Source organism: Dromaius novaehollandiae, chromosome 10 (genome assembly GCF_036370855.1).
Source record: "Dromaius novaehollandiae isolate bDroNov1 chromosome 10, bDroNov1.hap1, whole genome shotgun sequence".
In the NCBI taxonomy this organism is placed as follows: Eukaryota; Metazoa; Chordata; class Aves; order Casuariiformes; family Dromaiidae; genus Dromaius; species Dromaius novaehollandiae.
Window position 1 is genome coordinate 1,906,950 of NC_088107.1, and position 243,482 is coordinate 2,150,431.

The following is a 243,482-nucleotide window of genomic DNA, read 5'->3' on the forward strand; positions in this document are numbered from 1 at the left end:
CCCATCCATCCAGACCTCTCCCTCCTTTTATTAATTCTGAATCTTTACCCCCGAAGCAACTAATTCACCCCCCTGCTCTATTTGTGAAATAACCTGCAATTCCCCATCGCAGACGTGGCAGATGGAGCGCATTTCCCCGCACCGAGGTACGCAGCAACAGCATGAACGCTGCAGACCCAGGTTACCACTAACACCATCGTACACGGCTGCAACGCTTGCAAACAACCATGCCTAGCACGTAAACTTGGTTAGAAACTGAAAAATGAAGTATGGGAAATCTTTTTAACCCTTCCAAATTGGTAGCAATATCGCTATGAAGTTGAGAGGGGTATTATCCTCAGGGAAAATTATTACGCGAGGAGAAAAGCAGCACAGGAGATGACATGACTTGCTGAATGCTATGCAAGAACGGAAGGGGAGCCACAACGTACCTTATAGTCCCACACTTGAGACGAACAGCAGTTTTGTGCCTAACTTCCCTTGGTTTGGAGCCAAGCTGAAGTTTCTGCAGTTTTCAGAAGACATCAGTTTTCAGCTAACCAAATAAGCTCAAGCTCAAATCCTCATACACCAAGGGACTAAAGCAAAGGTTGCAATTCAAGGCATACCTTGTCATGCCCATCTCCAGAGTCCCTCAGCTTCTCACATGAGCTCTTCCTACCCTGGGGGGTGGAGGGCAGGGGAAATCCCTCGTTTCTCTGAAAGTCAGAGTTAGGCTCAGCTCGACACTCAGCTGACACTCCAGGAAAAACAAGAGACAGCAAAAGAGAGAGAGGGTTCACTAGAAGAGACAAGAACTGGTTCCAACTAACAGCAAAACATACCATTTCCTGCGCCACTCTGTTGCCACTATTCACAGTTAATCTCAACCTTACGGCCAAAAAAACCCCAAAACCAAACCAAACAAACAAAAAAAACCCCACACCACCGCACACAGACCACCCTACCTTTACGGAGGATCTCTGTGCATGAGCATCTCGCGGAGGTACGGCCACAGCTTGAAGGTGGAAAGGTTTCTGCCTGCCTGCAAGAGCTGAAAGGCTGTTGCAGACCTTTGCTGCACAAGTCCTGGGGAGGAAGGGGAGCAGAAACCTCTGCTGCTCTGAGAGCGAGCATAATTAGTTTATGAAACAAGGAGTTCATTTAGAAGCATTTGTTTCCAATATGCATCAATAGCCAAATTACAAATGATCCAACACACAGTTTAATTCTTCCCCATTGACCAGAACAGTTGATTAACAAATCCTTGCAGCTGTAGACAATATAAAAGCTTGTATGTCAAGGGGACTGATCGGCTCAGAATCACTTCGGATTACTCCAGGAGGCATCTGTTTCATGTCGGGCTGTTACTACCCTCTCTGGGTGGGTAAAAAATACCCAAATAAGAGCTAGCAAAAGGGACGGTACACTTCACGCATACTCCCAAAACAAAGCATCACCGTTAGAGCTTAGGGAGGCAAGTCTGAAACTCTCCATGCTACGAAACATTCAGAGGCAAAGCACTCCTGTCCCAAAGGGTCCTCTGCAACTCTCACAGGTCGCAGAAAGCAAGCCCTCCCCCCAGTTGGTTTGTTTGTTTTTAGAAAACACAACATAACTGAATGCTTTTTATTACATCTAAAGATTTCTACATAAACAGGTAACATTCAATAGGTAAACCATTTTTTCCAATGCATATAATAAATATTTTCACTTGGTACTTTTATACAAACTGACATTGGTCTACTATACATTTTTAAAAGCCATTTATGGGTTTGGCATGCCATATGCAAACTAAGAGAAAGTTTTAAGGCAATGAATGACAGATTTAAATTCATGGAATTAATGGTAATTTTAATATTCTGCTTATATACATTTTCCCTTTGTTAATTAAAACAATTAACAGCAGCACTTTCGGGGACCACCAGCAATTTTCCCTTGTTAGAAATCTAAGCTCTGTTAAAAAAAAAAAAAAAAAAAAAAGAGAGAAAGAAACAGTTACACTGATAAAGCAAAATCCTTTCTGAAGATATTTAAAATGTGCTTAAAACCCTGAAATGTTAAACTGCAACGAAGACTCAGTTTTCGAGATGTTCTCCTCGCAGTCTCTAGCTCTGCATTAGGAGGCAGTTCCAAGACAGTTCAACGAAACGCTATCAGTCCTCCCATCCTTGACAGGCTTATTGAACCCTTGCCACGGAGAGGGATGGGCACGCCTGGAATTGCTATCACGTCTATAATTATGGAAGTACTACAAAGTTCGTAATGCACAGTATAGGTTATAGTTTAGCATGGTTTTTCTTCTTTTAAAAGATGCACCAATAATGCCCACAAGAGTGATTCGAAGCCACTTCCACCCTGCTATTCAAACGACAGCTATTTACTCATATCTGTGTGTATATATACATACACACATACAGTACTATACATAATACAGAGACACACGTGCACACACCCACCCACCCCTCCAGTGGAAGAAGTCGAGGACGAGAAGGGTTAACCACTACTCTAAGGATTACATAAACTTTGTAATCTACAGAGAATTTAGCAGGACCGCAAGCCGGCCAAACACCGGATTACTGCGCCGCGTCGTGAATAATATGCAAACAAAGAGAGATTTAGTTGTGGATTTACATTTGCAGGGGACTTCCAGAGAACTCGGACTGAGACTTCTACCAAGTAACGTTAACTGTGGTCAGAGGCACAGAGAGTTATCAGCTATAAAGAACATCTTAGTATGAAATACGAATACTCACAAAGCATATGGAATTAATACCACAAAGGAGGACCTAAGAGCATTTCTGTCCCTTCTCTGTAGGGCAACGAGGTTAAAAATACGACAAAGGTGAACTGAAAAGCCTTCCTTCCCTTCGGGGTCACTTGTGAGGAAGTGGGAGGCATCGGCAGGCGACCTCACTTTCCAAAAGCCAGACACATGCGTAAAGGATGCGAAATTTTGCTTCCGTTCACTTGCCGCATTTAATTGCATACGGGAATTAACACGATTTTAATACCACTGTCAGAACTGACATAAGCAGCTTTTCAGCTCATCTTGAACAATACAGTCGATGGAAAGGTTGCCACGGCCGTCAGTAAAACAGCCCCAAGCTCTCCAGACTCTCCCTGCGGAGTTTCCGAAGCGGGGACACGCGCTCCCGGGTACACCGCTGCAGTCCGGGAGAGGCGAAGCTACCCCGGATTTACACACTGTCGTAGCACAGCACATGCTCTGAAGTTACCCAGCTAGTATTCATGACTAAAATGTATGCGATATATTCCTAATGTAGGTTTAATCACTTCAAAATCAGACTGAGTTTAAAAAATAAGTATTTCCCATTTTCTATCCTTTTATTTATTTTTTAACTGACATTTAATAAATTATAAAATTGGTGTATGGTGAAATATATATATCAGCCAGATATGTATGAAATACACATGCATGGGAAAAACTATTTAACTCACTTTTAACTCACACACACAGATCTATAAATACATATATACACACACATATACATATAAACACAAACATTTGTTTTCAAAATTCAAGTCAACTATTTAGTGGCAGAATGATGCTGTAAAAACACTAAAAACAATTTTGATGCCACATATTCATGTGAACCTTTCAAATAACCATACAACTGATCATACAGCAATACCTAATGCTACTTGGATAAAGTTTTTTTTCTTTTTTTCTTTCTTTTTTTTTTTAATCAATGCAAGATTTTGAGACAACTTCATAGGCAAAAGGTGGCCCTTGTCAATGCTCAAAGCAACTAGCTGCAATCAATAGTCTGGACATTAAAAATTCAGACAAGAATCTGCTAATTTTTTGTATTTCTTTCTATCTTTCCTGATAAACTTGTTACCTGCACTTTCAACCAGTTAAAAAAATATTTTTCACACCAGAGGAAATATTTACTCTCTCTGACATGGACTTTGGGACACAAGAGAATCACCTCCTTCCCTCCCCCTACTCTTACTTTAAAGAATCTCCTGAAAAAATGCATTCCAGCTATTTACACATTTCACTCTTTAACAAGAATGGATCAGCCCAAATGACCCACCAGTTCTAAAAAAAAAAAGATTTTCCTATGTCATGCACAACTTCAAAAAAATGAGAAAAGAAACCAGGGAGTAAGTATGGCTCGAAGTTCAACATAGCATACCGAAAAACAGGGAAATCGATCAAAATATTTAGAAGGCCAAAAAGAGGAAACTGAATTTGAAACCCATTACCCTAAGAGACTTCAATAGGTAGAGATTCATCTCAGTGCATGGGCTCTGGACAGGGCTTTTTTATTGGGTTGGTTTTTGGTTTAAGAGACTCACATTGAACACTCAGTATTAACTTAACTTTGATGAACGTGAAGTCAGAAGACTGTGTACCAAGACCAGTATCAGCTGCACAAACCATGCAATAGTGTGTTGGTGTTCATATTTTCTTCCTTTTGATGACGAGTTCATTTTTAAGCAGAAATTTGATCTACTGCAACTAAAAGTAGGTTTCCCCAGACAGAATAAGGTAGGCCTCAATTCAATAGGCCACTTACACACGCATGGCTAACTTTAAAGCACAAGCAGTTCCACAAATTTAAAACTGACACATGCTTAATATTTTGCTGATTAGGACCTTAAGTTATTTTAATAGGATTTCATAGTAAGTTATTAGAAACAAAAACCTACAGTCAAACGTGTCAATGCTTTTATTTGGGGCTAGAGTCTATAAAAATTCTCTGTCTTGTCCTGCACAAGTGCAGCCAAACAATTGCTCAGCCTGAGATTTTATTGAGTCTGGCCCACAAGGATAATTGGTGCACTAATGAGCTTACAACATGCTTGATTAAAGCATGGAATTCAGAAAAAAAAAAAGTCACTCCTGAAAGGCTATATGTCCTGCAAACAGAGGGAATGCTGTGGAACAGTGGGTAGGGTTTATTCCACTTAAGCGTAATAAAATCTGCACTAAAAATGGGATGGGGGAATTAGATTCCACCACCAAAGGTAAATGTCTCCAAGAGGAGAAAAAAAACTCCTACAAGTTAGAACTTTAAAAGTTCAGTTCCTTTCCCATTTATGTTACACTGTGAAGAAAATAATGCCATTTGTGTCCACACTAAGGAAGGAAAAGAAAAAAAAAAGAAAAGTAACTCACATGACAAATGCACAGGTGTAAAGTCTTCAGCGTCCATAAAAATGAACTGAAGTTTCTTTTTTGTTATTTTTTGTTTTGTGATTTTTTTTTGTTATTTTTTACCAGTGAGGCCATCTTAGGTTTATATACAAAAGTAAAACTGAAAATATAGTTTTGTTCTCTGTACATGTAAATTTTTTTCCCTAAAAAAGGAAAAAAACTTGTCTATGTTTCTAAACATAATAAGGTAAAACCAAGCACAAATATCTCCTCTGACAAGTTCATTTACTCCAAAACTCAGTCCAATGAAATAATGTCTGGTATGATACCAAAGATAGACGCCGTGTCCGTGCTGCTTCTACTTGCAACTGGATGACCATGATTCTCTCGCAGGCTGTTGGAGGAAACAAGACTGCTGTTACTGCCACTATTGCTACCATTTGTGGCCGGCAGAGTACTGCTTCCTCCTGCATTTAGCTGATCGAGAAACATCTGAGATGAAGTGTATGGGAAAAAACGAGAGTGTAAGAGTTCTTGATCATCTGATGCAGAAACTGCCGCAGCTGCAGCAGCAAGAAGGGAGGTGTTGTAATGCTGGGGGGGGAAAAACAACATTTTCAAGTTACATTTCAGACACCATAGTTTTTCTTCAGACCAGCACAAAAATATATTTGTAAGCTAAAGCTCTGTCAGCTTCTGGAGTTCACACCAGCTTGTCTACTCAACCTTTCTGCAAGGTAAGCGGACCGATGCAGTGAACTTTTATCTCTGCAGCCCCTGATTTCTGAAGCCAAAAGAAATTGGAAATATTGGTATTAGTAAGGGCAAACACTAGAAAAGCAACAATATTGCAAGACACCCAAATGGCAAGAAACAGTAAGAAGCAGCACTCTTTTACCTCTTCAAAAAATTCCTTTGTGGAAAAATTCCCCAAAAATTCAAAGGAACTTTTTGCCATCTCTCTCCTCCGCTCAAAAGTCACAGACCAACCACAGCTGGTGAAACTATGTGCTAATCACTGTTGGTGAAGGAAAGCATACTTCTGTGAAAAATGCATCTAGAAATGGTATGCTTAGTCCCATCAGGGGGAAGCAAGGGCTGTCCCAAATTATACTCTTTGAAGGGCAGCCCCAAAAGGCAAGCTGCCAAGAACCAGATTTCTCTCCGTGATTTCGCTTTGATATCATTTCTGTCTGCTATCATAAAACATCCATGCAGGCTACTCAGCCTGGTTCTCTGACACGTATGCACTGGTATAATTACGCCATATCAGTGCGGCACCAAACTTTTGCAAAACTTATTTCAGAATAATTTTCATACTTACGTTTTACTGAATATCAAGATAGCTTTTCTGAACCCAAATTCTACAATATAGACTCTGGTCTTAATTGTCACCTGAGAGTGTCCCTCTGCATTCAGTGCCAGTCTCCTACTTTAGACTGAGGAACAGACATGAGTGGACAAAGGGCAGGTGAGCTACCCCAGTCCCCCTCTCTTCTTGGGGGCACAGGAGGAAAAGTGATCAAGTGGGAGGGCTTACCAACCTAGATGCTCTTTAAGAATGACCCGTTTAGTTCCCAAAACTGGAGAAGCCAGTACCAAACTGGCCTACTTCAGTAATTACTTACAAAAAGGTGGGAAGCATGGTATGAACAGGCACTTACTGATGCCAAGAAGAAATTTTGCTAGGAAACCCGGTTGGCCAGGACCAAACTTTCCTCGTCTTTGCAGTCTCAGAAAAAAGAGAATTGCCCCTGACTCTCAGAATTGTCAAGCGGACTAGCAAGAGTCCCAGTGGTAGGGCCCAGCATTGCCAGATGACCAAAGGTCAGAGCTCAGGTCTGAAAAACTAAGGAGCTGGCTGGTGGACCTTCCGCCATGGTGAAGGGTTGCTCCACAAGACAACAGTTGACTGACCTTGGGAAATAAAGTGTTTATCCTACACCCCTATTTAGGTGATGCTCATGTTGGGTTACAGTTTTTGTATGAAATAAGGCTGCAGCCTGCATTTACACCTACATCATATGTCCATTCCTTCCTCACCTATATATCCAAGCCATTAAGTCTTTCTCAAAAAAGAATTTCTGCCCTATGACTTGATTTTCCTTGACTTACCTGATTGTCTCCTGACAGGAAAGGGAAGAAGTCTAAACCTGTAAAGAGCCAAAGGAAAAAGTTAAGCTTTCAAAGTAAACAAGCACCTCCCCATTTTCCACCATTTTTTTTTGAAATAAAAATCAATTTAAGCACCATAATTCTGATGACATTTCAGATTCTCTTTACTGCTGTATTCTCTCACTTGCAAGAGAGATCAAGCTTTTAAAACATTAAGACACTAAGCTAAACATTTTTTTTTAAAAAAACCCACCATCTTAGCTTCTGTTTATATCAAATAATACTTTGCATCGCTGTACTGTCAAACAGCCACACATTTAAATTCTTTTGTAGCAGTCATTATTGCTCAGGGAGTTGTACTTACAAAAAGAAAAATCAGAAGTTTACCTTGCAAGTCATAAGGCATAGGTGTCATATGGAACGGATGCCTGTAGTCTTGGATAAGTGATGTATTGATGTAGCTTGTGTCGACAGCAGGAAGACTTGGTGTTCTTGACACAGGAGATGCTTGATGGGGTAAATTTAAAATGCTGGAAGAAACAAAGACTTGTTATAAGCATTGAAAAATAGTCTTGGCTTTAACGCTGAAAAACAGCATTTGAATATTCCTGTTGCTGGATCGTGGAGGGTATGCCTATTTGTCAAATTTAACGCAGCCAACCTCCCAGTACGCCTTATGCACTACATAACAGGCGCAAAACCACTCCCCTACTAAATTTCAAAGCTTCACTAGAAAGCATCAAGATGCTACAGCACCTCAATGAGTGTTGTAGGGACTAAAGACAGCAATGAGCATCACGTTTCCCAAGCTTTGTTCTTGCAATGACATTTTACCAGAAAAGTTAAGTAATTCAGTCTGAGACAGAGCTGCACAGAAGATTTCAGCCCAAACAGTTAAAGGTTAGCAAAATTATAAGCAAAGAAAATAACCCAAATCTTAAACAATAGAAACTGATGGCTCTCAGTATAAATGGTATTGGGATCTCTGCTACAAATATACTGCAAATACTCTTAAGCAAGGACAAAATAATCCTAAAGGTATTTTATACAAAAAATAATTAGAAATCCACAGAACAATACAACAGTTGTTTCCATATGCTCTACAAGGTAATTAGCAATGGAAGACAGCCAAAAAGGTCTTGAAGAGTTTTAAGTGATCACTGAGTAGTTTACATCACTGGAGTAGTAATCAGTTCAACAACAGGATCCCTTCGGTTTAGCCTCAGTTTTCATCCCTGCGTGTTTATGTAAACAGCGTGCTATTAACAGCTTGGCTACTTATGTGTAATCAGGTTATTCTGGCATTCTTATTACCATGCTGCTGGCAGTAATCACTGGCAAAACCCACCCGCTCCCACACCACACCCAAGTACGTTTCTCATTGCTCTCCCTTCCTACACGCTGCTTCTCCATTTTTCGGTCAAAGAAAAAGCATTTCCAAATCCACAAAAACATACTTTTAAGACACAACTTCTAGCACCACTTTGTACTTATTTTCACGAGATCCATTTACAAAACTGTTTATATAGTGTTACACATTTAACACCCTCAAAATTTACTTTTGAAAAGCTATAAAAGCATAGTCAGCTTTCTCTACCTGTTGTATACGTTTTATATATTATATAACATATTTTTGTATTCCATCTCTTTATGCCTTGCAAGCTGAGATCAAACTCATTTGCTACAACCCATACTATATCGGGACGTACTCTAAGCCCAGAACTTTCCAGATACAACCTCTTTTGAAATGTATCAGTACTCTCCCACGTGAATATATTCTCTCTGCATTGGACTTTGTTTTTTTCTCACCCCTTATTATTTAATGGTGACGCTGGAGATATGGAAGGACAGCTTCTCTTTGCAGATGGTTCCTCTTCCTCTTCATCTGACGAGCTGTCTATGGTTAAATCAATCACTTCTACTTTCTTATTTTTATTTGATTGCTGGTGAGAAGACACCTGATGTTCCAAGGAAGAGCTTATGCAACCTACAGAAAGTAAGGCAACATTACAAGCTGTAGTTTACAACGCTAGAAACATCACAACTTACTATATGCTTTCATAAACAAAGCTTATAATTCAGGGTGAAAGACAAAAAAAATTATATAACGTTGCTAATAATCTTAAAAGCACAATCAACCCCAAACAGGCATTGTTCAAACTATCTTTCTCATAACTGATCAAAAGCTACAAGCAGCATGCAAAAATGAACATCTTGCATCAGAGTTAAAGGAACCTCAATACTTGAAACAGTTCAGCAGCACAGCATTCAGCCCAAACACGGACTTACCATCAACTCCATTGTAAGACGCAGTTACTTCCTGCACTTCCTTTTTTGATCTCATAGGAGCCCACGATCCATCCTCCTTAAACTGAATTTCATCGCAATCTGTACAATACTTCAGGATTTCCATGAACAACCTGTCAAACAAAAACCTTTAGTATCAGTCCTCAGAAAGAGCTTAACTCAAATTTATTTTCCAATATCTTTATTATTAGTCAATGCAAGTTTAAATCACAGTGCTGAAAAAGACTTAAGTGAAAACTTTTGCTATACTGCCGCTCCTCATCTGTCCCCTTAATAACAAGGGGTCACTGAAAACTTTAAATTCATCTAAAATAAAAACCTGCATATTCACTTAAGAGGTACAGATGCAGAATCATCTGGATCTTATGACATAAAGTGCCCCATATACCAAAACGAAGGAACAACAAAAATGAAAAATCCCCTATTTATCCACATTTATCTTTGACAATATTTAACGGACGAAGGAAGCCCATATTCTAAAGGAGTTGACACATCTATCAAGTCAAGTAATTCCTAAAAGTCTCTTTTTCCCTTTTTTTGATGAAAACTTCCTAGCAAAAGCTGAGCATGGCAGTCTAAACTCACAGCCTCTCCGCTTAGCTGCATCTCCTAAGACTTCTAGGATCCTACCACCACATAATTCCCGGGGGAACTGCAGCTTTTGACCAACACTATTCATGTGGTTCTGTGTAGGAAAGTTTTGCTTTAAAATAGTGAGAAAGTTCACTCTTTCCCAGATTGAAAGACTTTCTAGAAATAACATTCTCTATGGAATGCTTTCATTTTTATCACCTAATCTCTGACATCCACACCTGGCAACACAAGAAGAAATAAGAACAATACGTTGTTTTAACTATTACCACTGTTAGTCTTTACTATTATTGACTGACACCTCAAACAGGCAACTCCAGTTCTTTGATCCAAAGCAGAGGACTTGTAAATCCAGGGGTCCATGAATCCAAAGCAGCCTGTGCAGCCCCCTGAGTACCTCCACAAGAACTCTTTTCATAGGAGATCAAAGAGATTTCCAACAAAATCTTATGCTTCACTGGCAGGTCACCAAAATGAAGCACATATTCACTAAAAAAGACTCGATGATTTATTGGGGGGGGGGGGCAGTCTGGCTTGTTTGAGTAGAACATTCTCTACTTGTTCTCCTCCTTGATCAAGCTTTGGAAAGAAGGTTCCTATCTAAGGAACTAAAATGCAAATCCAGAAATCCAGGAATTCATACTTGGCATTTCTTCATAGAGACCAAAACTAGCTTTTTAAATGTTCTGCAGGTAGGCAGCACCAGGGAATCAATCTCTCTGTCACTTCCTATATACAGCAACTCCCCAAGTGTGAAATTGTACATGAAATTCAAAATGCATCTGGGGGATGGCAATATTATTTGATCTAACATGAGCATCTGCTATAAACTATGTCAGATTTGTGCAGTAGTTCCAGGGGTTGGGGTGGGGGAGAAAAATGCTCCCACTCCCTCTCCCTCCCCCTAAAAAGAACTATTTTAGGGAGGACAGCACAAAAGCTTGCCTAGGATTAGAAGGAATACCTTTAATTATTATTAATTTTAACAGTTGGAGATCACAATTCTTCCAGAATACCAAATGAACGTGCACCTGGATTAGGAGATTTTCTACCAACAAAACATCTCATATCCAGATCATCAAGATTTTAGAGGTATGCTCTGTACTCTCTAGTGCACGAAAAAAAGAGTAAGCAGAAAGTGTAAGTTATGTCCATCATTTGATTCAAACATTACTTACCCATCAATAATAAGATGCTCATACGGAGCCTTCTTGTCACAAACAGGGCAAACCCAAGTTGGTTTCTTTTCATTCATTTGAATATACAAAGTGGCATCAAAACATTGCAGGTGTGAACAAGTCAGGGCCCTACACGGAATAGTTAGCCGCATTTTACCAAGCTTTAAAAGAGAAAAAAGAAAGAATTGCATCATCTTGGTATTAAACAGGGCTTTTGTGTCTGAAAAGAGACAGAGACAGGTTGAGTTCTACTCAAGAAAGAACAAACACAAAATCAAGTTTAGATCAAAAGACATACCGTATATACCATTCCACCCTTCCTCATTTGTACATTTGATCACAGTATCAACAAAAAAAACGTTAACAAAAGTCACACTTTGACTATGGCTGATAAAGGAAACAGCAGACAACATCTTTTCACACTCCCATACCCAAACCAGAGTCCACCAGCCTCCTATCACTTGCCATGTTCTGGGCTAACCACAAGAAAAAAATTCTCCTCCTTTGTTAGTATTTTAAAAGCTGATAAACACAGTTCAGTCCTTTCCTATCACTTCTACCTAATTTAAGTGTGTATTCAAGCTACTGTCCATATTTCAGGCATAAGAGCATTACTGTAACTGTTTACTTGCTCAGCTTTGCACTCACAGAAGTGAGCACACAGAACTGCACTTGCAAGATTACGGCTCATTTCCTGGTGTGCTTGTTTCTCTAACTCCATTATTTTCCCTGCTTTTCCAAGGGACTGTCAGGAAGTTACTACTCAAGAACAAGTCACACTTGTTAACTATTTAGAAATTATGCTATTCTCCTTGTAGCATACAGTTGCAAGGTACCCTGAAATTCTGCTGGTTTTTTCTTCGGTAAAATACAAATAGCTGGCTATCCCCTACCATGCATTATATCTTTTCGACCTTAAAAAGAGCCTGCAAACACTACTGGCAGATGACGCAGGAGGAGAATAGGTTCTGGGACACACTTTCAGACAGGACCATCCTCTGCTTCACGTCTGCAGAAGGTCCAGGACAGCAGGGTTTGGCAGGCCAGCACAAAGCGCCTTTAATACAAACTGTATACAGACCACAGACTTTAACACAAAAAGCACATAAGCACTCGAGCAGAGCAGACAACCATAGGACAGCTACACATAGCAGGTGTTTGGACTAAATTCTACCATGGGAATATCTTGATTTGGATTAGATAGCTCAACGCCATCCCAGACCATAAAGCGCTAACACATGATTATGCTGACTGCAAAATTGATTCTGACAGTCAAAAGAAATTTCATATTAATCTGCAATAAATGTGTTTCCTTTCCTCAAAAAACAAGCAGATTTTTTCCGGCCAAGAACTTATGTTGCAGTTTAGAAGCGGGGTTAATTGACAGCACTGAATGCAAAAAGTAAGAGATTTCTAAACAAGAGTTTTCCCCCATTAAAACAACACACACCAAAAAAACGCTTTATTAAGAACAATTTATACCAAGCATTTGAAGGGGTTTTTTTTAAATTAAATGTATTTGACCAAAACATCCATGGCGACTTCCGCCGGTCCAACAGGACCGCAGGAGGAACCGCTTCTGGCACGGCCTACGCCAGCAAGGCGGTCACGCATACTGATCGCCGGCAATACAAGACGGGTGCCACAGGATGGCACTCCATCTCGCAGGATCAGGAAGCTAAAAACAATATCAAGAACAAAGGCTCTGCTCGCAGTCCACTGCCTCCTCCATGATGCTTTCTGCATCCCCCGTAAGCAGAAACCGCTCCGCCCCGATCTCGGCGAATTCGGCCGTAGCGGAGCACCGCGCGTTTCCCTTCCCCGGCCGCCGTCGGATGGGAGGGGAGCGGGGACCTCCCCGGGGGCCGCGGGACCTGGTGGAGCTCAGATGGCAGGAGGTGCTCTCGGTGCCATGTGTTGGCGACCCCCCTTCCTCTCCCAAATCCATGACCAAGCATGTTATTTCTGCCACATACCCACCCCCCCGCAAAGCGAGGCCCCCTCGGCCACGGCTGTCAGGGATTCCTAGCTCCCAGATGGCAGGTCAATGGCTCATCTGTCTTTTGGGCACAGTAAGAGTCCCCCAGCTCAGCCAGGATCAAGAGTAAGGGTACCGGAGGCAAAACCTGGATGCTTGTGCAGGATGCAAAATAAAACCAGCAAGGGTCAGAGACATGCTGCAGGAAGAACACATGTACCCCATCTCCCAAGTGAAAAAGCACATTTAAACCTGAAACCATGCCTATAATTTCTATGTAGTAGTTGGACTTAACAGGACCCGTACACAGGCAGAGAGCAACAGCACACACAGCGTTAACAAGTTCGTGTCTCCTTTCCCATTTTTGGCACTGAACACCCTGGATCGGCTCTGCCACACTGGCCAAGCTGTGCCAAAGCGGACAAAAGAAAAGGGCATAAAAGGAGGGATGCACCCAACTTCTGGAGAACAGTCTTTCCCAAGACTGTCACTGTTCTGATTCCTGCCTTTTGTCAGCCAAAGAAACACTGCATTAATTTCTTTTACAAGCTTATAAAACATAGCTATCTTTTCAAGTTAAAAAAATGCACCCAAAACAAGAGTTAAGAATTTGTAAACAAAACCGCAAGCCTACAGTAAATGCTAGATTGGCAATTTTTGTTCAGCTAAGTATTTTGTCCAGCTGCAGAGCCTGAGGATTTATTTTTAATTGAAAGAAACATGAATTTAAGTGTCTTCCTGAAATACATGTTCACTACGGCCCCTTTGCATGCTGAATCTTAGACAGATTCAGCCAATAGTTGAACACAGCTTTTTCTCATACCTATTTGCTCTCTGAGGGAGGGCAGGCCTCTACGAGCTAAAAAAAGCTCAGGGGCAAACCAAAGCACATTCAGAGGAAGCTGTCTCACTGCACTTTTTTGGAGGTCAAAATAAAAGTTATAAAGTCTAAACCCACCACCTTAACCAGACTGCAATTCCATTTATTCTCCTGAAGAACATACGTGGGACAATCACACCCACCGGGCGTGAGACTGGAGGAACGGCACTCTCACATCAGTAGGGCTGAAGATGCATTACACTTTAATTTTTGGTTCTGCTGTTGGAGACCAAATAATCATCTGTACTTTCAAAGCATACACTGTCCAAACACTCAAGCATTTGAAATTAAGCACAAAATATTTATTAAGAAAAATTCTCCCTGAGCCAGATGCTTACAAATCAGCAAGTGAAAATATGGAGCTCATAATAAAATTACATTCAGAACTGAGGACCGCATCATGCTAGTAAATTCCCATCATTATCTTCCTACTTAGAGGACAGTTTGGAAGGTGCAGTCCCTGTCCCAAAAAGCTTTTGCAATGTTGGACTGTTCTATGAGCTACAGTGAAACCAGACAGCACCAAACGAGGAAAGTATGGGGGGCAGGGGGGGGGAATAAATCAGTTAAGTGTGTGTATTTTGTAGACATTATTAAAAGGACACAGAAATAAACATGCTCAAAATAATCTGCTGTAGACTTTGTTCTGTGTATTTATTAGGAAAGAATTAATTTAAGAGGAAAAACCAAAAAAAGGCAGGACTTCATAAGAGCTACATACCAATGTCAGATTGGTATTTCATTTTCTTCACTGACAAAGCTTTGAGAAAGCAAAATAATTTGACATCTTTAGGTGTCTGTAAACTTGCAGTCCTAAAAACAGTCTTCTAGAATATCTTCCTGCTCTAGTATTAACTCATCTGAACCAGTCAGCTAGAAAAAAGATGCATCTAAAAGCACAGCTGAACAACTTCTATTGATGAGGGACACGATTAGGACAAACAGAAGTATTTTGTCAGAAAACTCAAATGGAATGATCTATAAAGAAACATAACTGCCTTAACTGATAGTTTTGACAAATCAAGTATTGAATTAAACATCTATAACTCGAGAAGATATACGAGCATTAATTTAAGATAATGAATTAATATGTATGGACTTTTAAACTCTTACAGTCATTTCATTCCTCCTAATGGATTACTATTTTTTTCTGTATTGGAATCTAATTAATTTTAAGTGGTAGGAACATTGTGCCTAGAGACCAAAAAAAAAAAAACCCACAATAACAAGACTGTCATTGTACTTTCTAGAATAATGAAGTACTAACAGCACCACAAGAATTCAACTATAACAACTCAGCAAATTGAGCTGCCAAGCGTCAACCTGGTATACTTAAGTACTCCAAAGCTGCATAACTCTTGATGCAAGATACAGATTCATAAGGATCACTAAAAAAGATCACTAAGTTATAGTTTTAAAGATCAGTATTTCACTTTTTTTTTTTTTACTGCAGTCCCTGTATCTTCCTTATAAATAACTTCCTTACGAATGCATTATTATTTACAGTTAGTATCAATATTGTCGTGGAGAAAGTCAACACAGACTGAAGATCAGAAAAATACCACATTTAAAGATTTACAATGATCTGAGAAATATATGTACTTCTATAAAAAAAGAAACAGCAATGTCAACTGTACGTTTTGCAAAACAGAGCTTTCATACCCAGAAGTTTATCTCTACATTGCTGCAGTTTAAGCAGATACTTAATAACTTGAAAAATAAGCTTTGATTTTGCCAGAACAACGTCAGCTTTTTTTCTTTAAGTTTCGAAACTGAAAGTTTCTTGTCAAGCATGAGCAGATTGAGCCAAATCAGGAAACAGATGTATCCTTAATCTCAACAAGAGGTTTAAAAAGTTATGCTGCAATAAAGGCACTATGTCAATCAATGCAGAAAGCAAGTATTCTGAAGCAGTGTGAAATTTTAAAAAGAGCACAAAGAGATAAAGACTGCACATAATATTAACATTCTGCAGTTCAGCCAATGATAATACAAAACCCAGTATAAACTAGTGCTTATTCCTGTATCTACTTTGTTACCTGTTGGTACCAATTAACAGATCAAGATATAATCAGTCTTTGCAACTTCCACGTTCAATGGATCTGTATCTTGCACACTACTTGTCAGATAGAGGATTTGTGCCCAGTTGCACCAATTTGAGCAACTTTTCCCTGTTCAAATTTGGCAACAATTTTGTTTGAACATCCTCTAGAACACTGCTTCATTTTTAATCTAAGACTATAAAATGCTCAAAGTGTATACACTCATATAATTAACTTCAGTTACAAGATGTTCAATTCTTTGGCTCCAGACACCGACTTGAGAGGTATTTTTAGTAGACAGATTCACCTACCTTACTGCTGAGAGTGGTTTTATCACAACCAAGCACCAAGGACCCAAGCTGCACAGACACTCACATGATCTAGTGACAGATTTAAATGTACACTTACATATAGTTTTGAAGAGTGTTTTCAAGTTAACGGAATACTCATCTGCTCAGGCCTAAGTCACATGCTTAAGCACACTGCTAGGTAACTTCAGCACCAGATCCTATCCCCAAAGTTAACACACAAGTAAACACAAGCTAACATCTACTGAAAACTTGTCCCAGAACAGCCACATTTCTATCAGAATCAGTTTTGAGGGAATTAAAAAAACTTACTGGACAAAGAAGAGAAACTCTTAAGCTTGTTGTCGCTATTTCACTGTCTGGATCTGCAGTCAGTTTCTCTTTAACTGTCATTGGAAAGGAGAACACATTAATTTTATAGTTAATTTATGACACAAATTGAATGACAGAGAAGTAAAGCAAGCCTTAAACTATATGCACTAACTTTTGCCATGTCTACTGGAAGCAAGCAGCAGTGAACATTGTTTCACACTCCCACAGTAAAACACGTAATCTAAGCAGTCTTTACTCTCTAGGAAGATCATAAATTACAACATTTAAGTAAGCTAGAAGTAAGAAGAGCTCATCTTAACCCAAGATCCCTAGAAAAATTATCTGTACATAGACGGCTCTTTTCATATACGCAACTACATACTTGAAAATTATTTAAAATCTGCCAAAAAGATCAGCCACATTAAGCACCTGAAGTTAACAAGGGACAAGTTTAAAAAAAAAAAAACAAACAAAACTAATATTAACATGTTAGTAACTCTCACATGGACAAGCACTTCTGTAAATCTCTGAAATACTCGTCAAGGAACCCAGTCATTTAACATTTAAAAAACTAATTGGGAAACAAAAAAGTAAGAGAAGTACCCTGACAAAATGAGGGCTTTAAATAACTGCAGTGAAATACTACCATTACAGAAGACTTTCATTTCCACCTGTCCTTGATTTTTTATCTATAAAAGACTCCTCTACAAGCAGTCACAGTTTACATGAACAAGCCAATTCCACATTCTAGCTGCTCGAGGAACCCGAAATACACCCTTGTTGTTACCTCGTATACAAAGAGCAGGAGCCACCCAGAAACTGGTTGCTAGATTTTTGCATATTGAAATCATCACACTATGTTAATGCAATACAACTAATACACTGGCTTTGCAGCACTGCATTTACCGGGGAGCTGATTTCTTCCCTTCCGTAGAAGGTGCTGTACAGAGCACAACACACACCATCTGAGCATCTCCCAATTAGACATTAAAGAGGACAACCAACAGCTGTCAGGTGTGTGTTTTTTCACCATCTCTCTGGAAAAGCAATGCATGCAGCAGTGTTTGTTTGGATTTTTATTACATAAACTTATACCAATGTGTATGTGCCAGGGAAACAACAAAGAAGGAAACCTTGCACTTAGATTTGGGGGAAGGGAGGTATTACGCTAGACTCTCTCTCCAGGAGCTCACTCCACAACACTGTGCCACGGGAACAAAAAATAAGTGGCGATGAAGACATTCCTGTCAGCCTAAACTAAACTAAATCAGCCATTTAGTTTAGCTTGTTCAAAGGACTGAATTATCAGTTAACTATATAAATATCGTTGCTCTGTTTAAAGAAACACAACCAGAAGAACTGAACTGAAAGAGTGTCTCTCGCGTTTTTCCCTTCACAGTGTCAACAGGGTTCCTGGACCGGCTCCTAATACAAACAAAGGCCTCCGAGTCTCTGAATTTCAGCTGAATACAAAGAACAGCACTATCAGGTTCTCGAAACCCAGAGAACTGTAGGAAGTCCAAACCTTGGTTAGTACAGTGCCATTTCAAATCGCCTTTTACAAAAGCTCTTTTCTCCTTTCTCGCTAACAAGCACATCAGACGTACTTAGCGCTCGCGAGTGATCCGGATTCCGAATCCCTTTTGCTCGCAACCTCTGCAGTAAAACCGTGGAGGACAGCTGCTTTACGAGATAGACTGCCATGGAATAGTTCTAGGAAAGAACAAAAAGCAAGACAAAATCAAACTGTTTCAATCAAAATAGTGCTTATTTTATACAATGCTTATGCAATTTACGCGCTTGCAGGGCCTTGTGTTTCTACAGTAATTCCAAGATGTTAAATGGCAAGGTTTTCAGACTAGAGAAAACCCACCAGGTTTTAGCAAGTTCACGGGGCTGGAGTTTGAGAGATGTGACGGAAGTGACAGGCTTCACTGGGACTAGATCTAGCTGCAAGAGAAACTATTCTGCTATCACAACAGCAGTTAGGACACTTCCGAAAGTTTTGTATTTAACTTGGAGCATGTAGCCTACAGGCCATTTTAAAAGGATGATTTTACACAAATAGCATTAGGTCCTGCTATTGTGCTGATGCATTTAAGGGAAGCCATCAGGACAAATTTGATCAAAACTCACTTTTTATAAAGCTCTTTTTTTTCCCCCTTTCAAAATATGAAGATCAACAGTGGTGTCTTTTCAAAAGCAGTCATTAAAAACATGCATCATCTGCAATATTTCCCACTCAACCTGGAAGCACTGTCCAACCTTCCTTTTCTTTTCTTCCTGTAGTGGCTATGAAATGCTAAAGCTACTTGACTGATGAAGCTTAACAGAAATCAGAGTTAAAGAGTTCAGGAGTTTGGTGGGGTCACGATGTACTCTAGTGCATCTAGCAGGCAAGAAATTACCACTCCCAACCGCCTGTCCTTCCCGTTGCTTGAGCTTAGGTTCCTTCCCCCTCTTCAGAGTCAGCAGAACAGATCACGCAAATGCTCCTTATCTGTGTCAGCAGAAAGCCAGGGATCTGCCTCCGCCACGGCAGACGGGAACCCGGCGTGCAGGCGAGCCGGACGCACATGCACCGACCCTGCCCGCTCTCCAGCCAGCGCGGCGAGCTCGTGCTCGAGGGACTGAGCGGGGCTGGCAGAGTGCTCCTGCTGACATCGCTAAAGGTTTTCAGACCAGTCTCTTACATTTTGGAGCTTCTCATTTTTCTTCTAAGCTGCGAACAGCAGCAGGTAACACTGTCTTTCTAAAAATATGGTACTGTACCGTGCATTCACCAGCAACCCCCAGGAAACAAGCAGCAAGGACAAAATTCATGCTCTCACATCAGGGGATACCAATTACTTTTTGTGATAAAGCATATATATATTTAGCTACACTTAGATGGCTAAACTTGTAGCGATATTCATACATTTTAAATTGAAAAATTTAGGGCTCCTTCCCCCCCACTCCAGCAACTCTCAAGTATGTTCCCACAAAACAAAAGCACAACCAAAAAACCCCCACACAATTGTGACATTTACCATTCGTTATTTAGGATGCCACCAGAATATGAAGATGGGATTTCAGTAATTTATCTTACCATAAAAATCACACAAATTGAAATAGAATCAGAAACACCATATTTTATATATTTTATTCTTAAAATGAATGCTCTCACATCGTTAAAAAACGCTACTGCTTTAACTTGTTTGTTTAATGCCTCAATTAGTATAGAAGTTAGAAAAATGCTAATTAACATTGTGAAATTATTTACCGACAGCTTGAATCTACAAAGCTAGGAACTTGCCCAAGGCATCTTGTACAGAAGGCTTTTGAAACAGATTGTGTAAAAATCACAATTATGACTTCAGGAAAGGTAGAGCATACCAGTTGAGACAAGCAATTGACTCTTAAGGGAAGGGGAGACAGGGAATTCAAATTTTGTACTTTACAGGCACATCCAAAAATAAAACAACTCCTCACATTTAACTGTCAAGATCTTAAACAATCAGATTAGGAAGCATTACTTCTCACGAGTGGGGATGTTCTGACTGACGTATCATTCTCAGGAAATACACTAAGAACTTGCCACTGTCTTCAGTTTTGTATTACAAGTTAAAAGGTATCCAGTAAGTTTTATATAACTGAAATCTCTAAGAAGTCTGAGAAAACAGCTAGTTCACTACAGAGTAGCTTAGAGTCCATGCAGATTTGTGACATTTCTTTTCCCTAAATCCTCATCTGTATTCTAAAGCAGAAGTGCAGCACTGTGTTCACAGCAATAACCAGGATTCATCAACTTGTGTGCAGCCACTTCTGCAAGGTAAATCAAAATAGGTTTATTTTCAAATGCTTACTTCAGATGCCTGCAGTTCTTGTTAGATAAAAGATGACTTAAAAAAAAAAGTATTCAACAATCATTTATTCTATAACCTGAACGGAGACTCTTTTACACTTGACAAGAAATTCATCGTGACAGGGAAGGAGAGAAATACTAGCGAGATGTTTTATATCTGGCTATTGTGCACAGCTGGACTATAAGCGTTTTTCCCATTTTGGCTCAAGAACCCTGGGTTTTGTATACAGACAAGTTCTTGGAAAAAGCTTCATCTCAGGATAATTCTCAGGACTTCAAAAAAACCGATGTTTGCAATAACAAAGCCACAATTTTTCATGTATTGATTTTGTAATGTATATCTGGCAGTTTGTCATCAATGAGAGCTGATGCACTGATTCATGGAACAACTTAAAGTGACTTTTTGCAGATTGTTTCAGATTTCACTAGTCCAGTGGAACACCAGCAATTTTATAATCCCCTCAGACACAAAAAAAGATTATAAAAATATGATTTCTTTAATATCAAGTAGGTGGATGTTTGTAAGAACAGAAATATGAAATAGGAATGGTTTACTTCTGAGGACACTGTTGAGTCGCTATGCTTTGTTGTCTACTTTTTCAGGGTTAAGCAACACCAAGCTGTATAGAATGTCACACGTTAGTAGGTCAGTTAAAAGGTAAATCCAAGATAAGGTTTGTCAAGCCTCAAAATCAAGAAAAGCTTGAAGTCTAAAGTTAAACAAAAAACCCCGATGTAAAATTTCTTGAACTTACTATCTGGGCCCTCAATGAGTGAAAGATAGGTGGGTGCATGGATGGAGAGGAGAGGTCACACTACAAAAAACCTGCGGGCTACTGATCTAGGGAAGCATGCCACGTCTGCCTGGTGCAAAGCAACAGAGAAATGCAATCAAAAGAAGGAACAGCCTACTGCTAAACCATGAGGTATTTTCTGCACAATTAAACTTGCTTATCTTTCAAATCTTTCAAACATATGCCAAAACAGAAATTAATAAGCTTAGGCAGCATTATGTAGCACAAAGGTACTTACTCTTCCAATTTCTGCAGTCCACGAAACAACGATTGTGTTTGGTACCGTTGTGGATAATCTGACGAGTGAGGTAATGTTGATTGGTCGGCTAGGTCGCTTTGGTTCAACACCATTTTTGGTTGGTGGAAGGTAGCCCTAGAAATTAAAGAGTCTTTTAACTTACAGAAAAAAAAAAAAAAAAAAAAAAGTGTTCTTCCCTTCTCTCACCCCTCTCCCCAAAATCCTGCCCCGATGAAGGCTCTGTATTCCACCAGAACCAGGCTCCCTCTGCAATTTAAAAATATACAAGGCGGACAGCACAATACCAGGTATTTCATGAGTCCTTTTTCTTACACAACATCCTAAGCCTGCCCGCAGGAATACTAAGGAGAGCCTTTGCCATCCCGCTTTTCTCCTCTGGCAGTATTCCTATTCAACCTGCCTGGCCAACACCGCCCAGCCTAACCCTGTGCAGAGCTCCAGTACTGTAAGTCAGCATCTCCCTTTTGTCCTGTTGGCCAGGGACAGCCTTTTCCCTGCACACAAGACCTCCAAAACAGGGTCTAATTTCAGCCAGATTCATCAGATGTTTCTAGAACATAAAAGTTTACTGTCACTCTGTTAGAAAATTAATCTTCCAGATCTATTGGCTGGTCTCCTGAGAAACAATTTACTTAACTGTCTTTCTCATTCAGCTATCCACCTTCATTGAAACACTCCAAAATGTGAAAACAAAGGTTAGGATAAATGCTCAAGCACGTTTCTGACAGACAGCTCATAACAAGGCTACCCAATTATATAAACCCAAATAATATCTTACTTACTGGAAGGCTGCAGGGTTTCCCATTTACTTTCACACACAGATTGGGCGGGAAGTGATCTTCTTGTGGACAACTGGTCTCTGATAAACAAAACCTGAAAGCAGAGAGCTTCCATCACCTTTCAATTCCAAAATGACTTAAAGACCACCCGTTCCCAGAAGGATTTTTTTTCCACCAAGCTGTGAGAGCATGCCAAATCCTGCTGAACACAGTCCTCAAATTAGCTGTATGGCTCAATAAGCAGGAAAGCCCCTCAAAACTACAGGTGTGGGTTAGGGTGGCCACAGGTTCCCCCTCAGGTTTCTCAAATTCCTCAGACCAGGTCTGTCTAACAGCAGAACTGTTCAGACAGGCAGGTTCCTGCTACAACAGATAGACCATCCAGCTTCTTTCCCATCACTCCTCCTGCCTGACCTCTTCTTGACTGTTCACAACTGACAATATAAGCCATCTGTTCAACTGTCCCTCCTCCAAACCTCAATAAGCCAGCCAGCTATTTAGCTGCAGCATCAAATGCTATGTCAAGCCTTTTACTTCAGTTCAGCCAATTTTTGCTAATGCTATTTCAAAGGCTTATTTGCTACTGGAATCAAAATAAGACAGACCCTCCCTCACCCTACGAAGTGCCGACAGGCCCAAGGCTGCAGGGAATGTGCAAAGGACAGACCTAAAGGACCATCTCAAACCCAGGGGATTTCTTCCAGGGACACTCAAACATACCTTCCCATCAGGGTATAGCTATTCAACGCAGCTGAGCCTAGCAGGTTGCTGCTCTCAAAAAGGGGAGTTACCTTCTGTCCTTGTTTTCCCTCCTCCTTTCCCCTTCCCTTTTGTTCACCCAACCCCACACCAAGCCAATTTAACTTGCTGATCAGCAGAAGCTGACCAGATAAACAAGACCCAAAAGCACTTGCTTTTCTGTCTGCAGAGTTAACAGCTCGCCATGTAGTCATGCAAACACCAGATGCAGTGCAAGAGAGGAGGGAGACAGTGCAGCCAGGAGCAGAGGGATGGAAGGCAAGACAGCCTTCCGCGAAGTCAGCTCTGCTGTAAGGTCTGCTCAAACCCTTACAGAGAATTACAGGGATATATAGGATTTAATCAGCTTCTGATATATTTGTCAAAACCTCTAAACAACCAAGTTAAGATCAAATCCGGTGATTCCCAAAATCTTGCCTCCCATTCCCAGCAGAAAAGTAGACCTTGGGTTGCCGTGCCCAGCAATAGTGTTTGGCATCTCTGTTAGGAAAAACATGGGCTCTGAAGGCCAAGGCACTGGAACCTGACAGATTCGGAGTTAAGGAAAGGAGCATACGCACAATCTAAAACAATGAACTGAAGAAAATCAGTTGGTTATAGCATGCAGTACATGCAGTATTCTGCCACGCCAGATATCGGGCCACCCGGAGCTTCAGGAAAGCTGCACATGACAAAGACAAGTAGTTAAGTCTGCCCTTTCCAAAGCAGCCAGTAGCCGAAATCCCCAACAACAAACTTTTCTCAAGATAACAGACAGTAGGATGAGACACTCTTCCACAAAGGTAACACAGATTGCTGGGAGGGCATATATTTGATACATCACATTTCCAAAATAATTTTTTAAAACAGCAGCATTGAGAACGGGCCATATGAACACATACCTTAGCTGGACCTGTACTGTGAAGTCACATTTGGTCCCAGAAATATCCCTGGCAAAGACAAAACAGAGGTTACAACGTGTTACTTATATAGTAGGATCATTAATGCTTTTTCAGAGTCTGCTATAAGTTGACTCGTGTGTGTGGCAACCCTTTTGCATACCACACTTTCCTTCCTCTGGTCAGTTAAACCACCATCCTTAAGACACACTAAAAAAAATGTATTTTTTATTTTGCAGAGTAAATAATTCAATTACAGTCTCATCTCACCTCTACCATTCTCTTCTTTTGGTATACGGTAAAGAAAATCCTGATGGGTCACTATGTACATCTTTAAACTGAGTAAATACAGCACTCAGCACAGGAATTGGCTGTGAAAAAGGGCTACAAGCAGGAGAACTCCGTTATTTGTACGGCAGGCAGCACAAGAGAAACCTCTCCAGTCTTCACTGGACAGTGGTGGTATTAATTAAATACAAAAGAGAAAAGAATTGCCCAAAAGAGGATTCTCTGAGGCACTATGCACTCTTCTGTGTACTTTAAGATCACATTTTAAAGTAAAAGTTACAGTAAGCTTTTTTTTTTTTTTAGTTTAAATACCGTAGGATCAATAAAACTCACTTACATTGAACTGCTGATTTGCTGCACTTGTTGTGGTGTCAGTGCAAACGCAAAGCAGGTTTCTCGAAATCGCTGACTATTATCTGATGCTAGAAGAAAACAAGAGAGCATCATTTTTAAAAAACAGCAAATAGAGAATAATTGGAGCTATCACCTTTCATTAAAGTGTCTACATATATATATATATACGTGCACACACACATATATATATAATTTTATAAGCAGCACAACAGTATGACACATCTGTTTCTGTAAACAATTTCAAAACCAACAAGGAATTTGCCATTTAAAACCTTTTGTAAATAAAAATAAAACAAATGCTATATATTTACATATAAACTATATATTAAAAAAGTGATACAGACAACAGCGAAGCAGAGTCAAATCAGCTTAAGACCTTCTATCAGTCATGGGAGCTTAACGGTAAGTGTTCTTTGACATTAGATTAAAAAAAAGTTTAGGGATACTCATAACTCTTTTTTTTTTTAATTTCCTTTAACACACAAGATCATGGATTAGCCTGTAAAAGCAAACAGAGCGACAAGTACAACATACACAACTCCTCCAGGCGCTTCAAGAAGACAGTATTTTATAGAGTTAAATGCAACAAGTACATAGCACACAAGCACCTCGTGAGATACACACAACTTGGATATAAAATCTTCAACTTCGTGCTACAGAGCTCTGTAACAGAACAAATCGTGCTTAACAATTAACGCATCTGCAGGAAACCAAAGAACATTAAACACCTCCAGTGACTATGTTGTGTATTAAACAGTCAATTTTTTGTTTTACTGTAATACACTTCCCAACTCAATCCTGAGTGACAGGTGAGAGAATACTTTGGGGTGATACTTCAGATATTTTGTTAAAAACCACCATGGGGTAGGTCAGAAACAACCACAGAATGCACACTGACTTAGTATAAATATTTAACAGCCGCAAACTCACAAAATTACATTTATATTTTCTTGTATGTTAAAGCTACAAGACATGTAAATTTTATTATATGCAACCGCCATGTGTAGTTCTTTGTTAGTTACTGCGTGGAGCAATTACTGCACCCAAAATGCACCGAGAAGAGCCACTGCGTGATCTGCGATAGCCTCTTCCTTGTGCAGACTTGCGGGCACACCACCACTAAAACTGTGTGTGCAAGAATAAATAACCTGCGCTGAATAACAGCTTCTGCAAGAATACTGGCAGTAGTAAATATTTTTAAAAGAACTATATTTTCTTGAATATTGTTTATATTCATGTACTCACATTTTCTCTCCCATCATTTCCTACACAATTATCACATTGGGCATATCCTGAGTGTTTCCCAGAATAAACAAATGGGAACTCAAACACATTTATTAATAAATCGCTCTACTGTAACGTCCGAAAGCACTACGTGGACTGGGTGCAGCATGAAGCATCAAGCTACTGTTTAGTTCGACCCTCCGGCCTCCAATGCCTTTTCTCCAAGGGAAAACACGCACAGCTTAAGATGACAGCCAGTCACATTATGACAATGTAAGATCTGCAGGAAGTATAAACATATTTACAATAAGCAATGAAAGTCTTTTATAATACTTTGTGTATATATATTTTACACCTATTGTTGGCTATAAATGACAAGATCAGTATATTGTAATCGACAAAAGAAAAATTAGCTGACCAAGTTAAAATATCCTATGCACATCAGACCATTAAATTAACTCAAGTTGTTATTTCCTATTTTTACATGTTTGAAGGTGGCCTGAACCTTTGTTTTTACTTTCCTCCCATGAATTGTTTGCTTTACCTTAGAAATTTCAGTTCCGCTTTTACTAGAGAAGTTCTGGAAAGTCTTGGGAATGCTGCTTGTGAACTCCAACACCTTTAATTGTAGGACGAGGCTGTTGAATGTTTAACAAAAGCTACCTTCATTAAGGACTTACTCACTCAGAGAAGTTTAGCAGCAGTTAACAACAAGAACAATCTAAACCCAAGTCTCCCAAGTCGGCTTTTCACCCCTCAGCTGCTCAGCATTTTGCCTGCTTGGGTTTTGCTGCATTCCCAGTTTACAGGCAGACTCAAACAGCTAATACACATTTTGTACGGTGCTAGAAGAAGGGAAGAACAAAATAACTGACCAAAGCAGCAAAAGAGATCCCAAAGCTCAGTTCCCCCCTTCTTTACCGGCTGGTATTAATCCAAGACTTATTTTTGCTACATAACAATCTGTGATCTTGGAGAGCGAGTCTCACATTTCTACATTCGGTTTCATGGTGCTTTTGACGGCAGCCAAATTAAAGCGGTACATGTTAGAACGGCAGAAAACGCAGAAGTACGTTCTTCAGCGCTGACGTGGAGGCCTTCATAACTCGAGCTTTCTTCATGAGCTGTATGCCTAGCACATTAACAAGGCATTAAATATCCTCTGCTTGAATCAAACATTTCAGCAGCAGAAACAGCCACTTCAAACTGACAGCCTTGAAAAAAAATATAATATTTTATATAAGTTTTATATAAATATTTATATTATTAAAAATATATAATACTACAGAAAGCCAAGCATTAATAAGAACTGGGTTCTGTGCTCTACAGTGAATGAATTTGTCCTTACCTAGAATTCACCTAAACTGGAAAAGGTAAACGGGAAGGCTGTGGGGGAGTTTTTTGCTTGTTTGTTTTCAAATATTGTCAATTTAACTCAAAGAACAAAAACTGAAGGCCTCCATCATTTCTTCTTATGTTTGGCTACCAACTTCTTATGAGCTCATCTTAACAACTGTAAGCAAAAGTCTACGAGCTGATAGATCAATGGTCCCCAGCGATCAGAGCTGCACCTCATCACGTGCTGCTTGATCCCGTCTTAGCTGCAGAACAGCAGGAATGCACGCAGGCAGTTTTCAATACCCCGCTCTTGTGTACGAGCAATCGCTGTGATTACCCCGGCAGCACTGCCAGACTGCAAAGAAGGAACAACCTGTTAATTAGAGAAAGATGATCCAGAAGCCAATCTTAAAAAGATTTCAAAACTCTTGACATATTGAGCAGTAAAGAAAGAAGGGGGAAAAGATGTACCAGCACATTCAAGAAGCCCCATGACTCAGAACTGGGCCTAACTAAGAGACAGCTACAGCGAGAGAGACAAGCTAGCGATAGGATGCGATTCTGCCTCTTGGAAGCCTAACTGCCAACCTGAGAAAGAGCAAATTTTAAAACAAATTGCACAATTCAGTGCGTGCTACCATAAGCAGGTGTAACCTTTACAAACGGGCATATTCCAGCCGATTATAAAGACAGCACTTGAATCTTCACATTCAGCACGATACTAAGAAATGACAAGAACAAGCTGCACAAGCACCAGCTGCACACGCACACACTAAGCAAGTTGTAAAAGAGCCCGTGAACGGCAGGGAAAATACTGGGCTACCACATTTAAAAACACGCAGGTTTTACAAGGGCTGTCTGTAGCGGTTAACAGCATTGCTTCCGTTTCCCAGCTTTCAGCTGCGCTTCCCCAAGTGCTGCCGTGCCCCCAGCACCCCGGCGCTGCCCTCCCGGGCGGCCGCTCCGCCGGGAAGCGGCCCGCGACTGCCGCCCTCCACCGCTGCAAAGCCATGGGCAGCGGTCAGTAAAATACAGCAATGTTATTTCTAGATGTACTTACCCTACAAACAATGCTGAATATGTTAAACTGAGCTAATTTAGCAGCTTTCCATTGAAGACTAGGCTTCCCAGCTCATCCGTGACCATGCAAACTCCCCCAAACTCTCCCCTTTTGCAAGGAAGAGCTAGCGGAAGCCTGAAATTTAAGAGTATATAAAAGCAAACAGATTTTTTCTTAATCCATCTGGTATTTCTGGTGGGTTTAGAAGCACCAAATAGGTCCTGGTAAGTGAAACAGTCTACTTCTAAAGATCTGGAGTGTGCTTAAAACCAGAATTATGCATATATATAATTTTACACAAGAAAATCATTTTGATGGCTAGAGATGGCAGCCAGGCCCTGCAAACAACCATTATTTAACAAAGCAAAGGCAAAAATAGGTCTCCAGCTGAAAACTGAGCCAATTAAAATAGAACATATAATCTAATAAAGATGGGATCTAGCCAGGACAACAGAATTAATACGAACATTCGTACGAAAGTTGCCAAGCTCATTTTTTCACAGCTATGAGTTATTACGTTTTACAGCCTTTTCTTTAGCATTTTCTGAACGACACAGAGCTTGGAGGATTAGTCGGAAGTGGTCTATTAGCCACTTCCTTTGCAGTCTCAGAAAGAAATTCAAGAAACACACAGTGCACAGGTGTCTTTTTATTATTATTATTTACATATAAAGAACAAAGGCTCAGTAATTTTAAAATGTCACTAATTACAAGTATCACTTTACCTTGTTGCTAAAAAGTTTCCTGAATAATTCAAATATGTGACAGAGCAGATTTTTGAAAGCATATAATAAAAAGCTTTCCATGCAGGCTTGTTTAACTAAACAGGTGTCAACAGGAGCAGTTGCAGACAAGCCATATATATATATGCTCTCATCCTACGGGAGTGTTGCTGGGTTTTGGGGGGCCAGGAGGTGCTCGAGGGTGGGGAGCAAGTATTTACTTGTTCTTCATGCATCCAAGTTAGATCCAGGAAAAGAAAGGAACAAAATCTGCATTTTCTTGTAAATACATATGCACACTTACTAAAAACTGGCACAAGTTCACTTCAGTTTCCTCTGCAGGTTCCTAACGTTAGTGCAACGCACTAAAAAGCATAAAATGTTGCAGAAATACTAGAGTGGAGCCTCTTCTTCAAAGCTGTTCTTCTTACCAGCTCACCACCACCACAGTTTCCTGAATTATTTCATGTTTTACTCATTCAACTAATGATCCAAATAGCATACAGGATAGACATACATTAAATGAGAGAGACTCAGTTATGCTTTGCTGGTTGTAAATTTTAATAAGTGTTTTTCATGAGCAATAAGTTCGCAGAATTTGAGCAAAAACTGTCTTAACACACTAGATTATCATTCACAGGTGCAAAATACCTAATTCAAACTCTATGCACATGTGTGTGGATGTATATATTATATATATAGAAATACACACACACAAACATTTCCTACTGATTTTATTCCTTATTTTAAAAAATTCTGTAGCACTGGGGAGGGAGGGGGAACAGCTTGAGCAGCTGAATTTTCTACAGCTCTAAAAATATTCTGTTCCACCTCACCAGTACCCATGGCTAAAAATAGTCACACAATCCTTCTGCAGTAAAATACCTCTTGCTGACTTGAGAAACAGCTAGTCTTTAAATTTCCATTCAAGAACAGATACCTTAAAATCTTTAATGAATCTGATACTATCATATTGTTGAGGCTGTGGGATGCTTGCTAGGGCAGCAGCAGCTGAACGTCATACTGCCAACGTACTGAGGTTAATCTTTCCCACCTTTCATCGCAAAGGACAGCTTATTAAATAGTTGAGACAATATATTACCTTCTAATACAGAAATTTACTTTGACCAATATAACTTACTTTTTATACTGCAGTAACTACCAGGGCAAGAGAAAAACCCTAACTGAATTTGCCTGGTACCCATGAGTTCTAATAATAGCATGTTTATTTCTGTAGACAAAAATAGTTACATTAAGTAAGAGTATCAGGAACACAGCAAATTTCTGCTAAATGCTGCGAGATAAACATATGCCTAATTGCTTATTGACTAAGCTGATACAGTACATAATTTTGATCAGTTAAATTTGTCAAAACATTAACCAGAAAAACCTAAACATCATAGAAGTTGTCACCCAACACATAGGTAATTCTTGTATAAATACATCTTTCCCAAATATGTCAGATACCTCATTTTGTTACGACAGAGCCATTTTGCTTTTTTCTATTCTTTTAAACAGCAGAAGGCGTTGCATCAATTTATGTTTGGTCCTCTTTCAAATATCACTACTGGGAAGCTGATACACTGATCTCAAGACCAGAATTGTTGCACCCAGATTAAAGTACAGATGTTCACCTTTTAAGAAGTTATAATTTCAGACAAGCTTTGAGTTACGTTAAATCGCAAGAGAAGCCAGGAAATTCACAATACAGTACTACACACGCAGACCTCTTAATAATTTAGTTTTTCCAAGTCCTCCTGTGTCAATCCCAAAACATGTTCGTTTACGCGATCACTTTTGGAGGCGAGGGCAAAGCCTACGTACGGCACCGTGCGAGAGCCGCGCGGGGCAGAAACCAAGCTGCTCCCCGGGGGCGGACACGCCTTCCTGGGACCTGCATCGGGACGGCATCACCAGCCCTCTTAAAACCACCACAATTTATGAAGTTCCTGTGTAACACAAGCGTTTATACATCAACATTTCCTTTCTACTAACCACAACCTTTTAGCACCGCGCTCCCACCACCTCCCACAGTCGAGCAGCACCTTTCGAACGGCAACCCACGGCCCCCCTCCGTTTCCTGCGGCCCGTTAAAGGCACCCAGGCCGTGCGAGATGCAGCACATCACCCGAGCCCTCCCCACAGAGCCGCTCTCCCCCCACAGCACAAGGAAGGGCTGTTGCTGCTCCCCATAGCCATGTGAGACCCGGCCGAAGCAGCACACTCTGCCCGAGCAGAGCTGCGTGGCTGCGCAGAAAGGGAGCACGTCCTGCACGAACCAGCTGCCGGCGACAACTTGGCCACACCGAACCAGCGTTCAGAGCTAAGACAGCTCCTAGGTCCCCATTTCTCTTTTGTCACTCGCTGGCTGGGACATCTCGGCCATTTCACTTCTTCTCAATCACCTATCACTATGGATGTTGCCTAATCTTAAGATTTCAAGGCGCTTCAGTGCACATACAAATCATTCTTCCCTTGACGGCAGTGACCAGCTCCTAACCACTTCTGTGGGTTACAACTACACCAGACTCACAAACACGCTGGACTACTGTGAAAGGACAACGTGACATTCCTAAGACAGATGAAAGACTGAACTTAAGTTCTGATCAGTCTATTGCAGTTATAAATTAAGCTACATAAACAGCTTTTAACAGGTAATACTCAGAAGTAACATGCATAGCTATACTAAGGGTGGAAAAGGCAGGGAGTAAGGAGAAGGAAAGGAGCTTATCTGAAATAGTGCCTAAATATATATATAGCGCAAAATACCTTGGAAATACTCCAAGGGCTACAATTAATTCATAAATATTACGTATTTTATTACTCTTCATGATACATTGTATAAACAGATCAACTGGAAACTCTGTGCAACTGGACAGAAATTTATGTACTTGTTAAAAAAAAGTCATGTATTACAGCATTTTTGAGCAATGAACATTTCTGAAGACCTACAGCAAGCATTAAGTGCCAGTTTCAGCCTGACCATCCATGCCAGAGCTCTCTCCTGTCCCATCCTACCTCTATGCAGTAAATAGCTGGTCTACCCAGGTGCTCTTCTGGCCTGTCACCCTTCCTGGGCCCTCGGAGCCCTGCAGCGACTCCGCTCCTCCGCTCCGCTCGAGGGGAGCGGACGGGGCTGGGCTGGGCGAGAGGAGGAAGCACGGCCCACCTCGAGCCTTCGCACCCCTGCTGGGATTCGGGGCAGACGGGAAAAATGCACCCGCGGACACGCAACGCAGCTGAGCGGCACGGACAGGACCCACGGCTCGCAGCAAGGATGCTGTGACAGCACACCGCTTCATAGCTTTATCACAGGGAATAACAGTAGTACTCTGGTATTCGTATGCTAGTCACCAATGCACTACACATTTCCATCTACCATCTTTCCAAATTAAATCAGATCATGGATCATGACTTCTTTGTCTGCGTGGTACAGAAACGTGCGTCTTCCCCAGCCTGGGTTGCACCTCGGAGCACCAAGCAAAGCGACAGCTGAACAACCCGGCTGGACTTCCATTAATGTAAACGCCCCTTCCAAGATTGATACTTAGCACAGGGGGGAAAAAATTGCAAATATAGGTACTAAAGTTAGGATCCCCCAAATTTTTCATCAGCATCTAAATGTGAATAGCTCGGTTTTCCAGAAGCAGTAAGCCATGAGAAACCTCGCAGACATCAAGATGACCTGCAGCTATCCAGCATACTTGAGTAAGTTAAAATCATTTGATTTATTTAGACACCCAAATACATATCCCAGAACTCAAGTGTTGCCATCCAAGGCTTGAAAATTTTAGCTTCTATTCCTCAAAGCACAGACAGCAGTAAAGTACTTCACATGAGCAGTAGTGAAAAGCTACATCATCTCTGTAAGGGGTATTCTGATAATAAGGCCTACAGTATTTTGAGTCTACAAGTGACTAGTTTAATAAACCTAATAGCAACAGCATCTTAAAACTGAGGCAAAAAATTAAGTTTAAAATTTATGATTAGATAACAGAGTCCCTACGAAGCTCACTACTGTGATTAGCATAATCCACACCACCTTTTTCATAAAGCCGTCGTGAAGGGAGATGAAAGGCTCTGAAGTTATGGAAGACTTCCACATCCCAGCAGCCTTTCTAGCACCTACTACGTGATATCGACATCTCGGTTGCATTTAGAAATCTTAAAAACACATATTACAACAGCACGGCTTCCTCTCTGATGATAAGCAAACACTACCACTATCACCACTTTAAAGGGATACTACTCTTAAGCTGAGACTGGTTCGCTGATTATGAATGGAGGGCTCGCACGCTTTGAGTCAGCCACGTCACCTGCCATAACTCCTTCTGCTGAAGGCTTTAATTACCACGGAGGTATCCGAGCTGGAGCCTGCGAAGCCAGGCTGGTGCCTAGACCCATTCACAGCAGAGCAGCTGTGTCTGAAAACGTCCATATACCATAGTGTCCTGGAATCCGAGTGACCTCAGCTCTAAGCATGAGGAGCCCGAGCAGTCTGCTAAAGTGAACGGTAATAAATTATACTCCTTTTCTTGTAGCAAGAGAGCTACGCAGTTGGTTAAAACTACCTCATACTTGAAAGAAACAGGCTCGAGACTATGGAAAGATTCTTCTTTATATATGAATTTGAGGCATACCACATGCAAATAAAAGTTGAAGCCAACAAGAGAAACTAAGCGCACTGCAGTTCTCGTTGAGCTACAGCACACGAACAGAAGAGAGCCGATATTTCATCTCCGTCCTGCACAGTTACAGCTGTGCAACCGGAAGCCAGAAAGCTCAGGCCCGAGCTGAGAATGCGGCGTTTTGTTGAACTTCCTCTCACAAAGCACATTTAGAAAAACAACAAACACAGAGAGCAAGAGCACGACTTCCATGTAAACCATGGCGGTGATTACACAGAGCACTAGATCAGCTTGCTGATATATGAAAGGGAGAAATACTTGCCAAGCAAAACTTTCACAGCTTCCAAACTAGATTTCCAAGTGTGTTGAATTAATTGTTTAATAGTTGTAACTTGAACTACAGTCACCCTAAAGATTTGTCAGATTTGTTGCAAGATCTGTCTTCAAACATGCAGCATGTCCAAGTAACCCTGATCGGTCACGCTCAGAAAGGAAATTTCAAGGTCAGTGTAAATCAGAAGCCCAGATGCCGATTAGCAAGCGCATAATTCTCTCAACCACTTTCTTCAGGACGGGCCTCAGCGGTGAACTTCTGCATTACTGGAGAAAGGCCATTATCAGAGCCCACAGGTTAGGAAATCAAACTGAGACTTAAGCACATCAAGACAAGCCTCAGCAGAACCATCGTAACTTCCTTTCACCTGGCAGAGAAGGACCTAGAGCCTGGCAGGCAAGACGCAGTGCTTTTTTCTATAAGCGGTATTCAGACTTCTTAGAAAGCCCGACTTTTCTCTCCTCTTTCCAGAAGGCTGCAATACGTAGGTAAAAATCCTGATTTCCACAGCTCAGATCTAAGTTCCAATGATGCATTAAACGTCTCTTAACAACTGAAGCACAGCAAATTGCAGGATGAATATTCCTACTCCCTTCGAGCAATTTTAAGAGTAGCATAGCCCACAGCCTCTTTAACCTTTTAAATTGAAAAGGAAAGCTTAATTTCCAGTTACTAACAGGTAGGCAAAGACCCGTAACCTAGTTACAATGTTTTTTGAAACAACTACATAGCTAAAGCAATTACAAATGACATATGCTGCATAACAAGAAGTATTTTAAAGATGTTGTTTGAGTATCTAACGTCTCTTCCTTAATAAGCTGGCAGAATTTTGGAACTCAGTTAATCATCTCATAGTAAACACATCTCGCCACACAGAAGAGATCTCGTCTCTGTGTTAGAACTTACTTTTAGAAAATTGGCCCTAAGCTTAACAACCAGTTAGCAGTGTCCATATGCTGAAGACTGAAAATGGGAAAACATTAAGCGAAAGTTGCAGCTTTACTCAAGAAGCTAGCAAACAATAATTCTCCTATTTAAAGCAGTTTCTACTGAAAAACAACAAAGAACAAAGAAGTTGCATTAGTGAGGCAGCTTTCACACACTCTTGTTAAGTTTTGCCATTAAGGCCAAATTGAATATCTTTTCCTCCAAAGGAAAAAAAAAATTCTATATATATACACACACACTTGAAGTCATTGCATCCCATGGGACAGAGCACTCAGTTCTCCATCGCGCTGCCAGAGCTCAGTACACAGATTTATCCACCAACATACACGAGCACAAATACAGGGCAGTCCTGACTCGTACACAAGAACATCCAATATCGATGCTGTCTCAACTTTGCAATGCAGAAAGGCTAATAAAATACGGATCAAGTTTCACAGCTCCACTGCACACGGACAGATTTCTCTTCTCGGAAGCAGCAGCAGAGGCTGACCATCCCCTTTGGACCAAAGGGAACGCTGCCATCCCTCAACGGCAGAGCCACGCAGCCCAAAGGGCCCCTGCTAGCCTCGGGGCTCAGGGCGCTGGGCGGGGGCAGCAGGGGGGCAGCGCCGAGGGAGGAACCTGCTCTCCGAGCAGAGTAACAGCAGCGGGGCCCACGGTCAGCGGTGCCTAGCTGCTCTCTTCCCTTCTTCAAAGAAGGGCAGGTCTGAGTAGCCCAGGCTGAGTTTACGAGTTCAACTAGCTAGGCAACTCCGCTGCCCCGAAAGCATCCTACTCACTGCTGAGAGTTTTACAGGCTGCTATAAGCCAGGGAAAGTGCAAAAAATTTCGCCAATAGCTTCCTAACCTTAGCTCGTCGCACATTTTCCAGTGAGCCATATGAAAGAGCCTCACTAGCTGCTGGCAAGAAGGGTACGGATGGACAAGGCACCGCACTTCTCCTTTGCCATGAAGCCTGCCCAGCTGACAGCCAGCACCGGGATTTTATCACTGTTCAGAGCTACATTTTGAGGAAACAAGTGCAAGAAGGTAACATTCATTTCCTCCTTTTGTTCTTGACATTAAAAATAATGGTTAGCCAATTTGCTTTCCTTAGCTGTTATTCACATTAGCTTGTGTACTACCTACCTATGTAAAATATTAGGGTACAGAACGCATGATCCAGTGCCCTGCTGTGCCACTCCCGTCCCCAAGGCTTTTTCGAATTACTGCTTTTCAAACTAATAATCATCTCCTGAAGGTGCAGAAGGCCGCTTCAGGCCAGCCTCCAAACAACTTCACCTTGACTAGGGAAAGATCAGCAGAGATTCACATCCAGAGATGTGATTTTTCTAACCTCTGTGATGACCATCATATCAAAAGAATCCAACGATCCCAAAATCAACGGAGTTCGCTCTCGCACACGTGCGTTTTGCCAATTCCAGAGACTCTCAACAGGCAGCAGATAATCATTCACAATCCCAGATAAGGCCATCAGTTTGTTCTTGCGGTGGAGGGAAAGAGAGTGAAACCAAAGTTTTGTATACCCCTGTGAGGAATCTGGAGAAAAAAAGCAAGCAGGAGACCCCAAAGCACTGGCCAGGTGCCAAGGAGAAGCTTGGAGTGCTTGTACTATGCATCCACCATCTGAAAGCAGAGCCAGAGAACTCAGAAGTTCGACATTTAAATGCCAAACCCACATTGTTTGCAGCAGTGAGGAGGATGTCCAAACCATTTGAGGCAAATATTCAGCAAAACCTTCAACACTGTTTTTAGTTAGAGTATCAGTAACTGCATAAATGGAGAAATTTAAGCAAAGCTTTTTTTGTATTCTGTAATTAGAGAAACAAGTCCACATTATTTACATTTTAAACTGCTGACCTGCATGCAAAATTTCTTTAAGTTGCTTTGAAAGTGTATAAAGCTGCATATCGCTGGTTAATAATCCAATGGTTTTTTCTTCATTAACATATACATTAATTACTTTAAAATATCCTCATGACATTTGTAGTTAGCAATTTTATAATCTGCAGCAACATTACTTACCACTACAAAAAGAAACCAATACAATTGTTTCTCACATGCATGGACACTGAAGCTCTCTCTTCCCCAAGAAGTATAGGAAAAAGAGCTTTCTAATAGTACTGCTACAGATAAGCAAGGCAAAAAGACAGTACAGGATGCACATGCAAACCAAAAACCCAAAACATATCCCTAAGTTGTTAACTTAAAGGATAAACAGTGCTTAAAAGGTACCTGGCTAGAAGTTCAGCTGCTTCCATTTTCTTACCCTGGCATTCTGAGAGTCCACAAAGGGAAAAATATCCTACTGTATACAAACTCCTTAAGCAATAAGATATGCCAGAGCGTGAATTATGATCTCTTAATTTAGGACTGGTTTGTCAGGCATGAAGCTGACAGCAAAGTGTTCTTACCACATCTAGGAATAAATGCATACCATAACTCCTGCACTGGAATGTCTTATTGAAATCATAGCATTATTTTTTAAAGTATTTTAATATAAAAGTGATGAGGCACATTCTGAGTACCTAATTATCCGGCACCACCAGCACTGCCTGGAATGCTTATTAATCAATTAGATTTTAGACTAAAGCTAAATACACATGGTATACCTCTTAAAAGAATATCTGAGCCATAAGTGAGTTTAGTTTATTCCAGAGATTATCAACTGCTACTTCTTCTCTCAACATCTCAAATCTTAACATGTTAAAACAAAAAATATGCAAACAACTGTGCAGGGGATCGCACTTCAGAAGTCTGCAGAACACCCCTCACATATCAGGCCTCCTTCATCCCTGCAGCAGCTCAGTCTATTAATGGAAGTTACTTGCTCATTTCTGTTTACAAGGGCTCTCTTTCACAAAGCACAGTCACCTCATTCACCCACCATCCCCCCATATCTGCTCTTAAAAACACCTTCCTCCTCCTAGCTATTCTCAAAGAGATTCTTCTCCAGGGTTTCAAAACAGCAGAGCGTTCCAACACACAGGCAGTCCCTCCAGAAAGCAACAGCACTATCGTGTTTAAGCGGTATTTAAGAGTATTAAAAGTTAACCACGCTCTCAAGTGCTATGTGGAGTCAGAGCCAGAAAAATCACACATTATTATATAACGCTCAGTAAGCATCAGAATATTCTCAGCAGCTACACAAATGTTTTATATGTTAATACAAAAGACAGTTTAAAAGGAAAAAAATAGCCAAAACAGCAAAAGAACCACAAACGTTCCTAAACTCAGATGTTAGGGCCATAAGGGATCACAGCAAATATCTAGTCTGACATTCTTTCACAGCACAGACAACAAGATTTCCTGGGTTTGATGGATTCAGTTTTGTTTTGTTTTGTTTTTTTTTTTAATTATTAAATGTTGTGGTTTAACTGCCTGCTTTCAACAGCTCATATTTTCTTTAAAGTCTCTTTTTCTAAGGTTTAGTTTGTTTCTTGTCAAACTCGCCCCTCGAACACAACGGAACTTTGAACCATACTTAGTAGCTCAGCTAGAGCAACTAATGAGTGTTACGTAAGATGTCTCTCCATGTGTTGTAGAACAATCTGTTCCAAAAGTCACCAAAAATAGCAATTCTCTAAACACTGATGTGATGCAATATTTAACTAGATAATATACTAGCAGCTGAATTTATCCATTACTCCTAAAAAGTTTTCATACATTGTTATTACAACATTTGCAGCCTTACCTAGACTGGTAGGTTTTATCAGCTCATCCAACAAGTCATAAAAAGGTAATTTCTGAAGTTTTATGTCGGGATGGACAGGGTGGAGCGCAGATGTAAGATGGGGGAGTTCCAGTTCATGTTTAGGTCCCAGAAGCGAAACGGGAAGCAACGGCGATGTTGCGGGGTGGCCGTCGTAGCCGAGCTGTGGAATGGTAGACGGAGACAAGGTTGCTGGCATGGAACTTGAGTGTACGCTGGGGATGGATAAGTCTGCAGGTGTCATGATTTTCTGAGGGAACCTTCGCCTATAGAGTTCTTTGATTTTCATTTGTACAGCGGGACTGCAGCCAGCCTTTAACAAATGCAGTGCTTTTGTGAGAAGTTCGTGTTTTCGTCCGTGCTTGTTCCTCCCCGCGTAACCCAGAAGTACTTGCAGTTCAGAAACTCTAAGGCTCATAACCATTTGCTTAAAAGAAACAAAACAAAAAATTAGTATTCAAGTTACATCATCTTAAACACTAACATCAGAATGTAGCTTAATCCTCGTAAGCATACAATTTTTAAAGGCATACATTACTGCTCTTCTCCCACTAGTTATCTGAAATGCAACATAAAACAGGACTTGTTCACAGACAGATATATTGACTTAGAAAGTCTAATCAGCAATTTTTTAAAGGGATTTCTTTTGCAATAGGTAATTCAGGACAGCAATACTGGGGTAAAAATTTGAGAGGAGGGCAAGTTGCCAGTACAAGACATAATGCTTTTAATGCAACACTGTTCTAATCCTGCTCCCCTAACATCTACAATGTTAACAAGTTTTTTGACTTCCAGCTAGAGGAATAAAAAGTTACACATTGACAATACCAAGCCTCCAGCACTTGCACTTAAAAGCCGTGGCAGTCCTTCGCGCTGGCACCCTACCTCGCTTTCAAGTCTGTCTCTCACTCTTTGCCATGCAGTGTAACTAATCTGCACAGGTTCAAAGCAAGGCAGAGAAATGACTGATGTTAAAAACACTTAGAAAAATTATAATTTGATTTTTTTGCAACCCCATACGATCATTACTGGGTTAAAGGAAACTTCTTCAGATTCAATCTCCAACATAAATTAAGCAATTTCCTTACTTATCCTTCTTCTCCTCTCACTTCTCAGCTGCTTGCTCTGCTGTGGATGGGGGAGCTGGGCTTTGCCTTCCATTAATTACCACGTGTTTTACACAGCCTCTCACTGCCTCCCAGTACGGCCTAATGAATCAGGCTCCAAGACATCTTGACTGTTTCACTTCTTGAGGAACTGAGAATAAAAACTATGCAAAGCAGTGCAACCAGCAATCATCTGTGTGCACTAAGTACTTCCCCGCTGGTCAAACAGGAGCCAGAAAGTCAGCTTACGAGCCTGGAGTCTCTTTTAAAACTCCTCGCAGAGCCTGACAGTGACCTATTTGGCTTAACGAGGCCTGTGACATCAGCCGAAGTCACCCTTCTGTAGAATTCTGGATTCCCAAGAAGTCACAGAAAAATAAAATGCCTCCTACTCACCACAGCTGGCTACCCGGGACTTCTGTACGAAACCATTTAAAAATCCCCAATATTCTGTAGTCAATTCCAAAACAAATTCAACATATTTGCAGTATATATTTGGGACAAACATTACTAATTAAGCTTATCGAGGTTCTGCAACTTCCCAACCACTGAAAGCAGTCTGAAGATTACTGTTTTCTATTTGCTGAATAACCAAACCAGCACTTGCATTTGCAAAAATAATCTTAAGAGTACAGATGCTCTCCAGTTCTCCAAACTGTCTGAAATATTCATACACATATATTACCCAAGTTATTTCACCATTAATTCTAAAACCTACAGAGATAATACTGGAAAGTATACTACCCCTGCGGTAGCAAAACCGAGCATAAGCTCCTATCAATTCCTCGAACCTTCAGCACCTGCAGGAGATCTTTTCCATGGGGTATCCGCAACAGGCATTTCCCTACACCAAAATAGATCAAGTTATTAAAGAAACCCTCAAGCTATATGATTCAGGTATTTAATGAAGGATGTGCCCAGATAATTTTAACTAAATTTGCCGCAAAATTTCTGCTCTGTTGAATGAGCCACATGAACAGAACTGAATAACCTTGCAGCAAATTTCAGATACAGCTCGTTGTAGAATATCATGCACACTTTAGATATAACACAATTTTGCTGACATCTTTTCCCTGAGTACCCCAAGCGCCTGCTTCACACTTCCAGCTACAAGACTGTCACAGACCTACTAACTAGCACAGAGGAGATATTTCATACGGCAAGGCGATGTCTTAAAAGACTAAGGAAGGCATTTCAGCTATATTCTGAAGCGCTGATAGCTGAAAAGGAAAGTGAAACAAATAGATCTGAAACATGGAAAAGCACTGTCTAGAATGCTTTACAAACATTTCTTCAACACAACGCCTAGGTACAGCCGAAGGGCTTAACGCTTGCTGCCAGCCCCATTAGGAGCCACCTCCCCAGCAGCCAGCGCCTCTCCGCACCCTCGGCTTGCCACGACCCTACAGGCCCAGGCACCCGAAAACGCAGGTGAGCAGAAAGAAATGAGCTAACCAGGAAACTCCTGCTACAGGTTGGACGTCTTCCCTTTGGAAGTTATAGGCAAGCTAGAAATAAGTGTACAGAAAACTGGGCCCATTGTGCAGCCAGACTTGTGAACCAAAATAAAATTCCTCAGATTTTTCCCCCACTCTGAAAAATTCCTTAAAAGGAAGAACAAGAAAAATTTTATTTGCAACATTATGGGCACGGCTACATCAATTAAAAATGCAGTTCTGAAAAAAAACGCAATAAAGTTTTGCTGTTTTATTACAGTCTCACGTTTCACTGACAAACCTTTCTTACACGCGTGAAAACCGGCAGTGCCTCCACCCTCTCCCTGCCACACGCACACACGTGCACACACACACGCACACACGTGCACACACACACGCACACACACAACCGCTGACAGCATTTCGCCAGTACAGCACATCAGTCAGCGGCGCGGGGAAGCAAGATCCTGACAGACAGCCGTGCTGGCAAAAGTCTCTCACGTCGCTGCAATCTGAATGTGGAAATTCCTCTCCCCTCCTCCAACATATTTGTGTTTTATTTGAGGACACAACACAGCCACAGCCGCAGCAGCGCGGCTGCCGGCACGAGCCCCGTCCGTGCGAGAGCCCTTGGCCCCCGCCACACCACTATCCTAATCTTAGAACAGGCCGTGCAGCTAGAGCAGGGAAAGAGATCGAGTGCTGTCACGTACACACAGTAAAAGGGGGAAAAAATCCTAAATTCTTTTCTATCACACCTCACCACAGTGCAAATGCTCCCCGGCTTAGCTACGCCAGCAAAGCTGAAAGGCAAAGACACACAAAGCACTTTGCACGGGGAAAGCTTGCTGCTCTGCTTCCTGGTGGCTGGAGCAGTAAGATCACCACTGACATCCGTACGACTGCACCTACAGCCAGCTACAGAAGCCACCACCAAAAGCCAGTCCCCAAGCAGCAGCAAAATAGCTGTTTGCTCTTTTGTTAATGCAAAAGCAAATAAATTAAGCTTAGTTCAACTTATATACAGCTATCAAGGACAGACTGAAGGATAGTTTGCAAGCTGCACTTAGAGGTATCCAGGTGTTCTGTTATGCTTTCAAGTACCAAGAAATGAATGCCCCTCCAAACATCACTGCAGTGTTCAAGATACTGAAGTTATCTGGCTAAGAAAAGGTTAAACTACTTGTCAGTCAAATAATTCTGGCATGAGAAACAGGCTGCGACTGCAAGGCCCTTTCAGACGCAACAAGTGCCAGTGCAAACAAACTGGTTCGTTTGGAGGATGATGGGCATTTTGGTATGTCATGCCGTGTAGGTAACACCTTAAAAAAAAAAAAAAAAAAAAAAAAGAGAGAGAGAGAGAGAGAGAGAGAGAGAGAGAGAGAGGGCAAGGACAGCAGAAAAACTGCTAAAAGCGTAAAAGCAAGCTTTACAGAAACTTGACTTTTCATAGTTTACTAGAGGATTTCTTCTGACTCACTGTGAAGACCTTCACAGAGTTGAGAAAGTAACTTTAATCTAGAAACACACATCTGACCTTTCCTGCTCGACAACACGACACAAACAGGCTTCTCGACAAAGCTACGTTAGTCCCGAGGACTGCCCGTGCCGCTGCACGCCTCCCCGCCGACCCGCGCCCCTCACCCAGCGCCTGGGCCCAGGCTCCCCCGTCGCAAAGCCCACGATGCACTTCGCTGCCCGATGACAGGTCGCCTAATCGCGCCCGGGAGGCAGCAGGGCCACCGAGGCCTTTCAGGAGGCCACGCTAATCTTCCCACGTCCCAAACCTGTGTCACTTGCCGCCCTGCTGGGTTGCGTCAGCCCAGCCACGCGGTCCGGCTCGTGCCGCAGCCACGTGAGCAGGCGCGTCCCCTCGTTTTCTTCATTGAGGAAACAACCCCAAACCACCCAGCCGGGAACACGGATACTTCCTCTGTCCTCCTACTTCAGATAATCCATAAGAAGAAAAAAAGCTTAAAGCTGTAAAAGCATCCAGGAGCAGCACCCAAGAGGGCCCCTTTGGTTAAGACATCACCCGCCTACTCCTCTCCTGTGACTATCATTAGAAAAAGATGTTCTACCTACAGCTCTTTCAACAAAATTGCTTTCTCTTTAAGTAAAAATGATGTTTATCTAAATATCAGATACAAAAATTGTGTAAGACCCCGAAACAAAAAATAGTATCTAGCTACATGTGAGACAAGGAAGCACAAGAGGTTTGTCCAAGACTTCCGCAGCAGGACCACGAAAAAGAAAGCACCACGCAACGCCAGTGCCCATTTCTCCTGGCACACCAAGGTCGCTCAAACAAGCCTGGCAGGTTGCAGGAATGTGTCCATGCCACACAACAGAATTAATCTGCTCTGTAAATGCTGGTTAGGCATTCAGAATAACCACTTTACCAGGAACCTTACATGCTAGAGAAAAAAACGGCCAGAAGACAGTCACAGAGCAGTCAGTCATTTACTTTGATTCCCACTGCACAGAAAATAGCCCACGTTTATTTTTAAAGAATTGTTTTCCACAAAAGCCAAGTCATCCCGCTAACAGAGGCAAGACGCCCAGGCAGCTTCCCGGCTAAAGAAATCCAGCCATCAGCAAGGGTTAATAGGTGACACCAAAGAGGCCTGTACTCACGAACTAGGCCTTTTCCCACTGATCTATGAAGGCTGGTAGTTAAGTTTAAAAATAAATAAAACCTAAGTGTTAGTGCTTATGGATAAGAAACTCTATTGATAATCCTGTGTAGCTAGTCTAACTGGCATGATTCAGAGAAGCATAGCTTAAAAAATAGCTAGATTCAGGCAAAGAACACTATTTCTAGACTGGAAAACAGAGGAAGGCTAAAAAACTGGTTTGAAGTGTAGGAGGACACAGTGCAAGTGCCAATGCCCCAAAAAGGATCAAATACAGGTTATCTGCCGAGGTCCAGAACCAAAAACAGCGAGCCTTTGTTTCCTTCTTTTTTTGAAGGGAGGGACGGTACCTTCACCTGGGAGGTAAAAACCAGACAACAGTCAGTAACTTTGTTTGTTTGTTTTTTAAACAAATGGAGGCAGTGTCCATAGGGCAGCATGATGGATAACACTGCAAAACTGGTCACAACCACCAACAGCACAAGCTACTGTCTTCAAAGCATCAGCGGCAACACTAATAGTCCCAAAAAGTGGCTGAATGCTTTCTAGAAAGGGTATTTCTACATCGCCAGTAATCAGCCAAGGAATCTATCTACAGAATTTAACAAGTTATTTCCGGATGCTTATGATAATTAGAAGCTGTGAATAAGCTCCAAAATACATTCAAAACATTTGCCAGAACAACAAGCAGCATTTGGCTAGGTACCACGCCACACTGCACCTAAAGCTATACAACAGGTCCTCCATAGTTCTCTAATAAATTAACACGGAAGGGGGAAAAAAAAAAGGATGAAAAGAATCCACCTCAAGCACTAGTTAGAAAGTGGGAGAAGAGAGGAAAAAGGGAAAGAAGAAGGAAGAAGCTAAACAGGGCTATCAAACGAAGGGTCATCTGTTTAAAAGCAGGAATCTAAGGCAACCACAGTAAATTTCTTCTGTTATAGAAACCCAGTGATTAGCAACAGTTTATTAATAGTCTGAAACAAAGAGCCATTCCTAAGGAACTGCAACAAGTAATGCACAAAGGCAATGCGCAAGGAAAAGCTATAGCTTCCCACCACCACCGCTTTGCAAGGAGCCCCACACTGACGCTCTGCACAGCGCCTTCGGCCCCAGCACCCGGGGGAATCGGGCTCTATCTGCACCTTACATCAACCACTTTTACCATTACCACCCTGTTTTCAAGGAGAACGAAAACGGAAGTTGCCCTCTTATAAAACAAGCAACAAACTACTAATCCAGGAATCCCACAGTGCACTTCTATAATAGGGTTTTTTTAAAAAAAAAAATCTTCAAAATTGTTCTTTGTTTCTAATAAAAGCCACAAGGAAGCGTTAGATTAGTATGGAAATGGAGGTATGCTGAGATGAATTCAAGACCAACATCCAGCTGTAAAAATACAGGATTTTGCTGGAAGTTCTTGCATGCTATGAACAGCCTCTTTAAACCATGATATAAATCATCTTGAGAAGAAAGCTGTGCACAAGCTGCAGCCGAGATCTGCTCACCTCTCCAGAGCTACACAGACTAAACTGCTGGAAGCCTGGACACACTTAAGATTTGTGAAAACTGGAGATCGTGAAGGTAAAAATATTCCCCTTTCTTATGAAGCCACATTCCCAAGTCCTAAATTCTACCTGCAAGACTTATACAAGGAAGCTATCAAGGCTAAACTATAAAAATTGAAATCGGTCTACTGAAAATCTGCACGAGGGAGTAAAACAACCAATTCATGGAAGCTCAAGTCCCTCCGTGACAGGTTGTAACTTCCTGCATTTGTCTAATGCAGCCAGAACACTAAAAGGTTGAAGCCACAGTAATTCAACGTGGAAGGGAGGCAAAAGCACAGAAGAATAGTAATAAATATGCAACACACAATAACCTTTAAGGAGGCTATTGGTTTTCACAATAAAAAAAACCTCAGATCTCTTCTACTGTGGTATGTGCAATGTTTTGGCAGGCAGGGCAGCATTAAAAGAACAGGTACAAACCAGTATCAGGTACAAACATTATTTGCCTTTTATTACAAACATAAGGAGATAGAATATTTCTTAACCAGAGCAACTCTATATTTACACAGTATATTTGTGCTCATAAAGAACACTTCACAATCGTATCATTGCCAAAGCTACACATTCATCTAGCTGGCAATAAAAATATATATTAATCAATTAAAACATCATCAACTAAACGATTTCCATGTACTGTATACATCAGAAATAGCCTGCACTGACCTATTGCTAGGTCCTTCCGTACATACGGGCTTCTTAAGGTCAAACACTATGTTCATGATTCCCGCTGGCTAGCATACTTCTTCCCATGCTAGCAGAGAAAGCTCACTTCAAAGCTTAAGAAGTCAGGTGTTACTTACTTTCTCATGTTCACAAACCATATGTTTCCTTGCTAATGACACAGTTGCATATCTTTTCATATAAACATTATGATCCTTGAACCAACCTACCCAAATTATGAAGCTCAGTTTCAAGCAGCTTCTAACGCTACTTAATAGGAACCTCTGACAGTGAAAAGACCACCTAAAATTGCAGTATTTCATTCTAAAAGGATTGTGGTCAAGAGGTCCTGCAAGTTGCTACTGTCATCCTTCTGCATACAGCTCATGTAATAACTCCGTGCATATCATAACCAGTTAACTCTTCACTGAATTTCACTGATCAACTAGTACGAACAAGGACATTTTTCTTATGTGCTATTGGCAAACACTGCTTGCTTCATCTCTGTTGTGCTGCCTGCAGAGTAAAACTTGATTACTCAAATTTGGTAAGTTTGGTCAGAGCAATACTGCTTCATACGTGAACGCTAACAAATCTCGGCTTCTCCCTCCAGCCCGCAGTCCAGAGGCCTGCATCAAGGATGTTATTAAATTCTTTAGAGATGCCTGTTGCTTACTGGAGACAAAAAAACCCACAATGTTGAAAGTCAAAACTCAATATTCACTGGAGGAGGAAAAAAAAAAGACACCGAAGAGTGAAACAATATTGCAAAAGAAAACAATACGGCAGATCTTCCCCCACTGCGCTGCCTGAACAGCAGGCACTAGAAGTCCAGAATTTTTAATATCGTCTCCATGTGTTAAAAGTTGTTTTATGGTTTTTACAGATGCCTGTGGTATGTGCTATGGCATCATAAATGTAGACACTGATAGCTTTGACACATATACCCTGGCAAATTAGCACAGGTGATTAAGGCTTTTAGTCACCACCCCCAGACCTCCATCCCACCTCTCTCCCTAGAGGTTATTGCCTCTGTAACAGAGTCAGCACCCCGGGACTGCCCGTATCCCAGAACGCCAGATCTGCACTTGAACACTTGCATCACTGATTTCCTCCTTTTCTTTTCCTTTTTTTTTTTTTTTTTTTTTGGGGGGGGGGGGGTATTTTGTTTTGTTTTTTCCAAATACCACGGATTGCAAACCAGAGCAGCTGAGGTACCAAACCACAACCTGCCCTGCCGGGGGCACGTGCCCCACAGGAGCACAGGCGTGGGACGGGGAGCCGGGACAGGAGCAAAACTGCCGCAGCCCGGCTTGCAGGAGGAAGCCTGCCAGAGACTGCAGGCATTTCCAACTTGCGCTTGATTTAAATCAAGTCACATTTTATCTTAATCCGTAACAAAAGTTTCATCGTTCTCGAGAGATTTTATTCACTAGGCGAACTATATTATTACTTTTGGTATTAAATAAGGTTGCTGACACAGTAGTAATCTTTATTTCAGTTCTTGGAGACTCAAATTTTTTTAGCCGCACTCAAACTTAATTGCCCCTTGTGCATTTAGCTATGCAGATGGGAATTATTTTTACACAGCTATCCACTAGCATAATTTTCATGACAAGTAATTGCAAAAATACTAATTTAGACAATCTCTGGACACAAAACAATGTGCCTCTGTAAAGACAAACAGCTTATACCAGTAAGGCTAATAACGAAGACAATTATTTTCAGCTATTTTGGAGCAGGTCATTGCCACACAAGTTTACTTTTTATTAAGAATGGTCTTATCCTTAACTAAGTCTTTCAACTAGCTGACAGAAGAGCTTAATTCCTATGCAAGAGGCTTCAGCAGAGCCCAAGCTAGCCACAAGCAGCTGTGCAAAGAACTCATTAAATACAGCATGTCTTATTATGATCTCTCTAATGTAGAATATAAAAAGACTACATCAATATAATCAAAATACTGAATGCTGTATAAGTTACTACATTAGTCTGAAAGATTGTCCCTTACTATAAAAAAGAAAAAAAATTAAACCCAAGATAGCTCTACTTCGGGAGCCCATACAGGAGGGCATAAACATGCATTTTTTTCTCCCCACGTGATTTTAAGTTTTACAAAAAGAAAAAATGGATATGCAATTAATGTGCAACTAAAACACAAAAACAATGGTTACATAAACATTTTGACTGATCTGGGACTTACAAATAGTCCTTTTAGCCATAATTTTTCAGTAGAATACTGGAGAATTAAGCTCTGGTTACTCTCTAAATAAAGTATGTCTGAAGCAAAGTAGCTTTTAGAAGTTAAACTTAAAGAAAAGCTGGACTAAAACTTCTGCTGGACGAGAATGCACCTGGAATTCAATGAATGCACTGCAACAAGGGTAAAGAGGAGGCTTCCAGGAGAAGCTTAAAGAACCTCTTAACAGCAAGCCGTAGAGCAATTTAAAGATTATTCCTACATTCAGTTTCGATGGTCGCCTGTAACAGCAAGTTAAATCTCCACTATATCAACAGACTTTATTTCTTCATATTTGTTAGCCAACTTAAGCATCATTTGATTAAAGAAAAAAATTATTGCCATAATACTGATACCAGTTTTCCTCAAAGGTTTAAAAAGCAAACACAACCACCCCATCCCCTCCCCACCGCTCTACTTCGGTGCGGTGGAGACCTGCAGAGTGATTTACCCTCCGCATTCCACAGGTTCTTGTCAAATGCTGGAGAGTTTACACATCTGCCCTTCGCAAATAAACAAAGTTTTGCTATTTACTTAGCTTCAAATGAGATAACTCTTCAGGGTACAAAATTATACAAAAAGATCAAAGCACTTTTAGATAACATGAAGACTTCTTTTTCCTTGTTTGTCCTATTTTCCTAGGAAGCAACACAGGAGGCAGACTATGGCATCGCTGACTACTGCTACTATCTGAAAAAGTTTTAATTAACTATTAAATTCGCATTAAATTCAAATACTGATTTCTAAAGTACTGAACAGCACATTTAAGCCAGTGTATAATTAATTGTCCTTTCTCTTAAAAGTAACCAATTGCTGTGTTAATGCCCCAAGAGCAGGAAAACCAGAAAACAAAAAGTGGAGTATCTGTTCACAACTCTCTTGCCAAAAAATAAAAAAAAAAAAGACAAACAACAACAAACTAACCCCAAACCACCAACAACAAAAACCTTAGCAAAGCAGAATGTGACAAAACTAGTCTCTTAAAAGCAGCCCTTCCCACCAACTCGCCTTCTGGAAGACGCGCTCCCGGGCTGCATTCGTTACCCCACGCGGGGTAAGAGCGCGACGGCGATGGCAAGCTCCACCGCACACCGAGCCCCCAGGCACGGAGCTAAGGGGAGCAAGAGTCACAACTCCCTGCACAGGCAAGGCCAGAGCTGCATAAGCCTTTGCATCGTGTACCACTTATCATATCACCTTGTTCCTACACCATCTCATAAGATCCAAGAAGACATCTGGTACTGCTTTTATCTGTAACCATGTGACTATAGAAAAAGCTGGAACAACGGATAAAAACTCCACCTAGAACAAGGACTGAGGAGGGAGGAAAGGGGGAAGAGAAAAGGAGGAAGGGAGGGAGATGAACGGCAAGATTAAGAGATTGGGCAAAACATCAAGTATGGGAAATACTCTGTAATTCACCATTAAAAGATCTCCCTTTCCCAAGCCAGAAATGAAACCCAAACGAAATAAATCTGCTGACAACAAATACCTATGAAATACACTGGCCAAATACCTTGTTCCCTTCTAACACTTGTCCATTGAGAATAATAATTTATTACTACTAACAATTAGCCTTAATTGTTACGGCAGAAATACGCAACGGAGCCAAAAGTTCCCACTGTGTCAATAAGCTGAAAACAAATATTCCATTGAGCAATCATACCGACATCCCTATAGCCTTCTTTAAAAAGCTAGTCACTTTGCATATAACTTATTTTAAAAAGTTTCCATTACGATCCTTAAATTTTCTTTTAAGAAGTGCATAAGGAAGCCAAAGTACATTTTTTTTAAAAAAGTCATAAAGCAGTAAGCCACCAAGATGAATTAGAAGCTTGAACAATACCAAGAGTTTTTCCTTTTATACTACTGTCCCTCAGAGTATCAGGTAAGATGCACCATACAAATGAAATATCATCTCACCAGTTTTGTGAAGCCTGAATAACACAGCATGAAATTGAGGGAAGCCTCAAGTTTCACACATCAACCTTCTCACAGCACAGATTAGCATCAAATTCCCCTCTGTTCCTGGAAGAAGTAACGATTTCAAGCATTTTCCAGTAAAGCTCAAAAAACATTCCTTTAATACAGTTTTCCATAAGTCTTCATATGGTATGGGGATCAGCAAGTGTTTTCTCTATTCAAGTCGTCTTCTTCTTTCAAGGCAAGACACCCATTCTCTTGCCTTTCCTCTGCCGATTTCTGAAACAAAGCCATTTTTAATGAAGCGGTGGAGATGGTCCAAGTTCTTTTCATCCTGCTTGGTTAGCCCTAGCCTTTCCTAGAAAAAAAACAGGCCTGGATGTTTGCTGGAGACCAAAACAGGCCTAACAGTCTTTCCTCTGTTCTTTAATGATTAAGTATTCTCCCGTTTGAGCATCACCAGTTATCTGGGAGCCACTCCTCTGCTTTCTGTGTTTTACCTATCAATAACATAGTGGCCATAACAACCTGAGGATGCAAGAGAGACAAGGTCTGAAGGACAGTAATACTTTTTATTACATTTAGAGAAAGAGCTTGCACATCTGAAACTTTTTTCAACCATGTGAGTTAGTCAAGGGAGAAATATTATCCTTTTGTATTTTACAGAAGCATCTGCACATGAACAAACTCCAGCACTAGCCTAAAAGCAAGGCCAAGAGACAGCACTCCCATGCTTGCACAGCTCAGGAGTGGGTTAGGAGATAACTGCATATGAAATTCAAAGTTACTAAACACAAAGTAGTAAGACCTGGAGGAAAGCCTGAATTTCTAATGTGTTTTACTACATCACTGATAGAACAGTTCAGGAGAAAAACCTCAGGCATCACCACGGGCAGCTCTTCATGCAGCTATAGTCAAGTAAACAGATTTGCAGATAACTAGTAGGCTGATAACAGCATTTTTTTTCCAGAACTGAAGGAGGAATCAAAGATGGGAATCAAGACCTGTGAGCAATAGGTACAATGTATCTCATCCTTTGGACATTCCAAAAAGTAAAAAATTTCAAAATACATACTGTAAACCTCAGAAATATGGGCAGAGGTGGAGGTGCAGGCATAAATCTGGGAATGGTTCATCAGTGGCATATGACTACCCATGCCTACATCATAGGAACACATGGGGTTACATACGCAACTAGATCTGAAAGCCGCCGAGTAAAATCACTCTCTCATCTATCCTAACTCATTTTATCTCTCAACAAGGTATCTGAAATACAGAGAAGCCACATAAATAGCAAAACACTAGCAAGAAAGCTACGCTTGAACCACATGTGGCCTTCTAATAATTCAAGAGAAGTTGATTTTTCAGACTCTGAAGAGCTTATTGTCTGTCAGAAAGCACAGTGGGGAATGCTAATTATAGGTATGACCTCTGTTTATACAGATTAACGTACACCAAAACCTAATTTATTCCTAACTGAACAGACACATTAAAAATGGAATTACTTATTTTATGCAACAATATGACACAGAATTCACATTTATATCAGATATTGAGCTAGACTGATTTTAAAGCACCAAAATACATTTATTAATACAGAAGAAGAATCAGCAGCTGGGTACAAAATCCTCACTCTCAGGTCCCTTGTCCAAAATCAGGTGAAAATGCTTGCAGTCAGAAGTCTGTCCTCTGTTTCAAAATCTTACTGTGTTGCTACTCAATCTAGTTCCCACTGAGAAGGAGTCAGGATCCTAGGTCAGTCAAGTTAATGAGACATTGATGACTTCTTTGGCTGCTATTCATGACACTAGAACCAAGATTGTTAAGAATCACACTGATTTCATTCCAAGTATCAGTGTAGCTTGGAAAGGAGAGCAGTGGGCAGCAGCAGTGCCAAACGCTGAATGCATATCCTGGGAAAGCCATCTAAAAAGAGGCATGGGGACAAAGAAAGAGAAAGCAGGAAGCTAAGTTTTTCATATCGCCCACAATGATTGGTTTCTGCTTCCCACTATGTAAAAACAAAAGAAGATGATGGAATAATAGGGGAGGAAGCTGACCTTCCTGCTTTTCTTCAGTATTCAAAGGAGGATAAAGACAACAGTCTCAAATGACACCAGCCAGCAGAGGCAGACAGAGAAGGTACCCATTATGCGAGGCTGAGAATCAGGACAAAACAGCTCCTGAACTCCCACTCCTACCTCTCCCCCTCGGCATCTAGGCCAGCCTGTCCTCCCACTTCCCAGTGCTGCCTACACCAGAAAAACTAACTGCCTTGTGCTACCTGCAGGCCCAAAAGACAAGCACGCATTGCTTAAGAACCCCTGAGTTAGCAGCGCTTAATCCCAGGACAAAACATTCGACCATGTGTTAGAAAGCTAATAATACATTCCCTGGGCAATATTTCCCTGGCCCACGTACAGCACAGACAGGGCCTATAGGAACGATTCTTCCAAAGTCACGCTGGCACACCGTAACGAGACGCACTAAGGAAGCTTGCTCAGTGCGAAGAGGCATATTTAATTTCCCAGCCCCACCAGCCTGGCACTCTGTCCCCCTCCCCTGCCACCCCATACTTCAAGCACTACATTTACCTTATAATCCAAATAAGGCTGAATTCAACTAACCCATTCACCCAAGAACCCCTGCCCTGCATGGAAGGAAACCGCTTGATGGAATCAAGATTTTATAGCCCAAGTTGCAGCCACACCTATGATTCAAAATATATTAAAACCATTGCCAGTAAACCGCAAAAAAGATACTGCATTTAACTTGGCTTTAGTCACAAGAACAACTAGAATTGAAAGAGCTGCCTAAGAAAACTTTGATAGAAAAAGTCATAACTTCCTATGAAAACGCTGACCAAGTGAAAAAACAGTAAGTGTGTAATGTCTCTGCAGTAAGCGTTGCACATGCAAACACTCCCTCAGCTTCCTTGCACCACGGTAAGCTGCCTCCCCTCCGGATTCCCACCCCACTCAGAGGGCAGGAGGGAGGATGCTGTTTCATTCACTGCTTCTTTTCATCTTTACTGACCAAACTATTGCCCCACCTCATTAACCGCACTCATCCAAATCCCACTCTGAATAGGAATTTGCATATATACAAGCCTTTTGTCGCTCATTAATGTCATCTGAATGACTCTCACATGTTCATGGATTTATCTTCTGCCTATCCCTCTTCACATATATGGGCCAACAGCATAAAAAAAAAAATTATTCAGGCTCTTGCAATAAGGGGATTCGTTTCCTAGGTTTCAGTCCAGCGTTTCAGAAGTCAAGTGTCCTCTCCCTTTTGTCTCTTGGTATGTTCACAAGAGAACACACAGCTTCTGCTTCCACTGGCTGAGGTAAGGATGCTGAAAGCATCAAACTACTTCCCAGCCTTGCCCAGCTTCTATACCAAAGCAAAGGACAGTCTACTATAGGGGAAAAAAACAGAGATACCCATACACCAATCATGCACAGGCCCAAGGAACAAAGTAGCCAATGCAGTTAATCACCTTTACTAAGCAAAGTGAATGTACTCTGAAACACAAAGGCACATTAAAAAAAAACAACATAAAAACCCTTTTCTAGTTAACTGAACATAGGAAACAAGTTTCAGTACATTGCTGCTTCCCCTTAGCGCAGCTTGGCACTACCTCCGAGTTCTAAATATGTTTAAAAACAACAGAATAGCATAGGTCTAGGGAAACTATGAAATCCAGTCTGCACACGCAGACTGGTTATTCTGAAAACATTAATAAACATCAAAAAAAAACAGGCCAAATATCCTTAACTTGCTGCTCAATTAAAGTTCTCCTGTTACCAATACATCTGAGCTGCTCAAAGATCAAGCAGTAGAGGAAGGTCACGGGCAGAGTTCTGCAGGGACCTGTGCCGGGACGTGTAGCTTTACCTGTTTGTTAATGACCTCAAAAAGGACTCAAGCAGCGGAGTGACAAAGTTTGCTGACGATATGACAAAGTTGTAAGGACCAGGGCAGGCTGAAGAATTGCAGAAGGACCTCATCACACTGAGTGACAGAGCAATTCGATATACATAAATGTAAAGTGATGCCTGTGGGCAAAGACAGACCTAGCTTCACATACAAAACGATGGGCTCTGGAACAACCTTTACCACTCCAGAGTAAGCTCTTGGCCGAAGATAAACAGACACATGAAAACAGCAGCTCAGGAGCAGTCAAACACACAAATCGGTGTTAGAAATTAAAGGTAAAGGAACAGAAAACAAATGAGAAATCATTGTATGCTGTATAAATCCTTGGCTCACACAGATCTGGAAGAATGGGTGATTTTGGTCATCTCATCTTACAAAGAGATGCATGAGAGAGAGAGGTTCGCAGAAGGATGACAGAAATGCAGCATGACTGCCCTATTAAACAACGGCAAAGGCTAGGACTCTTCAGCCTAGAAGATGGAGAATTTGGGGAGGGATAAAACAGCAATCTATAAAACCATGAATAGCATAAAGAGAGCAGATAGGGATCAACTGTTCATTGTTTCTTCTCGCAAAAATACAGCGATCATCATATGAAGCTGGTAGGAGTCAGCCAGGTTTAAAACAAAACAAGGAGGGTCCTCATGAAGCAAACAGCAGAACAACAGAAATCCCTAAGAAAATATTGTGAACAAAAGAAGTTTATATAGGCTCAAGTGGACTCTGGATAAGCGCTCGGAAAAGAGATTTATTATGGTTTATCTGGCTAGTAGCCCCTATCAGGTTCAGGGGACCTTTCAGGGGACCGAGCTGAAAATAGCTGGAAACTGGGAGAGTATTGCAAGGAGGTGGTAGTATTTCTCATGCTTGTCCTGTTTTTACTCCCCCCTGTGCACTTACTTCTGCGAGCTGTTGGAGACAATACTGGGCTAATGCACTCTTGGCCTGAACCAGTATAGCTACTCTTGTATTCTTAAGCTTCACTTCATAGTACCTATTGTTTATTTTTTTTGCCATTTCCTCAAAAACCCAAGTGATTTTGTCAAGAGCACTCATAAAAGCACTGCTTCTCAACGGAGAGTGTCAAATTTTAACAACAAAGAGGTAAAACTGAAAATTAAAACCCAAATGAAAAAAATGGGTGTGCACCCTTTGGAAAAATATTATCTAAAATACTTATAATTCAAACTGAAAACAGTTCTAATATTAGATTTAAAAAATTTGAAGTCCTGCCATCAAGTGGCCTCAACAGATTCATTGATGAGATACTGCTAAATCAACATGAGACCTGAAAAAAGAACAGTTTTGTTTCTGTATCACTGCTGAAGTTTCTACTATTCTGAATTTGGTGCAATATATTTACAGGTGCACGAGTAACTCCACAGACAGCTTGAGCAGAGCTGTCTCTTAACAGTTTTCAATACACTGAAAATCTACACAAATACTTGGACTGTTTTGAAGATTCTTATTTTGCACCAGGGAAATGAGATACAACATCTGCACAAAAGTGAGATCATTTTGTCAAGGGAGTCTCAAGAAACAGTATTAGGAATGAATCTATTTGAAAACATTCTCATCTGCACAGCTTTTTACAATGTGCTCTTGTGTCTCAGATTATGAGAGTATTGCCCCTACTGGATTTGGCCTCTGTATTAAAGAAAAAAAAAAAGGGAGAGAGAGCGTGCATAAGAGTGCGTGAGAGCTGCACCTACACTAAATTGCCAAGCAAAACCAGGTTCACTACTTCTGTTTCCATCCTACATTCTATTTTGCACGCTAATTAATTATGTTTTCTGTTGAAAAGCTGAACAGAGTGGCCTTGTCAAGTCCAGATCCCAGCAAAGAAGGCAGGAAGAACATCTTGCAGAAGATTATAAATGAGAGTAAGCAAGAAACTGCAGCTCTGAATGCTTCTTGACTGATTGTCCCACCTTAAGGAACAGTAAGTTTCTTCATGTGGCTGGACAGTGAAACTAAGCTATCTACTTACACAGCAAACGGGCTGGGATGCTATTCTTTCTCTGAGATACCTTCTCAGGAGGAAGCTATCCTGTGTCACGTGCCAGAGAACAAGGCTGGAGGAAGCCTGCTACACTCAGACCACAAATGCGTAGAAGGACCAAGACTGGACCGGAAAACTGGAGTGAATCTCAGACTATCACTTACTTTGCAAGGATACAAACAGCTGATTTTAAACCCAGAAGCAACTAGGGATAAATTCTTTTTTGCTATACTCTGTCTTTTTGCTCAGCTGCCAAACTGATCCCCTTTGTGAGCCTCTTTAAGATCAGAGCAACAACATCAAGCAACTGCACTTCGACGAGGGCCTTGGGTGAAGCTTGGTGGACCCAACACATCCTATTTCAACCACACCCCATGAAAGTGTTGCAGATGACAAATACAATCAGAATCGACCCTTTGAATCTCACAGCTGCTAAAAATGAGTTATACAGCACAGGAAGGTAAGGCCACAGTGCTGGCCAGAGCTTGAATATGTGCCTTGTGGCAGAACCATCCTGATACAACCCTTCATGTACAATTCTGGTCTAGCTAGAGCATTCTGGAATTTTGTTCTTAGCGATCTCTTTAGAAGAGAATTTATTTCTTCTCCTAGCATAAGCCTAGCCTAACAATTTAGAAAATGAGTCCTCTAATCTCAGCTCTGCCCAAAGATTATGACTCAATTTATGCCCAATGTGGATTTCTGGGAACATTCATCATGTACATTTGCACACTCAAAAAGGCTGTGGCCACCAAAGGAGCACTAGTGAGGCTGAGCTCAGTTTTCAGGCTGCTTTACAAGCATACATTTAACGGTGGGGAGAGGAAGAGGAGGGGAGCTTGGTATACTAATACTCAAAAGAGAGAAATACTAAGGAAGCCCCTAGTGAAGAGAAGCCTGGGTACTTCCTGTCATCCCATTCTCATCTCCCCTTAGAAGGCAAGCTGCTTTTGCAGCCTAACTCTTTGAAGCAAAGCTTACCTCTTTCAGTAGTATTAGTGGACAGTCTCAGGGTTTAGCTTTTCACTTTTCTGAGGTCGCTGAAGAATTCATAATACATCTCGACTAGGTTGTACAGTCTCCAACCCTGGAGGTTTTCAAGACCAGACTGAAAAAAAGCCCTGAATAACCAGGTCTGACCTCATAGCTGACTGTGCTTTGAGCAGGAGGTTGGACTAGAGACTTCCTGAGGTCCTGTCGAGCCAAAACTATTCTATGATCTATGATCAGGCTCCAGGGAGCAACTAGGTGTCAAACTGAACAAAGCACCAAGAAAAGCTAGAGGGAGAGGCCTATTAAACTCTTGGTAAGAAGAATTTGGCATGACAGATCAGATCTCTGCTGCAAACCAGAAAATAGCATTCCAAATATATACTATGAACATGCAAGACATGGGGAAGAAAGTAACAGAGGGAGAGGGATACTTCACAGCTTACTATTCTGCAAAATCTGTTGGCCATGTATCAGCCCCACGGCAAGGCAGAGAGAGAAAGTCTCCTTTTCCCTTACTCCCCCTTCCAGTCAGATAGACCAGTAAGATGGAAACTGGCAACAAAAACACTACCTACAGCCTGTGCAGCTCAGGCAGAAGCCAAGAGGAGGCAGAGCTACTCATACATAGTTATCAGCACATACCCAGGAAGCTCACTACCATTTCCCAAACAAAATAAGGGAAATTCACTACAGAGCAACCTCCAATGAGGCACATAAGGTGACAAACTCCATCTTTCAGGCTCCCATACTAAACAAACTTTAGCATATCCATAGAATCTTTGCTCTGCCACAGAGCCTAGGACCCTAGCCTTATCATGAAAAGGCTTTAAAATCTTTCTTTTCCTGCTCCATAAATTATCATGCCACTTCCTGTAAAAAACTCCTATACATCATCTCCTAGAGACATAACGGTCAAGCTTAGGTAGCCTTTGGGCTAGTTATATAATAGCTTTTCACTTCTTCCTTCCATGTATTCTAGACAAACCCCATAATACTCACCACCTGTTAATTCTCACTCTGCCCTGGTCTTGGAACTTCATGCTTGTTTACGGAGCACTCTGGTGTCCCTCCAGTATACGTCAAGAGACGGGATATGTCGGCAGAGACATGGCAGTACATCTATAGCCATCCCTAATCCCAGCAGCAGAACGAGACTAAGCAAATTGCTAAGAAACTCCTGGATCAATAAAACTGCATCTGATACAGGAATACCAGCAAAAGAATAAGAGAAATAACAATAGAAAGGTCTCTACCACAGCACACAGAGAACAATATAATGTCACCTACACTCTAGTTTGATTCTCATTCCTACTGACAATTTGGAAGATCAGAGCAAGGCTGCACAAGTTAACATGCCCCCTCCCATGCATCCTCAGCTCCCTATAGTTTCATTTTCAAAGGTTTAACCTCTTCCGCTTTTTGTCATAGCCCCAAAGCTACAGTGCTAATTTACTTTGAATTAGCCAAGTTCTGTAGCAATTAGTGTAGGTGTTAAAAGAGGGCTTTGATAGCATTGAGTAAAATTACAGAAGTAAACACCCCCTTGCAAGCTACCAAAGCATCCTTGGCTCTCCTCACCTCCCCATACTTTAACTAGCAAGAGACTCTACTTTTAAGAAAGGCATTTATTTTCACGAACAGATTCCATCTAAGGTACAACGTGCAATTTTTGCATCATAAAATTGAATCATCTTCATTTAAAACAAACAAACCAACATTCCTAGTATTTACTGGTCCATACAGAGCTGGAATGGTGACAAAGCAATAAGGTAGTCAGTTTGATGAAAAAGAGCTTGATCAAGAGGACTCCAAAATTCAGCTGCTCAAGCGTGTGTCACATCAGTCACCCAAACAACTCATTTTTCCACTTCTCCCCTCAAGCACAGGGCAAACATTTCTCTGTGATTCTTGAGGCACATTTGTGCATCAGCCAGAGGTGAAGTTCCGATTTACAGAGAACAGCATTAGCTGAGGCATCGGGACTGCGAAAGGCACACAAAGTATGTATTGACAACTTTTTGACATAAAACCATGTTTACATTCATCACTGAACTTGGGACTTTCCCAAGACTTTTATTCCTTTCTATTCAGGGCAATAAAGTGAAGTTTTCCATTAGGGGGGCACCTGTAACATCTTTAATTGAAGTAAAAGTTTCTAAAGTGGAAGCACAGCACCAAAAATAGAGAGACATTTCTGAGACAACTTATGTTTGTAGGCAAAATTCTTTCCTTATGGAGCCAAAAGGCCAAACAAATACCACAAAGTAAAAGGAAAGCGGCAAGAGATCCCACTCATCCTCTGGGCCTGAGTCACAAATCCACTGGGACACTGGGTGACATCAAGGCCCTATAAAATAACCCTTTTAAAAACCTGATTCATAGCAAGAAAGGTACAATTACCCCAAATCCAATATTTTCAGCAAAGACCAACGAGCAAAATGTCAATGGAGTTCTGCAGCTGATTAACCCTGGGGTTCAGCTACAAACTCACCCATAAGCATTGCTACAATCAGCAGGGATTACAAGAGATTCTTAAGAGAAACACAGAGAATAGCCACTCAGAGGCATGGAGAGGGCCGGGGGTATCTCAGAACAATTACAGGGAGCACTTAAGCCTCAAGTGTTTAGAAGTTCTGTCTTGTTTTTCACCATAATGGCACTACAGAGAAAAACGATCAGATGCTGAGTTCCACAAGAACAGATTACAGGAACTAAAACCCACCATGCCAAACATATTAATGACAAGTTTGCATTTATCTTTGTGCTGCTCTATATAAATGCAGGTCAGAGCATAAACCAAGCTGATCAACTACAACGCTATAAATAACCTCAGTATCTGAAGATATCTTAAATGTCTACCCCCTGCTTCAAGCAACACTTAACTGTTTCTCTTACACATCTGATCCATAACCATTTTTAATCAATGGCCAAGCAGTCCTGAATGTCTCCCCTCTCTAGGGTGATTTTTTTTTTTGGTCTTGTTCCTAAAGAATAAAGCTAAATAAGACACATCTCCTACCTATTCATTTCTTAGCATCTAAGCTTTTTAGCAGGCATTTATACATACCCTTGTAACAATAGAGAAATAGACTGGAAACCCATGAAAAATAACTGCTACAAAGAACTCGTTCTTACATCTTTCCTCCTTCTCACAAGTGGCCATGAACAAGAATGCCACTTGCACAGGCCTACAAATACTTCCAGGACAGTCCCTAATGTTCGTGAAGGGTATATACTCAAACTGCACTGACACTATATTTATGTGTACACAATACGCAATCTGTTCTTTATTGGCAATAAAGAAGTGTTATGGATTGGGACTTTGACAGTTAAACAGTGATGCACAGCTGCCAATTTTATTCATCTGATCTCTGCAATTCCAGTGTTGAAGACTAAAAGCTCAAAGAAAGATAGTCCAAAATACAGTTTAAAATACTATTATCTTGACACGCACCAAATTACAGACATGAAAATAATGGAATCCATAGACTTGGACGACAATGAAAAATGGATCATATTGACTTTAATCACAGAAAGCGCAGCAACTTATAAAAGGATTAAGTAAAAATAGCTCATAATACAGAAGAGTAAAAATTCTAATTGAACACTGAAATAGGTAGCTTATGCTCATTAGCATTGACGATGCAATTTAACACAACTGCATTTCCATACCAGAGATCCATTTGTCACTATTATCACCACCACCTGAAAGCTGTGCTACTAGAGTCTCCCCCCAAAAAAACAGCTTCCCTGCATTTAGGGAACGGGCATTTCCCAACTGAATTTTTTTATGGTTTGTTTTCATCATCATTGTGTGGAAATGCTATTATGCATTTTCATTCAAACTCTTGGTTCACTTTTTTTTTTCTTTTTTTTTAAGTATAAATTGTGTCTAACAAGGAACACACCAGGGATCTCCTCAATCCCCAAAGGCACTTTCTTAAAAGGAGAGAGAACAAAGGAGAAAACCTCCCAGCATGTGCTTTCCAAACCAGCTTCTTAGGACAGTATCAGGAATGACAATACTAGAACATAAGCTTTTCTTTCTTATTCTTTGATCCATGTATAATTGAATTGATTATTGCAAACTGTGTAATGATTTCCAAAAGACTTGAGTAGAAGGCAAAGATCACAACAATCTAATAACCAATTTAAAGAGATGTAAGAAATATTGAAGGAAAGATTTAATCACTCAAGTATACTACTTCCAATTAGAAAGAGCTTTAAATAGCTTACCTTGAGATAAATTAGAGTCTGCATGCAATTATACAGGAATAGTAATTAAGATAAGGAAAATTCACATATGCCTTAGCCTACAGAGTTAGGGAAGTAATCCACAGAATAAGATTTTTAAGTTACTTTGTTTTACCAATAGAAATAAAAACATCCTAGTTCAATTTATCCCAAATTTTGAGAGTACCAAAGAATCCAGTAACCCTACGAGTCTAGGATTGCCAAAGTATGTTTCAACTTATCTGAATTTTTTCCCCTCAATAGCACACAAATACTTAAATGAGGCAGAAGACCAAAATAACTCTTGATCGCAGTAAGAAACTACTTCATAAGAAACTCTGATTCATGATTTATAATTCTGTGAAAAATTATGGCAAAAAAGAATGACTACCAGTTTTCTTGGGGGAACAAGGTCTAATTTTACTCTGTGTGTTTGGCAATGCTATGTGTCAAATCACCTTCCCCATTTTCCCTGTTAATCCTGTGGGTCCTTCACACAGAAAGACAAGAAAGTTTTAGAGACAGAAAAACATGACCAAAATTCTCTGCCAAACTTTTTCTTGCAAAGGCAAGTGAATTACCTACCACACAACTATTTGATTTGATTTTAGTTTTTACAAGTCACTAGATCTGAAAGCAATGCCACTTGTTAATTAATCAGAGGAGAGATGTAAAAAGATTTTACCTAAAAATTAGAATAATGAAAGGAATTCACTGCTTATTTTTCAAATAACAGTATCTGAGTCACAAACTCTCCCTCAGTTAAGTCTCCTTTCAACTTTCAAAAAAAGTATGAATGTAAAAGTATGTTTTCTTGGGATGTATTCCTACTTAAAAATACCCACTGCACCCAACTACAATATAACACCTTTGCATTAGCCACATTTTTCCAAGAATTACTCACTTCACCCAATACTTAATAATTGAGTTGTACTACTCCTGGAAAACCCAAGGTGTGACACAGCTAAAACGCTAGGCAGAAATGTCACCCTTTCTCTTCTCTCCCCCTCCTTCCCAACAGAGACACACATACCCCTTTTTCTTTGCATGGTCTAGAAAGAAAAAAAAATGTATTCAAGCCTCCTATATTGAAGGCTTCAAAGTATCAATTTATGAAGTAACTATTTTTTTTTCCTTAAGTTACATTGCCGAGCCCTCCTAGCTGCCACAAAACCTCCTCTGCACAGAGGCAGAGAATGCAGCAGTACCATCCTATCATCCCAGCCCGCAGGTACTGCCAGCTTCCCCTAGCAGCAAAGTGAAATTGAAAATAGTCGGTTTGACATTTACCCTTCAGCTCCCCAAGGCAGCAACAGTACTTAAAAGAAGAAGGGGGAAAAAAAAAAAAGAAACATAATTTCTCTCTACTGGTTCTCCAGAAAGAAAAGCAAGCTTTAAGAGGAGATCAATAAAAAAAAAAGTCAGGGTGACAAGTGGACACAAATATACTTCTATACAAACTCTGACTGTAAAGCTGCAGAGAAAAGCCAGGAAAGGCCTCTACCCTGCGCGTGCACAGCAAAGCGGCACTCCAACACATGTGTACGTACACAGAGCCCGGAGGCTCTGCAGCGAAGAGGAGGAGAGGCTTCAGATTTCAAAGCTCCAAAGATCAATAAATTGTCAGTTTTAATAGTAAAGTCGCACCTTTTAGCACTGTCCTTTGACCACCATAGTGCCACCTTAACACACATTGGAAAAAGAAAACTTTATTCCCTAGCTCTTGCCTCTTTTCACTCCATATGAGTCAATTATGCTTATATATATACACATCACATATTTTCAAGCCAGCTACTGTGCACCCAAAATCCTAGAGTCAGTTACCAAAATACACTATTCCATTTACCATGCCGAGAAGAACAAGAGTTTAGCACTGGAACCAAATCTCAACCTTTTATCTTATTATGCAGGAAGCATAATACAAAAAAAGGCTTGGGGGCAACACCGCTCAGGCAATACCCCAAGCAAGATACCCTGAAAAACAAAGGGTGGGGGAGGATTTAAAAACCTATTTGTCCTGACCTGGCAGACACAGACCCCAAAGAGTCTGAACACGCACAAAACACCAGAACTTCTTTACATCCCGACAGCACCACGAGCATCTAAAGACAAATGCACACGAAACACTTGATATGCAGGAAAAAAAAACCAAAACCCACATAAATGCTAGGGAAAGACAAAGGATTTCCCTAGACATGCTTCACATGTTTTATATTCTATGTACTTCTGAGCTATATGTTTTCCACTGTATTAATTTTAATGCACGAAACAGCAGTCCTCCTGACGAACACCGACCCTATGACAATTAACTTCTCAAACTTTCAAATACGTGATAGCATGCAAGGAAGAGCTGGCACCTTCTCCCCCTCACCTTGCCAACATAAAGAGATGGAAAAGGGGATTTTTTTTCTGATTTTGGGGGTTTTTTTGCATTCGTGGGCTCCCTCCCACCTTCTCCCATCGCTGCTATCGCCCCAAACGCCTCCGCCCCGGGCCGGCTCCCAGCGAACCGCCGCCGCAGCCCCGCGGGAGAGCCCACCGCGAGCTTCACACGTCTGGGGAGAAAAAACTTCACTCCGGGGTGTCTCGGAGCACGGGGTTTGGGTCTGGGGTGGGTTTTTTGGACGGGCTCCGCAGGGTGACAGCGGAGCCCGCACGGAGGCCCCCGGCGGGGGCTGCCTCCCCCCGGCGGCCGCCTGTCAGCGCCGCGGCCGGGACCAGCCCGCTCCCGGCGGCTCCTCTCGGGGCCCCCCCGGGAACTTGGCGGGGACGGAGCGGCGGCCTCGCCCGCCCCGGGCGGGGGGAGCCGGTAACGGCCACCGCCGCCCTCACCCCCGCGCCGCGCCGGGCGCTGAGGGGAGCCCTCGCCGCCACCCCCCCCCTGCGGCCGGCCGGGGCAGCGCCGCCACCGCCGCGCCGGCGGCTCCGCGGAACCGGGGGAGGAGGCGGGGGGGCTCTGCCCGGCGGAGGGAAGGGGAGGACAGCTCCGCTCCGCTCCGCTCCGCTCCCCGCCCCGTCCCGCAGCCCCCGCTGCCGGCGGGGAGCCGCCGCGGCGAGGCAAGGTGGCGGAGCGCCGCGCCGCGCCTCCGCCGGCCGCGCAGCGGAGGGCGGGGGGAGAGGGGCGGGGGGCGCCGCGGGCCCCGCGGCCCCCAGCGCGGCGGCGAGGGGCGTCGCGGAGGGAATTGGAGCTGCGCTGTACCTTTAGTTCCGCACTGTCCGCCATCTTGCAACTCCGGGCGCAGGCGCAGTGAACCCCGCCGGGACGCCGCCTCCCCCCGCCGCCCCCCCCGCCGGCACGCCGCGCGCAGCGTTTGAATCGCGGCGCCATTTTGTCCCTCCCCTGAGCGCCGCCGGGCGGGGGGCGGCCGCCGGGGAGCCCCCGCGGACCCGCTGCTCCTGCCCGCCCGCCGCTGTACTCCCTCCTCAGCCCGGCTGGGTCCCGCCGCTCCCTCCCTGAGGGGAACGGGAAGGAGGCGGCGGCGGGGCCGGGCCGTTAGCGGCGTCCCGTTGCCGCCGGCTCTCTCCGGGGGTTGCCGGGCCCTCTGGAAGAGAAGGGAAGAGGTCGCTACGCATTCCTCTAGTCATAAGTTGATTAAAATAGGAATTTGCCACTCCGCTTCCTGCTGCTTAATGAGGTACCGCCGCAGGGCGCCCCGTCCCCCGCGCCGAGGGGCCCCAAAACGGCCGGGTCGGTGCCAGGCGCCTCCCTCCCACCCCCCTCCCTTCTGTGAGCGGCATCGCAAAAGGGGAAAATGATCTTTTTTATTTTTCCTGAACTCCTGCAAAGGCAATTCAATGCATCAATAAAATACCCTGCCTGTGTTTTTTGTTTTCTTTTTTCTCCCCTCTCTCGCAAAAGGCAAGAAATACGGCCTAGGTGCTGTGTTTTTATGAGGGCCTACAGAACCAGAGCAGAGCTGCTAGACCTAAAATTGCCCATAGCATTTTCTGAGTACAAGCTGGGTTCCTTTAACAGCAGGCGGGATCATGTGCAGGGAAAAATACATACCAAAAATGCTATGTGATAAGATTACTGTTTTGGTTGTGAAGTCAGCTTAAATACTACCATTTAAGTCATGCACCTTAGCTTGATTCGGCTTCCTTGTACCTGTGTATTATTCTATAATTACAGATTGCCATGACAGTTTTTCCAGTTGTCCTTTCCCTTAAGGAAGGTCAGCATTGTATGTCCTTTTAAGTGAGTGAGAGATAAAAAATTTGTCTTTTTTTCATGAGCCTTCCGTGGAATTCATCATCATACTCTCAGAAATGTTTGTAAAGCACTTAACATTATCTGTACTGCAAGATAAAATAGCATTAATATCTCCACTCTACAAATTAAAGAAAGCATGCTTGAGGCCGCACTGGGAATCAGTGGTAAAGAGATTACCACTCACGATTATTACTGAATTACAATTTATATCTGCCATCTGACCTGAATAGTTCGCCACAATTTAAAATTAGGTAGTTTCCATTGAGAAAAAAATGTGGCAGTGGTATCTAATGTATTTCTAGTAAGCAGCTTTTTGATACCAGCCCATTTATCGGTAAGAACATGTACGAGGTCCTGCTTCTCTGAACGAAACAGCCCACATCTCCTTCCGAACAGCGTTCCATTCAGCAGCATTCCTCCACTGTGTCTTTGGGCCAGATTGACAGAAAAACCCGGGTGTGCCTTTCGACTCCTCTCTGGTACCCCTCTTTCTTCTCCAGGTCATGGAAACATCCCATTTCTATTGCAGACGTACATGCCACGTATCCGCCGTTCCCTTTGATTTCTGTTACAGTTCTGAACGCTCAGCCTCCGCATATCAAATCAAGCACTCAGAAAATGAACAATTAGGAAAGACTGATAAGTAATATTAAGACACTCTGGCTTAATACTGCATGTAATGAAGAGTTATCACTGTGCCTGAAACACTGTTTGAGGAGGGGGACAGGGCTGTAGGCAAGATATCTAAAAAAACCAGTCAGATGACTACCCAGTCCACCCACATGTGCCATAATTAGCTGATCTATTTCAGTGGTCTGAACCAGCCCAGTTTAGAATACTTTATTTTGAATGATAAAATGTTTAATAACCATGATCTGATATGATCTGTTAGTTTGTTTCTAGTAATTTAAAGAACTTGGCAAAAAGATCTAAAATCAGATTAATGCATATCCTTTTATTTCAATGCCTTTTCTTTTTTTCCTGAAAGAGGCTTGCTGCACAGCAGGTTTTTTTGCTTCTTCACTTCCTACCAAATTCAGTGGGATCAGACATGTGCTTAAGTGCTTTGCTAAATCATGACATAACACTATCAAACCTGACACACAGCCATAAACCACAGCATCCCCTTTCAAAACTTGCTTTAAATAAAGCAGGCTGAGACTGTCTTCAGATACCTTAAAATAAGGAAGCAAACTAAATGAGAGGGTACAGAATATTGAGTTCAAAGTGGTTCTCCCTTAATACTGTAAATATATAAAAGGTTGAGTTGTTTATAAAATTAATCTCATGTTGCTATTTTACTAATATGAGTTAATAAACCAAGAACTTAACAAACCTGTAAGGACTATTGTAGCAATGACAAAAATAAATTGCAGCAAAGACTTTATCCTGCACAATGAAAATTTTTCAGTATACAATGTGAAATTAAAGCACAACCCTTTGCAAGAAGGCATGCAGCTGAAGCATTAACATAACAAATCACTACTTACAACAGTGTATTCAGATTTGACACATTTTTTGTCTATGTGTACTTTTGCAGACAAAGCTAATACAGGCCCTTTATTTTTCAGTTTGGACTTCTGATAGTCACTCCTTTTTTAATGCAATATATACTTAACTATGAAGCAGGACCTTAATGTGAAAAACAATCTGAGCTTCTATTTTTAGATAATTATTTACATGTAATTAAATTTTGCTCCTCTCTGCTCCTCAGACTTAGATGATGGTTTCTTTGGCAAGAAAAGACTGTCAACACACAGTAATTTTCAAAGCTGCTCTCAGTTGCTCCAGCTCTGCTACAATTCTGTCCATGATAGCAACACTCAGACCTCTTTGGCAGGATCCTCTCTTCATTTCAAAAAGACTCACCTCTCCAGTAGTGCCACGAGCCTGTAACTGGAGCAGGTAAGAGCACCTCCAAAATAGCCTTCCAGTTGTCAGTCTTCTCTATTTTTCTGAGCTAAAAATACAATACTTTTTTCCCTTTTAACCTTTTGCAGAGGGGCAGGGGGAAGGGAAAGAGAAATAAAAATAAAGATCAGGGATTTTCCTAAAGCATTCAAGTTTATGATATTTTTGATTCTCAGTTTTCAAAGGTTTATTTCCCCTTTTTGCCAGATTGCAATAAAATAAATGACTTCCAGAATCTACCTTCCACCCTGATTTCTTCTGTAACCATCCCAAAAATTTACCATGTCACATAACTCATTTTCTGAAAACTATGTTCAGACACAATAACATTTTTTAATACAGATATGCAGTTTTCATACTGACATGTTGTTTTCATTAGTTTGAGCTTCTAAGACTTTCTCCTCTTTTTTCTAGTAGTCCAAACTTACTCTCTGCTTAAAAGCAAGCAGGGGGCAGGGCATTTTTGGACCTGAAGATAAATAAAAGTTATTTTAAAAACTCATTCTCTCTCAGTGAATCTATTTCATGTTAGAAAAACATGACCAAACTGTTAAAAACATCTATATTCTTGAGATTGTTGGCGGCATACAAAACATTTAGATGTGTCACTGAAATAGCTTTTTCCGGAACATTTTAGTGAAAATTACTTGGATGCATAGGAAGAAAATGGAGCAGCTAATATGTCAGATAGACTAAGTCCATTCAATTCTTTATATGCAATATATGTGGAATTGCTCAATATGATATATAGTAAGCTTAACAATGTAGGATAACACTGAAACCAGGCTAGTATATATAGCTCCCCCTAAATTCACTTTCAAGTGCAACATTATATTATATTACCATCAGCTCTCAGATTGGGCCCAGAACAAAGCCTGCTACATATTTAGAAAAGCAATATTCATTGCATCTTTGCTGCCTGTGTTATTAAAATTTACAGCAAGTGAGTTTATCAAAAAAAAAATCCCAAATTAGGAAAAGATACTGGACCATATTGTTAATGCCACCTCTTTTATATCCTTAGATCTCTTGGTATAACAATGTTATTGCACTATGGAAAGTACATGCAAATGAGTTACTATAATCTTTAATTACATATGCAGTGTTACATTTGCATATTTCCTGGGTTTTGTGTTCCTAAACATCAACTTGTCTTATTCCTGAGTACATATGGGTTGCAGTTTATAACACCAAGCACTCAAAACCTGTCTGGGTCACGATACAAACCCGTTCCTTCCCTATTGCAATTCTGATAAATCTCTTAAAATGTTAATTGGACTCTCTGATATTTGAATGCCCTGTATATTGTATTTCCTGCCTGGAATTACGCGTTCCAAGTCAAGTTCAGCTCCCTGTGTACTTTACTGCTAGACAAAGAGTCGCAGCTGCAGGACAATAGTAATAGGAACAACAGTTAGCCCATTCTTCAGAACTATTTGCTTAGCCTTTTCCACCCTAATGTCAATGGATGATATGTGCTTGCTCATATTACTCTGTTAATGTTCTTAAGGCCTGTCCCTCATAATTGAGCTATTTTACATTTGGACTGTGTCAAATGAAGTGTCGGTTGTGTCAAGTTGAGACGAAGTTTTACAGCAAGGACAAACAGAACGAGGTCTCTCTGTCTGGTTCCCCAGGGACCAGCCTCCACGCTCGTCCAGCCGCTGACGGCTCCTAGCCATCGCTTTCTGCCCCGTTCCTTTCAGGTTTTGCACCTTTACGGAGCTCAGGTGCAAGAAAATAGAAGTGTTTGGTTTACCTCTGAACAAGCAAGAGGGGTGTTTTGTGCAAAACACATTCATATCGCCTTAATGTGATACCTGATGACAGCAGTCACGACAGCAGAACTGCTGTACACTTGATGAATTTGATGTCCTAGGAGGGCTGCTTTCATTACCAAAACGGGGCATACACGTTACTTAGAGATAGCACTAGCTGAGAAGGTAACAGATCGCGTCCTGCTGCTCTTACAGCTTCTAGTTAACTTTTACCCCAGGAAAACTGCCACTGTTGAATGGTTTTAGTTCTGTATATGCATTTGTTCACTTTTCTCTGAACTTCTATTTGAATTGTCATGTTTTTCTTTTGTTAATCAAGGCTAGAACAGTTTTTTCACTGAGAAGAAATAGTCATTCCTGAGATATTCATCTACACTTGTAAAAGCATTTCCTTTGGCTGAGCTGAATCCAGATTTTGTCAACAAAATTCCATTTCACTGAGTCACAATTGTGATTTTTTTTTTTTATCATTAGCACCCATTTTCATAAAACGTAGATGCAGCACAAGAAAAAAAAGTAAAGCAACTGCAATAGGCCATAACCAATTCATAGTGAGATCTGAAGTCTGCAGTGTTGTTTCAAAACCAAGTAATACCTCGAGCGCTGGATGGTTCAGAAGCTTGAAATGGGCCAAGGACAGAAAACAACAGAAAGTTACATCTGTCTTCAAAACATCTTCAGAGAAGCAAAGCAGGTTTTTAATTAAGCCATATAGACTTAAAACAGCAAGAGAAACAAATTTTGACTGCGACAAACTCTTTCATTCCCATTAACAAGTGATTTTACACAGGAAGGCAGGGTCCTAATGCTTCAGAAGTTACTTTCTGTAGATACTGAATAAATTCCTTCTATGGCAGAGCAAAAAAAATAAAATAAAAAAAAAAATCAAGGTGCTGAATTTTACAGAACTGTGCTTCAGCACAAGTCCCTGTCACAGTGTTAGGTTAAAGTCTTGTGTTCCCCATCTTTCTGCACTCACATGGTAGGCGTAAAATGCTGCCGTTTTCATACGGCCCTATTTTGTAAAAAGTTTGCTTGGGGTGTTAGAGTCGTATGCAGTGATCTAGAAGAAGATACAGAGGCCTGTTCCAGTGCGAATCTCTTTCCTCCTCCCCCTCCTTCAACAATTTTCCGGTGCTGTTACTCCCATTAAGGACCACACATGCAGGTACCGTAGGGTCTATAGGAGCAGAGAGGGCATTATGCCACTAATCGCCCGTTCTTCAACTCTCACGTTGCCCAAAGTGGTTCAGAGCAGAGGTGGGTGAAAGGCTGAATAAAATGCCAGCAGCTAGGCTCTGCCTGCTGGCACAGAGATGGCAGCTGGTACGAGGTACTCACTTCTTCGTTTTTTACATAATCTCTATTTTTAAAGAATCACTTTACTCGTGGGAACACTGTAAATAAAGCTGAGTTACAGTAGCAAGTAGAGTTGATTTCAGATGGCTCATATGAAAACAGCAGAGCTAATTATACTGTAGTAATTACCTGAAAATTATATGTATGCTGTTGTTTTTCCACCAGTCAATACTGCTATTTTGGAGCTCTGCATTGTTCTCAGGGCTGCTGGAGTCACGCTGTCTCCGAGCGGCCCCTGGTCGCGGCGTGACCCAGGCTTGGCTTGGGCGAGCGCTGCTGCAGGCCGGCTGCAGCGTGTGCTACTTAGCCCAAATCTTTCGTGCTCGGCTGCGCCCTGCACCAGTCCACGTCTGAGAGAATAAATCCGTTTTAGTGGTGTTTTGCGCATGGATTGTAAGATGCTGTCTGCACAGGAGGATTCAAAAGCAGCGTCCGATTGAGCGTTAGCCCTGCAAGCTGAAAGCTCCCCACATCCACGTCACTTTTGTTCCCCTGTTAACGGCCCCTTCCCACCGGTTGTCATTTCAGTGATCATGTTTTTAAACATGCTTTTGGCCAACACAGCGTCCGACCACACTGACCTTAAACAGAGGCGACGGATGAGACCCCAGGCGTGTCCTTCACGAGCCTGCTAGCAAAATCCACCCCAGCCCACTCGGGAACATCAGGAACCGGGATAACGCTGCCTGGGAAGAGCCTGGTTTCCGCTCCTGTTCGGGGTATGGCGGGCTGGTCGTTGTCTAGCTGTGTTTTGGGAGCGACCCATAAAAGCCCGTGGCAGTGAAACAAGCCCTGCACGGTGATCACACGCCCTGGACGGGAATGCTGCCTGGCAGCAAGAGCCCGAGGATGGGAGTCAGGGATTTTGGGATCATTCCCAAGTAGACTCCCACCTTGTTCCCGGATTTTGACCATGCACAGAGTAAGATGCACTTAAAATGCCTCCTTTCTGGAATGGGGATAATCACAGGTGTCTCCCTGGACTCTGGAGAGAAAATTAATCCGCATGTGGAAAGTACTTGGAGGTTCTTGGATGACAGGTGATGGAGCTGGAAAGCGAGCAACATTAAATACGTTGGGATATTTAATAATAATTTTTAATATTTATTGCGCACTGTGCTTTCATCTTCAAAGCTCTTTACTAACATTAATGAATTAACAAAAACAAATATTAATAAAGAGCATATTTACCCATAAAAACTATTCTCTGAAAGCAATACATGAATAGGTCTGCCTCCGGTTAAAAAAATATTATTCAGAGAAAACCCAAGCACCCGCTCTAGTATCACGCAGTAAATCCCTAGCGGTGCTGTCCACAGCAAACCTACCGTGAACTATGAATTATTAGTTTGTACTTTTAATGATAAGCAGACCCTGGGCCTAATCCAGCAGCACTATGTCACTGGGAGATTATCACCGACTTCCAGGGGCAAAGCAGCGAGACGGCCGAGGAGGAGGAGGAGCGCGCGGCGGCGGGGAAGGACTGCCGCTGGGCCCGGGAGCGCGCGAGGCTGCCGGCAGCGCGGGAACGGAGGATATCGCGTGTGAGCAGTTTGTTGTGTCTCTGCAAGCAGAAACACACTGTGCCACCCGGGGCGATACGCACGAGCCCGAAGCATTTCTGTGTCCATGCACAGAGTCAACAGGCTTCGGGTGAGCAATCAGGGCATCCCAGACTAAACACTCCAAACTTTGCTTGCAAGAAATTGCACACTTAAAAAGAAATGCATGCACTTATTGGCACAGACGTGACCATCACGTTATCGTTGGGAAGCACAGCCCAGCAATTTACTGAGAACCAGTAAATGAGACAGTCCTTCCAAGTGCATTATCTGCATCGATGTCAAACCTATACTTAAGGAACAGCAAGGGACCTCTCCTTTTGTGTTTTACTTTCCAGCCACCTTCCCCAGCTCAGTCGTTTCAGTTGTAAAGATAAATAAAACCAGAGAAAAAAAGCATTCTCTTGTTACTTTCCCCCCTCTTTATTCTGAAATAAGCACATTTCCATCGGTCTCCTTTACTACAGCAAACACAGGGAGCGACTGGCGTTCTCCACTGCGATTGCACCAGGACGTAATGGGCTATAATAGATTTTTTAAATCTATGTGTACGTCATAGACTGTGGAGGTCATTTTCGGCAGCCCATCAATGTCCAATATCGATGTTTCTGCTCGGAGCGCTCGGCGCACCGCTGTACACGCTCGCCAGATGTGCACGGCACAGACCAGCGCGGCTCTCCGGTCTCTGCAGACTCGCTGTGAAAACCCACATTACCTGGGAAGGGTTCTGTAGCCCAGTCCTGTCGGGTCTGCACTGCCGTTTCCTCAGAGGTGGCTGAAGGCTTTACAGATCCGTTATTCACAGATTAAAATGTCCCAGTTAATCTGCTATACAGTGATCTTCAGGCAAAGCTTCAAACATGCTTGGTTTTGATTAGAAATCAAACGTTACCTTTGGGAAATATGCTTATTATTAGCATTAGACGTAGCTTTTGGTTTACTTCCAATAACTTTGCTGAATTACAGGGGTTTGTTAATAGGTTGGGGTTTGGGGCATCCTGTATTCACGCATCGTTGTCGGGCACACAGTTTTAGCATTTATTGTTTATAGTGCTACGGATCATCAGAAGTCTTTACAAACATTAATTAGTCTCTACAACACCTAACACATGGCGAGGATCCAGCTAAGAGCACATCGCCCCTCCGGTACGGTCGCACGAGGCCGGCGCGTCTAGGCACAGGTAGCGCTTTGCAGCACAGAAGAGCCCAGGAGCAGGAGCCGGCAGCTCCGCGCACAAATCCGCCCCGGCTGCCGAAAGCGCTTTGACGACAAGCGAGACCGACAGCCGGACAGACGGCCGAGGCCTCCTTTGCACCATAATCCTCCGTTGCTTTCCCAGATCAACAGGTTCCTCTTTATTCGCCCTTGTCGGCCCCTCGCACAAAGAGCCCTTTGTCTGCAGCTTGGACCAAACACACCAGACTTGTTATTTCGGGCCGTTCTTGGCCATATGCTGCCAAAGGGGCTGACGGGCTCCCAAGCTCGACAGCAGGACCTCGACCCCCCTGTCCTCGTGCTCTGCTCTCCACAGTCCCGTTGGGGACACACGACAGCAAAACATCGCGTCCTGCATCTTCGCCCGCCGCTCCAGAAACACGTTGATGGGGAGAAGCTGAGAGACAATCACGAAAAAGTATTATTTGCCCCATTTTCTCGACTGGCCGGACTGTATCACCCCCCGGCACGCAGCCAACCTAGGTAAGGGTGTAAAAACGGGTGTCTGCATCATGTGTGAACATTGCTAGTTACGTGCTGCATTTGAAGACAGTATTAAAAAACTCACATCCTCCGACTGGTTCTCGTTCCTCCTTATCACGGAAACCCTTTTGTTTTCCCCTGGAAACAGCGCCAGTGCCAAATTTCTGCCCATCTCTTTTGGACCATATGTCTTTGCCCTTTCTGCCTCATCGCATAACGTGGTTTTGCTCGAGGTAAAACCGCCCCATCCTGGGCCCTCGAGGGTGTCTCCTAAAGGGACCTGGGGCTGGGAGGGGGGCCTACTTCCTTCTAGGGCTTTAAAAAGAAATGTAGGGATTTTTCAGTCCAAAAAAGTTTCATATCTTTCACCAAAAATTTGTATTTAGCGTATCCGTCTTGCAGAGAGCAGGGCTGCAAGTGACCCACGTCGTTTGGCAGCTGCTACTCCCCGCAGTGAACGGAGGCCGTGGGACTTCGTCAGCGGAGCCTCCTCCTCTGCTGGTGCCGCAGGCGAGGGAGGAGGAGGAGGAGGAGGAGGAGGAGGGAAGGGCTCCTTATCTCCCCCCAGCTCTTATCTGAGCCGGCCAGCCAGGCCGGGCCGGGCCGGGCGGCAGCGAGGGGCCGGACAGCACTGCCCAAGGGGAAGCACGGCGGGAAGAAACGCTTGGATGATTTGCAACAGGTACCAAGTTCCCAGGCAGAAACGCGATGACAGGATTTATATCAGCACCGCTGTTACGTTAAATTGAACACTGGAACTTCCAATTGGCCCAAGATTTCTCTCCAAAGGGGAAAACACACCAGTTGTTCAGGACTGGTTGACAGACGGGGAAATCGTGTCTCCCGTTGTTGTTCCCTTTGCTGAATACAATAAAACTTAGCGCTTAGGAAGGACTCGGAGGATGGGGAGAGCTACATAAATGTCAACTCTCCGGACGAGGATGCAGCAAAAAATGGGGACGGGAATGTCAGGGTCCGATCCTGGAAGATGCTCAGTACTCAGAGCTAGTCCAGAAATCCACCTTATCATTAGCATTGCCGAGCGCTTTTCCTGGGGTAAAGCAATCGAGTACATGGGTGGATTTAATGCTAGACCTAAAAGGCCGAGTCACACAAGGTCCTTTCGGTTTGCTGCCTGCGCCCAGCACACCCTCCCGAAACAGCAATTCTCTCCTTCAGGTGGAATGTCCTCGTTGCAAGTCTAACTGCAGGGTTTTTTTCTTTTGTACTAATAAAAATAGGCTATTAATACTATTTTCCCATTTTTTCATTGAGGATGTCCTGCAGCTTTCCTCCATCTAGGAACAAAAATTCTTCAAAACTATAGCACGAAATAACGAGCTCCTCTTGGCCACCTCCCTCGGAGACGACATTGGGGCTCTCGCGAGCAGCAAATTCTGCACTAGCGGGGCACGACGGAGGCCAAACCCTGCTCTCGGCGGCACGGTTAGCGCAGAGCCAGTCGCGTCGGTGATGGAGCTGCACGCCAGCCGGGGACACAACCTGGTTTTTCGCTCACCAGATCCCCCACCCGGCACAGGGCAGCTAGGGAAAATCCACCCTACGAAAGGCTAATGGCCAGCAAGCAGAAAGAGGATTGAAAAAAAGAAAAAAGGCAGAAAGCAGCAATAGCCAATTGCTCCTTGCGTGCACAGCAGTGATACGGCGCTGCCCCACAGCTTGGAGCCCTGCTCCAGCTCTGGGCACCCGAGCCGCTCCGGACGCCGGGTACCACGGCAAACAAGCAAACTGGCCCTCGCTGGGGGAAAAAAAACTGCCTGGACGGTGCCCGGGGTCTCCCGCAGAAGAGAGCCCTATCCCTCCCCGAGGGAGGACGGTCCCCGGCGCACCGGGCCGGGGCTGTGCAGCCCACCCGGCTGCACCCACAGCTTTGCTCACGGCGCAAGGCGGTAGATGGGCCCCAGCCCCATCCCTGCTGCCCCTGTGCTGCTTTGGTTATTCGTCTGCAAAATGCACCGAGCCCCAACCGCCGACACCGACCGCAAGGCCTGTCTGCTCCCTGCTCGCTCCAGGGGACACACGAGCAGGGCTCGACCCCTGCCCCTCTGCGCCCTTCGCTGCACTGCCCTGGCATTGCTCGCACTTTCAGCCTTTTCGCTCCTCTTTCAACTATTTCTTTGCCCATGGACATTAGAAGACAAAAACAGAAACCACAAAGCCCAGTTTAAACCAACTCCGTTGTTTTCACCGAGCTGAGCTGCGGGAAGGTTGCAGAACGTGGCTGTGATTTGCCACATCTGTTATTTTTATGCATTGTTTTATTGCCAGGAGTTTCATAAAAGGTGTTATATAACTTTGCGTTGTATCATGTAATTCAACATGCTTCCACAATTAGGAGCCTGCGTGAGCATTTAAGCAACGATCTCGCCCAGGGTTTTATGTTTCTGTGCATCTTTTAGCCCTGCCAGCCTGAGACAAGGCTGAACTGTGGCTGTGGTTTCCCCGCTGCTCCTGCGAACCAGCCTGTCATTTACTAATGGCCAAGTTCGGCTACGCTCCGTGCTGCGTGGAGCACTTCGGCATCTGCATTTAAAAAACAAACACGCGTTGCTTGAAGCCTGTGCACTGCTTAACGGAACAAGCAGACATTTATCCCACGGATAAGTTAAACTGGATCATCCCTCCTCCAGACACTAACAGAGTCATTGTTTTTGAAATATTGTGAGATAAGCGTTTATCACGTTAACAGAAAAAAAAGTTGCACTGAAAGCTAGGGATGGGCAGATGAATCTAAGACTGGAAAAACAATGGTAAAAAACATATAAAATGGCTTCTGCCAGTCACTCGATGAGCAGATAGATCTCTTATAACACTTAGTGCTTTACAACTCCGTAAAAACAGCGTTCAGTGCACACAACCCCCTGGGAAGGGGCACCGCGGCTCGGGGGCTCCCTCCCGCCGAGGCAGAGCACACGGCTGCGGCTCGGGCGCTTTCCCCAGCTCCAAAACCGCTAAAGGCCGCCCAAAAAACCACTCCAGAAGTACCTGCAGCCCTGCGAGGAGAGACTGCGCTTCTGGGAGCGACGCCCCGAGGAGATGCTCGCGCTCGAGCGGGCGGCCGGAGCCGGGCGCGGGGCAGCTTTGCAGCGGCAGGAACGCTTTGCTAAGACGCGGTCTCCGGTTTTGCTGTAGGTGAACCACAGAGAACTTTGGAAATTTCCAGCCTGGCACTTCTTTAAATGAAACGCTCCATCTCGCTCTCCTGGGCCAGATATTCTGCATGCAGTTTCTAATTTGGACCCCAGCTCTGGAAAACTTGATTAGAGCTGTGAAAATGGAATTTTTATTAGGGAGAACTGAGCTATTGCCAAGGTTTATTTTTCAAGGGAGTAAGACCTAATCCTCGAAGTAGTTCCAGGCCTGTGCTAGTCTGGATGCCCTTGCAGTGGTTTATGGCAATTATGCAGCCAGACCTGGACTGACGGGTAATGTTTGCTTTGGACAAGTCGCTACAGATGGCAAGCGACTGCAAACATACTTTTCAACTTCATGCATGCATCACTGAAAACGCATTTTCTGTAAGCTCCCCCCCTTCTTTTGTTCATGTTGCACATTATTAATATTCCCAAATCCATACTACCTAACAGCGAGGCATTTAAAGGCATGCAGAGGATACAAAACAACATCGTCTGGGTTCAGGCAGAAGCCTGCTACATGCAATCGCTGGATGGACAAATCTATTTGCCAGCTTTCAAAGCTCAGATTTCTGCAAAACCCAATACGAAATCCCTCCTCAGGTGGATGCTTTCCAGGGAACAGCACATCAGTTTTCCCCAGGGAACCCACAACGCTCACGGCGTGGCGCGACCCTCCGGAGGGGCTTTACGTCTACGTCGCAAGCAGGAACCAGACTAAACCGAGCCGTAAATCCAGGAATGCATGGGAAAAGACCAAATTAAAACGTGCTATACTTGGCAGCCTCCCTCGCCGGCACAGTGCTCGGGAACGGTGACATGAATGGGCCCAGCAGCCGAAGGCGGCTCTTCATTCCAGCGCCGGGGGAGCGGGGGGGGAGCAGCAAAGGCTCCCGGAGTTGCTCCCATCCTCGCTCGAGGGGACTCGCCACGGGGGCAGGAGCCTCTGCGGGACCCCCCCCCCCGCATCCTCCCTATGGTGGCAGTTTGGGACAGGTTCACGGGGACAAACCCACCGGCCACCCGTCACCCCCCCACGCTGTGCAGCACGGGCCTCCCTCCCCTCCCCGCTCATCCCCCCGCACGGCCGTAACAGCGGCTTAATTCCTGCACGGCCGAATAGCGAGAATTAATTTGTTAGTGTCACATCACGCCTTTGGATGTGCATCAGCTCTCACGGACTTCAAGGGAAGCCCGGCCTCGGCGCGGGGCCCCCGGTGCTTGCAGCGCGCTTGGAAGCGGGGACGGTGTCACGAGGTGCGAAGTGCTCTGCGGAGGCGGCTCACGCGATCCGCGGGCCCCCGAAACGGCCGGGCAGCGGGGCACGGCGAGGGCAGCGGGCGCAACGCGGGCGGCACGTCCGACGGCTTCATTAGGAGCCAGAAAGGAGATCAAAGGAAACCATTTTCTGCTTGAAAAAGGAAAACGTGTTTTAAGTTTCCAAGAAAACCACAGAGTTCACTTTGTAACAGGGACGTAAATAAGTGATTTTGTAAGCGCGGCAGAGCCACCCTTCCATACGCCGTTCTCTGATCCGGGCAATGCCGAAAGTCTCGTTTGCACCCAAATCTGCATCAGTTTAATTACACCCACACTCACTCGCATGCGGACATGCCGGTCAGGTCACTGCAGCTTACTGCAGTCGTGTTCAAACCTGTTCCCAACATATTCAAAGCCAAAGAAGATCGGCCGTGCAGGTCATTGCACAAATGAAACTAAATCGATCTACGCAAAGCAGTGAAGACGACGGCAGGACGAGCTTCCATCCGGACAAGCACGAGGCGCACATGTTCTCCTTGGCCCCTTGCAGCGAGCCAGAAGGCCATCCCACCAGCCAGACCCTGAAGCAGCCAGGATTTTGCCCTCAGAAAGGGCCTTGGAGCTCGTCAAAGAGAAGCTGAGGCAGCTCGCGTCAAAGATCCCGGTGCCTTTCTGTCAAAACTGCACTTCTCAGCCCCACCTAAGCCAAGTGGACGTGCAGATGCCCGTGGTGCCAGCTGGACTGCACCCAAGCCTGCTAAAGGACCCGGACAACGTCGTCGTGTTGTGCGGCCGCTCTCTATCATCTTCAAATGGTCACGGCCACCCTGGTGACCGGAAAAAAGCAAATATCACATCCATCTTCAGGCTGGGCGAGGAGGATCCAGGGGACCACCGCACGGCGAGCCTGCCCGGAGCCCCGGGAAGGTGACGGAGCAAAGCCCGCTGGAAGCTATCTCCAAGCAGACGAAGGTGGAGACTGGAAACAGCCCGCGCAGGGTTTCCAGGCGCAAATCACGCCCGACCAAGCTGATCACCCTGTCGGGAGGGGGCTGGCTCGGCAGAAAAGGGGAAAGCAATGGATTTTATTTACCTTGACTTTAGCAAGGCTTTTGGCATGGCCACCCCTGGCATCCTAATAGCCAAACTGGCAAGATACGGGCTGGATAGATGGAGTGCAACGTGGGCGGAAAATTGGCCAGACTGCCAGGCTCGAAGCGTTGCGTTCACTGGTACAAAGTCCAACTGGCAGCCGGTTACTAGCACCGTCTCTCGGGATCACACTGTCTTTATTAAGGACCTGGCGGATGGGACAGAGCACGCTCCTAGCAAGCTGGCAGATGACCCCAGATTGGGAGGAGCAGTCGTCCTGGAGGGCAGGACAGCCACGAAGAAAGACCTGGGCAGGCTGGAGATACGCGCTGAGGGGAACTTCGTGACGTGCAGCCAAGGCGGATGCCAAGCCCTGCCCCAGGGTGGGATAACCCCACGCACCAGTACGGGCTGGGGGTGGCTGGCTAGAGAGCAGCTTTGCAGAAAAGCACCCCCAGATCTTGCTGGGCCGAGATGTTTGGGGGCTGGAGCACGTGATGAACGAAGAGATGCTGAGGGACCTGGGTGTCTCCAGCCCGGAGAAGAGAAGGCAAAGGGGAGGTCTTACCACTGCCTGCATCTCCCAGATGGGAGGGTGTAGAGGGGACGGAGCCGGACTCTTCTCAAAGGAGCAGAGAGAGGCAATGGGGAACACATGAAATTCCAGCTAGATACTAGAAACACTTTTTAACCATGAGGGGGGGTCAAGCACAGAAACGGGAGAAAGATGGAGCTTCCAGAGATATTCAAGTCTTGATAGCACGAGGCCTTGACCCTCTGATGTAGCTGGCCTTACTTTGAGCAGCGATTGGACTAGAGCCCCCCAAAAGGTCCCTCCCAACAGGAATTTCTCGAGGATGCTATGTGGTTTCTAGACCCACCTTTGGCCTACAAATTCTTTGAAAAACATGTTTTCTCTCCCTCTCTGCACAGCACCCAGTGGGCCCATCGTCTCAGCTAATCCTGACTCCAGCAACAACGCAGCTTTGAAAGAGCACATTTGAAGTCGAATGAATCTGACAAACACACCTTCCACAAAGTACGAAACGCTCGCCCCAAACGAAGCCTGCCCGTTTGCAAGAAGATGGATTCGGCAATTATTTTTCCTCCCTGTCACCAACAGCAAATAGTATCTTGAAATCAGAGCGCCTTACAAAAGTTAACACTTTTTAGGTGCTTGCTGGCAAGTTCTTTGTACTTAATGGTTAGACTTTCCAAGCAAAGGTGTCTTTTGATGATACAGTTGGTAGAACCTAAATAATCCTCATCAAGGAGGCAAATTAAGGGCTGTTTTCTTCACTTTTCACTTGAGTGTTAGCCTTCCCAGGGTTCACCTGAGTGAGTACAGCACTATTTATTTGATACCGCTCTGTAAATCTGGTGAGAGCCTAATGGATTTACTAAAGAAGAGTCTGTTCTCACTTAGGGAAAGAGCATCTTAAATTATCTCTAATGTTCCTGCCGGCCGGCCCAACAGTCCCCAGCACGGCTCGGAGGAGGACTAGCACCCGTTCAGCCCTCGCTTCCTTCCCCCAAGACCCCAGGGAGACTATTGCCCAGGCACAGCTGTGGTCACCGATGGCTCAGCATCGCCCCAAGACCTGCCCGGAGCAGGGTCCCGCTGCCCTGCTTGCTCCCCTCTCCTCTCCCGCCACCGCAGCTGCTGCTCCGGGATGGACTGCACGGCTTTCCTGCCGCACCGTCCTCCTCCGCAGGAGCCATGGGCCACCGCGTCCGCCCGGCTTCCCCCCGCCGCGGCCGCCCAGCCCGTGCCCCCCACCTTGGCTTAAACCGCTTCCCCAAGGAGGAATTCTGAGAGTCTGCCTGGAATCTCGGTTCAAAACCAGACAAATCCTAGTTAGGACTAAAGCGGCCGCACGCGCCAAGAGCGGCTCCGGGCTGGAGGAAGCGGCTCAGGGAAGCGGTGGGAACGCCATCTCCTGGCGCCCGCCACAGCGGGGCTGGATGCTGGCCGGGGGCTGCTCCAGCCAGGCAGCCCGTCCCGCCGGCACTGGGTCAACGACAAAGTCGCGGGGTCTGCGGCACGCGGAGGGACCAGATGCCGTGTTGGTGCCTTCGGTGCCAAGCACCTAGCGCGTGCTGCGGGGCTCCTAACCCTGAGCGGTCCATGCTCGCGTTCATACCACCATGGAAAATCCTGGCTCGGTTTAAGCCTAGACCTGACAGCTCATGTTTCGGGGGCTTTGGGACCGCTGGTCTCCACCGGAGAGCATCCACCAGCCCACCTGCCTGCCCGCGCTCCAGGGCGATGCCCCACCTGCGAGAAAAGCTCCCGCGACTAAATCCCAACACGAGTATTTGTGATGGCTGCGAGCGCTTCCCAAAAGGAGAGGCCAGGCCCCGTCCAGCTGGTGCGATTTTAACCCTGGGGTCTCCGGAGCGCTTGCAGCCCTTCTGAGACGCGAGCTGCTCTGCGGAGGGGACTTTGGGCTGGGAGGTAACCCGGCAGCGAGACCCAGCACAGACACTGCTCCGTCCCTGGCAGCAACCACGTCTGCTCGCCTCCAAACAGCCTCGTGCGCCAGGGAAAATAGCATATGGGAAGGAGCCGCGGCAAGACGGGAGGGCTGGTGAGCAGCTCCGGAGCTGCTCTGCCACCGGCCTGAAAGAACGACTCCATCAGCTGCAGCAAGACCTTCTGCTTCCCGAACGCGGGATTCATCACAGCCTCAACTACAGGCACTCCAGGCTCTCTCCGGTTTTAATTATTTAGAAATCCTAACTCTGGCCGTTTATTTTCAGGGACTATTACCGCATCCAACTATTTTAGGCTGAAAAAAAAAAGTGAAGCCTTTCCCTCATTCTGCTGGTGAAGTTTAATTCACTCTAATTATTTCATATTACTTAGACTATAATAGTTTCATAATTTCTAGTATATTAAGCACTTAATACGTTGTGTCATTTGAAGTCGCATATTAAATTCAGCAAAGTACATTTTAATGAGAGCTAAGTAGTGTGAAAATATTAATACAACGTAATAGTTCATTTTTGCACCCACGCTGGCGAGCGCGGCTGCCCTGCACGGTCCACCCGAGCGGGTGAGCGCGGGGGCTGCCCGGCCGCTGGCCGCGGCGGGGTCACCCATGGGTGGCAGCCCCGGCAAACCCGGGTGACATCGGAGGTGGGAGCGCGGTGGTGCTTCTCCTCCCTCGGCAAAGCTGACTCTCCTCCGGCGACGGAGCGCGCGGTTCTGCCAGGTGAGCACCCTGCACAGCCGTCCAACGAGGCCAGGCCGAGCTCTACCGGGGCCATCACGTCACGTCCCCCCCGAGGAGCTGGTGACAACACCAGGGAGCCACCCGGGGAGAGACACGCGGCTGCTCCCTGCAAGCTGCCAAGGGGCACAGCGATTTCACCCCAATAAGCCTCTCCCAGGTCTCAGCCCCCCACCCCTGCCCCACTGGGACTCGGGCTGACCTGCACCCGTGGGAGATGCTCCAGGGACCCGGCTCCACCGCTGCTGCTCTGGGTGACGCAGCGTGAACATCCCTCGCAGGTCACACGCCGCGGAAGGAGGCCTCTCCCCCAGCAACCCCCACGAGAGCTCTACCGGAGGCTCCAGGAGAGGAGAAAAGCCCCGGAGAGCCGGTCCCGGTGTCACCTCCAGGGTTTTGTAACCTTCAGCCCATGAGTCGGTGCAACAAGCCACATCCACCCACCGCAGCTCCGGCTCAGCTGACCTGGGTGCCTCCTCGCTCAGGTGGTGGGAGATCCCTGCTCCCGGCATCCAGCACAGCTGCTGCCAATGCCGGGCCCCCCCGGCAGGAAAAACCACGCTGAGCGGCACGACGGCCCTGCCTGAAGGTCTGACAGAAATCACAGGTTTGGGTCATGGGCTGACAGAGCGATTCAGGCTGGCGGAGACCCCCGGAGACCCCGAGCCCAGGCCCTGTTCGGAGCTGGGTCGCTGGAGGAGCAGCTAGATCAGGTTCCTGGGCAAAACCAGGCCCAAGCAGGGCTCGCAGGAGGCGGCAGACAGGAGGCACCGGGGACGGCGCAGGGGTTCAGCGGCGGCTGCACGTTACCGTCGGGTGGATGAGGCTCCCGCACTGGGGGGACGGGATGGGGGGGACGGGATGGGGGGGACGGGACCCCCCTCCCCTGTCCTCCATCCCCCGGGAAGGCCTCAGCGCCAGGAGCTGTCGGCTCCTCCGGGGAGCGGGGAGAAGCCTCGGCTGCTGCCGGGCCGCCCGCGCCGCGCTGCGGACTGCGCTGCGCCTCCCGGAGCTGCTCGACGGCCGGGCGCGCTCCCGAGGGGCCGGGGCCGGGGCCGGGGCCGGGGCCGGACCGGGGCCGCAGCGCGGCCGCCTCCGCTCGCTGCTCCCGCGCGGCTGCAGCGCCGCCCGTGTCCGCGCGGTGGCGGCCGAGGCCGCGGAACCTGCGCCCGCCGCTGCGGCCCGAGGCGCCGGGGACGGCCGGGAGGCGCTGCCCGCCGCGCAGCTCCGGGGGGCTGCGCTCACCCGCGGCGCCGGGGCAGGGGAACCGCAGCCCCCCGGGCCCCCCCCGGGCCCGCTCCCGCTCCCGGCCCCCCCGCGCTGCAGCACCCGCGGGCAAGAGCAGCCCGGCCCCCCCGCGCTGCAGCACCGCCGGGATGCAGGAGCATCGCGGTCCCGGTACCGGGCTGCAGCCCGCAGCGCTGCAGGACCCGCGGTGCGAGGAGCATCCCGGCCCCGGTCGCGGTCCCCAGCGGCACCCGCAGGACCGGCGGGGCACGGAGCATCCCGGTCCCCAGCGGCACCCGCAGCCCCGCAGGACCGGCGGGGCACGGAGCATCCCGGCCCCGGTCCCGGCCCCAGCGGCACCCGCAGCACCGGCGGGGCACGGAGCATCCCGGTCCCCAGCGGCACCCGCAGCCCCGCAGGATCGGCGGGGCATGGAGCATCCCGGCCCCGGCCCCGTTCCCGGTCCCCAGCGGCACCCGCAGCCCCGCCGCGCTGCCGGACCGCGGTGCGCCCCCTCCCCCCCCCGCCCTCCCGCGGCCCCTCGGCTCGCTGCCGCCGGGGTGGCCCGCCGAGGTGTCGTGCTGGGTTAATCCCGGGATGAAAACAGGTATTTCGGGGTAATAGGTGTGCGAGCCACCTCCAAACCCGCTCTCGGAGCTCATTAATGTAATACTTTCATGTGTGAAACGAGCATATAAATGGGCATTAATGAGCTCCCGGCTGCGGCGCGGCGGAGGCGGAGGAGCGGGGAACTTCGCAGGGGAGCGGGCGGCTCCCGAGGCCCCGAGCCGGCTCCGCGCCCGCGCCGGGGCCCCGACGGCTGCGCGCCCCGACGGCGGCTCCGCCCGCGCCCAGCGCGCCAGGGGCCCCCGCGGGTGCGGGGCACGGCGAGACCCGGCCCTGCCGGGCGCGGAGGGGGCCCCCCCCGCCCCCCTCCCGCGACAGCCCCACGGAGCAGGCGGCTTCTTAAAGTCGGCTTTTATTAAAGAACAAAAATCACGTACAGAGGTTTCTCTCCCCAAAGCGGGCGAGCGTTTTGTTTTCTCTGTCTCCGGAGTCGCGAATCGCCCGTTAAAGTGCTGTTACATCCATAAATTTACAAGGGGGTGGTGAGGGAGGAGGGGGCCCGAGGGGGGAAAATAAATATACATCATAAATAAATAAAAATCCAACAAATACTGTACCAAGAGAATCACAGTACATTTATATCCATTGCACATAGCCACTTTTGTTTCCAGTCTGGACGAGGGTTGAAGAAGCGGACACACAGGGAGGGAGGGGAAGACGCGGAGCGGGGCGCCCCGGGCCGCGGGGGCCGCCGGCCCCCCCGCCGCCCCGGGGCCGCTCCCCGCCGTATTGCCAGTCCGAGGAAGGCCGAGCTCCGAGTCCTCTATGTACAACGTCTCCTCGTGGAAATGGCTTGTGTGGGCTCCGCCCGCGGCCGCGGGGCGCCTGGCTTGGGGGCCGGGGGGGTCACTGGGGCAGCAGCGGCGGCTTGAAGGAGCAGTTCCCCGTGCAGTGCCGCGGGGTCAGCATTTTGCAGGAGAAGTGGTGCAGCGCGTCGTGGGCCTCTGCAAAGCGACGGAGCCGTCACCCCCGGCCCCCCCAGGCCCCCCCGGCCGCGCTGCAGGGGTTGTCTCCCCCCCGGACGGCTGCCCCCCCCCCCCGGTACCTTTCAACTTCTGCTGGATGGCGTAGCGCGCCTTCCTCTCCTGGTCCAGCTCGTTGCACAGCGTATCTGCGATGGGGGAAAGGCATCACACCGCGCCGGGGGGGCCCCGACGGCGGGGGGGCCGGGGCGGTGCGCGGCGGGACGGCGGCGCGCTCGTTTGCAGCGCCGGGGAGCAGCGGGCTGCGGGCGGGATTGGCGCAAACCCGGGCATTACTTCCCAGGTAATTTTACGCCTCGATTTTTAATTTAGGCACCGTGGAAATTGCTGCGATAGGAAGGTTCATTCGCTGCCGCGTAATGATGCCTCGCAGCCGTTTGCGAGGCGGCTCGCAATTCCGAGGCTAATCAGAGTGCACAAAAGGATATTGAGTAAAATAAAAAGGAGGACAAAAAAAAAAGAAAAAAAAAACAAGAAAAAAGCGCAGCGGTAATTGGCGGGTCGCCGCGGCGGTGTCCTCACCTCGGACGATCTGCAGCTGCTGCACCATCTCCTCGCGGTACGCCAGCTCCCGCTTCATCTGGTCCTGGAAGTTATCTGCGGGGCAGAGGGGTGAGCGCGGCGCTGCGCGGGGCTAAGCGGGGCTGCGCGGGGCTAAGCGCTGCCGCCGGGCGCCGGTACCTTTCAGGCTCTGGAAGTCCCGCTCCAGCTTCTTCCGCAGCTCCATTTGCTCCAGGACCAGTTTTTGCAACTCGTCTGTTTAAAAATACATCGCGGGGTTGAGGGGAGCCCGCACTTTTCCATATGGAGGCGGCTCAGCGCGGCGCTAATCGCATTACACTACGTTAATCACAGGCGTTAATCACTCCTGCGGAAAACATAAATACCTCGAGCCGCGCGCAGAGGCCGCGGCCCCCCCCCGCCCGCCCCCCCCCCGTCGGGCCGGGCACCCCCCCCCCGCGCCGCCGCCTCACCTCGGGCGAGGTTTTCGATGTCCTTCTCCACCAGCTGCGTGCCCGCGCCGTCGAGGCCGAGGCCGAGGCCGAGGCCGTCCTCTCCTGCGGGCAGAGCGCGCTCAGCGCTCCGCGGGGCTCCGCGGGCCGCGCACGGCGCCGTCGGGGGAGCGGCCGGGCCCGGCGCAGAGCCCAGAGCGGCGCTTACCTCTGTCCGTATTTACAGGGCTCGGATGCGAGACATTCCTTTGGTCCTGATAGGATTTTCTGGTCTCTAAATCCTCTGCTGTCGAGTGATTGTCTTCTTTATCTTGCTCTTAAAGTTAATAAACCGATTTTCAACCATAAGCAATGAAAGTATGGTCCTGATATATCCTTAATTACATAATTAAGGACAAAGTCCTCGTTAAAACCTTCTTAGCGAACATCCTAATCGCTTTGCTATTGGAAAGTAGCTTGTCGGCAGGAGCTTTGCCCCGAGGTGCCGCGCGGTCCCCGCGCTCGCCGGGCCCGGCCCAGGCCGGGGGCACCTTCCCCGCCCGGGGCTCCCGGCCCGCTGCCCCGGCCCCCCCGACGGCCGCGGCGGGGGCCGCCCCGCGCCCTCCCCCCGCCAGAAACCGTTTGCATCGCTTTTCGCCCAAAATGCCCCCAAAACGAAAGCGGCGGCCTGGGCGCCCCCCCCGCGGCCGAGCGGCCTGCGGACGCGGCGCTCGCGGCCCGGCCCCCGATCCGCACCGGCTTCCCCCCGCCCCGATCGCCCCCCCCCTCCCAGCTGCGGCCCGGGACCCCCGGCCGCCGCGGGGGCCCCCGGCCGCGATTTACCCTTGGCGTCGGGGTGGCAGAGGAAGGCGGCCGAGGCTCCGAGGGAGGCGGCGGTCTTCAGCGGCGGCGGGTGCTCGGCCCTGTCCTGCGCGAACACCTGCAAAACAGCGAGTGAGCGGGCGGCGGCCCCCCCCCTCACCGGCCCCCCCCCCCGGCCCCCCCGCCCGGGCCCGCACCTCGTAGGCGCCGCGGCTGCCGCTCCGCTCGGGGCTGCCGTCGGGGGGCTGGCCGCCCTCCTCGCCCGCCGCCTCCCCCGCCGCCTCCTCGGGCCCTTCGGCGGCGGCGGGCAGCGGCGGCGGCTCGTCGGCCGCGGGCAGCAGCTGGGGCGGCGGCGGCGGCTCCGGCTCCTCCGAGGGGGCGGCGGCGGCGGCGGCGTCCTCGTCGTCGTCCTCGGGGAAGCGGTTGGACTCGACGTCCACCTCGGGCTCCTCGGCCGTGTCGCCGCCGGGGGAGAGCGAGCGGTAGCTGGAGCTGCCCTCGCTGAGGAAGTCCGGGGAGAGGTAGCCGGGCCCGCGGGCGCCGCCGCCGCCGCCGTAGGCCTCGCGGGTGCCGTACAGCTTGGCGATGCTCTCCGCGTCCTTCACCACGGGCCGGAAGGCCGAGAGGTAGCTGCCCTTCCTGGGCAGCGGCAGCGGCCCCAGCAGCGCCTCGTCGCCCGAGCGCTCCTCCTCGGCGGCCGCCCGCGACAGCGCGCTGGGGCAGCGCTCGCCGTCGGCGCCCGAGCCCTCCTGCGGCGTCGCGCTGCTCCGCCCGCTGCCCGACGGCTCCGAGCCCTCCAGCTCGCCGTGGCGCCCCGCCAGCCCCGGCGGCTCGGCCGCCGCCGCCGCCGCCGCCGCCGCCGCCGCCACCACCACGGCCGTGGCGGCCGCCTTGGCCTGGCTCTGCGCCGGGTAGGGCGGCACGGGCAGGCTGCCGGCGGCCGGCCAGAACATGGGGAAGGGCGGGTAGACGCCGCCGTCCTTGGCGGCGCCGGGCTGCGGCGGCGGCTGCGCCGGCTGGTGCGGGTGCGGCGGCGGCGGCCCCCAGAACATGCCCGACGGCAGCGCGCCGCCCTTGCCGGGCTCGCCGCCGCCCGCGCCGCCCAGCGCCTCCTCCTGCTTCTTGGGGCACAGTCCGAAGGCGGCGGCCGGGAAGCCGTAGGGGTGCGGGAAGAGCGGCGGCGGCAGCTTCTGCAGCACGCCGAAGCCCTTGCTGGGCACCGGGATCACCGGGTAGCTGCGCACCGCGCCCGCCCCGCCGTGCGCCGCCGCCGCCGCCCCGCCGTGCGCCGCGGGCAGGCCCAGCCCGCCGCGCTCGCCCGCGGGCTCCTGCGCGCTGCAGCGCAGGCTCTTGTGCGCCGGGGCCAGCTCGGCGGCGGCGGGCGGCGGCGGGTGCAGCGCGGCCTTGGCGGCGGGCGAGCTGCCGCCGGCGGCGGCGCCTTGCAGCGAGAAGGTCCGCTTGCGGGTGCCGCCGTTGAACATGGCCTTGACATCCTCCCAGGCGTGCGAGAGCTCCTCCGTGGCCGTCTTGTCGCTGAGCTTGAGGTGGCGGCGCCACGAGTTGAAGTTGGCGGCGTCGGGCTGCGTGTACTTGGAGTCCGGCGTGCGGTGCGAGTGGAAGATGAACTTGTTGGGCGAGAAGTACATGCTGCAGTAGCTGCACTTGATGCACTTGGCGCGGGAGCTGTTGTAGCGCGCCGGGATGAAGCTGCCCCGCGAGCCCCAGGCGCACTCGTGCACCACGTCGAAGGCGAAGTTCTCGGGCAGCTTGGGCGGCTTGTGCTCGCCCAGGAAGGACTTGCAGAGCCGCTCCGCCTCCCGCTTGGTGATCATGCCGCAGCGGCGGGAGGAGATGGGCATGGCCCCGGCGCGCCGCAGGATCTCCAGCTGCACCGGCGTGCACTGCACGCAGGTGATGCCCAGGGCCACGCGCCGGTTGTGGATCTCATTGTAGCTGTAGTTCTTGAGCAGCGTGTTGGAGATCTGCGCCAGGCACAGCCGCTCCTGCCCGTCGATGACTAGGGACACGATGGGCACTCCGTACAGGGAGGTCTCACCCACTTGGTTGGGCTTGAGGGTATTGGAGCCCTGGTACGGCTGCAGCTCTTGCTTTGAATTCGGGGAGGAGCTTGCATCTCTCCCATTTCCCATCTGACTGGCGATCGCCTCCATTCCCCCCCAAAACGCCCCTGCAAAACAAAATCGGGAGAAGGCGCGGGTTAGGAGCGCTCCGGGGCCCCGCCGAGGGCGCCCGGCCCGGCCCGCGCCCGTGCTCGGCGCTGCGCACCCGCGGCCCGAGCCGCAGCACCCGCTGCCGCGGCCCGGCGTTGCGGCCGGGGCCCAGCGCGCACCGCCCGCGGCCCCGCGGCTCCGGGCAGAGCTGGCGGCCGCGCCGGGGCGCGGAGGCTCCGCGGGGGCCGCGGCCCTTTTTCCGGTCCGGCCCAGCCCCAACGAAGGGCAGCGGTGGCGTCCCCGGGCGCGGGGAGCCGCGGGGAGCCGCGGGCCGGAGGCGGCGGGCGGCGGGGAGCCGGGCACGGCCGCCGGGCGCCCCTTTGTCGCGGCTCCGCAAGGCGATTAGGAGCGGGCGGATTAGGGGGCCGGGGCGGCTGGGACCTGCGGCACGTAGGGAGCAGAAGGGAAGCGAGCGAGGCAAATTGGCTTAGCGAGCCCGGCGCTAAGCCGCTTCCGCGCTCATCACGCGAAACACCGCGGAGCGGCTCCCCAAAACGCCCCCCCGCCCCCCACCCCCCCGCGGCCGCCCCGCACTTACCCGCGCCGCGGAGCCCGGCTGGACGTGCGGTCTAGGCGCCGCCGCGCAGCTCCGCCGCTCCGCAGCCCCGCGCCGCCATGAGCCGCGGGCCGCGCTGCGCGGAGCGGCGCGGAGCGCTCAGCGCGGGCGCGGGGCGGGGGCGCGGCGGGGCGGCGCGCAGGTGAGGCGGCTCATGGGCACCGGGGGCCGCCGCCCGCGTCCGCCCGCGCCGGGATGCGCCGAGAGCAGTGGCCGCCCGCGCCGCCGAGGGAGGATGCGGAGCCGCGCTCGGAGCCGCCGCGCATCGATGCGGTGACAGCTAAAATAACGGCAGGACACACCCACTTAGCACCGCGTATTTACATTAACTGCCGCCGGGACCCCGCGCCGTCAATCACCGCGCCGCCCCGCTCCATCACGGCGCAGCCCCGCGGCGCGGGGGGGGGGCGCGCGGGGGCCAGCGGGACCCGCCCGCGCCGGCCAAGGTAAGAGCGCGGCCCGCGCCGCCCCCGCGCTGCTTCCGCGCCCCCCGCGCCGCTCGTTGCAACTTGCCGGGGGTCGCGGGCGGCAACGAAAGGAGACGCCGCGCCGGGGGGGCGGACGGCGCCCATCGAAATCGCCGCCGCGCTGCCGCCGCGCTGCATCCCGCGCCGCCGCCGCCCCCGCGCCGGGGCCGCCAACGGGGCCGGGGCCGGGACCGGGGGGCGCCGCGGGCGCGCAACGAAATCGCCGGGCTGCGAGGGCGGCGGCGGCGGCGGCCGCGGTTTTCGTTGCCGCCGGGGGCCCCCCCGCCCCTCGCCGCAGGGCCGCGGCGGCCCGAGCGCGGCTGCGGGCGGCTCCGCGCACCGAGCGCGGCGGCCGCGGCCCCGGTTGCCGGCGCCCCCCCGGGGGGGGGGGGTCTCCAGCCCGCTCGGGCTCGTCGCGGACACGTTAATTAAACTGTAATTAATCATCGCGTCCGGCCGCGGTCGGAGCAATTACGCCGATCAAGCAGGAGTTAATAACGGCGCCTCGCCCCCAGCCATCACTTTTGTCCCCCCCCCCCCCCCCCCGCCAGCGCGGTCGGCAGGGCGCGGCGCGGCCCCAACGCGGGCGCGGAGACGCCGCTCTGCTCCGCGCTCCCGGGCCGCTGCAGCCGGCCGGGCCCCGAGCGCGGCCCCCCCGGCCCGGCCGCTCCTCCGCGGGCCCCGGGACGCCCCGTCGGGCCGGGCGGAGGCGGGTCGCGGTCCTGCCGGCCGGGCCTGGCGGCGCGGCCTTTCCGCACGGATCCCCGTCCGCGCCGGTAATTAGTCCTCGCCTTTTAATTATTTAAAGCCTCCCCCGGCCGCCGCGGGCGCAGAGCCGGGCGGACGCAGCAGCCGCCGAGGGCTCGGCCCGGGGTGACCCGCCGCCGTCGGGGCCGGGCGCCGCTGCCGCCTCCGGCCGCGGGATGTCGGGGGGGTCCCCGGGCCGGTGACTCCCGGAGGGGCTGCGGGGGCGCTGCCGGGGGGGGGGGGGGGGGGGGGGGGAGCTGCGGGGTCCGTCTGCGGGGGGGGGGATGCGGGACCGAGCGAGGGCCGGGACGGCTGCAGCCGCGCTGCCGCCCGCGGCGGCCCGTCGGGGGACCCGGGGGGAGCTGTGCCCGCCCCCCCCCGCCGTGCCGGCGGCCCCCGCTCCCCGCCCCGGCTGCCGGGGCCGGCGCGGCGGCTCGCCCCGACGGCGCTGCCGCAGCGGGGCCCGGGCCGGCGGCGGGGGCTGCGCGGCCGCTCCGGCCGCTCTCCCTGCCGGCGCCCCGCTCCTCGCCGCCGCCGTATCTTTTAACAGTTGAATTGACTGCAGTTTTTGTCAGTTAATTAGGTTTAATTTACATAATTAGTACAGTATAAAGAGTATTGGGGATAATCAGGAGGTACGTCTCGCTTACTGTGTAAACACGGATTCGGAATTAAAAATCAGATGTAATTAAGGCGTGTGCGCGCGGCTTTTAATTGTAATGAATTTCTAATTAACGCTCAACGATCGCCGCACGCGAGAGCCGCGACGTTTGCGGGCGCCGCCGCCGCCCCGGGCGCCCCCCCGGGGGCTGCGCGGCCGCGGAAGGGCCGCGGAGGGGGAGCGGGGCGGGCGCCGGCCGCGGGGATGCGGCGGGCAGGGCGCTGCGCCCCGACGGGCCCGACGGGGCCCCCGGCCGGCGCCGCTCGCAGGCGAGGCCGGCGGATAATTTAGGTTAAAACTTAGGGAGCCGTGTCACGGGTGTATAAATAAATAATCACCCGGGGACGGCGGCGAAAGGCCCCGCTCTCCTGGAGGGCTGTGCCGAGATTGCCACATAAATCACGGCGGTCTAATTCAGTGGAAGTTTAATAAACGGCTCCTATTGGAAACGAATGTTCCCCATTTAACAGTTGTATCAGCACCATATAAAACCATGACCCCAATAAATTTAATTTTAGAGGCCGATCAATCCGGGCTTCTCGCTATCGATCCGCAGCGGCTCTGCGCATTTACAGCCTCTTCCGCGGCCCTTCCCGCGGAGGCGGGGGGAAATAGCGTTTCGATTAGACTCTTTATTAGGAAAAGATTGCTCCGAGAGGCCTGAAAATTAAACGGTGACATTTTAATTACTGGACATTGACAAAGGAAGCGGGCGGCGGCTCTGCGCGGCCGGGCCCCCTCCCGCGCCCCGACGTGCTAAGCACCCCGCGGAGGCGGCGGGGCGGCCGCGGACCGGCCTCCCCCCCCCCCCCCCCCCCGCCCGGGGCTCCCGACGTGCCACCCCCCGCGGCGCCCCGGCCCCCTCCGTGCGCCCTGGCCCTGCTCCCGCGGGTCCTTCGGTGCAGCCGGTCTCCTGCCAAGTGACGACCCCCCCCCCCGGGCATCCCCTCTATGCACCCCGGGTTCCCCCCCCCGGACATCCCCTCCATGTACCCTGGGTCCCCCCCACCTTGCATCCCTCTATGTACCTCGGGTCCCCCTCTATGCACCCCAGGTCCCCCCCCCGCCGTGTATCCCCTCTATGCACGCTGGGTCCCCCTCTGTGCACCCCGGGTTTCCCCCCCCCCCTGCATCCCTCTATGCACCCCGGGTCCCCCACTGTGTACCCCAGATGCCCCCCCCCGGGTATCCCCTCTATGCACCCCGGGTTCCCCCCCCTTGCATCCCTCTATGCACCGCAGGTCCCCCTCTATGCACCCCGAGTCCCCCCCCCCGTGCACACTGGCTCCCCCCCCCCCGGGCATCCCCTCTATGCACCCTGGTCTCCTGCCGTGCACCCCCGGGTCCCCCCCGGGCATCCCCTCTCTGGAGCCCCGCCGCACCCACCCTGCTGCCACCCCTCACCCCGGGCACACGACCCCCCCCCAGGCCGCGCCGGCCCCCCCCCCCCGACGGCGCTGCCGCCCTCACCTCCGGCTGGGCCTCCCGCCCCGGCCTGCCCGCTCCGACGCTGCCTCCTTCCCGGTGCAGAGGGTCGCGGCGGAGCGCAACGCGCCCCATCGATGGGCACCACTTCATCGTGAGGTTAAACCAGCGCCTTGGCGGAGACGGTGCAGGACGAGCTGCAGGCAGCCATCTCCTCCGTCCCCCCCCTCCATGCACCGCAGGCCAGGCCTGGGCCGGGGGCACCGGCACCACCGGGACCCAACCGCGCTCCCCGGGGCACCGGGCCCGGCCGCCTGCCTCGGCCCCGAGTTCCGTCCTGGCCACGGAGAAGTTTCCTGCCTGCCGGAGCCATTTGCCATTAAACGGCTCCCGGGCTGCCCCGCTACTTATAAACCTTGAACTTTCGCTGCGGGACTCCGCGGCGAGAGCAGCCGCGGTGGGATGCGGCGGAGCAGAGGCTGCTCCGGGAGCCGGTAAGGCTCAATCTATAAATCCTGTCCTCGGTGCACGCTGGTGGTTTATGGCAATACCCTTTCCTGAAGGTAAAACAGCCCCAGGTCAGCGCAGCTCCTCGGCAGTCGCACGGCAAGACTCCAGCTGCAATTTTCTGGGAGGGAAGGCAGCAACCTTTGAGCTTTGCTTTTCTTAAAGCCAAAAATTCTTTTAAATTCGATGCACTCAATTTATTGGGACAATTTCTTTTTTTCTGCGCATTAGGCTTTTGCAGGCCGAGCGGTGCTGTGCAGCCCCGCGGTGACCCAGCATGAGCCGGCGGAGCAGGGTGCTGCATGGGGGGGCACCGCTGGGCTGTGCCCCCCCCCCAGGGCCAGCGGCCGGACCCGGAGGGGCCGGGGAGATGCAGGGACACGCGTGCGGCTGCCTCCCGTCTCGCAGCCGCGGCTCCTGCGCTGGCTCTGCGCTCGCACGGCCTTAGGCAACGCAAAGCCGCGCCCAAACAAGCTCGGCTCAGCGGCGGGGGTCTCCCGCGGACCCTCGGAGAGGCAGCGAGCCCCGCGCCTGCTGCTCTGCAGCTCTCAAAGACGTGGGGTCATTCCCAAAGGGATTAATCCAGCCCAGTGCCAGGCTCCTGCTGCGGGGAGCGGGGTGTCTCCGCGCATCCTTGGTCCCCGCTCGGCGGGGAGCCCAGGGCCGAGCACGCGTCTCCCCTCGCCGTCAGCTCCTGCCTCGGCCTCCCGCAGCCTGAGCTCCAAGCAGCCGGTTTCACATGCTCCCTGCAAGGGATGTTTTTCCTATAGCAGCAAAGACCCTGATTCCCAGACTTTGCTTCCAGCCTGCCCCACGTCCTCTTCGCCCCACGGCGAGGCGGAAGGGCCCCTGCAGGCAGGCCCTTTCCCCAAACTTTCCCCGTAGGGCCACAAAGCTCCATGAGTCAGGAAAACACAGCCGCTGCTCCCGGAGCCGCTGCTCCGGGTTGCTCATGCTCCCAGATGTCAGCGGGATCAGAGGAAGCTCCTAAGAGCCGCTGCTCGGGATTGCTCGGTTATTAAGGTGAGCAGCGCGTTGGCCGCTGTCGTCGGCCGGCAGCTGAGCCCGGGCAGAGGGCTGGGCCGCGGCAACGCCGGCTTCCCGGGGCCGCAGCCTGCTGCAGTTCCCCGTTCCCGGTTTCTTTGCCAGATGCACACACACACACACATGCACACACGCACACGCATGTACACGCATGCACGCACACACATGCACACGCATGCACACACACACACACACATGCACACACACACACAGCTTTTCAGGCTGTTAGTTGGAAAACAAAGCCTGACACTTTGCCTTTGGAAAGCCGACAGCAGGATGTACTTGGCTAAAGGACACAAGAAACAGAGTATTTTCCAAAAGTCGGTGCCACATTTAAGAGAAAGCCACCCCAGACTGGCCTCGCAGGACGAGCTCGGCCAGGCCGGGAGCGCGGGCCGCGGAAAGCTGCAAATGCCTGAAGTTTCGGCGCAGCTGGCACATAGCCACCCTCGCGCGGAGCCTGCAAATCCCTCCCGCCCCAGCACGCTCCAGTTTAGGACTGGTTTTAATGGTACTGCTCCAACTGCCGCTGCAGGGAGGAGGAGAGCGGCGGCGAAGCCCCGAGGTGCCGGCCCAGCTCCCGCGTCCGCACGGGGAGCGATGCCCGTGCACAGGGGGCCGGGCGGGGGGCTGGCGGGGGAGCGGGGCGCCGGGGACAGATGACAGAGGCCCCAAACTTCCACAACGATCCTCGGCTTGATTAAGTGCGCTGATGACGACGGCAAGGTTAATGCACCTGCCGGTGAATGACAACACTGTCAGCCCAGTCGCCGGGAGATTTTTCACAGCCGCATCCGCTGGCATCGCGGGCAGGTTTCAGGGCGACGTCCTCCCCTCCCGACCTCCCTGCCAGGGAAAGCGCGAGGAAAAGCCTTGGGTTTACCGACTTTTTAACTAAATCTGAGGGAGAGACTTTTTATCCGGAGAAAGCTAATGCAAACTGTTAGGGATAAATAAATGAAAGAGCTGCCTATAGTCTGGTTGGCTCAAAGGGAAGAAATTTGTCTCACTTTAGAAAAAGGACCTGAAGGTATTGGTCACGTTGGCTCATTCATTGCGCTGTTATCTGCCAGGGAGGTTGTGACATCAGAGCAATTAAGACAAACTTTAGTCTATAAGTTCATGCCTGCAACCTCTACACTTCACGAGAAGACAAATGATCCCTCCGAGGAAGGAAACAAAGTGTTTTCCAGACTACTTCCAAAGTAATATTTAGGATTTGCAGTGGTTCAGGAGAAATTTTTCACTGCAAGGGTTTCTTAACTTCCTGGTATATAATAAACTACCTCAACTTTTTTCAACAACATTTTGTTTTATTTCTAATGCAAAAACCAACCAACCAAAACCCCCACCCCATCCCCAACAAAATCACATAAATGCTTGATTTGCTAACCTAAAACTCAGTTTATATGTTGAGCCTGTTTTTTACGGTCCTCTTCTCTGTTTATGTTTCCGTAATAAGTGTCTTAACACAAGGGTTGATTAAATATGTGTCAATCTGTTGCGACAAAACACGCAGAAATTGTATGAATAAAAAGCACATAGCGGAGACACTGCGATTCTTTGTCTCGCTTTGTGGTGACAGTGATCCTGAGCCTTTGCTCGACCGGAGCAAAGCCGGAGCAGCACGCTGCACTCCCGGACGGCGAGGTGGAAGACGAAGGGTGACCACCACTTGCAGGTCCTCCCTGGCGATGGAGGACTTCAGTGCCTGAGGACCAGGGGAGCCCGGGGCAAGTGTCACCACCAACTTCCACTCGGTGCCCACTCACCTCTCCACTCGCCTCATCCTACGGCGACCGCGGGCTCCCGTTGATCGATGCAGGCTGCCAGAGGATGCCACGACCCATCACGCAACGGAGAACGAGGGATCAAGGCAGAGCGGAGATGAGACACTTCCAAGCAAGCTGCAAACTGCTCTGCTGGTAACCAAAACCCTGGAGCTGGGGCCAGTGGCCCAGCACGGCTTGTGCCGGGGCTGCTGCTCCCCCCACGGCCCCATCTCCCCGCTTCCCGAGCCGTTAGGAGGGCACCGTCCTCCTTCACCTCCCTCTGCCTCAGCAGAGCCACCACGTTGCGGGGTCAGGGCTGAGGTCCCCCCTCGACACCGACTGCCCCGCACATCGCGCCTGGGCCCCTGGTTGCCCCTTACGGAGAGCGGGGTCTCGGCGGCCCCGCTCAGCCCTCGGAGCCAACCTCATCCAGCTGCGCAGCGCAAGCGCCGGGGGCACAGAGACACCAGCAGCCATTCGGCAGCGCGACTGCTGAGAGAGCCGACATGCTTTTATTGGGGAAGGGCAATCCCTCGCCTCCTCCCATGAGGGACAAGTCCAGAAACCTATTATTATTATTATTTTTAAAACAAACAGACTTTTGAACAAGCCTTGTGTGGATGCCTGCTCTCCAAGACAGCCAGCAGCTCCTTAAGAAGCCCTCTGAACAGTCAGCACGTCCCTCTTACCATAGCAAAAGACCAGCAGTTAAAAAATACTCTGGAGCCATGAAATATACAATACATTCAATAACAAAAAATATAGATATAAAATACTTGCTTTAAGGCTGTGTACAGTTAAACTGAAGATTATCTGAGGACATTAAATTGCTCAGCAACAAAAGAAACGTGTGAAGAAAATTCCTTAATGTGAGGCAGGGGGTAAAGGGCAGCAACATATCCTGAAAGATTTTGTCGATGCTTCTATAAAATATTTTTTAGCAAAATACGATCCAGATGCACTGCCAGTCCGAGGTGTGGGGCTGGTTCTGCTCGTCCCACGACCTGCTGTCCTGCGCGCTGCGGTGGGCCCGCACGGCTCACTGGGGTCCCTGGCTCGCTCGCCGCTCCTCTAGCATCCGGCACACCCACATGGACACGACTTCTGCGTTGCCGTCGTTGTACTGCACGATGAAGGGGTGGCCCTGCAAAACGGCACAGGCAGAGTTAGCAGAGACAAATGCGACTCTTCCTGCAAAAAAAGCATATAATTTTTAATTTTCTGAAAAAGTGCATTGAATATCTTGTCACAATCATAAAAATGCAGGAAAAGACTGGTTCAATTCAGTGAACTTTCATTTGGATCCATATTATCCAGGTACACGGTTTATATCAACTCTTTACTGAGGCCGTAGTCTAGCACTCCTTGAAAACACTAAATTTTCTATGTTCTGTTAGTTCACCAAGTTTTGGTCCAGCTCCTTTCTAGGATGACCTGCCAGGCTGTTCAGCTTCTAAATAATATTTTGGTAAAAAGATATTCCAATAAAAACACTTACTCACTAATTTCTTTGTAAAGGTCTGTCATCTCTTAATTTTAAATCTTATCTCTATAACAGCCCCTTTTTATACCCCTGATTTATTAACATAGTACTCTCCTTTGTGTAAAAGGAATCAGAAGAGTAATTGTGTTCACAACCTGAACTGCTCCATCCATGGGGCAGAGACCAAATTGTGCCATTTGGCACGTGGAAACACACACCCGCGTGAACGCCACACATTTATATCCATGTCCTTGACTTATGTCGGTGGAAACCTCCTGCCTTACCTCTCCACACACCCTTCATTCCTTAAAAGGAATGGTTCTACAAATTACCTAAAACCACAATATCCCTCCAATGTTAAGTCCCTCCTATTACTTGGTCACTGATTTTTGGGCCCGTAGCTGCAGGAGCACCGGGTGCCAGTGCCCTGCAGCACTGACCTGCTGGTCCATACCAGGACCTGGTCCATATGTATGTACCTGTGTGCTATAGGTGTCATTTGGAGCGATCAGTTGACAAAGAAATGAAAATCTCACTTAACACAACTGAAACGGGTCTTCATGAGAAGCTACTGCAGGAAATTACAGTATGATGGAAAGAGGGATAAGCATAAAATATCCTCGCCCGTGAATTCACTGGCTACCGCAGACACTGGAAGGCTGCGTCTCAGACACCTCGCAAAATCAGAACAGCACCTCGGGAGGAAACAAAAATATGGCCTGCAATTTCGGCAGCCAGCTCATGTCTCAATCTGGCCACATTCCTAGAGATGGGAACATGCCATCTTCGGATGAATCTCAAATGAAGTATAAAAATCCACAGGAAACCCAGTACCGCAATTATATAAATGGCTGAAAGAAAGCGTTCGCCAGGAGAAACCATCACAGATGATGAAAACCTCTACTCCTAATCACTCAAAAGCAGCTCGGTTTTTGCAACACTAAACTTCATTGTTCTTGCAAACAACGCCTGAAAATAATCAGAGTAGATGTGTCGGGGAGCCTTTGGGGACGGTGACGTACATGTGGGAATTACCAGCGCGCCCAGCACGACGCCAGCCCCTGCAGCGAGCGGTGGCAATGGGCTCGCTGAGCCGGGCTGCGCGGGGCCCGCAAAGCCTGGCACTAGGCTGGGCGAAGATGGCACCGAGCGGAGCAATGAAGCAGCACTGGGCTAAATAGAGCACAATAAATCCTTGCAGCGCCTGCTCGAAGCCATAAAACACTCTGTGGGCCAGGGCCAGCAAATGCAGGAGCCACAGGAATAAAATATGCCATCAACGAAAAAAAATACGGAGGAAGCATAAGATGCTCTTGCTTCAGCCCTTTGGGATGACTGGAAACGCAGCTAAAACTTGTAACAAAGAAGTAGGAGATGTGGAGAGCCCTTCTTCAAAACTTATTGGGCCCAAATCACTTGCTTTCCCAGTTAACCCTGTAGAAGAAGGACGGCAGGAATATCCTGGTGGAGTGACTGAGCTGAGCAAGACGTTCACCAGCCGGGAGAACAGGACACACCAACTACGCCATGAAGAGCTGCAAGTGTCCCAAGTGTTTTATTTCCCCGCACTGCCTTCTGGTGCCCTGAAAGCTGTCCGTATAACAGCCCCGGGACTGAACTGCTTTGCAGCGTGGGCCCCGGCCAGCCCCGACCCAGGACTAGGCAGAAGGGCAGCTTCCCTCCCTGTGCGGGCATCTCCAGGCTGCTGCCCGCATCCTGGCACCTCCCCAGGCTTTGGGCAAGGGCAGAAGACGCAAGAGGCACATGCAGGGCAGAGCCCAGCCCTCTCCTTCACCCCAGCAACTCCTGGCATCTGACATCTCAGCTTGAAATGGGTCTGCGTCCAGAGGCAGGGAGGATGCTGCTGCTTTGCTGCCTGGATTACAGGAGGTGCTGGCTGAGCTCTGCCACCTTTTGTTTTAAGCTCGCAGAAGAAAACCCATGCAGAGCAGTCCCCACGCCCGGAGGATCCCCGAACGGGCAGCTACGGGCTCCGGCAGCCCACAAAGCCGGCACGACGAGGTCTTCATTTCTCCCCCCGGTGCAAATCCCTGCTGCACGCTCCTGGTGCGGAGAACCGCAGATCTGGTCCCTTCACAGTGCAGATGGAGGAACAACATAGCAAGAGGCAAGACAAAGCTAATAAATAAATGAAGGCGAACTCATCAATAGTCAGGGAGAGCCAGTTCTCATTTCCATTCATCTCAAAGGGCTAATTCCCATAATTAAACTGGTGAGAGTTGAAGTGATAAGGCCCACCGACTTCAGAGAAGACATGAGGTGTATTAAAAGGAAAGCATACGATTAACCGGGGCGGGGGGGGGTCCAAAAGGGGGACAAGCAGAGAAGCAAGCGTGCCTGGAAGCTAACAAAGAGTTGGGAGGTCACAGAAGAAGCAACTACATTGATCAGGGTGTTTAGTGGCATAACCTCCCTGCTGCAAAATGCATCTTATTTCAGAACTATTTAGAGGAAACTTCTCCCCACCCATCCATCCGAGAGTAAGAGACTCCATGGATTTATGCTGTGACCCACACTACAAGCACGGCCAGACTTATCCCCTTGGCAGAGCGGGAGTAATTTAATTTACACCACTATATCCCAGTTATCTCAATCTTTGTTCTGTGTTAAGTGCCCTTCGTGTGAAAGCGCACGTACATATGCATGTGCGCATCTCACGGAAAACACACCCAGCTTCCAAGATCTGCAGATACCGGATTCAGAGTCCTGGGTCTCCTCACAAGGTACCTCTCCTCTTTTTGCCCCCATGGTGTATAATGTGGCCAGTCATGAAATTAGGAATTTCAAAGACACTTCGTTCGCCTGCTTAAATTTCAGCCGCTCCCCTGTTGCGTTACCTACACAGCCAGGCACCCGTGCTTTGTACGTGGGGACCTGCAGACACGGCGACCTCCCCAGGGCCAAGCAGAGCGGATCCGACTCCGCAGAGGCCAAGCGCAAGCTCTGAGCATCACTCACCTCCCCTCTCCCCGGAGAAGCAGGAGGGCAAACGCACCCAGGCACCATTCGCGGTTCTCCCTCCCCGTATCGGCCACTGGTGTTGCCGAAACGGGGCCCCGGGCACCCGCCAGCCGGATTGCTGCAGGTGCCACAGCCATGGGGAGCTCCTCGCCGTCGGCACTAGCAGCCCCACCACGGCCTCGCGGATCCACGCGGTTTAAACCAGGTCATCACCCAGGCACAGCTAACTGCGGGCCTCGGCATGACTCTCGTGTGATCAGGGGTTTCAAAAGGAAAGTCAGTTCAAAGAACTCGCTTTCCCTGTCTCCGGTCTGCCAGCGCTTCCCGCAGGGCTCGAGCCGCAAGCCCTTAATTTTATCTTGAGGCCTTTGAAATTGTGGGCAGCTGCTACCTGCCATTTCAATCGACCTTTCTGAGTTTGCTCTTCGTAACTGCTACAGAAATGGATGCTTTCCCCCAATATTCAATTTTTTGAAGCAAATTGCTTCCTTTCAGCCATTCTTAGTTGTAGACAGCAACTTTAAACTTGACAGGGAGCTCTGAATATCCCATCCCGACAGATGTGTGTTCTCCCACACAGTCCCTGCTTGGGAAACAGGTCGCCAAGGAAGAGGAGCGTATCCAGAGGTACCAAGAGCCCATTCGAGAGCTTTGCGGATGGCAGCGTATAGCTCAACGCTACCAAGAGAAGACGAACGCTCTTAAAATGATGCATTTAAGCACACAGATGCTTACGGCACTGAGCATATGGACAATGTCTTTTTCCTTCCAACACCTGGCTATTAGGAGTCTTTTACTGTGGTCTTGAATGTCTACTATCAGGAATGACTCGGAAGGGAGACGGCACCCTCTTTTTTTACCACGTACTCCAGACATGCTGCGTAGATTAGAGTTTTACTGTGTTACTAAACAAGGTCAATCTGAAATATTCTTGTTTTCATTTGATTCCTACCTATGAAAACGATTCAGGAAAGGGCACAATTGGGAACCCAGGGGCAGGAGTCCCAGCGTTTATTCCCAAGCTGCCACATACTTTCCAGCATGACCTTCACGAAGCTGCTTAATCTCCCTCAGCCTCATGGTAAAAGAGGGAATAAATGATTTTGCCCTCTCGTGAGAGTGCCATGAGAGCCAGTGCACGTGTCTTTTGTACAGCACTTTGGTGTTTGGGGGTGCAAAAAAGTAAGCTAAAGGCTTATTATGAACAATATAGCCTAGAAATAGCTGTTTCACCTCTTAAACAAAACAACAGTCAAGGACACTAGTGAGAACTAGGAAAAAACAATCAAGAGCCCACAGACAAGGAAGAGCAGATGCATTGGGGCAATTAAAAAAAAAGCTATTAAAGACAGTCCGCTTCTCCCATGAATCTCCTTTACGATGGAGAGACTCCCTGCAGAGGAAGGCATCTCACACCCGTATACCCTGGCAGTTAAGCTACTCACAACAAGCAGGGGAAATCTGTAGGATGTGCAAGGTTTAAAGCACCAGCTAGCCATGCTGTTAGTCCTATTTGCTTTGTTTTGTGAGGTTATTTCACTGAAGCCTCGAGTTTTCCACACTCATTTTGCTCCCTAGGAATAACTTTAACTTGAAATTACTGAGTGTTTAGATTACTGTTTTGTTTTCAAACTATACTGCTCTAGTGAGGATTTTTTGCAGGCTGAAGAGATGTTTTTACTAGAGTTTGAATTTTTTTTTATGGGGGATGTGGGAACAGAGGTGTCCATCAAAGCTAAGTCTGCAGTGTCAGGTGGGACTGCTTTTGCAAAACTGGGCAGACAAGCTCAGGTGAGGCAGCAAGAACAAGGTCACAAGTGTCATGGGATATACAAGGTCTAGGGACAGCCCACGCTCAAGTCTAGGCCAAAACCACTTGTCTGCTTCTAATACCTGACCTCCCTAGCCCACAGCTGGCTCAGCAACAGCTTGCTGCTGCAGTCACGCCTGCAACTGCAAAATAAATGTACGCCAAAGAGTAATACATAACTGTGGACAAGGTGCTAGTCCATCAAGCTTGCCCTTGGTCTGCTTACAGCAACGCAGGAAGAGAAAATGCAATGAAAACTACATTAAAGGTACTTGCAGTTAGCACAGCATCCTGAAACATGTCAGGCAAAAGAGGCAAAACTTCCTCGAAAGTCCCAAATTACTGTGACTGCACCAGCAGCAGTCAGCTCTGCTCTTAGCAGCCTCTTCGCTAGGTCATCCTGACATGTTCTCAACATCTTGCTGTTACTTGGCATCTAGTCCCCTATTCCCCCTTTCTAGGCATCGTAGAGTACTGCAGCCATTAACTCTCACAGTCCAAAATATGCTCCTCAGAAACCAGTGCCTTTCGCTGGAGGTGGTTTTGGAGGGCAGAGTGGAGAGAAGTGGCAGGGAGATCAGATGGGGAGGAAAGGAAGGAATGAGGGAAAAAAATGGCTACGAATCAAAACTGCAAGCGGAGAAATGCAGCTGCCCGGCTCCAGGTCTAATGCATGCCCAGGCTGCAGGATGGGGCCACAACAAACCGTTACTTCAAGAAAGAAGAAAACAAACCAAGCCGCAACAGCTTGGGCACCAGCTATTCAAGAATTCTGGCCTCTGAGCATCTCAGCAACAAATAAAAATCACTGGCATCAACAGACCTCGCTTCAACAGTGAGCAATATGTTCTAAAACAAACACAAGCAACTCGTTGTACTTAAATATTCCGGTATTGATCTATTTTGTTTTGCAAGGTAATGCTGAAAAAACATTAAATGCATGGAAGCTTGAAATGTGTTTGCAGTTGCAGCGAACAGCTTCTCACTGCCCTGGTGAGACAAGGATCTCCATTTGGCGTGGTGTGCATGCCTTTTCACGGCAGCCATTCTTTTTTTTTGATGCTAATAAGTCAGCTCACTTTCAGGACAGACAGAGGCCCCCAATCCCGTCACTAAATCCCCCAGGCAGCTGCAGGGTCGGGGCTCTGAGCTGCACCGGGCTGTCCTGCTCCAAGAGCGGGCTATCACCAGCAGAGAGCAGAGCTCCTTTCGCTAACATCCATGTCCACTCATTGCAAACTGGCAAATCAGGGACTGATGTTAAACCTGCCTTAGTAAAATCACTGCAGTGGAGACTCTGCTCATGCCCTATTGGTGATGGTTCATCTAACAGTTGAGTGTCTTGCTGCAACCTTGATAGGCCTAATCACAGAGGGAGGCATTTCCCCGCGGAAAGGGATGCTCACAAGAGGAGCCCAAAGGTACCATGGTGCCAGAGCTGATCCTATCCCCACGGCATTTCACCTGTTTGCTTAGACCTCTACACATGTTCATGACAGAGTAGCAACCATCTCCTTGCCAATCCTTGCAGCAGGCAAGCGGGGGCGGCTGCCGGGGCGCGCGGAGCTGCTCGCGGCGGAAAAGGTCAGGCAGGACGGGGCCGGGGACCGCCCCCGGGTGAGTGTCAGCCAGCCTAATTTCGTGTGTCAACTCTGAAAATTAGATAAACAATGACAAACCAGGCTTTTTAAATGAACTTGTCTCATCTCGTTCTCTTGATAAAGGGTACATTTCTCAAGTTGCAGCGTCCCGCCAGACAGGTTAACTCTTTCGAAGGGGAGCACCTCGCAGAGGGGGATGCAAATGATTTAAATATCTGACACGAAATTAAGAGGGCACTGTCCCCCTGAGCACGCAGCCCTGGTAATTTGAACTCGCTGCCCACAAACCATCAATCATTTAGCCCAGTCAATTAAGTTGCCATTATTCAAGGGTAAAAGTTCCACAATTTTATCTACCCTTAAAATTCAGCAATTTGCTTCCATGGCATTCTCCCTGGGTCTGAGAAGGTATCATTTCTGGTATCAACCTGCCCACAGCTTATTGCAATGGGCTTTAAATCGCGTGCACGCGGGAGCGCAGACACGCAGGCCTTCTCCAGCCAGTGGGCACGGCGCAGCGCCGCTCCCGTCCTGCCCACGTGCGTCCTGGTCGGGAGCAAGTGCAATGCAGGAGAAACAAAAATTCTGCCCGGGGGGACCAAACTCCCTCCGAGATAGCCGTAATACGTGGCCTTGCACCCCTTGCAGCCCCAAACCTGGGCTTCAGAGCAAATACGGATTGGTCCCCCGGTCCCTTGCAGCTCTGCACAAGTGACAGGGGACAAGAGGGGCCTGGCAGCACCGTGGTGCTCCTGCCGTGCCCCGGGCAGACCGGGGGCTGCAGCCGTGGTGCCCACGGCTCCCAGCATGTCCGATGGCTGCAGAGCTTGGCACGGCCCCGGCTGCCACCTCCGATGCTCAGGACTGCCCGTCAGCGTCCCGCGAGCCGTCCCCTCTGCGGCGAGGAGGGAGCTGCTGCAACAGATGTGACCGTAACGCTGAGAAACGAGGAGGAGGAAGGAGGAATGGAGAAGGGGCTGCAGGGACTGAGGCCTCGTGCTCACGACTATCCAACACCCAAAGGTGACCAGCACCCCCAGCAAATTAAAAACGACAGTAAGAGAACCCCCCCCCCCGGTACGCAGGGTACGCTGCTAAATAAACAGCGCTGCTGGGGGTTGCAACAGTGCCATTCCTTAAGCACCCTCTGTCACAATAATCCTGCAGACTGCACAGTAAAAGGACTGTGCCCAATTTATTACAAAGAAGCAAAGACAAATTATGCATTTCTCTTAAAAATCTGAATTCAGCGTAACAAAAAACATAATAAAAAGATCCCAACTGTTGCAGGCGCAGACTATCAAGACGATGGCAGTGCCCTTAGACAGCATTTCAAATACAGTTTATTAGCGTGTGATATGAAAAGGGTATTTTTATTGCATGATATAATGCAATGGGACCTTGGGCGCTCTGCAGAAGGACCTTGCACTCAGAAGTGTAATGAACCCATAGTCCAAAAAACATTATACTGTACATTAACCTATCATTAATGGCACATTAGGGCTAGGGGCATTGCACGCTTGCTGGTCAGGGCTCCATCAGGACAGTATGGAGGAAACCACAGTCTTCACAGGCTTAAAACAAATAGAGAAAATAAATATTACTGATGGCTACAGGCTGCTTTAAGGGAAGCTCACTCTCCGCTTAACATGCAATTTTGATGCCATTTTTGAAAGGGAGAGGGAGAAGACTGTGCAGCAGTTTATTAGGCAGTGTTAGAAATGGCACGTCACTGCTTCCCGGCCCGATGCCGTGTCGGACGCGCCAACCAGAGCTTCTCCTCTGCAGGACATGGCAGCGCTGAGCACTGGGGCATCTTTTGAGAACAAAATGAAAACTGGAAACCTGCTCTCCTTCCCCACCATTCCCTAATCCCTGCCGATGCTGCCAACGCCTCCATGCCTGTAGGAGCCGAGATCCAGGAGGAAGCGGCAGGACACCGGGGCTCGTGCTGGGGACGCCCGCTCAGATGGCCACAGTGCAAACATTAAATCAGAAAAGCCTGGCTGGCAACTCAGCCCTGGCTGGCTAAAGGAGTGCAAGCCCTGCCATTTTGGGAAATGAGAGCTTGGCTGTACACCAGTGGACCACAGTTATCACCCCCCCCCCCCCAGTTCTCCGATTGCTGCTGATGTTTCTATGCTATTTACAGCTCTCGAAATTAACTGAGGGCGCGCGCTCAGGAGGAAATTCCTCCCCTCCCAGGCTGGATGGCAGCAGAAGCCAGGCCTCCAGAACGACAAACACAAACCCCGGCTCTGCAAACGCACTGTCTTCCCAGGACGCCCGCAGAGATGAGGAGCTCAAGCAGCCCAAGCTGCCTCGGACTGGCCCTGCGTCCCCTCTAGTGACCCCATCACACAGAAGATTTCATTACTACTGCCTCCAGTAGTGGAGGATTTTACATCTAGAGCTTCTGCCTCCAAGGACAAGCCAAACTAAATGCTGCTCTAATTATCTGTGCTAGCTATCCACAAGGCCAATTTCTGCTCCCACAGCCAGGAATAGCAGCTAGGAATCCTCAGGCCAATACTCTATCGCTGACTCCCAAATCGTTGCTAATTCATGGGCAGCGAAGGTGTTCGAGTCCTCCTGCGGACTTCCCTCCACTGCTCGCTTCTAAGGCTGGACTGGGGTAAAAAACTGGAAGCCTTCAAACACTCGCAATGATCCATGGAGACATGGAACAGGTACATGGGTGAAAAGACCCTGCAAGACACTGTATTTAAGCGCAATCCAGCTGTTGCATCCCTTGTTTTACTTTTGCAGTTTTAGGATGCATTTTGATCATGGCAGCTAACCCTCCACAGAGCAGGGTGGGTGTCTGAAGTGCTCAAAAAAGCAGCGACTGGGAGGCTTGGCATGTCTAGAAAGCATGTCTCCAGCATCCAAAACCTCCAGCAAGGTCGCCCCTCGCTCAACAGGCAATCCTTCTCCAGAAAAGAGGCCTCCTGGTCTCCACGTGGCACCTGCCGTGATGGGACTGGGTATGTCAACTCACAGCCAATCTGGCCGGAAAGCATCCTCTTTTCCTACTGCCTTGCATGTCTGGGTTTGAACGGGTAGCAAGTGTTTAGTGGCCCAGGTCTCTCTCCCACTTCCTACCTTCACGATATCGACTATTCAGGGCAAGGACGGCCTCTTCCTGGGCTTGGCACAAAATTCAGCCTAGCTGAGGGCCTCCTCTCCAGCGGGTGCTAGAGGGAAATCTCCCACAGCAGGGGCCCAACACACGGTGCCTCAACTACATCTGCAGGAGCCTGCAAAACACAGGCAGCCCGAGGGCCGGGCGGTCCAAGAGCCAGAAACAAAGCCATCCCCGCACTGGCAACTTTCTCAGCGTTTCCCATGCCCATGAGGACAACACCTGTAGCTTCTGTTGGCTTAGAGAGCAGAAAGGACCGACACCAGGGACCAGAGCACGGCGGGTACCAAAAAGGGTCAGGAAGCTGCAATGAGCAGTGGCGTCTACCGGGTGCACATGCAGCAGGGATAAACACACATCTATAAGCGAAATCAGGTATCACTAGTCTCCTTGAAGTTTCTGCTCTCCTTCCTCACTCCCTTTTTCCGAGCCGTTAATAGCACAGCCCCAGCCTGCTAAACACCTCCACGCCGAGTGTCGGAAAGTGGTGAGTTTTGTTTGTTGCATGGCCTCCCTAACATACATTGTAATTAAAACGTTGATTACTAAACAGTTTAAATATATGACAGACAATGCAGTTAAAGCCTACAGTTAGGTCAATATGTGATTTAGATTTGCCATTTAAAAACTCTCATTTAAATTTTGCATACATTAATCACTACCATACTTCAATGTTCTGATATCCACCTGACTACACTATTAAAATAAAACTTGCTGCCCCAGGGAAATCCTACTTATTCTTAATTGTTTCGAGGCTTTGATGGGCTTTTAATCTAAGATTAATTTATGCAATTTTAAATAACTCTTCTTATGATTAATAAGCTTGAAAATTAAAAGGAGTCTAAAGCAATTATAATGAGCATTTGGTCATAACCTCATTAGGAGAAGGAGTGAAGGATACAGCTCTGGAATTCTTACAAGACTACAATTTAAGGTTACTTTGAGAGGAGTCAAACATAGTTCTTGAAATTGCAAAGGCAGATTAGCCTAGGTCAGTGTTAGAGCTGTGGCTATCTAGATTAGCACACTAATGATTTATCCCTCTGACGATATTTAAGATGGTGAAAAGATGGTACAAAGTGTATCAGGCAAAATGATAAATGAATAATGCTAGTAAGCAGTTAAGTCTTGGAACCAGAATTTCTGTTCACTATTATTTTTTCCTTTGAGAAAGATTTTTTTGGGTATTTTTTTCTGTGTTTTGACTAACTTTTTCCAAAGCAGTTTTACTTTTTGTACGATGAAGTTAATGGGAAGTGATTTTCAGCTGCTCTAGTATTTTGGTTGAGGCATCAAAAAGACTGCTACAATTTACAGAATTTATCTTTAAATAATGACATTTCCCAAGCGCAGTGGATGGACTAAGAGGAAGAACAGCTTAACTTGCTATTCTGCTTCTGTGCAGATATCACCATTCCTGAATTTGCTGCCTCCATCACAAGTCACAGGGAAAGCCCTGGTGGCCCGTCCCTCTCCAGCACTCTAAGGCCTGCCACCTGAAGAGGAAAGGTCCACACACCACACCTGAATTTGCACTTTTAAACAGTCATACAGACCTCCCATTATGATTAAAAATCTCTTTTTTAAAAAAACCCCTTCCTCTGGAGCTTTGGGCATTGGCCATAGCTGAACGATGGTGGCCCTAAAAACAGTCCTCAGGAAGCTCTTGTGCTCCTGGCTGACGTGTCCAGCCTGGATGCTGAGGACTGCAAACTCACCCCCAGAGCCTGCATCAAGAGAGCATTTTACTCTTGGCCAGCTCAGCGGGAACCAGCACAGCTCCTCTGCCTCCTGCAAGGCCCTATGGTGTGGGGTATGCGTGTTCACGTGCGGGGCATTTCTGCTGTTCTCTTTCTGCGGCACATAGTAATCTCTGGGGCTCCTTCTGGGCTTCTGTCCTGAAGGTCTTCAATTTATTGCGGGGTTTTGGTTTTGGCTGTGGCACAGAGGAGTCTATTTGCCCATCTGCAGATCGTTCTTTCCATGGCAGTTTTGCTTTTGATATTTGCTGTTAAGCCAGCGACTGTGCTTGGCACGTCCCTTAGTGCTCAAGCTAACGAAACGAGTTAACTGCTAGCAAAGGTATGTCTTGTCATGACTCTCAAAAACAAAAGTTAAGGCAACGAAACATAATTGAAGTGCGCTTTTGCAAGTGTTGCCGAGGTTAGGAAGAGCAGTAGAAGAGGAAAAGAGAGAGTGGCCCAAGGCTGATCGAGTATGTCAACATTAGCAAGCTGTCGACAGCAGAAACAGATCCGTAGCGTGAAACGGCTGGTGCAGCGTCGCGGGGACGGAGGAGGTTTGCTCTGCACCAGCTCTCGCCTGGGTTGTGGCCGGAGCACATCCAGTGTGTGCCCGGAGCACTTTGCCCTTAGTTTCATTTGAAATCAGCTCAACCCCTGAGCTTCAAGACCTCCCTGGGATGAGGATCCAAGACCTCCCTGGGATGAGGATCCAAGACCTCCCTGGGATGAGGATCCAAGACCTCCCTGGGATGAGGATCCAAGACCTCCCTGGGATGAGGATCAAAGCATGGTATCTCTGAAGCATCGGGAGATTCACACCAAAACCCCACACATCACCCGAGCTCTAACGTCAGTGCAGACGTACCCTCAGAGGCGTACGTCAGCCCATGCCTCACTGCGAGCCCGACGGTCTCATCAACACCAAACAACTAGACAGACACTAAAAGCTGGGTTAGTATTTCCTTCAAATGGAGCCTGAGCGTTCCCTGGATTAGGAAAAAAAGGGAGGAAAAAAGAGTCTAAATTTTGAGAAACTGGTTTCTATCAACAGAAAAAAAAAAAAAAAAACAAGCAAATCACCGCAACGATTTACACAATCTCCTCAATATTTGCCACCCAGACCTTGAAGTCGAAATTGCTGCGCACACACACCAAACCCCCCCACCAGAAAAGGAAATGGGCTGGAAACGACAAGGAAGCACGAAGCAGCCTGCATTTCACTGGTATCTCAGTAATGAAGCTTGGGCAATTAAAACAAACAAGTCGTTTTTAAAAGTACTGGGAGGTTCTCAGCGAGATCGTACCGCGTTACATGCCTAAACACCTTCCGCATCTGTGGAAAATGACACACGCATGCGTTGTCAGAAAAACTAAATCAAGTATTAAATGATCAAGTATGAACACACTGTCAAATCATACTCTGGCCTAGGAGCAGAAAAGGTACTGATATCAAACTATATATGAATAAAGGTATGGAGCCCTTTTAAAAACACAGAAAAGAACAAAAAAAATCACCACTAGTTGGCTTGAAAAAAAAATTCCTTTGAATCTCACCCAAGGTCATTGCACAAGCGATCAAGGCCACGAAAACCATTTCCATTCTCCGACTTGTATTTTAATGCCACCGTTCCCTAACAGGAGCCTTTACCCAGTGAAAATCCCGGCTCTCCCGAGTCAGCCGGCCAGATTTTCCCATGGTGGGAGCAGACTTCGGCGGCGCCGCGCTGATTTACACCAGCCGCGCGTTTACCCCAGCATCTCCCATTAAATGCAGGCAGGCAGATGCACATTTATGGGACAATGAACTTTTCCACGGATGCCGCTCCGAGTGCTTTGCTGTTACTGCCTTAATAAACCGGCGCGTTCCGGGGCTGCGGCAGCTGCCTTCGCCGGGAGTCGGAGCAGCGAGCTCCAGCGGAAAGGCCGCGGCTTAAAAAATCATGTTTAATTTAAAAATTAGAAACTGGAGCAGGCTGTGAGCACAGAGGTTGATTGAAACAAAATTTAAATTCCTGTCAAGCCCATTTAAACACAGGGGCCCTTCATAGACAATTAGCTGCTCCCTGTGAATGCGGAATAAACTCAGGCCTGGTCACTGTTAGCAGAGAGCAGACCCACTGTGAGGAGCTGGAAAAAAATTAACTAAAATCAGGCTGTATGAAATATTTAGCCTCCCAGTTTATCACAGGGGTTTGAAAGTGTAAACAAGACAAAAATCGATTCCTCGGTGCCCTCCAATCAATCCCCCAAAATGGTTAGGGCATCTGTTTCTGCTAAATTTTGTTTACTCTGGCAGATTTGCCTTAATTGCAGTTGTTTATCTCCCATTGTCCCCGGGGCCCTAATCTCCCGATTACTAATACTTAACACTCATTTCACATCTAAAGCTACTTCTAATCCTCAACAGGTTTCCGGGGCTCTTAAAATTATTGAAACGGCGGAGACAGGCGATGCAACCTCTTTGTGAAGGGAACATTTTCCTATCTGCTACCAGCTGGGTCCAATCATCACCAGGGAGGGCCACAACAAAGGTGCTAAAAGGCTCTTTCACAGTCACGGCTGCTCCGCCGGGAATTCAGCGGATAAAAAAGAGCTTTGATGGAAAAAATCCGAACAAGAGGCCTATAACAGTCCAGCCAAATAAAGTTACTGTCATAATCAAATGCTGTCAATCACAATGAAAATCCAATTAAAAATCTTTCAGTGCAGCCCTCTTAAGTAGAAAAATGTCCCCTATTTATATGCGTTTTTTTGTCAACTGCACAAATTAGAAAGTAGTATTAATTGATTTTTTACTACTTTAGGCCCTGATCCTCCAGCTGAATTTCTGTGCATGCAAGAATCAACCAGCACAAATCTGATTAAAGGATTTGAGACATAATGCACACAGGTCACTAAGAAGCCATATCTGTATCTCCTGCTTTATACTCTGCTTATTCATGGGCAATTATTACTATTATTTAATACTGCAGGAGCGTCTTGAGGTGCTAATTAGAATACAGACCCACAATAGCCGGTACTATACAAATGCCAGCAATTTTAATCTGCAGTGCGTCTGAATCAATTTAAAATTCCAGTTTTATTGGAAGAATAAATACTGTACATAGATTTCCAAAGCTGCCTGTTACAGCAAATTCTACAATGCATTTGAAACAAATGGGAAGAATAATGTGCTGGGAATTAAAGATGAGACTCTTATTTTAGAACTATTAACAGATTTATATATATATATATATATATATATATATATATATATATATATATTTAAATACGGAGGGAAGGCAATCAACATAAAAATATCAATAACACAAATACACAAGTTCTCAATGTATCTTCACTGAAAGCTTTGCAATTCTGCTACCAAAACTGAGATGTAAATATTTGTCCAAGTGTCTGGAAAACTACAGAACAAGCAGAAGTGCCAAATGAGACATTTGCTCAAATTAAACTGCAAAGCCCGGGAGACTCGAGGAACCAAAAATATGAACTGTATCATTCTAAGCTGCTGCCAGTTCGTTTTTGTCCAATTTCCTTACATTTTTAACACTTCCTTCAGCCCACTCAAGTTCTTTCTTTTCCCATTTCACTGGGAAGCACCAGTCTGTCGTGCGGCTTTAGGGCACGCTGGGAAGAGCAAGTCAGAGTTTCACGTTTTCTGCGAAAAGGGGGTGGCCGCACAAGCAATGGCTCTGCGGAAGGCAGTGAATAAATATAACACCTTAAAGCGCGGGTGCTCTCACGTTAACCTTGTCACAATCTTCGTCGTCTGTAATTGCCGGATTTAGTGACACTGATGGAATGTATTTCTCCATTTCGATAGCTGATTTCTCAAGTGACAAAAAAGGAGCAAATCATACCCCTAAGGACAGAGACAGCGGTTTTTTGAGAGAAAGAGGGATGGAGGGAGAGAGAGGGAGGAAGGGGGATGGAGGGTGATGCAGAGGGAGAGAGGGAGGGAGAGAGAGATGGAGGGAGGGAGAGAGAGGGACCCCAACCACCTTTCCCTGTTGCAGTGGTGTGGGGAACTGGCTGAGCAAGAGCCGCCTGCAATAAGACCCATTTCTGCTCCAGCTCTGAGCGGTCCCTCCGGAGCAGGAGGACTCACACTGGGCACCGAGCACGTCCCGAGCACACGGCCCAGTCCCAGCCTCGGCAAAGCCAACACCAGTTGGGTCACCAGCTTCAACACGCTCAGGGTTTTACTCCTCGTCTGCTGAAGGACTGACCTGATAGCTTGAAGAGACACCTTAAAATTTATCATATTTGTAATGGCTAGAACACATTGGGTCGGTACTTTGTTCCTTAGAAGTCACAAGAGGGCCCTTGCCTCCCCAGCTGGCATGTGCCTTGGTGTCTATCCGAATTTCTCCCTGTCGTGGGGTGAATGAACTAGGACCCCTGGGACAGAGGAGCGTCTCACTGCTTGCAGACAGAGCTATCCATCACGGGTTCAAGCACTGACAATTTTATGCTGGACAAATCATCGCTGATAGGAGATCCTGCACTGGCTGAGAAAAAAAAAAAAAAAGTGTTTGCAAGTAGCCAAAGAGCGAAATTTCTTGGCTCGCTGCGATCCAGCAATGACACATAAACATCTAGATAGATACAGACAGAAAACATGCATCCATAAAGCTCTCCTCAAGAGATTTACTGCATGCACTTGAGAAAAATAAAGTGCAGACAGACCTCTATTCTTCCTCAAAAGCTAATATGTCATCAAAACCCCAGCCTGTACAGCAAGCCCAGGCATTCACTCAACTACGTTACAGTAGTGGAACTGAAAAGCCAAATTATCCATTGGGGAAATCCTATTTATTGGCAAACGTAAGTGGCGGTATTTTATGGGCTTTATTCTGAAGTTTGATATAAAAATCCAGGTAGGATTATGCTGATCCTCCATTTGTTTGTTTAAACTATAAAAGTCCTTCCAAAGAGCTACCAACAACAGCCTAAACGAACTGCAAACAGGTTCAGCTCTGCCTAGCAGACAGCGCTGCTGTCCAGGCTCTTCAGAATATAGCTACTTAAATGCTGCTCATCTTAGTTCACTATACTTGTTGGAGATGGGGGCACAGCCAGCCAGGATCCATTTTTGAGAGTCAGTAATATGCTGACCTTAAGGAGACACACTTTAAGGATAGAAACAAATGATCTGTCTGAAAAATGCCCACCGTAGCTAATGAAACCAGAGTGCTTGGTCTAAATGCCATTCCTGAAACCAAGATAGGGGGAGTGCTGAATGCACATGAACAGGGAGCTTCCGCGTGACACTTAAAAAAAAAAAAAATGAGGAAAACTATGTCTTTTGGCAAGTCACTGCTTCTGATATGGAGGATATCTATACAACTGTCTAAATTAATGAAATATCAACATAAAAAGCATCAGCAATTTAAAAAAGGAGAAAAGCTACAAGTTGCGATTCCAATTTGGAGACTTAAACAGAAATCAGATCTATGCAAAAGCCAGCCAGTGTAGAAGTTGACTGTAGCCTTGGCCAAAAAATATTGTGTCTTCCTACCCCATACTTTGCTTGCAAAATCCAAATCCAGCATCTTAAAGACTGTATTTTTATGCATCCATGGGAAAGCATAAAGGAACAACCTCTACCTACTTGACTTTTGGTATTTCAAATACAATTCCTTTAAGTAAATCACTTGCATTTAAGCAGTCATATGTAGCGTGATAGAGTTCAATGCTGTATTAACAAAAAAACTCAACGAGAGATGTCAACAATTCTGCTGGCTTTCTGAGAAGTGCATACAAGCTGCGAAATAAAAGGCCAACCTTCCAGCTGAAGAAGAGGGATTTTAAACAATTACCAAAGCAGGCTAGTGATATCATAAAGGCAATTTCTGCGCTAGCTTGTTTTCTGAAACTCTCTTTGCCACTGAACAGCTAGAACAGATAATAACTATTAGTAAATCAAACTCCTGCAATATCCAGCTGTGCCTCACACATTTACATACAGATAGAATGGGTATATGTTTTTAATATGTATGCGATACGTACTTTTACCACAGCTGAAGTGCATGCTACAAAGGAGGAGGAGAATGGGAATGGAATCAGCATGAGATAATAAAGTGGCCTAGATAAAGTATTAGCCAGCGATTGATCTCAAACAGGGGATGTTGCTTCTCTCTGACCTGATTACTTACTATGCATAGATTCCATTAAATAGAGCTTAGAATGGAAAGCTGCTGAAAAATACCGTAAATGCAGTCGGATCTGCAGCTTCCCGAGCCACACCAGCGTACGGACGCCCACCCACGCCCTCGGCACCAGCAGGAGTTTAGTCCTTCCCCGGGCTGCCCCAGCGCGCCTGCTAAACACACATGCCCCACTCGCGCACACCTGCATTTCATCGGGGCTCAGGCTTGCAATGCCAAACTGCTCTGTATTTTAAAAGAAAACAGGAGGTTAGGGAATTTCCCCCCCCCTTTACACAGAAGATTTGTTGAGGTTTTCCTTTTCTTGTTGGAAGGGGAGAGAAAAGAGGCAGAGGAATATTCTAAGATGTTGTGTGGACTTCCCTGGTGCTGAAACAGGAATACATTTGATTTAATTTGATTGTATGTCTTTTACCTCCTAAGCAGGAACAAAAGAGCAGACACAGTAAGAACAAGGTGTAGAGTATCCGCTGGTGAATTATAAAGATTATTCCTTTCCCAGAATGGACAATTTTCCCATTGCTCAATGAAATTTCTTTTTTCACTCCTGTGAAAATCTGTTAATTTGAAATACTTTGAAACAATTATATCACTGAATACATATACACTGAGAAACTGGTGTTATAAATGCATCTTTTTGGAGGGGGGGTAGACTGAACAAAAGGCATAGCGACTGAGTGTAAATATAAGGATTTAATTTATGCTAGCTGTGATGAAAATTTAGCATTCGCATGTACAAGAGTATCTGTGGTACTAGAAAGCCTGACTTTATGTAGGAATTTCATATAGCCTTGGCTTTGGCCCTATTTTCCAATAAAATGTGCACAGTGACTTTTATTAAAAAAAAAAAAAAAAAAAAAAAAAAAAAAAAAAGGAAAAAAAAAAGGGCTTCCTAGCATGATAGACAGGGTAAATCCATCCCTGCTGTAACCTGGTGGCTTCAATGGAGTTGCCAATCTGGCACTGCCGGTATTGTTAGCCAGCTCTTAAGATGCATTTAACAATTCACTGATCATCAGGAGAGCAGAAAAAGATTGATGTTCTGCTCCCTTCATTTTGCTTTCAGTCTTTAATTATACTAAATTGGTTACAAAATAGTGACTTCCAGTACGGTTAATGTCCAAGGGGAGAAAACCTGCACTCTGATGTTTTGTCTGAAGCTAACGACGGTTACACGTTACACCTTTCATCCTTGGTGGCACATTTCATCTAAAGCACAAAACAATGACCGAGGTGAAATCCTGGCCGCATTTAAATCGATGGTAAGCTGACTTTGACAGGTCCAGGATTTCACTGATAATATCTTCATCATGCTACCCATTACCGATAGTTAACACTGGTGCAGCTTTCAAGAAATTAAGATATCCATCAGAATTACAGGTTCCAGAAATGAAAGACAGCAAATTAGAAAGGATATTATGGTCAGCACCTCTCGAATATATTTAATCAGCCTTAGCTTTAGTCCCATTTTCCAACAAAGTATGGAAATGTATATTCACCTATGTATACACAGGTATGTTTACAGGCAAGCTTGTGTGTGTGTGTGTATATATATTTATGCATTTTGCATGTGCTAATGTATATATGCGTATGAGTTTTATAAATACAGTGCTCCTTGACAAGACAGGTAGTTCTATCCACAATGCAACCCTATGACAGACTGTCACATAGACTTTAGATTTCACTTAAATAATGAATTACCCAAAAAGCTTTCACCAAAACAAGTGACAACTTCTGAAACGAGCAAAGTAACTCTTCTGCTACTAAACTGGTCTTCAGAGTGAATCCACCAAGCCCATGCTTTGTGCTCTGCGCCAACAGGAACAAGCTATTCCTCAGCAGGATGCTATCTGCAGTGGGACCTTCCAGCGAATGCTCTTCCTACAGAGTCCATCTTCCCCCAAATCAAGAAATTTGAGCTAGCAAACAGCATTTGCTTACTTTCATGCCAATAAAAAGCACAACTATGCTCAAAGTATATACAAAAATAAGGCTCAAATCTTGCTCATCTTCGAAACCCTGCTAACTTTACTTCTTTGACTTCAGCAAAACGTACACTCTGTGGTAGGTGTGGAAGGACGTGACCCTCAAATTATTTTCTTGGATTTCCTCTATATCCCCTGCACTTTTGTGCCCTTTTTGTTCTTGTTTTTCCCCTCCACAAAGACCCTCAAACACGGCAGTGCAGGAGCATCCAGGAACATGTCGGACCTGAAGGCAGAGCAGCGGCTGGGCTGCCAGCGAGTCTGCTGGAGAAGAGCCTGGGGTGCTCCGAGCCCATCAGGCTGCGAGGGGGGTTCGGGCCAGCTCCCGAGGGCCAGCCGCGCTCTGGGCAAGTGGTGGGTCCGCTCCTGATTTCAGGGGCAGTCTCTCTCATGCTTAAGTACTTGTTTCTGCAAGTTTGTTTATAATTGAACAGAGCACAGTGAGGGGAAAAATGCGTTAAACAAAAGATTTTGTTTAAAAAGTAGGAAGTTTTTTTTTTTCCTGAACTGCTATAATTTTAAAATTATTTTACAAAATACCTCCTTAAAAGGGGACTAGCACACTCCAGGGCATGTAGTTGTAAAGATAAATCTGTGCACTTCCCTGGTACTGCAGGCACTCACCCTTTGGCCTCATTTTTATGACTCTACACCCTGGAGTGGTGTTATTGCTTACAAACATACATATATACTTATGGGGGTATGTGCGATCTGCAGATGTTTTATTTATAAGTGGCAAGCCTATTGCATCACTGAAACATGCATTTACAAACAGACATGGGTTTTATGAAACCCTATTCCGTTGTTTTAATAGCTAAGCTATCCAGCCATAGCATAATAGTGCACAAGGTAAATGTGTCTACATCTCTAGAACCTGTTCCAAGTTTTCTCAGATGTGACTAACTGCAAGAATTTTCCAACCATCAAAAGTTAATAAAAAAGACAAAATAAGGCAGCATAAGCCTTTCATTCTAGACACATAACAACACAAAGTAGAGGGGCTCTGATAAACTTTAAGGCCTCATTTTGCCAAGGTATTTAAGCAGGTGCCTAACTTCAAATGTAGCTCTATTGAAGTTAATACCCTTAAAATTAGATTCACAGTTAAATACCTTACTAACCAGGGCCTAAATTGAGACTAGTCTGAGTTGTGAGATATCTGCCCCAGGGCATCCTCAGAGATTAGCCTTTAACTAGAGAATAGCTGCAATAGAAACACTTGCTTATTTTGCTTGTAGTTCATAGCATGAAAGCGAGAAAGGAAAGGATGCAAACGTGTTCTTATCCTGTTAAAATCTCCTAAAATTATTTGTAGACATATAACCCACAAAAAATAAATTATGCTGATTTTTTATTAACCTCTACATGGCAAGAAACGTAGCATATGAAGAAAAATAATGAAACACTTGAAATGTAAGGTATTTGATACGAGTCAGAGCGGACTACAGCTCCTAGCTACAGCATAAGTTATTGTAAGTATTTACAATAATTGTTTGATACAATATTTTTCCAGCAGCTTAAAAACAGTCAAAACAGCACTCTACACTAAATACACAGCCACATGGGACCGGCTGGGGAGCAGGCACCCTATTACTGCTTGACTGAAAAAAATGACATTTGCAAGCAAAAGAAGTGATCTCTGAGCTCCGATTCCAACACGGAGAGCCGAAAGACCAAAAGCTACATATTAACTCAATCTTCTGTAGCCAATCTAATTTCATTCTACATGAATGTAAGTGAAAACACTAGCTCCTGCATTTCATTAAAAATACAATATTTTGACTGTATTCTCTGTTTCCAATCTTCAGATTTTGAAAGGTTAAGACTGGCACACGATGACAAAGCATGACCTACATTAAGCAGTAATCCCTGGACATAAAAACTGAAAAAAAACTGTGTATTAAGCATCAAAACGGTTTTGATTGAAATTCGCTGCTGGCTGTGGAAGTTCTGTGTTAACTTCCCAAATCGCAAGTGAAGCCCTGGCCACACTGCAGGTAACGGCAAAACATCCCTTAACTTCAAAGGGATCAGAATTTCACCTTCTGTTTCTGTGTGCGCTCTGCAAACATGTAATTGCTGCACAAGCCAGAATAAGTTCAGATGTGAACTTGCACATGCTGAAGAATGCAGAAAAAATGCATACACTTCTATACACATCAATAAAAAGTGTTCATAGACAAATACATACTGAGGGGCTCTGAAGTTTCACTTACCATTAAATCTTCAGGTGCTGGCCTTTCCTTTGGTTGCTTTTTCATGCTATGTATCATAAAAAAAAAAAGGTTCACATATAAACAACGTTTTTTTTATTCCACTTGCTTAAATATTGAAGACTTCTTCCTTTACCCCAGACAGATGGTGCCTGGAATCTCAATGCACCTGGTAACTTTAGCACGTACCAGTGGAAGACAGGGCTCCTAACAGTGGCCCAAACGTTAATTGATTTCTTCCCTCCCATCCCTGCCTTATGGTCAGTGTTGCTCCACTCTTAATACACTTCTTGTATTTTCATATATAGATGGTAAGATATAGATGAGATATAGATGAGAAAAATACCTTGTTGACTGTTGTCCACTTCTCACCTGTATGTGAGTCTTTAAAGTTTCCTACAAATTTATATGTTTCTTTTGCCATTTCCAAAGGTGATTACACATACTAATATCTCCCACAGAATGGCTGCTTTCCTCGTATAGCGACCCAGCGACAAATATCTGGCTTTTCTTCAGTGGTCTACTCCGTTTCTTACCATGAATGTGTTCAAATGTAATGATCATTGAAACCCAATCAAGTCAGACAGCATAGTAAGCTGATTCTCGTTTTGCCAGGGATTATTACATAGCTTGACACCAAGTATTGCACAAACAGGTGGGAAATATAACTCTAACACTGAACAGCTTCAGGAGAACATGCAATACCCTGGGGTTTCTACCTTAATTTTTCCACATTTGTTTCCATTACACTGCAGGGTGATAGTTCATTACACAGCATTACGCTGTTTATAAGATCATGTTTCTCATCCAAACAGTGCTAGTTTTCTGTGCAACAGGTGCAATTAGCTGCCGAAGACTGTGCTTAGCTGCATGAAGGCACACAATAACATGGCACAGAGGTGACCATCAGGAGCTGCCTACTGACTAATTGGATTACATCCAAACAGCCAGGGTTTACGGCGTAACTGGCATAAAGTCATAAAGTCTGATACGCTGCTCACTTGACATCTCTAATACTTATTAGAAATTGATTGCTTAAGCGGGGTATACAGTGTTCTTCCTGTTTGTTGGCTTTTTTAAACAGTAACGCCTCGCACTAAAAATAATTGCATACCGTATGGCCAATATAATATCAAAAATACTAAATAATTTGTGTTGCAAATAGGAGGTATTCATGATGCAATTTACCTTCCCTACAAGTAACTAGAAGCACCTCAAACAGCACCAGCACTAGCGAGGCCAGAGCTGTTGGGCGAGTGGGCGGGCGACTGCTCTAATCTGACAGTCCAAAGCAGCCGTGTCTCCGGGGAAAGCCAGGCTATTAGCCGCCATCAGTTATGCTTCAGCTTGACATCTGTGGAAATTTTAACACAGGTTATCCCTCCCTCTGCCTATGACTTTTTTTTTTTTTTTTTTTAAACAGCCTGTGATTAATTTTTTGAAAGGATTAAAAAAAGTGCAGCTCCATGCACGCCGGTTACGTACACCGCAAAATCCTCCAAAAGCTGCTCTCTGTAAACTGAGCCTATTGAAGAAGGAGCCTGCGCTACGCTAACTCTTATTTGAGTTAGCTGATAATCGGACTGCTTTCCATTTCTGTGTTATTTGTTATATACAATGTCAGTCTTGAGAGGTGCTTTCTCCTACGCTGTGCATTAAAAATACTGATTTTATTTACCCAGCGGCTGCGGCTGCGGCCCTGGCGCATGCTGGAGGACGCGATGGTGCTGTGAGGCCCAGTCTGCAGATACACATATATTTGGGGCCACGGGCTTCCAGCGCCCGTTTTCACCGAGGATGAGGAAGCGTGGCCGAAGGCTACACCTGCTCTACAGCGCCAAGCAGCCCGGCCGGGACGTGCGTCGTCTCCAAAGGGGAGCTTCTCCGTCAAACACAGCGTATTTATTTATATAAAATCCAATCTTGTGTTTTCTGCCGCATGTAAACGGCGGTCTATTATTCTTTTTTGTGAATGAGCCAGTTAACACCACCACTTTCTCCTCACTTTGTTCTTCCAAATAGCTTACCCTTCACATCCTTCTCGCCTAGTCTCTCAAGAAATGTATTTTTTTATTCCATAAACTCCTCCTCTCCCCACTCCTCTGTTAATTTAAAAGGCTTTCAATGAACTATTCAGTTTTAAGGGAAGAAAATATACCCAATGGTGTGTTTTAAAATACGACACTCAGTAAAAATTACTTACTGAAAAGCCAACGAATTAATCAAGGCTGTTTGCCCTTCTAAACATCGAGGCAATTTTGTAAGTAATATTTTAAAAAGCCCTAAATAATGATATTATACACAGGAGTCTTTGTGGCCTCCTTACCCCCGGATGAATTTGTGGGAGTCTCAGCACACGAGAACGCACCCGGATTCTGGGCAGGTTTATTAAAACAGGAAAAACCCTTGTAAGTACTTTTACGACCCTTTGTGTAAATAACGTTTACATAATTTAAACAGTTTGCTTAGCTTTGCTGCCCCATCTGCCCAAGGCCCCCAAGTCCCTCTCCTCTCGGAAAGGATGCAAGGAAAGCCATAAGGTCTCGCCGAGCTGCCGAGTTAATGGCATGTATCATTTACATTGAGGGCATGGCATGTTTGCAAACCGAGCTTACCATTGAGTGATGAAGTGTACAAATGGCTCGGAGAACTCCCCGGCTGGAAGGACGGGCGATTCCTGCCAGTGGATTGAAACGAGAGACAGAGTCAGGAGGAGAGAAGACGATTTTTTAGAAGGAGAGTAATATAACAAATAACACAAAAAAAAAAAAAAAGAAAAAGAAAAGGAAGCGACAAAGCCCCCTTTTCACACAGAGAATTTGAGGGGGAAAGGTACAAATTCTTCTGAGAATGTGTTATAAAACACTGCATTTCAACTAATGAGTATTACACAATGGGTAAAAACATGTGGAAAGACACTGAGGGGAGGTGAAAAAAGGACAATGATAGCCACAGGGTAAAAAGGAAGGTAGGGAAAGTGTAAATGAGAAATTAATGATTATTTAAGTAACACACAAATGGTCTTGTAATTAACAAAGAGCTGTGAAATTATTCTTGTGTTGACCTTTGTTTCTTTCACTGCATTTGCTATTTATTTATACTCATGTTTATTTACACTTATTCATTTTAGAGGCTGTCCTAATATGCAGTCTGTTCTAGATTTAAAAGGGGAAACAATTTTTAAAAGAATAAAGGTAAGATTTACCAGTGTAGGGAAAATAACCATCTAGTATATATGAAAGCAAAAACCCAAAAAATTAAGAGCACACGGAAAAAAATACAAACAGGGAACAAACAACATCACCATTTGCAAAGAAGGGCTTTACGAATTTAGGAGTTTTTCCAAGAATGACAGAGAGCTCCACTGTGTTTATAGTGTAACAGCTCAGGATGTAATGAAATTACACTGCAGAGTACTTTAACAGTGTCATCTCATTAGACCTACAGTTGGAACAAGAGAGCCACATAAAACAGGCAGCTGCAAATGACTCCATTCTCATCTATTCTCATTTGCTATTAAAAATACCTTTCGGCGGCTTTTTTCCTCCCTGACATCCCTACACAAAGTACCCTGCAAAGTATGATACATGCACCTATTTAAATTAACAAAGGAATGACTTATTTTAATCTCACTGTGCTTTGGAGTGCTTTGGCCATTTGGATGAGCAATATATCATTACATACAACCTTCCAGCGCTGCAGGCAAGAAACTCAGAGCGTGCAGCATTTGGTGGGAGCCAAACAATTTCTCTAGCACACAACTGTGTCAAATGCATGCATGTATTCATTATTGAGAATGCGAGGAAATAGCTTTGATGTAGTGGAAAAAAGAAGATGATAAAAGCACCTCTGCAATGTGTGTGCCATTATCAATGGTGGCAGATAGACACAACTGCAGAGCCTCCTATGTGATTAGTAAATATACATATAATTGCTGTGGCCAATTATCAGAAAAATGAGATCGGTAATTACAAGACAGAAAATTAACTAGAACTCTTATTAAGGCTTTGTTTCCAATTCAAACAATTGGAAACTGCTGGAAAATACAATTAAATCAAAAGTAACTGAAGAGTAAAAGGAGAAGCCAAAATTGCTTTACAATTTTCAAAGAGTTCTATTAAATACAAGAAGTGTTTGATATAACATGCCCAAATTCTCTTTGAACTTAGACTGGGATAAGGAGAGGTTATTGTTTCTAAACTTATAAATGACATCAATATAGGAAGGTTTTCACTGGAGAGGAGAAGGAACACAAGGAAATAAACGGTGCAATTAAACTTCCTCCAGTTCAAAGAACTGCACACGAAAATTATTCATATTAATATGGAAAATGCAGAGCAAAACGTCAGGCTTGCTTTATACCGAGGGGAGCCCAGCAGGTTTAGCCTCTCTCCATCATTTCCTCCCGTCCGAGAAGCCTTCCTGAGCTCGCCCGCAAAGTGGCCAACGCTGCCTTCCCCAGGTGGGACAACCTCGGAGCGAAGGCAGACTCCAAGAAAAGGTATGAAATTCTCTGGGTGCGTACTACGGACCAGCTTGAAAACGGTAAGCTATGAAATCACGCTTCCTGGGGAGCCGGTTCTGCCCGGCAATCTACCCCTGCCTTTTATTCTGAGCACACGGCAAGTGAGGAGCTTCTTACAAAGGTCCCTCTAACGAGGGCTGCCAGCTTGGATCCGTGCAGGCGGGGGGAACAGGACAGGCACACGGCACTTCACACTAATTTGGTAGGTGATAATTTCTGCAATCACAAAGAGCTGACGGACCCATAATGGAGTGAAACTTCATTATGAGAGCGGAGGAGAAGCCGACGAGCTGCGCTGAAGCCATCAGCATCTCACTTTGGCCATCCCAAGCTCAGCTGACGTGGTGGCTCGGGCAGGAAAGGGAAGAAGCGGCTCGGGCATGGCAGGATTAACACCAAGCCCACGCAGCTCCTGAAACACCTCCCGGCCAGAAGATGAGGTGCGCCTGCTTAAGCACACGGGAAAATTTCACCCGGGTGAAAAACGCTATTTTTCTAGCACAGCGTTCTGCACAGTGCGGCCATTTCAACCGCACCCAGGCTCCTGCACTGCTGCCTCCTACACTGCATTTTTAAAATGACCTTAGTCAGAAACAGAGAACATCCATTCAGTTATGGGATCTACCCAGGGAAACCGATGACAGAAGTATTTCGATTTCTGCCATTGTTCTATTCAGGAACATTTGAGTAGTAGAAAGGTGAGAGTATTTTGTACTTAGAGCTACTCCCAATGAGAAAAAGCGTTGCTATTGCTTCCTCTGTAACTTGAGCAATCACAATATCGTTATATAACGTATAAAGCAAGAATCTACAAAAGCAACACAAAATAAATGCAGCCTGTATCACATCCTAAAGTTTCCTAGATGACAACTCTGGCTGACTCTCAAAGAGATGGGAATACGATGAAAAAACACAGCTACACACATCTACCACGTCTCCACACTGAAGAACTGTTACGCACGTCCTGTGTGATAAGACACGGAGACCCATCTGACATAACCCCCAGGAACTGTCCATCTGCGCTCCGATGGCCTGCCTCGTTTTACCCACCTGCACGCTGAACTCTCACTGCCGAGGCAAAAAAAGCAGAAAACCACATACGATTTTAAAGCAGTGAGGAATAGGTATGCTCATTCTAAACTAAGAAATAGGTCTTTCATTTTCATTAAAGATTGTATCTTTTAACCAGTACCTTGGAGATCTATAGATTGGCGAGCCTGATAAAATGGTAGCAGAGTTGCAAACACAGTCTTAAGGGTCGAGGTACCAATCACCTTTTACATCCGCAGGCAGCTTATTCCCTAGACCAGCTATTGCCCTCAGTATCCAAGCAACATTTCTGTAACTGAGACCAGCTGCAGGAGAAGACAAGATCAGCCACTGATTTCTGAAGCAGTCAGCTTGATTCTCAGAAACAGCCGAAATGTGTATATACAGCGAGAATGGGGAAGGGCAATAGGAAAAAAGTTTGAGTGATGCCTTTGCCTTGTGAATAATGAACAGTTCAAGAAGGTCAACCCATTACAACTGAAACCGTTTAATTATTAATTATGCACAATCTACGAGCAAAAGGACAAGTTCAGAATGTTTAATGTGTGGTAACTCCGACTGGACCCTCTCTTGGCATTTTGTCATTAGCACTTGTCAGCAAGGTGCTCAGGCATAAAGAAAAAAGCACAGCAGCAGAAAATCTGAGCTAGCAGGAGGAGGCAGGGCTTTAAGCTTCAAACACTGCTCCTAATATTTAATTTATGGAGCGCCAATGCTCTGGCGTAGACCTTATTGACTTCCATGGAGTTAGGGGAAGTCACATTATCGAAATTAAGACACGGGAACAAGTACACTGAGACAATCCCTTCAAAGGCCCTCTCTTCCGAAGGGAGTGTTGACATTACTATCTGCATCCAGGTTTTTTCACAGATTTGAACAAAGGAATGAATGAACAACCTAACTGTGTGTCCAGAAGTCAACTGATCCCTTCCCATCTGTGCACTAAGGGTTTGAATTACAGGTCTGAGCACTAGCCTCAGCTACTCCTCAAATCTATTATCCAAAAACATCTCTCGGGCTGCTTGCTCCCATTAAGCAGAGCAGTAGCAGAAATGCTCTTGCCATGCAGGCAATGCATAATGTCCAGCCAACCCAAAAAGGAAGGAAACAATGAATGAGCCACCTTTCCCCTCCTTTCTGTCCCCCTTGGAAAGGGAAGGAAGGAGGTTTGTCTGGACAAACTCAAGAAGCAAATTCAACAGGTACAGCTTCTGATTTACTTATTTTTCTTAGAAACACTTCTGGTAATGAAACTCAGGAGCAGCTCAACCAGAAATACACACCCAAACAGCCCGTGCTTTACACACCTTCAGAGGTCTAACCCCAACAGAATATTTCTTGAGGGTGGCACAACTCTTCAAAACAACTAAAAGTTTGAGTTTTATTGCATCCTTTCTGAACAAAATGGAAGTCCACAATCCCCCTGTAACAGGAAAACAAGCAAATACAGGGTGTTCTACCTAAAACCTTCAAGAAGGTGATGACAAAGCCCCCGACTATGTGTTAAGATCAAGCCTATGCTCCTCCTACCTCCTCCTCTGCTCCTGGGGGCTGTTCTGATGGACAACCACGGAGCAGAGTGGCAGCCTGTCATCAACACGTCTCCAGCAGAAACGCTGGCTGTGCAGCCATGCACGCTGCAAGAAGGCTCAGCTACGCTTTGTGGGCAACCGAGCTGGTATTCGCAGCAGAGCCCCAGACTCGGTGCAAGGAGGTTTTACCCCCTCTTCTCATCTGCTAACTCCCTCTCTGTGAAGGGTTAAAATTTCCCATTCCCCACAGCTCCAGAGATGCTGCTATTTTGCAATACTCTTTCCTCAGTGTGAATGTTTGTGCAGAAGGAGATGCCATGGTCCTATGGCTCTATGGCCACAAGAGGGAAGTTAGCAGAACAGCGCAAACCAAACTTCAGTTACTCTCTCCTCTGGGTTTCCCCAGCACACCCTGCCTTTGAAATTATCATCTCCTCCGGGCAGACACTCCTATTCTGCAACTTCTCTATTAATGGTGAAATGGCAGTATTTAATAAATAGTGTGCTTTACAAAGCATTTCCGGCTTATCACTTCAGCCTAAAAAGTCTCTAGGGTTAAAGACTGTTCATGCACTCCGACATCTCTTTTACTAAAGCTTTTAAAGAACACACCTATTTTTGTACAGTAGTTGCACTTTACTTTGTGGCCAAATTCTTTGCCCCATCTGATTTTTCAGACACTGTATTTCAGATGCACCAGAAATTCAGCCAGATGCAATTACCAGTAGTAAATGCATTGGACTTAAAGAGCTGTTTCAGTGAGCCCGGCAAATTACAATATTGTGCATGTTTGGATTTACTCCTGCAAGGACAACTTTCTTTTACAGTACTCCTAAAATTTCATTATTGACTTTCCAGCTAACCTGCTTCAAAGCCTTGCACAAACCTTATGGCAGGTGAATTCTTCCAAGCAACCAGCTTTGCAGAACACAACAGTGTCTGGAGGTGGCTCAGAGGCCCAGACTTAAAAGAATTTCTGGATTGTCCCAATTATACTCCCACCCCTTAGCAGGAAGGTGAAAGATGATTACATTTCTGCGCTAGGTCGCTTCTTGCTCTTTTCTTAGTAGCAGATGCCAAATGTGACAAATTATATGTGAGGGCATTTTGGTGTGAAGTTTTGTCTGCTGGGATTGGAGTGTCAGCAGTAAACTCATTTATTTCCAGATCTCTAGCTGGACTGGAACCAAGGTCGAAAGGCCAGTGTTTTATCCACCAAAACACTGAGTCTACCTTTAACACCTCAAATCACGTGAGAGGCAGCTGTTCTCTCAGCCAGCGCTATACCTGCTCCCCAAGTTCTTGCGGATACCGCGTATGCACAACCTGTATTCATACAGACCGCATGCAAACATCCGTGGTGTAATAAGTCACTAGATACTTGGAGCTATTTGGTTGTCACTTTGGCAGCATTTGCTACTAGAAGCCGTCTTGCAGAGTGCGGAAGAGGCAAGGAAGGAAGCAGAAGAGTGTAATTAACATTAGGAATAATCCGCAGTGTACGACATGCCATTTGCTACCTTTCACCAAGCTTTGCACTTGTTAGTGTGGCTCTCTGAAGGGCCTTGCAGATAAGCACAGGTAGCTGGAAAACAGGTTAATCCTTTAACCGTAACTGTAATTGCTTTCTCTCTAAAACAAACATAAGAATTTTTTCTCCTCATTGCTGGTCTCTTGTCGATCATAAGCCAGCAGAGCACAGCAGTGTTTTGGGTAGATACACACACATACGCACATTTCAAATAGCTAAGGCACAGCAGCATGAAACGTAGCCTCTACCTGTTCGCACCAAAGGGACTCAATTGAAAAACTAAAACCATTTATTGTTCCCTTTTCCCTCTGTACACTCCCAATGCATTTTTATTGCTTTTTTCATAAAACACTGCTGCAAATAATCAAGCATGACCATTGACATCCACAAGATTGAGTTTTAGGAACCATTAAATGAGCTTGCCCTCTTGGGAAGGTTCTTGCTCAGGTTGGTCTAAAGGTAATTATTCAGCAATTCCTACCTGTGGTTTTACCTTGTTCCTATATAAGTCTCTGAATCTCATACACTAGTAAGGTCATAGTTTCTGTCTCAAAAAAAGTACACCCCAAAACAACTGATCCACAGGACCAGTTATGGTGGGTATGTGTACACACAGGCACACATGCATATTCTAACACCAACCTTTCTTGCATGTAAATCTTAAAAACTTCAAAAATCTTCAGGGTTAAATATAGTTGTCCATACACCTAAATCAATGCATGAAAATCTAAAAGGAAATTCACACACACACACACAAAATCCTGAGCCTTTGAAGTTTTCTACTTCATCTATATAATTAGCAAAACATGGCACCGACGCAACAATAAAATTAAGAAATTGAGCACTCAAAAGGCAAAGGTCTTCATTGTGTTGTTTGATCAAACTGAGCATCCTGTGAATTTTTAAGAGTATGCCATAGCAATAAATAGAGTGATATATTTTATCAGGAAAAGGGAATAGAAATAACTATATAGGACACATGCATTAAGGCCAAGTTATTTTTTCATGGCAAATTTTGAGAATTTATTGACATTGAAATGCTTTATAGCTCAACACTAACACTACTTTAGCATTTACTGATGCTGTTAAATGTTTCTAGATTACGAATTTAAAAACAAAAAGGAGCTCTTCAATTTGTGGAGTTTGTGAAGTCCTTGAGCTAGATTAAAGTACAGTCTTGCGAGACTGACTACCTCCGTGGAGGCACTTAACAGAAATGTCCAGGACACTCATGGAAAGCTTCTCCCTACTCACTCACGAAACTGCCAGAGTAAGGATTCATGAGTACAGCTCTTTTAAATTTTGTTTGGCTCTTCAAAATATGCATATTTTTGGATGTTGCTGTCTCCTATTGGTAAAAACAGGATCTGCTCTTGAAAGTCTTTACTTGTGAAGTTTCTAAGATTTGGACCTCCACAAATCCCCAATATTGTCCTTGAAACTGATGGACAAAACACAGGACCTTTTTTCTCTATAATTCAAAACAGTAAAAACAAACACACACAAAGTCACTATTATACTGAGACAAGCCATGGAAACTTTCAAACCAAAATTAATTTATTTCAGGTTACGAAAAAGAAGGGGTTAGAAACTAGAGCTGATGCTTAACTACAGCGCTTGTGACCACAACTGCTCCAGTACAGTGAAACCCAGTTTAAAGCAGCCACCCAAGGGGCTGGCAATAATTGGTTTCCTAGTAGGGATACTCTAACTAAATAAAGGTCAAACAAAACAGCCCTGGAGAGCTTAAGGAAAATTCAAAGTAGCTGCTTAAGCCGGGGGCATTGCCTATCGGATGCATCCCACCACGTAGGTTTGTCTAGCTAACTATCTCCTGCCATAGAGCGGACACCTGCAAAGCCAACAGACACCGCACGGAAAGGATGGAGAGTTGATGTGCTGAAAAACAGTGTGCTGTCGGGTTTGGCCTTTTGGGATCTTCATATACAAGCCTGCCATCACCTAAGTGTTTCACTGAATACTGAATGCAACTAAACAGCAACTTCCTATGTCATACATTTTGACATCAGCATAACTGAAACGTGAATGACTATGGGTTGGAAGAGTCTCAAAAATCAGTGCTACTTTTCAACTGACTGCAACAAACACAAAAATACCCTATGATCAGAGCTCTGGTTTTCCTGAAAACTTAAACCCAGATTTTGCTGCAGGGTCACAGAGCCCTGTAACCCACTGCTTACCACATTGGAAATTTAGAGCAGCCTCATTTACATTTTTAACTAGGAGATTTCCAATGCATTAAAAGGCAAATGCATAATGGTAATCAGTGCCATGGTTTGCACAGTCTCTGTTTGGAAGTGGAATTCGATTTACTGAGCGACTCCTGCAGACATCAGCAAAGACAACACATAACTGGGACAAAAACGTGGCCTGGGAGGTTGCTGGAGATTTGGAGGCTGGGTAGGGAACAGTTAAGCTTTTGGTCAACTAAAAAATTGCGGGAGGCATTCTGAGATTGCGAGCAGCAGGAGAGGTTGAACGGCACACTCATTTTCCTTGCAATCTTTAGGTTTCAGTGTCAACCCAAATTGGGTGGTCTGCATCTCTCTGGTATCACTTCTGGAGTCTGCAACATTAATAGCATTATTTTAGGGTACTATTATGTTTCTAAGTTATCATCTAAGGAGCAAAGGCCAGAAACAATTTTTTTTTTCTTTTCTTTCTAATTCACCCAGAGCTTTTGCAGCATGATCCTGTTGGTGAGTAGATTCTATTGCAAATTCTTTGGCTGCATGATCACGAAACACAGGGCCACGTCTAGGACATCTTCCAAGCCAGGAATGGCTCCTGCTTCCAGCAGGACTCCACTCTCCTTCGTGTTGGAGCATTTCTGGAAGGACTGCATACACAGCAAGAGATGCCTGTCCTTCCCAGTGGGGATTCATCTGCACTGCTCAGTGCTTTCCATATAACATTTTGGTGGGTTGGAGATGAACTAAAGTGAGTGCTAGAATATTAAATTACTCTCAGCTCTCAAATAACAGCAGACTGTCTTTATTGCTGGCTGTACTGCAGGATGAACTACATTAACAACCATTCTATGCTCAACTTTGGACCAGAAGCAGAAGTCTTCTCATGGTGGGAGAAGCCACTATGATTAGGACTGTTGCTTAAATGAGCGTGTCTTATTTGTAGCTGGATCAGATTTCACTGTAAGTTACCACATATTAAAAAATACAGGTCCTGGCAGGCATATATCCTACTCACACGATGCTTTGCACTAATTTTAATGTTTAAAAAAAAAACCCAGAACCAATGTCATAAAAAACCCAGTAACACAATTTACCAAAAATTTGTCAGACCCACTTTACAATGCTTCTCAAATCACTTATTCTGCAGAATTTCAGCAAGTAAATCTAAGTCCTAGGGAATGAAAAAACAGACTTTTGAAACTGCCAAAGTGACCTGCTATGATCATATATTTCATGGTGACTTGGAAAACATCTCCAAAAAATCTCACTGCTGCAGAACACCTAAAAATCTCCATGGACAGTTTTTACTCACAGCATACCACCTTACAGAGTCTGTGAAAAGTCCAGGATACCTATGCCATACAAAAGCAACCTCTTAAGTAGTTCAGTCATCAATAAATCTTAGGAATTAAAGATAATTATGAATGAACAGAACATTAGCTTCTGGATTACTGCTGAGTTTTGGTGGAATGTGTAATAGTTCTGAAAAAACAATGATTGCCAATATAATAAGAAACTATTAAAAAGAACCAAGGGCTTAATGTTACTTTAGTTTTATCATTTTTAAAACCAAGCTGTAATAATTTCAGTTTATTGCACTTCAAAGGGAAAAAAAAACCTACATTTTTTGGACTGTTTCTTACGTTAAAAACAGAGCAGGATCACTTTCCATCTCCCAAGAACACATTTCCTAAAATGATGATGCTGATCACACTAACCAAAGCATGAGATATTACCACTTCTTTTCCTAATCTATTTGTATATTTTTAATCAAATCCGTAAACATACAGTTTATCACAAAGATAATGCAACACTGAATTAATCGAAGTATATGCTTAAGTCTCATTGTTGACATACTTTTATAAATAAAGATAAGCACACCTGGATGCCCAAGTGATTTGCTGAATTTAGGCCTTATATAATGGAAAATATGAAATAACATTTCTACTGGGTACTCCAGGTCCATTTAAAGGTCATCTTGCCGCCTGAAAGGCTTCCGCATTAGTATCAGCTAGTCCTGCTCCCTCCCCAATCTTTCTGGATAAGCCTGGAGTCAGCTTGGGACACTGGGGATACAATTCCTTCTTGGATGCATATGCACAGCTCCAAGCTGTGCAAAGGTAGTGCTGCAAAGACAAATCAGGTACAGGAACACCAGACACAAAATTCTGGGTTCTCCTCGTATCAGGTTCTGGAGTTTTTAGCCAGACTCCAGATGGAAAGAGTGGGGCAAACATGCTGCCAGCAAAGACCCAATTTCAAGAAACATCCTCTTCTACGGAGTTGTTTTATCACAGTTTTAGGAGTCAAACCTCCAAACTATTCTCTGTCACATGGAAAGACACATTAAGAGACTTGAGAGAAAAAAAATCCAGAGCTTTCAACTGTAACAACTCCAGCAAATTATTACTATGGCATGGAGCTACCAGGGGACGGGAGATCCTTGAGAAAGCTTGATCCCACCCTCAGAGATCCCAAGTCAGAAGCTGGTTGTTCCTCCTATATCCAATGATACTATGGCTCAACCAGGTGCCCATGCCATTATGGGACGACTGCTGTGCTCTATCTGTTTGGAGGAAAGGGGAAGCTACAGATCATCACTCCTAGCAGTTACGACTGTCATTAAGCTAGGTGGGGAATTCTGCACCAGTGTCTGCCAGTTCCTCTGGGGACGGGCTGTACAGAGCAGCTGCAGGAGAGGGGCTCTGCTCCTGCCTCCTGCGAGTTTTAGGACCTGCCTACAGCTGAGGGGAAAATTCGTCCCAAAATAATCAGTCTTACAACACTAAACATCTCTAATCTTTAATACTCATGGCAGCAACAGCAGCTGTACAGTACTAGACAGTAAAGAGATTCTCCCTCTCAAAAGGTCCTTGCACAGAAGAAAGAGTGCAATTAGCTGAATAAGTGGATCCCTCTGTTATTCCTCAAGAGTCACATGTTACAAAATATAAAGTTGGGGAAAAAAAAAAAAAGAGTCTCAAGCTAAAGAGATGTGAGGTCTTTATATATGGGACAGGGCTGGGGGTGGGCAGAAGGATCTATTAAAGTCAATGCTACACATGCGCTAGAACACAATAACCCTTACTATAAATGTCCTCCAAGACACCCTCATGCCAAGAATTTGCACTTCCAGGTGTGACAGCCACTATCTAAACACTATATATCTTATTAAATGACGCCCTAACGATACACACGTACCAAGCAAATAACACTACAGAGCCAATCATTCCACTCTTCCCCCCAGGCTCTAAAGGTTATGGCATGCAACTTCCATTTAGACATTGAGTGTGTTGCAAAACAAAGTGAGTTGCACTTAAAGAAATTTCAACAGAGCTATGCTCTCTAACCTAAAAATCTCAGCATGCCTACAAGCACAGCGCACTCCGAACCACCAGCTCCAGAGAATGATGAGGCAGTGGCATAGCCTGGAACATAAAATAAGTTAAAACAAGTAAATACTAAGATGCTAACATTAAAACTAGCACAGCACTCACAGATGTCTGTGGACTACACTACACCAAGAGCCGTGGTCAAAGTATCAGCAAGACCACCGGAGCAATTCTAATCTTGAGGAAAAGCTGTGAAAGCTGCAAGAAGCTCCACTGTATCGTGCAGCCCTTTAGGGCTCCTTTCAATAATATAGAGCTTAGATTTAGACACTACTACTAGCCCATTTAAAAGTAATTTATCTAGCAATAGCAAAACAGACATAAAAATATGAGCATCATCAACTTAACCTTCTTAGGACAGGGATGGCCTTTTTGTTACTTGTATATATAGCACTGGCACTTTGGAATCTCCGTCCCTCATCCAAGGACCAACTTAATATAAATAACAACAGATGAAAAAGATGAAAAAAACAGAAAGATCTAAAAACCTCTCAAAGACCCAGACCATCATAAACAGCCAGGCAATAGAGCTGACTGCTGCGCTTCTACTGTAAGTGCTGGAGGCTTGCAAGGCAGGGGGAACTCCTTCCCTTTACACAAGGGATACATGTTCATTTTAATTTCACTGCATCCGTCAAGGCCCAAATGTCACTTTTTAAAGGATGTTCAGCTAAGTCAGTAAGTCATTCTCTAATAGAAGGACAAGAGCGTTCATTGCAGCTAAGAGCAGCAGGTTTAGCAGTCCATGCAAGTAGCAGTTACAGATCAAGATACAACTGAGTTAGGGTGCTTGGCATCACACTGGTTACAAGCTCCTATCAAGTTAAACAAACATGTTATAAAGCATAGGTTGAAACTAGCTGAATATTCTCATTAGACATGTCAACATCCAGCAGCTACAATCTGACAAGACAGCAATGAAGTTCTGCTAGAGATTGAGATAAGTCTTTAAAGTTGCAATTTTTTTCTTCATGAAACTTATTAATTATCAGCACCATCTTATTACAAGCTAAAAACAAAGCAAATTTCACAGCAGCCTGCCTTGAGAGAGGCATCTGAACCCCCCTGCCTTCCTGCCAAGAGTGGAAACCCTGCTTTACCTCTGTTTGAAGAGGGAGGTGGAGTTGCAGAAGTGTTTCAATGAAGAAATATCAAGTCGAAATGGCTGAAAAGCTATTGTTCACACCTGGATTTTCTAAATCTCAGCTTTTTACTTTGTCCTTGTGACTAAATAAAAAACACTAGACAACATTCAAATACATTCCTCCTCACATGGCAGTTTTATCTCCTCTTCAGAATACCCTTTTTGTCTCTCTAAACTGCATTAAGTATGCCTGATATAAAGTATGCTCCCACTTTAATTTCTCTGTTCCAACTCATCTGGCAAATGCAGAAGATCAACTAACATGACAAGGCCCAGGCTTTAGGGCCTAAATAGCTAAAAGGACTAGCCTCAGAGACAATTAGTTTTTCAAAGACTCAATACTGAGAATAGAAAAACTGCATAAAGTGGGACAAGGCCAGTTCATGTTCGACAGCTCCAAGCTGTACAAGGCAACTTGTGCTCTGAGGATGTTGGGCATTGTGCTTCATTAGGAAACAAAATATAAGCTTTCCACTCCATTAGGAATGACTTTAGGAGTGAAAGCACATAAGACGGCGACTCACCTCATCAACAATGCACTGCAATAACTGGAGAGGCTGCAATGGAAAGAAGAGAGGGAAAAAGTATTAGCCTATATGCAATATCTTTACAGTGGAGTGGAAAGAAAAAATCATTAATGCAATAAAATATAGCAAGATTAATCAACAGCAGCAAACTCTTATAAAAACATTGATGCTCAGGATGTTCTATTATTTCTAATGGTACCTAATCTAATACAGGCAGTTAAAGGTTTGCATTTTCTTCAAAATGCAATTTGCTAAGTTTAAAACAAGGCATTCAAGCATGCAGAGGAAGCAGCCATCAGGAAAAAGAAAAGTGAATTTTTTTCTGAACTCATAAAGCTTACCATTAAAGATCCCTGGTTTTTCTGAATCTGAAAAAAGGCAATATGTAATTAGCATGTCATAATCAAAATGACTCACTTGGACACATTATGATCACTGAGAGAAAATTATTGCATCGCTGGTGGCAATTTGTGGGCATGTGTTAACACAATTTACATAATGAAAATACACAAATGTTAATAGCTCGCTTCTCATTTATAGGCGAAAGTCAGCAGAATGTTAATTTCACACAACACTTTTTAGTACCCTCCAGGTTGTATTAGAATAGGAAGAAAAACCATAATCCATTTCAAAAGGCTGTTTACGATTCAGATATAAATAATGTTTTATATTGCTAGATTGTGAACACTGGGCTTAATGTTGCAATCATTGCTAATGTTATGAAGCTCACTCTTTTTAAATTAAAAACCGATTTATTTAAAATTGAAATTAAATCATAGTCAGAAATTAGAATTTTGGATCACTGCCAGAGTCAGCTCACAATCCCTTTTTTGTGAAGAAAACTTTAATTATGTGGTTGAAGTATCTGCCGCTACTCAGAAAAGCCTTTAATACTCCACTTTTATCCAAGTTTCTTACATATTCCAACCCAGTTTTACTTTGACTCTAAGTAGAGCATTGCCATCTGTGAGGCTGGAAAGTTTGATGAACTTCGTATCCTTTTAAATGGCAAAAGAAAGACTTGTTACCAGTTGTGCCTCAGCCTTTCTGAATTTCTTATCCTCAGTTTGGTTGGTAGATTGATTAATAGTTTGTAGCAATGAAACTCTCAGTTGCTTACAGAGAGCTACAAGATGTTCTGGCCCATATTAGCAAAGCACCTTGTGATCACCAAAAACACAAAGGCAGACTTACAATACAACAATTAAGTGCATCACACAGCGCAGGTACCGCATACACACCATTTGGCTGATAATTTATATATGCATATGATTTCTAATGGATGTGCAAAGTTAATTGTGTATTTCCCATAAGCAAAGCGCACGAATCCTCTGCTAACCACAACGCAAGCAGAACGCGGTCTTTAGCGAGAGCGTTGTCTCCTGTTCCAATGCCGGTTATTTTGCTTGCCCCTTCCATTTAACGCTCTCGCTTGCACCGTGCCACGATGATGAATGTTGCAGGGTTGCCACCAGCTTTGGAAGTGCTCTCCCCACCACCCAGCCAGAGGCACGATCCTCTGGTAATGCTTTACAAGTAGTAAAATGCAACATACAGTAAGCTGAAAACCAGCACCAAGAAAATAGCTGGCATCATGCATGTGTCTTTCCATATGGCGTAAGCAGCAAACATATACACACAAACTTTCTGCGTGTAGTTCTATTTTTTCAGTGGGGAAAAAAATGAAATAATAAATAGCTAGAAGTACCCCAATATATTTTTAATGGTCATTTTCAATCTACTACAGGTCAACAGAATAAATTTGCAGTTTTGCTAACAAGCAAAATATTTTGTGGATATAAAAAAGTCTTTTTTTATACCTCGCTTTTAGATGTTATATGACAAAATAAGACTCAGTGTATTCAATAGAGATGCTTCTGAGTTCCTTTGTATCAGTGCCTGTGAATAGATTTATTTTTTCATCAAAACATTTAACGTGTCAGTCACATTTCTGTACTGGAAAAATATGCCTTGTCATGAAAAGGAATAGAGGTGGGATCGTATATAGTAATTTTAAAATTCAACAGAGGTACAGTTATACCCAATTTGAGAAGAGGATTTTAAATATTATTTCTAATAAAAGCTGCCAATTCTTCTAATAAAAATAAGGCAGAACAAACAGAAGTATTACCAAATTCTTGCTGTGACATTACAACTCGCTACGAGAGCAGCAGGCCTCGCTTCGGAGAGGGAGATGTGCTCGCTCACACACACACATTGTTACCAGGCTTTATTACACAATTTTGATGGCAACATATTATTTTGAGATCATCTTCATAAATTTTGCATTAAGGTAGCTGTGCCAGTACCTGGAATTGATTCAAAATGCTTAAGACACTCAATTACTTTTTAACACTGTTACCCAATGTAATGACATATCTGCTATTTCCCTTGCATTTGATGATGCAACATCATTGTAATTGATTCATTTTCTCAATTAAATAAAGCTACTGTGCTTTCCTCTATGTGAATGCCACAGAGACTCCCGAGTTAGATGTATTACCTATTTTCTCTGTCTCAGATATATTGCTTGTAAGGCTGCACTGTGTTCCTCTGTTAACTCCACTAGAAAATGTAATGCTACAGTCATATTTTTCAAGTTCTGAGCAGCAATGAACTTAGCTGTATTTATATTAGGCATATTTTTCACTGTTAAAACTATGTTGTTTACCTTTTCAAAGACCACATTATTGGACAATCTCTGCAACTATAAAACAAACCTAACTGACGACAACTTTACAGTCAGTGCTTTGCTGCTTGCACACAGTTCATGAAAAAGTGAAATATCCAGCTTTATAGCACATTACGAACAGGTTTAAGAATATTTAACATAAACTGTTTTATCTTTCTGTCTGCCCCCTTTCCTTCCCCCCCCCCCCGCCTCCCCAACAGTCTGGTTTTCATGCAGTGCCAGGAGACAAAAAGTTGAGAAGGCAGGTTAAACTTCAGTGATGTAACTGCATCTGCTTAAAAGGAAGACGAGAAAGGTACAGTATGCATTTTAAAAGTATCAAGGAAGGCTTTGATGCACTCATTAAGATATCATTGTCATCTCAGAAAAGTCACTTAAAGCCTTTCACCATTAATTTGCTCCCTCAGCCACATATGAAGAAGAACGTGTGCGTGTGAACCCAGGACCTGCTCACACAACCATCACTAAAAGATGGTCCAGATGGTCAGAAGCTTTTATAAATGTTTCCTCTACATCTGGAAGTCTGTGAATTTGCAGAATTAGATCTTAGAATTTGATATTTTTGAACCTGTATTATATTTACTGTGTTTTCTCCTGTATTTACTGTGTATGATAGTTTAGAATTTAAAGGAGGACAGAAAATGATAAATAAATCTATCATGTTAACAGTCTATTTCTCAGGTCATGAAGAGTCACTGGCATTTGGAAAAACTACTCTATTCTCCAAATGTCATTTTTTAGGTTGCTTAAAAATGCAAAAGTTTGCCTCTTACTTCATCTACTATTTAATGAATGCCTCTGGTTATGAAAAGCAACTTTTGACAGACCATCAGGTTATATTTCTGTCTCCATGGAGACACTTTGGACGGGAAGTGGCTGAGAAGACCTCTACCATCCCCTTCACATTATATTCACAAGCACAATCAATGAAACTCAAATGAATCCACCCCAGGTAACTTAGAGAAGTCACTAGCTATAGCTTTAATTTTCGCTTTTACTCTCTGGAATTAGGACTTGCCCTGAAGCTCTTGTTTGAGAGATTTGCAGGTGACCCAGGGTTAGATCTTCCCGTATCAGTTAACAAATTTTCTCTTTACATATATACTGCTTTTCAAGCTAGTAGGTTTTTCATTTTTTATAGAAAAATATACAAATAATACAGCTATGATTTTTAAGGGAGGCTTCACAGTAGAACGTTTATTTTCCGAATCCAGGCAATTGTGGATTTCAAAAGAACATATAAGTTACTTTTAATCTCTAAGAATGAGGGTTAAATTTTACTGAACAGCAGAAACAGCAAAGATCATCTCCTCCTGACAAATGCCCAACATACACTTGCTTTGTTTCTGCCCTGATAGAAATAGAAAAGCAGTTTGTAAGTGTACTGCATCTCCATTTGGCCTTCTCCATCGTGACTTTCACTCCTCCTCTGGAATGAAAGCATGATAATTTTTCAGGTATATATTACAAATTTTAAATTTACAAATTTGAAGTTGGTTGAGCTTCTGAAGCACATCAAAGCACTGGAAACCAGTAAGACCTGACTCCCTAATTTGTTCCTGAACTTCTGAAAAGAACCCACCATCTGTGGATTTTGCAAACAGCAAACTTCATTCACCCAAAGAACAGAGAGCAAAAAGGAAAAAAAAGATACTTTCAAAAGAAAAAAGAAAGACAATTCACAAAAACCTTAATATTAAATATATTCTTACAATTATATTGTGCTGGTTTTCCCAGAGGTCTGCAAACAAATTTATAGAGAGAGATTATTTCATCCACCATTGAACTGCAGCCACTTCTCACAGAAATCTGTTTACTGGAGTTTAGTAACACAATTCAACAAACTGGGCATGAAAAACTACACACTGTTGAAATTACGGGGGGAGTACAATAAGCCAACAACAGCTACCATGCTGGAGGACGACCAGGATGCTGGTGCTAACACATCCCTCTTCTCAGAAGGAATGGGGGCCAAGCAAAGCCCATGAGCTTCACCTCTTTGGAAAGATAGTAAATTTAGGAAACCACCATCTCCGACATTGTTTCAAGTGTCGCAAAATGTGCTGTAAGTGGAACAAAGAGTGGCCAGTTCCTAACAAAGGAAGGAGTTTCAGTCCTAACCACTTTGTGCTTACTGTCATGTTTACCAACTCCAGTGAAACAACTGCCAAGGAGAGGAATACTGGATGAACCTAGATGACACTAATGAACAGGCTGATCACAACTGAGCAGGAATAATGTAAAAAAGGACAGATATCCTATTGGGATGTCTAGAGAGGAGTATGGTCTAAAGACGCATGGGGTTGTCCCTCTTCCACGTCGCACAGGAGGGTTGTGTCTGCACCCGCACACCAAACGCCCAGAGAGCAGTGGGTCAGCTGGTGAAAGCTCAAAGAAAAGCCACAGGAATGATTCAAAATCTATTACTAAAAATAAAATGTAACGTAATGTAATGTAATGTAAAAATGTCAATGATTAAAGCATTAAGCAGCACATCCACTTGTCACTGAAACCCATCCAGAAAAATCCAGAGCTTTCTCTGATGATCTGCAAAAACCATAGTGATCACTGTGAATGACATACCATACCTGAAGATTAAACATAATTCCAGGGACATCTTAAAGGATCTTAAATAACCCAAAGAAGCAACAATTTGGATATACAAGTGGAGTTTTCTAACCACACTGGAGTGTTGAGGGGGTTTGGACAATAAAAGACATCACACTGGGCAATGAACACCTTCTCTTAGGTCTTTACTTGCCTACACGGATAGCTGGACAGCGCTGCACTCCTTGGAGCTGGCCGCCAAAGAGGTGCTCTGGAAGGAAAACGCCTGCCTGGCCCTCAAAATCATTCCCTTGTATTCCAGCCCCGGATCCAGAGGACAGAGCTCTTCCCCACCTAAGCAACAGCCACCCAGCAGAGGAGGCCAGGATGGTCTCACGTGCCGCATATCCATCCCGGGCGGGCTGGAAACAGCGCCCTCGGACCCAGGCAGAGGCCCTGCATTACCAGTCTATGACTGTAGGGAAGAGCAAACTCCGGGGCAGCTACGTTTGTCTCCACAAGTGCCTCACAGCTTCACGGATGCGTGAGGAGCAGGTACTCCTACTTCTCTGACAGGCTCAGAGCTGCAATTCATTTCTGAGACATTACAGCTGCAGCCTTGGTAAGGAAACAGGCAAAATGGAGCAGAGCAGTGCTCCATGCTTGCTCCGCTTATTTCCATGCTGCGATTCCCTTCCCGGATTTCTTGGGGGGAACAATGCCTTATTCCCATCCCGGCCAGGACAGCCTGCGCAGAGTGCAGAAAAGAGATGTAAATGTTCAGTAAATCCAATATATGCTGACAGTTTGTAAATGGCCACCTAAAATATCCAACCAACCAAATCGATCCACCTACTACTAGCTTTCTTCCTAGGGAAAGTCTGATCTCCTAGGCTGTAAGTTTACATTCAGTTACGTTATTCAGCGACATCCACTGCAGGAGCGGTACCTGGGAGGGAAGTTTCCTTCCAAGCATCATCAGAACATCTCCCATTCGACAGAAGTACCAGCCCGTGCAGGGGATGCCTACACATCTGCAAAAATCTCTTAGAAGAGACTTCAATATTTCCTCCTGGATGTCTTTTGCCCTTCTGGTAGGTAGCTCCTATGGCAAACATCATTTCAGTTCAGGATCTTGCTCAACTTATGCAGTCAGAAAGGTCCCAGCACAGTCAGTCCTTCACAGGGCAGGAAAGATAACAACTGCATGTAAGAACAAAAGGTTTTGTTGTATTAAGCAATTTTCTTATTCAAATGATCAAAATTCTGAAGGACGATAGTGCCACAGCTCTTAACGGGAAAACACAAACTTGTATCCTGACCATAAAGATACACCTGTGGGTCATTATCTTTGGCAATTAATTTTCCCACTGCAGTAAAATGGACTGTTCACAGGTTTAAAGTTGATGTCAGTGCGCCTAGGCATGAGCTTTAAGACAACGCGTGGCAGCAGACACCAAGCCGCCCGGGCATCCCAGGCGCAGCTGCAGCACCGTCCCCAGGACTTCGGGCTGCCCAGACGTGTTAGAGGTAGAAAGCAATAACAACATACAACAGTCTTTCAAGATCGTCAGCTGAGAATCCACTTAGAAAAATATATTCTAAAAATCAAAATTGACTATTTTCCTACATTTCCAAGCTTGGGCATATTATTCGAGCAAAAATTTTACTTTTTCTTTTTTTCTTTTAATCACAGAGATTAAAATAAAAAAATGTATATATGCCTTGATACTTATTCAGCTAACAGCAAAATATGTGCTAATTAAATCTCTCCATTTCCAAAAAGAAAACATCTCTGGAAAACCTAAAACTCTGTTCAGATTGTACAACAAGTTTCTAATAGACAAATCAAATCTAAGTACAAATTTATTTCTGGTTAAGGAGAAAAGTAATAAAGCAAAATGTATCCGAAGTATTTTAGCTAATTAATGCTACATGCAGTGAAACCTATATTAAGAAATGGATACAGTTTAAAATAAGAGCAAATAGCTTAAAATCTTTATCAATAATTTCTGAAATATATTATAAAAGCAAAAATATTTTCTTAAAATTGTGATATTTAAAGTACTGTACAATAGTTAAATTGGGAAAAATCACTATCTTGGCATTAGTATTTGAACAGTATTTAATGCCTTTTAAATGGTTAGATATAATGATGTATGTGGAAGAGAGAGACATTTCTTTCTTACTAGGAAACACGCTGTAACCAAGCCTCGATTTATTCTCACAAAATAAATGAATGCTTAAATGACGTTTCTGCCAATTGAAAAAACAACAGTAAAATGGCTACTTTCCATGCCAAGTTAAACTAAATATTTTTTCTTGACAACCTGCTTACATTTAAATGAAACCAGGCCAAATTTGGTCAATAGTATAGATTACATATAACAAAAAGAACCTTAGTCTATGCTAATACAGGGATCAGAAAGCAGCAACTTCATTTAAAACCATGCAATTATGTAGCAAACTAAGATACAGCACACAAATTAATCTGTTTTTAAATGGAAGTGCTTGCATAGTAGCTTTTTGACCTATAATTAAATCTTACTTGCAGAAATTGCAGCGAGGGTAGAATTTGCTGATGAAAGAATAAAAACAAAATCTTGCAAAAAATAGCTTTGGTATCAGAAATCAGAAAGCATTTGCAAAAACTATTCCTGCTGAAAAAGAGCTATGTAACAAAGCTGATGCAAGTCTGCATCGTGCCCTGATCTCCGTGGAGCAGAACTGATCTGCTCTGGCTGAGGATCTGGCCCACGACACGCAGCATATTCTGCATCGTCTCTCCGATGCTTTTCGTATGCTGGGATTTGCTAAAAGTACAAACCGTCCACTAACAGGAGCAGCAAAACAATTTCTTTCACTGATGATTTTTGGCTGTATATTTTCTTATAAAGCAAATCAATGGCTAGTCTATAGCAAATGCTTTCTTGGGCTATAAAATTTCCTATTATCCACTTCTGTTTTCTTTGCACTGGGATTTAAGAATGCCTCTTCATTGAGACGAGCAATATGTCATCGTTTTGTTGAACTAACAGGCCTGACCGTCTTGTCTGTCTGAGAGGGGGACCCCAGTGCTCTGGTTCGCACACTGCTGGTAAAATGAAGGTGAAAAGGCTGTGAGAATAAAAAGAAGGGGGGGGGGGGGATCTAACTATAACTAAATTCTTTACTAATTCCTTCCCATTATTTATTATGCCACAAAAATAAACTCTTTCTATTGAAAAAACCTTAAAATAAGGTCTCTCTTAGTTTCACTACATTTTGAAATAACTTATTGGATACTTGGATTATGTATTTTAACAAATATCATCTTCTCTATTCATCATTTCTCTTGTCTTTTTGATCTTTTTTTCTACTTATCATGTTCTTTATTTGAAACAGATTTTTAACAGATAATCTTGATCGTTATAACAATATCTTGCTTGCATTTTATTCAAATAATTCTTAAAAACAGCTTAAAAAGCCGTTTGGAATAACATCAAGCTCTCCATCAATCAAATGAAAAAATTCCGCTGGCGGTTGTATAAACATCAGATCAACTCTGATGTCTTCAAGGATTTCAGAGTGAACCATAAAAAACTCCATTAACTTCTGACAAAGAATGCAAATTAATCACAACATGGGGTGAAATGAAATTAAAGGCTCTTTTCTAATCAATGACAAGGCAGGATGAAATATTTGTTACTCTCGCTCTCTCCGCGCTCGGGCTGCCTGGATGCTCGCGCTTCCCCGGCGAAGCCCAAATGCAAGGTGTGAGCACAGCTTCACCCGCAGTAGCTGCTTAGCCCTCCCCACCCCCAGAGCTATCTGCTTACAAGTCGCTGAGATTCACAAAACACACTAATCATCTGAATCTCAGGTGCATCCAATTTGTTATTCACACTCTCCGGTGCCAGTGAAAAGCCTGGCGTAGACAGATGCACCAGGAACCTTAAATGACAGTTTTGGCCTCCGGAAGTGCGATCACTACAGCAAAATCTAGTACAGCCTCCAGGTGAAATGTCTGGAGCTCCATATGGAGCAGGGAAAATTAACAACAAGATGAAAATCGCTGTAGCAGCGGGGAGTCTGAATTTTTTGAAAAAAAAAAAAATTTAAAGATGAGGAAAGAGAAGTAATAAATTAATGGGGTGTGAAAACATTCAAAGCTTTACAATACCAGGGGCACTATTTGCTCAGATTTGGGGGTGGGGGGAGAAGTGGGGTGGGAGGGGGCAGAAGGGGAGAATGGATTTTTTTTTTTTTTTAAACTTCAGGTCATTTTCATGAAATTTATTAACTGAGGCCTGGAACTATAGCCAAAGGAAGGAAAACATTTCTCTAAATGCAAAAGTGTCTTAAATACAGTCGTCATAATCTGCGCTTTCCTGCAGTTGATTAAATCCTCAGCAGCTTAGTATTGCCTCTTTCTTTGGAATATTTCCCTAATGGATGTATCATGCTTTTAAGATACTGCTTTGCTATAAAGTTCGAGTACAAGCCGGGAATATTCAGTGGGCAATTCTTTTCATTTTGCCTAAATTGCATTATCATTAAACAAGTCATTGCCCCCATCATTTTTTTTATATAATATACTGAATGTGGATCTACATGATTAACCGTACGTCTTTGAGTTTCTTCAGACACTGCACATCTTTGGGGTTCCAACTTAAAATTTAATTAAATAATAAAGGGAAAAGGAAAATGCTGTGAGGTTCTGTAGCCTTTTAGTTTTTTTACAGTTCTTTCTACAGAGACATATAAACTGCCATCAAAAATCATATAAATTAAGGTTAAACTTTTAAAAGACATATGAAACTAATTTCCCCTATGCTCCTCCTTCAACTATTTAAAAAGCCAGACTACATACTAGCGAGTGGCTTTGGTGAAAGGGTTTTCCTTTCATTTTTAAATGTTTACATAGGAAAGAATTTTATTCAAAAGAGTCTGCTTTTCCTCTGTGTGTCTGTGTGCACCATTCCCATTAGTGTTAATAGAGTTATGCAAACACATCAGGGGAAGAATATACCCTTAAGTGCTTATGTTTGTATCTACAGAAAATCCTATGAGCGTCATACTCTGCTTCTTCCAAAAGGAATTTTACATTACAGCAAACAAGTAACAGCACATTGCAATACCATGCCAGGGGGGAAAAAAAAAAAAAAAACCCTCCAAACTAAAAGCATTAACCAATTCAGAAGCATATGAGATTTTTTGAGAACGAGAGTTTCCTTTTGCAAAGTTTTTCTACTGGGAAAGTTTGTTCAAATCTTTACTGCGTCTTATTTTCTTGTTCGAATCACTACCTTCGGCATTTAGCTACAGACGATGAAATGAACTGCATATTACGATAAAAAATTTACACCAACTCTAAATGCTTACAGGCATGGTAGCAACTTTACTTACACAAGTAGTTGCTTGCATGCTCAAATGCTTCCAAGATAGGGCCCTATTGTGACCATCAGATTAAATAATGATAATATGACAAATAAGTGTTAACAAAATAAATGCTCATAGAACTTGGAAAATGAAAAGTAGTCAATTCCATCAGTAAAATATTCTACTAAGGGCCAGAAAACATCCATCCTTTAATCTTGGTGGCATATTGCAGAAGTCCTGAATTTCCACACCGCAATGATTCCCCCTATAAATCTTATTCATTTAAACTGAATTTATACGCACCATTTGTCTATGTCTTAAAAGTAGAGAAAAAAGAAAAGAAAGCCCCATTTTTTTCAGCTACAGCTGGAGACAAGCATTCATCTGCAGGAAATTTCAGGTGTTCTCAAACACATACTAATACTTTCCACTTTCAGAGAGAAGTAACTCTGAGTTACTTAGGGACAAATTCTGCGGACACGCAGCTGATTAGGTCCAGTCGTTTGAATAAGCCCAGCGAAGTGCGGAGGATTTACTCAAGTGAATGACTGCAGAATCAGGCCCTTACTCACGGACGTAACGTGTATTTAGACAGAAACAAACAAGCAAACAAACCACAAAAACTAATTACCGGTCTAATCAGAATGGGTTGCTAACGGTTCCTGTGACCAGCTATGAAAGTACACATCTAAAATACATATGCTTCACATTAAAAAGCCTTATGAAAAGCAGTTGCTTGCAAAGCTTAATAGCTACATTTTAAAGTTTCACCTCCTCAACTATTTTACATTAAAAATATATACAATTTCATGGACTACTGACTTGCCAAATATTCTTTTACAATCCAGAGCCGTTTTTTAATTAGGAGAGCAAAAAGGATCTTAAACTGGCAATCCTGTGTTTTGCTCCCAATTCAGAAAACATGTTTTTGTATAGACACATACATAATGTACACACCAACTTCCTTCCCAAAGCCCCAACGCTTCTGTGAACAGAGGAGCATCTTAAATCGCACCCGAGCCGTTTTCGTCAGGCGCTATAACCCACCGCCTGCAACGAACACCAAGACACCCAACTAGCACACGCGAGTGTGCCAATGCACGGAGGCCGCTTCAGCACAAGAGCTTCCTTATCAACCCTCTCTCAGTGGAGAGGGCTCATTTAAAAAGATGGATAAATATCTAAGGTAGGTTCTGCTAACCAGTTAGAGCTCTCTCTTTCAGTCAGTAAACATTTTCCATACAAGAAGGGAAAGTGAAAAATCAGTTTATTTCTACATACACAGAATCTTTACAAGTCCATAAAAGTGTCAGGAGAATTTGCTTAAAACAGCTTATAAAAATGGGAGAGAGAATGAGTCCCAGCCTATTATTCAATAACCATGTTTGTGAGGCATCTGCATAATCTAACCATGCATAAATTAGTATGTGTATTACAACAGTTATTTGCATAATAATAGCAAGTTAATAGATGCTTAAAGAGCACAGACCAACACCACCTTTAAATCAGACATGCCTCCAGGCACTCTGATCTATATAGACCAAGATGCAGAAAACAGTGTTCATAAAACATGAAAACATAAAAACCACATTCAAATAATTCATTTTAGTCCTTGGACACTTCATTTTTTCCCCTCTCCCAGAAAAGAATAATTTTAAGAACTAGAGTAGTTGTTACTATGAATTCTAACATCCATCTTGCAATAAGAATTTAAAGTAACCATCAAACCTATTTCTGGACTGGCTGTTATTTTTAAACCTTCATGATTTTCAGGAATAAGCATACAATAAATATTAGCAAAGTAAAATATCATGCATTAATACAGTGCTCAGCATTGGCCTACCCACTGCCACTGAAATTAGAAATAGTTTGACTGCTGGCTTCAATGAAACTGAGTTAAGTCAGTGGGAAGTTAGAAAATGCCACTGTTTAAATAAAACACTAGTATTTGATCCCCTTAAAATGGAGAATCTGGAAACCTCTTAAGTATTGCATTCACATTATACTTTTGATTTGTGGAGCATTTTAGAGCATTGTACTACTATTCAAAATTGAAATTAAAAATAAAAATATAAAAAAGGAGTAGATACACCTTCCTGGCTCTGAAAGCACTGTTGTACATACTAGAATATTTTGCAAATGCCTTAATCTCACAACAAAACAATCATTAACATTGTCATAATTTTTATTCTCTCGAGGGAAAGAAAATCTAGAGTTTGAAAATAATAATAATAATAAAAAATCAATAGAGACTTCTAAATGACTCCTTCAAGATACCACTTTTCAATTTAACAGGACAGATTTATTTGTATGTGGCTCAAATGTTCACAATTGCTCTCTGCACCTTCATACATAGGAATGAATGTCACAGTGGCAAACGGCAGTAATGAACAATCTTACCTGAGGATATGGAAACCTCCCAAGAGCAAGCTGGGAAAGGAAATAATATTTGTCTAGTTATATAGATTTGCATGGAGGGCACATTTTCTTAAAGAGAGAAAAGTACTCAACTCTTACTATTGTATAAACTGGAAAACGCCAGCAACAGTAATTCAGAGAACACAGGAAGAGCTGTATTTAGAATGGAGTCATTCACAACAGTTACCTCTTGTTTTACATTTCTGAACATTTCTGCATTTCTCATGCTCTTTTGTCTGTACCACTTAGTAACACTGCTTGATGCCCAAGTTCCTGAGGACTCTAAATTAAACCAGTTCAGTCTCAATGGTGAGGCCAGCAACACTAACCTTTACGGATAATTATCTGCAATGAAGAGGTATTGTAGAACATGCACTGAACTCCCAAAGTTCTTCCTTAACTGGCTCAGAGTAAAATCTGGGTTATATAGCTGAGGTTTGTTTCCTTATTGCTACCAAATCCAGCTAGGAACCTGAGAGTGGGATCTGGAGCAAGACTGTGGCATCTGCAAATCAATACGTATGTTCTTCAAACATATCTTCAATTACACAAGTTATGAATTTGATATCTCGCCCAGACTGTTTTATAAGTCAATTGAGGTGTTATTAGAGTATCTACTAGTATCAGTATTAGGCCTAACAATACTATTATTGTCATAATGTCATACCTAATAATTATTACATGATAAACCCTATGCTTGATACAAGACTAAGTTTTCCTGATTGGTATCTGAACCTTTGAAGCAATTTGTGTAAAACACAACTGGTTTAAGTAATTTTGTCTACTCTTCAGTGAAGGACAAGGGTTTTCAGAGTGGAAACAGCCTCCTCCAGAAGCGTAGCCAGAGCAGCTCTGTCACCTCCCTGTTCTGAACTGCTCTCTGGAGAAGCCCACCTCTCTCTGCAGTCTACGGAGCAGCCACAGGCCCACCAGCTCTGCTGCACTACAGTTGACATTCGTGAAACCTCCTCTTAATAAGCTTCAGAAGGAGGTGTATCAATAGGTTATGGATGTGCTAGTATCACTGATCTGTCTGCATGACAAACTAGGTATTTTCAGGCTGGATTCGGTAACGGCATCAGTGCCGAGGGTCTAAGCCACCATGTTATGGGCCATCGGTACGTGCTGTACCAGGCAACAGTGGAGACGGTGCCCTTTCTGCAACTCTGGCTGCAGTCCAAACCCGGCGCTACCCTAGACGTTCAGCTGTGAGCCTTAGCAAACCCAGTAAACTTCCTCCAGATCCTCAGGGGAAGAGACACTACAGAAGCAGAGGAGGTCTTGAAGTATTTGTGTGAGAGAGGCATGCAACAGAAACCCAAAGAAATGAAACAATCTTTTTCTTTTTCTTTCTTTCTTTCTTTTTTTTTTTTTTTTAAGATCAAGCTACCTTCAAAAAAAGCTTTCCCTATACTGAGATATTCTTTGTAAAGAGTCTATAAACATGGAAAGTTAGTGGGCTCGAAAAGACAGACTTAGTTTGTCCAATAATTCAGTTAATTACTGAAGAGACACATCACAGTTACAGGAACTGCACATCTTAATTCCATGCATCACTCTGAAAAATCACCCCAGTCTTTGCTAAATATCTCACCAGTGGGAGTTTGCATAATGACCGAGGAGGAGCCATTACGGCCGGCTGCTGGACTACGGTGCTGAATACCCATCCCTACCTGCCACGGCATGACAGGGCAGAGCACCCTTTTCCGGAGAAGCTTCTGTCGTGTCACTCATCTATCTACAAGTGATTTGCTTGTAGACTTCCATTTGGGGATCTTTGGGTTTGCTTGGTTTATAAGACCAACATTTACAGTATGTAAAAGGAATCGCACTTAAAAGAGACTTAAAAAGTCGCAAAAGCAAGGCCTCTGGGAGTGCTCAGTTCACCACTGGAAAAGGTAACAACATTAGGATGGCAAGACAAATCAGAACTCTTCACCTTCTTCAAAGTTAAATAATTTAAGCTAACTTTCCCCACTAGTTTCTTATGTGCACTGTCCTCCAGGTCTGCCTCTTAGACCGTAAACTTTGGGGGATGAATTCCGCCCTCCAGATTTGTTTCTGGTGCAGTGCTAAGCTCAGTGCTTCTCTTCACAACAAATTCATCCTCATAAAGAAGAAATCCAAGCTAAGCAGGCTTCACTGCTGCCCCTTCTGTCACCTCCACCTGGTTCACAGCTTCTCCCATCACAGTCCTCCAGCCACAGGGGATTCACTTGCTGGTGGCAGGCTTTGAAACACACTGCTAAATAGATAGGAAAAGCCCTACAGTTGCTGTCATGCTCAGTCTTAAGGACCAGAAGCTGTTAAAATACACTAACTGTGTCCTTTTACCTTTTGGGAGGACCACCCTTAATTTCCAAGGAGCTGCCTGAGATCCTAGGAAGCACTGCGGCTGTGACAGCCGGAAACCTGCAAATGCCAAACACTTTCCAGTGAACAGAAGTAGAAGAAATCCTGTTTTTTCCCATGGCTACTGATTTAAGAACAGTCATTACAATAGCTCCAGATCTATAGGAATGTAATATTTATCCCACTATATAACAAGATAATTATAGGTATCTGCACAGAGCATCATTCTGTAGACCTTATTTAAACAGAAAACATACTGCTGCCTCAGTGATGACTTCTACCTAAGCATCTACGTTCTCTCTGACAATTCCCTCCCCAACCACCACTGGCCACAGCAGGGATTTGCCTGTGTGACTCCAAAGGCAGCGGAGTAACTGGGGAAAGAGTTTTCCACCGGACACAATTATGTAGTGTATAAATGAGCTCTGAAGAATCAGAAACAAATTAGGGACTAGTTTTTCAGCGGTTGTTAAAAAAGAAATGCGTTTCTCAGCGAAGCTGCTTCTTGCCCGAGACCAGCAAAGCAACACAGTGACGAGCAGATCGGCTGGCAGCTCTGCAGCCCCCAGAACCATCGTGCGATTCATCTAGGCAGAGTTGTTTCCCCCCTGCAAGATTGTCAAGGTATTATAAATTAAGAAACTTACCAAAGAGTATGTAATCTTCCCTGAAATAGCCTGCAGATATGTCACTGTACTAAATGTGTTTCAGATTTAATGAAGCTTTAATGTCCTTTTTAATTTTGCCTGTTTCTATATCACCAGGGGTCGAGCAAGGCAATCAGCACTCAAGAGGGTGGTTTGGTTTAAAACTAGGAAAAACTCATTTGCTTATGAGTTGCACTGTATTTTCTTAATTAAATTTACTAAGTAAAATGGTTTAAGTTCAGCCAACCAATGACCTCTGTATGTAGATTTAGATTTATAAATAGCATCACAGTTAAAGTAAAGAAAAAAAAAACCAAAAAAACAAACAGATTAGAGCTTTACTAAAGGGTTTTTCATACTCTCTATCATCTGTATCAAAGAAGTCATTTAAACATATACCGCATAAGCCCAATACAGACTGCAAAAGATATGAACTACTAAGCTAAAGCACTATCAAAACCTTCTCCTCTGCATTTACATGGTGAAACCCAGGAACTTTTAATTTTGTTTTTAATGCATTTTAACTAAAATACAGTATTTCTATTCTGACTAGTTAGGTTCAGAAACGGATCAGTATTTTACATATGCTTGGAGGAGAGAAGGGAATGCTTAAACTTTAAGGAGTTTGTTCTCATTTCCCTCTGGGCAGCTTCACACTACACAAGAACTGCAAAAAACATCATTTAAAAAAGGTGCAGTGAATTGCACTGCCAGCATGCTACAGAAGTATAAATGAGAATCACACCATATCAACAGGAGATAAGTCAGAATAACACTTTCCTACATTATTTTACTTTAGAGCAACTATGTGCCCATGTATTTAAAATTTCTTTTTTGCTTTCTTAAACACAGAAGTAACACATCAGAGCACTTAAAATGGTCATCTTTGTGGTGCTCAGGGAGGTCGCATCATGAAAAATGATGTGAACTTCCAAGTGCACATATCTGCTAGGAGCATTCCCCCAGCCTCGGACAAGGGGGCATATGGAGGCACTGGGTGCACCATCAGGCTCTAGAACAAGAACTGATATGCTGGGGTACAGATAATTCCAAATAACTAAATAAAATATACTGATACAGTGCACGTGTATGCTGCTTTTTATCAAATTATACCCAAATACCCTAAAAACAACTAAAGGGAAAGCAAAAAGAATAAGATGGCCAGTTTTGGTAGCATCAAATGCCTAAACTCTATCTGCTGAGCAGCCTTAAGAAGGGCTGGAAAGCAACTCTAGCTAGGCTCAACCTGTTTGCACATAAAAACAGATATTTAATGTGCAGATAAATGAAGACAAAATTAAAATGACTTGTTGAAATAACATAATTAATCATTTTGGAACTGAAAATGGAAATCCGGAAGTCCTGCCTAACAAGCCTCTTTCTCTACACCAGTCTCTTAAAATGCTACTTGATTGCCTCTTGCCTGTCTATATTGCTAATCCGAATTGCAAGAGCAAGCGTGGGTGAGCAGTCCTCATCCTGCTCAGAAAGTGGCTGAGGGAAGGAAGTTCAAAACATATTTTGAGGACACTCAGGCAATAAAGTCTTCCACTTAGATTATTGGCTATGTTGTGCAAGTTGTTTTTTAATTTACAGTTATACTGAAAAGCATGGGATGTTTTTATTCTTAATCTAGACACATTCCATGTTTCTCAGCATAACTGCAAATTGAAAATAAGCACTTACAATATCGCTAGTGATCTAGCTGAAGGAGGACTTTATAGTCTGAAATGTTCTAAAATTTGTTCTTAATTACCTCGTGCACATTTTACACAATTAAATTTCCATCTAAGGATTTTGCATTTAGATTGTGCACTGCAGTTAAACCCCCATTTTATGGAAAAGCAGCCGCCACTTCGGAACATTCAGACACAGGAAACTTAAAAAAATCAGACTTAACTACTGGATAACATAAAATTCCCTAGGTGAAATTTCATTCCAAGACCAATTTATACATTCCTAGATAGATGGCTTAAAATCACCTGAAACTCTGCAGGGTATGGACCTTGATAAATATTAAATACCTCAAAAACTACCCTAAGATTTTTCTTTCCTTCTAATATCAATTTCACTGTCCTCCTATTGCACGGGAAAAAAAAAAAAAGAATCCAAAAGGATATAAGAGCAATTTACCAGCGTTAAAGTGCTTCTGAGGTTAAACTGACAACAAAGAAGAACAGAAACACAAAGCATCTTGAAGTAGGGTTTCAATTAAATGTGCAGGATTTAGTAATGCAGGACGAAAAAAGAGTTACAAATTAATTTAATCTTCTGCCTATAGTTTGCAGCTGCACTCCAAAGTGTCTGGGGCTTAAGAACAAAGCCTTGAAAGGCCTCAGAGTGAGGAAAGCTTCAATTTTTAATGTATAACGCCATTAGCTGATAACTTGTGGAATCTGCGACCCCTGCGGAGGGGCATAAGTGCGGGTAACAGAGACTGATGAAGTGACATATTTGTTCATGTCTAGAACTATGAGAAAGAAGGTTATTACTAATACCGCCAGGCCCAACAGAAATATGCCCTAATAACCTTTGGGACATTTCTTGGCTTGAGCAGATGAGTTCAAGATCTCTCTGCATAAAATATATTAAAAATCAAAGCCTAATTCACCTTAATTAAAGATAATTAGTTTCACTTTGACTTCTTTTAAATATGAACTATAGTAAATGCACTGCAAACTAAAGACTGCATACAATCATGATTAAATTGCGCATTTCTTCCTATCCACAAATCCACTATATTACCAGGCTTTTTCTGCTACTTCTTCAAAGGTGTTGTCCAGAGTAACAGCGTGCCATAGCCTTCTCTAGAGCGAGACATGTCTGTGGGGGACACCCAGGCTTTTTAAGCCCAATCCGTGTCGACTGTCACGTGCAGAAGTCACACAAACGACAAAGACTGAGGAGACTACTTGTTTGAGTAAAGATGCTTCATGCTTATTTGTTTGCTGGACTCAGATTTCAAGAAACAGCAGTCCTTAAGAGGAAATATTTTAAAATACCTGGGATACAGTGATTTTAAAAATCACAGATCTGATCCAACTGCTGGGACATGCAGCACAACTGAAATCACATCTTTAATTTCACAGATTACAGAACGCTAGAAATGAGTGACTACCCCGTCCATTCCTGTTCAGTACCCACAGGAAAAATGCTAAATTCACTTATGCTGATGGAAAACCAGCTCAGCTTCACGGAAGCAATAGTGCTCTTCTCCATTTGCCCTGGCATTAAAGCGCGCAGGCTCTGGCAGGAGCACCTTCCATTACAAACCAGTTACAATAACATAGACAAAGGCAGACTCAGCTGACAAATACTTCTAATGTTTTAACTTTTCAAAAGTAGAAACAGCTACACTACTCCGTGTAGGAGCAGGTAACCTTAATCTGTATTATATAAACCTACACGTTACGCATCCACCCAGCTGATATCCTTTAATTGTCCATTCATCTATCCACTCAGGTGGAGGACGATATTATTTATTTTGCTGCTACACAGACTGCCCACAGTGGCCTAACAGCAATTGCTGAGAAACATGATACATTGAGGTCTCAACCTGCGCAAACTGTACCTAAACTTACACTTTATTGCAGCTTAGTTCACAATCTTCACCTAATATAGGGTTACATCCCAGCGCAGCAAGCGGATAAATCATCCTGGAATATTACTCTGGCTAAGTTTAGCTGTGAGTGGAGCATATGTGCTTCCAAGTCACTGAAGCAAAGGCCCATAAAATACACTAATTACTGGAAGTTATGGTCACTGAGTGATTGATAGCGCTCTGCAAGGCAACTTCCCCATTTTCAGCTATTCTGACGGGCCTCCTCCACCACAGAGCAATTATTAATTCATGACCCAACCCTCAGGCACTGGTACCTTTACTTCTAATTCTGCTACCACAAAAATAGTGATGTAGCTGGACATTGCCTTTCCTCATCCTGATGGTCGGGTGAAGATGGCAGATGTGGAAACTGAGCTAACACCCACTGCTTGGATAAATCACCCAAAATAGCTCCGAAAAAAATGTTTAGGCCAGCATTTTCCTAGGAACAAGTTTCTAAAATATGTCATTCTGTACAGAACAATTAAAACTACACAAATATTCTACTGTAATTTTTCCTTCAAGTTATTCAGCGAAATTGTGTGTGTGTAACAGCCATTGCCCATGGCTGAATGAAGCGTGTAAGGGTCTGTCCATTAAAAACGTCTCCTACTAAACAGTCGCACCCATGCAACCATCCGTGGTCTAAGCTGAGAGATTCAAGGGCTCAAGCATGAGTCTGCTCTCAATCAGATTGCATGAAACCAGAAAAAGGCCAGAACCGAAACACCTTCTTCTCCCTAAAATTGATTTTTCCTCAGGAAGGTCGTGGCCAAGGAAACCATCACTGCCCAAGGCCCTGCTATATGACCGCTGCTGGCCAACAGAGGACGTCAGCCCACAGGGATGGTAATCCAGCACTTTCAGAAGCTCTGCTTTTAAATTTTCTCTAATAAACAACAGTATTTCAGAGATAAGTTATTTAGAGAGATTTGCAGCTACCAAGTAAACACCCATCGCATCCAAGCACTGCTGGTTACTTGGGTGGTTGGGTGCAGAAGTGAGGGTGGTTTTTTTTAGTTTAGAGAAGGTCAGGATTTAGTAAGAAAAAAAAAAAAGGTTGAGTTATTTAAAACACATCATACTGTATCTACTGAAATGTGATCTGATGTGTTCAACTAATTTTAACAACTTCTTGAATTCTCAGTGTAGGAATGGGGAAATAATACTCTTTTAATATGTTTGGTTAATGCTGTCCTCACACCTTCTAGCAGGAGCCACTCTTGACGGCTCGAATAGCACCAGGGGCACCCTATGAGACGGGCTTTCCCAGTTTCTCCAGTTTAAGCAAGTGGAATAAAATTTTGTTCACTGCAAGTATGTTACACTGCAGACTGGGAGAGCAGGCCTCAGCATCAAGACAATTATTTAAAATTTTGCTTTAAGTTGCTTCTGACAAGTCTTAGACCACCACAAATTCTAGTTGGCTCATTTCTGTACTTCTCTTTTAGACACTGTGAACCTGTAAGCCTGTCACAGAAAACAGCTCAGCCTTCAGAGGAGCCCAGACCCCTGACTCCCACAAAGGTTTCAGGAGAATTAACTCAGAAAGAATCTGGACCCGTGTCTTTAATACGAAAACTTGTGCAGCAGTTTTTGAAGAATACTTTTTTTTTCAAACTGAATTTACTGTTAATGGTGATATGCAATATATAACACGATTCCCAGAAGCTGCATAGTACCAGTACGCTGTTACGAGTGCATACACTGCACGCTCCTTTTTCACTGTCAATCGATGCTTTAGTGCAATTCAGAGCATTTGTTATCTACAAAACCATAATGAATAAGACTCTTGGTCTGCAAAGTCCACTTCTCCCCAGTGCACAGTCAGTTTGCCCACCAGGATGTTCTTGATGTTCATCCCCAGGGCTAAATTTATCGGAGTAGCGGCAAAGAGTTCAAGAATTTCCCATGCTGCTTTTCACATCTGCTTCTTGCCTCATGCATCCCTTTCAGCCTCCCCCGGAAAAACTGCTGCAGAGTTTCAATGTCAGGGCAATGACATGGAACATATGCACCAACTACACCTTAAGATCTCTTGAAAATTTCATGTGGATTCTGCACAGGATTAGCAAATGGATTTGATCGTCAGTGAACACATCTGTAAGATTACCATACAAATCCAAAGCTTCACATTGCAAAATGCTCATTGGACGTGGCTGAAAAGCTGAAATAACTGCTATAGGAATAAAATCTGAAACCAAACAGGATCCAAGACTGGAACTCAAGAGCACTACATAAGTTACAGAGAGGATTGTGTGTTATTTTCCGATTGTGACTTGAAGTATATATCCCATTAAAGATGAAGTGCAAACTACATAAAATTAAATTCTCTTACAAATCTCAAAAAGCGAGGAGAATTCCAGTAAGAACTGTCACTTGATTGGAAACACCTCGCTTCATCCAAGCATTTGGTTACAATATCAAGATTCCTGCTCTGCATGGAGATTAAATACAAATTCTCATTTTCCTTTTAAGCTTGACCGTTACCATCTTCTAATGGTCTATTTGAATTAATATTCCTCCTGCCTCTACTCAGCGTCGCTTTCAACACCGTAGGTCACTGCATGGTCAGCGTCTGCTTCCAGCAGTCACACAGCCATTCACAGTTGCCCAACCACAACTGTACCCCTTTCTACCAAATCTTCACTGTGTCAAGTGCCAACACAGAAGGCTATGCAGTCCCAGCAAGCTTCGGGTGTCAGACTTCCCCCCAAATCCATCTAACTACTATTGTTTAGGTATGGGTGTAAAGCTGACCACAGACCAACCACAGCATCCAAGCGTAAGTGAAATCCTGCGCTTCTGCAGGATTTCCTGCAGACCAGCTCACTATCTTCACTTCAGTGCTGATGATACCTGGCTGATCACTTACGTTAGACTCCTTAAAAAGAAATCTCCTGAAACCTCCTCTCCTTTACCCTTACATTTACACTACACTTTACATTACATACATTTTGAGTCTTTGTATCAGTTTTATGTAGTCAAACATCTTAAAGATCAAAGTATTTAAGTAAGAAAGGCATCTTAAAGCAGGGCTTTGTCTTTTCTAGCACCCTGTTCAAGCATGTTCCTCTTTGCCTTCGCTGTCCATGAGTGTGCTCTTACACTTCCATGCGTGCTCCTAGCCCCAGCGTGCTGAGGAGCTGAGGGCCCATAGTGCTGACATTACATGTCAACCCCTCTCACAAGATAGGTATATGTGCCTGAAATACATGACACAGGGCATGTTTTCTGGATATATATTGGTGTTGTTATATTTGGGAATGCAAAAAAATCCTGATAATCTGTAATATGATTTCTTGCAATATTGCTTAAAACAGCATCTTAACATGAACAGTGCAAACAATTATCTAGCAAATATGCAGGTAACTGAAAACTCAGGTGACTGCAGACATAACAGTTCTCATTTTGTGAGATTTAAGAACTTGTTTTTAACACTAATACTAAGAAACAAAAGCTTGTTTCCCTGGAGGAGAGAACACAATAATCTTGGTAAGAAAAATGAATTTTGAAAGAGGGCCTGAAACACAGGAAGGTACTTGCTTTTCTCAGCAGAGGACAGTGGAAAGTAGGGACTAGGAGATGACACAAAAGGAGGTGCAAAAAGATGCAAAAGGTATCATTAGAAGATGAAGCCAAACACATGGAGTTCATATTCTACTTCCAAAAGTTACTCAGTCTGTGGCATAAGCAAATCACTCATTTTCTGCATTTAAATACAATATACCACCAGTTGTATTTGTAGAAAAAATTAGCCCTGGATCTTTTGCCAAAGATAAGCAAACCTATGCTATACCTCAACAAACAGCTAGAAACACAATTATATTCCATTCCCTTTCCAAGACTTCCTTCTCCTCACCTCCCATCGCCTCAGGATATGTAGGAGACTGATCCTGTTTCAAAAGTAGAGAGCACGCCTCAGCAGGCAGTTTTAAGATGGTAAAGTCCAGAGGCAAAACAAGAGGCAATTCCCCAAGGGAGCAGGAATACCTAAAAACACATCAGCCCTACAGGGTCAGAGCAAACGTCCTTCTCACCCAGCTCCAACAGTGGCCACTTGCCCCAGGAGAAGTGGCTCAGCTGGAGGTAACGGTAGGCACGCCTACAGCTTAAACCATCGCTACAGAAAGGCAACACTGGACAGCCAAGAATACTGTCTATTAAAAACCAGGAAGATCTATTTTATCCACCTTTGGGTGTTTTAATGTTCATTTTCAGATAGCAACCATGTATGGCAGAATTAGGGTCATATTTATTAGAGAGTAAAAAGAAATATTAGGCAATCCAATTTATCCTCCTGTGCAGGGCACAGTTCTTGAGAGGGAGACTGCATCACTTACAGAATGCAAACAGCACTTAGACTCAGCCCAGGCAGCCTGGAGTATATTTTATGACTGAGTTATAAACCCCTGAAAAACAGCTCTTATAATGAAAATGCTGACACAGTCTTCAGTGTAGTGACAGCAATGTCATTGGTTTAAATTGAACTTGCTTTGTCAACCCAAGAGCGCTTAAATAAAACTACATCTGAAAACCTCATGAAAATACTACTACTACAGACTATTTGTAATGAAACACTTTTTATACAGGGTTACAGATTATGTATTAAATCTAATTCACCTCAAAGAAAGAAATTCACCTGAAGAAAAAATATGCAAACTCCAAAAAAAGGAAAATAATAAAAAATAAAAAAGCAAGCTAGGAGTATTTCCTCCATTTTTTGGAAAGAGCAAGACTGACGGGAAGCTAAATACCTTTAGTCATCTACTGCTTCAAAAGGAACGAGAGTGCTCATTGTCTCCCAGACTTATGTGGTACCTAGATCTAGTACTTCTCACTCTCAGCTAGCACACTTCTGGGGCAGTTTCCTTAACCTTCGAAAGCAACAGTTCGGTTTCTCATTACACATAGATTTGCAACAAAGAAATTCAAGGCATTTTAGAAGCTCAGAAGAATACTGCAGAAAATGAGAAGAGTTACTTAGCTGCTGTTTTGTATCATCATACATCAAAACAGCCCTTGTTAACTTAGTCCCACATGAAATTTCTTTTTAGCATGCTGTATCTGTGCTACCTTGAAGTTGTAGGGATTGGAGTATTGCAGTACTAAGTGGAGACGATTTTTAAATCTTACAATAAATGCTAACTTCACTTTTTAACAGCTCCATCAACAAGAGCCTGGGTGTCTGCACTACCAATCCCCACGTCAATAGACAGTGTTACTTTAATGACAGTGACCTTGTGTGGCTCTTTGAGCATCTTCTTCACCTTTTTTGAGACATTTTTCTAAGCCACTGTCCTTGCTTTCATCATTTAACACATCACTCAAACCACTTCAATAAAACAGCGATCTTGTTGAAGAGAGGTCTCGGAGGACCAGATGACATACCAATTAGCAAAGCACACAGAACCAAATTGTTTTGCACATCTGGTTCAGGAGACATTCACAGAAAGTGGGAGAGAGAAAAAGAAGTTGAGAAGGTTTGAAAGTGGAGAGTAAATGCAAATGAAAGGAGTTTTCCTAATATTGGCTGATATGATGTGAAATCCGTCCTTTAATTTATGACTAGCCAGGTTGCCTACTAATAAGCCTAAACTAAATTCCAAATATATTCGTCTGCATAGAAATTCTTCACAGCTTGGAGACTGGTGTTGCACACAGAAATACATCTTTTATATCTCTTATATTCAGCAAAGGAATCTGTAAATATTTGCTCTACACGACTTCTGCATATGTATCATTATGCCACTGTGAATCAAGAATACCATAGTCAAATATCAATGTAATGCAATCTCATTTTAGCCCTTTGTCAGTTAGATTCATTTACAGAGTGTGTGAATATGTCCTGTACCTCTTCCAAAATTCTGAGTGCTCTCCAACCATTGAAATTTGCAGTAAAACAAATTAACAGCATTGCATCCCCTGTGACACATTAGAATATGTCACTATTGTATATACAGAGTTAGCTTTAATCAGACTTGAAAAAAGATTTACAAGATCTGAATGCACTGATTCAGCATTAAATATTTTCATTTTGGTTAAAACTGATCATGCATTTGGCAAGGAATCTTTATTGTTTGAAAACACAAAAAAAGTCTCACTTAACTTTCAGTCGGCAAAAGGTGAAATTTGCCTAGAGGGCCAGCACCACAACTACTTAACTTCTGTCTAACCCTCTGCTAAGAATCTCAGTTGTACTTCACCAAAAGGTATACTGAACTTCAGTTTCATGACACTGTATTTATCAGAAGAGAAGGGAAGGGCACCTATATTTTTCAGTAATCATATCATGCTTTTGTCAGTCAGGCCGTACAGGAAAGATGATGCAAGTTTAAGTCAGAGGTTCTGACTAAGACCAAAATCTTTTGCAGAAATGCATGGAGGCCTTGCTGATTGACACGGGAATGCGTGGAGTTTTCAGGTGACAGGGAAAACAAGGAAGAGAAAAGCGAGAGCATTGTGCCAATCATACATGAGGGACAAAAAATATCAGTGGCCAAGTAAATGGCAACCACTCTGGAAAGCAGCTACTGTGTCTCCAAAATTTGCATGTTTTCCCCCTCCTAGTCAACTACTGGCATCTGTAGAAGAACAGGGACCTTTGTTTATACAAAATTTGCATTACTATTTGTCCCAAAGTCAGTGAGTGAAAGCTCTTTCGCTCGGTCATTATGTGAAATCTCAGTGGTTTTAATTATCTGAGCGGTTTGAACGAACTGCTCATGTAGGAAAAACAACCAAAAGGATCAGACCTCATCTCTGCCAGACTCTCAGCTAGTAACGGTGATCATCCCTAACACAGTGAATATGATACGCTTACACATCTGTTACAAATGGAATAGAGCTTGTGTAACACTCATACTGCCCATGGGCTAGGTACTATCCAGCTCTGATCCAAGAGGGGGAAAGTTCTTTTACGGCATTGCTCGTGGACTGAAAAAGTCTCTTGAGAGCCTACGCCTATGCTTACGAGGCTACAAGGTTTTCAGACTGTAGTTGGCTTGCTTGTGACCAGCTCGGGCCAGTCTGGAAAAGGCTCCATAAATATATCCTTCTAGCACCACCAGACCAGAGTTACCTATCCCTTCTCCAGGACCAAACTAAGCCAGATCTGATTTTACTTGTCAAGACTATAAAAAAGACAGGCATTTCTACTCATCTTATACACTCAAGGTTCTCTTTCGTATAAGCAGTCCTCCATTTTTATAAAGTCCTTGAAATTTATGTTTTTAAGACATCTGATGAGTACCGAGTAGAAACAACAAACCACCTTTTTCCTGAATAAGAACCGACCTTGTTCTGACTAAACTTGCAGAAAGTATGGATTCCCCTGCATTGCTGTTTTTATGATCACATTCTTTTTAAACTGCTTCATTTCGATACGACTTTCCCCAGTTTTAAACTATGTTTGTGAGAAATCTTTCTAAAAACCCTGGTGAGCACTTAAATCCAAACACCTTATTTAATCACACTGGGAAGGATTCCTATCATGTTGCAAGTATTTCTGCTAAGATTTTGCAAGGACATTAACCAACTCAAACCTTGGATTTGCATAACTATTTTAACTCTAATAATAGCCCTCTCTGTCCTGGCCTGTGAAGATGTGATAAAGGATCCTGCCATCATCAGCCCCAGAGGTGTTGAAGGGATGTAGAGGCATCCATGTACCAGGCCCTACCTTCTGCTTTCACAGAGACCTTTAAGAGAGCATTTAAGACTGTAACAGGCTTGCACAGAGGCTCTCTAGATCTAACTGAATTTAACTCCGTAAGAACAAATCCATTCTAGATACAGCCAGGAAATTTAGCAATAGTTAAAGGGTGTATTTATAAGAGAGTATAGAAAAGACTAAATTAAAATATTCTGAGGTTAGATGTCATTCGATTCTTTCAATATGCACAAGAAAATGATACATATGTACATACCTCCATGAAGGAAATCCCTAAACTCCAAACGTCAGAATGAATTCCATACTGTTCTCCCGAAATTCGTTCAGGCTGCAAAGAGACGGAAAAAAACATCTTCTTGAGCCTAGCAAACAAACATGCAGACTTCTCCCACAAAAGCTAGCCCAGGGCAAGTAAATCAACTGCGAAAACGCAAAGCACCTTAAATTAGCTCACCAGCTAATCTGACAGATAGCAACAATACTGTTCAAATGTGGTGGGGTTTTTTTTGTCTCAATTCTGCAAGAGCAAAGGGCTCAGTTATGCTCAGACTTGTGACCATGCGTTGCTATGCATCTTGTAAAGATGGCCTTGGCATTTGTGTTTGGGCTGTTTTATTCGACAAGAAAGCCAATGATTTGCACATGCGCAGCAAAGCACAAGGTCAAGTTGTAAGAGTCCATCAGTGGCATACATCTATTTCTAAGCCCAGACACAGCAGTAAGGTATGCCAGGAAAACAGACTCCTAATGTTGAGTCAAGAGGTTGGGGAGTAACTACGGTTTAATAAACAATCAAAGTCACTGAAACCAAAAAACCCAGTGAGGTCACATGCCCAGCAATTTTATATGTTTTAATTTCATTTTTGACCTATTAAAAAAAAAAAAAAAAGACTTCACTCAAAACTATTAATAGCAAGTTTAATGCCTCATGAAATAGAGCTGTAAAATATAACAGCTAGTTTTTACTTGAAAGCTACAATTTAAGCATTTCCAAGGTCAAGTACAGCATGAAATGCAACAATAAAAGGCTCCCTGAGACTTCTCTCCCTACTGTGCTGTTAATGCACCTGTCTAGCCCAATCACCTATGAAGCACTGGCTGTATTTTTAGTCTTTAATAATCCAGAGACCTTTTTAGAAAACAAACTCCCAAATTAGTGCCAGTCCAATGTGTTTTTGGATGTTTACTCTGCACTGCTAATCCCAGGTCAAGAGCTTTTATCGCAGCAAGAATGTTAAGTAAAAAAACACAGCGCTGCCCACGTTTTCTTTAAGCATAGCCTTCCAGAACTGCCATAACAAAACAAATCAAAACAAAAAAAACCCAACGGAATGGAAGAGGAACAAAATCTTTTTGACTGGGCCTCATTTATATTGAGCTGAACAATTAGCAAAAGAAAAAAAAGATTTTTTTTAATCAAGTTCATCACGGCAAGCCTTTGCAGTACAGCTAGGCTCGGCCAGGCACATCTTAGAAACGTTTGTAACAGCATTGTATGGAGATACGATTTTTAAGAGTCCTCTTAGACTGACAAAGATCCTCACACAGCTGCAGATATGCAAGCAAAAAAGTACACTGACTGATAGAGCTTCCTTTCTAACATACCATGGTATCAGCTATCCCGGCCAGGCACGTTCTGTCACCAGCAGACCCTGCACCTGTGGCAGGATGACAACGCTCCCAGACCTCCCTAGTGCAGACGAGACCCTGGCCTTTACTGAGCAGCCAAATCAGATGCATAATTCCAGCAGAGCAATATTAAATTGTTTACTCCTCTGCTATAACAACTCAAGTTTCAAACAGTAACTTATATTTAGAAATTATGTATTCACAGAAGATAAAGTGACAAGTAAATCATTAGCACATTTGAACAAAACGTCTAGGCAGATGAGTTCCTCTTTCAAAAGTATGGAAAAGAAGATGAAAATAAAAATCACACAGATATAAAATAAAGTGTGCAACACACAGATGATCCTAAGGATACAAAGGCTAAAATCCTAAGGCTCAAAATCTTTTATCTTAAGAATTTCTAAAACTGGTTACCTTTTTTATCATTCAGAAGTTTTTTCTATATAAAGTAGGTGATAAAATGATTTTACAGAATAATGATTTTTGTTGGAAATTTTAATTTCTCAACAAAAAAACCCCTTTTGTTTCTTTATTTTAACAGCAACCCACCATTTTTTTTTTGGATGGTTTCAAATTCACTGCTGGTATTAATGTTTGCCTAATTGGGGGACCAAAGTTTATGATCCTGATTTTTTTTTTTTGGATGACTACACTATAAATTTGAAGATGACAAATGATTTATTCAGGAAGCAAAGCAATTTTAACACAAGAAATCAGATCAAGTATATTTTAGCTTAAACTTCTCTTTTTCAATTAACAGATGGATGCATCATATTCGCCCATAAACAGTAAGAAAAAAAGTAATTTATTTAATGTACGCCTGGGAAGGAGAACCGTAAGCTTGATTTGTACACTAAAGGATAACACAATTTAATTATTAGACCTGCTAAAGACCACTCTTGGAGTAAGAACCAAGTTGGAGAAGCTGATTCATTTGAAGCTATTTGTTTGAATCACAATATATCAGTTCTTCTAGAGAATGAATGGAGGCATAGCAAACAGCCAGCTTCCTAGCAAAAGTAATAATACCTATGACTGGTTTGTTTTGTTTTCAACATTGTTCTGCACATAACATTCTGATCACACAGGACAGTTCGAGTCTTTCTAGGATGGTGACACAACTGTTTCAGAAGCCATATAACGAGCGCACCTTGACTAGAAAAACACTTAGCAAATAAACGGACATCCTGGTCTGTTATCTCCTTACAAGAAAGTAATAAATAAATAAATAAATAAAAGCAATTAAAGGTCATGGATTTCTCTCACCCCTTTTCTGAGTTTTGAAAATACAAGAATCAGCCATTCTGTATGGCTGTTTGCACTTTGTTTTTTAATAAGCTGAACACTTATTTTTGCCTCAATTTTACTACATAAGCAGTTTGCTAAAACCATTTTAAGGACCAAAAAAAGACACGTGGGCACCACTCACCACTTCGCAGGTCAGCAAAAATTGCTAAAACCAAACCTCTTATCCTAGCTAACAGCAATTTTCCCCAAATGATACATCTTTAGAAATGTGTTGCTTTCATCTAATAACGATGGAAATATATATTGTTAATGTACAGATAAAGCACAAAAGTAATCAGAACAAACATTCTGCTGGCTAAAATTTATATAGAAAAATGAAACGTACTGATGACTTGGTAAGTATGGTATGAATAATATACAACATGCAATTAATGGCTTAATATTATGAATCCAAATACTTCAAATTTACATGGCGACTTCACATGGAAAGCACCCAAGCACGTGCTTAGCTACCAAGGCAGTCCGTGAGACTTGAGCACATGCTTAAACACTTCGCTAAACTGCAGGCTTAGAGCAGCGGCTCCCAAACTGCGGGCAGTAATGGACCGTCAGCGGTCCACAGGCAGCTGCAGGTTATCAGTGGAAAGCTGCCTTTTTATGTTGAACCGGCTCTCTTCTTTGTTCCCAGTTGTTACAATGCATTAAAGACAACTAAAAATACATTAAAGAAACACTTTTCCAATATTACTCTTCCATATCAGCAATCACTGTAGTTGTCGCAGGGCTGTTATGTGATCGCAGATAGGAAGGGAGTGGGTCCGTGAGACAGTGAAAGGGAGTCGTTTCCGTGGGGGACACAATTAAGGCACAGCTTCTGCGACGAGGGGTAGGGAAAGAGGAAGTCTGAGAATTGATTTAGAATATATCCTACACTGCACAGAACAAGACTGTGAGCAAATACTTCTGTTTAAATGTTATTCCTGCATAAATTCACTTACCGCCATATAAGCATTTGTTCCAACATACGTCTTGGCTATAGAATTCACCAGCTATCAGACAAAACAGTCTGTTAGAACAATATAAAGATAATGTGGAAATAAAATGGGCAATTATTCCTCATTTAACCTACAATCATCATTCCTATAAATCAACTAAAAATTATGTAAAAGGGAACAAATTTATGTACAAAGGCATTAAAAATGATTAAATCTCGCTTTTGTTTTGAATGAGAGCTCCAATTTACACAAGCACTGCATTACAGTTTATGGCAGATAACCTTAAACAATTCTGTTAAACAGGATGCTTATCGCTTTAGTACCCCAAACTAGTCTGATATAAAAAGTCAATTTGAAGTAGGATTGAACGCACTCATTTTTCAGTCAGCTGGCTCAAGATGTGAATAAAGCCACACTCATTACTTGAATGCAATGAGCACTAAATACGCTGGAGGGACAACAGACTCTGACAAGTTATAATACAAGGCTGACCTTCTCTTTGGTCCTCATGTTTGGCGGAGAGTAAAGGTGCTGAAATTCAAATCAACATCACAGCAAGCTCACGGGTCACTATCAGAGAAGTTCTCAAGGGAGGCCCAAAATGGAAATTAATTAAAATTTGTGCTGCACATTGTAAAAGCCCACCACTATTGTTACTCCCAATATTAATTTTTATTGTGGGCCAGTTGGGCTCCCCAGACACATCTCTCGTTCTGCCCTCCCTTTTGTCTGGCCAAAACACTTTCATATCAAAGCTGCATATCAATGAAGTTTGCTATTCGTAAGTAGTAATTACAATATCAGCAGTTTTTACTGTCATTAAACAATGAACAATCATATTCAGATGAAGAAAAGTCGCCCAGAGATTAAAAATGAATAGTGCTCTCCCAGCAGAGGGGAGCTTGCCGGGGCCGGCTCGCGGCACAGCCCGGGGACTCGGTGTTAGGAAGCGAGCGGGCAGGGATCGGCAGGGGCAATTACCTGAGTGCTAACCCCAAAGTCACACAGCTTCACCTGTCCTCGTGTGTTCACCAACATATTGGACGGCTTCACATCTGTTGAGAGAAAAAACTGGGACTTAATCTATGTTACCCTCTATACACATCTTGTATGCAGAGATATTTATGCACATTGGCATGATACGCTGTAATGGAAAATATTTCACAGAGATACAAACCAGAGGCTGTCTTTGAAGTAACAGCCATTAGCACAGATAACATTATATCTGCACCCCTCAAATGCTAATAAACCATGTTATTAAATTTGCGGATGACACCAATCTGGGAGGCACAGCAAGCGCGCCGAAGCATGGGGTTCAGAACTCAAAACGATCCTGACAAACTGGCAAATCAGACTGAAAAAATATGATGAAATTCAACAGGGACAAGTGGAAGCACCACGTTTAGACAGGGACTAATCAACTGCATAAATACAGGATAAAACAACTGCCTAGACAGTAAGCTGGAGCAGGTCTGTAAAAAAAGGGATCTGCAGATTATGGCATGAAGTGGAGAAGACAGAGAGGAGAGAAGCTAGGAGTTTTCAAATACAGAAAAATCTGTTGCAAAAATTGGGAGGGCACAGCCTGTGCTGTAGATGATGAATAGGCCAAAACGTAATGGGCCAAAAGATAATTGTGAGAAAGAAAGGGTTTTTTTTTTAAAAAAAAAGGTTTTTATAATTTATTTAAGAAATAAACCAGTAGCATACTGTAAAATCCACATGTGAATAAACTGCTAAACATCTAGCCTAAGTCTAGGGTGAGAACCATTGAGCATCTTTCTCTTCCAGGGACGCCAGCTGGAAGGCAGGATGTGTGCGATACAGCCCGGCTTAGATGTGGGAAGATTAGAGCATAGTGGCTTTGCCTAATCACTGCTTTCTTCTGTCATTCTGGATTAAAAGTAATAGCTTGTATCTTTGCCTTCTTTAAAACTGAACACTAGTTGGGTGCAGATGGATGAAAAGCAACGAGAAAAGAACCTAATTTTGCTTATCATTAAGTTTGCCTTTGTTTAGCAGATGTTTTCTGGTACCACAGTAGCTTGCTTAATTTGTCTCTGTAATGTAAAAATGTATAACTTCAATTAACAAACTGATTAAATGCTCTCCTATATTTGAGGTAAAAATCCAGTTTTAAAAGGGGAAGCATTCAATATTGCTTTATGTAACTTAAGTGGGTTTGTACATTTTAACTTAGGTATTAATACTACTAGCGTATTTTGCAATTTCTCCCCGAAGCCAAAAGAAAAATCTTTCACAAGTATCTTCATCAACTCACAGCATCAACAAAGTTTGGGCATTGTGATCTTCATTTCAACTTTAGGAATTCAATCTGTATGCAGCACTTCTGATTTTTTTTTTTTTAACCTATCCCCTCTCAGGTGATAGAAAAATATTGCTACAGAGCAATCCATGCAAATGCAAAATCCCTCAAGCACTTCCCAGCAACATTTTAAGAATTTCTTCTACCTAAAACTTCAGGACTCGAATATCTGCTTCTGCCAGCCCACTAAACAGCACACTTCTCGCTGGTGTCAAGTGACCTTCTCAGGTTTCACCAGACGTGCACCCAACCTCGGCAGGCTCTCCAGCCCGAGTCCTGAGAACAGCGAGTTGTACAGTAATCCTGTTTAACTGCCTTTCTAAAAATATGGCAGCCCATAGATCTACCTAGGTACTATGTTTGCACTGAATTCTAATGAACTAAAGAGCAGGCACAGTTACCTATGCAGAAAATACTGACACTCTGCACTACAAATCCAGTTGTTTGCAGTACTAACACTTTTAGAAGAAAAATGCAGTACAGCAGTCCTTGCTTCTAGCTGTAAAGAATATAGGAAAATAATTAACCAAACAAACATGATAAGCATTTTGGTACATCAAGGCTGGAACTAGGTTCTTGGGAGTATGACTGGATCAACAGCACCAACTTTTGATAATGCAAAAACTGTTTCACTCTACTCCGAGTGTCAGGGGCCTGGGAAGAAGGAAGCCCTATGCGTGAACCTCATGGCCCTCAAAGGAAGAGATGATAAGGCAACATGCACACGGCCAGATTTCCTTCCAGAGAGAACAACCTGTGTGTGTGTCATGAGTTGAGAGGAAGAGGCAGGATGCTCTCCAGGTGCAGCCTGCAAGACCTCGGTCCCGTAACAGCCCCTCTCCAGGGAAAAGCCCCCTATCCATGATTGTCCTCTGCCTCATCAGTGCTGGACAGCTTGCAGGGCTGTATCCATCTACCAGCTTGTGATGCTGGGAATCCACAGACCGCATTTCCCCTTCCCTGCTACCACACAGGATGTGGTTATAAGATGACATAATTAAAAATATACATCATTCATTTAGTGTTGCTTAAGTCTGAAATCCTTCCACAACTAAAACTAAGAAAGAAAAAAAAAATAAATCAATCAGTAAAGGAACTGAAAGCTATGCAGCTTAGGAACGGTATTGAGTAAGCTGCAGTTAAACAAGCACCAATAGGAACAAACACTATTTGTCCTTGCAGCACCCATTTAAATGGCACCATAAGTGGAGGACTTAAACCAATATTCGCCATGCATCCCAGAGGTCACATTGGCTTCCTCAAGGAAAGAGGAAGTGACAATCCTAGACAAAAATGTCACTTCAAAAAACATCTCAAATTGAAAGTTGGGAGAAAAATCGCCCAATCAGTAAATTAGCCTTTTTGTTTTGTAAACCACTTCAGTTAATGGGTTAAACATTTTTTGGTTTTGGAAAACAAATGTGCATAAATAATGTTCTGCACCATCTGCTTGTGATTAATATTACTGTTTAGAAGTGAAAGAATTTAAACAAGAGCCAAAAGGGGTCATTATGCTCCCATTACCAGTGCTTGCTTAATACAAATGATTTGTATGAAGCATCATTATAGAGGATGAACAAGTTCTCTTTATGATATATCTGTCTAAGTCGTTTCACCTCTCTGCAGATAAATGGGACCTCCAAGCTCTTACTTACCAGTAAACAGAACTGTCAGAGGGTCGGCTTTTTGAACACCAAACATTTCAGTCATCTTGTTTTATTGAAAAGCAAACAGATTAATGATTGCGAATAAAAAAGATTTATAAAAGGTGTCTCTTGACTTCTTCCATCTTTTAAAAATATATGAATGCAATGCACCAAGTTCAAGGAAGACAACAGATACAAAAGCACAGTTTTAGCTGTGGACAGCTCATGGAACATTACTGTTAACAACAGCGAAGCAGCTGGAAGAATGAAAATATTTTCTTGCCATAATGACCTCATCAGCATGCTTTTTGCAGAGGCCATGATGATTTTTTTTTTTTTAAAGACTAAGTGGTCCATGAATGTGTATGTATACATTTTTTTTAATATATATATACACACCGTGCACACACACACCTCCCCTAGCATTTTTGTTTGTGCCTTGTTATATGTGGCACTAAAGCTGATTAACTGGTACAACGTTACAAAGGAAAAAAAAATCAAGTATGTTGCTCTGGACATCTTTGGTGAAATCCACAGCAAACTACAGTTCCCGCTGGGAGGACAGGAGCATTCATCATCCATATTTGCATTAGCGCCCGGCCCTACCAAACTGCATTTCTCTGCTTCAGTTAGCTCGCATCAAAACAAAAAAGGAACTGAACATGCTCCTGCCAGAGCACCCAGCGGGAGAGCCCCTCGAAGCGGTGCCCAAAGCTCCCCTCCATCGCAGGCAGCACGGAGCCAGCAGGCAGTCCTGGATCCTACCGATCATCAGCTCCACCCAACCTCGCACACCACAAACCAGGAAACCAGCCCTGAAACTCAAACAAACTTAAAACCTAGTCCAACACCAAGGTGCCCACAACAGTGCAAGAGACATGGAGGACACACGCTCATATAAACTCATGCCTACAAATACAGATCAGTACAATTAAAGACAAGTGGGTAACATTTATTTCATATATTTCTTTTAATAAGGACCTGTGAATAGAGAAAATAAACATACCAGATAAAATGTATATGGTCTATACTTATTCTTGAACTTCACAGATTTTAGTTTGTCTTTACACAAACTTTGACTTTGTACATGATTAGACTTGTTTAATTGCTAATTCTGTTTTAAATCTAAGTTAATTTCTCATTACCCTTCCATTTCTACTCCTTATCCTCTGGGGAAGAGAGCACACTTATCATTGGGACATTCTCACATCTTCCAAAGAAGTGGTGTAGGTGTTAATCTTTTGTTTATGTTTGATGTGGGTGTGATGACTATGACTACAGCTTTGGGTTTATTAATATGCACGGCTATCACCTCATTAGTTGCAAGGTATGTTTTGAAGTTAAGCTGTAATATTTGCTGAAATGTCTGATCTGGAATAAAAGACTTGTTCATTGTTTGTTTCCTTGCCTTTAATCCATGATCTAGTCAGAGACAGTCGCTTGCTGCACTGTATTACACAGCTTCTTCATGATGATTGCTTCTCCACCTTAGTTATCACCACTGCAGAAATTCTTGACTTCTTAGCCTATAAGAGCTTCCTACATGGTCTGTTTTACATGTGACAGCAAGGAAGTCAGGGTTGAATTTTCATTCATTTACCTCCTGATGCATTAAAACCAGCAGACAGCTGAAGGAGATTACTCTGAGAAATAGGCATCTTCCTTGCATTACATTACTCTGTACTGATCTCTAAGATATAAAAGTATATGCACAGAGTAGTACTGAAAACTGACCCCTCGGGGAAAAACAGCTGGACTCTGGAATGAAAATTCTCCCCCTACGTGTCATTTTGCAGCACAGTTCTCACCTTGGCCAACCCAGCAACAGACCAAGGAGAGACAAATCTAAATAGAAAAATCAGTTTCTGTGTTTTTCTTTAGACTATAGCAAGGATCACACATAATTCATCAAAACCTCACATCCACTCTTCAATCTAGGCAAAGAAACCCATACAGAAGGGGAGCCTCCATTTTACTGGGAAAGCAAAAATCAGACCCAGGTTCTAAGTTCACAGCAGAACAATAAAATGTTACACTAATAGCATTTACACTTGACCACAATGCTAGTCGCTCTCTTCAAATCACATTCAGTAGGTTGCCACAATCTTTAAATAAAAGATTCAGAACAAAAGGAATTTCAAATCTGCTGCTTCTTTTTGGATGTCATAAAAGCTTGGCAAGGACTGTGTAGACTACTCAGAGAAATACCCAGCCAGGGATGTCCCATCCACCTTTTCTATTTATAAATATTTATTCCAGCAACTGCTGAGGCAGCTCAAGCACCTAGATTTCCATCATTTCGCTGATAGTAGATGAGCTGCTAAACCTCTGCATCTGGGAACATGCAAGCTAATAGGTGAAATGTTTGAACTATCATCAGAAATGAAGCCTCCTTGGTAACCCGTGCTTGCGCTGAGTTGGTCTTGGTCTCCAGGCTATTTCTGTTCTTTTAATACAGTGACAGCCTTAGGTCAAATACATGAACAACCTTAGCATTTCACTCGCCCTCTAATCAGTAGCAACAAAGTCGGGTCCCTTCTTGATCTCTACTCCCTCCTCTGGCCACAGCCCTCTTCCTTCCCACCCAGGTTAGACTATACTCTCAGGTCCGAGTGCTCTCCCAGGGAGGGCACGTTGCAAGACTGATTCCCTCAGTTGAGGAGGAATTGGACGTAGGCGCCCTACGTCACAGCTCCTCGCTGGGCCACTGCACAAAGAACAGCAAGAATCTTCTGCTCCACAAACTCTCCACGAAGGCGTCGAGCGCATGGAGGTACCAACGTGCAGCCTGAGCCGGTGCCTAAGCTCCAAGCAGGGGCAGGACCTCAAACGCATTCTGGTAATTAGTGTTTCCTATTAGCTTGTTCTTCTCGCTCAGGGCATGGATTTCTGGATCATTCTCCAGAGGTGCCCAGCTCCCACCACTGACCCTACAAGGACACTGGGCACCTAAGCCACGTAATTCTGATCATCTTGCCAGAGCCTAGCACCTACCTCTCAGACACTCCAAAACTAGGCACGCCAGAGGAAATGGCCTTTGGTTTACAACTCACAATTTTCTACTTGTCTCTCTACTTTACACTTCTCTTTCAATCACAAATGATGTTGGTTACTGCACTCTCCAACTGTGCGCATGGACTGAGCAAGCAGATGGGTTAAATTAAACAGTATTGTTAGCAACATTAGGAACCAGAGTTACTTTCAGACACTTTAGAAACATTATAGATGTAATGAGTTCTCTTCTTTTTTCTTTTTTTTTGGGGGGGGGGAGGGGAGGTCCTTTGTTCTTTAAGCAGCATTTTCCGCTGTTTTCAAAATGATACTCTGTTTTGAAAGTTCTAGCATATACAAACTAACTTAGCATGATAGACAAATTATTAACAAAAATCTAACCCCACTAAAAACAAGAAATAAATGAAAAGATAAAAACCCCACAAATTACTTTCAGGAAGGAGAATAAACATCAAAAAACTAAAATTGGTTTGTCATGTTCAAGCAGGCTTAAAGTTGTATTTCTTTAATTATACATCACCATTTTAGAAGACATGACCCACAATTTTAGAGGTGAGACCTTTAGCAATGCCTGTGGTCGTCATGGGAGATTTCTGAAATATGTAAGCAAATTCACCTTCTCTTCTCTTTTCAATAGCAGTCAAGCATCTGATTTGCCTTGTTGATTTCAAAAGTTCTACTGGGCACCTGTTTGCAACCCTAAGCATCTAAATGTCTATAAAATTCATCTCTGTCGCGTTAATGTTCTGCCTGTACAGGAGAAGGACAGGGTAGTAAGAGAAGAATAGTAAAACTATTTTATCAGAGAATCTGCAAGGCTAATGAGTAAGGTTCATTCTGCATAGCTCCACTGGAATCAAAGCAGATCTTAGCACGGGCTGCTGTCCTTGTAAGCGTTGTTAAAATAAAGTAATATGGTATATTGTTGGAAAACAGAAAACATCCATTACTCACCTCTATGTAAAATCTTCAGGCTCCATAAGTAGGTAAGGCCTTTCACAACCTGAATGCAAGAAAAAGAGCAAAAACACAGGTTAGAGGTTCCTGGTAAGAAACATACCGCATCTCAGCTGGGAACTCGTTGAAGACCTGAGTCCCAGTGAAGAACGGAGCCAGCACCAAGGAGAGGGCAGACAGAGGAACGTCTGTCCTGGAGCATGGAGTTTAGCTGTACAGTGATGAAGGATGCTGGCCTTGGATGAGGAAGGTCTCTCTTTGGGTCTCTGATGTGCCTGATCAGTGCCTCAACTACCGGGCTGCTGTCTTTAAGATCATCTTCCCTTCCACTTCCTTCTAACACTTGCTAAGCCACTGACAGAAATGTGGCCAGAATATACATTTCTGCAGAGCATTTGGCTTGGCTGCCTCTCCCATGGGAAGTAAGGCTGCGTCAAAGGCACAGCTAGCTCTAGCTTAAATCACAAGGAGTGAGACTGCAGAAATAAAAATGACTTAAAAGATAACAAAACTAATAAAATCACGTTATATTAAGAGTCATGTTATACTTAGGAATATCATATATATCACCAAAAAATTATGGGCCACAGATATAAACTTGCTTTCTTTAGGGGCATATGACAAAACTTCTTGCCAGGCTCTGTCAGCTGGAAGTCAGTTCAGCTTATATTGAATCCTTTTAAACATTTCAGTGTATTTTTAATTCATCTGGTTTTGCTGAGGTGTTAAAAATCAAGGAAGACAAAGTGCATAATGATTTGTCTTCTTGCAAAAGCAACCCAGTGAAATTAAAGGCTGAAAAACTAGAAAGGTAAAAACAAAATCTCTGCAAAAATCTTTTTCCACCTCATCTTCCCTTTCTCTTTTTTCATATGGTGCATCTGTACTTTTCCCCTCATTTACTTCCCATGTTTTTTACTTATGGAATGGAAATGCTGAGCATCTCTTTTCTTCTTGAACTGCGTAAGTAGTCCTGTTCTTCATATTACTCATCTTGGAACAAATTCTAACCTTACTGCATCCTGTAGCCCCAGAAAATACAATTGGGCCCATAATAGACAAGAATCAGGGCAGACTTTGGCATACTATTACAGAGTTTACTCCTTTTGCTAGCTAAACTGTTAAAACCAAATTAAAAAAACTTAATTCAGAACTACATTGGAGTGCCTCACGTACAAGATGCATTTTAATCAAAGTTTGTAGGACACTGCTTACGGACTCAGGTATATTTCTCAAATCAAAAACCCACAGTAATTCCTTACACAGAATACTTATGTCTCCTTCAGACCCGGCAAGATCATCATTGGATCCAACTGCCACCCTGTTTATTTCCTAAATCCAATACGATTATATTTATAATATAAAGACTAAATAAGATGTTCAATCAACTGCCTAAGAGAGCAGCTGGGTATTACAAGTTATCTTCTCTGCAGGTTTTGCTTCTATAAAGTAATTAAACCCCAACACTTCTTGCATTTAACATTTTATTTTTTTTCCTAGATTTACCTTTTTTTTTTTAAGAAGCCCCAGAGAACAAGATTCAATAAACATATTTCTATTTCTGCTTACTTTTTACCCAAACCATCTCTGCTCTCAGTCAGCCTTTTCCAATAGAGCAAGTCTTTTTCACAAAGTTTCCATCAATGATATGACATTTCATTCATTTTCCTGAGACAGTTCTCTTTGTGCATCTCCAGAACAATAGAGCGTTTCCGACGTTTGTGAAGTTGAGAGTTTTTCAGACATAACAATTACATTCTTTTCATTGTATGAGTAGACTGAAATGAAATTACTTCTGTTACAGTGATCAAGTAGAAGTGCTAAAAATATTATACAGCATGAGAGCGGAGAGCACAGTAATTTTCAGCCTTCCTATTGGGTTAGGAATTCATTTTAAAATTTATTCTGTAACCAAGAACAACATTAAGTGGAATCTGAATCTCTTTTGTATACCAAAAAATGATTCTGGATCTCTACTAAATTGCTCTGGTTGGCAATTCCTCAGTGTTAAACTCACATTCCCTGTCCAACTATCTCATGGCCTCAGATGGTAATTACTTGTAACAAAAGGCCTTAGTCAAATTATGTATGCCCCATGGCGTGGCCTTGTTCACTTTGGCCTTTCGGAAAGCAAAACAGGGGAATTCTACTTACACAGCATTTTGACGTAAGAAGAAAAAAATATATATCAATGTAAGAATAAATAAAGGGCAAGCAACATTTCAGACTTCCTCCAACAATAAAAATGATTTTGAGTACAGTAAATTTCTTTCATTATTAAACATAACAATGCAAAGCTACTTAAAATCTTCAGAAACACTGTAGAATTAATTTATTTTAAAAGCATTTATACATAGAAATAAAATAAACATTTCCGGGGGGGGGGGGGGGGAAGGAAATCAACAGATGTGAGTTATTAAACATCTTTATTACAGAGCATGTACTGAATAAGCAGTTATAAAAGACAGTGTTAAACAAACTCTCACATTCAGAATTTCTCAGCAGCAATATACATAGAAATGCAAAGAGTTTTTCCCCTTAAACTGAGCTGCAGAATTAAAAATATGCACGCACAAGTCCCCCAAACAGACTAACCTGATGTAAAGTGTTGTAATTCACCTACCTCAAATTTGCCTATTAGGGAAGGACACTAAGTATTGAACATTATTCTAAAATGGTGCTGGAACAGAGTATCTTTTGATTGAACATCTAGCAGGAATTATTGGTATTCAGTAAAGTAGGTTTTACAACAATGACTTGACAAAGCCTTGACACAAAAAGTACTTCTACCTGCTGTCAATCACTCACTCTCTTGACAGTTCAAGTGCACATCCTTTCAGGGAGAACTTCAATCAACATTAGCACTCAAAATACAGTGCACAATGTCACTGCTTCAGAAATTGAAGTGAAAATAAATGTGTGAAGTGGCAAGCAATGGTAGAACAGATTTTATACTGACAGAACCAAACAAATGCACAGTAGTATGGAAACAGGAGCAAGTACAACATCACTTTGGGGTTCTCAAGATATACTTTTCCTTTGGGAAAAAACAGTAGCCCTTCACACGAATAGAAAACACAACAAAGAGAAATTTCCCCTTCTTGTTGACACTGTCTCAAACTGGCAATAAGGATGAATCTTGTGATGAAGTCAGAGATCTCTCCTGTTCCTTGGAAATCCCCATCCCTCTCACTGCTCCATCCTGCCCCCAGGACCAGTGCTTCTCCTCCCCAAGCCCTGGCCAATGCTTGCTTCCTCAGCAGATTTCCTTTCACTATCTTATTTCCAGCATTCTGTCTTTCAGCCTCAAAGTACATAAGCCTGAACCTCCTCTCCCCACTCCTATTCGGATTCACATCAGAAAAATACAGTTGCACTTGCTATTATCTGGTAACCTTTGACTGTCTCAGCGGACAAAACTCTACTCTGGTTCCTGCCAAATCATGAGAAAGTCGGACTGGAAGGGGACTGTACAGCAAAGCAGCACTGTTTATACCCGCTAAGCGGTGCACTGTGGGCATCTGTTCAGTATTTATAGCAGTATTGCAAGGCAACGAGTGAGCAACGAGTAGCCACAGAGCCCCGTCCTTTCGGCTATGGAAAGCCAGGGTTGTCGAGGAAGGGATGTCTCAGGCAGTTCAGTCCCAGCCTGTGGAGATCAAAGGAGGAACAAAATGACCATGCATATGACTCAGTATTTAATGGAGTCAGTGGAGCACAGGGGCAACATGCTCCCTTGGCTTTGCGCTGCAGAGCAGGCACAGATCTTGCTCTAGACCAGCTGGAATTGCCTGACTTCTGTTGCTGTGAGTAGGACAAGAGCTTGTAAGGGCTGGCAGACTAGTGCTTTTTATGGGCTTAAATTCATACAACAAGAAAGCAAGCAAGGAAATCACCGAATCAGAGAGAGGGAAATGCTCAGATGCTGATAACTCTCTAAATACGCCAGCATCATCTTCCTCTGGAAATAGTTTCACTTCAAAACTTCTGCGAGTATAACAAAAGGGTATTCTAATTAACAGATGTGCAGGTCACCCATATTGTTAAGCAGCTTCAATAGACTAATGCATTGTACACGTCTCAGGAGAATAAAAGACAAATGACTCCGTGTACATGGCGCAAGAAAGGTAGAAAGAAAATATACAGATAAAAAATAGAAAATCTAATGCTTCTTCCAGACTACCAAAGCTCCAGATTTTGCCCACAAAATCCAGGAAAATTCTAGCTTTTTTTTCACATTCTCCTCCTCATTAGTACGTGAAAAGAAATCCTTTAAGCTTTGGGTACAGTTCACAAGCTGTTCGGGGCTGGGACTGTGCTGTCCATGCACAGTGCTTGGCAGAAAGGTGTCCCAACTCACAAAATGTGCTGCTAGGCTCTATCAAAATGTCAGACATCAAGATGCAGGGCAGCCATTTGTGGAAACTTGCTGCTGCCACTGATAAATTATCGAGAAAACAAAGGCTTTCATTGCCTCCTTCCAACAAGCTTACTCTGCCAGTTGAGCAAAAAAATCAGCACCAGAGCACAGAAATCCGCCAGTGCTGGTTCAGCCTCAGCGAACACCTTCTGTTACCAAGAAGCAAGGGAAAGGGGCGAGCTCCTTCTCTGAAGGCACCTGCTCCTTCCTTCACCTCTCTCCTGACCCCCTTTACTGCACTGGGCATGGTACAGATTGCTAAAGAAGCAAATATAATAACTATAAAAAAACGAAGTATCAGCTCACCATCCATGTCAGGGAGTCATGTTCACTAACTAACAGATTTGTAAAGAGGTCAGCCTTTGGGTGAGCAAAAAAAAAAATATCAAGACATAAAAGATGGGGCTGAAGCACCACAGTTAGGGATAAGTGAGAAATGGGAGGATGACATCTGCACCGTACCAAGGCAGGTTGGCTGGGGAGGACAGGGGAAGAGGGGAGAAAAAAGCAAGTAGAAAGTACTAGAGAGATAAGAGTAGGTTAGCGTGGATGTATTAAGTATACAAAAAGAAGTGAGATGAGGAATAGGAGAGGGGAGAAGCATCTGAATAAATGCTTGGAGGCCCATCCTAGTATTACACAATACACATGCTATTTAACGTCAGGAATATGAGGACATCATAAGCGACTTATCATTCATTACTCCATAGGGAAGAAGAGATGAAACGTTTTTACTCTGAACTAGAGGTGAAAAGCATTCAAATTCCATAAGAAACTGCTAGGCTATATAATGAGCAGATTTGAAGCTACTTAGAGGAAACAGCATCAGAGAAGGATGTTCATCACCCTGGGCAGGCCACACAAATTAAGAGAAAGTAGAGCTGTGAATTACAATGAACAGAGACTAAATAGCTGCCTGTGTTGGATTAAAGGATTTAAATTGTCAGCTTGATGTATAATGAATGTGAAAACCCAGCACTTAATTAAATGGCACATGATAGAATAACTTTGTTATGCTTTAAACTGCTTAAGTTATCAAAGTATTCCTTATATTTAGCAATTGTTTAGCAATCTCTCTCTCCCTGGTGAGCTCCACTAAGACATTGGTCGATCACCCTGTGCTCAGCCTCGGCAAAATACGGAACAATTTTTTTTCTCTTTTTGTTCCCCCGTCTCCGTTTTCAATCTTGGAATTTCTAGCAACACAAAGTCATTGAACACGGCTGAGACACGACCACGGGTTACCAGGTGCTCGAAGGAGCCCATGGTCAACACTTTGCTACCAAACCAAAGAGACATTTGGGACTGATGGTTCTTGCTAGACGACAAACCAATTCTGTGCTCACCCCTAAAGTGACCATTAGGGCTTCTGACCAGGACTGGTCATGTGCGAAGCACTGCAGGAGAGGGGCGAGAAAGTGGCCAGTCCCCAGGCAGGCTTTGTCAGCCAATGTAAAAACTTCAGTCTTCTACTTACTTGCCTTAAGGAGTACATCTACCACAGGGGAAGACACAAAATGTGTTCTACCATTGCATTTTGATAACAGGGACTGACTTAGTTTTTCAGCCTGAGAAGCAGACCTAATTGAATTACTTGCTTTGTGCAGAATGAGGTCAGTTAGACTGGAAATAACACAGGAAAATCGGCAGAAGGGGCAGATGAGGGATCACCGTAAGGGCTGGGACAGGGCTTCTGAATGGCTTTTTAAAGAGATCAGACAGCGCAGAAGGACTTAAAGGGTACATAAAGGACATTAAGAAGACTGCTCCATCCTAGAAGGGTTACTATGAAGAAACATGGTCACCTAGTTCTCCAGCAAAATCATGTCTTCTTCTTATCCCATTAAATTCACCATGTCCTTTCACATTTCTCAAGCCTCTAGCAACTCACCTGTTGGTCACTCAAATGGATGAATTCCTTAAATTCCTATTTGGCCTGGCAACAGGAAACCTTTCCACCAGTAGAGCAAGCACAGATTATGAAGCCAGCTAGGACTCTGAACCCTGGCACGAGCAGACCCCCATGCCTTCCCAGACCGCTGTCCCCATGCATGCACAGAGTGCTCAGCAGAGCGCTAGATAGGAAGGACCCTCCCTTGCATGCAGACACAAAAACAAGGACTCTGGCGATGACTCGGTGTCCCAAGGGGCACCTGCACACTTAAATCAGAGATGTGTTATATGCACAATGAAATACTGAAAGGCAAAAACAAAAAAGTACTTACAGCTACTGCTATTCTTCCCAGGACGTGTTCTGGAATTTTTCTATAAACATCCAAAGAACCCCCTGCAGGGACAAACAAAACGTGCTTAGGTAATACAGAATGAAACAGTGCCCTAGATTTGAAGTCACAAGGGTTTTCTAGGCCTTGGTTATTAATAAAAACACCATCAATGATATAACAATAACTGTGTCAGAAATAACTGACCTTAAAAATCTACCAACCTCGCAATAAACACATGAAACAGTACTCAGCTCTCTTTTCACCCGTGTTACTTATTTTTGTTTGCAGCATTAATACTAGGATTCTCTTTAGAAAACTCCCCAGTCGCAGGATGAAATACTGAAACTGGAGAACTCAGAACCACTAGGCTTGGCCTCACTTTCCAGAAGCTAACAAAGTCATCAGAAAAACTACAGTGGATTTCAAAGTCAGAAGCGTCCGAACTCTGTCCCCAAAACCTTGTGCTAGCATTACATGATACATACTGGAACTTAAGTGTCTAAAGTCAGCTTTCTCCTGAAGCTCAAACCAGAGAAAGCTTACCTAAGCCTTGCAGGCTGTGTCCATCCTGATGTCTGGAAGTGAAGGAGGAGGAGCTCGTGGGCAAGCAGACAGTTTTTGTCAATAAGCTCCAGTATGGGACATAACTTACTATCTGGCATGACCCAGCCTGGCCAGCATCATACATGCACAGAGAAAGCAAGGAGCCTAAGTTCCCCCAACTGTCTTATACATTCCCAAAAGACTGGGCAGGACCGTTCCCCAATTCTTCCACACAGAAGATACAAAATCCAATTCAGTGTTAAAAATATCCCTGTGGTAAAATACAAAAGCTTGGGCAAGAAAAGAAATTTAAAATTGAAATAAAAAAACCTACATACAACAGCAAAAAAAAAAAAAAAAAAAAAAAATCAACCCACGGACAAGCACATTACAGGTAGAGACTATTACACTTAGCTCGTGAGAGTGAATAATCCACCTTAATCTTATTCACAGCTGGGGGTTCTCAGAAGTGCTTAGCACTGATCTAACTCTGCTCTCAGTGTAGTGTATGGGTTTTACTGATGACACCAGTGGGAAAAGAGTTAGGCCAATACTCAGCAATTCAGAAAACCACACCTTGTACTTTGCTTATGGCTCGGTTTTTAAAAGTAAACCCCATTCATTCTGAAATGCTGCAATTTAAAGAAGTCCAAGGTTCTTACTGCAGTCTGTGCCCTCAGTTATGCAGTACTTTCTATTCTGATTAATTTTTTTCCACTTTCTTCATTGTCTCCACTGTCAGAAATACAGTATGTATGTCTTCACTAATGTTGCTCTGATTACAGGTCATTATAATTACTGCTCATTCATGAAGTTTCATCTTTCAATACATATTGTCCACGTTGCCTGTGTATTACAATGAACCTGAGTTTTAAAAGTAAATGTAAGTACTACTTAATAGAAATCAGAGGAAGTAGCATCACAGATATCAACTGGTCATTCTAAAAGCCAAGCAGAAGGCCATCATACAGTCAAGGGGTTCCTGTTAATGCTTATAACTTAAATTTTGTGCAAAAAATAAGACCTACTTTCATACAGCAAGCTGCTAAGTCTCATTATTACAGATGTCACAGAATCACAGAGCAGTCGGGGCTGGAAGGGGCCTCTGGAAGTCGTCTGGTCCAAACCCCTGCTCAAGCAGGAGCCAACTGGAGCAGGTTGCCCAGGATCAGGGTTATCTCCAAGCCTGGAGCCTCCACAATCTCTCTGGGCAACCTGTTCCAAGGTTCAACCACCCACCATCACGGTGAAGAAGTGTTTATTACGTTCAAATGGAATTTCCCATGTTTCAGTTTGTGTCCATTGCCTCTTGTCCTGAATGTCCTTACATATAATCATACGATACCTCATTACAGATACTGCAGTTTGAAAAAAGTATCAGTTTGCAATTAATTGGGAAATGACCTGCCATTTTTCTAAGAAAAAAAATTTTTAGTGGCTAAACATTGTGGATAAAATCTCCAAACCCAAATATAAAAGGTTAGCTCCCAAATCTGTATGTAGGCACCTAGATACAGGCTGCTAACCTGCACCTCTCACTGCTTTTAAGGGGAGTTTAGTGGGTGCTCAGCACTTCTAAAGAAAAGAGGCAACAACATAAGTAAAAGTAAAAGGCAACAGTGCATTTCACCATCTTTACTTACAAGAACAACATCTTTAGTATAGATATAAAAGGGCAAAGATTAGAAAGCCTCATTTCACATCTCTATTGATCTTCCTTCAGCTCAACCTCTGTGCTTTGGTATCTGCAAACTTGGAGTTATTTGGCTTTTTCCCACTTGCAGGTGCCAGAGAAGAACCACTATGGTACTACACGTGCACACTTTTCCTCTGCGTACCCCTAAGTCACAAGTACCTCAAAAGAGGCAGACTGAAAGTGCTGAGTTTAAGCCACAGGTACCCATCTGTGCCTAGGTATTTTATAAAGGAAATACTGGGATTTTATAACGTCATCAGTAGAATTCACTGGTACAGGACACATCTGGACAAACAGGATCAAGGGGCATTTCTGAAAGACTGGATTCAGAAACTACTACAAACTGGTCCATAAAGTCAAAAGGCTAAAAATCTGTGAATGTTAACAGTGTTCATTTGCAGGATTAGAATTTTTTTTTTAATCTTCACCTGCCTCCTTGCCCATTAAAATTAAAGGTCTGGGGGGAAAAAAGATTGGCAAGGTCCCTTTATTTGCATTTTGTTCTTCCTTTAAATGATTGTTGTAGCTTTCTGCCAGAAGGAGTGCACAACATGAGGCAGACCAGAGGTCATCTCCAGTATAATTTCAAGTAATTTCTGCATGGTCAGTAAACACCACCATTGTGCAGCATCATGAGAGATGCATGCCTTAAAGGCTTAAATTTTTTTTCTAACAAGAACTCAGAACTGCAAGCATTTATGTCCATCATTTTTAAAAGTCTCTGAATCAGTAGGAGCATGCACACTTTAGGCAGATGCATGTTTTGGCATGAGCAGCTGCTTTCTTGTTACATGTGAGTACTGCTTAAAATACATTTGCAAGTCTGAGTGCATTGCAAGAAGAGAACACAGAAATGGTTAATATTCACACAGCATGAGAGCACCAAAGAATTTAACTTGTAGGCTTTGTTGAATAAATATAACACTTTTTCATCAAGCTTGGGAAATATGGGAAATCCGAGTGAATACTCATGCTTGAAAATTGGGCACAATGATCACTGGAACAGAGATAGTAAGTACAAAAAGAGAGAAACATAGTAACATTAATAATAATAGCCAATTTTAACAAAGAGAAAACAAAATGCACCCGAAAAACCTAACAGGTTTTATTTATGGCCCCAGTAGAAACAAAGAAGCTACTCAACAATGCTTAATGGCCCACATTTAGTTTAGATTTTTTTCCTGCCAGCATGCCTTTCCTGTACGGGAAATTACTTGCAAGATCCTTACATCTTTATTTCCAGCTTAACTGAACCTTTGTGAAAAGAAATGGATAAGCAAGAAATTGCTGGCTCGTAGGAAAATTCAGAAGAGAGCAATCGAGTATTGCTTGTTAACGATAACACAAAGTTAAAACCTGAATGCTGCAAAGTGTGTTCTTGTGCACTAGACACATGGGGACTGCATCTGTCACGAGAGTGACACTCTCAGAGTTGGTACACAGAGGGCAGCAACGATTATAAATCGCTTTAATAAGTATACTTTTCCTGTTTGAAGTGCCTTTTGTCCAAGAATCTCACACAGCACAAATTTTCAAAGCAAAGTACTAATAAATCTCCATAACGACAGTAGCATCAGATTGAGAGGAAGGGGACACTATTGGTCTGAAGGAGATTCACACTGGGAGAAACGAGAGTACACTCAAAAACAAACCGAGTGCAGCACAGCTAAACAGCTGTGTTGGAAAATAATTCCTTATCTTGCAATTAAGAACCGATTTCCACTGAAAACACACAGGACTTTGGGTTAATAGATTTCTTTAAAAGAAAATCTGTTTTGGCTATCGAAACATTAAAAGTGAGGAACAGCTGTTTTGTCAGTGAGGACAGATTGTATGGAAGACTCAAATATCAAACCACAAATTAAGCTAGCATTTATTTCTGTTCTATTTACATTTTCAATAAAAGTGAAATTACATTCAGGAAAATACAGCGTACCACAGAGAATATACACAACCCCAACACTAGCCTGTTTTTAAAAGACTACTTGCAAAATTATTAACATTTTACTTTGTACTTCAAAACCATACTATTGCATTCTGCTCCACACAGGAAATGCACATCTTTACATGATTTTCCCATTTACATTTGCAGCAATTAAAAGCACACTAGATACACAACTCACCATCCATGAACTCTGTACACAATGAAATTCTGTTTTCTACAAAAAAAGCACCATAAAATCCTATGATATATGATGAGTCACACTGAAAAAAGAAAGGAAAAAAAGAAACCCATTTTAAAATTTTCTGCATAAGCAGAAGGATTATAAGCAAGCATAACTAAAATAAGAAAAAACCCAAATACCTTATAAAGAATTTCTAACTCCGACATAATCTGTTTCTGGAGTTCCAGTGTTATATCTAAGGGTATGACCTAAAATATAAACATCGGACATATGGTCAGCTCTGACATAAAAGGTAAGTGAACAATTCAAAATAAGAACAGAAAACTCATATATTAATTATCCTTATGTGAGAGAAAGAATGGGAAGACTAGGCAGAAGGGATATTTTAACAGAGCCATGGGCAAAGGAGGAAACTGAAACAAAAGGAGATTAATAGTTGCTTTAAAAAGTCAGTAACAAACTAAGTTATACAACCAATTTTATCCATAAAATGTTATCTTACATAGTAGAGCTAGAAAACATGCGAAAAACACAGCATTAATTTGCACTGCCGAAAGCAACATTTTATACAACGCTTTCCTTTCCTTTCCCTCAAAATTCACCTCAGCTTTGTGTGGGATGGCATGGATCAGCCCTGCATCAGGGGAAGCTGTTGTATAAGGCTTGCGGTTTCATTATCTGACCAAGAGATAAGTTAGAACTTAAACACGAGCCTAACACAAGATGTAAAAAACAGGGGCATGGCAGGTTTGCAAGCCTGCGAACTCACAGCCATTGCCTATACATCCGAAGCACGGATCACCCCCACCACCTGCACGGGCCAGGCTCCTCCGCGCTGATCTGCCTTGCACCAAACCCTTTTGCAACAAGGAAGTCTGGCAAAAAAAAAGCTGGAACCCTGTGTCCTTGGCAGTCCTTGCCGAATGTGGTCATTCTAAGTGCTAAACAAGTACTGTAGTGCTGAAAGTATATCTGAATTTCTCGATGGTGTCCTAAAAAAGTGTCAGGAGTCACCTGCTTCCATCACTCTTCAGGTTTCAATTTCTTTAATATTTGCCCCCATTTTTACACAAATTCCTAACTTCTTGTATATTTATATGAAGCATAGAAAACTTTTAAATATACAGATGGTCACAAGTGCTACAGATGGTTAGGTAGGCATCATCTAAGCATTCCTCAAAATGACAAAAACAACCTGACTTGGAGCACTCTGCAGATCTAAGCGGCCATTCACTGTCATTCATCCATTCCTTCATCCACTCCTGTCATTCCTCCTCATTAATTTTTGAGCGAGCCTGCTAACCAGGACAGCAGTACCGAGCACGGCTGTGCAGGTGCAGTTCCAAGTGTGCAGTCCTCTCAGGACAGCCTCTCTCGGTAAGGACTCCAGTTCTGATAGAAATGAACTTCATAAAGATGCAAGCTTACTGCAGAGCACTAAAGGGGCAAAAATACAGATTTCCCCACACACCATGACTTGGTACGTCTAATGACTTTTTAAAAGCCCTTTCATTACTATTTTATTTTTTAAGGGAAAATTTATTATTTTTAAAGGACCACAAAACTTTTATCTTCTCTGCAGTGCCACTGCTGCACTCACAAGCAGCCAGAGAAGAACATTCTGTTCTGGAGAGCTATGAGTAGGCTCAAGGTTGAAAGTGGACTTTTAAAACCTTCTTTGCCATGATTATTTGAAGACTTCAACACTTCTCTTAAGCACTACTGTAGCATCTTAGTAATTGACTGTAAACAAAAATGACTCTCAGTGCATTTTGCCAGGCTAAGTCTTCTACCATTCAATACTTTACAGTTAAATACTTTAAGCTAAAGGAAAACAAAACACAGTAGATTTGCAGAATTAACAGAACACATACTACAGGCTGCATATATTGCTGATGAAACAAAATACAGAGACCATTTCCAAACATATGTTTTACAGTATCAAAATCCATCTAAAAGGAAAAACAATAACCCATTTCTATCAAGAGTTTGCTTTAGGGTTATTTATAAAAGCTGTCACTAAACTAAATTGTAACTGTAATACAGGGCTGCCAAGAAACATTTAACACACTTGTCTAGATCAATAACCATTTGCCGACAATATTCACTTACATTTTTCCAGCAAGAAAAACTTCAAAATAATTTGCTGGAATACTACCAGATTTACCTATTAAAATATTAACAGGACTTAATCTTGTCAACAGTATAAAATTAAATTTTATTTCACCAGGTTCTATTCACAGTGAGAAACTTCCCTGCCTCACTCACTGTCAAGGCTTCCCCAGCCCAAGCAATGACTAGTTAGCATGATCAGCGTCAAATCCATCACCGACACCCAATCAACCACGACCTGGCACGAAGAAAGGTCTCTAGCTATTTGCATTAACTATAATTACATGCAGACCCCGCATCCTAACAGTGAGGATAACCTGGAGAAGCAGGACCACCCTCCTCCTGCCTGTGCCCTACCTTACAGTACCCTGAACCTTCATAAATGTAACCTTTTTCTTAGGTTTCCGAAAGTCTAGTGCCAGTTTTGCTGTAACAGTATGGTAAGCACGCACCACCATAAATTAAATTAGGAGAAACCACTGGCTCGGTTTCTCTGCATAACTACTCTAGAGAACTGTTTTATTCCATCTGACCTGGTGTGGCTTGTGTGACTTGTCAAGTAAGTGAGACACCCTTTAATGTCAAGGTTAGAGAACCTTACGTTACTTACAGCACTGAAATGGGGGCAGAAAGGGAGTGTGTGGGGGGGAGAAACCTATACAGCTCTGCCTTAATCTACTTGTAATCTCCACGGTCAGTCCTCTTGCATAAAGTTTCCAAGAATATTAAGAAAACGAGGTTCGCAAGCAGGAAATACCTTCTAAACATATGTGAGTTAACACTGTAAACACCGGATGGAACAGTGTCGGCAAAGAAAGAAAGGAGAAAAAGAAAAAAAAAAAAAGACTCCTCAAACCCATTGCCACCAGGAAAGAAGCAATGAATAAAGATTTGGTTGCAACCTCCACAACGGTAACATTGATATTAAATCTGATTTGCTTACCTGACGATAAACTTTTTGAAAACGACATCTTTAGAAAGAACTGTGTAGCAAGGAAAGGAACAACTGAGATTTTCTCACAGAATTATGGAGAGCAGATAAGTGAAACTGAATTCATCGAGCATAAAATAACTTGCTGTGAATTCACACGGCACTGATTGACACATGCAGGAGAAAAACTTGTTAACAAGTTCGCATTGGACGCTAAGAATAAAAGTCTGATGAACAGAACAGCTCAGTGAGCTGCCAGCGTTAAGCAGTCCGCAGCTAGATACGCTTGCTAACGGCTTACCCACGCTTTAGCCTTGGACATGGTTGAACAGTGATGTGCCAGAGCCCAGGTAAACGGGAACCCAGGACTGGCAGGGCAGTGAGGACTGGCAGCCAAGCTCAGAGCCTCAAGTGCCTGAACTTATTTCAAAATTAGCTGAAATGGTGCCTTCCCCCCACCCTGCTAGAGCTAGAAATGAGTATTAGAAAAATGAGGTCACCATTATTTATTTTATTTAAAGGGCATGACAGTCCTCTGGGATTTAGCAAGGGACTCCAAGCACTCCCATATATTTTCCTCACTTCTGTGAAGTAAAGAAGTGGTACTAGTCCCATTTTACAGGTGGCAATGTGAGGCAGAGAGCTGACTCAACCAACATCAGTTTGTAGCCAGTGGTAGAGCCAGAACTAACCCATACCTTCTAATGGTCAGTCTTTGATCCCAAACTACAGCAAGTCTTTCCTTCGCAAGAGAACGATGAAGCATCACAGTAAAGTCAGCTGAGTCTAAATCTCAAGTTCCTGCCTAAAATAAAGCAATCTTGAAAACGCTTAGCATGTTTACAACATAAATGAACTCAAAATACCTAACATTTCAAGGGAAAAGGGTTAATTTTTAAAAGAGGAATACCTGAACATATTTCCTCTGCTCTCCACTACACCTCCAGGACAAATAAGGATGAGTTGTCAAGTTAAATACAAGCAGTCAAGTGACTGAATTATAATTTACTCTGTGCTCAATTTAAATTAGTGTGAGGCTATTAAAATATACAGTATAAATACGGCAATTCATCACAAGCTGTCATGGATGACTTCATCTATTTGCTGGAGTGGCATACGTTCCACTAAAGGGAACGAGAGCAAAATCACAGGTCAAATTAAGCTGCTATTCTGTTTTAATTCACTTATTTAATCTGTGGCGACATAATTGTCTTTTACAGTACGTACAACTCAAAGGAAATTTGGGAGTATTATAGTCAGTATACAAATGATTAATCAAATGGTCCATTTAAATGCTAGTTTAAGAGCAGGAGAAACTAAAAGCAGTTGAAGAATGGCAATCAGCCAGTGTACACTCAAAAAGCTACAATTCTTCATTTGGATTTTCCCCTCCAATTAGAAAAAAGTCACATTAGAAAATCAATTAAGTTCTCTACATGTTATCTAGCTGTAAAGTTTATGTAAAATATGTAATGACACAGCCAGCTTTGGTCTGTAACATAGGTACTAGCCTTGGTTTACTTTCCTGTACAATATATGCAAGATTAACTACCAGCTGTAAGCATTTTAATCAACAGGTTTTCAGAATGTTATCTTGTCCTATCCAATCAGTATGTTATTAAAAAAACAAAACCCCAAAAACCAGAACTCCACTCTTTCACAGATCCTTTATTCCAATGATGTCCCTGGTAGCGTGCTAATCCTCTGTCAAAATAACTGATCCTTGTGATGATCTTGTCAAGACGCAGGTCTTAGTACCCTCTTTTTATAGCTGGGTATGCTGAGTCATAGATGTGCGGAGTGATTTTCTTAATAGAGCAAGCCAGCACGATCACTCTCATAGCAGGTTTCCTGACCTCCAGCTTGTGAGCATCTTATTTTAAGCATATGATAATAACACACGTTGGCACAATACTACATCTGAAAGCACGCTGAAAACACATAATTGACAGTGACAGGACCACCACGAATAGTATCTACACAGAGACTCCAGTTCCCCAGATCTTCAGGATACTAATTACCCACGAGGACGAGCCAAACCCACACGCTCCAGGGGAGGCAAGGTGACACGGCTGGGGGAAAGGGCTTTTTGCCACAGGGAGGTGAGTTCAATTAACCTTGCAAGGGGTGAATTCATCTCCTCTCCTGCCTGCATGATTTTTTTCTTACTTGCTCCACCTCCTCTGCAGATAGCTTGTGAGGACACCCAGAACCGAACAGCAGCAACGCGTCGGAAAGGCGCAGGCTGAGGAGCAAGGAGGCAGCGGCAACTCCGAACTGACAGCTGGGACAGAGAGAGATGCTCCCTGCGAGCTTGGAAAAGTCCATTTGACGAAGCAACATAGCAGGTACCAGGAAAAGCAGCACCCCTGCTCAATTCAATGTCAAAAGTTATAATAAAAATATTTCTGCGTATCAGACTTTATGTACCTTGTTATGCTTACTGCAACTTGGAGAATTCCTGTCTAATTCTAAGTGCTCATCCCTGGTTTTAGGAATGATGAATACCACTTGAAAATACTTTTTCAAGTAATATTTATATTCCATATAACTAGAAGTTATTTGGAGGCATTTTAAGTTTCAATTTCTCTATTTTCCACATTTAGAGGATCAATCTTACTGTATAATCTTATGACTAGAAATTCCATTTTATACCATTGAATTCCACACTGACAATTTGTTGCAATTTGCTTGCAACAACTCAGCCCCCTATTTCTCCTTCTCTTGCTGTTCTCTCCCATCTACCAACTTTTCAGTGGAACTCCCTTAAGTCAGAATAAAATGGTTAGATAAAGATGGGGGGAAAAAAGAGAAATGTAATAAAAGCTTATTTTATAAATTTCTAAGGAATTATTTTATAAATTATATTTCAAAAGCACTTTAATATCCCAAACTATTAAGTGCTATGAGTATTACAATTCACTTGTTTTCCTAAAGTCTCTACTATTTTAAGTTTTAAAAAAGATTGTTCGACTTCCACAGAGAAGTAAAGGACACCTGTCAGTATTTTTTCCTATAGCTTAATTGCCTTCATAATTTAATTCTATATACAGGGGTTGGCATAGTCAGAGTTCTGTCATTAGTTTAGCACACAGATTTAACTGCACTTCAGAGAAGACTGTTACTTATCCGACCACACAGTTACACATCAGTATACACCTTCATCCAAAATTGCAAAGAACGCTAACAAGAAAAATAAAATCTCAGTCGGATAAAAACGATCAGGAAAGGAAATGACACTAAAGTAAATGAATAACCTGTTAAAACAGCAAAAGTCACCTAGGAAAACAGAATACCATCCCCAAGAAATTAGGGAAGTTCTCCTTATTTAAAAAGGAGGTCACTCAGGAACGTGCCCCCGGGGACACTGTGGCATTGGCGGAGGGCGACATCCCGCGACCTTCCCACCCGCCGGGGTGGCACCGGCTGCAGAGAGGCGAAGCGGCATCGCTGCCGCCCCGGGAGGGCCGGTCCAAGCCGCAGCCGCGTTCAGCCGTGCCCGCGTAACCCAAGGGGAAGGAGCCGTGCCGGGATCTACGCACGGAGCTAGAGCAACGCTGCAGCCCCCAGCGGGTGACGTCTGGGTTGGGGGAACTCGGTGGCCATTTGGACTTACTGGATTTACGCATTGTTGTTTTCCTGCATAAACAACGTGGACTGTAATGCAATAAAACAAACTGAGATCTAACAATCATAAAAAGAGGGGAAGAAAACCAAGGTCAACAAAGAATGGAGAGAAAGAAGGAGAGAGAGAGAAAATTACTGTAATATCTTACCTTTACTGCTAGAATTTTTCCACTAGGGACGTGATATGCTCTGCATGAGGGAAAAAATTAAATAACTTGAGATCACATAAAATTACCTCTATACATATGTGCAGCATGTATATACTAATTTCACAGAAAAATGACTTAGAGCTAATACATTTTACTGTAACCCAGTTTTTACCTAGCACTTCGAAAGAAATACGTTGTGACAGACTAAAACAATTGACCAAAAGAATATACTCACGATGGAGCTTTCCAGCAGATTTTTTACATCTGCGTGTTTTACAGAAAAATTCACTCATTAAAGAATTCTATACAGCATAGTAGCAATCTTACACACATGAAGTTACCCGCTTTCAAAATTTCTTTCAATGCAATGAAGTTATGATAGAAACCTTATTCATAGTCTTATAAAATAAGCTTTCTTGCACAAGCCTGCTGATCCTAAGGGTATTTTCAGTGGAAAGACAATGAGATGCACAACTGTACCAATTAAAGTGAAGTTAAGCAGGCGATGACTGATTCTCCATCATAACCTAAGGACCTGCAGACAGGAGGAGTGAAACGAGCAATCCACGTTTGTATTTAAGAGTAGCATGTGTGTATATCAGGTAAGAATGCATGACTGTTAATGCACGCACGTACTCAAAATGAACTTCCATAATAACTCAAGAGTAGTTTGTCTTAATTTCTGTTGAAGAATGTTCATAATTGGCTTTTTAAGAAATGAATTGTATATTCCTAGCCATAAGCTTCTAGGAAAATAAAAAGGTGTGAGAAAGAATCCCACTAAAAATTCAATGTAATTTTGCATAAAAACAAAACCATTAAAGGTTTTCCTCTTCACTAGTTTTATTGTCTTGTACTGATTTATGACACTACACACAGTAATGTCATATACGTGGCACTAACTTTAAAGATTTATAATACTTTAGCAGTATATACCTCTAGCAATTGTTACTGAAGAGGAAAAGCTTTAATAGCTTTGTTCTTATCCTAAATCGCATGTAGTACAGAGTAAGACTGTTGTTTACTCTTACATATAACCCTGAGTACTTATATAATTTCCATTAAGATCTTGGGATTTTCTAAATCTTTACCTTAATTTAATAATTTATGGACAAGCATTTATGAAAGTGAGTGACACTAGCTTTTGGAAACAAATACTGTTTAAGAAAAAAAAAGTATACCCTCCTCCCAAATCACTGTTATTTTAATGTCAATATAATGCGCAAAAAGCAGAATCATCAGATGAAGCTATAAGTGACAGACTGGTAGCTGAATGCATAATGAATGAATGAAAAGGAGCAAATGAACTCTGCTGTAACTATGGATGAATCAACAGTGGCAAAACATTATGGACTTAAGATCAGCAGAAATGATAAGAAAATGAACAGGTTGAGATAGCATGCTTAACGTCTGTTAGCTTAATATGTACTGTGCTGGACAGTTTGGCAACTTAATTAGCTTGTCAAGAAAGCTGATCTTTTTTCCATAAGAGAGATCTCCTGTTTCCAAGTGAATTAAAAGGGAAGACTTGATTATTTAATTATGATGCACGCTAATTCATCCGTGGAAGTTTGGGTTAAATTTCCAGCAGAGGGCAGATACCTGGTTTGGTTTACAGAGCATTGACAGTACCAATTTAACATTTAATTATCACTGAGAATTGGATCACAAAGGAGACGCCATGCCCATGGGTACAGTGTGTCCACCGGCTTTGCAAATAGCATGCTACCTGGGAGAAGAGGAATTTGTTTACTCCAGCCTGATAGGGCATCTCAATTGTCCTGACCTTCCTCAACACAATAACTGTAAAGTGATTAATGAAGTTTGAATAGGAGCTTTGGTTACACCAAAAGACAACCGTACACCTCTGTAGTGTTTTAATTAACAGCTAACACTTCAAATTAGTCTGTAGTTGCTACAGTAATTACCTGTTCCAATGAGTGTGTAGGGAAAACGTTTTTGTTAGATATTATGTAGAACTGTATGTTGGAATTGATCATTCTGGTTACAGTCAGCACAGCTAAAGCCTGAAGATTTAGTACCTTCATGTAGCTTCAGAAGGATAAACTAAAAAAATCCCACAAAATAACAAGCACAGTATGAAGAAATACGTATTTTTAGTGCATCCATCAGTTAGCCTATGGATGACTATGAGGAGATCAAACGAACAGCCAAACTCTATGAATAACACAGAGGCTCATCCCAAGGGTCAGCTCTTAAGAGATTTCAGTGTCACCCCCGAAAGTAAGTAAACAAACTCCTCAATCTAGAACCAGATCATGAGACCATGCAAGGCAGCAAATGCAACAGTTCCTCAGCACTGCTGTGCATTTCAGTAAGCACACACTTTAAAATCGTCCAGGATGGCAGGCAAATGATATTGCCTAATAAACACAGATCCAACAGCAACCTTCCTTGCTAGGAACACATTTGAGCAGTCAAGATAAGTGGATGTCAAAGACAAGTGAAAGTTGCTAAATAGCTGCTGAACAACTTAAAAGACAAAAATAAAAAGAACAGAAATTAAACGCATTGAATAATTTGCACTCTACACCTAAGATGTGCACATTCAGATCGGTTTTTCAGTTGGCTTCCCGATTTGGGATAAAATTCTGCCATGCACATCCCCCTGACTCCCGATGGATTCAAGTTCATACTCAAGTTCAGCAGGCTGTCCACCACGGCATCAAGCACAATGTGCTGCTAAAGATTAGCTGACTTGGGAATGAGGTTTTCCACATCACAAGACTCCTGAGAAGCTTCACAGGCTCCCTGGAAACCTCCACCAGGGCCCAGTCAAAATGCAGTGCCTCCAGCTTGACTCTGCTTTCACTCACCTCCAATTCCAGTCCACGTTTTTCTAGGTCAGTAACTCTGCACGGAGGCACTAACATCATAACAAAACGACCCCCATCTTCCTACTTCCACTACTTCCTACTTCCCTTTTCAGTAAAGGATAGCACAATGCAGAATATTCACCAAAAACTGTTTTGATTTTTGCAAGAACTCATATTGCAGTATGCATACTTGCAGAAACCAGCTCTGGAAGAACAAGTTCATTTTTCTGCTCCTTTCAGTTGTTTTTTGTTTGTTTGTTTGCTTTTGGTCTGGATGTTTTTTTTCCTCTCTGTAAGTGACCTGCTGCAAAAGCTGTAACTTGGATGATTAGGAATAAGCAGCTATGAATCACTTATTGTTAAGAAAAAATTGGACAGTATTTCATCACAGATAGCCAACTTCTGCAACAAGAATTTTGAAAAGACGTTTTGAACACTTGATGCCAGTGTCAACTATTTAAAAAAAGTTATTATCTAAATTTTGTTGCAATTTGCCACTTGCAGGAAGCCCACTGCAATGGGCATTTTCGCTTTCCCTCACTGTCTCTTAGTTAAATTTTGAATTTACATGACAAATGCCACGGCACAGAACGTACTTTTTAACTCTCTGGAGAGGAAGCTCCTAATAAGGATATATTCTTAATTTGTCTCAGTACCTAAAAAGGGCCTGAAGCAAATCCCACCCAGGTTAGCTGGAGAATTTGATCTACTACAAACTTGAGGATTTAATATTTTAAGCTAATGAAAATATTAACTAATGAAAAATTAGGAGAATAGCAACAACAACATAACAACAACAACATTCTCCAGTAATGAAAATACATGTAATATACATTTAAAAATAAGTAGCATAAAATTTTCTACTATTAAAATAGTAGAAAAATAAACACAGACAATTTATTCAGTGTCTAATAGCTACCTTAAAGAAATCATAATTCCAAGATCCTGCACCCAACTAATTACCACCAGATAAGCATATTTCACTTTCACAAACTTACTTTTTTTTTTTTTTTCCTGAAAAGGTGATGTTTGCTGTTGTAGCCCTAACATATTTTAGGTGGAGGATAATGATTAAGATTATGAGGAAAATACAAAGCTGAGGCACCCATTTTCGGGTACTGGTCTTACAAGATGATGCATTCTTTTCCAACTCAGTTCATGTCTGAATGAAAACAGCTGCTGCCTGTCCATAGGAAGACTAGGCAGTACAAAAAGGTGCAGATACCTTAAGTTCATCTGTGGTGACATCTTTAATATTTAATTTAATATCGCCAGATGAGAAGAAAGGTGAACAACATGGTGGGAAGGCGTAGATGCAGGTGCACACCTAACAAATATTAGCAGCACCTGGTGCAGGGACTGAGTTAAGAGATCGGTGTTCAATTAAACCAAATGAACAACCCAGACAAATAATTCAATTTTTCTTTCCCCACAAAAGAAGGAAAAAATCTTGGGGGGAGGGAGGGGAGCAAAGGAAAGAAAGTAGCAACCTCCAGACCACCCCAGAAAGGAAGTTTTCCAGCAAAAAAGGCATGGTAGGGAGCAGGGAAAAGGAGCAAGGAAAAGGTAAAGGAGCAGGGAAGCTGGAGGCCAGGGAGGGTGCAGAGGAGTTTTGGAGGGCTGTGCCCCTTGCCCCGGCTCACGGTACGGGAGGCCACCGAGGCTTCGAAGCGAGCCCTACACGGGACTGCCTGGCACCTAAGCGTCGGATGGCAGAAATGGCTGATGTTTCCTTTTCCGGACGTTTTTCTAGCAAAAAGGCAAGGTATGTGATTCAAAGAGGTTTGCTTAAAGCCGCAGCACGTTGTGTAAGTAAAGCAAAGGCCGACTTCAACAACCGTGTATCTTGGAACATCCCTGTTGGGAAAGAAATTTAAATCTCTTCACTCACATTCCCATTAGAGTTCTTTATTCTGAGCCTGCTACATCCATTACAATGAGCAGCTTCTAAGCAAGACTGGCACAGTTGTGTCAAATATTTTATTAACCTTGACTATTAACCATATCCCTAGACACATAAAGCCCGGAGGGACCCATGCAAGTCAAGTCCTTTAGTATAACTTTGTCTCCTCTACTCTGAAAATCAAGAGTTTCCCTCAGGGAACGCTGCAAAGGCAGCTTGCCCAGCTCGGTGGCAAAAGCTGGGTTATTTTGGGAACAGGAAAGGCGGCGTGAGCAAGTGTGCGTTGTACCTGAACGGAGCCCTCCAGCCAAGCCGGAGAAAGTTTCTGATGGACTGCGGAGTACAGCGCGTGCATCCCTCGTGCTCCAGAAAATACCCGGCGATGTAATGGGAAACTAGAACGGGGCTGGGGGGAACTGCCAACTCCTCAGCATCTCCCCTTCCCCCTTCCCCACTCCCCCAGTATGCACAAAGTGTTTTGTCAGGAAAGCAAATTAAAACAAAAAAAAAGAATGCGTCAAAAGCAGGTGGTACCTGTTTTGAAAAAAGGAAAAAGATAGCAGCTGAATTTCCTATTGCTTTGTTCTTCCTGAGGTCTACAGCGAAGAAAACTAGAGGAGAAATGTTAGATGTTTGGCTCTATCCTGTTTATAAAATAAACCATAGTTCATCCTAATTTTTATGCTAAGAATTTCATACATTGAATATAGACACTAAGTTCCTACAGCACTCATATACTATACTTCAAAAGTGAATAAGGAAAAAAAATAAGAAAAATGACCAAAGAGAGCATGCACAAGCTTCTTAATAATAACAATGTAGATGTCCAACAAATTTTCTCCCTCTTTTAACTTGCTAAGCCTAACTATTTTATATTCTTCCTGTGAGAAATTTTACCAAAAAGCACAGTGGGGAGCTGCGCTACTTGCTGCGATTGTAGTATGACTTCTTTCAGGACAAGCAAAGAACTACAAGTTCAGGTTTCAACATGCAGCCACTAGAGAGAAACTGCAACTTTCAGTTCATTCTCATTCATACTTCTAAAGCATTTGCTCACATATTAGTGGTTTAAGGACGATCACATCAGAAGCACAGACTGAGTACGCAAAGATCCTTGAGCTTTTTCAAACAGCTTTTCCTAAAAATACATAACACCTTCGACTACAAATAGACAGAGTTTAATACTCTCCGAAAAATCCAAAACAAACATTTTTTTCTTCCTAGAAGCAACGATTCATTAGGATTATTTTATCACGTTACAAATGCGTTTGCTAATGCTGGTACAAAAGAGCACTGAAGAAGCCTGCAGCAGCCTACCATGCAGAAGATCCTGCTTCCCATCTGTTCACTCTGGCCACCAGAATATATTTTTCTATTTTTCCCAATAGCCATGGAAACAATTTCTAATCAATAAGATATTCCTTGGCAAGACCAAATGATTCAAGGGAAAGCCATGACCTGTCTGCTATGCCAATGAGTCAGTCCCTTCCCTTCCTAGAAATATGACTAACATCAGCAAATATGACAAAATGATATACTGACAGGGCTGTTACATTAGCGATGTGACTGCTGAGGAGCAGGGAAGCAATGCTCCCCTCCAGTCAAGGTACCACACAAACATGCAGCCAACGCCACAAACGTGCTTCTACTGCAGCTCTCTCGGCTCACACAAAGCCTCGGTGCTTCCTCTGTCGTTCTGCTTTTAAGAGATGTGCTGCTTCCTGCAGAACCACTGGAAAGTTGGTTGCAAGGGCCCTCTGCCCGCTGTCTAACCCAGCTTCCCACGTGAAGTAGGACTGTAACACTGGGTGAGCCCAGCACGGCTCGGGCTAGGTGTGCTGAAGGATGGAGAAGCCCCTGCCTGTCTCGTGAGCTGTTTCAGTGCTGCACCATCTTCCTTGCAAAACAGTTTTTCTTAATCTCCAATCTGAACTTCCCAGGTCCTGAGGCCACTGCCCCTTGCATATCACCTGGCACTACTGAGAAGAGTTTGGCTTTGTCATGATTTTTCACAGATGATAGACAGCAGCCTCATAATCAAACCAGCTGGCCCTTCAGCACCTGCAGGTGAATACCATCCACGGACGTGAATACGCAGCTTCACTAAGTAGTCTCTAACCTGCTGTTTCTCCAGTACTGGCTGTTCTCTCCTTCCCAAAGCCAGGTGGTAATGCTGGGGTCTGGGAGCAGACTTTGCAAGTGAAGACCAAGTCAAAAAAGCTACTGAGGTCATTAGCCTTTTCTGTATAATCCCATCACCAGGCTATCTCGCCCGTTTATGAAGAAGCCCATATTTTCTCTGAACTTTTTTACTACTAGCATATTTGCACAACCACAACATACTTCTCAGGTGCCCCATTCTTTAAAAATACTTTTCAAATTCTATTAATTTCTAGATTTTACACATGAACATCCCCAAAATGAGGGGAACATATAAGTCAAGAGGTAATAAAAATCCAGTAAGTATTATGGTACCTCAATTAACCTACTTCCTTAATACAAGCTGATAGAAAATCATAACAATTCTACTAGTTTTGAGTAAAGTTTTCCTGAAATCTTCATACTGACTGATGCAAAACCTCAAGGCTCAGAAGAGTTCAAATGACAACACTTCTCCTTCTCAATAAAACTGGCACAGGCTTTCTAACTTTTGGTTAGACTGTGGTTCCACTGTGCCAAAAACGATTTCTCTGGAGGAAAAAGTGTTCCCTCAGGAATTTAAGTTGAACTTAAGCAAGTCTTGGAATTGCTAAATTTCCTCTTCCAAATTAATGAGATGAATTCTGCCCTTAGATACACGTGACTACCAATGTCACCACAATCATTCACTCCTGAGATTAGACCATAAACCCACTTTCTTTTCATTATCCTTCAGTTCATGTATCTGCAAAGTAAATACTGCAGCTCTTTGCTCCTAGATACCTCCTCTCTCCCTTCCTACTTTCACATCTTGGTATTTGTTCATCATATACATCTGTTAAAAATGCCAAAGTATAACTCCACTCAACAAGAACTGCAGATATTGTTCAGTTTACCCATATCTGTATCGGCTCACCCACAGTACTGCACTGATGAGCTGCAGAGGAAGTCCTCTGGACATTCCCTTGGGAGAGGGTCGCTCTGATGACACAGGCATGCAAAAGGTCTTTGGGACTGAGGCAAACTGTAACACAAATCAATATACATATAGAAGCCGTAGGTTTCTTGTTTGAGTTTAAAGATTAACACAAACAGTGACTGTGATAGCAAGCAGCACCTTCAGATACAAAGGCACTGAATAAAGTCAGACAAACTGAACATTTTCCTGCCCTATGAGAAATAACCTAGAGCAAAATGACTATGTCATCACGTTGCGCAAGAGGAATAAAATTCGCTAAGTGTTATGCATTGCAGAATGACATGCCAGTCACCAGCTGCAAACTATATGCAGCAAATCACCCACAGATTTGGTTTACTGTTATATTTTTTTCCTTTCTTTTTTTCATAGTACTACCAGTGTCTGTCGTGCTCCTGGTCAGACTCTGGCATTCTAATCATAGAGTTGTCATGCACTCAAATGGCCATCTAAAGAAACAGATTCAAATTGTTTCTAGGAAATAAACACTTTGAGAGCTGTTGCCTTCTGCAATAGACAAACACATTAGCCTGACTCTCTGGCTGTTAAACCAGGAAATCCAAAGTGCACAGCAGTTGTGAAAAGGAGCTTTTATGGGCACTGTGCTAGTTCAAACAGCAATCCACGCCAGCCTCCCTTCTATCTAAAATCCCATTACAGATGCTTGAATACTGATTGCAAAATGATTTGTTGTTAAGCTAGAAAACAAAAATACTTGTATCTAAATTTTAAACTTTTCAGAAGAGTAAAATTGGCACTAGAAGCCACATAAAGAAAATGTACAATAGTAAAGTGTCTCACTTAGCCCATCTCTGTTGGAAAGAGAAGGCCTTGGCATCCAAGCCTAAGCATAACAGAATAGATTCCTCATCTCTTTTATTCTGTAATCTCCTACTATTTCCATCTGTTACCACTTATATTAATCTTCCTTCTCCACTGCAGCCAAACATTCAGAGTCATCCTCTAAAACCAGATTACAAATCTTTCTCCTTGTATCCACTCCACTGCAATTCAGGGTGACCTGCACAGACAGGAAGGACTAACCACAGAGAGCACTTAGCCTTCAGGTGGACACGGTGCTCAAGGAGGCCGTGCTTCCACCATCGGCAATGCTCAGCCACCCACTACCACTGAGCCAAACCAGATCAGATGCAGACACAGTAACGTATTGCTGCTGCTGGCTTTAAACTAGCCGAAAGAGGACAGAAGAGCAGAGCTGTCATAAGCTTAGACTGACACAGACAGACATTATCTGATGCAGCAGAAAGCCTGCCAGTACAAAGTTAACCCATCAAAATTTTTGGAAGAAATCTGAATCAACAGAGTGAGCTGAAAAGCATGCGACAGCTATGGTTATGGCTATTTAGATCTTCAGATCTCTCTACAAGGAGACCTAAAGCTGCACTTTCTGCACTATCAAACCACTTGTTCAAGACAGATGTGTTCAAGACACTCTCACAGCATGACAACTATCAAAAGAAACACAGAGCTGTTCAGTAATTGCTAGACCAGTACCAGAAAAGAGAACTGTACCAAGAAGCTCTCTAGGTATTCGTTATATTTAAAACTGGTAGTTTTTTCTAATCATGGTTCAGTTTCAAGCAGAAAGCTTGCATTAAAGTTTTAGTTCAGATTAGACACAGCAAACACTTGCAAGAAATCACTATGCTCCTGTTCTGCCCATGAATAGGCCCTCCAGGGACCTGAGCAAGTGAACACGGAATGAAGGATCCAAAGAGCCACCACAATTCACAGCACTGCATAAACAAATGCTCAAAAGAAAAAACTCCCCCAAGCACTATACGAAGCCCTACCCAGCAAAGGCTCAGAGCTACGTGTGCCTCTCTCCCAGGAGCAGGTGAGAGCAGAAACATCCCGACAGTAGTTACTCTGCTCAATCACTACTGGATCGCACTTAGATACCATGGTGATGAGTAACACATTAGAAATGATACAGGCTAGAACTGGGTCTTCGCATTATTCCTTGTCATCATCATTAAAACAGTTGTAGTGATGTACATAGAAAATAGCTACACATTACAATGGGATATGGTTGGCTAACCATTATATTCCATGGTATCTAGCAAATATCTGAGCAGTTACTTTCTAGCATTTCGACTGAACGTTTCCAGAGAACCCAGGATGAACAGAAATAGAAAAAAAAAAAAAAAAAAAAAAAGGAAAAAAAATCAACATCAACCTTGCCTTCATTGTTGCATTCACTCTTCTTTACAGAGACATCAAACCGATACTAAGGAGAGAGTTTAAAACACAACATTGGTAAGTTCTCCCAGTATAATGGCAAAAGGGGATTTCTACATAAATACACGTTCTTCTGTCCCTTATCAACTCACATTCACTTCTATAAGCAAAACCATTATTTAAAGTAGCATTCTCTATTAGGAAACAATGTCTATAAGCTTGGCATAACTTGGCTGTTGCAAATCCCATCGATTCTCTGTTACACAGACTTATTTGTAATGAAAAAATTGGTATCTCCCAATTCAGGGCAAGCTGCAAAAAAAGCTGCAGTGTGCTTACACAACATATCACTCATTAGTAACAAAAGCAGCTTAAATTTTCAGGATTACTATTCACTTAAGCCTCTGGACCATGGGCATACAATGCAAACAAAACTACTTTAATTTAAGAATCATCCAGTTTCTAATTAAACAGCCACAGGCAGCTGGCTGGATACATTTTAATCAGTTTCAATAACCTATTGATTGGTATACTGAAGCCTAAAAAAATTAAAAGTAAAAAGATGATCGGGGAATTGTCCCATCTCAGAACAACAGTAGAACCCTCTGTAAATAACTCCTCTTTTAACCATCAGCTAAATGAACACTTCAATACTGCAGTACAAAGTCTTCTGCAAAATTACTTTAACTAACAAGCAGAAATTTATCAGCTTCAGCCAAAATCAATGCTGAAATCAATTTGAACACTGGTTGTGTCTAAAGGGGCTCATTGGCAATTTAGGGAAATTACACCATGTAAATGCCTGTGCTTTAATTGAACAGTTTCATCAACTAGGCTGTGATTGCTGTCCATTCATTTATTTACTTTCACTGCAGCTACCATTCTGCAAAGGAATGGTTTTTGTCAGACTTGAAGGAGGTACTTTATCTTCATTTTATGCACTTTTGTGCATAACAGATTTTATGAGGCAGGCAAGTGATGGCTGGGGTCAAAAGAAACAAGTGAGCAGCAATCACTGGTCAGTCTTGTTTAAACTGTAATGATAATATGCAGAAATTTTGTGGGGCATTTCCAACTTACTCTAGCTATTATTGTTACAGTGCTTTTCAGTGCAGCTAAAAATAAAACAAAGTAACCAAGAGAAACAGAAAATAAATGTAATCGGGAAAGGAAAGACAGGAAAGTAATCTGCAGTTGTAACACACGAATGAAAGGCGATGTGATTTTCAGACTTCATGTAGCCACAGATTTGTTGGAATGCTGCTCAAAATACTTAACCTTCCTTCACTTCATTTTTCAGACCTACATCACAGCACTATGCTGGGTTCATTAATGTTTATAAAGCACAATGAGAACCTCCTATGGAAAGTATAAGACATGGGAAGCAGTGTGATTAAGCTGATGGCACTCTGGACTGGGAACTAGTAGAAACAGGCTCAGTTCCTGGCTCTGTCATTACTTTGCTAGTTTTGGGGGGCAGGTGGGAAAATCACTTCCCTCTCTGCTTCTGTTTATATGCAGACAATGACATCAGTCTCCTTTGCAAAAAGTGCAGAAAAATCTAAGTGTTTTAAAGAGGGGCAAATTAGTCTTCCTGTATTGTTGATTCCTACAGAAAAATGGCAATGAATGGACAGGCAGAGGAGAACTCCATAAGAGGCTACAAGAAGATGAGAGCACTGCTTAGATTTAGAGACTGGCTTTCAGCAACATTTGAGAGAGGTACACAATATTTTTTTGAAGAATACACCTGCACTGCAGAAACACTTTTGAGGCAGCTCCTTCATGGCAGCAGATGTGCTGGAAAAGTGCCAGCATCTTGCATTAGAAGCAGAGAGACAAGCCAGAGATAGCAAACCTTGCAGAGCCAAAGTTACACGACACAATGATAAATTCTAGCTATTCTATCACCATCCCAGCAAACACAGCTAAATCACTTCCACCTTCCTTACTCTGAAACCAAGAGAAATCACCTCCAACTTCCTCACTCCAGAACTGATACCACTTTTCCCTGCTAATGGCACAGAGGATCTGCAATATACTTGGATAGCACAGTTTGCAGGCTGTCTTGCAAGAGATATCAACTCCCCAGCTGTCTTGCCATGCACTATGTGTAATGTGCTAATGGGGCACCCCAAGGTTGGTTCAGATAGAGAATAAAGAAATGGGCATATGCTGGAATGTACAACTCAAGTGAATGGCAAAATTGCTCAAGTAAATTGCTCAAACAAATTAAGCTTCGGCATTTATCCGTATTTTCCCTAGCTGTACGATTCTTCTGGCCGGTACATCATCAACAGCCACTTCTCTTCCAATTACTCAATTTATAGTGAAACCGTCTGCTTTAACAGCATTTTGTTAAGATGATAACCAACTCTGCCTTTCCCCCATCTCTCCTTTCTAAATATTAGGTAACTTTACAGATTAATTATGGCATCATTGGGACTTTATGTTTATTGTAGTATGCAGAGTGATATAGCTTGCTGCTACTGAAGACTCCTCTAAGAGAATCCAGAAGATTTACACACCATACACAACACACCTTAAAATAAAAAAAACAAATACCTAAAACACTATAGTGACCATTACCTAAAAAGAATTCTTTGAACATTTCACTTATTATTTACAATTATAAAGCAAAAACTAGAACATGTGATATGAGATAAAACTATTCCTTTTGCTCATGTGTAAAGAGAGGAAATCGTGACACTTTAGATATGCCACGAGTGACAGACTTCATAGGGTAATTATTTGCCAGAGATATATACTTCTACTGTGTTATATTTAGATGCAAAATATACATAGCTAAGTATTTTCCTTCTAAATAATTTAATATAACTACTCCTGAGACTGGCTGGTAGAGTGCATACATCACATTACAAATCAAAATGTTAACATTATTTCACTGAAGTAAAGCAGCAATCTTACCAAAACACGGTCTCTCAGAGTTCTGCAGCCAGTGATGGAACTAAAAGGTGGAGCAGAGAAGCACCTAATTTAAATGTCTTTTGGACCTACCAGTGAATTATTTTTCAAAAAAGCAATTTAAGCAAATACCCTAGATGCACTGGTATACAAATATTTTTTTCCTGCGGTGAAGCAGTCAACACTGTACATTCCCCATCCTATCAAATTCTATAAGATAGTTAATAAAAAAATTAGAAAGTCTGCTGCAAAGCTGGAAAGCTAAAACATCTACCAACATACAGTCTTGGGGTCAATCTTGTATGGTGCAAAACTCCATGAAATCAATAGTAGCTAAGAGTTTTCAAGAATTAATAGAATTGGGCCTATAATACTCAAGGTAAAGTGAAAATCCCAATTGATGATGTAAACCAACTAAAATAATTCTTCTGGTAAACAGAAGAGAAAGATGCTTTCAGTATTTGCTATTGCAGATCTCTGCTTTCCCTGACAATCTTTACTCAGGACAGGGTACATACTTCCATTCTATGTCAGATCTGTATATTCAAACAATCAAAAAGCATATATTTGCAGGATCTAACTCTATAATTTCTATCATTCCTTAATTAAGAAAATAGCGTATCAAAAAGCATGGGGAAAAATAGGACATCAAACAACCACAAAATCCCTTCCCTTTTTACAAAAGGAAAAACATTTAGATTCAGCAAGTTCTCACTAGAAGTATTGCAATAAAGTATTGATTTTTACCAGACTCAATTGACTGAAAAGTTGTTTGTATAGCAATATTGGCCAAGCCAATATACTGGAACAATTTTGCTACACACAGTAATCAAGTGTATTTCTAAAGTATAATTATACTGTCATAAAAATAAAGCTAAGATACTTCTTCTCCAAGCAATAAAACAGTTGCAGTTGTAAAGAACCCAAATAAATGAAATATATTTTCTAACTAAACATAGCGTCTTCCAAAGAGAACAGAAACACCTCCCCTTTCTCCCCCTTAAGCCAAGGTTAGCATGAAAAGTGATCAATACTTCAATCTCAATAAACTATTTCAATAGTAGTTAATTCACATGGAAAGAGAGGCTGAAAATTTTTGCTCAGCGACCTGCGACACGCTATCTTGTTTGCTGAATGCTGATAATATATCATTGCCATAATGGATATGACTTAGTATAAAGTGCTGAAAAGAAAGACGGGGAGAAAAAAAGACACCACATACATACACTCGTTCTTTAGATTCAAATCAATACTACACACAGCCTCTTCTGAGACAAACCCACAGCATGGAATGCTTGAAGAGGAAAACAGCCAAACGTTTGCAATTAATTTTATTTGACAAATGTTCATTGATTTACTGGAATAAAATATATGTGTGCTGCTATCTATGACTAGTGCAATCCAGCTACCTGTAAGTATTCCATTTTACAATTTCTTAGTGGATTGTGTTACACAGATGCTCCTTTAGCAAGGCTTCCCTTTAAAAAGGGGTAATTGTCCCAATATAGTGCCTGTTTTGTCTACAGCACCTCAGCACAGCATGGTAACTGCCAACTCCCTGCAACTGCAGCAAGTAGCAGCTCTCCAGGGATGAGAGAGTAACCTGGTACAACCCTTCAATCCTACAGAATAAGGAGCAAATATGGGAACATCTGACACAAGCCTACCTTAGCAGCAATCCAGTTTTGGGACAAAACTTATTTCAGATTGATAATCTGCTATTATTTGCATTGTCAAAAGTGTCAGACCTCAGGAAAGGGTAAACTAACCACACACGAGAATGGTGAGCTTTCTCTGGAACGATGCGGGATGATGCTCATGCTGGAGAAAATACTGTCAAGTCGCAGCAGCTGATACTTTAAAATGTGACATAAAGAGGAAAAAGAAAGGCAGGTAGAAATATTTTTCCTAATATAGAAGAGGAGTCATGTTTTTACAGTTAAAAATTTTTACTTTCCCAATTCCAAGGCAATTGTGATACTCAAAAAACACTAAACAAAGCAGATCACAGAATCAGCCCACACAAAGCAGCAAGTCAATGTAGAAGAGCTACCAGAAGTGTTAGGCATTCCCTCCTGTGCTATAATCTGCTGCTCCTTGAACATTCACACCTCTGTCCCTTTATCACTCTTGCAGACTCTTACTAAAGTTTCATTCCTTGGAAGAGAAAAACATTTTTGCAAAAAATGTTAAACAAAGAGCAGACACATAACTATACTGCCCTTCAGAAATGCAAGAAAGAGTCAAAAGGTGCAAATTTGGCTTTACATAGCATTTCATCCAAACTTCCTGTATGAATTCTGCAAAACATGGAGCACATACTACATATCTGACAATATTATTAAAGAATGAGACATTTTTATACCATCTTCTTTACCTAAAAGCCCTGTATCATTTTACAGACTACACGCACAGAGCAAACATGGAATGGAGCTGTTCCTTGTGAGCAGGGAGCTCACGGACAAGCTGACAACTGGACAGAAAGTTCAGCAGGTTCTTAATGCAAGAAGATTAGCAAAGCACACAGGAGTTTTCTCCTTCCCTCCCTGTCTCACTCTTGCAAACTCTTCTCTTCAGCTGTCTCATAATTATTCCTCCTCCACACTGTCTGCAGATTTCTCCTTCCTTTCACCTCTTTCCCTCCACCTTCATGTGTCATCCACCACTATCATCTTCTCCTCTTTCCTAACATAGGCTGTAGGGTAATTTCAGAACCTTTAGTGAGGTTCAAAATGACCAGCAGTATCCACACAAGGTCCACAGAGGGTGGAACTGAAGGCACTGAACTTCAGCATGCTGAAGATATCTGCTAAACTAGCTCAAAAACTATTTGTGGGCACAGAAAGTGAAGCCACTGTGCTACGGCTGCAAAAGCTAGAGCGAGACAGAAACACTGACAGCAGGACAGATATTAAATACAGTTATATTGGAAGGCAGAGGTAAGTGGCTGACAAGCCTATGTGGATTCCCCTATTCTGTGGGGCATTCCTTTCCCTAAATGGGCTTCAGTGCCTTCCACAGGCATCAGGGCACATGGCTCTCCTCTGCAATGCTTCTCCCACTTGCACCCGGATCAGTACAGGAGAAAGGAAGGAAACTTCTCTAAATCAGAAAACAGCAATAAGTCACCGACTGGGCTGTAAAGTGCAACACCCCTTTTCAAAGCTTTCTTCTTGTAAAGTAAGAGAAGAACATCATTTCTGCAAGTCGCTTGGTTTAGGAATACGTTTCTACAAGAGAACGTGAATGAGCTTTCTGGGCTACATGCCGCCTACGAGGCTAACCTACTTTCCGAAGAGTCCATTCAAAAACTAGGTTTTTCCCTTAAAGGTTTTGGAAGCCCATTTTCATTAAGCCTTCTGCAAGGAGACCAAAGCCAGCTGTTTCGCAACATTGGCAGCCAATTAGAAACTAAATGAAATGCACTGTAGCTTTTAAAACATTTTTTAAAAATGTTAATATCAAAGTTAAAATATCTAAGGTATAAACAAAATCATAATGGGATGCTGGGTTACTGTATATGGTAAATAGCTCTCTGGAGGAAACCTTTATTACTCCCTCAGGGCTTTCTTACAAAGTATGGATTTCTTAATTCCTAGTGGAATATTTTTCATACACCACTGCAGACTATTAAGTACCAGATATTACATTATGTAGTTTAAACTTTGCACTATGCATGAGAAAGACTTTCCTGTCAAGAAAACTATATCTCTGCTATTATAATCTTTACAATATTAAAATTAATACTGGCTGCAGGGTATAAGCTTCACTACCAAAATTTGGGGGAGTTGATAATTTAATATATTCATCAGCCTGTGTGTGAAGCTGCTCATAAGGGAGGGAAGTCACTGCATCAGAGAAAGGGTATTTACTAATTTTGAATTGCTAGAGAAAGGCAGAGCAACGGTGTCATCACATCCCGCTGGTGTCACTCGCAGTATCGGGCTAGCAAAGGGCGTGGTAAGCAGGCAAGAATAATGGTATTGCAAATACCGAAGGCAATTCATTATGCTTCAGGACATTTCAAGTTCCGCTTGTGAACCATTAACTTGTCACCCAGGAGGGATTCAAAGCTAAGTATTAAAAAGATAATAAAAATGCACCAGTCCTCATGGCACCCAGAAGCAGCTACCTTGCAAATATGCAAAGAGAATTCTTAAAAAGTTTATATTTAGAATTTTTTTTTTCCCTCTACATAGCCACAATGGCCCACCTACATCTTATTGTACATATAAAGGAGAAAAAATAATATCTGTTAAATTTTATTTTAGAAAATTTTAAGTGAAATTCAACACTCACTTGTAGACTGTGCCTCCATTGCCATGACCGAGGATGTCTCGATACCGTATGTCTTGTTCATTCATCTCCACAAGAAAGAAAGAAAAACAAAAGAGATGTCATGCTGTGGATGGAAATGTCAAGGAAAAGCAACTCTGGGCCATAAACAACAAGCAGTCTGGGTCATTTCAAGTTCAGCTGCAAGAACGAGAAGATCAATACAACATTTGCTGTCCAATTTATAAAAGACGATACCAAGGGACAAAGTGATGGAAAGTTTAATGACAATTTGTTTGCCTGGGTCATTTCATTAAAGTTTGATAAAAGGTGTCAAAATGGAATGATATAATATAGCTCAAGAGGGTCAGGTCACAGATACTGATAGGAAAAGGGTCTCCAGAACAGCACATAACCAAAGCCAAAGTTGGAGGTGAATGGAAACAATCCAACAAAAAACTGTCATCTTACGTACGGCTGGAAAAGTTTATGACTTATTCTAGAATCAGCATAATTGATACTAATCGAATGACAAGGTTCTATCGGCAGGATTGCTACGCAGAGCTTAATTTAACTACTTCTCAACTAAAGTGAATATTCTGCAGCAAAAGGAGTCTTCAATTGCTATCCAATGACAATAATTTTCCTTCAGTTACAGAACAAATTGCTTGTCTCAGAAGCCTCCCTCGCACTGGGACAGCTTTGCTGAGAGCACGACGATATCCTGAGACAGTCAAGCAGGAGCCCGATGCAAGCACTGCACGTGGCAAACGCTGGCACTCCGGGTCTTTCCGACAGGGATTTTAGAAGAGCTGATTATACACTGGCCCACTAGATGAATGATTCAAATGTAAAACTACAGTTCAACTTTCTCCTGTACAAATACGGTTATACTGATTTTCAAGCTAAGCCAGCTTTTTGAAAATCACCACAGAAATTTTCGGAAAGTGCATGGAGGCAGGTAGTGGGGGAACCTTTCTATCACAATGAATTCCAGGCTGCATAACTTTTCTATGAAAAAAAAAAAAAAAAAAAAAAAAAAAAGTCTCCTCCATTTCCTGATCATTATGAGCAGTAAACAACTGGATAATTTCAGTTTTTAAACAATATTTTCCTAGGAATCTGTTACCAAATCATTATCTTGTTTCTATAATCTATTTATATTTTATGGGATAGCAAGTTAAACATTTTACATGAGTTGGCTTTGCAGCGTAAAGACTTCCTGTCATTTTTACGTGCTATAAGGCATTTCAAAAAATATCTAATGATATGTCTGGTCTGTTATCACCGATGTCATTAGAGATCACGTAAACACATCTGAGATACTTGAAACAGCTAATTTAAAGCTATCAGTAGCACCATGGCGAGAACCACGCAGAGCTTGCCATAAGCTAACTATCTGTGTATTTATCCAACTTCTGAAAGGGCTTTTAAAATTCAGTGGGGACACTTGCCCTTCAGTTACTTGGCCACATTTAAGCATCCACTTTCATACGATGTCAGTGGAGATAACAGGAACTTTGCCCCTGGCTTCAGCTGGAACGAACAAGTGTCAGTAACAAGCTGAAATGCCTTAAATGGCCCTACTCAGCACGTTTTACCAACAGAAAGTGGAGTATTTAATTGATTTGAAATAGTACGTTTTAAGGACAGAAATGCTGAACTTTAAAATTTGCATTTTGTTCTTTCACTGTCCAAATAAAAAGCATGCGTGTTTCTCACAGGAAACACTTTTCCTCTATGCATTTCTCTCAGTTGAAAGGTTGAATTGTGGTTGAAATTTGTAAGTTCTAAGACAAGCAGAAATACCTCAAAGCAGAAGCTGACTCTACATTATAACGTATTTGTAGTTAAACCTGGGCCAGGTACCTTAAAGCAGTATGGAATGGGACATTTAAGGGTCAAAATAAGTTTTCAATATAAATGTTATCAGTAAAACTGTTATGCTTGTAGTATCAAATCAGAAAATGGAAATAAAGAGGGGACAAAATAGTATCAAATCAGAAAATGGAAATAAAGAGGGGACAAAAACACCTCATATAAGGCAAAAATAATGCATGAATGGGGTTTGAAAGATACAAAGACTCTCTACTGGATCCTTTGCAGTAAAAATTTCCCTCACTATCTAATTTAAAGCACATACAGTGTTTTAGGATTTCTGCTCTCCTAAGCCAGAGAACTTTTAATTCTCTGGTCTTTGAGGTAACAGCAAGCATCTCTTTTATACACTCCCAGGAATGCACTTATAGACAAAACTGTATGAGAAATCTAATGAATCCACACCGCTGCGAACATATTTATGTCTTTGCTTCTGGAGGTGGGGGACACACACGCATTTTTTGTGGTTATGCAACTTATAAGCAACAAATTGAGCAGAACCAGGGACATAAAGCACCCTCTCTTTTTCTCCTGCTTTTTACAAAGTGATAAAAAGTGTTTTCTTCACACCATTCCCTAAAAGCCAAAGGCAACAGCAGCTCTTTGCCCTGATGCTGCACTGCTCTCCCTTGCTGCCAGCCCGGTACCATTTCTTGTCAGCTATGCACAAAGGAGCAAGCGGGAACTGAGGCAGAAACACGAAGACTGGGGTGGAGCTAGTATCTGCCAGCAAACGACAGAGAGATAAAGTGTGATTTACTGGCTCAAATAAAGGTGCCAAAAAACATGTTGTGATTTATTTATTTTACTGTGAAAACTGGATTCTCAATCATAAAATGATAACATAATACAAAGGAACTCAACGGTATGGACTGGAATATTAAACCTGCAAAACCAAATTTGATTGGATGCCAATATTAACAGTATTAATGAAAAAGAGAAACAGACTTCAATTACGGATCAGCAAACAAAACATCCTTTGTTTATACCTGCTGTTTTTGAAAGAAATCAGTGTCTATCTCTTGTAAATCATTAAAAACAAAATGCTCAATTAATCCTTATTTTATATGTGGAGGCCTGACAGAGGCAAAGTCCTATAGCCATACCTTTGCTTTACGAATCGAAGCAATAATGGTTTCAGAAAGCAGTCACACTCTATGAGCAGACAATTGAAGAGATTTAGTAAATCCCACTTTATAGAGCAGAGACTAATCGGAAAACACAAGCCAGTCAAATGTTTCTTATGAACTGTTGACACTATATCAATGCTGAATCAATTGGTGGCATTTACTCTGAGTGACAGAAAAGAAATAAATATTTATATCACATCACCTATATCAATGAACCTAGGCAGAAAGCTATTTCTAACCTGTCAATATTTGATTATCTTGAAGAATCATGTCCCCTTCTTTTAATGATTAATATGAATTCCTTATTAAACCTAAATGGAAACTACCAGAGGAATATCATTATAAATGCCTGAAAGCACGAACTGCCAAAAATAATAAAAAATAGTAACCCAACCCATATTTAAGTAATGATAAGTGTGACTTAATCCCTCAAAAGGGAGAAAAGTTAAAGTTACAAGGAGAAACTCATTTTCAGTTACGAATCTGTGACCAAATTTTGCAGAATACAATGCAGCATTAAAAAAAACCATTTTCTCTTGAAAGAAAGTGTTACATAACTCCTATTAGACCAGGGAGGAAAGGTAATACTAAAACTTATTTTGAATTTTGTCTTTAATGGGTATAAGTAAAACTTTTAATAACACAAAAAGATTTTTGGTTCCTTTATACCTTTCTACAACTCTACTACCAAGGAAAAATGTGTAATGATCTATTGCAGGGTATACAAAATAATCATTTCTACTGCTTAGAACAAATAAAATGCCAAATTCAGCTTATGAACTCAATCATGAGAAAAAGGCTTTTATTCATGTTCAGTAAATCTTTTTTTTTTTTTTTTTTTTTTTTTTTTTTTTTTTTTTGAAAATTAATCCCGGAAGGAGCCAACAATAGTATGAATTACTAAGTTTCATTTTGAAAGTTCAAAAACATGCTGTTAGTACTTACATAATTTTAAGTTACCCAGAGAAATATGTTGGTTACACACAATTTTTAAAAAACGTTTAACAAATCTACTTAGTAAGACTCCGTGAATATTAAACTATGTCTGCACGTAAGGAATGCTGACAAGCTTAAAAATACCCTTCCAAGCTGTATTCACAGGATTCAGTGCCACATAAGCAAGGCTGCAATCCTGGGCTGTTAGACTCGCATTTTAAAGGGGCACTCTCATCTATTAGACCACAACGTTACAGGTGATACTGAAGGACAAGCATGAAGACCAGCCTTTATCTTCTTGACACGCTCAACTACAACTACTTGATTCATGAAATGCCAATGAGGCTTGGAGAGGTCATTGTGTGAAGGCACTGAATACGCATCTGAGATAATTAAGATTTCAGCCTTCGAAACATGGAGGGGAAGTGAACAGCAGTTAAGAAAATCAATAAGAGTCTTTTATTTGCAGTGACACAGATGTCTCAGTCAATAGAGCCTAATAGGCAAGCTTGAACGCAACGGACAGGTGCCTGCCTCCAAGGCTATCAAAGGGCTTTCACCATGACAAACATTAAAACATATTTATGTTGCTACTGAAGAATCTGGGATTCTTTTAGGGTAGTTTAATTTAACTGTGTATATTTAAGGTCATTATACAACTGTGGGTCTGCACATATGTTCAATTCAAAATGGGGAATGACTGCTCCATTGGTCCACTTGTCCTTCAATTGTTAGATTAAACCTTTCACTTCTGGGTGCCAGAATCTGAGTATCTGGAGCAGAAAGAAAAAGTAACAGGGCCGCTTTCTAGGACTTGTTTAAAAAAAGAAGAAAAAAAGAAAAAAAAGGAAGGAAAAAAAACATAAGGGGTTTCCAAATAATGCAGAGCAGTTCCTTGCAAGAACTGGCTAAATCAGTACTGCCCTAAAAATACGAAGGTCATTCCAACTCAGCAGTTGACTTAGTTATTCAAAATTGATTAACTTTCTTCCCTGAAATTGTGGCAGCAGTGCAACATGTGTGAGGTACTTCAATCTATTTGGAGCTAAATCTGATTAGCACATTTTGAGAAATGGGAAGCAAATTGCTATGCCAATCAAAGTAAATCAGGACACATAACTCATTCATATCATGAAGGTTTTCATGGTTCTGTATTAAAAGAACGCATTACAACTAAATGAGCAGTAAGCATCTCTCCACCTCTCCGTGGTATGCCAGTCACTGCAGTATTAGGCAGTAACAAGACATGTACCCAAGACTCAATTCAGTGCACCTACCTGGCCATTTGCTAGTATTTTCTTCAGCTCTGCAGAAGACTTTTTTAAGCTAAGGAGGGGGGGGAAAAAAAAAAGTTATTTTTAATGACTACACCACTTTGCTCTGTAAAATGAAGCGAAACCATACCAAAAGAACAAACCATCAGATTAAGTTCATGGTTACATATTCTGAATAGATTTAACTTTAGCAATACAGGCTCCTCAAACTGCACACAGCAGAAATTGAGGAGCAATGAAAATTTAAGAGTATCATGATTATTTTCACCTTCACAAACTAGTGTTTTAGATATCTGATTATACTTCTCTACAATCTACCATTTGACAGTAAAAAAAACAAAAACAAAAAACCACCACACACACAAAGAGAGGTTCTCACACACGACATGTTTCAAAAGCAACAGAAAAAATAAGGTTCTCATCTACTTTCAGGTACTTTATCTCGTTTGAAGACCCACTAAGGCATTACCCCTCACTAATTTTTATATAAATCTTCTGCAGAACACACTCTCTGATGATGCCTCACTACCTCAGCTGACCGTAGAAGTGGGCATGGGGAGTAGGTGAGTTCACTCCTGATTTGGGTGTCTCAGTGATACGCCTAAATTTAGGGAGATGAGTCCAGATCATCATGCGTATCCATTCCAGCTCAAATCGCTATTGTGGTCCCTGTTCTTTTTCAGCAAAAACTATTCTTGTGTCAGCCTTCTTATCTAAGACCCATATTTTTTCTAGTATGAAAACTTTAACAAAGTGCAACTATCAGCTTGGTACATCTGGTAGGTAAAATTATTAGTGGCTGCAAATTACTCCCCCCCCATCCCCAAAATACTGATAACCGCTCCACGCCCTCTCCTGACAAACTCCATTCTTCATACACTCAACACAGCAAACTGCCTAGACAGCAGTATCTCTGGAAAACTTATCCCAAAGAAACATTCTGCTCTTATTACTGAAGTTTAAAAAAAAAAAAAAAGTACAAAATAATATATTCTTGAAAGGCATGCGCACGTGTCTTGATCACAGATCATTATTAACAAGAACAGCAAAAACACAGATTTCATATTTGGTGGCTTTGTTCTTTAATAGGCCTCTTGTTCCCACGACTACTTTAAAGAAAAATTAAGTTTTCCAAGGAAACATAAGTTGATCTTGTCATCTTTCATGACTAACAATTTGTGAACATGAAACAAAGAGAGACTTTCAATTACTTCAAAAACAAAACTCATAGTGCAGAAGGTTTTGGAAAAGGAATGGCAATTAACCACCAAATAAGGTGACAAGAAGCTTCTAGAAGCTTCATTTTCAACGCACTTCAAGAACAAGCTCAAAGTACAGGAAGCACTGAAAGCCAAAGCACAACGGGGACAGACGGAAGCTTTATTTAGTTTAGCGGTATGATGGATGGGGAGGCGGTCAGCAGTGCAGAAACGTTCGTATTTGCTTGAAGTAGTCTTGGACAGGACCTTCGCTCTTGTAACACGCGGCAGCTCCTCCCCAAGGGATGGGGCGCAAACTTGGCCTCCGTGGATCTGCACAGGGCATCGGCTTCTTTTATCCCTACTGTTAGCAAAGCCACTAAGTGGATCGCCAAAACCGCTTTTAGCGATCCGTGAAGCCGGCTCCTCACTGCCGCAGGACTCAGGTCCGGCCGCATAATCATACATGATCAGTATGATTACGTCTTTCATCATGTTCATCCCCGTCCATTTTTTTCAAATGTTCTTGGAGAGAAAAGGGAGCAGCATACCAACACATGGTTAAGCAGAATATTACACTGCGTACACCTATTAGAATCAGAGTAATTTAGGTTGGAAGGGACCTCTGGAGGTTTCTATTCTCATGTTTCAGCTTTTGACTGTTGCCTTTTGTCCTTTCAACTATACACCCATAAGAAAAGTCTGGCTTCATCTTCTTGTTTATTTTTAAAAGGAAATATGAAGGCTTAAAACAAAAAAGTCATCATTCAGTATAGCACCTTCCTGTAACATAGTCTATATAATGCAAGCAGTTCATGTTCCAGTATTAAAAAACAGATCTCTGAAAAAAAAAAAAAAAAAAGACAGTTTTCTCCTATATTCCAAGATCTTAATATAGGTTTTGGAACCACAGCTGGGATTCAAAAAGAAAAATAAGGGAGACAGACTTCAAAACTTTGCTGAAACTATATAAAACAGGGCACTTAAGATGTTCGGATTTTTCAAAAATCTAATTCCATATTAATGAACTTCCTGAATTGGGCATCAAATTTTAAAATCAAAAAATCCTGGTATGAGATTAGCAATGAAGACCTGAACCTGCTAAGTAACTTAAAGACCTTGTGATAGAGAGTGATTATTAGATCAATTAAAATAAATGCAGTTCTGGCTCAGTATTGTATATATACAGTATATATACAGTATTTCAATGCTTTATTAAGGGTGAAGCCATCTGAAACATCCTGCAAAGACATTTCTTCTGGCAGAAAATATGTCTACTGAACAACCAGCAATATGAGTCTAACAAGATCCATGAATCAAGGTAATTTTGCCTTCCCCACTTCAGTGTGCCCAGTAGTCATATTGACAAAGTTATTCAACATCAAGCTTATCATTGATAACTACTGCACACAAGCTCCCATTCCGTTACAATACAACAAAACAAAACAAAAACATATGCTCCCGTTCTTGACTCTTACCTATTGCTTGGAAGGGAATCCGAGACTGCTGAACTGCTATTATTAGCAGACCCTGCTCGCGTATTTACCTGCAGGCAGGGAAAGAATCTTTATCAGTCGTTTGTGTTCAGAGGACACTATTCTAATTAACCTGTAATTTGCCATGAATTTCTCATTTCACTATGAAGGTTAATTAGCTTGTTGCTAGGCATGCCGATGGTTGAGGTCTTGCCTGTATGTAGGTTAGCAGGCTATATAATTCATGGACTGCAATACGCTATCCTTATATTTTAAATGTTTAGTTAAATAATACAGGAAAAAAAACAGAGATGGTATGTCTACCATTTATTCTCATTCTAAAAACTAAATGGTCATTTAATATATTAGTAGTCTTCTGCATTTCAAAATGGGTATGTTTACAGAAGCAATTCAGTAAGTATATGCGAATGAATCAAATAAAATTTCATTGCAGTGGGTTCCATACTTACACAGGTTACTTATAATCAAATGAATATAGGGTTTTTTTAAAAAAAACCCTTCTTGTGCTAGTAGCAGATATTAGTTGATCAACTGAATATTAAAATTTAGGAAGCTTATTAACAGAGGCTGGAGAAAAAAGGCAATACTGTTTTTAATATAACAGTATATACAGATATTGCAGCCAACACCCAGCAGATGAATATCTCTCCCACCCTCATAAAAAAAATCTGCTTGTCAGAGCTCAAGAAAGTGCAGTTTTATTTGACATTTCAATAAGTGGAACACAGCATTACAAATCCATCTAACTTTACTGAAACAATTATTGAAATTCGTACCTTCAGGCCATGTATGTTCCGTTTCCCAGGAGGCTTGCAGGCTGAAACAGTAATTGACTAAATTGTAGAACACATCAGGGCCATTTACAAATTTGCTCAAAATGAATCTTTTAAAAAGAAATGAGGGTGACACCAAAATTAGCAGAGAGAAATGATTGAAAAGTGCCTCACAAGACCCAGAGTGGGAATTATGAACCAGGATTTTTAACTTGCAGGAGTGAGCATTTATAAATGCTAAGAGCTTTCTGACACCATGTAATATAAATTCTAATTTCTGCTTAAAACACACCAAAATCAAGAGAACTGTTAGCTAAAATTATCAGATTCTTTTTGTAATTCAAATTAAAAAAAAATCAATATTTTATGTCATTATATTTTTACATGCTGTATTTTTCTGACATTAAGCAGAATTATTTGCAAGATGTATTTTAGAAGAATCAGCTGCCACACATTTTAAATTAGTCATGTTGCCAAACAGAGACAGTTTGTTTTAAATGTGGAAAAAATGTGTCAGGGAGCAATAGCAGTGAATCTCAAGAAAGCAAATATTGGATAAATGCAATACAAAATGCCACATTTTGGCCACAGATGTACAAATGTGGCACCTTATTACGGTGTCTAGGTTTACAGAGGGACATGCTGCTCGAGGAGAAAGTATTTTCTTAGAGTCTCTTGAACTATATATTGCCTTGTTTTTCCATTCGGTGGATGTGCTTTTGTCAAATGTTAAAGCCACAAAGGCTTCTAGCTACATGTTACAGACAGTTCCCATTTTAAAACTACAGTGCCCTACAAATTGTATGTTAAAGGGCCTGTCACTTTTGATTGATTGTCTGAGGAGGGATGAATTTGATTTTTCTCTTTCTCTGATGCACATGCATTTCACTTCAATTTTTGACAGCAGGAAACAGAACTATTTATTAGTCAGAAGGACACAGATGATAGTTATTAAACACATCAGTTAGGGCTGGGCTAGGCCATGTGACTTTAAATGACATTAGAAATTACCATGTGCATCTTAAAGAAGACAAATACTATGATACTGTGGACATGAAAAAAAAAGAAGGGGGGAAAGAGAGAGAGAGAGAGAAAGAACATTAAACTATTCTAAAATATATATAAGCATACTATAATTTTTCCTCAAGAGAATTTTGAACAAGACACAAAAACATATGTCAGGTATCATTTACCCTACTGCCTATAATGGCTTTGGTAACAAAATCATACGGGTTTTATTATGAATTGTACTGTTCTTACTTGCTCTATTTAATAAATGCTATATTTGCCTTGCATTCCACATGAAGGTATATATAATATAGATGGGATATATGTATATGTGGGTGCATTTATATACAGAGGTTTAATTTCAGTGTGAAAAAGAACTCCGACTATCTAGGTAACAAGAACACAATTTTTTTAAATATACAAAAGATACTAAATAACACTTTTGCCCCTCAAAGACCTTAAAATTATGAAATGAGTACAGCAAAGCCAAGGTACCAAAGAGTGGCACGTGGACATTTACTACTGGCAGGCTTGATGGAACACCTGAGGTTTCAGAAGCTGTTTGACTGGAGAGAGCAACTGGAAGGCTTCCTCTGAAGTTGAGAGAGGCAGAAAGGGAAAAGGAGTCAAAGGAAGAGCAGGATTGTGAAGACATTTCTTGAAAAGGGAGACCCTTAAATAACAGGCAAAAAACCCTGCATATTACTGATGAAGCTTTAAATTGCAGTGTGTAGAGAGGCACAGCCAAAGAGATATGAAAGAAAAGTGCTTGTGCTGACAAAATCTGGGTTGTTCAGTAGAGAGGCAAGATAGAACTTTTTTGCCAGAAGACAGAAAAATTGCAGGAAAGCACATTTTACTCAGTATTGCAGAAAAGCAGCAGCAGAACTTAGAGGCAGTCTGGGTATGAAAGGAGTGCAAGATTGCTTTAAAGCTGTAAACTAGAAACAGGAAGAATAGGTGTTTTAAGAAGGCGATTTGGAAAGATGAAGCAGCAACTCAGCTCTGAAGCAATTTAGAATAAGTAAGCGACAAGTCATCTACGAGGAAATACCCAGCAGACACGTGTGTAGTTGGGCTGACTGTGAAAAAGCCAAGATAATAAACAGGGATTGTATCCTCATCAGAATGGAGACAAATTCCAAATCTATACAGTCAAAGAAGATTATTCTTGGATATAAAGCAAACAGAAAAAGAGGCAGGAGCATTCTGTCTTAGAGTAGGAACAGGAATCCACACGGCTGGTTCTTCAGGAATAACCCAGTTACCCCAAAAGGAGAATCTAAGAACAGGTTAAGCCTGACCTGTAACCTAAAAATGTCCCTTTAAACACCTGGTCATGCCAGCTACTGAGCAATCTCCTGCCACAACTTCCTTGAACTGTTTGCTTAAGAGGAAAGAGATGCAGTTGCTTTGCATTTCCAAGAAGGGCTCCCCACCTACTAGGATCATCCACCAAATCATCATTTCTCCAAGCTGCGTGAAAGTCTACCGTTTTCTTTCTTGCAAGTGGTGGTCGGTGTTTTTAGATAGAGTGTATGTCAGTAATTAAAATGCCTTCTATGGGAAGAGACAGGTTCAGGAGAAAGTCTGAGACTCATCTCAGCTTAGGAAGGGGCAAGGGGGCAGAACACAGTCTTCCCCTTGTATAGCTGTCCTTGCACTCAGCACTTACCTGAACTGCAAGGAAACGAGTCTGCTGACTACCTGGCATCCTACAGCTAGGATGTCCATGAGACCCCTCTCGATCACATCCTGCTAGGCTGAGTTATAAAAAACCTTTGCACTCCCCTTGACTTCAAGTCTCTTTTCGAAGGAGCTTACTAAACTATCAGGAAACCCAGCTTCCTTCTGAGACCTTATTAGCATGTGTTTGAGAAGACTGTTGGTTAATTGCCCAATTCAAACTTCAGAGAGTTGTAAGTAATAGAAGTCTAGAATGTTTAATTGGGAAACTCATAGTATGATTATTTGTATAATATCAGTTAAGTGAGAAGAGTTTAATTTTTAATTATTTCAATTAATTTATTGCTGGGAGATTTACTTAGAGAATTTAAACCTTATCTATTTCATCAATTAAGAACCACAGATTCAAAGACCGGCTACTGAGAACACCTGAATGAATCAGAGGAATTATGTAATGTATTAGTCTTTTATTAACCATTATTCGAGTTCAGAGAGAGAGGTGCATTCCCAAAAATCTATGTAGCTGCCTATGGATTTTTGTTCAGGATGTAGATGACCTATTTTTTAATTGCTTCTCAACCCACATACTTGATTACATCTTTCCCTGTTCAGGCGAGCTATTAAAGTAACTTGTGATCATTTCAGTAACACTGCTAAGTCCCTAAATCTCAAATAAATTGTGTCATCCATAGAGCTTCTGTGACAGACATGTTCCCATTTTCAAAATGAACAATGACAGTCACAGTCCCCAAGTCTGTCAGACCAATTAACAATACTACAAGATCAAAGATCTTTACCAAAAACAATCTTTTAAAGTATCTAAAACTTAAGTTATCCATCTGCTTTGGTTTGAATACATGCAAAAACATCACCAATGAGTTTTTTTAATGTACAGAAATATGTACTATGCAAACTGAATCTTGTTAGTCTAATTTACTTCAGTAAATTAGCTATTTTATATGCAATAACTGTAGTTTTCACTACACTCCCCAGAATAATGAATTCTTCTATCCAAATTAAGAGGTAAACATCATGTTATGTGCATTTAAACCTTCTGAAAACATAACTGTTGATGAAACAGTTTACTGATATAATCATTGTTGATTAGAATTTGTTAAGCATTACCTCTTGGATATATCTGTAGAGGCTCTATTAACTGTCCATTTACTTGCTGTTCCATCACAGTGGTGTAATACTGCAAAGAGATTAAAGAAAGAGATTACTCAGTAACGTATGAATAGCAGTAAGAGCACTTGCAGAGTGTTAAATTTGCATTTTTTTTAATTGCCATTATACATATCAGAATTTTAGAGTGCTTTCCTACCATTTGCAATGCTCACGCAATATAGCGGCACGCGAGGAACATAACCAAAGGGCTATGATAACCACTACTGTACTGAATCAAGCACAGGGATCTTTGTTGACCCAACCATGCAGGTTTCAGGCTCACCTGAAACCTGGGAATGTTTCAGAAGACTGAGTAAATGGAACATTTACAGCAAACACAGCAGTTACCACACCTGGAGAAGTCAGGGAAGAAAAATCAGTCAAACATGGAAACAAAGGAACATTGTAAATATAGTTTAAAAAAAAAAAAAAAAAAAAAAAAAAAAAAAAAAAAAAAAAAGGCAATCAAGAAAACTCCAAGGGAGAAAATAAACTGGAAACTATCCAAGAATTTGCAATGCTGAAGCACAATCAGGGCAGTTAGGGCCACATAAGCAGAGAAGTTGTTCAGTCCTTTAGTGTATAAATTTAATGCATAGAAGGGTATGCAAAACTGTTACTAGAAAGCCACTGCAGACACACCTAGACCATGGACCACAGCGCATGGACTCTCCAGGGACTGCTAGCAGGGATCTACAGGGAAAGTTTATTGATAAAGAAAGGCTGAGAATGTACAAAAAGAGTCTGGGTTTTTTTTTTTTCTTTTTCTTTCTAAACAGAGAAACAGTCTGTGAGTATCTGAGAATGTCAACACCAAAGATGACAGAAAATACTGGATGTGGCATGAGGAAGACTGAGATGTGGCATGATGATAAAGACAAACAGTGGGATTAAATGGAGAATTAAATTTGGATTAAACAACTCAGAATCTTTCTTAGCCTCTCAGAACCGGCTCTCACTCTTTGAGAAGCAGTGAACAGTCACCAGATCGGACATTTAACAGCAAGACCAGTAGATGTACTAGATGTACTAGAACAATTCCAGAGTGGAAGACAGACCTTACTAAAAGTTCACGGTCTAACCCGTACACCTCTGATTATGATGTGTATTAAATATTGAAAGCACATCACAAAGCATGCAATCACCAAACATCTTTGAAGCAAAAATGCTGGCTGTGGGCCAGATCTTCACAGCATAAATCAGTGTAGCTCCACTGACTTTCATGCTAATTTTCACCAGCTGAGTGTGGTCTAAGACTTCAGAATGTCACTGTTATGAGTTTTTTGTGATGCTATTACTCAAATTGGCAAGATTAAATGTCAACAGAAAAAAAAAAATCTCTGTGGAATCAAACACGTGTATTTCACTCACACCAATGATTTCCCATAAAGCATGCATTTTTATTCATGTCAATAAAAAAAATTAAGAAAACAGTTCATTAACTTCTTAATGCTATAAAACACTTTCCTCTTACAATAGGATCGAACACACGAACTACAGTAAGCAGATATTAGCTGATGTTACTAAGATTGCACTAAATCAGATCGCACCTTCTCTTCATAAAACCACACGGGACTCGGGAGCTCCAGATCTTGCACTTGCACTCCAGGCCCAGGTACCTTTCCAACCGACTGAAACTTGACTACATTTGTAACGTGGCTCTGCACGGCGCCAATATCAATTTATGTGCAGAGCCTCATTCACAATTTCTTTCACAATACAAAGATCCTAACCTGCTCCAATAGTCCATCAGCTTGGCACAAACAGAAGCTTTTCAGTGTTCTTGTTTCTCTTATTCATATCAAGAAACAGGAAGAAGTTTCCTTTTGTGAAAAAATAGTTCAGAAGAAACCTGCTGAGGGCACGCAGATCTGTCTAGCTCAACCTCCTATGTGTACACTTAGTACCATGCCTGCTGCTAAAAGCATTTCCCTCATTAAAATCTCACCACAAGATTTTTGAGCAGAGTATCTGGTTCACATTAGCATGTAAACGTGTAAATACACAACTTGAACCCATGACGCATGCTTTCACTGTGCTTACACAAAGTTAATCATGGCAAAAGTCCACTGTTTCGAAACGACCAAGAGGTTTTTCAGGAACGGGATGGACTACCACATAGACTTATTTTGTAGTGTGGGGTCACGAATAACAAGCCAAATCCCCATGTCCCCCCACCCCTTCACAAAAACGTGTCGCTGGCACCTATTACCTATGGAGCTGTGAAAGAATCTCCTGCTCCACAGCAGGGCCAAAATTGTTTTAAAAATAAAAAATTATTTTTATAAAGGGGCATTCTGTGACCTCGAGACATATACATACAGTATAAACATATTACATACTCTTCAGAATACTAAACTAAAATTAACATACGAGAGACTGTTTCTTACAAAAAAAAAAAGAGAGAAAGAGAGAGAAAAAGAGAAAGAAATGTGGCCCTCTCCATTACTCAAACAGTGATGACAAGTAAATGAAATATCAATCATGTAAGCTGTCAACCTTTTGGGACAGCAATAACTGTTAACAAGTAGTCTGGAAAAATTGTCTGAAAATGACTTGTCCTCCACATATGAGCATTTGAGGTTTCCATGGAAAATTAAGATGCCAGTGGCTATTTGGAACATTGTTCAGGTATTCTTTTTAATGGAAAATTTGCCAGTTATTGATCCAGAGCATGTACCCCTTGCTTTCAGAAAGCTGCAAGCAACTTTCCAATCAGTGGCTGTCAAAAAAATTACTGCCTTTTTATTCTGATACAAGACAACAGCTGAAGTGCAGCTCTGCTGCAACTCAATGTCTCTCTTTAATTAACTGCAATGCACAATAGAAAAATAGTTTTATTTATCACCCCACAACATTTGCATAGGAATTACATGAAGTATTTCTGCAAATATAAATTCTCCAAAATAATTCCAGACCTGCCTGAATCACTCTTACTGTCAACTTTTGAAACGAAAGAACCTGAAATTAAAAGGTCACGTAAGATGCAAAGCATCTTGTCCTATCACAATACCTTACTTTCATGGAACAGACCTGTATTCTCAAGGAATTATTTTTCCATTTTTATACTGAAATCCTTCACTTCCATTTTGGAGCATACTAACAGAACTGCACCACATCAATATTCCCAGAAACATTCAGCCACTGTTTCATCCTCCAAACATTTATTGCAGGCCTACAGCGTAATCACCTTGAGCGGCAGAGTCCAGAGTCTCACCCAAAAACTCTGCTTTCAGAGCACAGGCTTTGCTTGAGTCAAATGCTACAGCCCATTTTCCCAGCACAGAACTTACAGGTTAGGCTACAAGTTTCCATTTACAGTCTCATATACAACCTCATGTAAAATGCCATACTGAAAAAAGTTAATTATGCCAAGCAGAACAAAGAGGTATCAAAAGCCCCAAGTAGCTCAGGTATTTGATGCTGAACCATCTGGCTATGTCCTCCCAGCGTATAAATACCTGCCAGAGCACAAGGCATATGAAGAAAATCGTTCAGGAGCTGGGACGGACAGCAATGTGAGTCTGACCAGATACATGCGCCCCTACATCAGGAACCATGCACAGCAATGAGGTATAATAACCTCGCACTCATGTCTAACGAGTTCTAACAAAGGACTTTGAGAAGAGAAAAAAAAAAAAAAAAAGTAATTTTTTCCCGTGGTATACTCTTCAAGATAACAATAGATTCATTCTTTTCCTTGTAGAAGATTCATTTTCTCATAAACATACCCTAAAATGACAGCTATAGGAAGTTAGAAAGTTAACACATCAATGCAATACTTAAGTAGCCACCTAGTTTAAACTTAAGGGAAGATGTTCAGAAAAGAAATACAGCTGAAGTGGAAAGAAGTCATTTACAGACTTGTAAATGTGGGGAATGTAGGGACAATGTAGGCAAAGTTGGTGGCTGCTCAGTCACAACTCTAATGTACTGAAACTTTAACAGTAAGCTTGGAAGCACAGCAAAAAGATGACCTTACAAAGGCATGATTAACTGTAAAACTTCACCAGGAAAATTCAAGTGTTCCAGCTTAATGGCAATAATGGCAGACACTGTTTAAGGAACAGCAAGGAATACATATGTCAGAGGCGTTCCAGTGGGGAAGCACCACTGGTGATCCATTGCATGAAACAAAACAAAACTCCCAAAATGCATACAGAACCCCCTTGACTGGAACAAGATTTTTTCCCCCTTCTTTTACACAACTGTCTTACGCTCTTTGATATCAAACTTGGTATACAATGGTTTCACCTCCTCTGGAAAAATAATTCCACATGATAGAGGCTTATTTAATAAATCCCTTGAAAGAGCTCTGTTGCACAGAGATCAATCACCAACATCTGGAATCTGCACTTCTTTCACCCTAGGATTAAGTCATTGACAATGACTAAAAACTCTCTGAACCAGTGTCTACTAACAGACTTCCATGTGACTCATGGTCTACCCGAGCCTTCGCAAGGCAAGTTCTGGAGTGTGGAAATATCTACGCAGAAAAGCCATAATATCTGCAGAAAAATCTCTGCAGATATCAAACGATCAGAATTTCAGAGGAAGCCTTCTCTGGGGCCAGCTGGAAAACATAAGCCCACTTTGTTAAAAACTTTGACTGTCTGATGTATTTACGTTTCAAGTTCACAACACAACAACTTTGTTTTGCCAAACCCTAGAGAACACGCGCCCAAGAACAAGCCATAACACAGGGACTCGGGCAAGATTTAGGTGATCCAAGCACATTCCTGCTCTGCAACAGGGAACTGAACCTCAATCCCTTACTTGGCAGCTAGTTGCTTTATAAACAAGTTTATAGACAGGGCTGCAGGAACAAAATAGCGAGTACAAAACATGGTTGCTTTTGATTGTCATTAAAATAAGCCTCAAGAGTGAAAGGGTAACTTTAACATCTTTATGATGATGAGGGCCAAACTAAACCAAGTTCTTTAGTCCTACCAAAAACATGTGACCAGCACTATACAGGAGTTGTTTCTGGTATGTTCAAAGTTAAGACCATTAACATAATATAAAAGCAATCTCTTGTCAAGAAGCACACTTTATAAGGAACTAGCATCTCATCTGACTTAGAGGAAAAATACTCATGAAACTATTCGCTACTTTCTTGCTTATTAATTTCATTTGAAAGGAAATATTAAATGGAATTTTTCACTTACATCTGCAAGATGAAGGATACATTTTTAAGCTATACTCAAATTATTTTGTTTCATTAAGTATCCCCATACTTTATATCTGTAGACAGATTTTATATTTATAGGTATCTATATAGAGAGATTTTATGTATCTAAAGATATACACATACACACATATATCTCATATTAAAAAACAGAATATACGACTTTAAATCTTCTATGAATATTGAGCCTGCAGCTAAAATGTAACTCTTCCGTTAGGAGGGGTGAAACAGTCTCCAGATGAAAGTAGATTTTGAAAAATTTTTAGAGCCCAGGGGTTCATTTTTAATGAGCCGTTACTTTAAGTACTGCATAAAAAATACAAGAAATTGATAGTCCATTTAGCCTGCACTATACCTAATGCAAAAGTCATTAAGATGCATTATTCTTAATGTTTATGATATGATCAGTAAGTGTACAAGCCTTTTTTAAAAAGTCAAGCATGTCCATATGTTTCATGTGATGCAGTTTTTAAACACCTACATGCAATACAGGAATATTATACTGTGAACACTATAGTTTACATTAACACTTTGATACAAGCAAAAAACCCCAAGAATAGGAACTGGTAAACACAGAAAATACCAGCATTTGTTATACTATACTCACATAGGACAGCATGGCCTTCATTTCTTCATCACTTCTAACAGTAATCCGATCACCATCTTCATCTTCATCTAACAAAGAAATACATTATACTCATCAAAAAAGGAAAAAGAAAAGATTTACCATTTTAGTGCATCGGGTTGGCCCGTTTTACCTGAACATTTACAAACAAATGAAAACAAGGAGAATGTACAAGCCAGCTACACAAGTAATCAGGTACTCTGTAAGAGTAATTTATAATGACTCCAAATATTAATTAACAGAGACTACAATTACATCTAGAAAAGGGGGGCAGGAACAAAGCACTCAAAACTTTGCTCTCAACAACTGTTTTATTAGCAGAGTCTTTCCAGAAGCCTGGAGTCTTGCACACACTGTAATACTCCCCACAGACATCTGTCAAGTTACTCTTTTGCCATAGTAAACTGAAAGTAAAGTTTGGGCAGTTTCTTCATGTGCCTCAGTCCTCCCGGAGAGGGTTAAGTTTTGGCAGTTTCTTTCATCAAAAGTTAATTACTCTAACAAAGAGGATTTAAATTGTTTTCTTTCCACTAAAACCTTCCGTCCTTTCCACTGTTCCTTCCTACCTCAGCTCACCAGCCCCATGTCAAGTTCCTCCTCCCCAGGCCCCGTTACAAAGGCACAGGTATCCCTTGCTTCTTGTGACACAGTAACGTTGACTTAAAAATAGTAGCACAAGTGAATGTAAATCTGCACGTTTATACATACAGACGTGCATTCAGATGAAGAAAGAAGTCAGCACCCAAGCAACGCCTGTGGTTTTGTCTGTAGTGTAACTGTGGGTGCAGAAGATGCTGGGCGCGTGAACGGCATGACGGGGCAATCACCATTTTGCGATGACAGCTCAAGCACGGCCACAAACACCCAGACGCTGCATCCTTTGACACGAGGCAAGATGCTGCTGCGGTAACAGAATCTGACGAGAGAACAAGATTCGGAAAGGCTCCAGCAGAGCAAGGCGTTCAGAAAGAATTATTAATATGAAGATCTAGAGGAGGAATAGACTTTCCACAGACATATGGCAGTATTCAGCAGGTGCGGATTTACCAGGGGGCTAAATCCCCCCCCATTGCACCAGCTGGTGCAACAACAGGCTCCAACGTTACACGCTGCCGCTGCCGAGACACCCTCCGCAGATCCTTCACTTCGCTCAGAGCAGGTCCAGCCCCTTCCTCCTCTCCCAAGCCCTTGTGCAAAGTCCACCTACTTCTATTGAAGGAAGAGCCACACAAGTCACCAGGTGACAGGAATGGACCCCTCCTCTCCAAATCAGTAACAAAATGTTAATTTCTTTTTATTGCTCTGGCTTTGGGGAAGAGGGAAGGGTTAATGATCTGTCTCCAATTTGTCTGCTGCAATTTAGGTATTTTCCTTAGATACTTCTAAAAAAAAAGACCACAGCCCATTGGCACATACCCCAGTTTTACATGTGGGTTTTCCCTTCGGACAGGGAGCTCTTTGAAAATAGGAGAGCAACACAACATCTAACTGAAGTACCAAAGAAGAGCAGACAAATTCACATGCTTTCTTATCGTGAAAACATCCACCGTGGGGAACCTCAAACACACAGGTCCATTTGCGCCAGGGTATTGGAAAGGACAGAGAGGTTCACCTCTTCGCGAAAGCTGACAGGGGCTTAGTGTGTAAGCACACGTCCACCCCAATGAGTTCAGACAGACCAAAACACTCTGCCTGGGCTCCACGTCAACCAGATGCGAGCAAGCTGGTCAGAAAGCCACAGGGCCACAGAAAAAAAAGCGCTCTGCTTGAGCTAACATGCTTCAGGAAACCAAGAAGCAACATGCATACCATTTTTCAGACACCTACTAAATACCAAAGGATGAAGATTTGGAGAGGAGAGAATGCCTTTATCTGGCTCCAGGACTGAAGCAGATTTGCTTCCGACCACCTCAGCGTGTGAGCAGAGGACGGTGAAAAGTCTGCCCACCCTCATCTCAGGAGACATGCTCCAACTGATACACGTGCTTTCTGCAGCCACGGCCCTTGCATCTGCACACGAAATGTGCCATTATTTCCCAGGATGAAAACTAACTCCTGCTTGTAGTTATGAGCAGATCTAAATTAACAAGTCAAAATTACCTGAGGAGTTGGTACATTCTGCCTCTGAAAACCTAGCAGATAATTCCAAGGCTATAATGAAAAGAGCAAAACAATGCAGAAGGGAAGAAAGAACAAGCGGCAAATAAGAAGACAAAAATGTAATGTAAAAAACTTAAAATTACACTTTAAAAATGTACCAGAACAGAGCTATGGGACACTGGAAACAGGAAAACTGGAAGAAGAACTGGCTAGCACAGCCACGTCCTACAGCAGTCTCATCTCCTGGAAGTTTAACTGGTGGATTGCCAGGTTGCTGAAACTACCTGCTAGGGCTACCAGCCTGCAGCAAGTCATGAATGATGAAAAGATTAAGAAGAGTTAGTGAATTGAAACTGAATATTTCCTTGCCCAGAAACATTTTAGAGAGGAGGAGGAGGAGTTGCAGAGCTGCTATCTGGCCAAAACCCAAGTCATTGTAACGCTGTAGAAGCGGAATAAGAAAGACTGAAGGAGCTACTGCCAGAATAGCGAGCACAACAAAAGCCATGCAGCAACAAAAAGGGGATCAGAGCAAAATGCAGAAGAGGAAAAATATACACGCGCGCGAGAGAGATCAAAGATGTTAAACAAGCCTAATTTAAGAGGAAAAACTGAGGTAGGACCACCAAAAAAAGCAGCTGGTAAACTCTGAGCTCACTTGGAAAACACTTCTTGAAAAAAAATTAAAAAAAATGCAGTATTCATTTCAAGTGATAAGAAATGAACTCTAGAGTTCTCAGAACTTTATAATTCCTGATGGTGGAACAAAGAATAAGTGAAATTAAAATATGTTGATGAAAAGGCAGAAAACATTACCTGGTATTAAAAAAGTCAAGTCTAAAATAATGAGGCAATTTTTTTTTTAAGAGGAGAAACAGGGGGAAAAAAGTATATTTCTCATTTCTGTACAGAGATTCTTTGCCATCCTACCATGACATATAAGTGGGCACAGCCCAAAAACTAGCTAAATATGATGTATGGGTTCAGAAAGCTTTCCAGGCTTCTCTACTTGCCTAGAGCACAGCAATACGATTTTCCAGCACATTAGGGAAGCAAAAGTAGAACCAAAAAATCCTACGTACTGGCTGGATTTTGCTAATGTCACTTAAAATGGAGGAAGAAATTCTAGCAAGATACCAAATAGAGTGCAGCAGATGGTAAACAAATATTATGAAGCAATCTTCACAAAATCTGCAGTGTGTCACAAATATACAAAATGGCAGAGTTTGGATAAAAGGATCATAACAGGCCATATGTTGTTAGCGATTTTATTTGTAGCAATGTGTAATACAATGGTGTTATCCACATAAAGGTCCAATAGTGGATGCAGCGCAGCCCCAGGTAGAAGCTGCAACGGATGATACACTGTAGATAACAATAACTAAACAAACAGTAGAGGCGACTACACTAGATGGCAATTATCCACATCTGAAGAAGTAATGAAGCAGGTGAGAATGAAGCTTAAGCTGCTAAAATCCAGGCATTTGATAGGGATAAAGTAACCAGAAAAATCAAGCATCAATATACATAACATATTTTAGATGCCAGTTAAATGGCAGGGGAAATGGTTTTGTGCAGATGTAAATGACAGACTAGAGACATGAACTGAAAGCACAGAAGCAGATGTTAGAAGACACAATGAAATAAGTATTTCCAGGAAAGTTCTACACATGGTACCATTAATATGGGCTACTGCTCTGATTGCAGTGACTGTCACTGGTGCATGAAGTTCAAACAAAGCTAATGTGTGATGGGGGAGGTATGTAAAAATAAATAAATAAATAAATAACAAATTATAAAAGAAATGGCAAGGTCTAGAGCCTGGTCGTGCTCAGGTCACTACAGAAAGTCTTGTTTTCACAAGAGGGCAGGAGAAATGTACAGGCTGCAGGAAAAAAACATTTACAATCCCCATTCTCATGCTTCTAGTATTTTAGCAGGAAAAGCACAAACATACGAAAAGAGAAATGTAAAGCACTAAATAGTACTTCAGGTTTCACAAAACAATATTTCTTTTGATTATTTACACTCAGGATTACCTGTAAAGCTCTAAACAGAGGAAAAATCCTAAGAAGAATGCAAGGCTCTATCCGCTGTCCTATCTGCTCTCTCACCTTCAGCATCGCTACCTTATTCATACAGCACTTCTAATCCCCTGCAGCTCCTTTTTGTTATTTCATGTCTATCAAAGGAAAACAGAGATATGCAGAAAATAATAATAAATAAAACTAAAAGGGAACAGCAGAAGTCTTCTCCACTTGGAAGAAAACTCTAGCACAGCATCTAAGACAGACATTTGACTTCACTTTGCAGCTTACTGCTCTTTAGGTAGGACAATCCCCCCAGGAATCCCTCCAAAAATAAAAATACAGGGTTCAAAGAGTAGAACTGAAATAGAATAAGCAGATACGTCAGCATAAGCCTAAATCTGCACTCATGTCATCACTGAGAACTTTCCTAACTCAGCAAAAGGATGATATAATCACCTTCACAAGGTGTGATCATGGACAACCTCAGCCTATAGCTTGTACAGATCCTGTACATCAGTTATTTTTGCCAGCTTCTCAGCCAGACACACGGGGCCTTTCAGAACGTATTGCTACTGTGGAAGTCTAACCAGGTGGCATTTTCCTGCAACTCTCATACCTTCTCAAGCAGTTGAGGCCAACTATCTACCTACCCTTCCTACTCTCAGATAGGAGACCTATAGAAAGAAGACAGCAGCAAGCTGGTGTCTTTAGCTTGTCCCCAGAAGAAGGAAAAAGGAAAACTAACAACATAGCAGTCTTTCTAGCAAAAAAGAGGTTTGTTCCAGTGGAAGGAAATGTCAACTTCTTTTACCAAGTATTCTGAATCCCTAGGGACAACGCCGGCTCGGCCTTCCCATTTCTACAAACACACATCTTCCAGGCACCCATTTATTCAAAGAAAGCCCCCTCTGGCAACCAGGGAGGCTTTGAGACACCCTCACAGACTTCGGGCTTTGCACTTGCAAGCTCCCAGCCACAGGAGTCCCAAGGCAGCAGAGCCAAGTCACTCCCCCCAGTATGTGCACTCCACATGGCTGCTAAGGGATGGCATTTCTCTGCGCACAGGAGAAAAGACATGATCAACTCACACCTGAGAATAAGTGGGATAAAAAGGATAACCATTATGTGTTCTGCTCTTTCAGTGATCATCATCAGATGCTGAAAAATGAAGAAAGTCCTTATTTCTAGCAGAAATTGAAAGGCACAGCCTCTGTATTGTGGCCAACCCCTTTTGAGTGAAAGGGCCCAAAGATAGCTGTGCTGCTATACTTGGCATAAAACCTCAATGCTGCACCACATTTTTCTAAAAGCTGCTGCTCTTTTTTTTGTTGTTGTTGGTTTTTTTTTTTCCAAACGGACGATTAGAATTTTAAACTTAAACCTACAGGTACTTTATACGTTTCATTTAATTCAAGCAATATAACTGCAGCGAGGAGTAAGAGCATGGTAAGGTCATGCTGGTAATTAAAGCTATATTGTAGAAATATGCTCACTCAAGATGTGATTAAATAATAAAATATTACTTAGTTCAGTATCATCATTAAACTTGCATTAACGCATAAATATTTAACTGTAACATATAATGAACATAAACATTATTTATTTAAAAAAAAATGACAGCTCCATAATGTGACAGAAGAGACAGTTTATACAAGCCATACTTACATTCAAACGCTGTTGTCGTTGCATCAGGCAAAACTTGACCAATGACATCCTAAAACGTAAAGAAGAATTAGCTATATATCAAACCGGAAATGCTTGAGATGATTTAGAGTAAATCATCTTCATTACTCCCCAGCTGCAGACAGAAGACTTTAAGACCTGCTACTCACCACTGCCCCAAAATTACAAACTTTTTAGTGCACAACACAAATCACTATAAATCACTGTGCCCTTCTTCTTCTCCAAGCTACCTTGAGGAATACTTTTTTTTTTTTTTTTTAAATAACTCAATCATAATTGCAAACAAAGTCAGTGCTGTTTGTTCTTGCAGTTGGAAGAATTGATTTTGTCCTTAGGTTATAGAAAAATGCACCTCTAACTCATGGAGGTAAGTCATAAAAACGGAGGTTTATGAATGGCTTTTTACTTGAGAAAGCACGTGCCCTGGCCTCAGTCTTTCTGCTCACATGATCCTAATTCCTGGGCAGAGAGTTGGCCACCTCTGAACAACCGATCCAGTTCTCCCCTCCACTGCAAGATCACCTTATTACCCGATTACACCTCCTGTCCCAACTGCAGCTCAGAAACAACTGAGCAACACCCCTGGGGGGGGGCTTAGAGCCGCCAGCGTGAATTAAACCAGAAGCTGGAGTGAGTTTTTGGTGCTTTCACCCTGCAATGGCCTAGGAAAGTGCGGGGACCCAGCAGCTTCTCCGGGCTGCTGGCCGGGGGCTCGCGAGGCAGCACGGCGTGCCAGGATGCTCCCCGCCGCAGCAGCCAACCGCTGCGAGGTTCTGCATCGTTTTTAATCGGAATTTGACTTCTTTAAAACTTGGCTGACTGATGCAGATTCACTGGCTGCCTTGTGCCCTAAAAACTGAGAGGAGGAAAGGATTGTTTTTAGCCTTCGCATACAACATTTACTCAAAATTCAATGTGAAAGACCGCTCAGATTTAACTCATCCTGGCCTCCCAGTGTATGTGCTGCTGTCAGCCACTGCGAGGCTGCAATATGTCATGTCAGGACATGGCATAAATGCACAGCATGGTTTTTCCTTCCTGCTGCCTGATTTCTCATGTCAGACAATCTTTCCACTGACAGTGTCACAAAGTGATTAGAAATTAATGAACAAAAATATTTATTGAAGTATATACACTGTGAGCATCTCGGGGTGCTAAGCACTCCCCCGTATCAAAGCTTTAGTGATCACTGCCCTGTCATTTTTATTCTCTGGGTTTTTTTGTTCAGTCTCAAAACAGGAAATTAAACATTCTGTGCGATGTTAGAGAGACACAATTAATATAATGAGAAGGCAGCAAAAGCAACAAAAAGATTTCCACAGACCTAACTGGAGCAAGTAATTTTTCTAAAACTTTCTCTTGTCATTTTAGATGTTAACATAAGTTAACAGTACATAAGCTATTAATTATATACAAAAAGACAAAAGATGTGCAATACAGCGTACCTAACGATTCTAATTATATTGATTGTCAATGTGTACAGCCCAAAAAACCCACGAGACATTGCCAATGCAAAATGTAATGTTGACCAAAATTCTTCAATTTAGATAGTTCTGCAGCTCTGTAGATACTCCGCAAAAAACTAGAAGAGCTGTACCCTCCGACTCCAACAAGAAATTAAAGCCTTGCCTAGAAAGATGACTGTGCTGTTGAGTAATTATTTCTAAATCCATGTAGTTAAACATTAAAAATTCCTCAGAAAGCATACTTTGTGTTAGATTTAACCAATAATTTAAGCCACTTGTAAAACATTCATATGTGAGCGTGTGGATGCTTGCATTAAATCGGTCTGAAATATCAGTAAGGCCGGCAGCTCTGGGATGCTCGCAAACGGCAGGCGAGGAGGGTGGGCAGCCACCGGGACACGCTTCCGGAGGCCCCAACGCCTGCCAGAGAGGCTGCGAGACTCCCAAAGCTGCACCGGCACTCAACACCGATGCTCAATTCCTTTCTAATATTTTTTCATTCGGGATTTCTCCCCCCCCCCTTTTTTTTTTAAATTAATAATATCCAAATACATGAATTTAAGAACTACAGACCATAAATCTGCCTTACACTAAATAAATGGTTTAAAAAACAAACGAAACAAACAAAAAACCCACCACCATCCCAATTTGCTCTGGTCAGCTTTCAATGTTGCTATTAAATCAATATATCTGAAGAAACACTAGCCGGGGGACAGAAACCGCACCATTACTCTGTTGTTACCATAATATTTTCATCAGCTAAATAAGACGTCTATGCTCGAGCATCCTGCAGCCCTCTCAGTGACCCCAGCTCAAAGGATTATTCTAAATTTCAACAGATTGTGTGTGATGATTTTCTACTACCACAACAGCAATCACAAGCAATAACATACCATGACTCCTAGACAATTGTTAAGTGAGCTCAGATACATGATAGCTTGTATTTTATCTTACAAAAGTGTAAAATCTCTAAGAATGAGGAGAAAAAAATCAGGGGAAAGCAACTGAGACAGGAACTCCATCAAATCTGCTCTGCAGTAGAACTGTAGAGCTCATATCTCTAAGGCAAAAAAGCAGAAAATGTAAAAGCACTTCTTTTAACAGTGACATAAATATTGAAGCCATGGGCCTCATTCTCATATAGTGATATAAAACAAGTCTTAAGTGATATGATAAAATAAAGTAGGCTGAATTAACAGCAAGTGCTTAAATACTCTAGTGGTGACCACAGCAAACGAATCTAGACAGCCCTATGAAAAAAATAAGCTCACTGTAATTTAATGGTGCAATACATTTAAAATATATCTGTTTCCTGGTCACGTAAGGTTTGAATACCTGCTACACAGTTTAGCTAACTGTAAGGGCTCCTTCAAGACACAGGATTAGCGTACCTGGAAATTCAGAAAAGCATCCTACAGCGTGCAAGATGCCGCGTGGAGCCTTCGACCCCGGTCTCCAGTCCTACTGCTACCAACAAGCTAGTCTATGGCTGTGGACAGGATACACTGTGACTCCATACCACAGTTTCTCCTCTGAAGAAGGAAGATAGAAATAATCTCACTTGCCAGTCTGAAATGCTGCAAGGCTCAGCTCATTTGTATTCGCAAGGCCCTTCACACTTCTAGGATGCTAAATTGACAAGAATCATGTTAAAGAAAACCTTGCTGTTCTCAAAGATAATGCTACAGGGCTTTCTCAATACGAAGCAGAACATGGGACTTAGGCGAAGGAGGAAGAGCCTTGCTACACAGCTAACTCAAGTCCCCAGTTCCCACCAAGGCTGAGGATCTGGGAGTATACGCTTGGTTTCAGGAACTGGCTACCAAGTGTGCTTCTGCACAACTCAAGGCAAGACGGTACTTCCTCTAAAACCATGCGGACAGCCGGCGTGGGAAGCTGCTGGCACCGTTGGAGCATGCCGTGCTCCGCACATGACTGCGAGGAGAGAGCAAGCACCCTCAGCGCGGAAATCACCGGGAGCATTCAGGGCCTGACTATGCCCCACATGGCAGGCGGCTGCAGGAGTTGAGAAATATGGGGTAACTTGCATCCCTGTGTCTTCAGTTTAGAGAGACAGCGACAATAAGGAAAACAATGGGGTCTGCCTGGATTATTACTTTTCAGTAATTCACTTTACCAGGGAATGTCCCAGTTCTCCATACTATCTTTAATTGATACTTTAGCACATAAGCATGCTGTAATTGCCTCCTAGATGAGTAAAGATTACAGTGAAGGTGAGAGGACAACAAAAGCCTTTGTGTCAACCCCACTCCTGCCCTCCCCACCCATTCCCAGGGCCCCTCCCCAGGTGTGGCTGGCATGGGATCTACTACGCTTTAGTGTAGTGAGCCTTATTTCATTTAATTTCTGTAGTAACCACATAAATTAAGCACATGAGCACACTGTGAGGGCAGCTCTCAAAACACAATCGGTTAAACAGATGAGGGCCTTGAGACAGTTCAGAGCTTATTATACTTATTCCTTCTTATCTTAACCTTTCACAGTTCACAAGAGGGGATTTTTGACATGAAAATGACAATGAGCTACTGCATCTAGAATCATACTGCTGTATGGTTGCATTCCCAGCTGGATGTGACTCACCATAGGTAATTCAAAACTCCTGGCTACTAGGGATGTACTAGTGTCACCCCTACCCTCAATGCAATAGCTTAACAGTGGATAGTAGCTCTCAAAACTGAAAATTGCTATCACCAAGACAGGTAAGGCTTGGGGCAGAAATCTATTCACTTTCACTCAAAAAAAAGAGTTGGGACATTTCAGCCCAGTAACAACTTACATTCTTCTACCAGAGAAACGCAGGTGGAGATCTTTCAGTGTACAGATAGCTGGAGACAGACCCATATTTGTAGAGCAGCCAGGTGAGGAGAACCACCAGCCATCTCCAGCAGCTGTATCTTCTCAGAACTCTGCTAACACAGCGATCTCAAAGTGTACCACGTAAAACAGCAAACAGCATGCGTGGCCACCAACCTGATGCACTTCTCAACGTCTCTCTGCAGCGCTGTGCTAAATGAAACAACCGATTCTGGTAAGGGTACAGCTCCCCACCTCATCAGCTATGTCTGGCCGGGGTAGAAGTATCTATAGGATAGGCAATGGACATCACCAGATGTTTCATGGCTGCCCCAATGCACAGAGCTTGCCATGGTAGTTTGGGAAGAACATCAGTAAACACAAAACGGTACGTATAACTACAGTAACTGTGACTGTGTAAGAAAGCCAGTAACATATGCTCTTGTCACGTTTGGTCATCATCTGCTGACTGGCAGGAAATTATCACCTACCCTGTGAAACAGGAGCATCAGCAGGGAAAATGAGAGTCTTCAGCAACCTGACAGGTACCAAGCTGAAGACTCTCCTGACCTGTCCTCCCTTCCCCATTCACTTCTCTCCATTTAGAGTGGCTACAGCTCCCAGGAAGCATCACTTCCATGTGCCTGGAGGTCACTGCAGCTGTTGATGACTTTGGGTCCTCCTCGAGGTCCTGTGTTGTTCATCGATCACAAATATCCTTAGAAGCACACCTCAAATGTCAAGGGCTCTGTCAGGCTCTTCTCAGTGTGCTGGAGGCAAGTAGTCACATTCCTCACGCAAGGATGACGTTGTTGGTGTCTCACTAGACCCGAGTTCAGTACTTTGCCCTGATCCAACTAATAAATCAATTCAGGTAAAGCCTATGGGGGATACTCGGACAGTTGTACCATCCTACTTCTGCTTCTTTGAAATCAGGCTCCAAAAAGCACACACTCTCCTAGTGTTCTGTCACAAATGAGCATGCACCTTCCTTTTAACTTCAGGCCAAAAGGCCACCCGCTGGCCCCAACTGCTATATGACAGAACCATAAGAGGTGCAACAGAAACTTCAGGCACAGAGTCTCACATGCACGGTATGGTCTGACCAAGTTATAGCTGTGCTGCGTGAGCATCTCTAGCTTAGACACGAATCCACAGACCTCGTTCCCACCTTGGGCCAAAAATCCCTGCGTAGAGTCACAGGCCCAGAGTAAACCAAAAGCTGCAGCTCCCACTGCGTAGGCATTTAAGCTTAAACAGCTCTTATTTTCAATCCACTTGGTAAACAGACCGCGCAGCTCAGGTTTAAGGCCCACATATCTCCAGCAGCTTTTCTGCTGTAGCAACAAGGATGATGACTAAAAAGAAGGTGATTTTGCAAAAACATGCCCCCAAAACATTTCTCTGTTTGCCTGTAAATACTACAGCCAAACTTAGTTTTCAATAATCCTAAAATATTAAGGCATAATCCAAGCCTCAATTAATATCCTCCATTTCATTTAGGGAAAAGCAGGAAAACACGAAGCAGAATGTGGAGTAGATTTGGCTCATATTTGCATTATCTGTCTTCAAAGAGCAACGCGAGTTGTCCCCAGCTTACTTTGCAGCCAGTGGGAACTGTTAGCAATCTCCAGAGGGAAAGTGAGCCCTCAAAAAAAAAAAAAAGCCCACACACTCACTCATCCTTTGAAAGCTCTGCTCCCTCTCCTCCACCTGTAGAAAGTTTGGGGTAGTGCTAAAAACTAGGAGAGAAGAAACTGGAACATCTGCCATCTGCTTCAATTACTTCTGCAATCTTCTGTAGGCCCAACACCAAAAGTTTTCAACAAGCCAACAGCCCTGATCCTTGCACACCCTCTCAGTAAAATACAACATGCTGACAGATATCCCGCATGATCTGTCTCCAAAACTAATAATGACAGAGGAAATTTAACATGCACACAATCTCTGGCAGATCTTTCTTTAGGGAAACACGGGCACATAGAGCCTCTAGCAGAGATGGGTTGTGTAGGGAAGATGGGGCATCCAGAGAGCTTATCATGAGGAAAATACGACTTGCATGCAGGGTCTGGACTTTTCTTTGGAGTAAAGATGCAATTAAGGAGACAGAGCAAGTGGGATAAACACAGGGCCCCTGGCATTTCTGAGGGAAGAGGGGATCCCTGTACACATGATGTGCAGAAGGGAAGGAAATAAGGGTCTTCCCTGAGGACACGGGAGGCAGGGGCTGAGGTGCAAACAGACCACGGGGATGGGGATGAAGGAGCTCCACCAACACCACAAAGGAGCCTTCAGAAACTTTGGGGCAGTTCAGTGTGAGGGAAACGCAACAAACCCTTAGCGCAGCAACGAGCCGTAGGACCAGGAGTGAGCACAGCCGCAGCCCACGTGCGAGCACACCCAGGTACCGGGTCTGGGCTGAGGAGACACTTCCACACCTCAACTTTTTGAGTTGCTCCAAAGCAACGACTGCTGACCCGCTCACCAGACCCAAGGCGCGCAAGCACAGAGATGCTGCACGTCTCCGCTCCCGTTTCACTTTCCCCACTTCTGCACGCTCAGACCCTTGGAGAAACCAGCCGCCGGGGGGGCTTGGGGCTTTTCTAACGCACTGCTCTATGCTGCGGGTCTTCCCGGCCGCTTTAACTGTGCCTGGGAGCTTCTCTATGTGCGACAGCAAAACGCCCTGGCGTTGCCACGCCGGTGCCAGCTCCCCTACGGGGGCAGATAAACCACCGACGTAAAAGCGCCTCCAAAAACGCCTCCTCCCCCAGGGTGGCACCCTGACGCCGTGACTGCTGCCACCCCGGTCGCGCTCCCGCCACGCTGCTTTTCCTCACTGAAACTTCCAGCAAGGCAGCACGAGCCTGGCGACCGCCCCCCGACCGGGAGCGGAGTCAGCTCGCTGCTTTTAAGAGCCGGGCGTCCCTGCCCTGGATGAGACCGGCCCCCGCCCGCCGGGGCTCCCACGCAGCCCACGGCTGGGGAAAACGCCGTGTCTTCGGGAGCCCCCAGCGGCGGCGGCGCCCTGAGGGCGGGGGGGGCGAGGCGAGACGGGCGGGCGGCGACACTCACCAGCACGTCCCTGAAGAGCAGCTGCGGCGCGGAGTGGACGGTCCAGTCCACGGCCCCGCCGTCGGGGATCTTGATGCGGATCACCAGCACCTGGTTCTCCATGCCGCGGGAGGGGCCGCAGAGCAGCCAGAGCATCCCCGCCCCGCCGGGCTCACATGCTGCGGCGGCCCGAGGGCGGCGGGCCCGCGGCGGCGGCGGCGGCGGGGGGGGGGGGCTCCCGAGCAGGGCCGAGGCTGCGCCGCGCCGAGCCGCCTCCCGCCCCTCCCCGCCCGCGGCAGCAGGAAGGACTCGCGGCGGCCCCGGAATCAAAACGAAGGAGCCCGGGGCGGGGGGGAGGAGGGAGGCGGAGGGAGCGGAGGCGGCGCCATGTTGTGGGCGGCCGCTGGGGGCGGCGCCATGTTGTGGGCGGCCACCGCCCTCCCCTGGCGGGAAACCGCCCCGGGGCGGCGGTGAGGCCGCGCTGCTGCCTGCGCCGTGTTGGGCCGTGACTGAAGAGCCGCAGTCCTGGGTGAGCGGGAGCGAGGCCGCGTTCGCGTCCCCCCGCGACGAACGCCGAGCAGTTTTTAGAAGAAAACCAGCGGCCCGGAGAGCACATCAAAAAGAGCACATCGGGGCCCGTTGCCTTGCTTGTCGTTAATTAAGAGTATGTAATTTTTTTCATTTCTCTAGTGCTGCTGATCCTCGAAGATAACGCACGAGAGTCCCCTCACATTACAGGGGTTCCCCCCCCCCCCCCCGTAAGGACTCATGGGGCTTTCGTGTTTCTTCAGGTTTCTTTAGAATAAGTTTCCTCCCCCTAATATACATACACCTGTATGTATAAGCATGGTTACACATATGGCAGTTGTAAAGTTGCCAACTTGTAAAAGTCATTTAAGCCATTTTTTAACAGGTCTTTACTTCACTAGTATGTCCCTATCTTAAAAAGTTAGTCATACTACAAAGCAAACTGGTAAATTTGGGAACCAGAAACAGGACTATTCTGTACTTTCCTCACAAGTACAGTATTTCAACATCCCTATTAGCATACTTTAAGCAGTCTCACTACAAGCTGTCACATATTTACTTTGCTCTTTCTCTAAACCACAGAATACTCTGCTAACTCACACGCTGCCCAGGTAAATTCTCCCAAGAAAGATGTTTTCCCATGTCTACTTAGTGGTGCGGCAGCAAACAGTCCATTTCACAGTAAGTTCCATTTTAAAAGACCATTCTGATGAAAGGTAATCCCCATTAAAAGCCTAAACCCAGCTTCCTCAGCAGCAGCAAGGAAGGATTGTATTTTTGAGGATGACAACTCTGTGACATTGCACAGTCGGCTCTCTACAGCAATCACGAGTCACGGGCATGCTTTAAAAAAGCCCTTTTTGTCTGACAGAAGTGTGAGAGAAGGCTGGCCGCTCTGCAGAGCTCTTCAGGACAAAGCATTCCTCTTCAGTGGGAGGAGAGCATCGATATCGATTGTAGGCTATTGATCTGTACACTTCTATCACAATCTCCCACATTATCATATATGACAAACTGGACTATTTGATTTATCAATTTAGAGGAAAAAAAGCTCGACATATATCTGATTTAATTCCTGACGTATCTTCAAGTTTCCCCATAATAGAATCATACATTGTTTGAGCTTTAGAAAAAAAAAATCCTTCAATGGCCATTAGCAGAGAGAAATTCTCTCTCTGTTCAATAACTTTATAATTTAGTTCCTACACTAGAAATTAATAGAGCCCCAACTCCTAAGTATCTAAGGAATTGGCGCTGCCCATACGGACTTCTCTCTGTTCAAATGAACCTTTTACCTATGGTCCCTGTATACCTTTCAATCATGATTCATTTTCTATTACATTTAAAGGATCCCATTTTATAGGATATAAAATCACAGAATTTCTATAGACCATGATTTTTCTAAAATGCCTTTTTCATTTGCAAGACTGTGGGGAAAACCAACTCAATTTGCCAGATTTGCATAAA

The 243,482-nt window shown here is 43.4% G+C and overlaps 3 protein-coding genes across 5 annotated transcripts; all 3 read right to left on the bottom strand.

Annotated features, from left to right (window-relative positions):
- Positions 1-1,594: 1,594 nt before the first annotated feature.
- PIAS1 (protein inhibitor of activated STAT 1) lies at positions 1,595-64,766 on the bottom strand. Of its 2 annotated transcripts, none has more exons than XM_064517848.1 (14): positions 64,680-64,766; positions 38,725-39,169; positions 24,760-24,844; positions 24,138-24,185; positions 22,501-22,591; positions 21,698-21,832; positions 18,429-18,534; positions 16,822-16,895; positions 11,302-11,462; positions 9,515-9,645; positions 9,035-9,212; positions 7,613-7,755; positions 7,226-7,263; positions 1,595-5,504 (listed from the first exon to the last, which is right to left on the bottom strand). In XM_064517848.1, the coding sequence occupies exons 1-14, from the start codon at positions 64,701-64,703 to the stop codon at positions 5,469-5,471; spliced, it is 1,695 nt and encodes a 564-aa protein (XP_064373918.1). In that variant the 5' UTR covers positions 64,704-64,766; the 3' UTR covers positions 1,595-5,468. The 2 variants fall into 2 exon arrangements, with proteins under 2 accessions (XP_064373918.1, XP_025966501.1); XM_026110716.2 differs by having other exon boundaries at positions 1,595-5,704.
- A 20,540-nt stretch (positions 64,767-85,306) lies between these two features.
- SKOR1 (SKI family transcriptional corepressor 1) lies at positions 85,307-89,507 on the bottom strand. The gene is made up of 8 exons (XM_064517712.1): positions 87,534-89,507; positions 87,358-87,454; positions 86,744-86,851; positions 86,557-86,640; positions 86,264-86,338; positions 86,105-86,179; positions 85,645-85,710; positions 85,307-85,543 (listed from the first exon to the last, which is right to left on the bottom strand). The coding sequence occupies exons 1-8, from the start codon at positions 89,505-89,507 to the stop codon at positions 85,446-85,448; spliced, it is 2,577 nt and encodes an 858-aa protein (XP_064373782.1). The 3' UTR covers positions 85,307-85,445.
- A 7,732-nt stretch (positions 89,508-97,239) lies between these two features.
- On the bottom strand, positions 97,240-241,836 carry MAP2K5 (mitogen-activated protein kinase kinase 5). Of its 2 annotated transcripts, XM_026121700.2 has the most exons (22): positions 241,509-241,836; positions 234,136-234,184; positions 228,323-228,390; positions 222,486-222,555; positions 218,670-218,710; positions 217,876-217,943; positions 215,202-215,250; positions 210,005-210,069; positions 192,724-192,763; positions 186,084-186,152; positions 185,902-185,983; positions 181,540-181,601; positions 174,892-174,940; positions 167,935-168,008; positions 166,957-167,007; positions 163,338-163,409; positions 148,792-148,821; positions 136,133-136,159; positions 135,789-135,821; positions 122,493-122,554; positions 119,881-119,926; positions 97,240-97,890 (listed from the first exon to the last, which is right to left on the bottom strand). In XM_026121700.2, exons 1-22 carry the CDS (start codon positions 241,641-241,643, stop codon positions 97,786-97,788), a joined length of 1,347 nt encoding a protein of 448 aa, XP_025977485.2. In that variant the 5' UTR covers positions 241,644-241,836; the 3' UTR covers positions 97,240-97,785. The 2 variants fall into 2 exon arrangements, with proteins under 2 accessions (XP_025977485.2, XP_064373919.1); XM_064517849.1 differs by lacking the exon at positions 148,792-148,821.
- Between the last annotated feature and the right edge of the window lie 1,646 nt (positions 241,837-243,482).

Bases quoted from the DNA above. Each gene is read 5' to 3' on its own strand.
- SKOR1 (XM_064517712.1), bottom strand. From the start codon at position 89,507: ATGGAGGCGATCGCCAGTCAGATGGGAAATGGGAGAGATGCAAGCTCC. The intron at 86,339-86,556 runs GTGAGGCGGCGG...ATTTTTAAACAG, and splicing joins CATCGAAAACCTCGCCCGAG to ACGAGTTGCAAAAACTGGTC. The intron at 85,711-86,104 runs GTGAGGACACCG...CCCCCATCGCAG, and splicing joins GCAGCTGCAGATCGTCCGAG to ATACGCTGTGCAACGAGCTG.
- PIAS1 (XM_026110716.2), bottom strand. From the start codon at position 64,703: ATGGCGGACAGTGCGGAACTAAAG. The intron at 18,535-21,697 runs GTAAGTACCTTT...GTTCTTTCCTAG, and splicing joins GGACTGCAGAAATTGGAAGA to AACTATTCCATGGCAGTCTA. The intron at 7,264-7,612 runs GTAAACTTCTGA...GGCTCTTTACAG, and splicing joins TATGCCTTATGACTTGCAAG to GTTTAGACTTCTTCCCTTTC.
- MAP2K5 (XM_026121700.2), bottom strand. From the start codon at position 241,643: ATGCTCTGGCTGCTCTGCGGCCCCTCCCGCGGCATGGAGAACCAGGTG. The intron at 215,251-217,875 runs GTAAGAGTCAAG...CCCCCTCCTTAG, and splicing joins GATTCCCTTCCAAGCAATAG to CTTAAAAAAGTCTTCTGCAG. The intron at 119,927-122,492 runs GTAAGCTCGGTT...TATGATACATAG, and splicing joins GTACACTTCATCACTCAATG to CATGAAAAAGCAACCAAAGG.